Genomic DNA, 265,838 nt, shown 5'->3' with positions numbered 1-265,838 from the left:
CTCGGGCCAGCTTTTGCATGGGGACCTGGCAGGACAGGGCCAGGCCACGCATGGACCAGGGGAGAGCTGAGGGACGGGGCTTCCTAGGTAGACCTGACATGATTCCAAGAGTAGGCAGCACTTTTCTTTCTCTTTATGAGAGGCCCTTTCATTCAAAGGACTTCATGGTCTCCAGGCCCGGGCAGTGGGGACGGGGGGCGGGGGACAGAGTTACAGATGATTTCATGATGGGGGGTGAGTGGAGACCGAGAAGCTTCCCAGAGAATCGGGGAGCCCAGATGGCTTTAGATGGGTCCCTTTGCCTCCCGATCGGGACCTCGGGTGAGAAATGGGAGGTGATGGGTGAGGCATGAGGGGTGCGGCGAGCAGTGGATGTGGGCCGCTGGGCCCCTAATGGAGTCCGTGGAAGGAAATGGAAGGGGCCAAAAGAGAGTCCTCATCCAGAGGAGTCCCAGGTGTGTGCAGGGGAGGGACGCTGAAGATGGGCAGGGGCAGGGCCCTCCAGGACCGTGTGGCTTGCTGACTGCAGGCAGCTGTGTGTCGTTAGGAGGGTAGCTCGCCCTCTCTGAGCCCCTCTCTGGGGCTGGCCAGAAGCAAGCCCTTGTCTTTGGAACTGGTGAAAAAGATCTCCGGTCCCTTCCCACCATCTTGGGCTCCTTCTTGGGGTAAAGAATGGCACTTGGTGACTCTAGGGGGATGGGGGAGCGGCCATGGCTCACCCCCCTGGTTCCTGCCATCTGCCCACCCACCTGGAGGGTGGCTTTCTGGCTCTACCCGCCGTGTCACCTTCTGTTTGCTACAGGACAAGACTCGCAGTCCGACCTGGTGTCTGGGTACTGAGTAGCCCAGCTGCCCGTCCAGGGACAGAGGCCTAGCTTCTGAGCCCCGCTGTCCCAGGCCAACCTGGCGGGACTCCAGCTGGTCCTCAGCTGCTGGACTTGTCCCCTCCTGCCGGATCCCAGCCAAGAGCCCAGAGGGACCCTGTGCCTCAGGACGGGGCCTCTGAGCGCCACCTTCCTCGTCTGCAGGTGAACGAGCAGATGAAGCTGACGATGCTGGGACAGGACTCCGTGGTGGTCACCTTCACGTCCCTGAACGAGACGGTGACGCTCACCGTGTCGGCCAGAACCTGTCCCCACGGGACCATGCCAGAGAAATGGGTAAGGCAGAGCCACGTGTGGAGCCCCGACAGGGCCTGTCGCCATGACCTGCCACTTCCTGTCCCACTGCCCACCAAGGTCCTGTGTCACTCTACTGTCACTCACCACTTAACCTTAGTACCACCTTCTTGTCCTTAGTGAACTTTTGGTATCAGGAGTCTGTCACTTGTCAGTGGCAGAATCCAACGTGGATGGGCTTAACCGCGGCAGAAGAACGTGTCGGCTCGGTGAGCTTGAGAAGTTGCTGATGGGCGGCTTCAGGCACGGCTGGATCCAGGCCCTCCCGAGATTCCATGAGACGTTCCCCTCCCTTGGTCCCGCTTTCGTCCGGGTCAGACTTAGTATCATAGTTTCTCTCCTAATGGCCACAAGCATCTCTGAGCTCTTATCCTACCCGCGGTGGCGTCCAGCGGAAGTGCCAACGTCATGCCCAGCAGGCGTGAGGCCCTGGTTCAGTCCCCAGCACCACGGAGAGCGAGAAGGAGGAGAGAAAGCGACAGCATCACTGCTCAGCGGCTCCGATGGCTGCCTGTGACTGAAGTGTCCCCCGTGTGCTGCCCCAGCGGGCCACACTTGAGTGTCACACCGTCCTTAGGGTCAGGGTGTGACATCAGCTTCACATGAACCACAGGGGCAAGGGACGAGGCAGAGTGTTGTCCTAAAGGCAAATCAGGGCCCTTTGACCAGGAGGAGGAGAAGGGACGCTGGACAAAATAGGAGGACATGTTGAAGGCCCTCTACCCCCGGCCCCTCCAGGTCCGCTCTGTGTCTCCTGCTCAGCAGCCCCTCCCCCCGGCAGTGACAGCTCCAACATGGCACTCCTTCATTGTCACCTCCACCAGACTGGGGAGTCCCTGGGGTTCCCAGGGGCTCTTAACCCCTGAGCCCCGTCCCCAGCCCTTTTTATATTTTTATTTAGAGACAGGGTCTCCCTGAGGGGCTCAGGGCCTCACTGAGTTGCTGAGGCTGGCCTCCAACTCTCGATCCTCCTGCCTCAGCCTCCCACTCCCATGCTGTGTTAAGTGAGGAACATAGAAAGCGTTGGACCTGCCCGCCAGGAGCCGGCCAAGTATAGGGACAAAGGAATCCAAAAACGAACAAGACCCCAGGCAGACAGGAGGGGATGAATATGGAGGTTCAGCCGAGAGCAGTTGCCGTTGGCTGAGGAAATCAGAAAGGTTGCTGGGAGAAGACACCAGGTCCAGCCAGGCTCAGTCTGGAAGCTGTAGCTGCATGGAGCTGCCCCCAATGTCCAGAGCAAGTCTAGGGCTGGCTTCCCTGGGAAACAGCCCCTGGAATGGAGATAGGTCTGCAGGGAGGTAAGGCCGCAGTGACCCTGCAGAACCGAGGGGAAAGGCCTGGGCCTTTGTGCCCCCTCAGTGATCAGTCAGTCTCTGTAACCGTGGTCAATGACAAGTTCTCACCTGGGAGCTGGTGGCAGCCAGTATTCTCCCACCACCCAGGGCAACGGGAAGCAAAAGCGCCACACTTCACGGACAGCATGTATTGAGCTCCTTCTGTGTGATAGGCACTGAGACCCAGAGACCATCACTGTAACAAACCACCTGAGATAATCAGCTTATAAAGAAGAAAGGTTCTTTTTTGCTCACAGTGTTGGAAGTTCCGGTTCACGATGCTCTGTTGTTTGGGGCCTGTGGCAAGGCAGTGTGCCATGGCAGGGGCGTGTGGTGGGACAGAACCACCGACCTCATGGCCAGGAAGGAAAAGACAAAGAGGAAAGGGCTGGAGTCCCTCAGACCACCTCAACAAGGGCCCGCCCCCAATGACCTAAAGTCCTCCCGCTAAGCCCCACCTCTTAAAGGCTCCACCCCACCCCAAGAGCCACACTTTTATCACACGGGCCTTTGGGGGACAGTCAGCCTCAACTACTTAGCAAGTCACGGGAGGGAGAGGGAGAGGGGGTGCTGCAGGCAGAGGGGGACAGGTGGCCACGACCTGCCCTTTCCTCCCTCAGCTGTCCCGCAGGGTCGGGGGCTCGGACGACAAGGTGTCAAAGCTGACCCGGGCCCTGGTGGAGATCAAGAGGAGGTTCCAGAAGACGGTGACTCAGTTCATGAACTCCATCCTGCTGGCTGCAGGTGAGGGCAGCGGGCGGCCACCGGGTGGGGACTGAGCTCCTCCCTGCCCATTCCACGTGGGGACCCGGGCAGCAGGGGTGGGCCCCGTTTGGTCACCCCAGGGGACCTCAGAGGGAGGGGGCCGTGTCCTGGGTCATCTGTTATTCCGAGTCCACTCATTCAGCCAATGCTTGGACAAGGGAATGGAGAAAGAGAGGCCCTTGGCCTCCAGATTTTCCCATCTAGTAGGGAAAGCAAGACGGGGATATAAATCATACCGTCCTGTTGGGTGCCTGGACACACAGGTCACAACGAATGTCACCATGAGGTACAGCTGTCATGTACCAAGTACAGTGTAAAAGAACGAGCCGTGGCCCACACCTGTCATCCCAGCGACTCGGGAGGCTGAAGCAGGAGGCTGGCAAGTTCAAAGCCAGCCTCAGCAACTCATGGAGGCCCTGAGCAACTCAGCGAGACCCTGTCTCTAAATAAAATGCCAAAAAAAGGGCTGGGGAGGGGGCTCAGAGGTTAAGTGCCCTTGAGTTCAATCCCCTATTCTAATAAAAAAAAAATGAACATTACAAAGAAAATAGATGGACTTCCATCTTGAAGCACAGGGAACAGCATTCTCAGAGCCTGGAACAGCATGAGCCAGGAACTGACTGTGGACCCAAGCTCTGTGTTGGCTGCTGGGGCCAAGCCAGGCCCCTTGGGGAAAGTGGGGGGAAGGAGGGAGAGGCAGCCATTCTTAGGCTGATCGCTGGTGGGGCTACAGTTGGGGCCCGAGAATCTCTAGACGTGGACAAGCAGGGACGGGGTGAGCAGAAGGGCGCTCCACTGGGTGAAGCCCAGGAGCAGGGACAAAGGTGGCCCGTCTGTGCTGACCCGTGACAGCAGCAGCATCTCTATTCCCAGGTCTGTTCACCATCGAGTACCCTGCCAAGAGGGAGGACTTGGACCTCGGCCGGGTGAGGCTGAAGTCGGGGTCTCACCTGGAAAGGCCCTTCAGGTCCAGCTCCCACATGGCCGACCTCCTCTCCCGCTCCCAGTCGGCCCGGCCAGACTCCCTGGTCGAAGAGTCTACAAAGGAGGATGCAGAGTCTATTTCCATGAGCCCCTCCCGGAAGAAGGGCACCAGACTCCACGCCAGGGCCTCCCTCACGTCCAGGTGGGCTGACCCCTTCCCCTGAGGCGTCTGGGACGGGCAGGGAGGAGGACGTGATGGGAGCCAAGTGCCGCGTCCCTCCCTCCTGGAGCTGAACCCCAGGCTGGGAGAGGGCAGGAGCTGACCTGGGTGCTGCGCACAGTTCTCCTGCCCCGGCCAGAGCCCAGGAGGAGCGGCTAGGAGAAGGGAGATCTAGAAAGTGCTGGAGGCCTGTCATCCCAACGGCTCAGGAGGCTGAGGCAGGAGGATGGAAAGTTTGGAGGCCAGACTGGGCAACTTCGTGAGGCCCTGTCTCACAGTGAAATTTGAAGGCCTGGGGGCGTGGCTCAGTGACAGGGCCCTTGCCTAGCATGGCTCGGTCCTGGGTTCCACCCCCAGTACCCCAAACCAAAAAAAAAAAAAAGGAGGCTTAGACCATTGACGTCAGTGGAGGTCAGGAAAAGAGGCCAGCTCAGAGTCTGTCTTGACTGTCAAGGGGACAGGCCTGCAGAGGGGCGCAGCAGGCCCTGGGGTGTGGGAGAGAGTCGCCCACCTCGTTGGCCCCCAGGAAACAGAGGCGCAGGGACACAGGGAGCCTGTGAGGCCGAGCACACCTGGCTGGTGAGGCCAGACTGGACTCCGCCCACAGCCTCCCCGCCCCCCACAGCGGGTCCTTGTTCATGGGCAGCCCGGCTGGGGCAGGGGCCTGTGAGCGGCCCCCTGAGGACCCCTCTGGATGCTCCTGCCGCAGGGGGAAGATGGCCAAAGAGGTGCACAGCCCCACGCGGTGGGCGGCCTCGCCCTCCGACTGCCCGCTGGTGCTGCGGAAGCTGCTGCGCAGGGAGGACATCCGGGCCGGCTGCAGGTGCATGGTGAAGGCCCCCCTGGTGTCCGACGTGGAGCTGGAGCGCTTCCTGTCCGCGCCCCGGGACCCCAGCCAAGTGCTGGTGTTCGGGATCGTCTCGAGCCAGAGCCCGGGCAGCACGGCGCAGCTGCAGTGGGTGCTGGACACCCTGTACAACCACAAGCAGCAGGGCCGCGCCTCGCCCTGCATCCAGGTTGGTTTGGGCCCAGCGAGGAGACCCCAGAGGCCAGAGGAAGCCCCCGCAGTGCTAGGACCCGCTGAACCTCCGGCGCCAAGGCCACACCCCTTCTCTTCCCCAGGGCCTTTGCACGTCCCTCCCTCTGCCCTCTGTTCCACTGTGGCTGGGACTCTGCCAGGCTGAGGTACCTGCTGTGCACTCAAGACACAAGCCAGGCCCTGCAGAAGCTTCTGGCAGCCCCAGGAGGCCCCAGCGAGGGCCATGACAGGAGAGCTATCAGTGCCCAGGGCCCCGTACCAGTCACCTCCTGGATTCCAGCAAGTGCCTCCCAGGATGTGTGGGGTTTGGGCACGTGGGTTGGGTTCCTGCACAGGTGTAAACTGCACGGTCTGAATTCATTGACGATGAAGCCTAAAGGGGACCTTAAGGAGCCATACGGAGGGTCTCACTCCTGTCATCCCAGCAGAGGCTCAGGAGGCCAAGGCACGAGGATCACAAGTTGGAGGCCAGCCTCAGCAATTTAGCAAAGCCCTGTCTCGAAATAAAAATGAAGGATCTGGGGTGTGGCTCTGTGGTAGAGAGTCCCTGGGTTCAATCCCGAGTATCCTCTCCCCAGAAATTTTTTTTAATATTTATTTTTTAGTTGTAGTTGGACACAATATCTTATTTTTTGTTTTTATGTGGTGCTGAGGATCGAACCCAGCCCCTCGCATGTGCTAGACGAGCACGCTACCACTTGAGCCACGTCCCCAGCCCCCCAGCCCCTTTTTACGTTTTCTTTAGAGATACGATCTCACCAAGTTCTCTCAGGCTTTGCCAAGTTGCAAGGCTGGCCTCCAACTTTCGATCCTCCTGCCTCAGCCTCCCAAACTGCTGGGATGACAGGCACGTGCTACGGCCCCGGCTCAGGGACTATTCATTGAGACCCTGCTCTGTGCCCGTCCAGGACCTGGCCCTACCTAGAGCTCTGGGTTGGGTTCAGGTCCTGGCACGGGACTGGACCCACTGGAAGGAGTGGGGGAGGGACAGCCCTGGGGGACGGGTGGGGACGTCCTTGGTGCCATGGAGTGTGGACTCATCAGCCGGGATGCAGGAAGGGGTGACCGTGGAGCCTGTCTCTGTGCAGTGTCGCCACGACCCGTACCGCCTGCTGCGCTATGACCTGCACGGTGCCCTGCAGAGGAGCCCGGCCCTGCTGGTGAAGAGGTTCGCCGTGGTCCAGGGCATGATCCTGGTGAGCGGGGCCCGGGGAGGGACAGCCAGCCCCCTGCCCTCCACTCTGGGTCTCCCAGGAGGGCCCCTGGGAGGGTCCAGCAGCCTCTGAACAGCCTGGTCCAGCAGAGGCTAAAGGCCAAGCCAGGGGGAGGCCGAGGCCAGGCTCAGGCCACCTCCCCAGGCGGGTGGCTGAGGCCAGGTCCTCCACTGCCCACAGATGTTTGCCGGGGGGAAGCTCCTGTTTGGGGGTCGCGTTTTGAACGGCTACGGCTTCAGCAAGCAGAACCTGCTCAAGCAGATCTTCCGGGCCCGGCAGGACTGCAAGATGGGCTACTTCCTGCCCGACAACTACAAGTTCAGGTACAGGGACACAGGGCGAGGGGACGCACCTGGGACTCAGGCCAGATGCCTAGTCCTCGTGTCTGTGGGGGAGATCCTGAGGATGGGGCTCATCAGTCAGCACCCCCAGCTGCAGCCCCAACTCCTGTCCCACCTGCCTCACCCCATTTGGACTCACCCCAGAGGCACCTTCTGTGCCACGGGGAACAGCATTCTCTTGAGACTGGAACAGCATGTACCAAATGTTTACTTGTCACTGGTGACTTAGGCCACAGAGCAGAGTCTCCATTCTGACCAGGCCTGGGAGCCACAGCTGATCCCCCAGGAACCTCTAGACACGTCCGTCTTCAGACCTCAGTCTCAAGGGTCTTGCTGAGTTGCTGAGGGCTGGCCTTGAGCTCCCCATCCTCCTGCCTCAGCCTCCATTTGGCACCTGCAGCCCTGCTCCTGCTTGGTTTGCCGAGTGGACACGGGTCCTTGGAGAGCAGTTGTGGGGAGTCACAGGGAGCAGGGAAGACGAGGCTCAGGGTGTTCTAGAATGTTCCAGAGGCAGAGAGGGGAGGGGGAGAGTGAGGGAGGGAAAAGCCCAGGCCCAAGACAAGCCGGGGCTCCTGGCAGATGCCAACCACGGGCAAAGCCACGTTCAAAGACGCTCAGAAGAAGGCCACGTGGCCACAAGGAGCGGGCATCTTAGTCTGTGTGGATACTATAACAAACTTCCCGTACAGCGGGAGGCTTATAAACCACAAAAGTCTCTCGGGTTTAAAGGCCAAGTCCAAGAACAAGGCACCTGCTGACTTGGTGTCTCATGGGGGCCTGCTCCTCACAGGTGGCCCTTTCCTCCGTGTCCTTACATGGTAGAAAGATCAAAGCCACACGGTACCTTCACCCCGTAGACCTCTTTCCAGGGTACCACTCCCATTCACGAGGCTCCACCCTTCCGACCTGCACAGGTATCTCAGGCCCCTCCTCCTCGTGCCGTCACCTTGGCCGTGAGAATTTCACCACGTGGACTTGGGGACGGGGACACAGATACCAGACTGCAGCAGGGGGGTGCCAGGAAATACTTAGAAAGAGACATGGCTCTATCAGGATGAGGTCACTGTTAAGGAGTCACGGTCTCCTGAGCTGTGGGGGGTCCAGGGGACCAGACAGGACTGGCCAACAGAGAAGGACGTCTGTATGAGGAAATGTTCCCTGTCACAGCGGGTCCCGTGGCCTCTCTCTGTGTCCATCTCTCACAGTCCTGGAGCTGACGGGGCTGGGCCAGGCAGGGGATCTGTGTGCAGTTTCATCCTGAGGTTCCCTTTGGGCTGCTGCCTTTGCATGGCCTCCCCGGGCGGAGAGGGCTTCCTCACAACATGGCGGCTGGGCTCCTAGCAGGAGGGACGCCGTCTCCCCTTTGACGACTTAGCCTCCTAATCTTATGGCCTCACACGTCCCACCACATTGGCGTCCCTGGGGCAGCCCACAGTCGAGGCAGGGGATCTAGATCCTACCTCCCGATGGGGGAAACCATGTCAAGGATTTAGACAGGTTTTCAAAGCGTCCCACCTTCGGCTGATCCCCTCCAGCTGGGTGACTAGGTTAGTACTGCCTGACGGGCCTGAATTATCTGGGTCACAGGCTGACGGCTTCGTCCTTGAGGCTCTGGGAGGCCCTCGCTGTCCCTTGGTGGGAACCGTGTCTCCCAGATACGTCAGCCCTGCCCATCCGCAGGGTCCACTTTGTAGACTGAGCCAGTCGTGGTGACAGTGTCCCAGGAAGAGACCCGGGTCGGTGTGGAAGTGGTGTAGGCTTTTTTCCTGTCCCTGTTTTTGGTGGCAGCAGGAAGGGGCAAGAGTGTCACGGTGCCCCACAGGGTGCCCGTGTTCCGTGTGGCCTTGCACAGGAGGGTTGGGAAGAGCCCTGAAACCTTACCCCTGGGGACAGGTCAGCAGAGGGGTCAGGAGGGGCTGGGCGGCCACTGGGCTGGGCGGCTTCTCTCTCCTTGGAGGACCCGGCCACAGAGTGTCCACTGACGCCCAGGTGCCGTGGTCACCGGCCCCTGAACAGCTCCAGTGACAGGTGGCTTCTTCCTCCCGGGCGTCCACCCCGTCTCCCAGCTTCAAAGCCACGTCACTCCTTCAGCTTCTGAGCAACTCGAGCTCCAGCTCGGCCCCCCAGGACTCTTGACCTTGACATTGACCTTGACCTTGACCTTGACCTTGACCTTCTTCACCTTGGCTGAGCCACAGACCCAAAGAGAAGAGCCAGCAGCCACAGAAAGACTGACACCGGGTGATGGTGCCTGGTCTGAGGCTCCTGGAGTCCCCAGTCCATAGAGACAAAGTGGAACGGCCAAGGTCAAGGGCTCAGGGGGAAGAGAATGAGCTTAAAGGGACAGAGTTTCCATTCTGCAGAATGTTCTAGAGCCCTGCGCACAGCTCCCTCCATAGACTTAAGATCCTACAGAGAGCCCAGCGCGCTGGTGCGCACCTGCCATCCCCGCTGCTCTGGAGGCTGAGGCAGGAGGATCGCAAGTTGGAGGCCAGCCTCCGCGACTGAGGGAGGCCCTGTCTCAAAAGAATATGGAGGGCTGGGGGTGTGGCTCGGCGGTGAGGCGCCCCCGGGTCGCCCTGGCCGCCCCTGCATGGCCACCTCCCCACCGACCTGTGCCGTCTCTGTCTCTGTCCCCCACAGCCTGGAGCCCCCGCCCGAAAGTCCCCCTCCTCCCGGAAGGCTTCCTGGGGTGTGGGCACCGCGGCTGCCGCCTCCACCCGGGCGCCCCTCTGAGCCCGCAGCGCAGCCGCCCAGGCTGAGAGGGGGTAGGTGGAGGACCCCAGCCCTGTCCCCTGCCTGGCCGGGCCCCCCACCCTGTTCTGACCAAGCGGGCAGGGAGACCCTCGGGGACAGGCCTCTGCCTGGGCCCTTAAGCACCAGCCTGCAGGGACGGGCCAAGCTGTCACCCTGCCCTTCCCAGGGTCCCCCTGGAGGGACCCAGGGAGCTTGCACACTGGGGGGTGCCCAGGGCCGAGCACAGGGCCTGGGCCGTGTCCACCGCGTGCCCAGTGGCTGCCCTTCCCCTGCCCCCTCTGTGGGGAGGCCCGGCCACATGCAGGGTGTCCCCGTGATCCGCGCCTGTCCCCTCCCTGCCCCACCCCGCCCTGGTGAGGTTGAGGTGCAGGGGACGCGCACAGGGAGGGACAGACAGAGAGCAGCCACCCAGAGGGGACTCTCGAGGCAGGTGCAGGTGGCCTGAGCCCCGCAGGGGACTGTCCCCTGCCTGAGTGTGTCTGGGCCGTGACAGGGGGACAGGCTGCGGCAGATGCCATGGGGGGATCTGTGCTGGGGACCTGGGAGCCTTGGCTCTGTCCCTGTCACCTCGCCCTCCGCTGGCCCCTCTGAAAGGCTGGTCTCCCTGGGCCTGGGAGCGGAGTGTCATGGCCGTCCGTCTGTCTCCCTGCTGGACAGTCAGACCCCGGGGTAGGGATACGCTTCTTTTGTGGTCTTGGCCCTGGCTGGGCTGGGCCTGGTGGCCCCACGAGGACCTGCAGAGTGACCTGTGACATCCCCTAGTGGTGCTGAGGGTCCTGGGCTGGGCCAGCAGGGAGAGGAGGGGGCGTCGGGGGCCAGGCCCTGTGACGAGGTGTCAGAGAGTCCAGGGGGAGCTGACCCGGCTCTGAGCCAGGAGCCCCCACCCCTGGTGACACGCACATCAGGGCAGGGGTGTCCCTTAATCTGGGCCTGGTGGTGCCCACCTGTCATCCCAGTGACCCAGGAGGCTGAGGCAGGAGGATCGCATGTTGGAGGCCAGCCTCAGCCACTCAGCAAGACCCTTTCTCTGAGGGCGAGAGCCCCTGGACACAGTCCCTAGGGACCCAGGACCCGAGGGCTGGCCTCATGCCATGGAGAGAGGGCGCCACACAGGCTCGGGACCCGTCTCACATCCTCCTTGTCACCGAGGCTTGTGACATTGCCACAGGGAGCCGTGGAGTTAGCAAGAGCTGCCCCGAGGCGCTGGTGACCATGCTGGTCAGTCGGGGCCTCGATCCACGTGTCAGACGAGGGCGCTGGGTGTCCCCCTGCGGACGTCAGGGGACCTGAGACTGGTTCCAAGGGAGGGAAACAAGGCCAGCTTAAGGAAGATGCCGTCTCGGACAGCCGGGGGTGAGGCTGGAGGCAGGGAGGCCCGAGAGGAGGCCAGTGCCCAGGAGGGGCTATTTCAGGCCTGGGCAGGACTGTAGGCGCAGGGCCTGGTGCGCGTTTCTTCCTTGAGTGTAAATATGGGGATGGATGGACGGACGGACGGATGGACGGGTCAATGAGTGCAATGCCCAGGTGGGTGGTCGGGGCTTCTCTGCACCCCCTCAGGATCCGCCACCAACCACAGACCCCAGGGACCTCTCCCCACCCCCCGAGGCTGGAGCTCTGTGGGGCAGGGCCCTGGAGGACCCCCAGCCTGACCCTGCTCCTGTGTCCCCATCCTTCCCTCGCAGAACAGCAGGGGCTGGACGTGGGCACCCGGGGCCCAGCCTCGGGCACAAACGCCTTTATCTTCTGTCAGGGCTGCAGGTGGCCTTTGAGGGTGCACAGGGGTCACGTGGGCTTTGTAGGCGGCCTGGGGTGGGGGGGAGGGGGAAGGGGCGCACTGGTCTGCTGAGTGCAGATGGTGACAATGTGCCCAGGTTCTGTGACCGTGTTTTTGTTTGGGGATGATTGAACTCAGGGGCTCTCGGCCACTGAGCCCCGTCCCCAGCCCTGTTTCCTACTTTATGCAGAGACAGGGTCTCACTGAGCTGCTCAGGGCCTCACCATTACTGAGGCTGACTTTGAACTCGTGATCCTCCTGCCTCGGCCTCCCGAGTTGCTAGGGTGACACGCAGGTGCCTCTGCGCCCGGCTGTGAGCTTTTTGTGGGATGGCCCGGCCCTGGTCCTCCTGCGTCCCCACCCCAGCCTCAGCGGGGATGACTGTGTCACCTCATTGAGTCTTCGGCATAGGTGCCACCTGCCCCCAGAGCCCCCCGGGTCTCACCCTGCGTCATCACCCACCAGATGACAGGCTCCTTCCAGATCAATAATCATGTCCACATGACAAGACAATGAGCGAATGGCCAGTCCTGTCTGGGCCAGTGATGTAGTATGCAGCCCTGAACAAGCCCACTCCCCTCTCTGGACTTCAGTGCCCTGGTCAGTCAGACAGGGACAGACACCCCTGAGCAGCCTGCTGCTGTGGCTCCTGTGATGCTCAGAAACGTCCTGAGGTCAGAAACACAGGCAGCACCTGGCGCAAAGCCATGGGGGGGGGGGTAAAGGTGAGGGGCACCCACGCCCGTGAGTTTCCTCCGGTGACTGTAACAAGGTGCTGTGGTCTGAGTGTGTCTGTCTCCACCCCCTTCCCGAGTTCCCACGTTGACATTCTCACCTCCAACGGGGTGATGTTGGGAAGAGGAGCCATCGGGGAGTGATTAGGTCATGAGGGTGGTGCTCCCTTGAGTGGGATTAGTGCCCTTGTGTAAGAGACCCCAGAGGACGCGGCTGCCCCTTCCACGGTATGAGGGCACCGTGAGAAGCTGCCATCAGGAGGAGTGTCCCCCGCAGACACTGAGTCTCCCAGAGCCTTGATCTGGGACTTCCCAGACTGTGAGAAACACACCTCAAGATACCCCTCTGTGGTTTATAACATCACCCGGTCTGTGGTGTTTTGTCACAGTAGCCCCAGACAGTCTGACGCCAGGTCTCCACACCGAGTGGCCTCGGCAACAGAAATGTATTGGTAGTTCCTTGGCTTGGGGTGGCCTGATGCCACCCTTGGGGCACTTGGAGCCCCACCACAGGGCATTTCAAGGTTAGTCCCCTCTGCCCGGTGGCCATGTTTCCTGTGGTCACTGTTGGGTGTCCAGGTGTGGCCAGCACATGAGCCAGAGCCCGTGTGGCCTCTAACAGAAGCCTGGGGACCCGACCCTGAGCTGGCTGCAGGTCCCCAGGGTGGTCCCCTGACCCAAGCCTGACTTGTCTCTCCCTCTGCCCCGCGCAGCTCTGTCCCGCCGTGTCCCCTGCCCTGCAGCCTTTCAGCCCTTATCCCAAGCCTGGAAGATTCTGAGCCAGCTAAGAAGGCCACGTCGGGGGATCTCGAAGGAAGCGTCTCCTCGCTGGCCCTGGGAGACAGGGTGGACCAGGACCTCGCTTCCCCGGTTGACGTGAAGTATGTGACCATGTGGCTTGGGGCCAGCAAACAGGCACAGCTCGCAGCAGGGGGTCCCTGGCTCTGCCACCGGCCGCGCAGCCACCATGCCTCTGTGTTTTGATATTTAGGCCCAAAGATCCTGAAGTGGAGCCACCTCCTCCTCCCAGACTCAGAAGGGGCAGCCGGAAGAAACAGGCCACCAAGAAGTGACCGCCGGCCCCGGTGGCCGGCCATGGACACCCCTGCCCGCACCTCGCCCCACCCCGCCCCCTTTAATAAAGAAACGTGGCTTCAGCCTGTGGGTGAGGCCCGGGGACGGGGCAGCCTGGCTCAGACGGGCCCCCAGCCCTGGCCAGGCCAAGCCTGGGTCACCCCCGCTGTCCCCAGCCCTCGCTTCCTCGGTGGCCTCTGAAGAGTTTGGAGGGTCCCATCCCCTGGAGTCAGGAGAACCACGTGCTGGACCATAGGGTCACCCCAGGAGCATCCGATGGGACCCACCTGTGTCCTCTGACCCTTCTGTGGGTGGAAAGGGCGCAGGTCCTGGCCCAGGTGGAGAGAGGAGGGGACGAGAGAAGGGAGGGGGTGACCGGGAGAGGAGGGGACGAGAGGAGGGGACGAGAGGAGAGGGGGTCCGGAGGGCATTGGGGGGCCGAGAGCGGAGACTGAGGAGCCAGAGGAAGAGGGGTGACAGGCACCCTGGAAAGTCCTGGTGTGTGCACAGAGCAGAGCCGGTGGCCCCTGGACAGGCTCACGCCATTCAGCCGGCCTCTGCAGACTGGCCACCCGGGCCTCCGCTGGAGGCTGGGGCACCCTCAGAAGCACCAAGGGGCCCCCAGACCTGGGCCCCCCTGCAGAGCCGCCTTGTCCCATGTCCCCGAGAGGGCTGGCCATCCGCAGCCCCAGGTGGGCGGCTCTGGGCTGGACTGGGCTCCCCTGAGCTCTTCCCCAGGATCCAGGACTCCCCAGGGTCCTCTGAGCCCAGAGCCTCAGGCCCTGACCCCGGGGGGCGAACTTTCTAGGGCGTCCTCTGCAATAGACGCTTTTTTCAACGTGAACTTTCTGAGGCTTGGTTTCTATCTGAGTCAGACATTGGTCCCCCCAGAGATGGACGAGAGGTGGCCGCTGCCCTGTCCAGCCTGCACACCCTGGTGTCTTAGGGATTTGACGTTTGTTAGGGGTCGTGGGGGCCGAGCCACGTTCTCCTCCTCCTCCCATCCCAAGAGCAAGGACCGCTGACGAAGGCCAGGGGAAGAAAGTTCCAAAAGTGTCCTTTGTCCCCTGGGCCAGGGCCCTGGGGACAGTGGGCAGGGAACCTGGCACAGCCAGAGCCTGGAGTGAAGCTGCTCACCTGCTTCCCTGGATGTCCCTGGAGCCACGGTGCCCACCTGGGTGTCCCAGGCCATCTCTCTGTGCATGTCTGCAGCTGTCTGGGCCCATGAGGTCAGGGATCTGTCCCTCCCCAGGGCTCTTGCCACATGAAAAGGGGCAAAAGAGCCACCTGTGAGCAGGGACGCCTCCCACCAGCCAAAGGGACTCAGCAAATGTCCAGAGATACATGATCAGATTGTCCCTTGGGGAGGAGGCAAGAAGGGGAGTCCCTGTTCTCTGTGGATGGAGAGAGAAGAGACTTCACCCCTCAACAGCATCCCCCACAAACCAGGCAGGATGCCCATGACCAGAGTGATAGATAAAGTCTTGTCTACAAAAAGAACTGGTTTTGTCCTCCTTTCAAGCCCCCTCCCGTCCTCCCCAAGATGGCCCGATTCAAAGGAATCTCTAGAGAGTGGAAGTGCATGGCACTCGGGCCGGGCCACCTCTCCCACAGTCCTTGCAGACATCACCAATCGATCACAGCACCTTGGAGTCGGGTGGATTCACCCCAGTGAGGAGACCCAGGAAGCCACTACCAGTTAACCACCCATCTGTGCCTCCCATGAGCAGCCCATTTGTGTGACTCCATTTTCAGGAAGACTCCTGAGAGGAATGAAGGGTGGGATTATGAGGAAACCTGGCAGGGCATTCTCTGTGCCAGCAGGGAAGGAAGGGGCATCCGAAGACTCACGGCCCCCATGGTCAGCCTGAGTTGGGGGGTGCACAAAATGGTCTCTGGGAAATGACCAGGAGAGGGGAAGGCTGCCCACAATCAACTCTGCATCAGAGGAAATTTTAAACAGGAAGGAAATCCCAGGGATCTAAGTAACTGACTCCTCACTTTATAAAAAAGGAGACTAAATGGCACACAGCAGTATCAGGGGGTCCCTGATGCCACATCCAGTCTCCCAACTCCATCCTTCCGTGCGGAGGTGGAGCTGGGGCCACAGGGCCATACTGCAGACCCCAGGGCCCAGAACCCCGTCCTGTCATGAAGAGGGCTGGGGTTGGGGCTCCGTGGTAGAGCGTTTGCTTAGCATGTGGGAGGCCCTGGGTTCGATCCTCAGCACCACATAGAAATAAATAAAAGTTCCATCAACAAGTAAAAAAAAATATTGAAAAACTGGAAGATAGAAAAAAATCTAAAACACCTTTAAGAAAATCACAGAAGCGCATCACAAATTGGGAGAAAAATGAATTTCCAAAGCAAGTTGAGAATGCTTACCAGGCAAAAAGACAACTCAGTTTAAAAAAAGAAAATGGACTAAATATCTGCACATTTTTGCAAAAGACGGTGTAGAGATGTCAAAAAGAAGCACAGGATGAGATGCCCGATATGATCAGCCTTGGGGGAAATGCAGACTGAAGCCACCAATGAGGTCGCACTAGACACCTATGAGAATTTCAAACGTGAACTGAAAAGGCCAAATACGATCAGCCAAGCAACTAGAGCTCTCCTCCTCTGTGGTGGGGGTGTAAAACAGGGCAAGAGGACTTTGGAAGTAACTGATGATTTCTTGTAAAAGCCCACTTCACCCATGAGCACGTGAGAACATTCTAGAAAATGCCAGAGAAAAGAAGCCACAAAGGGAGGACAAGACTGATACCCGAGTTTTCATAGCAACGCTGGGTGCCAGGAGAATGGAGGAGTGGTTTTAAAGAACTGAAGGGTAGGAATAGAGAAAGTCAAGTGTTTAGCTTGTGAGGAAGACATGCAGATACCCGATGCGCGCAAGAGTCAAGAGGGATGCACAGGCAAAACAAGCGGATCTTAAATGGTGACCATCATAAAGAAAAAAATAGAACATATAACCTTTCGACCACCAATGCATCTCTGTCAATCCAAAGGAAAGAAAGTAGAGAGAGGAGAAAACAGTAAAAGTAAGTGACGAAAATAAGTCCCAAAGTGAGAAGCAGTATAATAAACGTGAATGTGTTAAACTCTCCAACCAAAACGTCAGGGACTCTCACACACAAAGACCTGTCCGTGAGTGTTCATTGACGCATCATCTACAATATCATAAAATGGAAATGAATGTCCATCAGCGGCTGAACAGACAGACTATGCTATATCCACAAAGCAGAAGGTTACTCAGCAGTTTATTTTATTTATTTTTTTAAGGAGTGACATCCTGATACATATTATACAACACGGATGACCCTTGAAAATAAATAGAAAGACAGTCACCACCGGTGATGACTCCACTTATAGGAAACGTTCGGACTCAACCATTTAGAGACAGAAAGTAGATTCACGATGGAGGGAGGGAGAAACGGGGATCAGCTGCTGGGGTTCCACGAGGAACACGTCCTACAATCAGATCTTGGTGACGACTACACAACTCTGTGAATACACTAAAATCCACTGAATTTCACGCTTTAAACAGGTGAAGTGCAAGGTATGTAAACTCTAGGTCAACAGAGCTGCTAAACTTGGAAAAAAATGGGATTTTCTAATTGGGGGAAAAAAAGAACACGAAATCGGGGTCTACTTGAGTTGTTCAAAAATAATATGGCACATAAATGTCAAAAATGAAGGAGTAGGTGTGCCTGGTGAGCAGAACTCTCCCTTCCTCCTGACGGTCCTCCACTGTGTCTGGGAAAAGAACAGTCCCCGGGACCCCAGAAAGGCTAAAAACGTCAAGCAGTCCATTTGTGAAGCTGAAAGAGGTTACAACAGAGTGATCCAGACAGTACACCTGGAATCCCAGTGGCTTGGGAGGCTGAGGCAGGAGGATCGTGAGTCCAAGGCCAGCCTCAGTTGGTGAGGCCCTAAGCAACTCACTCAGGGAGACCCTGTCTCTCAATAAAATATAAAATAGGGCTGGGGCTGGGGCTCCGTGGTCGAGTGGCCCCGAGTTCAATCCCTGGTATAAAAATAAATGAATAAATAAATCCAAACAAAGAATTGCAGATGCTAATGAAGTAGTGAAGAGGTACAAAACCTGAAACTGGTCCTTTAAGCAGAATAATGAACTTGACTTTGGAAAGATACTTGAGCTTGATAAACAGAAAATAACAAAGACTTCTTTTCCAGTCTTTTTTAATTCATTCTTTTTGGTTATACATGACATTAGAGTGCATTCTGACATACCATACTCACATGGAGTATGACTTCTTATTCTTGTGGTTGGACATGATGTGGAGTTTCAGTGGTCGTGGGTTCCTATATGAACACAGGAAAGTTATGTCTGATTTATTCCACAGTCTGTCTCATCCCTTCTCCCTTCCCCTGACTCTGCCTCATCCAATCTGCTGAAACTTCACCCCCTCCCCCGCATCACAACGTATTATGAGTCAGCATCTGCATTTTAGAGAGAATATTCAGTCTTTGGTTTTGGGGAATTGGTTAATTCCACTTAGCATGGTAGTCTCCAGTTCCATCCATTTACTGGCAAACGTCATAATTTCATTCTTTTTTAAGGCTGCGTAATATTCCATTGTGGATATGTACCACATTTTCTTTATCCCTTCATCTGTTGAAGTGCGTCTAAGTTGGTTCCATAACTTGGCGATTGTGAGTTGAGCTGCTATAAACATTGATGTGGCTGCGTCCCTGTAGTGTGATGCTTTTAAGTCCTTTGGGTATAGACCAAGGAGTGGGAGAGCTGGGTCAAATGGTGGTTCCATCCTAAGGTTTCTGAGGAATCTCCATCCTGCTTTCCAGAGTGGTTGCACCAATTTGCAGTGCCACCAGCCGTGTCTGAGTGTGCCTTTCGCCCATGTCCTCGCCAACACTCACTGTTGTCTGTATTCTTGGTGGATGCCCTTCTGACTAGATGAGATGGAATCTCACTGTCGTTCTAATTTGCATTTCTCTCATTGCTAGTGATGTTGAACATTTTCTCATATGTTTGTTGACCACTCATATTTCTTTTTTTAAATCTTTTTCTAGTTGCAGATGGACATGATACCTTCATCTTATTTTTTTAACGTGGTGCTGAGGATTGAACCCAGCGCCTCACACCTGCTAGGCGAGCGCTCCACCACTGAGCCACCGCCCCAGCCCCTGCTCATGGTTCTTGTTCTGTGAAGTGTCTGTTCAGTGTCTTTGCTCATTTATTGATTGGGTTATTTGTTTCTGTTTTGGGTTTTTTTTTTTTTTTTGGTGTTTTCTGAGTTCCTTGTGTGTCCTGGGGACGGATGCTCTACCTGAGGTCCAGATGGCCAAGGTCACCTCCCACCCTGTGGGTTCTCTCTTCACCTTCTTGATGGCCTGCTTTGCTGTGAAGAAGCTTTTTAGTTTGATGAAATCCCATTTATTGATCCTTCATTTTACTTCTTGGGCTTTAGGAGTGTTGATGAAGACTTTTTAAAAAGAGGGATTGTGGACAGCCGTGGCCAATAGATACGAGGACCCGATGGTGTCCACCCCGTCCCCTGGGTCTTGGTCCCAGGGGTTGAATTCAGGGGCCCTCAACCCCTGAGCCCCCTCCCCAGCCCTATTTTGTATTTATTTAGAGACAGGGTCTCACTGAGCTGCTCAGGGCCTCACTAAGTGGCTGAGGCTGGCCTCCAACTTGCGATCCTCCTGCCTCAGCCTCCCGAGCCTCTGGGATGAGAGGTATAGGCCACCACACGGGCTTGTTCCTGGTTTTGTTTGAGGCTCTGGGGGTGGAACCGAGGCCCTCCTACGTGCCAGGCAAGTGTGTGGCCACTGAATCTTTTTTTTAATATTTATTCTTTAGTTAGTTGACACCAAACCTTTATTTTATTCACTCATTTTTCTGTGGTGCCCAGGATCCAACCTGGCCTTGCACATACTGGGTGAGCGCTCCAACGTGGAGCCCCAGCCCCAGCCCTAAGGAATACATTTTTCTGTCTTTGGCTTCTTTTCTATTCATGAAATTCATCCGTGGGATTGAAGTTCACCAGGGCCCCGTGGTCTGCAGCATTTCATCGCCCAGACAGAGCACAATGCCTTCTCTGCCCAGGAGATTCCAAGATCAGATAAAAACATACCCAGAAAAGAAATGAAATCTCATTGCTCACTGCGCCTCCGCATATAGATACGAAAATTCTGAACAAAATATTAGCAAACTGAATCCAATACTTTTTAAAATGATTTTTTTGAATCTTAAGGCACCCGTTTTTATTTTAAAATCATCTCTCTTCTTATTTTAAAATGAAAAATCCATTTTAAAAAAATATGTATTTATTTTTTTAGTCGTCGTTGGACACCATGCCTTTGTTTTACTTCTTTACTTTTATGCGGTGCTGAGATTCGAACCCAGGGCCTCCCATGTGCGAGGTGAGCGCTCTACCCCTGAGCCCCAGCCCCAGCCCCAAAAAATCCACCTTTTTTTTAAATTAAAAAAAAATAATAATAACAGTTCATGATGAATAAGGTTTCTCCTGGCAGAGAGAAGAGGGTTTGATATTAGGAAACCAGCTGGGGGGTCGTGGCTCAGTGGCAGAGCGCTTGTGTGGCCTGTGGGAGGTCCTGGGTTCGAATCTCAGCATATAAATCAATGATTAAAATAAAGGTCCAGCCACGACCTCAGGGCCTTTGCACAGCTACAACAAATATCCAGGGAGCAGGGTCCTTCATGACACGGTGAAGGGCCCATCCTGTCCCCATGTCCCCATCGCCCACCCACCTGCCGCTCAGCCGTCCAGACCCGAAAGGGTTAAGCAGCTTGGCCGCCTGCCAGGAACCAGGCAGGAACAAAGCATCAGCCCCACGGTGACCGTCCCTATCTGTGACAATCTCCCGTCCCCAGCCTCAGCCTTCGGAAATGAAAGCCCCTCGTCCGCGGGTGGCATCCTAAAGACTTTCCCAAGGACCCTGGGGACAGTCCCCTCCAGCTGCCCCGACCTGTCAGCCTGCACGTGGGAGAGGGACTGGGTTGTCCCAGCTGCTGTCCCCGCAGGAGGGAAGGAAGCAGGGAGTGGGGATCCCGGGGAGGTCCAGAGTCGGGAGGGGTGCTGCTGGGAGGTGGGGTCCCCAGGCATGCCCTGGGGACAGCCCAGTGGCCCTCGGGAATCCTCCCTGAACCCAGGAAGCTCCAGCCAGAAGGTACAAGAGGCCCTGCATCCTCCCTTCTTTCTCCATCTGGTCTTCTTTCTTCCTTTTGAGCATGCTAAGAGCCATCCCAACCTCAGGGCCTTTGCACAACCAGGGGTCCCACTCAGGTAGAACTCAGGAGAAACAATAGCACATGTCCACGGGGACGCCAGCATGTGAAGATTGACAGCAGCCTCGTTCACAGCACCCCAAGGGGAACACAACCCGAATCCACGGGTTAACGAAAGCGTCAACAGATGTGGGCTATCCTTACAAAGAAATATTATTCAGCCATCAAAAAGGACGAAGTACTGATACACAGTACCTTACGGATGAACCTCATTTTCCCCATATTATATATATATATATACATGGACTGCGACTTCTTCTAATTAGGATCCCATTCTTGTGGTTGGACATGAGTGGCCTTTCACTGGTCAAAGGAAAGTGACGTCCCATTCATTCCACTGTCTTTCCTATTCCCATCCCCTCTGCCCTTCTTTCCCCTCGATCTAATCCTCTGAATTTCTATTCTCACCTCCCCCCACCCCGCTTTATTGGACATTAGCATCCACACGCCAGAGAGAACACCAGGCCTTTGGTTTGAGGGGACAGGCATATTTCACTCAGCAGAATCATCTCCAGTTCCATCCGTTTACCGGCAAATGCCATCATTTCATTCTTCTTGATGGCTGAGTAATATTCCACTTTGTATACACACCACAGTTTCTTTATTCCTTCGTCTGTTGAAGGGCCTCTGGGTTGGCTCCACAGTTTAGCTGTTGTGAATTGTGCTGCTAATAACATGGATGTGGCTGTGTCCCTGTAGGGTGCTGATTTTAAGTCCTTTGGGTATTGACCAAGGAGAGAGATAGCCGAGTCACATCCTGTGTGTGTTCCTGAGCCAGGTCCCCGGCTTGGCTGGTGCAGAGCACGGGTGCGGGATGCCAGGGGTCCCCGTGCAGCCTGTCACCTCTACAGGAGGGACAGCAGGGCAGGGGCCCTGGCTTCAGGGAGCGAGACACCAGAAATCAGTGCCCAGCACCAGGGCTGGGGTGTGGCCCGAGTCCCCGAAGCCCGGGGTCCAGGCCCTGCCCTGCCGTGGCTTGTGGAGAGGAGGTCACAATTGGCTCCTGTGAGTTGTCAACGTGCCCACGGGGTCCTTCAGGGGCCACTGGCTGCCGCGGCTTTATTTTAGGTGACAAACCAACCTGGAGCGGGGTCCGCATGCTAGTCGCTCCCTGTCCACTGGGGGGCGCCACGCCCCGGCCGTCTCTGTCCCCCTGGGCGGTCTCTGTCCCCTCTGCCCACCACTGCTGGGTTCTGCTCTGTCTCATCCCCTGGTCTCAACACACCTGTGACACAGGGACCAGCCCTGTCCCCACGTGTGGGCTTGACTTCCAGCCCGTGTCCCCTGAGTTGCTGTGTGACCTCACAAAAGTCTGTCTGCTTCTCTGTGCTTCCAAGTGGGCGTAATTTAAAGGGTCTACCTCTTGGGGCTGATTAGGAAGCAGACGACAGGTTGGCTGAGGGCCCTGGGGGAAGGACCTGGTTCTGGATGACAAGGGACCCCCCGGGAAGGGACAGGGGGAGCCGGGGGGTGGGGCAGGGAAGGGGCCCGGGACCTGCCTCTTCCTGAGCACGTGGCCTCAACCTGAGGCCAGCACCTGGCCCGGCCACATGCCCAGCCTCCTAGGGACCAAGTGAGGTCCCCAGACATGGGGGGATTGACTCCTCGCTCCTGGGGGCTTTAATCTGACCCCAGAGAGGGCCCTGCTCAGCCCAGGAAGCTGCCATCTTGCACCCAGGGAGGACGAAGGCTCATTCAGTCTCTGGATAACCGTAAGGATTCTGACCGGGTCTGCCATGTGCCACCCGTTAAGGCCACCGACTTGCTCGTCCCTCATGACAGCCCCAAGAGGTAGATCCTTTAATCTATGCCCGCTTAGAAGCACAGAGAAGCAGATAGACTTGTGTAAGGTCACACAGCAAGGCATGGCCTGACAGTTCCTCTGGCTCCTGTCTCTCACCTGACCCCGGGGCCTGTGGCTGTGGCCCAGGTGGCTCTAGGACAGGGCTGCGGCCACCCGCGTGTGTGCCTGCGTCCAGGGTCCCAGCCGCCCCACCTTTGCCCTTTTAAATTTAGCTACAGGAAAAAGCAGTGTGGGCAGGCTGGGGACATGGGGACATGGGGACAATCCGCAACAGGAAGCGGTCATCCGAGGGGCGATTGCAATGAATCCCGGAGCCACTGTACCTGGGCCCAGGTCACCAGGGCCGCTGGGCCAAACCTCTCCCACCCGCCTGGCCCTGGGGCCAAACATGGCCAGGAGCTGGACCGGCCAACCCAAGGTGCCCGTCTGAGAGAGGAAAAAATAGTGACCAGAGGAAGAAAAGTTCTGGAAATTTCCTGTGTCCCTGCGGTGGAAGGGCTTCTCTTGAAAATCAAGGGCATGGGGAAGGGGGAAGGGTCCTCAGGGAGCCGGAGGAGGTCAAAAAGCGACATTTGGAGGTGTTTTCCGTGTGGGGTGATGATTCCCAAACCCCAGGGCCTCCTACTGGAGGCAGAGTGGAGGCTAGGGGGAGAGTGGAGGCCGGGCCTCCACTGAGCAGGAGAGGCCAGGGCAGATTCAGCCTCCACTGACCCACTTGGAGAGGGTTCCAGAAGGTTGGCCTCCAGCCCCTGCAGCCCTGGGAGGCCCAGTGCGGGGGGGGGGTCTCCTGTTGATCCAAAGCCCCCTCTGGAGGATTGGGCTATCTCATGACCCTACTCTGCCCTCCGGGCTGATTGCCCATCGCCTCCTGGGGTCTTGAGATAGCCCTCCTCTCTGGGCTGAGCAGGGCCAGCTCCTCACCCCCAGGGTCCCCTGTTACCCAACCCACCAACCTCTGATGTCAGGAGGGGCCCAACAGAGAGCCCCTCCAAATGGAAACCTTGAAACTGCCAAAATCAAGAGACCAACACGGAGTGGGGAGAAACAAGACCAGGTTCAGACACAGAGAGGCCCGGCCTCCGGGGCAGTCATGCAAATTACAAGTACAATGCGATGCCATTTTTCTCCCATCAGATTGGAAACAATATTAAATATTGATGACATCCAGCACCCGCAAGGAGTGGAGGCCAGCAGAGCCGTTTTGACACTGATGCTGGGCGCGGGAGCCAACGTGATCTTTGGGGACCGTGGTGGCTATTAAAGTTTAAAATGCGTATATGCCCTTTGATCCAGCGATTCCATTTTGGAGGACGGTTCCTGCCAAATGATCTACAGGGACAGGAGAAGAAGACGGGTCTGAGGATGTTGCTTCAGAAAAAAAAAAGAAAAGAAAAGGAAAATCAAACCAGAATTTACTAAATGTTGATCCACTGCAAGGAATGAATGGATCAGGGGACATTGATTCGAGGACGTGTTTGCAAACTGATAACAATAGATACACACAGATGTCAGTGCACAGGCTTATGCTTGGAACTGGGACAGCGTTAGGGTGTCACACAAAGAAAGCAAGGGGCACAGTGGGGTAGATGGTGCGATGCTTTTCTTCTGTCCAGGCAAAGAGAAAAAGTAGAAAGAGAGATTCACCAAGCTGCTAATTTTGGTTACCCCAGGGAAGAGCCTGGATAATGAAATGCATTGTTTGACAAGTTTCTACAGCTCGGATAATCTCTGTAGTGTGCGTTTCTCAGGTGCCGTGGTGGACACGTGTCATCCCAGAGACTTGGGAGGCTGAGGCAGGAGGATTGAAAGTTCGAGAGGCCAGCCTCAGCCACTAAGCCAGGCCCTAAGCAACTCACTTCGCAAGGCTCTGCTTCAAAGCGAAAAAATAAAAAGCGTTGGGGATGTAGCTCCTGGGTCCAACCCGTAGCACCACAAGAAAGAAAAAAAGAGTAAGTAAGTACTCTAGTATTTTTTTTATATATAAGTATTCTTTCTTAAAAGTCATGGTTACCAGGTATGGAGGGGGCTCGGGAGGCTGAGGCAGGAGGATCACAAGTGGAGGCCAGCCTCAGCCAAAGCGAGGCCCTAAGCCACTCAGGGAGACCCTGTCTCTAGATAAAATACAAAATAGGGCTGGGGAGGGGGCTCCGTGGTCAAGCACCCCCAAGTTCAATCCCTGGTATTGAAAAATAAATTTTTTTTAAAAAGTCATGTTTAAACAGTTCCCGGGGACACTGCTGTCAAGCCATCCCCAGGCCTGGGATGAGGGATGACTGTCCCTGCAGAGCTGGGGATCTGGCTTCCCACGGGGTGTGCAGCTACTGGGGGACACAGGGTCTGGGCCCAGGCCAACAGGGAGTTCCCATCTTGCCGCTGAGCCGCTCTGGGGCCACTCCTAGGTTCCCTTGATCTGGGTGCTGGGATTGATTAGTGATGTCTGCTCTGGGCAGGGGCCTGGTGGACAGGAGAGAGCAGGTCGTTTTGGTTTTCTGGGGCCTTGGACTGTCTGGGGTGGCCGTGCCCAGACACACACCTGCTCAGGACTCCCTGGGGGGCTTGTGGACGTGCCCATTCTGGCCCAGCCCGTGTGGCTATGGCCTGAGATTCTGCAGTGGTCACAAGTGCACAGGTGATGCCACTCTACTGGTCCTGGGGACAAGGGACAAGGCCACACGCATGGGTAAACAGAAACCAGGACACACACAGAAAATCAGATCCACATTCTGGATCTGGGTGACAGATGGTCGGCCTGGCCTCCCGGAGCCTGGCCATCTCCTCTCCTGGAACCCAAGGCCAGCCAGAGAGACCCAGCGGCTGTCCTAAAGCGCAGTGTTCAGTGACAATGACATAAATAAGCGCCGAGCCTCCCCCTCCCCGGCTTCTCCCGCAGTGAGAAGAGGGAGGCTCGGGTGACACCGTGAGTTATGGGCTGGGGGAAGGCCATTTGTCACCGAGGCGCGGGGAGTTAACTGGAGCTTATTAACTCTAAACGTTTATTATTCACATTGATCACCCGCCAGACAGCGCCCGGGCCGGCCAGCACGCTCTGATGGAAGGTTCTAGGCGAAGGGGGCTCAGGGCACAGGCCCTGAGCCAGGAGTTGGGGGGGGGGCACCAGGTGCATCATTTGGAGGCCGGGCAGCCTCTTGGGAAGGAGGCTGGCCTCTGCCTGTCAGCAGCCTGTGGATGATTTTTTTGGGTGCAAGTCACATGGTTTCCAGAGACTCCCTGTTGTCCCCCTATATCATGAGGGGGCCTCCATCCAGCTAGGAGCACCACAGGGAGGACTGTGGATTTTGCTCTCAGTTGCTATGGGGACTCCTGGGTGGCTCGGGGTGGGAAAGGCCATGAATCGACTCCGTGTCTCTCATTAGGACATGGTGGAGGTCGCTGGGGATGCCCATACCTCCAGGGCCAGGCTCTGTCCTTGATGGGTGAGATCTCAGGAGCTCGCTCTGAGCCAGAGAGCACTGGACCCGTCCCCCACAAGTAGACGGACTCCATCTAACTTACAGAGAAGGAAACCGAGGCTTAAAGAGTTGTAACTCGCCCCATGCGGCGGCACAAGCCTGTCATCACAGCGGCTCAGGAGGCTGAGGCAGGAGGATTGCAAATTGGAGGCCAGCCTCCACGGCAACTCAGGGAGGCCCTGAGCAACTTGGCAAGACACTGTCTCAAAATTCTTAAAAGAATATGGAAAGGGCTGGGGATGTGGCTCAGGGGTTAAGTGTCCCTGGGTTCCATATCCAGTTCCCCCCAAAAAATGAGTCGTGACTCACTCAACGTCATGCCGCTAGTGGGGTGAAGCAGGGTCGGGTCCCAGGGCTCTTGGGCTCCTCTGAGCCCCTTAATTCCTTCAAGAAGGCGTGTCTACTCTACTCTGTCCCTCCCCTGTCACTATTCCCTGTCATCCATTCACCTACAATAAAGAGGAGCCGGAGAAAGCACAGTTTCTGGACTAAGCCTGGCCTGGATCAGAGGCCAGCCTCACCACCTCGGAGCTGGGAGGCCCGAGGCAATTAACTCAGCCTCTCTGTGCCTGGAGAGAATCTCCCCGTCGCTCCTCCCTCCAAGTGAGTGGTCTCTGGGAAGACGGAGTGACGCACTTGGAGCCTGGCACACCCCAGGTCTCCTGGAGAATTGCTTTTTAATTACCTTGATGATGCAAAGCTGCAATAATAAAACCCTGCAAACCTAAACATCCTACAATAGGGGACTCACGAAGCCAAAGGTGACTTTATTTTTTTTCTCTACTTCAGCAAAGACGGACGGAGAGACAAGAAAAGGCAAAGTCCCATGAGGTGTGGAGTCACCAGGTTTGGGACAGCAGAGACACTGTGGGAGGGAGGGGATGAGGAGCCCATTTCTGGGTCGACCAGATGCCCCTATGGGGTGGGGGGGCAGGATCCCGATCCCTACCTCACACCATATGCCCATTTCTATGGCAGCCAACCCTCGGCCCCCACGGACCTTGGCCATGTGCACCTTGGTCCAGTCCTGAGCATGGGAAAGAGGTGACACATTTTCAGGACCTATGAGAAGAGGGGACAGGGCTCTCTGAATGTGTACCCAGCCTCTCCAGGAGGCCACAGAGAATTTCGGGGAGTGGGTCGCCGCTTCTGGGAGCAAAACATGTCGTCGGCCTGGAGGGACTTTTGGAATCAATTATTGGAAAACATGAAAATAAACTCAAGCCGTGGTCCACACGACCCTTCTTTCTGGGGTCAGGAAAACAAAGGCTGTGGATTGGGGTCAGCTGGTGAGGCAGGAGGCAGGGAATCGGAGTCTTGGGGAAGGCTGGGAGGGGAGGCTGGGAGTGGAGGCCAGAGCCTCCCTCCCTGAGCCTCAGTTCTCCCATCTGCAGATTCGTGGTCCTGAGTCCTCCTGGCAGAGCGGAGGGCCAGCGTGCCATTTCCGTTGCTTCGATATAGATGTGACTTAGCAGCTGACGATGCTCCTCTTGCGCTGGGTCCCACAAATGACTGTCGCTGGTCTTGGGTGAGAAGCAAGGATCAATCATGCAATTTTTTAAAATTCTTTTTTTTTTTTTTTTATGTTTTGCTTTTGCAGTGCTAGGGACTGAACCCACGCACACCAGGCACCAAGTGCTACACCACTGAGCCGCATCCAGGCCCTTTTTATATGTTATTTTGAGACAGGGCCTCGCTAAATTGCTGAGGCTGGCCTCAAACTCACGATCCTCCTTTTTCAGCCTCCCAAGCCGCTGGGACGACAGGTGGGCACCACGGCTCATGAGAAGGCGCCAAGCTCATGTCTACCCAGACAGGGAGGGACGTGTCTGCAGCCAGAGGCAGATTTACTGGGCTTTAAAATTAAGAGATTGCCTTGCGCAGGGCGCCATGGTGCACCCCTGTCAATCCCAGCGGCTTGGGAGGCTGAGGCAGGAGGATCATGAGTTGGAGGCCAGCCTCAGCCACTTAGAGGGGCCCTAAGCAACTGGACGAAACTCTGTCTCTCAATAAAAAAAATAAAAAGGGCTGGGGCTGGGGCTCGGTGGTGAAGTGCCCCTGGGTTCAATCCCCGGTACCAAAATAGAATAAAATAAAATAAAATAAAACGTAAGGAATTGGCCTGGGGCTCTGGACTTGGTGAGCATCCCAGCCGTCCAGAGTTCTGTCCCCAGGTCTGGTGCCGTGGCGCACGCCTGCGATCACAGTCACTGGGGAGGCTGAGGCAGGAGGATCGCAGAATCCGAGGCCAGCCTCACCCACGAAGCGAGACCCTGTCCCCAAATCAGAAATTAAAAAAAAAAAAAAAAGAGAGACCAGGGTTAGGTGGCTCATGTCAGGTGGTTGCCAACACCAGGACAAGCCCCTGAGGTCCCCAGCCATTGATGGTGCCCGTGACGGGGGTCACCCTGGCTTCCGGTGTCCCTCTTGGCACACAGACGTTTCCTGGGCCGTCCTGACTCCCCAGCTCTGCAGGGGCCAGGCACGGAAGGGTCCCTGTCCCCTGGACACCGTGACGCATTTGGGGACTTCTGAACAGTCGGGGTCTCTTCTGCTGACTCAGCTGGAACTCAGGCTACAATTAAGGGGGTCCCTGGGAACCGGGGGGGGGCACTTGACCACTGAGCCGCATCCCCCACCCTTTTTTATTTTAATTTTAAGAGAAAGAGTCTTGTTAAGTCGCTCAGGGCCTCGCTAAGTTGCTGAGGCTGGCTTTGAACTCAAGATCCTCCTGCCTCGGCCTCCTGAGCCTCGGGGGTGACAGGTGTGCACCATCGCACCCCATTTCCCTGCCTTTTAGAGGGGTCTCCATAATTCCCACGAGGAAGAATCTTTTGGTTTGGGAGGGCTCAAATGTTGGTCCCCGGCTGGGTGCTATTGGGAGGTGCTGGATCCTTTAAGAGGTGGGGCTTAGCGGGAGGCTTTTAGGTCTTTGGGGGGGTGTGTCTTTGAAGGGGACACTGGACCCCAGCCTCTTCCTCTGTTTTACTGTGCCACATGTGCCTACCGCAACTTCCTACCCTCCCCAGGTCACCAGTCCTAAAAGCAGCGGGTTCACTGCCACCGTGGACTGGAACCTCCAAAATTTTGAGCCCAAATCAACCTTTTTTCTTATTAAGTTGATCATCTCAGGCGTTTGTCATAGTAGCAGAAAGCAGACGAACACAATCCTGTAGTACGTATGCCCCTGGGTACTTGGGGTTTTAATGTATCTGTGGGAAGTCTCGGAATATATGTCCCCTGGATGAGGGGGACAGCCCATGACAGCTGGTGACAAGCCCCAGGCATGGGAGTCGGTTACCCATATCCTCAGCACCAAACAGAGGCTAAGACCAGCGCTAACTGTGTGTCCGGCTCTGTTCTAGTACCAGAGGGGACAGAGGTCAGCAAGGAAGAGCCAGCCCTGCCCTCCGGGAGCTGGTATCCAGGGTGGGGACAGAGCACACGGATACAGTCACCCCTCTGCCACATTTATTCACGGTTTCACTTTCTACAGTTCCAGTCACCCACGGTCCACCGCGGTCTGAGAAGGAGACGTGGAAAATTCCAGAAGTAAATAATCCTCAGGTCTTAAATAACTCGTGGTGCGGTCTATTGTCACCACTGTTCCTTTTTATCAGGGATCATTGTTAGGACTCTCTCAGCATGCCCGGTTTATAAATCAAACTCCACGAGGGTAACGTGTGTGCAGGGAAAGAAAGATTTTAAAAAATCCTATAGTACGTAGGCCCCTGGGGCCTTGGGGTTTTACGGCGTCTGCGGGGAATCTTGGGATATACGTCCCCTGGATGAGGGGGGACAGCCACACAGATACATAGAGGGGATGGTTTCAGATATGACTGGGGGATGGGATGGCAGGGGACTCTCTGTGAGGAGATGACATTGGAGACCTGACTCGCGATGGGGGACAGCCCCCCAGCTATGTGGAAAATTGGGAAGGAATGTTCAGAACAGCAGGTGCAAAGGCCCTGGGGCTGGGAGGAGCCGGGTGGATTTAGGGATAGTGAGGAAGGCCACTGTGTCTGCGGCCTAGTGAACAAGAAGAGGGATGTCAAAGGTGGGGTAGGAAAGGGGACAGGATAAGGCAGGCAGGGTGCAGGGCTCTGAGCTCCTTGCTAAGGAGAGAAGATGTCAGTACCTAAGCAACTGTTGAGCTACTGCTGTATGCAGCCTCGGAGCTGGGAGAGCTATGTGCATCTTGCTGTTCCTGGGAGAACACGGCCCTTCTCCACTCTGCAGCCTCGGGGCCTGCCTTCGAAGGGTTAAGGTGGCCTCTTTGTCCCGCGGTTGCCATGGGGACAGTTCCTGTCCCTCAGGAAGCAGGGAGAGCCGTTTCCTGTTTTGAAGGAGGCTCGGGGCTGTTTTCCTCCAATCCCGCTGCCCAGAGAGGGGCAGGAAGCCTGGGTGTGTGGCGCAGGCGGCCAGGAGGGGCCCTGGGGCAGGGGAAAAAATGCCCGTCCGGAAGAGGGTGGCCGCTTCCTCCAGACCTGAATCCCACCCAGTGATAAAAAATCCCACCCAGTGATAAAAAGGCGCAGCTCCCCTCCCCCAGGGCCCAGGCCCTCCTTGGAGAAGCCTGTTGGACCAAGGCGGAGGGGACCCCTGTGGCCTCAGGGCACCCCCAAAATCTGCACGCAGGATGCTCCGGCTTCTGGGTAATTGGCCTCCATTTTCCAGCCTCACCTCGGCCTCTAAATGGGCCTCCTCCAGGACACCTTCCCAGCAGGCTTTGCAGCCCTGCAGCGACAGGGCAGGACATTCAGGAGTTGGGGACTCATCTTCTCACTGGCACCCGTGTGCTCTCCAGGGCCATCGCACCCCCAGGGCTTGCTCCTCTGACCCCCAGCTAACACAGGGTTCAGACCAGGCCACTCTCTCCCCCATACACACTCTGTGGCTCCCCATTGCCTCAAGGGACCTCCTCAGCTGGTCCATCCCCACCGAGAAAGGCCACCCCTCCTCCTCCACCTGGAAAGTGCCATTTGACCTTTAAAGCCTAGCCCAGAGGTCCCCCCTCTCCTCTCCAGCCCCACTGAGCCCCACTGTGTCACAGTGATCTGTCCCCAAGCCCCCCCCCCTCGCTGACCACACTGTCAGCTCTCCCAGGATGATCCTCGCTTCCACCCGAGAGGGAAAGAGTCTTGCTGTCCCCATTTTACTAAGCAGAAAATTGAGGCACAGAGAGGTAAAGTGACTTTCCTGAGCCCACACAGCCAGTGAGTACTGGGGCTGGGGTCTCCAGGGTTCCTGCTCCTCTCTGGGTTCAGATGGTTGTGGGCAGTTGGGAGGGAGGTCCCAGCTGTTCTGATCTGATGTCCCCTTGACCCCCCACCCATCTTTGGAGTCGAAGTGAAGCTTTCCACCTCCATCATCCCCAACTCTGCCCATCTGCCCATCAGGTATACAGAGGGTGCCCAATATGTGCTTGTTTTTTTTTTTTTTTTTTTTTTTTAACCAGGGATTGAATCCAGGGGCGCTTAACCACTGAGCCCCATCCCCAGCCCTATTTTGTGTTTTATTTAGAGACAGGGTCTCACTGAGTGGCTTAGGGCCTCGCTGTTGCTGAGGCTGGCTTGGAACTGGCGATCCTCCTGCCTCGGCCTCCCAAGCTGCTGGGATGACAGGCGTGCACCACCGCACCTCGCTACAAGCTCACTTTTTAAAATATCTCTATTTTTAGTTGTTGATAGAACTTTACTAAATTTTATAAGTACGTAAACTTTTTAATTTATGTATTTTCATAATAAATACATACACTTTTTATCTCGGACAACCCCATCTCCGCTGACATCTCCATTACCCCATCGACGCCACCAACCCCCCCACCTCTATCCCCTCCACTGTGGCCGCCATGGTGACAACCTCTGCCCCTCTCTCAACTCCACAATCGACCTCCGCTGTGTCCAGGTGGAGGCCCAGACTCTGCGGAGGCTCCCAGATGGAAAGATTATTTGAAAGGATCGGATTTTCAGCTTCTGATTTGACTGTTGGAGAAACGGAGGTCCAGCCTAGGCCAAGGCCACCCTGGTTCACACCTCCAGGTCCCTGCCCAGTGCCACACCGTCTACCTGGAGGGGCTCTCCTTGGTCAACCCCTCTCCCCTGCAGCCTCCTCTGAGCTCCCACGTGCTGCTGGGCACCCTGGGCACCTGCCACAGGTCAGTCTATGCCTCATGAGCCAGAGGAAGGTCCCTGGGGGTTAAGGCTCAGAAGGAGTCACCTATGTCACCAGGACCAGGCGGGCACCCGGGATGTGCACCAAGGGAACCAAGAGAGTTTCCTGGTCAACCAGTTCTCCTCTGCCTGGTCACCTCCTGGGGCAGGGCATCTTTGGTCCCTCGTCCTCTACTCCAGTGGTCCTTGAGCCTCCGCGTCATCAGAAGGATCTGGAAGGTTTGTCACAACGGGGTTTCTGACTCTGTAGGTCTGGGGAGGGGTCCTGGGGACTTGCATTTCCCCCAGTCCCACGGGCTGGGAGGCCACCGCTCTGCTGTGTCGCCCCCGTCTCCCTCGGGGGTGCTCATCCCGCTGTGGGCTGACCCTCGCGGCTGGCTTGGTCCTGGGTCTCTGGGCCACCTGCTCCCCTCCACGTTCCCCGAGGCCACAACCTGGTGGCGTCCATCCGGAGCGCCTGCCCGGCTCCGCACAGGGTGCACGGCCAAAGACGAACCCGAAGGGGACCCCACGGTCCCCCAGACACCCAACTTGTCCCTAAGACCCCCACTGCCTTGGCCCCTGGGAATGCACGCGGGACTCCTGGACCCTCTCGGGTCCCTGTCAGGGGACAGGGAAAGGGGAAAAAAGGAACCCTCCCTCTCCGCGCCCGGAGGAGACGTCCAGCAGGGGCGGGGGCGCGGCCGGCGCAGCGCGCACAGGGACAGCGCGGAGCCCGGGCGCGGAGCGGACGCGACACCGCCCCCCGCAACCCCCCAGCGGCGCGCCCGCCCCCTCCCCTCGCCCCCTCCCTGGCCGCGCCCCCTCCCCACGCCCCGCCCTCCGAGTCCGCCGCGCCCCGCCCCCAGGCTCAAGCCCCGCGCAGAACCCCGAGCCCCGCGCCGCCGCCGGGCGCCCCCTCCCCGGCCACGCCCCCGGCCACGCCCCCGGCCACGCCCAGCCCGCGCCCCGCCCCGCGCCCCCTCCTCGGCCCCGCCCCGCGCCCAGGCCCCGCCCCGGCCCCGCCCCGCGACCCCCCCCAGGCCCTGCCGAGTCCGGCGCGCGCCGGGGGCGGGGCGGGCGCAGGGGGCGCGGGCCCCGCGGGCGGCCATGGAGTGAGGCGGTCGGCGGCCGAGTGGCGCTCGCACCGACGGACGGACGGACGGACGGACGGGCCGACGCCGGGCCTGGGGCTCCGCGCGCTGGAAGATGAACCGGGCAGGTAGGAGGCGCCCTGGGACGCGCGGGTCCCTCCCGTTGGAGCCCGCGGGGCGTCGGGGGCGAGCCGCGGGGGGCACCGACCTCCCCTGAGGCGCGGCCTCCCCGAGGTCTGGGCGGGGAGTCGGGGTCCCCGGCCCCGGACGGACGCGCGCTCAGCTCCGAGGGGCAGCGCCCTGGTCGCCGTCGCCAGCAGCTCCCACCGCGGTCCTCCCCGGCCACGGGGAAGGGCGCCCCTTTCGCCCAAGTGACGGCGTCGCGTCCCCACATCCCGTCACCCCCCATTTCCAGGGGTCCCCCCGACGTCCTCGGACGCCTTTCCGGGGGCTGCGCTGGGGCCGCGGGACCCGGGCCACCGGAGCTGTCCCCAACCCCGCGGCGCTGCGCGGTCCCCCCCTGTGCCCGCGGCGCGCGCCGCTCCCTCCCGGACCCCAGGGTCTCGAAGCCCCCGGTCCCCGCCCTCGTCGCAGCCCCCTCGGGGACCGCCCTGGCCCCGCGTCCTCCTAGGGACCCAGCGCGGGGACACCGCTCACCCGGGAGTCCCTGCCCCTCCGAGCTCCCGCGGAACCCGAGCCTCCGAGGAGGAGGCCGAGGGGCGCCTCGGGAAAGGGAGGCTGGGCTTGGGTGGCGCCTGTCCCCGTGTCCTGGTCCCCCGCGCTCCCCGCCGCCGCAGCGCGCCCCTGCGCCGAGGGCAGAAAGTTCTCTCCAAGAGGAGACCTGGCCGCGCCGTGCCCCCTGCCCGCCGCGCGCTCCTCCTGCCCGGGACCTCGCTGCCCCGTTTCCTTTTTCTCCTCGAATCGAGCTCCCGACCAACACCCTCTCCAAAGCCACGCTCCAAAACACATCCCTAAAGAAACAGGAAGCCACCATTTTGGCTGCGTTGGAACCATATCCTGCTGCCCCGTGTGTGTGTGTGTGTGTGTGTGTGTGTGTGTGTGTGTGTGTGTGTGGTTTTTCTTTTCCTTTCCCCTTTTCTTTTCAAAATTGTTTTAATGGAAAAAAACCAAAAAAAGGTCATTGTCTTAGGAGCGAGGTGCCCCCAGGAGCCAGGGGACCAGAAGGATCTACAAAGGATGGAGCGCCCTTGGGGCTGGGCATGTGGACACCTGGGGGGGTCCCTGCGCGTCAAGGAATGGGGGAGGGGCGTAGGAGCAGGGGTGCCACTGGGTGGGAGTGGAGGAGGCTGGAGCACGGTCCCAGCGCCCCAGCCAGCCATTGCTTGGAGGGACTTTGCCTCTTGGCTGGGCTGGGACAGCCTGCACAGAGGCTGGCTAGCTTTTACCCTGGGCTTCTAATAAAAGTCACTTGATAACAATGGTGAGAGCCTTTCCAGCTTTCCCACGTTTTCCTGAGTGGGGCGTGGGCCAGCCTTCCCCTTCTCCCAGAACAGGGAGGATGGAGGGAGGCCGGATCAAGTTGGAGGCAGGTTTGGTCCTAGAGGTCTGGGCGGTTGGCCATCTTTGATTCCGCCGTCCTGTAATTTGTCTAAAAGCATAAACCGGGTTCCTTCTCCTGTGTGATTACAGCCTGTCGTGGGTACCATGCTCAGAATTTCCTGATGGTGTTGTTCTTGGTTTACAGAATCCCAGGAAATGAACCTCGGAGCCACCATAAACCTAGTTTAGTGAGACCTTGAGCAGGTTACTGAGCCACTCTGAACCTCAGTTTCTTCTTTCTTTTTTTTTTTTTTTTTTGACCAGGGATTGAACCCAGGGGTGCTTAACCACTGAGCCCCATCCCCAGCCCTTTTTATGTTTTATTTTTGAGACTGGGTGTAGCTAAGTTGCTTAGGGCCTCACTCTATCGCTGAGGCTGGCCTTGAACTTGTGATCCTCCTGCCTCAGCCTCCCGAGTTGCTGGGATTATCTGCATGCACCACCGCGCCTAGCACCTCAGTTTCTTTACCTGAAAAATGGAGATATAAGCTCTTTGTCATTGAGTTCTTGTGGTCACAAAGCGTATGAGGTGCCTAGACCAGTGTGCATTCTAAGCAGCCCATAAATACTAGCTAATAGGTATCAGCTATTAACTTTGTATCAGGTGGTGCTACCAAGTGTTCTATTTGTATCAATTTATTTGACATTCGCTGTCACCCGATTGGGGGAGTACTATTGCTACCCCCTCATTTTATAGATGCAAAAGCAGGTGCCTGGATTTTGGGGGTCACCAACTTATCGAGGGTCTGAGACAGGGTTGAACCACCGCCTGCTCATCTTGAGGGGCTGCTTTTTAATCCGGTCCCTAGCACACAGTAGGTACGCAGGACATGCCTGCCGGGGTGTCTCTGCTATGCATTTCCAATGCCTGTCCCTTCTCTGGGACTTCTCCCCAGTCCTGTGAAAGAGCGGGGTGTTGCTTCCATTTTGACCAAGAAGGAAATGGAGGCACCCAGGGGCACAGTGACCGGGATCACAGAGCCGATGGGTGACAGAGCAGGCATCAGCGCCACATGGTGAGCCCCAGGCCCCTGGTTCTCCGTGGTGTCCCAGTCTGTCATCCGGGGAAGTGTCCTGTCGTGGGTCACTGGACTCGCTGAGCAGCAGCCTAATTAGAAATCGTCAGGCTTGGCTTGGACACTCCGGCAGGTCCCCAGGAACCAATTAATGAAGACACCGTGGGAAGGTGAAATTGGAGATAATTAATGACTCTTGCAGCGCATGGTCCTGGGCATCCTGTGGGGGGGGGCGGGGGGCTGGAGATCTGCAGCTCAAACAGACTTGGGGACTGAGTGTGGGGATGTCCGAGGACGTCATAAGGAGAGCCATGCGCTTCCCAGGTGGAGGTGGCCAGCCCTTCGCTCTACAGAGGGCCTCACTAAGTTACTGAGGCTGGCCTCCACCTCACGATCCTCCTGCCTCAGCCTCCTCTGGGATTAAAGATGGGCACCACCTTGCCTGGCCATTGGGTTCCTTTTTGTAAGGTGGTGGGCAGGAGGGAGCTCAAAACCTGGGTTGGACCGGTCTCCTTTGCTGTTTCTTGGGCGTGACAAGTGCGTTGGGGCTTCTCTCACCCGTTTTTACATCTTGGCTCTAATGTCCTGTTCGCTTTATTTAAAAGCGCCACCCCTTTTCTGCATGGAGCTTGTTTTCACCTGGCATAATGAACTTTCCCTCCATCTTGCCCGTCTCCCGCCACCTCCCAAGAGAAGATCCCTGAGAGCGACATCTTTATTTCACTTACTAGTGATGTGTGCAAAGAATCTGGGTGAGGGCCTGGTCCACAGTAGGTGCTCAGTTAGTATTTACTGGAGCTGGACTAAAGGAAATCGAGGAGGAGGAGGAGCACACTAAAGCTAGTTATTTAAATTTCTCACCTGGCCGGGCACGGTGGCTCACACCTGTGTTCCCTGCGGCTCAGGAGGCTGAGGCAGGAGGATCGCAGGTTTCTGGCCAGCCTCTGGAACTTAGTGAGGCTGTAAGCAACCTAGTGAGACCTTGTCTTCAACATAAATAAAAAGGGTTGGGGATGTGGCTGGGTGGTTAGGCAACCCTGGGTTCAATCACTGATACCAAAAGCCAAAATTCTCACGTCTCTAGCTGTTCTGGGTCTCTCTGGCCTCGGTTTCCCTACATTTTCACCCTGCCCTGCCTCCCTACACGCTGAGACCTCGGAGTCTCCACTGTAAAGAAAACACTCTTTGACCGAAAACCACAGGCAGAGTGAGGGGACTACACCAGTCTTGCTGTGCAACCCCATGCCACTTACCTGCCCTCTCTGTGCCTGTTTCCTCATCTTTCAGCAAGGGGGCCAGACGAGGCCTTTCTGATTCTGGCTGCCCTTGATTTCGGAGAGACGCAGGGGAAGCACCGTGGGGCCCAGTCCTAGAAGCGCAGGGTGGCCACAGAGCCGTATCGTTCCGTGGGGACCACATTTTCTTGCCGGGTCACGCCTCAGACACCCACCGTAACCTTTCGCGAGGAGCCGGTGCCCACGGATCAATAGCTTGATTGGATGAAGGATGGGGTGGGGGTGGGGCCGCTGCAGCCAGGGTGACGGTCATTTTTCACAGCGCGGTCTGTCCCTCGGTCTCATGGCGCCTCTGTGAAATGCCACCTGTTAAGGATGAGGAATGAGTGTCCCCACCCCCAGTGGATAATTCCCCCCCAGCCCCTGACACCTGATGTTCAGAGCTCGGGCTGATACTTTGTAACATCTCAGCGCAGAGCAAGGCGCAGGCCAGGGGGGTGTGGGCAGGCCAGGGCTGGCCTCTCTCTCAACAGCCACAGTGAGTGTCCCTGGGATCCCCACTCTTGCCTCTCATTTGTTTTTGGTCCGGGGGACTGAACCCCGTGTCTCATGCCTGCTGAGCAGATGCTCCACCACGGAGCTACAAACTCCCTTCTTATATTGAGACAGGGTTTTGCTCAATGGCTGAGGCTGGCCTCCAACTTGAGATCCTCCTGCCTCAGCCTCCCGAGTCGCTGGGATGACAAGCCTCAGCCACTCTGCTCAGCCAAAGTTTCTTCTTAAGCTCCAAAAAAAATTTTTTTTTTTTGCCCACTAATTTGGACAGCTATTTTCCTACGCCAGGACATCGTTGCTTCTGGAAGCATCGAGTTGGAAAATCACTTTTTATTCCTAGAAGATCTTAGGTTGTTGACTGCAGGTCTGTGGTCCCCTGAGCCATGACGTGGATGAGCGCAGGGTGGGTTAGGGGTTCCATGCGGTGTTGGCTTCAATGTCCTTGGGAGCTGGGCCGCCTTCATGTGGCTGCCTGTCGGCTACCACATCTGAAAACTTGCAGGGCTCCTGCCGCAGCCACTAATAAGCATGCAGACAACTGCTCCGTGGAGTGTGACTCTGCTTGCCCAGTGGGTGGCCTGGGAATTATATGTTTGCTGCTCTGGGAGGTTTTTATTTCATCTGGAGCCTCAGCTGCATTTGACATGATTCTGCCAGTTTGCAGAAGACGGTATTGACTTTGGCTGCAGACACCCAGAAACGGAGGTGCCTGGGCATGATGTCACAGCTATGTGCAAACTCAGAGCCAGGCTGGTGCTGGGCATGTGGCTGGTCTGAGTGGAGCAGGGCCCCGAGTGTCAAACACATGTTCAAAGGCCAAGGCTCCCAGTATGAAAAAAGAAATGTCCAGCATCTCGTTAATACACTTTGCATATTGACTGTAGGTACTTCTCAGCTGACCACGGACGGGGCTGTGTCCTGAGATTCATTTTAAGTTGAAAACACTATTAAAAAAATTTGCCGGGTGCAGTGGCCCACGCCTGTCATCCCAGCAGCTCGGGAGGCTGAGGCAGGAGGATCGCAAGTTGGAGGCCAGCCTCAGCAACAGCGAGGCGCTGAGCCACTCAGGGAGACCCTGTCTCTAAATAAAACACAAAATAGGGGTGGGGACGGGGCTCAGGGGTCAAGTGCCCCTGAGTTCAATCCCTGATACTCCCCTCAAAAAAAAAAAAAAAAAGAAAACATTGTAAAAATGGATGCATTTCCCCGGCCGCAGCCTAAAAAGCATGGTGCTGAGCCCGCCTGCCTCACAGGTGCTCGGAGCGCTTGCCTTTGCCCAGGGTCAAGCACAGAATCCAAATAAATAAAATGAAATTATATCCAAATTTGAATAAAATATATCATGAAGAAGGTTTTCACCCACTTCAATTTTTTTGAGAGGGTCTCACCATGTTGCTCAGACTGGCCTCCAACTCTTGGGCTCAGGTTATCCTCCCTCCTCAGCCTCCAAAGTGGGTGGGACTGTAGGGAGGCTTCCTGCCACCACACCTGGCTCCCTTACTTTTTTTTTTTTTTTTGGTACCTATTGGGGATTGGACTCAGGGACACTCAACCCCTGAGCCCCCTCCCCAGCCCTGTTTTGTATTTTATTTAGAGTCAGGGTCTCCCTGAGTTGCTTAGGGCCTCGCTAAGTGGTTGAGGCTGGCCTCCAACTCATGATCCTCCTGTCTCAGCCTCCTGAGCCCCTGGGATGACAGTCGTGGGCCACCAGGTGCCCAACAGAAGAGACTTTTTGCAGCTTCTCCTGTTGGCACACACGGGTCCTTCTTCCCCTGAACTGCGCATGCCCCTGCGGCGCCCTGGCTGCCACCGCCTGGACGCGTGTGGATTTCAGATGTGACTGTCCCCAAAACCACACGTCCCTGATATTATGGGGTGTACATTGTGAGTCCTCCCTTCAAGATGAGACAGTGGCTGTTGGATTGCACCATCCCACGGGTCCGTGGCTGTCCTCCAGGGGTCGCATCTCAGCTGTGCCAGGTTTTCCCCTTGATCCTGGAAGACCCCACCACGCCCAGCACCTGGTTTCTGTTGCGTCCGCCGTCGAGGGGACAGTGCGCTCCACGGGACCAGCGCCCGTAAAAGTCACATTTTCTCATGGTTCATTGACGCAGAAGGCCCTTCTGGTGGCTCGCTGTGGGGGGGACCCATGTGACGATCAGGACACCCTCTGTCCCCCGAGGTGCAGGAGGTGCCATTCGGTTGATTTCCAGGACAGAGGCCTGTGCCCTTGGTTCAGGGAGCGGCTGTGCAGTGGCAGGTGGAGGGGTCCCTGCAGATGACAGTGGTGGGGGCGGGGCGGGAGCCACCAGGGACAGTCGATGGCGTTCCCGGGGTTCTGTCTTCAGGGTCCCCTGGAACCTGGGGCCCTTCTGGGTTCCATTGAGCCCATTCCCGATGGCAGCAGAGACAATTCTAATTTTCTTTCTTTCTTTTTTTTTTGTTTTTTCTGCTCCGATTCTTCAGACTCGCCCAAGCCACCGGTCGCCCCCAAGCCCAGGACCAGCAGCCCGCGCGCCCCCGGGGTGGCGCCCCCGCCGGCCGCCTCGCCCCACCTTCGCCTGCGCAGTCCGCCCCGCGCGCCCCGGGGTCCCAAGCCCCCGATCGCCCCCAAGCCCAGGCTGGCCGACCCCGGCGACTGCAGGCCCGGAGTGTGCGTCGGCGACAGCGTCACCAAATGCCGCAACGGGCGGCTGCTCTGCGCGGACCCGGGGCTGGACCCAGGGCGCGAGTCCGAGACGGACGAGGATGACATCGAGGTCCCCAGGGCGGTGGCGAGGGACGTGGAGAATGTGGCCCCCGAGGAGGAGCCTCCGGGTGACCCTGGGGAGGAGGAGCAGGAGGACGGAGGCCGGGACACGGGCGCGGGTGAGGACCCGGCCGAAGGGACACCCAGCGGAGAGGGCGAGGGACACACAGGCGACACCCCTGAAAACGAGGAGGAGGACTGTGAGGACGCGCTGGGGACGGAGGAGCAGGGCTCCACGAGCGAGGAGGAGGAGAAGCGGGTGAAGGCGCACAACGCCTACAACCTGGGGGCCCGGGGGCCCTGGGACACGGGCGACATCTCGGAGGACGAGATCATTCTCACGCACGTGGACGCAGAGGCTCCCGAGGTCCCCTGCGAGGAGCCCGAGGCCCCCGGGGAGGAGGAGGCGCAGGAGGACGGGGAGGAGGACCCCGATGGAGCCGAACCTGGGGGACTCCACGAGGCCGGGGACCCCGACGGGGCGGCCCAGGACACGGGGCAGGACGCTGCAGATGACAGCGAGGAAACCCAGGAGCGTGAGGAGCTGAGCACCGCCATCCAGGGGACTGAGACCGCCACCGACAGCCTGGAGACCCCTGAGGGACAGGAGGAGCAGGAGGAGGACGGCGAAGTGGAGGAGGAGGGCGAGGGCAGCCCAGCCCGCGGGGACCAGGGGGACCAGGGGGACCAGGAGGAAGCACCCGACCAGGGACAAAGGGCGGCAGAAGAAGGGTCCTTGGAAGGGGAGGACCCCGCGCAGGACGAGCCCATGGAGCCCCCCATGCAGGACGAGGCCACCGAGGACAGCTGCCAGATCGTCCCTTTCGAAAGCGACAGCCTGGACGACTTTGTGACATCGCTCACAGGAAGTCCCTACGCCTTCCTGCCCACGGAGAGCACCTCCTTCTGCAGCGACACCTATTCCCAGGTCCCCGAACCGGGGCAGGAACCCGGGGCCGAGGGGCAGTGCGCGGAGGACACCCCCCAGCTGCCGGGGGACGCTGCGGAGGGACCCTCGATCCCCGACGTGGTGGTCGTGCCAGAGGACGAGGAGGACGCCCCCGACGACTCGCTGAGCAACCCCTACGTGGTGGCCGTGGGCCTGCCCAGCCCGGGGGACCCTGGAGGAGGGGGACAGCCAGAGACACCGGCCACCCCCGACGGCACCGAAGAGACGAGCTCTGCTGCCGAGGGCGGCTTGGTCCCCTCGGACAGGAAGGGCCTGGCCACCCGGGCGCGTCCGCACTCTGGGAAGGTGGCTGGGTATGTCCCAGAAACGGTCCTAGAAGAAGCGGGGCCAGAGGCGGGTCCCTCGGGCTCGGGCATCCCCGGGGCCGCGGAGGAACCGCGGTCGCCCCTGGACGGGAGGCCCCCCGACGGCAGCCGGGCCCTGCCCGCCAAGCCCCGGGCCTTCACGCTGTACCCGCGCTCCTTCTCGGTGGAGGCCCGGGAGGTCCCCGTGGGCATGTTCCGGGAGCCCGACGGCCCCGGGCTGGACGAGCTCAGGATCCAGAGGAAGGACGACAACCTGTCGCTGCCCTGCGTCATCGGCTCCTCGGGCAGCTTCTCGCAGAGGAACCACGTGCCGTCGAGTGGCACGTCCACGCCGTCGTCCGTGGTGGACATCCCGCCCCCCTTCGACCTGGCCTGCATCACCAAGAGGCCCATCACCAAGAGCTCGCCCTCGCTGCTGCTGGACAGCGAGTCCCCCGACAAGGCCACCAAGAAGAAGAAGTCATCCTTCAAGCGCTTCCTGGCCTTGACCTTCAAAAAGAAGTCAGAGAGCAAAGGGCACGGGGACCTGAGCGTGTCCTCGTCCAGGTCCTCCTCCGAGTCCAGCTACCACGGCCCCCCCAGGCTCCTGGACCTGGAGCGCAGAAGCTTCGGGAACTCGCCGCAGCTCAAGTCCCGGGCCGGGAAGCTGCGCGCCTGCGAGTCCCCCTCGTCCCTCCTCTTCTACAGGGACAGCAAGAGGAAGGGCATCCCCCTGAGCAGGACCGTGTCCAGGGTGGAGTCCTTCGAAGACCGCTCGCGGCCGCCCTTCCTGCCCTTGCCGCTGACCAAGCCTCGCTCCATCTCCTTCCCCAACGCCGACACGTCGGACTACGAGAACATCCCCGGGGGGAACTCGGACTACGAGAACATCCAGATCCCGCCCCGCAGGCCCGCCCGCCCCGGCACCTTCACCAAGCTCTTCGAGGAGCAGAGCAGGGCCCTGTCCACCGCCAACGAGAACGACGGCTACGTGGACATGAGCAGCTTCAACGCCTTCGACAACAGGCAGCAGAGCACCGAGCAGGAGGCAGAGAGGTACGGAGACTCAGGACGGGCAGCTTGGGGACACAGGGTCAGCAGACACTGGCTTTGTGGTCTCTTTCTAGCTGTGTGACGTGGGGTGGGTGTCTTGACCTCTCTGAGCCTCCTGGCTAACAGGGACTTAGTACCTTGGGGCCTCTTTCTAGCTGTGTGACTCGGGGTGAGTGTCTTGACCTCTCTGAGCCTCCTCCGTGACTTTACCTGTGAAACGGGAGCCACGGAGTCTGGATGCGAGAGATGCCAGTCTTTTCTGTGTCAGGGTTTTCTGTATAAAATGCCAAATATGGTAAAGATGTGATGATTGGGGCATTTCTCAAATCCTGGGTGGAGGGCTTTGCTAGCGCTCTCTGGGAAAATGACTCAGACGGAAGGTTCAGGAACCTTGCCAGGTATCTGTCACCACCGGGAAACTACCCTGCGTGGAGATTGAGACCTTTTTATGGTGCAGACACCCCCTGCCATTCAACGGGGAACCCGAGAACACAATCTGACTTGTTTAAAGAGCTGGTCGTGCCCTGAGCTAAATTTCTGAATGGACGTCTCCAGTGTTTGGATCCCTGTTGAACAAGACTGGGGTTTCCTGTCCCCACCTCCCCCCAGACTGACTCAATGCCTTCTATTGATCATCCCCGGCTGGGGTCACCAAATCCGGCTGTCCCTGGTGCGCGGGGTGCACCTCCAGTTCACCCTCTGTCACTTACGCTCTTTGGGGGTCACCCAGTCTGAATCAATGAAAAGCCCCCAGGGTGGTGATTTGAGAAGGATTCTCTGCTCCCTTCCCCTGCCCTTCGGGAACAGAAAGGGATCCTTATTAGGACTCAAGTTTTTTTTTTTTTTTTTTTGGACTCTTGGTTTAGGAATTTGCAGTGAATTTCACAAAGGGTGGCCAGGTCTGGTTGTGCAGGTTGTGCACTGCACAACCCCAAGGGCAACTTCTTCAGCTTTGAGCCCATATGGAGTGCCCCTTGGGGTTGCTTGCCATATGCAAAGGCCCTGTTACCTTGTCCTGTAGTCCCCTCCCCCCCCCAAAAAAAATTTAAACAAAGCCCTTTCATAATAAGGGAATCAAATATACCAGAAAAACAGCAAATCCCCGAACCTTGACTGACTGGTACTGGTCGGTGGCTCTGCTGGCATCTACTCACAGGTGACACTGCAGCCTGGGGCATGGGGTGGAGTGTCCCAAACTGTCAGATCCTGACTTTCAAAAGCAGGATTGCACCACTGGATGCTGGAGGCCAGAGTGACAGCGGTAAATCTCCCGTGCAGAAGGCACATCTCCTTCTGCCTCCGGCCTCAGGCGCTCGGAAGGGACTTCCCAGGAAAGTCCCCACCTGGGGCCAGGACAGCTCGGCAGGGGAGGTTTGATTGACAGGCCTGGGGGCGGGGCCACCTCTCCTCCTGAGGGCCTTTGAGGTGGTCAGGGGCTGGGGTGCTGCTGAGCAGCCAGGGTCCGGGGTGGGATCCCTGTCCTCAGACTCAGCTCGCTTCAGTGTGAGCCACAGGCAGAAGCCAAAACAGGTGGCAAGAGGGCGGGGCCTGGGGGACCTGGGTTCAAAGCCCGAGTTGGGGACAGGGGACCCTGGGAAAGCCAGGCCACAGTGGCCCCTCTGCACAGCGTGGGGTTAGAGGGTTCTGTTATTTCTAGACTCTTCTGTTACACCGGCTGGACGTAGGGGCTTAGTATCTTTCTCTAAGTCAAGTTCATTTTTTTTTTTTCAATGAAAAACCTGCAGAGGACACTTGGTGTCACAGTGGAGCCGGGTGCGGGGGCGCACGCCTGTGTTCCTAGCAGCTCGGGAGGCTGAGGCAGGAGGATCGCAAGGTGGAGGCCAGCCTCAGCAAAAGTGAGGCCCTAAGCAGCTCAGGGAGGCCCTGACTCTAAATAAGACACACAATGGGGCTGGGGACGGGGCTCAGGGGCCGAGTGCCACGACTTTGATCCCCAATTCACGAAACAAAGCCAAACGTGTGTTCACAGAGATCTGGTCCCACTGCCTTGCCTTCCAGATGGGTCCTGTGTCCCCGGCCATCAGAACGCGGTCGTGGAGGGGGAGCCCGGTCTTCTGTCTGAAGAGGCCCCTGGGCCCCATAGTTGGCCACACAGTAGGCGCTTAATAAGGGAATGTGCCGTTGCAGGTTCGAGGTCCACCCGGACCCTCGGGCCCTGAGCCCTGTGTGGGGTGGCCGGCCGAGGTGCCTGCTCACAGTCATCAAGGACGTATTTTTGGCCAAACGCCACCCAGACCAGCTTGTCCCGCGTGTCCCCTTGATGTCCCCGTCCCTGTCACTTTTGTCTCTTGCCTGATGTGGCATCTAGGTGACTCCCAGCCGAGGGCCCCCACCGTGGCCTACTGTGGGCCCCTTCAGACTGACCAGAGGTCGCAGCGACTCTCTGTGGGTGACCCACATGTCCCCGTGTCCCCGTGTGGCCGTGTGGGCGTCCCCTCCTCCCTCGCCGCCCACAGATGTGGACGGTTCTTCTTTCTGTGATTTTGGGGGGCTGGGGGAGCCCCGGGCCGTGCACACGTGGGCAAGGGCTGGTCCCCCGAGCCCCAGCCCGAGGGCTGTCCCCGTGCACTGAGAGTGGCCCTGTGTGTCTGCTGTGTGTGTCACGGTGGCTCGGCACACGGGCTTCGGTGACGAGCCACCTGGGTTTCAGCGGCGTGGCCTGGGGCAGGTCACTGAGCCCTCTGTGCCTTGGTGGCTTCTGTGACAGAGAGTGGGGGTCGCCAGCCTTGGTGTGGGGGGCAAAGGGACCCGTGAGCATCCTTAGGTGACAAGGTCCAGGTCACCTGCTGCTGGACGCCGGCTTTGGACTGGATCTGGGTAGAATCTAGGAGGGCGAAGCGGGTCCCTTGTGCCCTGCGAGTGTCTGTCCGTCTGTCCGAGCATCCGTCCGTCCGTCTGTCCATCTGACCCCAGGCCGCCTGGCCCTCTGTGCGGTGTCCACTCGCGCTGGCCCTGCGCCCCGGGGAGGGGACACTGGGCTCCTGCCGCCCCTCATCCAGTTGCTGCTGGGCATGTCCCTGGCAGGAGGCAGGTGGCACTGCTGTGCCCAGTGTTGACATTGGTGGCCGGCCCAGAGGCTCGAGGAACGCGGGAAGGACATGTCCCTTCTGTCCCCATGGCTGGTGGCCCGGCTGGACCCGCCGCTGGGTCGGGGAGCGTCCCTGAGCCAGCTGGGTGGTGGCCTTGCGGTGACCGCGGAGGTCCAGGATGGAGCGGGCGGGTGTTCTTCTGCTGGGTCCCCGGGTGGTGGCAGGGACGTCCCCTGGCTGCAGTAGGCACGTGGCCGGAGGGCGCAGAGGGGTGGCCTGTCACAGGCTGCTCACAGAAGGAGGGGGACATCCAGGACGGGGACGCTCTGGAGGCTCTTGGTGACAAGGGAGAGGAGAGAGAGGTGGCCTGGGTGCCCCCGCTGGCCTCCGGGGGTCACCAAGAACAGGTCTCTGAACAGGGTCCCAGGGGTCCCTGGAGAGAAGGGGGAGGTTGACGTGGGGCCCGCGGGGATCCTGGCACAAGTGATGGGGACAAATCCCAGTGCGCACCGGACACACGGCCCTGCTTCAGGGAGGACCCCTGCGCCCCGTCCCCTGCCCTCCTGGTATTTTATTGAGGGTCAGGGTCTCCCTGAGATGTTCAGGGCCTCACTGTTGCTGAGGCTGGCCTCCAACTCACCATCCTCCTGCCTCGGCCTCCAGAGCCGCGGGGATGACAGGCCTGTGGCCACGGCGCCCAGCACTTGTTTCTCGTTGACGCCCAAGAGAGAAGACCGGGGCTGGCGTCCCGTGAAAGACGTCCCCAGAAAGATGTCCCCAGAAATCCCAGGCATCCCGTCTTTTCACGTCAAAAGTCAAAGGAGCCACCTGCTCACCAACCCGGGGCAGGGGCGGCTATGAGGTGTCCAGTGCAGACCAAGGCCTGGTCACAGACACTGGCAGAGGCCACCGAGCCCACGCTGTGGCCTCACCAAGGTGACTCACAGCCCGAGTGTCAGTGGCCGGCCAGTCCAGGGCGCAGAGGAGGCCCAGCCTCCAGCCTCCCACGGGCTGGTGCGCGGAGTCCGGCCTGAGCGCTGGCCAGGCAGCGGTGGCCGGGTGTCTTCCCCTCTGTCCCTGAGCCCGGGCCACCACCCTCCCGCTATCATTTCCCTTTTGACAAATGCGCTCAGCAGAACTTTCATTAAGTCCCCTGGAAGGACCTGGGCCACCCGCAGATCGTCCCCCCCAGGTCCTCGCGGCCCAGCGCCTGGGGCTGGGCACTTGACGGATGGGGACGCTCCGTTTTTAATTTTCTGACTTAACAGAGGAGCCTGTGCCGCGGGTCCCCGACCATCAGTTTAAATTAAATGCCATAAAACTCACAGGGAGGGACCCTGACGAGAGACCCGCGTTGGGGACGCACTCAGGGCCACGTGAGGGTCCTTCCGAGGGGGAGAGGCCTTTGTCCCCGCCCCAGTCCCCTCCGTCCTCAAAGCCTCTGGGCCTCATTTCCCCGTCTGTCCCATGGGGACAAGTGTGTCACACGCAGCTGAAGCAGGAGGAATCTGTTATCAAAAAAAAAAAAAAAAAAAAAAGATTTGGATCTCAGCAGAGTAAGACGCCTGGGAGGGCCAGGGTCTGGAGAGTCCCCGAGGTCCCCTGTGTTAAAGGCTCAGCCCCAGCTTGGTGCTCTGGGCAGGTGGTGGCCCATGCCTGTCATCCCAGTGGCTCAGGAGGCTGAGGCAGGAGGATCGCGCGTTGGAGGCCAGCCTCAGCCACTTAGCGAGGCCCTCAGCAACTCAGGGGGACCCTGTCTCCAGAAAACAAAAAGGGCTCAAGGTGGGGCTCAGGGGTTAGGTACCCCTATGTTCAGTCCAAAAAGAAAAGATAAAGAGACTAAGGTCCCTAGAGGTCAAGGGTCAACGAAGGACACAAGGTCACGGAGCTGGCCACAGCAGAGCCAGACTTTTAAAACCTCATCCGTCCCCGGTACCCACGCTCTGCATCCTGTCCCCAGGTCCCTGCTCCCTTTAGGTACATCATCTCATGTAATTTGCTGAACGTCCCTGTGGGGGTGGTGACCCAAGGTTATTTTTTTAGTAGAAGAGGAAACTGAGGTTCAGAGTGGTGCCATGATCCATACCACAATAAGCCTTGGCGCGAGGACCAGAAGCGCCACCCTCCCTAGGTGCGGAGGTTACTTGGAAAGTTTCCCCGCCACACAGGGTCAGGGCTGGGTCACAAGGCTGCGTGGCGGCCACCCCAGCTCTGTTTCTAAGGAGCTGGGCGTCCTTGGGCAGATTACTGAACCTCTCTGTGCCCCCAGCCTCCTCGTGGGTTGAAAACCAGGGAAGTGACAGCAGCTGCCTCAGAGAGTCACGGGGAGACTGGAGACGGTTGACACTTGCAGAGGGCCCCCCGGAGCCTGGGACTGGACGTGTGGCACTCTCCCTGTGGTCACAGCGGGTGACCAGGACATTCACCAGGGACACCTGCGAGAGCCCGGGGTGTCTGAGGCCTGCAGTTGGAAACCCCCCTCGTCTGCTGCGGCCCCGCCGTCCTCTGTAATGAGACTGTCTGTCTGTCTGTCTGTCTGTCGGGTCTACATATTTAGGAGGCTCTGCTCACCCATCATTTAACCAGAGGGTTACAGACCCCCCACGGGGAGGGGGAGGGGGACGTCCCCGCCTGTCACTCAGAAGCAGGTCTTTTGTTCTGTGGAGGGCCAGCCACCAAGCCATTGGGCAGGAGTAGCCTTCCACAAAAACCCCCGGAGAGTCGCTGGGCATGGGGGCGAGCAGCTGTGAGCCTGGAGGCTGAGGCAGGAGGATCGCAAGGTGGAGGCCAGCCTCGGCAACTTCGTGAGGCCCTCGGCAGCTCAGCGAGCCCCTGTCTCTGAATAAAATACAGGAAAGGGCTGGGCAAAAAGAAAACTCAGGACATTTTTCATGGCAGCTGCCCCTGGCACAGGGCGTCTGGGAGCTGCCAAGGTGGCCCTGCCTTGTGAGTGCCATCCAGAGACCGCAAGCGCGTGGCCCAGGGTCACACAGCAGCAGGCGGCACAGTCAGACCCAGAACCCTGGAAATCTGCAGGGAAGCCACCATCCTGTGGCTTGTGGAGGTGGCAGGGCCGAGCCCTGGTGCTGAGCTGGGGTGGGCTGTGGCGGGTCACGGGCCACACCTGGGGCGGTGGCCCTGTGACCGCAGAAGCCAGGGCGGTGACGTCTTGCAGCTGGGATTGTTCTGGGCCCACTCGGCCCCTCCCGAGCTCTCCCTGGATGCTGCAGACGGTTTCCAGGGAGGGCCCTGGTCCAAGCCCAAGTTTCCTGGCTGGCCCCAGGCCAGAGGTCAAGGCTGGGTTCTGAGCTGCGAGTGAGTCAGTGGTGGAGCGAGACCCGGAGTTTAGGCAGCTGCTCGGCCTCCAGGGAGGAGCCTCCCTGCCTCCGTCTTCCAGGAACCCCAGGCTCTCACTCCTGGAGGCCCTGGCCCCGCAGCCCAGCCACACCCCAGGTGCTCTAGCCCTCTGTCTGCTCCTGCGCTTCTCAGTCTCCCTGGCCCCAGCCTAGAGACAGGGAGGCTCAGAGGGAGGGAGGCCCGGAAGGACGGAGGCCCGGACTTCCCACTGGGAGGAGAAGCCCTGGGAGGAGGAGAAGCTGTGGCACTCGGTCCTGGACCCCAGCCCTGAGCCGCTCGCTGGCTCCTCCTGCTCCCACCCAGCGCCCCACATGCAGAGGGGGCCTGGGTCCAGCTGGTGCTCGGTGACAGTTTGTCGGATGAACAGTTCTCTTCTGAGGCCCGAGGGCCCCAGGCTATCTCAGGGCACATCCTGGTCCCGTGGGAGGTGGACCCCAGGGGGCACTTACCCCCTGAGCCCCGTCCCCAGCCCTTTTTTGTATTTTATTTAGAGACAGGGTCTCCCTGAGTTGCTCAGGGCCTCCCTACATGGCTGAGGCTGGCCTTCAATTTCAGATCCTCCTGCCTCAGCCTCCTGAGCCGCTGAGATTGCAGGCATGGGCCCCCCTGCCCAGCCCCTTTTTAAAATTTTATTTAGGGACACAGTCTCACTGAGTTACTCAGGGTGTCACTGCGTTGCTGAGGCTGGTGTTGAACTCGTGATCCTCCTGCCTCAGCCTCCCAAACAGCTGGCCTCATAGGTGTGCGCCACCGCGTCTGGCCAACCGTAGGAAATCTGTAGCACAAAGGATGCAGGCGAGACCTGAGGGGAGTGTTGGACTTGAAAAGGGTCCTGGAAAGGAAAAGCCGGGGTCCCCAGCGCCTCCCCTTCCCTTTCCTCAACCCCAGGAAGTGGGAGACTCAGAGGCTTCACCCAGATCCGCCTCCTGGCTGGGCGGAAGCTGGTGGAATTCATCTCAGGACGGGTGACCTCACAGATCTGGGTACATCCAACGGGACATTTTTCTTTTCTGTACCAGGGATGGAACTCAGGGGCCCTGGACCACTGAGCCCCGACCCCAGCCCCATTTTGTGTTTCATTTAGAGACAGGGGCTCGCTGAGTTGCTGAGGGCCTCGCTGTTGCTGAGGCTGGCCTCCGACTTGCGATCCTCCTGCCTCAGCCTCCCCAGCGCTGGGGTGACAGGCGTGCACCACCGCGCTGAGCTCAAATGGGACTGTTAGGTGCCTGGTGGGCCTGAGACCCTGGCCACTAGTACGTGTGTTTGTGACCTGAGCCTCCAGGGCCGTCTGGTGGTCGCAGAGGGCTTGGCTGCTCCCCACCCTAGTGACCTCCTGGCTGAGTGGCAGGTGACCAGAGGCCCAGCGGCCAGTGTCCTGGACACAGCCCAGGGCCATGGATTCTGGTCACAGAGGAGGAAGCTCATTGGAGAGGTCCAGCCAGTGCGTTTGCATTCAAAACTCATTTCAAAAATGTCTTCTAAAAGGTCACCCGAGCCCCCAGGTCTGCAGCGCCCCCAGGGCCCAGCCCGGCCTCCTGCAGCCCGGAGCGCGCATGCGCACTCTGTCTCCTTCCCTGCAAGGTTCCCTAGACCAAGCCACGTCCTCAGGGAAGGCGCCGTGCTGGCTGCACCTGGCTGTCCCCAGGCTGCCCCAGAGGTGCTCACACTCATTCACCCACATCCCAGAGCGTCCCCGGAAGGTGACCAGTGCCACGGTGCTGGCCTGAGCGCGGGCCCTGGGCTGCGTTCTGCTGACAGCGCGTGATGCGCATGCGCCGAGTCAGGCGGAGCCTCTCTTCTTCTTATTTTTATGATGATGATTTTGGTGCTGGGGATTGAACCCTGGGGCTCTCAGCCACGGAGCCGCCCCCCAGGCCCTCTTGTTTATTTATTTATTTATTTATTTTATTTAGAGAGAGGGTCTCCCCGAGTTGCTTAGGGCCTGGCTTAGTGGCTGAGGCTGGCCTCCAATTTGCGATCCTCCTGCCTCAGCCTCCTGAGCCCCTGGGATTTCAGGCCTGTGTCCCCCCCTCCGTCTGTAAGGTGCTGTCCTGCGGCCAGTGACCGTTTCCAAGCCATGGCTGGGAAGGCCTCGGGCAGCCTGGGGCCACCCACAGCTCCAGGGGGACTTGTGTCACCTTAGGAGGTGTGACTAGCTGAAGCTCTGAGCACAGGGGACTGATCTTCTTTTCTCCTTCAGGATCAGATCTCAGAAAAGATAAGAGGAAAAGGCCCCCAGCACAGGCCACAGGTGGAACTGACTGTCCCCTCTCCCTTATCTAGACAGGACACCTGGGGAGCGGTTTTGAGTGGCAGGGATGTGACAGCAGAGGGCTGCTCTGGGGACAGAGGGGACAGGCCCTGAGCTGGGGGCTCACAGGCCCCTCCCACGGGGAGGAGCTCCACTTCTGCAGGGTCCCCCGGGAGGACGCTGGCAGCTGCTGCCACCCGATGTCTGGCCTGGTCCCTGCCTGTTCCGCCCAGATGCCAAGTCGTGGTCCTCGGACCCACCCCTGGCGTCCCCCAGGGCCCTCCGCCAGCTCCCCGGAGGACTCCAAGGGGGACATGTCCTCGACCTCAGACCCCAGGGCCACATCCGAGTCCCTCGCCACCCGGGCTCACGGCCAGCTGCCTCGGGGTGCAGAGAAGCTGGCTTCTAGAAGCTTCTGTGCGTCTGTCATGGTCCCCCGGCCCAGGGTGGCGTCTCTCTGCAAAGAAAAGAGGATCCAGATGCCTCCCGCCGCCTGCTGTGTCCCCGGGACGTTGGGCCTGATTTATTCCCTCTTCCCTTTGGGGCCTTGGCTCGGCATGAAAGGCGGGTCCCCGTCCCCAGCTTGGCACAGGACAGGGCGCTCCACAAATAGCGAGCTGGACGGCGCCACCCAAGAGCCACCGCAGAGGGACCCCGGGTCGGAGACCTCCAAGGTCCTCTGCGTGTCTAAGAGGGACCTGGCTCGGGACCAGGAGGCCGAGGGCCTCCTTTTCTTTTAGCCTCCAAATCCGAGGCCGGGCCTGCCGAGTCCTTGGCTGGATGCTGTGGGGGTCAGTGGATCAGACCCCCCTGGACGGCCCTCCGTCCCCAGGGCCTGCAGAGCACCCGGAGGCTGTCCGGCCTCCCAAGGGGACCTCCCAGTCACGGATTCCCCTGCACAAGGCACCATCCAGGGCCACCAGGCAGGGGGACCTCTAGGACCCTCCCAAAGAAAATCAGTTATTTAAAAAGTCTCATTTGCAGCTGGATGGGATGGCTATGCCCGTCATCCCTGTGACTCAGGAGGCTGAGGCAGGAGGATCGCAAGTTGGAGGCCAGCCTCAGCCACTTAGCGAGGTCCTAAGCAACTCAGCGAGACCCTGTCTCTAAATAAAATAGAAAAGGGGCTGGGGACGGGGCTCAGGGGTAAAGTGCCCCTGGGTTCAATCCCTGGTACCCCCCAAAAATGAAAAGGTAGGTTTCCGGGTCGTACCCGCAAAGACCCTGGTTCTTGGGGTCTGGGGTGTTACTTAGGGATCCACGTTTGCAGCCCGAGAGAGAAACTCTCCCCCGTAGCCTGGGGCTGCTCCTTGCCTGGTGTCTGGGATGTCCCCTCCTCCTGAGTCTGGTCCACTCCGGCCATCTGAGGCTGGGGGACACTTGCAGACACCCAGGACTGGGGGACCTCACTCAGGACGAAGGGGCTGTAGATTCAATGTCACAGAAATGAATTTGAGGGCGTGTCCCTGCAGAGAGGTTTATTTAGGAAACCAAGAAATGTCACCTGCAGGGGGCGGGGAGCAGGGCTGGGGACTGGGGGAGGGGCGGGAGGGGGAGGGTGACATCAGCCTGATGACGTCAGACAGTTCCTAGTGTCCCCAGAGCCTTAGGGGACCAGCTCAGCGCTTCTCTGATCATGAGATAACGGTGGCCTCATCCTGGATTCTAGGTCCCTCCACGGCAGCGTCCCGGCCTCCTCTGGTCACTGACGGCTCCTTGGGGGGGTTCTCCTTCCTTTTCTCTGTGACGCTCTTGGGGTCAAGTTCAAGGGCAGTGAAGGCCCATATTGAAACAGGCCCTTGGATCCCACTGACCTAAGAAGCAGGCGTCCCACTTCTTGTTAATGTGACATCAGGCCGACTGTGGGCCCTGGTGACCTATCACCTGAGAATTCAGCCCCCGAGGACACACAGAGCCCCGCCCCCAGGTCACCTGGTCCAAAATTAGCCCAAGGTCGTTTTGATAACAGTGATTTTTTTTTTTAAATGCAGGGGGTCCAACCCAGGGGTGTTCCACCCGACCGCAGAGCCCCGACCCCAGCCCTTTTTCTATCTTATTGAGAAACAGGGTCTCCCTGAGCTGCTGAGGGCCTCCGTAAGTTGCAGAGGCTGAGGCTGGCCTCTACTTTGCGATCCTCCTGCCTCAGCCTCCCAAGTCCCTGGGAGGTCACGGGCAAGAGGTCACAGGCAGGTGCACTTAGTGAGGGAATTTACAGGGACTGAGATTGACCGAGTTCCCAGAGATCTGAGACCTGGGAGAAGACCTGGCGTGGGGACAAAGGGCCTCCCAGAGGCCATTCAGTTTCTTGGTCCTCCCTGGGGTCCTCTCTACCTGTCCTTCTTAGAGTCACCGGTGCCTGACTTAATCTCCTCAGGCATCATCCACGGGGACTTCCCTGCCCATTGTCCCCTCCGCTCTCCCCGGAGGGAGGCCGAGTGGGGCTTTGGGACTCCATTTTGTCAGGAGGAAACCGAGAACCAGGAGGGAGGTATTTTTGTCCAAGGTCACAGGATGAATTCCTGGCAGAGCCGAGCCAGGCCCAGGGCGGCCCTCGGATCTATTTTGAGGTTGGAATTCCAGTCCCCCAGGGTCCCCAGGGGCTGTGGCTCAGACCTGCAGCTCCTGATTTCAAAGAGGCAAACCCTGCGGCCGGAGGTTTCCTGAGTCTGGGGTGAAGGCCGCGGTGGCCCATTTTAGGGGTCAGGAAAATGGAGGCACAGAAAACTTTGCAAGATGGCCCCGTGGCAGGAGGTGGAGGACCAGGTGGGCTGGTTCCAGAGTCCCTGCCTCTGGACCACTGTTCCTGCCTCCCGGCCTCCCGGCCTCCCCGGCCTCCCCTGCCTCCCCAGCCTCCCCAGCCTCCCTGGGTCACACTGGGTGCACCTCGGCCTCTGGAGTCCTCCTGCAGACCTGCTGTGCCGTCCCAGAGCCCTGCCCTGTCCCCCTCGGGCCTCCCTTGGCCCATCTGTGGCCTGGGGCGTGGTCGGCTCTGACAGGTGGTGGCATTGCTGGGCCGAGGTGAGGAGTGGAGCTGGAGTCCCGGCCACCGTCCTGTGCAGGGCCCTGTCAGCCGGGTGTGTCCCCAGCTCTGCCAGGGAGGAAGTGTCGGTGTTTACAGGAAATGCAGGGCAAGGCCTGGGAGGGCAGTGGACGGCTGGTGGGCGGCCCACCTCCCTGAGCCCCGAAGAGGAGTCTGGGCTCTGGCTGGACCCCGGCGGGTGCCCCTCTCCCCACCCCGAGTGTGAGGCTTTTTTTTGGTGGTGGAAAAGCTGACCCCCCACAGCCCTGTCCCCTCCCACCCCTCTTCCCTCCAAGACAGCCTCAGAGAACCCGGGACAGGGGGCCCCTGGTCCCTGGAGGCCCTCGGAGCTGTGGGACCTGCTCTGCCCTCTGCTCCTCCCAGCTCTGCTTTATTTTGAGACAGGGTCTCACTACTTTGTGGAGGCTGGCCTCCAACTTGTGATCCTCCTGCCTCAGCCTCCAGAGTCCCCGGACGGCAGGTGTGCCCCACCGCATCTGGCTCCATGCCTGGTCTTTTGAGGACCCCGCACACTGATTCCCGTAGTGGCTGAGTTCAGGTGGTATTTTAAAGGCAGAATGAGAGTTGGAAACAGAGCGTGCACTCATCCAGCCTGGCTCAGGTGTCCGGCGCAGTCTCAGCCACTTTCCTGAACCTAGTTTCGCCCTTGAAGAGAAACAGGTGCCGAGTGCAGAGGCGCACGCCTGTCATCCCAGTGGCTGGGGAGGCTGAGGCAGGAGGATCACAAGTGGAGGCCAGCCTCGGCCACTTAGCGAGGCCCTAAGTAACATCGTGAGACTCAGTCTCCTGACAAAAAGTAAAAAGGGCTGGGGACCCGGAGACCCTGGAACCTGCAAGCCCGGGTCCTGCGCAGATGAGCAGAGGCCCTGGTGGAGGCTGAGGGGAAGCCTGTGGATGCGCCAGGGGAGGACACAGGCATCAGGCCAGGATGACCACTGGGCAGTGCCCGGGTGTGCCCATCCTGGGGGGCAGGACTGTGCACCCCAAGCCCCTGGTTGTGGCCCAGATTGGGAGTGTGCTGGGGGCTCAGCGGCTACAGCTCGGTTCAGACATGGGGCTCTGAGCAAGTGACCGGTCAGGAGGGCTGTGTCCTGCCACCCCCAGCGTCCACCCCCAGGTGCCTCTCCCAGAGGCTTTATGGGAGAGGCAGAAGTTGAGTCAGACCCCGGCTGGGCAAGCAGAAGGGAGGGGGCAGGATTCCGGAACAGATTTGGGGAGACTCAGTGACTGGAAGGCGCAGACCTGGGCACAGACCCGCCCGGTGTCGCGTTGGGTGCCTACGATGGACAGACGCTAAAGATGTGGCGGGAGTCACTGGACCAGAATTCCTTCCTTCTGGACAGACAACCCCCAAATATTATGTTGAGAACCAAAAAGGCACACACCTGTCCTGCTGCCCCAAAGCTGTTTGTTAGTCAGCTCTGCGTCACTGTGACAAACTACCTGTGGACATCAGTTTATAAAGAGAAAAGGTTGGGCTGGGGATGTGGCTCCAGCGGTAGCGCGCTCGCCTGGCATGCGTGCGGCCTGGGTTCGATCCTCAGCACCACATACCAACAAAGATGTTGTGTCCGCCGAGAACTGAAAAATAAATATTAAAAATTCTCTCTCTCTCTCTCCTCTCTCACTCTCTCTTTTTAAAAAAAAAAAAAAAAAGAGAAAAGGTTTATTTTGGCTTGCAGTTTTGAACGTTCCAGTTCATGCTGGGCTGGGCCCACTGCTTCTGGGCTTCCAGGGAAGCACACAGTGGAGCCTAACTACTCACCTCTGGCCAAGAAGCAGAGAGAGGGACAATTCCCATGATTCCCTTGGAGGGCACACCCCCAATAACCTAACTTCCTCCCACTAGGCTCCACCTCTTAAAGGTCCCCTCACCTTCCCATAGCACCACCTGAGGGATCAAGCTTTCAACCCGAGCCTTGGGGGACAATTATCCAAGGTGTCAAAGGCCACTCCTGTTTCCCAAAACTGGAGCCAGGGTGCTTAGGAGTGCGGGGGGGTGTGGCTTGTGAATTTTTCTTGTGTATTTCCTTCTATTTATATTAGTCTGTCATTGGGTGAGGCTTCCACAAATTTCTTGACAGTTTTACATCTTGGGAACCTCATTTGATGATCTGAAAATAAGCCTTTCGTAGTCATCATATTTTTTCTTTTCTTTTTTTGGGGGGGAAAATGGCAGTATTTGCTTGGAGTGGGAGACTGAACCGGATTCAGGGATAGCAACATTCCCATACAACCACTTCAAACCCACTTGGATGGCCAAGATGAAAGAGACCGCCCATAACCCGTGTTGGCAAGGAAATGGCAGAGAAATCAAGAGTCCCCCGCACTTGTGGCCGCTGGGGAAGACACTCTAGCGGGGCCTCCACCGTCACCCTGTGACTTAGCAGTTGCTCTCTTCCTCGGTCCATATCCAGAACACACCCATCATCGACCCAAAAAAAACTTGCATGCAGATGTTCTCAGCCGCCTTGTCCACAACAGCCAAAACTAGACACGATCCAGATGTCTGTCAGCCATCCAGCAAAGAAGCCAAACCCGGTCTTGGCCATCCAGTGGAATATTACTAAGCCATAAAAAGGAGGGAAGGGCTGGTCCTGGCTACCAGATGTCGAGGGAAAGACGCCAGATCCCCAGGGCATTAGGTTGTATAATTTTATACAGAACAGACCAGGCGACAGAGACTGAAAGCAGAGCAGACTAGCGGCTGCCAGAGGCTGGGGGACCTCTGGGGAATGGGAGTGACGCTAAGGGCGGGGTGCGGGTTTCCTTTCTTGGGCTGGTGCCAAACCCTCCCGGCGGTGGCGTGTGCTAAACCTCCTCGGGTGGTGCGCTTCCAAAGGGTCTGCGACATGCAACAGCTATTAAAAGTTGCAGCAGAAGGGAAACTGTCCCCCTAGTCCATCCGCGGGGACATGGGGACACCCCGGGTCGCAGAGCCGGGATGGACTTCTGTTTGCACTTAGTGGGGTGTGGAAGTGAGTTTTCTGAAAAGCCTCGCCTGGGAGCCCGTTTCTGGGAAGCGGCGCTGGCCTGGCCCTTGGCTGACCCGGGCCTGGGCGGGAGGTCCCTGCAGGAGGAGGAGCGCAGGTCTCCTGGGGAAGCCACGCCCCCGACAGGGCAGCCACGCCCCCGGCAGGGCAGCCACGCCCCCGACAGGGCAGCCACGCCCCCCGACGGCCTCCTGCGCCTGCGCACCAGCCTCCGCCTCCACCTGGCAGATGCTGTGCTGAGCTGTGACTAGGCTGGCAGGGACTCCCCAGCCCTCGAGGAGGATCCCCTGCGCCTTGTCCCCTGAGGTCCCATCTGCACTGCAGCTGATGTCTGCGTGGGCGCGGGAGGGGACATTCTGAGCGTCAAGGAGTCTCCAACCAAAAGGGGCCACCTGGGGAGGCTTGGTGCTGGGGGCCCTGGGGAGGCAGCGGGGACTGCAGGGACAGATGGGACTCAGGAGGCTAGGGGCTCTCTGGTGCGCAGCCCCTGCCCCTGTCCTCCTCTCCCAGGTCCCTCTGGGGTCTCCCCGGCTCCATTTCCCACTCAGCTCCCAGAGCTCAGCCGAGCCTCCTTGGCCTCCCCTAGGAGGAGGAGCCGGGTGACATCTGCAGTGTGGCCTGGCTCCCGGGCAAGGACAGAGCTGGGTCTTGATCTCCGAGGGGGCGGCCGTGTCTGGCTGCGCCCAGGCTCTGGCTCCGAGGACTATGAGACTGGACGGAATCTAAGGGTCAGCGCTGGCCGCCGTGGGCCGTGCACAGCCTTGGCCTCCGCACTGGAGGCCCAGGGCTGTTTTTAATGACTCCGGGCTGCTGGAAAGGCCTGGGTTCTCTGGGCGGGTCACTTAAGGCCATGAGCTCCCCCAGCTGTGATTTATGTTCCCTCTAAGCCCAAGCAGACTCCCAGGCAGAGCTGGCCTGGTGGAAACCGGCCTGGGGGGTTAGGGGATGGGCCTCCTGCAGGCTCCTTCAGGCTGGCCAGGAAGACTCTCCTCCTCCATGCCAGGGAGGGACCACTTTGACCATCCTTTTTTTGTTCAGTTGAGCAAAGAACCTCGTCCACTATTTCCAACTTAGAGATTAAAAAACAGAGAGGTTGAGTGACTTTCTCAACGTCACACAGCAACTCTCTATCTGATGCCACTTCCTGCTCACCTCACTTCAGTACTGACTGCCTGGCCCTTGCGTCTGTTTTCATGTGAACGTCCCTGGTGAACTCCTCAAGGGCGGGGAATGTATTATTCCTGTAGGGACCACAGACCCAGAATTTCCCAGCAAGCCCCCACTCAAGGTGCAGTAAGTTAAAGGGGCCTGTGAGTCGTGGGGTCACGTGGGAACCAGGCCTCACACAGGATGGGCGAGCCTCTACTGCTGAGCTACGTCCCACCCAGGAGAAGGCTTCTCAGGGGGTCACCTTCCCTGGTATCTGAAGATCCGTCGGGTGGCGGTGACCACGGCTGCAGGAGCAGCTGGATTGACACCTGTGGTCTGAGTCTCGACATGTTTGATTCATTTATTTAACTGATGGCTTCTGTCCAAGATGGGGCCCGTTGCTTCGTTTCCACTGACTGTGCAAAGGCACCGGGGTGGGTCTGTGCTATGAAAGCCTTTTATTCCCCCCATAGTACTGACGGTTGAACCCAGCCCATCCCTGTCCCTGTCCCAGCCAGACTCTGAATCCAGACATCCTCAGCTCCTGCATGAACTCTCCCATCTGCCCTTCTCTGGCTTTGATAAGTAAAATGGCCAGTGTGGAGGCCCGGCCTTGTATCTTAGCAACTCGGGAGGCTGAAGCAGGAGGATCACAAGTTGGAGGCCAGCCTCAGCAGCTGACCAAGAACCTGTCTCAAAACCGGTTTGGGGAGTTGAGCGCCCCCTAGCCGCCGTGACGGGCGGTGCTGCCTGGGAGCGGTGGCCAGGACCCTTTGCTCTCTTCCTCCTGGGGCCACAGCAGGGGCCAGTGTCCCCTTCCTGGGGCCTGTAGCCGTCCCTCGTGGAAGGAGGGCAGGTCCGCTCCCTGTCCCCTGCTGGACAAAGGATCACCCATGGGCGTGTGTGGCTCTAGCAGGCAGGGGACCCGTGCCCTGCTGTCCTCTGAGCCCTGCTGAGCAGCTGAGGTGACCTGCAGGTTGGGGACGGCTCCTTAGCGGGGCAGCAGGGGACGCGGAGGGACATCTCGGCAGGACATCTCCCATGGCAGGGGTGAGAGGGAGCCATGGAAGGTGTTTGAGCAGGAGAGGAGTCCTCCCTGTCTCTGTGGGACAGTCACTGTGCTGGGCGGAGGGGTGGGCGCAGGGGACAGGGGTGTGGGGCTGGGCCCGGCCTCTGTTCCCCACTGCCCAGCCCGTGTCCAGCACAAAGCCAGCCACTGGTGCATACGTACTAAATGCACATGTTGTTGAGTCAGCTCACGGGGGTGCCTGCGTAATAAATTATCAGATATGAAGCCCCCACGGGGTGCTAAGCGGTGACCTTCACGCTGTCTGCCAGCAAAGTGACACCAAGATCATTTTCTGTGGACCTGCCCTCTGCGTCCCAGCCTGCCTAGTCCCTAACAGGAATGTGGTCCTGTCTTAGCTCGTGCAAAGGCCCTGGGGCAGCAAAGAGCCTGACGTGTTCAAGGCACTAAAAAGAGGCCAGCCCATGGGGGACCGGAGCTCTGTGGACGGAGCAGTTGCTCACGTTGTCGACTGGGTGCCCGGCTGGTTCTCCTGTCCCCCGCTAACCCTCTCCCTGCTCCTTCCAGTGCCTACACAGAGCCCTACAAGGTGTGTCCCATCTCGGCGGTGGCCCCCAAAGAGGACGTGACGTCGGATGAAGAGCAGGGCAGCTCGGAGGAGGAGGAGGGGGGCGCTCCCAGAGACCCCGGCCTCACCCACAAGGTAGGGAGCACGGGGCCCGGCTGGGCAGTGGACCCGGAGCCGTGGAGGCTGGGTGTGAGGAGGCAGGGGGGCTGCGTGGGAAGGACAAGGGGGTCGGCAGCAGATGGACAGATGGACAGAGGACGCCGTTGGCCTTTGACGGGCTTTTGGAAGCCTCAGCTGGATCCTTCTAGAACCAACATGGGGCAGGGGGACAGGGACTGGGAGCCGGAAGAGCCTCCTCCTGCCACTGACCACCCAGAGCCCGCTGACCACCATCTCGTCCACTCTGGGCCTCCCAAGGGTGAGGGGACGACAGAGGCACGGAGAGGTCATTTTGTTGGTGACTGTGGTGACACTGTCTGGCCTCTTCACGGCCATCCAAGGCTGAATGGCTGAGGAACATGTGACAGACGCACACACCACGGAGTAGCGTTCTGCCCTTAAGAAGGAGATCCCGAGCTGGGCGCGGTGGCCCACGCCTGTCATCCCAGAGGCTGGGGAGGCCGAGGCAGGAGGATCGCAAGGTGGAGGCCAGCCTCAGCCACTTAGTGAGGCCCTGAGCCACTCAGGGAGACCCTGTCTCTAAATAAAATAGAAAAGGGGCTGGGGACGGGGCTCCATGGGTAAGCGGCCCTGGGTTCCATCCCCAGTACCAAAAAAAAGAGAGAGAAATCTGAGGAAAACTTTAAAAGTTTCTTTTAATTCATTTAAAAATAATAAAGACCCATTACAGACCGACATCAATGGGTACGTTTAATGGGGAAAAAGAGCTATTTTCTAAAATAAATGGGCAAAAACTGAGGACTCCAGGATACACAGATGCCTGGGTGGGAAAGAGAGGCAAGGAATGTTCTAGAAGGAGGCTAAGCTGCCCATGGACAGCTAGGAAAACGGAGGCCCAGAGCCGAGGACCCGCAGCCCGACTCTTCCTGGGACCCACCAGGTGACCCCGGGGTTCCCCAGGGGAAGGCCTGTCCCTCCCTCCGTGTCCTGGTCCCCCGTAGCCAGGAGCTGAGTGGCCGGTGGGTTTGGGGCCTGGGGAGGCAGCGCTGCCCGGGGGACACCCGGAGCCGGGGTCTGGGCAGCAGGACCCACGGCTCAGGCCCGGCCCCACCCCACGCTCCTGCGGGGACCCTGTTCCCAGATGCCCGTCCCCGGACGCCGTCCCCTCCCCGCGAAGGCCATTTCCTGGTTAAACAAACCCCTCTCCGCGGGGCCAGATGGGCGACGCCCGAGGCCGGGGCAGCCCAGCGCGGCTGCAGGTCCCTGGCTGCTGTCTGGCGGGGACACATCAGTCATCGGCCGAGCCTCCGCCGCAGGACTGTCCCCTGACCCCCAGGGCCTGCCCGTCTGGCCAGGAGGGGCCGGGAGGGACGTGCCCAGTGGCCCCAGCCCAGATCCTTCCAGAAGCCTGACAATGCCAACCGCGATAAGGCCACCGTGCGGGCGGGTGGGGACACTTCCCCGCCACCTCACGGCGTCCCCAGGGCTGGGGTGCTCACCCATGTTCCAGATCAGGAGGCCAAGACCCCTGAGGGCCTGGCCCTGGGGGTCCAAGGTCCTTTTTTGACTTCTAGAACTTTTTTTTCCGTACCAGGGATGACCCAGGGGTGCTGAACCCCTGGGCCCCGTCCCCAGCCCTATTTTGTGTCATGATTTGGAGACAGGGTCCCGCTGAGTTGCTTAGAGCCTCGCTGTGGCTGAGGCTGGCCTCCACCTGGCGATCCTCCTGCCTCAGCCTCCCCGGCCTCTGGGATGACAGGCGTGGGCTACCGCGCCCAGCCCGGCCTCATTTTACAGGGGAAGAAACGTCGTCGTTCTGGATCATTCTCTCCCCTCCTTCTCTATGGGAGCTCTGTCGCAGGCTTGTGTTACTTGACCGCCACGCTCCACGGTGTGACGCGTCTCTGGTCACTAGCGGGGACTATTCTCTTGATGTCCTCAAGTTCGTTGGCATCACAGAGGGGTGGGGAGGGGAACTGAGGCCCAACTCTGGAAAGAGGCTTGTGCAGAACCGAACCAGGGGGCAGAGGTCGAGCCAGAAGCTGGGTGTCCCTGTCGAGTGCCCTCTGTGCCACCGAGGGCCACCCGCCCCCGGCCACCTGCACCTTCTGGAACCCCCTGTCTGTCCTGTCAGTATCCACACCTGTGAACCCGGCCTCCAGCCCCCTGGGTCCAGCAGGATGGGGCCCCAGAGCCTGCTCATGGCACGAGGCCCGGTCACCTGCCAGCCCCTGTCCCCTTCCTGTCTGGGGACATCATAGGGACAGGCATGAGACCAGGTCCACTGTCCCCTGACCCTCTGTCTCCTCCGCAGGGGGAAGGACAGTCGCGAGCCCTGGTCATCGCCCAGGAACTGCTGGCTTCGGAGAAAGCGTGAGTGCGCAGCTGCCCTGGTGGACTGTCCCCCACCCCGGGGACACCCGATAACCGGCCCCGCCCTCTGTCCCCGCAGGTACGTGCAGGCGCTGCAGCACCTACGACAGGTGAGTTGGTCGTTTTGATGGAAAGGAAGCCACATTTGGGGGACGCTCAGACGTGGGCAGGACCAGCCTTCGCTGCTCACAGAAGGGCTGCCGCAGCGCCGCCCTCGCACTCAGCTCCGTTCAGTTCCTTGTGTTGGCGGTGGCGGAGGGATTCGGGGTTTGTTTGTTTGGTTGGTTGATGGGTTTTTTTTTGCTCTGGCTGCACGAGAGGAGCTGGGGGTGGAAAGACAGATGGCCCAGGGCTCCTCCCCCAGAGCTCCCTGGTCAGCGAAGGGGACAGATTCTTCAGAGCATGGGGCTGTGAGCAGCAGCCGGGAATCCGGGCGGGCTTCCCTGAGGAGGCGGCTGCAGTTGGGGCTAAGTCACGGGGAGGGGTGAGGGAGGTGACAGAGCAGGTGGGCTCAGCCGTCCCCTCCTGCCGGCTCCCTGCCCCCGACCCGGGCTCAGCCTTCAATCTTCCTCTTCTTTCTCTGGTCCACTCTGAACGTCCATCCTGGACCTCCCGCGGGTCACTTGGCCCCAGTGCCCGTCAGCTGGTTGCGGGAAATGGTGCAGAGCTGTATTTATCACCTCGAGGCTGCGTGGACAGAAGTGGCCCAAGTCCCCGCCTCTGACGCGCAGTCCCCACCAAGGACACCAGTTATTTATTTATTCACTTTAATGGCACCAGGGACTGACCCCAGGGCTGCTTAACCCCTGAGCCCCGTCCCCAGCCCTTTTTCTATTTTATTTAGAGACAGGGTCTCGCTCAGTGGCTCAGGGCCTGGCTGAGTGGCTGAGGCTGGCCTCCAACTTGCGATCCTCCTGCCTCAGCCTCCCAAGCCACTGGGAGGACGGGGCGTGCGCCATGGCCCCTGGCTTCCATCCGTTCGTCCTCCTTCCCATCCATCTGTCTATCCGTCATCGGTTGGCCATCCTGCCCATTTATTCTGGGAACATTTCAGGGTGTTCAAGGTGCCCCTGTGACAAGGACCAGGCTGAGGAGCACCCGGGTGCCGGGCGAAGGGCGCAGGGGCAGCGAGCAGCGTTGACCTTCCGGGCAGCTGTGGCCCTGGGTGCCCTGGGGACCGTGACCCCCTCTGAAACCCAGCAGAAGGGGACGCTCCTGCCCGGGGTCCCCGCTTTGGGCCAAGACCCTGGAAGCCTGATCAGAAGCCAGTCTGACAGCCAGGGGGCGGGGCAGTGGCTCTGGAAATGGTCACCGTCACCTGGTGGGTGACACTGAACGTCACCCAGGACCTCAGCTGGCTGCTGGGCGGGACCTTACCTGCGGCCTCTGCCCGGGGTCTCTCTGCCCGGGAGACTTTGGGCTTCCTCCCACACATGGGTGGCCGGGCTCCAAGAGCGATTGTCCCCAGGGAGACCCGGGACGAAGTGCAGCAGTTTTACGATCCGGGCCTCGGGAGTCACGTCCTCCACTTCCACCTAATCCATCAGAGGAGACAGCCACAGAGGTCCACCCAGGTTCCAGGGGAGGGGACGCGGTCTCTGCCACTCGCTGGGAGGAGTGTCAGCTCTCACTGCAAGAAACAAAACAAACCCCGAGACGGGGACAGTGTTGTGATCCCTTTGGGAAACCACCGTCCACAGCAGGAGGCTTTTCTAATCAATCTGTGTCTGTTAGGAATCGGGTTGGACCGCTGGTGACAAAAACCTCAATAACCTAGATGCTCTTCTCTTGTGTGAAGTGAATCCAGAAGCAGGAGACACAGACCCATTAGGCAGCTCCACCCTCAGGGCCAGAGCAGTTTCCACTGCATCTGTTTCAGGGGTTCCTCCTGGACACAAAGTGGCTGCTGCAGCTCTAACCGTCACATCCACCTGACAGCGAGAAAGAGAAAAGGGGGAAAATCCAAAGTTCGTGCCTCCTGGCTGAGTTAGTCTCCTTGAAACGCTTTCCCAGAAGCTTCGCCTGGTGACCTCTTCCGTCTCATTGGGCACTTGGAGTTTCAGGGGAAGATGGATCAACTGGGGGTCGCCTCATCAAAGCTGAGTTTGACTCGGTGACCCCGCTTTTCTGCGTTCGTTCTGAGGTCCAGGCTCAGGGGGCAGCAGGTGCCCCAGAAATGCTGTCCCCCTGGTATTGAATGCACAGATAGGAACATCAGGGGCTCCCCACGTCCAGCTCACAACAGGCACATGGTCAGCTCTCCTGCTGTCCCCCGGGGCCACACAGCCAAGGTCATGGCCAGGTATACAGTTGGTGCCCAACCCGTAGCTGATCCATGAAAGATGGTGGGGCCAGTCCTTCATCAGGGCCTGTCATTTCTTCAGCCCCAGATGCCTCCGGTGTGTCTCTCCCTCCAGGAGCTGAGCCTAGGGCGGGACACCTGCAGGAACAGGATAATACTGTCCCCAGGTGGGGAGCTTAGCAGGGCACCCAGCCCAGGCTTCGGGGTTCAGAGGATTCCCATAGTAAAAGGTGTCCAGGGACCAGGTGAGCAAGGCTCCCGCCTGGCAGAGGGATCTGCATGTGCAAAGGCCCAGGGGCCAGGCGAGAATGGCGCGTTTGGGAACTGAAGGAAACCTAGCCCGCAGGAGCATTGTCACAGGGACGGCCAGGCAGTGGCAGGACAGACAGAGACTTGGCCATTCTGCGAGGACTTCATGGCCTGTCTGCGGGGACACTGGTGGGGTTGGAGAGAGGTGGTGGGGCGGGATTGGAGCTGACTGGCAGATGATTGACGGGCTGTGGGAGGGGCCTCGCTGACGCAGTCAGACGCCAGGGGGCGCCGGCGAGCACGGCTCCAGGCTTGTGGGGACCGAGGCTCCGGAGAGGCCTAGGCCTGCGCCTGCGCAGTTGGGCCTAGGAGGTGCAGTGCTGGGGACAGGATCTGAGTCTGTCCGTCTCCCTGGGGCACCAGGACTGGGGACTGAACCCAGGGGCTCTTCACCCCGAGCCCCCTCCCCAGCCCTATTTTGCATTTTATTTAGAGACAGGGTCTCCCTGAGCTGCTCAGGGCCTCTGGTTGCTGAGGCTGGCTTTGAACTCGCGATCCTCCTGCCTCAGCCTCCCGAGCCTCTGGGATGGCAGGTGCACACTGCTTACCTGTTCCTGACCTCCCTGTGGCGAAGGACGTGCCCTTTTACATCCGGCTGCTTCACCTGCGTCCACCGTCCCGATGGCCCCGTGCACCCTGGGGCGTGATGAGCATCCTGAGGCCGCCCTGCATGTTCTGTGCGAATCCTTTCTTAGTGAGCATGCGCGATCTTTTGTCCTTGGCACTCACCTAGGAGTGGCATCGGGTGGTCACAGAGGAGGCCCAGGCTGAGCTTTATTAGAAACTGCAATAAAGGGTTGGGGTTGGGGCTCAGGGACAGAGCGCTGGCCTCCCATGTGCGAGGCCCTGGGTTGGATCCTCAGCACCACATAAAAAAAAAAGTTATTCTAAAAACCCAGCTTTATTGACATGACATAATTCAGCTATTTAAAATGTAAGGTGAAATGATTTTTAGCGTGTTCACAGAACTGTGTGCTCATCACCTGGATCAATTTTAGAGCACTCTCATCACCCCCAAAATACATTCCCAGCTCCCCTCTGTGACTCCCCATCTCCTTTCTATCTGTATACGTTTGCCCGTTCTGGACATTTCATGCAAATGAGTTGTGCAATTAATTTGCGGTCATGTGTGGTTGGCTTCTTGCAGCTGCGTTCGTGTTTCCGCGGTTCATCTGTTTTGTGGCAGGTGTCGGTACGTGGTGCATTTTGAGGCAGAGGAATAGTCCACGGCGTGGACGTACCACAGTTTGCCCGTTCATTTACCTCTAGATGGATGTTTGAGTTCATCTCACCTTTTGAGAATTATGAAAATGCTGCCGTGATTCTGGTGGGAACGTGTTCCCTGTTCTCTTTGGCTTGTGCCTAGGATGACAGTTGCTGGGTCACACGGTGACTCTTGAAACTTTTGTAGACGCACCGCACTGCCTGCCAAAATGACTGCAGCCAGGTGCAGAGAGATGTGCTCAGCGACCCCGCCACCCAGGAGGCCACGGCAGGAGGAGCTCTTCATTAGGGTTTCAGGGCTCTAGTGCACGATGCCAATCAGGTGTCCCCACTAAGTCTCAGTGCTGGGGTCCCACCTGGGAACAGCCACTGCATTAGAGTCTGGGCAACGTAGCAAGACCCCCATCTCTTTAAAAAAAAAAAAAAACTGTTAATAAATAAAGCAAAGTTATGGCAGACTTTATATTCCACTGTAAGAGTATGAAGCTTCTGGTTTTTATTTCCTCACAGTCTTTTATTTTCCATCTTTTTTAAAAAAAATTACAAGAGGTAGCTCACATCTGTCATTGCAGCGACTTGGGAGGCTGAGGCAGGAGGATCGTGAGTCCAAAGCCAGCCTCAGCCAAAGCGAGGCACTAAGCAACTCAGGGAGACCCTGTCTCTAAATAAAATACAAAATAGGGCTTGGGAGAGGGCTCAGGGGTCGAGTGCCCCTGGGTTCAGTCCCTGGTACCAAAAAAATTTTTAAAAAAAGAATAAATAAATGAAAAATAAAAGTGAGATCTTAAGGAGTGTGAATGGGTATCTCATCCTGGGTTTTGTTTGCTTGTTGGATGGTTCTGGTCCTGGGCATTAAACCCAGGGGCACTTTACTGCTGAGCCACATCCCGAGCCCCTTTTCATCTTTTATCGTGAGACAGGGTTTCGCTAAGTGGCTGAGAGCCTCACTAAGTCGTCATGGAGGCTGGCCTCCAACTTGGGATCCTCCTGCCTCAGCCTCGAGCACCACTGGGCCTTCGGGCGTGGTTCTGATTTGGTGTTTTACATGTTGATGGAATTCGGTGCATGAACGTTCCTCTCGTGGCTGGTGCTTTTGGTGCCATTTCTAAGAAAGCTCGGCCCGGCCCTGGATCTCCACGACCGACTGCTGGATTCTCTTCAAGAGGCTGATGGTGGTTTTCTGTTGAACTCTGTGACCCATTTGGAGTTCATCTGGGCAAGACCAACAGACGCAGTCAGACTTCATCGTTGGCGGGTGGAGTCCGCTGGCCCAGGGCCATTGGTTGAAAAGATGATTCCCAGTAAATTTTCTTGGCAGCCGTGTTAAGAGTCACTTCCCATAAGACATCTTTATGGGTTCCCAGTCCAGTCCATTAATCCACGTGTCTGTCCTCCTCCTGCGCCACGCAGCCTCCGGTCAGGAGCCTCATCATGACATTAAAACAAATTATTATTATTTTTTTTGTACTGAGGATTGAACCCAGGGGTGCTGAACCACTGAGCCCCGTCCTCAGCCCTTCTTTGAAATTTTTTTAAATTTTGAGTTGCTTAGAGCCTCGCTAACGTGGCCCAGGCTGACCTCAAACTTTCAATCCTCCTGCCTCAGCCTCCCAAGCCACTGGGATGACAGGCGTGGGCGACCATGTCCACCTACCCCTATTTGTCTTTTAATGTTAACCCTAATTTGCTATTTTTCTTGGCTGGGATAGTCGCTCTACAGTTAGGAATTCTTTGCCCACCTCACAGAGTGTCGTTTTCAAGATTCTAAAGTACCCTCCAGGGATTGTCCAGGCAAGTGTGGTCACACCCCCACGTCGCTCACGTAGCACTGGGACACACAGGATCCCAGAGTCACTGGGACTCTCAGCAGTGACGTCAGTGGTTTGGCCGGGCACACCTGTACACGCCTGTAATCTCAGGAGGCTGAGGAAGGAGGATCACAAGTTGGAGGCCAGCCTCAACCGCTTAGCAAGGCCCTGTCTCAAAAAAAATAAAAAGGGCTGGGGACGTGGCTCTGTGGTAAAGTGCCCCTGGGTTCCATGCCCAATACTGGGGGGTGGGAAAGAAATTCTGGTTCTACTCATTTTTGGAGTGGGCCATCTGGGTGGTGGGCATCCCGACTGAGGTGGCTGAGCGAGAATCAATTACAGACAGGAGCCAGCGCGCCAGGCGATTCGTCTTCAAGTTCCCCGAGGGTGACGTCACTGCGGCTGTCTGTCTTGTCCTTGTCCTCCCGAGTCTCCCTCCCTCCTCCCGTCCCCCACCAGAGGTGCCCTCTGTCTGGGCATCAAGGTGACCAGAGTCTGGGTCTGGCTTCGCGGTGACTCACTCTCCTTTTCTGCTAAATGAAGGTCGTGCGATCCCCCAGGCGACCAGCATTACGGAGTCCCGCTCTGTGTCACCTGCTCTGCTGACTTCAGACCCAGCAGGAAGCAAAACAGTGAAGGTGTCCCGTCCAAAACGTAATGACCACAACCGTAGGCCCCGCTCCTCCCCAGGGGACACACAGCAAGAGGGTGCCTGAAAGTCGAGAGAGGACCCAACCCTTTGAAACCCACCCACGAGACAGCCTAACGTGCCCGTGTCAACCGCAATGACAACTGGCAGTTAAATAGAGCATGTTGAACAGTGTTCTGTCGTCGAGGTCAATCCCCTGCATCAGGACCCGTGGTCTGTGGGCCCAGGAAGAAGTAGAAGGAGGTCCGTTAGGACGGGAGCACTGCAGTCCTGTGGCAGTGAGCCTGAGGACAGAAATGGTAATGAGTAGCTAGAAGGCGGGTAGCACATACCGGGTGGATACGGTGAACCAAGGAACGAGTTTGGTCCCAAGCTGAGCAGAGCCAGGTTTCTTTGTACGATTCAGAACCACATCCCGTCGGAAATGTCGGAATTGGCTCTTCCTAGATTTTCCTTTTGGATATTTCCAGAGCTCGGGTGGCCATGGGGCAACCCAGACCATAGATAAGTGGGAGCGGCACTTTACAGGTTGCAAAGAGTCTGAGTCGTCAGGTGAGCTCCGCGGCAGCTGGACCCTGAGATAGCGAGGAGGCGAGGCCTCAGAGGGGCACCGGCCTGCCCGCCGTCTCTCCGCTACTCGGGATTTCTGCTGGGCTTGACCCGACCCAGCGCAGAGGGGACGGGGTGTCGAAGTCCTCAGCCAGCTGCTCGAGAAAGAGGGGTTCATGCCGTCTTGGGGACACGGGGGCATGTTTTCTTGTGGGTGCACCCCGGGGCCGAGGAGACCCTGCAGGACTGGGGGTGCATCCTGAGCCCCCCAGGGAAGGAATCCAGGAGGGCTTCCTGGAGGAAGGGCCATGGGATGAACTGTCCTGGTAGCGAGTCTTCCCCCGACAGAGCTCAGTGACCTTCCTGATGGGGCCTGGACCCCATGACCTCTGACCCCCCGAGGTTTCCTGATGGGCACTTGGCTCCACAATTCAGGTCGTTTGTTTGGGCCTCGTGCGGAGCCGGTGTGTTGAACGAGAGTGCGTCATTTTTTCCCCAGGGAGAATCAAGGCTTCCGTTCTTTATAGTTTTACCATTTATCAGATTTGATATTAGACGTCAATCATGATCAGCCGGGCGCCGTGGCACCCGCCTGTCATCCCAGTAGCTCAGGAGGCTGAGGCAGGAGGATCGTGAGTTGAAGGCCAGCCTCTGCAATGGCGAGGCCCTGAGCAGTTCAGGGAGACCAGGTGTGCGCTGGTGACCCTGTCTCGCAGGTAAGGACCTGGCCCGGCAGAGGGGGTCGGTCTGGTGACCGTCTCTGTGTCGGCCAGCTCTGCGAGGCCGCCGCGGGGACCTGACCCGGATCCGTGTGCTCTGTCCTGTCACCGGTGGGTAACGGGCGCTCTGGGGTTTCAGGATTTCCACGGAGCCGTCCTGAGGGCCCTGGATGACATGGACCAAGAGGGCAGAGACGCGCTGGCCCGGGAGGAGCTGAGGCAGGGCCTGAGCGAGCTCCCAGCCATCCACGATCTCCACCAAGGCATCCTGGAAGAGCTGGAGGACAGGCTGTCCAACTGGTGAGCGGACTCGGGGCTCCGCACCCCCTCACGGAAGGGGAGGGGGGAGAGCAAGAAGATCCCCACGGAGCCGGGAGGCTGAGGCAGGAGGATCGCAACTTGGAGGCCAGCCTCCACAATGGCGAGGCCCTGAGCAGCTCAGTGAGGCCCTGTCTCTAAAAAAACAAGGGACGAGGCTCTGACCTCCCCCAGACCCTCTGCCGCTCAGCAGGCTGCCCACTCACTCTCGGTCCCCCTCCCTGGCTGCAGGGAAGGCCAGCAGAAGGTGGCCGACGTCTTCCTGGCCCGCGAGCAGGAGTTCGCCCACCACGCTGCCCACATCCTGCAGTTCGACAGGTACCTGGCCCTGCTGGCCGAGAACTGCCTCCTCTCTCCCCGGCTGGCAGCCGCCGTCCGCGAATTTGAGGTGGGTCTCTCTCTGGGTCCCTGGAGACCCTGCTGTGAAGACGCAGGGCTGGCGGAGGCGGGGGATCCAGTCCCCACAGAGGCTCACGGCTGAGGGGACTGACCACGGGCCTGAGGTCCCCAGCGGAGACACCAGGGTTGGGCTGGCCCAGGAGGGCTTCCCGGAGGAGGGGGACTGGTCCCGAGGCTGGGGGGCTCCTCCGCTCGCCCTGGGGAGGTGCAGAAGGGGCAGCCGCCGGGGGGTGACAGGGTAGGGTCCCTGACGGCCTCTGTCATCCCCCGGGAGCAGCAGGGCCAGCACGGAGGCGGGCAGAGCGCCAAGCACCGGCTGCTGAGGGTGGTCCAGCGGCTCTTCCAGTACCAAGTGCTGCTCACAGGTGGGTCCCGGGCCCGCGGCCACCTGCCTGGCTGCCCTCCTGTGTGTCCTGGGGATGTCCTTGCTGTCCCCTCTGGGCCCCGGCCCCAGGCCCCGGCCCCTTTCCTACCAAATCCCCTTTCTCCACTCTGTCTGTTGGGGACCCCTGCGCCTCTGTCCCGGGCTTCACGCCCTTTACGTGACCACCTCCCGCAGGGACAAAGACCCCCGCCCTGGTGGAGGGGCCACTCCGGGTGGCTCCAGGAGCCGTAAGGAAACCGTGAGGCAGGGCCCAGAGGGGCCCCTCGCGGACTCCGGCCGTGTGCACTGAGCACCTACTACGTCCCGCGGGGCCCAGGCTAGATGCTAAAGGGACAGCGGTAGGTGACAGGCAGGCTCCGTGACACCGCTGACTCAGACACTCCACGGGCCACCAAGGACGTCACGGCCACCTAAGGTCACAGTCAGGACATAGGAAGAACACCTGGGTCCGTCAGGGGGCAGAGGGACCGGCCACGGTGTGGAGGGCCGTCCTGGTGTTGCCGTGGGCCGCGGGGGGCAGCCTGGGCCCCCCGTTCTGGAGCTCCCCGACTCTGGAGAGCAGAGGGGACACCGCTGTGGACGAGGGACTGTCCCCCGCCTGGCTGACTCTTCTGTTCTGCCTCCAGACTACTTAAACAACCTCCGCCCGGACTCGGCCGAATACGAGGACACCCAGGGTGAGTCCCCGCCACCCGGAGGGAGGGGACGCGTTCTTCCCCCGCTGTGCGCGTGCCCAGGGCTGGGGGACTCCCTGGGGTGGCCCAATGTCAGACAAAGGACGAGAGGGGAGGGGGTGGCGGCTCAGCGACAGGAGGGCAGCTCTAAAAACTTCACCCAGTCAGGTGCCGTGGCGCCCGCCTGCCAGCCCAGCGGCTCGGGAGGCTGAGGCAGGAGGATCTCCAGTTGGAGGCCAGCCTCAGCACTTTAGTGAAAGTCTAAGCAACTTTGCAAGATCCTGTCGAAAAATGAAAGATTAAAAAGTGGCCAGGGATGTGGCTCGGTGTTAAAGCGCAGCGGCCCCTGCGTGTGAACAGCTGGGACGGTCCCCACTGTGACATCTCGGTTTATACCCGGGAAACCGAGGCCCAGCTTGGTCAGGGTGGTCAGGAGGAGAGCTGGGTTGGTGTCACCCCGCACAGAGAACGAGTAGGGGTCAGGGGCGAGTGGGGAGGGCCAGGAAGAGGCGAGGACGGGGACAGCTGGACCAGCCCTCCCCAAAGGGCCGGGGGCTGACTCTGCTTCCTCCCCAGGAGCCCTGAGCCTCATCTCCAAAGTCACAGACCGAGCCAACGACAGCATGGAGCAGGGGGTAAGTCCAGCCCTGCATGCCCTCCCTCGGTGCCCACCCTGCCCTGCCTGACGCGGGAGACCCCATCCCCGATCCCGCGGGGCCCTGCAGAGGGCCTTCAGTTCTAGCCTCAACGATTGCTGTGTGACCTCAGGTACGGTGGGTCCCTCTCTGGGCCTCTGGCTCACCATTTGAACAAAGAGGGAGGCCACAAGCTTCTACAGCCCCCATCCGTAAGGCCCCGACGGGGGTCTGAGACCATCTGCCTCAGCACCTGGGGGGCTTTGTAAATGACAGGCTCCGAGGGGCACAGACCTTGGGTCTTCCTAGTTGGAGTTTCTGGGCGCAGAGTCCGAGACAGGCGTTTTTTGGGGTGTGCAGCACGAGGGGTGCTTAACCACGGAGCCGCATCCCCAGCTCGGTTTATATTTTATAAAAGCAGGGTCTCCCTGAGTCGTTGAGGGCCTTGCTAATAAGTGACTGAGGCTGGCCTCTCAGCTCGCGATCCTCCTGCCTCAGCCTCCCGAGCCGCTGGGATGGCAGGCGTGCGCCACCGCGCCCGGCCGTGCAGGCATTTCTTAAATCAGCGCCCCAGGTAAAGGGCCACCCACGTCTGAGACTCTAGACCCTGGGTCACTGGACTACGTGGGCTGGGAGTCCACTGCCGGTTCTGCCTGGTGCGATTCTGTGACCGGGGGTGACGCCGTGTCTGCCGAGGGTGACGAGCCATCCCCCGTCCAGTCCCACTCGGGGGTCCCCGCGGTGACTTGTGTCCCCTCAGTCCCTGCTGCGCCTCGCGGTGGGCACTTGGCGGCTTCTGTGTTAAGAATGATTCTGAGGCCGCGTCCTGGTGAGCGGGAAAGCACGGTGACCTGCTGCCCGTGACCTGCACAGGCACAGAACGGGGTGACAGTGGCTTGTGGCCACGGCTGATGCACAGAGCGTCCTCGCTGTGAGTTGTGCAGAAGGAGAGGAGGAGGGGACGGAGCATTTCTGGGCCACCTCCTGTGTGGCAGCCTCCCGTCGTGGGGTGGACTGGAGACACGCAATGAGGCGGGATCCCAGCGCTCGAGGAAGGGCCCGCTCAGTGGAGCAGTAAATGTCTGGTTGCATGTAACCCCAGTAAATGTCACCAGAGGGACAGAGGGACAGCTGCAGAGTTCAGGGAGGGGACACAGCCCGTGCTGCTCGGGCCAGAGACGTGAGTGTCCCCCTTTCCGTGCGAGGAGTGGATGTGGAGCACCGTGCCCCAGGACATTTGCACAGTTGCGGAGGCAGGAGAGGCCTGGAGTTGAGGAGGCCGAGGTGGGACAGGAGTCTGGGGGGAGACCCGGGGCTGGCCGGTGACGAGGGGCTGGGCACAGAGGCCGAAGCCCACTGAGCCGACTTTGGGTGGGTTAGACGTGTCCTCTCTGGTGTCTGCCGGGTCCCCGCCCCGGGGCTGGGCATCTGGGCACGCAGCGCGGTTCCCTGCAGAGGGGCTCGGGCCCAGCAGCAGACGGACGGGGCTCCCCACGCCCCTCGGCTCCTCCAAGGAAAAACTGGGTCAGGAAGCGCTGGCCCTGGACACCCCCCAGGCCTCTGCTCTGGACCCAATGGCCACCTCACGCTTGCATGGCCAGATGGGAGGGTGTCCACGGCCCAGCCCAGGGCCCGAGCTCCGTGACTGAGGGTTCCTGACCGCTCGGCCTCTGCCACCCCCACAGCCCAGGCCCGTCCTGCCTGCTGGCTGCCAGCCTGGCCCTGCCGTCCGTCCCCGATGACCGCCAGGGAGCCAGTTAAAATGCGTCAGAGGGCGCCATCTCCCCTTTTGCCGAAGCTGCCTTTATTTCTGTTGGTACCAGGGATAGAACCCAGGGCGCGTAGCCACTGACCCGGTCCCCAGCCCCTTGTCTATTTCATTTAGAGACAGGGTCTCCCTGAGCTGCTCAGGGCCTCCTTTTGCTGAGGCTGGCTTGGAACTCGCCATCCTCCTGCCTCAGCCTCCTGAGCTGGTGGGATGACAGGCGTGGGCCACCGCGCCCCATTGCTGTGCTCTGTTTCTGTAATGGTTCCAGCCGTGGCATTGGGAGCCCCTGCAGTTAGTCTCCGTGCCCCTTTCAAACGCCCCCATCAATGTGAGTCGGGGCGTTGTTGTTTGATATTCCAGATCAGTCCGTGTCCTGTATTTACTGTCCCTGTCTTAGAATCAGCCCTTTCTCCAGGAATCCCTAGAACCTTTCATCACATCATGGTCTTAAAAAAAAAAACAAGATTTGGAGCTAGGTGCAGTGGCGCCCACCTGTCCTCCCAGCAGCTCAGGAGGCTGAGGCAGGAGGATCACAAGTTGGAGGCCAGCCTCAGCAATTTAGCCAAGTTCTAAGCAGCTCCGTGTGACCCTGTCTCTAAATAAAATACAAAAAAAAAGGGCTGGGGACGGGGCTCAGGGGTTCAAGTGCCCCTGGGTTCAATCCCTGGTACCAAAATAAAAAAAAAAAATACAAGAACCAAGATTGGGTCCCTGGGTACAGCCCTTGCTCACGGGGCCTCAGTTTCTCAAGCCGTCTCCGCTGGCGGAACCAGGCGGTCGCCCATACTCCCCCGAGAACCCGCGGGGACCAGCACCTGCACACAGAGCCACTTGCACCTTAAACGCGTCGTGAGTTCGCACCTTGTTTCCGACTCACGTCGTCACACACCCTGGCCTTCCCCACCCCCGCTCTCAGAAATGTCCCCCGACAGCGACTCCCATCCACTTCGCCGTCCCGTTGGCCCTCAGTTCTCAGAGACGCTGTCGGTGGGTCCACAAGTCCGGGGGGGCCAGCTCTGTCCTCTGGGTGCCCTGAGGATGGCCGTCCACCGCCTGCCGGCTCCATAGTCTGGGACGACAAGTCGCCTGTCCCTCCTCGGGGCCTCCACCATCTGCCCTTTGTGTTCTGGTTTTTGGAAGCTGGACTCTGGCGCGTCTCTGTGGGTCTGGAGGGGCCTCAGGTGGCTTAAAACCTGTCACGATTCTCAGGCTTTTCGGTGGGACCTGCCCGTCACTGGTCCTTAGTTAATTTGGGGGACACTGTCTTGGATGCTGTGTGACGCACCCACAGACATTTTCCCTCCACCTCTCTGTTTCCATTTAGATCTTTACCGATCCATCCTCCCCCTGTGGGTCCCCTCCCCGGCCACACCTGTGGAAGGTGTCCCTTCTTGTGGATTTTGTGGGTCTTTAAAAACATTGCCATTCGACTCTGTGAGAGTCTCCGTGTCCCTGCACGTCACCTGACTTTGCCCCTTTAGAATTCCCTTTCCGTCAGGTTGATCATGTTACTCTGAAGCCCCTGTGTGTTCGTGCCACTGCCTGTCACCTCTTGTTCTGCACAATCAGTTGAGGCGTCTGGGGACGTGCAGGGATCCTGGGCAGCCCGGGCACCCTCACCTCCAAGGGTGCTCTGTCTGGCCCCAGCCCCAGCCCCCAGTCTGCCTCCTGAGCCCCCAGCAAAGACTCACGGGAGGGAACCGGCCATCGCGTGCAGATTCCCACGTGTCCACCTCTCTGGGCTGTTCCGGGTCCAGCCGGGCGCCCACCCTCGACCCCTGGGAATGCGTTAACATTTGAGCTGCCCGCCACCTCGTCCTCCCGTGTGTCACCCGTGGTGGAACGTTTGTAGGGAGGAGCGTGTCAGGCTTTGGGATTCCGTTCAGGGGCCGGCTGGTGACCTGGGGTCTTGCAGATTTAAGGTCAGCTGGGACTCACAGGCCCCTGGAGCCTCCTGGGAGCAGAGACGGGACCCAGCCTTGGGAGAGCAGGAGCTGTGGCCCAGAGACAGACAGGGTCCGTCCCCAGCACACACAGCAGGAGGGTGGCGTCAGGCCCTGAGCCTGGCAGGACCAGCCTTGGCACCCCGCAGGCCCGGCTCTGCCCAGCGTCCCCCCTGCCGTTGATAGAGGCCAGATCGGGGACCAGGGCCTGACCCTCTGCCCTCGCCCACAGGAGAACCTGCAGAAGCTGGTGCACATCGACCACAGCGTGCACGGCCAGGGAGACCTGCTGCAGCCAGGGAGGGTGAGTGCCACCCTGTGGGGAGTGCCAGGCTCCCCCGCCCCAGCACGGGTTGGTTCTGGGTGTCCTGGGGGGTCTCCTCACTCCGGGAAGACGGGGTGCCAAGTATTTTCAGTCCCGAGTGGCTGCAGAAGCAGAAGATCATCTCTAGAACAAACCTCAAGAAAGCATCTTAAAAATACGGTCTTTGCCGGGCCCCGGGACTCAGGCCTGTCATCCCAGCGGCATGGGAGGCCGAGGCAGGAGGATCGCAAGTTGGAGGCCAGCCTCAGCCACTTAGCGAGGCCTGAGGGTCCTCCATGGGGGCTGCTTTCTGGTCCTCTGGAGTCTTCAGGGTCATCCCCTGCCCCTTGTCTGGGGCAGCAGTGGCCCAAGCCAGGTGACCGAGGTGTGCCTCCCTCCCCACAGGAGTTTCTAAAGGAAGGGACACTGGCGAAAGTCAGGGGCAAGAGCAGACATTCCCGGCACCTGTTTCTGGTAAGTACGGTCCCCACCCAGCTCCAGCCCCTGGACCCTCTAGTCCCGTGAAATTGTCCAGGGCCCGCATTCGAGTGGCAAGGAACAGGTAGAATGGAGCAGGGCAGGATCTACGTCCTGTGGTGTACTGATGTCAACCTTGGTGGCTCACTGACACATGGGCAGCTCCCTGTCCCCCTCCCAGGACCGCCAGGATCCTGTACTTACTGTGTTAGTCAGCTTTCCATCACTGTAACAGACATCCGAGAGGGTCAACTTAAAAAGAAGAAAGGTTTCTCTTGGCTCAGTTGCGGGAGCCCCACCTCGCAGCCCATTGGCCCTGTTTTTTGGGGCCTGTGGTGAGACAGCGCGTCAAGGCAGAGCTAAGCCCCTCGTCTTCGGGGCCAGGAGGCCAAAGAGAGGAAGAGGAAGGGGTTGGGTGGGGTTCCACAGTCCTTTCAAGAACATACCCCCAAGAACCTAAAGACCTCCCGCTAAGCCCCGCCTCTTAAAGCACCATACGCCCCAATAGCACCAGGCTGGGGACCAAGCCTTCCACGCAGGAGCACTCAGGGGATAGTCAAGACCCAACCCTAACACCTCCTGTCTTGTGGGTATCCTGTTTCTCTCCGTCATTCCCTGTTCCTGTCCATCCTGGCTGCCTCTAACAGCCTCTTGCACTTTACTAGGATTGTGGGCAAAGCAACAGCATTGAGCTCTGAGCACGCGCTTCAGAGCCCACGTCCGAGGTTTGCCGAGCACCTCCTTTGTGGTGGGTTCTGGAAACAGGGAGGTCAGTCCCACGGGCCTTACCCTCAGCCCTCAGGGTCCCACGGAAGGAAAAGGACACGGGAAGACAGTGGCAGATACAGCTGCCCCAGGGAGCCAGGTGGCCACTGGCTGGACTTCTGTCACTAAGCATTGCTTTGTCTGATGGGGACCTTCCTACTAAAGTGGTCAGGCTGCAGGCTTGTGTCCGGCTGCCCTGACTCGGCGGGATTTTGAGATTCATCTGCAAGTCTTGGTGGTGCATTCCCTTGGATTGCTCCGCAGTGTCCAGAGTCTGTACCATGGACACCCCACACCCTGGTTTTTATTGTGGGTACCAGGGATTGAACTCAGGGGCACTCAAACACTGAGCCCCATCCCCAGCCCTATTTTGTATTTTATTTAGAGACAGGGTCTCAATGAGTCACTTAGGACTTCACTAAGTTGCGGAGGCTGGCCTCGAACTTGGGATCCTCCTGCCTCAGCCTCTGGGGTCACTGGGATGACAGGCGTGCAGCATCATGCCTGGTCCCTCTTGAGCGTCTTAACTCGGAGTGGGGTTGTGGGGAAGGGGCTCACGTTTTAGCCCAGAGTGGTCTTGCTCACCTGCGGGGTCCCTGGGGAGTGCCGGATGCCTGTGCACCCCAGAGCTCAGGGATCCTCCAGGACGGAAGCCCGGCACAGGGACCCGGAGGAGCCTGATTGATAGCCTGCCCTCTCCCCAGATGAGCGACGTGCTTCTGTACACGTATCCCCAGAAGGACGGCAAGTACCGGCTGAAGAGCTCGTTGGCGGTGGCCAATATGAAGGTAGAGCCTGGTGCTGGGCATCTGGGAGGCCCCAGGGGAGGAGGAGAGGCACCCCCACAGGCCTGGAGAGGGCCACCCCGGGAATCAGTGTCAACTGTGGTCTGTGGCATGTTCCGGGTCCTCTGGGGAGAGGGAACCCTGGAGGGCTCCCTGGAGGCAGCATCCTAAGCACTCAGAGCACTTGATAAATAGCTGATGGGAAGAGGGCCTAAGCCCCTGGGAACCACCATTCTTATTTTCTTCCCATCCCCCTCCCCTCCCTTTGTCTAATCCAGTGAACTTCTACCCCTACCCTGGCCATTGGGAGTCAGTATCCACTTATCAGAGACAACATTCGGCCTTTGATTTTGGGGGATTGGCTTATTTTGCTTAGCTTGATAGTCTCCAGCTCCGTCCATTTGCCTGCAAATGCCATGATTCCCTTCATCTTCATGGCTGAGTAATATTCCATTGAATATATATGCCACATTTTCTTTATGCATTCATCTATGGAGGGGCACCTAGGTCGCTTCCATAGCTTAGCTGTTGTGGATTGAGCTGCTATAGACATTGATGTGGCTGTGTCACTGTCGTGTGCTGATTGTAAGTCTTTTGGGTGTAGACCAAGGACTGGGATAGCTGGGTCAAACAGAACCACCTTTCTTTTTGTGGCGGTGACCTCCACCACTCCCGGGGCCTCCTGCATGGGGTCCCCTAACAGCGGTCATGTCCTGTGGCCGGCTCTCTCCGCTGAGGCCCATCTGTGTGGTGACAGGCGTCCGGTTGCTCCTTCCTCAGTGCCATTCTGTGTGTGTGTGGCACCGCTGGGTCACGCACTCACCCCTCAAGGGACGCTTGGTCCTTTCCACATGTGGCCCTTGTAGTAATGGCTGCCACAAACGTGGACACGCCCGTGTGGCCTCGCCCAGCGCACCTTGGTCCTGAGGATGGGGACGCTTGGTGGATTTGGGGCACTCTTGGGGAGCAGGAGGTTTGGGGCAGTCGTCACCGAGGACAGAGGAGGCGCCTGCCAGCGGCAGGGCGGGGAGCGGGGAGGACCGGGCCAGTGACCCAGGGGCTCCGCGGAGTCGCCTGGTGGAGGAGGCCGTGGGAGACCCTGCCAGGGGCCGGCGTCCGCCCGGCAGGACAGCGTGCCTGTAGGCTGCCCAGGAGGGGACAGTCCCCACAGCCTTCCTGGGGGTGACGGCGCCAGCAGCCAGACACCTCCTACAGCCTCAGCCATGGCACCAGGGCCACCCTCGGCCCACGAGGACCCTGGGGCAGAGACGATGTCCATGGCAGGGCCAGGCCCCTTTGTCCACCGCCACCTGTGGACAGCAGGCGGGTTGCTGCCCTCCCGCCGCAGCCTGAAGGGGCTCTGTGGGTCCCGCAGGTCAGCCGCCCCGTGATGGAGAAGGTGCCCTACGCGCTCAAGATCGAGGTGCCCGAGTGCTGCCTGCTGCTGTCGGCCAGGTAGGGGGCGGGGCTGCGGGAGGGCGGCGCCTTGAGGTACGGGGCGGGGCTATGGGATGGGTGGGGCCTAAAGGTGTGGGGTGGGCCAGGGAGGGGCGTGGCCTCGAGGTACAGGGTGGGGCTGCTGGAGGGGCGGGGCCTTGAGGTACGGGGCGGGGCTATGGGATGGGTGGGGCCTAAAGGTGTGGGGTGGGCCAGGGAGGGGCGTGGCCTCAAGGTACAGGGTGGGGCTGCTGGAGGGGCAGGGCCTCAGAAGAGGGCAGGAGCACAGGAGGGGTGTGGCCTCAACATGGGGCAGGGCTGTGGAGTGGGCGGGGCCCCAAGGTATGGGGCGGGGCTGGGTAGGGGTGTGGCCTTCAGGGATAGGGTGGGGCTGCAGGAGGGGCGGGGCGTCGGGGTATGGGCAGGAACACAGGAGGGGTGTGGCCTCGAGGTGTGGGGCCAGGCTGTGGGCTGGACGAAGCCTCAAGGTATGGGGAGGAGGGGAAGGAGGAGGGGTGCTGGGCAGGGATCCGTGCCCCCCCCCATCAAGTCAGTGACGAGGGGGGGTGGTCTGTGTCCAGCCTTGGCTGAGGGTGCTGATAGGCCACGCTGGGCCTCAGGTGGGGACGCCCATCTCCCCCAGGGAGGGGCCCTGCGCTCTGGCCTGTGGCATCCAGGAGCCTGCCAGTGACAGGCCCGTCCCCTCCTGCCAGCCTAGACCCTCCACACTGGAGCAGTGGGGGCGGAGGGGCCGTGGAACCCGTGGATTTCCTCTTACCGACACGGCAGCCGGCTGTCCCCACGCCCACACCGAGCACCTGGTCCCCCCCGCAGCCAGGGCGTCCCTCCCGCCCCCTCGGGCGCGGGCTTTCTGCGCGGGCCGTGCGCGCCACCTGGTGGGCACCGTGGGAACTCCACCCTGCGCTGGTTCCCAGGGACCCTAGCCCTGGGGTGGCCCTGTCCACTCAGGACGCGGTGCTCCGCAGAGAGGGGGCTGGCGAAGTCTGTCTGTGGGGTGCGTGAGCCTCTAGGGAGCCCTGTAGGACATCAGGGGAAAGATGGAAAGATGGGGTGCTCACCCGTGCCAGCTGCCACCCCCGTCCACGAGGACCCTGGCCTTCTGTGCCCTCCTAAATTGTGGGACCCTCTAGGCTTCCCTAGGGCCCCCTGCTTTGGAACGGTGTCTTGCCAGGGACAGAGGGACAGGACAGAGGACACCCCCTATTTCATTTCACCCTCACCACGGCCCTGGGAGCTGGAGTTGGAGAAGCAGACCCAGAGGCACCCACGCGGCCATGGCCCCTGGTAGAGGCCAGGAGCTGGACGGACTGATTCCTTCCTCCACTCACACCCCCCAGGGCTAGAACCAGGGGCGCTCAACCTGACTTGAGGGGGTGGGAGTGTCTGCCCCAGCCCCAGCCCTTGTTGGATTATGTTGAGAGAAGGGTCTCCCTCAGTGACTTAGGGCCTCGCTAAATGGCTGAGGCTGGCCTCCAATTTGCAATCCTCCTGCCTCAGCCTCCCAAGCTGCTGGGATGACAGGGGTGCGCCATGGCCCCATGAGGAACTGGGATCTAGTCTGGGGGGACTGTCTAAATAAACAAATGACCAATGTAGCTGCTTTGGTGGTGGGGTGAGGGGCTCTGGGGTGGGGCCGCGCAGCGCGGAGTGATCCACAGGGAGGGGCGGGAGGTGGAGGCCGCAGCTGCCCCGCTCACCGAGGCCCATGCCCGCAGCTCCTGCGCCGAGAGGGACGAGTGGTACAGCTGCCTGAGCAGAGCGCTCCCTGAGGACTACAAGGCCCAGGCGCTGGCCGCCTTCCACCACAGCGTGGAGGTGAGTGGGGACCAGCTCCCAGCCTCAGCGGGTGCCAGGGAGGTGCCGCGCCCTGACCTGGGGACACTGGCCTTCCACGCGCCCCTACCCTGCTGTGACCCCCGTCCTGCGCCCCAGGAACACAGCACCCCCTGGCCACGCCTCAGGGTCCAGCTGTTCCCAGCCCAGGCCACGCAAATCAGGAGCGCGACGGAGGTCCCTCTGCACCAGAGTCCCCTGCGCCCCACACCCGGGGAGGGGAGGGGCCGCCTGACCCGCTGCTGGCCGCTTCTGTCCCCGCAGATCCGGGAGCGGCTGGGCGTCAGCCTCGGGGAGAGGCCCCCCACCCTGGTGCCCGTCACCCACGTCATGATGTGCATGAACTGCGGCTGCGACTTCTCCCTCACCCTGAGGCGACATCACTGCCACGCGTGCGGCAAGGTGAGTGCCGCGGGGTGGGGACAGGGCCTCCCTGCCCAGCCAGGGTCCAGGGCCCAGAGCAAGGCACGTCCACCTGGCCCTGGGGGGAGGGGACCGACCGTCTTATTTTATTTTTCAATATTTACTTTAAATATTTTATAATTTTTATTTGTTCTGTGTAGAGACACATGACCCCGAGTGCATTTTGACATATGAATCACACGGGGAGTGGGACTTCCCTTTCTTGTACATGATGTGGCCTGCCACTGGTCGTGTGTTCATGTGTGAACGCAGGAAAGTCATATCCGCTTCATGCCCGCCCCTTGGTTCCCTTTGTGTAATGCAGTGAGCATTACACACTCACACACACACACACACATACACACACACCGTGTGTTAGTGTCCTCATATCAGAGAGAACGTTCGGCCTTTGTTTAGGGGGGAGTGGCTTCTTTCACTCGGCCTGATAGTCTTGAGTTCCATCCATTTACCAGCAAACACCATAATTTCATTCTTCTTTATGGGTGAGTAATATTCCACTGTGTCTATAGACCACATTTTCTTTATCTATTCATCTGTTGAAGAGCATCTGGGTCGGTTCCACGTTTAGCTGTTGTGAATTGTGCTGCTGTAAACACTGATGTGGCCGTGTCCCCGTCGGGTGCTGACTTTAAGTCCTCTGGGTATAAGCCAAGGAGTGGGACAGGCGGGTCACATGGTGGTTCCATTCCCAGTTTCCTGAGGAGTCTCCATCCTGCTTCCCACTGAGGCTGGCTTTGCAGTGTCACCGGCCGTGCAGGAGGGTGCCTGTCCCCACGTCCTCGCCAGCACTTAGGGTTACTTGTCACCATGCTCCAAATCCCGAGGTGGCTCCCTACTTACCATGTTTAATCTTTCAGTTAATTTTGGGGTGCATTGTGACCCCACAGGATGGTGGGGCTGGTTCCCCAGTTGTGTGTGCGTGTCACACACCTGAGTCAGCAGCACTCCACGGTGACCTGCCCCCTGCCTCCCCCTGGTCCCCTCCTGTCCTCTCCTGGTGTCCCCTCTATTTCCAGGAGACGCCCCAAAACACAGTTGTGAAGGACACGTGGCAGGTCCCTGGAGGAGGGAGGAGTAGGCCCGAGGGGACTTGCTCAGGAGCAGTGGCACGTGGCCTGGAAAGTAGGGGTCACGACACCTGGGGACAGTCAGCAGTCAGGGCTCCCTGGAGGAGGGGCCAGGCGGGGCCAGGCGGGCAGGGGCCGTGGTCAGCCTGACTGGCGCGTGTCCCCGTGTCCCGCAGATCGTCTGCCGGAACTGCTCGCGGAACAAGTACCCGCTGCGGTACCTCAAGGACCGCATGGCCAAGGTGTGCGACGGCTGCTACGGGGAGCTCAAGAAGAGGGGCGGCCCCGGCCCCCTGAGAGGTGGGTGGCCCGGGCTCCTCCTCTGCCCCACTGTCCCCGCCTGAAACCACGTCCCCCACGAGGGAGCGAGTGGACCAAAGTGGCCCTGGGGCACCTGGAGGTCCAAGCTCACCCCAGGGCGCCCACCAGAGGGGGCAGCCCAGCCCCTGCCCCACGGCCTCTGTCTGTTCTGGTGGGAGGGACCGCCTGAGCCGTTGGTGGCCTCTGTCCCCTGCAGAGCGGCCCGTGAGCATGAGCTTCCCGCTGACCTCCGCCCGCTTCTCCTCGGGCAGCGCGCTCTCCGCCGTCTTCCCCTCCACCTTCAAGAAGCAGAAGAAAGTCCCTTCGGCCCTCACGGAGGTAAGGCGGACGGCTACCTCCAGGAGGCGGGGACTTGGAGTGTCCACTGTCCCCTGGGGGACAGGAGAGGGTATCAGAGACGGACCTCGGGGACACTCGGCCCCTGAGCCCCGTCCCCAGGCCTGTTTGGTACTTTATCTAGAGACAGGGTCTCCCCGAGCTGCTTAGGGCCTCGCTGTGGCTGAGGCTGGCCTTGAACTGCAGATCCTCCTGCCTCAGCCTCCGCCGAGCAGCACTGCGCACAGCTCCGAGGCAGGTTTTGACCTCAGGTCCCCTGGGTCCCCTCAATCCTGTCTGTCACACCCTGAAGTCCTGCTGTGCTGACCTGGGTGCTGACTAGATCCCGGTCTCAGGTTCCAGGCAGGCGGGCGGTTTGCGGGGGCTTCTCCCCTTGGTGTTTGAACTGTGTCCCCCGCCTGTCGCCTGACTGCTGTGGTCCCTTCTGCAGGTGACAGCCTCTGGAGAGGGCTGTGCCATCAGCGGCTACCTGAGCCGGTGTAAGAGGGGCAAGCGGCACTGGAAGAAGCTCTGGTTTGTCATCAAAGGCAAGGTGCTCTACACCTACGCGGCCAGCGAGGTAACGGTGGCGTTCCAGGTCCCCCCTTGTCAAGTGGGTGCCCCGGAGGCCCCTGGGGTCTGCCCACGTGACTTCCCCGCAGGGCCCTGTGGACCCCTCTGTGGGGGCCACCCCTCCCGGCCGGGAGCCTCTGTAGAGCAGTGGCCTGCTGGGTGTGGACGTCCAGTCCCCCGCCGTCCCCACCAAAGGGACCTGCAGTCTCTCTGCAGAGACGGCAGGGTCCTGCATGTGGAAGGACACAGGAAGTCTTCCGTTGTCACAGGCCCTGCATCGGGGTACGCCAGCCGTGCCCCAGGAGGAAACTCCTTTGTGCCCTCTGTGGGGTGATTTGGGACAGAATTCTGCAGCTTAGAAGCCACCCCCTGTTGTCCATCCATTTCTTTTACTGGGGTAGCTGATGGCTGCAGGATATCACACGCCCCAGGAAAAAGGGAAACAGCTGGACGCAGTGCCTCGCTCCTGTCATCCCAGCAGCTCGGGAGGCCGAGGCAGGAGGATCTCCAGTTCAAAGCCAGCCTCAGCCAAAACGAGGCCCTGAGCCACTCAGCGAGACCCTGTCTCTAAATAAAACACAAAATAGGGCTGGGGACGGGGCTCAGGGGTCGAGTGCCCCTGAGTTCAATCCCTGGTACCAAAAAGAAAAAAAAAAAGTGTGACATTTTTAGAGCTCATCTTACATCCTCTAAAATAGAGGCTAGAGAACCCTCGAAACCGGCAGCCAGCTCCCAAGGTGGACAGCTGTGGGGCTGTGGTCACAGGCTGGGGACTGCTCCAGGGGAAGCCTGTTGGATCGTGTGAAAGGGTCGCACCCTCTGATTGGCAGCCTCCTCAGGCCAAGTCCCCTTTCAACACGGGTCTCAGCTGCGTTCTGTCCCCTGCAGGAAGAGCCCAGGGCTGGCCGCTCCCTGGTGACCACAGCGGGGCTCGGCTGATGTCCCCAGGTCACTTCCTTAGGGTGCAAAGCTTTCCTTTCAGGCCCCTCCTTGGGGTCACGGGGACCTGCAGGGAAGCAGGCAGACAGGTGGGGGACTCTTCCAGAGCCTGAGGGACCAGGCACCGGGGACCAAGGTGACCTTTACTCACGGTCACCCAGGTGGGGCTTTCTGAGCTGGGGGCAGTTTTGATCCCACAACAAACTGAAATGTGGCCCAGCAGCCTTCCAGGGCCCAGAGAGGCCTCCAGCTAAGGAGGCACACCAGGGGACACTCACAGAGGGGCTGTCACCACTGACCGGCCAGCTGGACTTCCTCTCCACGGCCTCCCGGAGGCTCCACTGTCCTGTGAGGTGTGTGAGGAGCTTTCCATATGTGGCGGCTCCCCACACCGCCCTGCCACAGCCCGGTCCTCAAGCAACGTTGCAGGACACGCGTGGGGGACATTAGCGATCTTAGATGGGTGAAGGGGTTGGCATGTCAGTGGCCTCCCTAGAGTCCTGAGAACACAAGGCCCAGCCTCTACAGGTGCTACCTGTTCCTTCTCGTGGTGAAGAGCAGTTCATAACTCTGCTGAAGTCTATTCATCAATATTTTCTTTTTTTGGTACCAGGGATTGAACCCAGGGACACTTAACCCCTGAGCCCCGTCCCCAGCCCTTGTTATATTTTATTTAGAGACAGGGTCTCCCTGAGTTGCTCAGGGCCTCACTAAATGGCTGAGGCTGGCCTTGAACTCACGATCCTCCTGCCTCAGCCTCCAGAGCCACTCGAATTCCAGGAAATAGTTTGACTTCTGTGACCTTTATCATTCCTCATCTTTTTGTTTATTTTTCCTGCCCTAGTGCAGTGGCCAGCACCTCTAGTGCGTATCAGGTTAGGCTCATGAGTGAGCACCCTCTTTCCCTGTTCCCAATTTTAGGGGAAAAGCACTTAGGATTTTACTTCTGAGTACGATGTTGGCTGTTGATTTTTTATAGATGTCCTGGGTCAGGTTAAGGCCATTCCCTTCAACTCCTACTTTACTGAGAGTTCAAATCATGGATGAATGTTGCATCTTGTCAAACACTTTTCCCAATCTAGAGATTTTTAAAGATTGGTTCAAATTTTTTTTTTTTTTTTTTTTTTTTTTGGTGCTAGGGATTGAACCCAGGGGCACTTAACCACTGAGCCACATCCCCAGTCCATATATATATATATATATATATTTTATTAGAGACAGGGTCTCGCTGAGTTGCTGAGGCTGGCCTTGAACTCACGATCCTCCTGCCTCAGCCTCCGGAGCTGCTGGGATAACAGGCGTGCCCACTGCTCCTGGCCAAAGATATATTTCCTGTGTGGATGGAGCTATGGCTCGGTGGCGGGGTGCTGGCCTAGCATGTGAAGCAGCCCTGAGTTCAGTCCCCAGTAGTTTTTTTTAAAAAAATGTATACATAGATTTTCCTCGGAGCCATGTTTTTAAGATCCATCTGCGCCCTCTGGGCATACCTCATGGAACTGCTAGCGACTTCTTAGCAGGGACATCCGAGGGCTGCGTCCTGGAAATGAGGGTTCGGGGGATAAACACATCAGAGGTTGTCATTGGCCACCTGGGCACCGAGTCTTTGGTCAGGCGCTGACGGAGGCCGGGTCAGAAGGCATGGCAGGTCCAGATCCACAGTCCGGGTGACCCTGGGAGCCTCTCTGAGCCTCAGTTTCTTCTTTTGAATGGGGACGGACACCCTCAATGATCCTAGTGACGATTGAACAAGGGAATGAAGGAGAAAATGCTTGGCTCCTCCTGATGGGCTGTTCTAGAATGTTCCTTCCCCCTTGGGGTGGCCCGGGTGGAGGCGAGGGTGGGAGGTGAGCGTGGGTGGCCCCAAGGCGCCCCTCCTTGTCCACCCCCCGGGGGTCCCCACAGGGTGTGGTGCTCAACGTGAGGCTGTCCCTTGCCCCCGCAGGACAAGGTGGCCCTGGAGAGCATGCCGCTGCTGGGCTTCACCATCGCCCCGGAAAAGGAGGGCTGCGGCGAGGCGGGCCCCGTGTTCCACCTTTACCACAAGAAAACCCTCTTCTACAGCTTCAAGGCGGAGGGCGCTGGTGTCGCTCAGAGGTACAGGAACGTCCTTCCCCAGTCCCCGCCTGTCCCCCAGGTGCCACCCGGAGCCCGGGCGTGTGGCCTGCTCCTTGCCCGGGGCCACCCTGTCCTCCTGGGGAGGGGCTCAGCCCTCGGATCCGGGTGGACCTCTGCACCCCCCAGGCCCTGGGTGTCACGGGGCCCCTTGCCTGGGTGACAGTGGTCAGTGCGGTCACCCGGGGTTTCTGTGGCAGGGCCGTGGGGACAGTGCTGTCTTGTTCGCAGGTGGATGCAGGCCATGGAGGACGCCAGCGTGCTATAGCAGTGGCCACTGGGACTCGGGACTTGAGAGACTCTTGGGGGACACTGAGCCCTGGCGGAGGCCACCCGGGTCACGACTGGTCCTGACCCACGTCAACCTTCCCGCTGGGACCCGCCCCACCCAGCACCTCCGCAGGTGGAATATTTATGGCCCCCATGTCCCCCTTGTCCCAGCCCCAGCCACGAGCCACTCCCTCATCTGGCAGTGAGGTGACAACTTGGCGCCTGAAGATGGTGACCAACGTGCTCAAGCAGGGGCTTCGGCGCCCGAGTGTTGGTTTGGGCTCCTGGAAGCAGCAGCCGGTCCCTCCTGTCCCCGGGCCTTGGTGGAAGAGAACCCGCAGGAGAGCTTGTCACCTTGTCACCTGTCACCTCCGAAGCACTTTATTTGGCTGAGTCGCCACCGCCATCTCCACGTTTTCCAAGTGACTAAGGGAAGTCACTTCAGAGTCCTGGGGACTCATTGGCCACCAGCCAGGTGTCCCCTGGATGCGGGCACAGGCACCTGACCCCTGCAGCTGGCCGCGACCGTGTCCTGCTGTGAGTCCCCAAAGGCCCCCTCCTCTCCAGGCAAATCTGGAAACACAGCGGGCGACAGACCCCCACCCTGGGGACCAGCTCGGACCCTCGGGGGACTCTAATTTATTGTGCGCCTTCCCGTGTCCACCCCCAGGGGCCGCCTGTTCACGGGAGCCTGACCCTAGACACTCGGTGGCCCTGGGGTCCCTGGGTCCCACCACCGAAGCCTTTTTCATGTTTCAAAAGAAGCCAAACAGAAAGAACAGGAGGTGGGTCCCTGATCTCAGCAGGTGGCCCTGGACCCTCCAGGGTGCGGGAAGTCGGGGCTTGAAGATCTGTCACCTCCTGGGACCGTCCACGTTGCTCATGATGCTGGAAATTTCTTTTTTTTTCTTGATGGAAAGCAGAGAGGGGCCGAGGGGCAGGGCTCCTTGTTGCTTAGAGTCAGGATCAGCCTTGTCATTCCCTGCTCTCCTGTCCCCCTTCTCCTGCTGCCCTGCCCCCTAGGGAAAGGCCCTGGTGACAAACCGTTTGTAAAAAGCACCCTCGTCTCCAGGACTTTATTTACATTAAATATTTTCAGGGAATTTCTTTTCCTAGGTGGCAGTTTTTCCTTTTAAATGTTTGCATTAAGCGGGATGGAGGGTTGCCACCGGGTTACGGGGCAGACCTGTTTGTTCACGGTGGAGGACTTCACTCCAGCGGAATCATTTTAGTGGCAAGATGCACATAAATGGGCTTCCTAATAACCCGCTGAGCCAGGCACCGTGACGAACGTCTGTCATCCCAGCGGCTCGGGAGGCTGAGGCAGGAGGATCGCAAGTTGGAGGCCGGCCTCAGCAACTTAGTGAGGCCCTGTCTGAAAATAAAAAGGGGCTGGGGGTGTGGCTCGGTGGTTAAGCACCCCTGAGTTCAATCCCTGGTACCAAAAAATGAAAAAGGCTCAAGAGTTTTTCTGGTCATGCTGATGAAGTAACTGGGGGACACCCTGTGGCACAGCCTGGCACTGGGTGGGGGTGTAGGGGAAGAGGACCATGCTCCGTGTCCCCTTTGGGAATGTGCCGAGGGCAGGCAGCTGCTGCGGTCACCAGGGTGGTTGCTTTGTCTGCACCTAGTGCAACTTCTTCCTCTGATCCTCAGTGTAAAAGTTGTCCCCAGACAGAAGCCTGACATGGGGACTCTGGCCACCGAGGCCAAGGGAGATAGGAAGAGGCCCAGACGCTACAGAAACTCGGTGGGATCTTCTGTTAATTGATTCAGGCTGCGTTCGGTGGCTTCTGCGATCATGGAACATTCTCTGCCTCCTGCGCTCCGTTGGTGGCGAGGCCAGATGTGCCCACACTGAGAAGAGGCCTCTTTTTAGCAGCGAGTAAGAGGAAGCCGACAGAATGGAGCAAGGAGGAAGTGGGTTCTGCAGGAGGAGGCCCCAGAGCAGAGGATCCGGTAAACCCCAAATCGGTGGGCTTTTCCGACCTGCTGTCCCAGGGTCAGCTGAATTCCAGGGCTGCTTCCCAAGGCTGCTGGCTGCCACTGAGAGCCGGGGCTCCTGTCCCTGTCCACAGCCCCCAGGGAAGGATGGCTGGGCTTCCTGGGGCTACTTCTTGCTTAGAAGCTCCCCCCAGTGAACCTTTTCTCTTTTTAAGTTAACTATGTCAGGTATTTTGTTGTAGCGACAGAAAGCTGATTAATATGTCAGCAGCAGGCGGGGAGGGGTGGCCGCTGTGGATTCATGCAGGGCCCACTCTCTGGACCAAATCTTCTAGAAGAAAACTAGGGTTTGGATTAGTGACATGCAAGGGCTTCACCTTGCCATGGATTTTGGGGATGATCTGTGATAGAATACTCAGGGGGCCATTATTTGGGCCATCTGTCATCCATGTTTTGCTAGGTATTCGAGTCAGTGGTATTGGGGAAGGTGATTTGACATTATTGATCTTGTAAGTTCCCAATCAGACAGAATTGTTAATCAGTAGCTAAACAGTACCAACCTCTACAAGCTCCTAAGAGACTCTTTCCATGATTCTTGGCCACAACTAAGCACTGAGCACTCCGTAACCTTATTATTCAATTGAATTCTCCCCCAGAGGCCTGCCCAGATGAGTTCTGTCGTTATGCCCATTTTGCAGATGAGGAAGCTGGGGACAAGAAGCATTAGGGCATTTTTCTGGGGTCACAATTGGCAAAGTTGGGCCTAGCTAAGAGCAACACCGACATCAGGGCTGCTCCCCAGGGTGTCTCTTGAGCTGCTCACATGAGCAGTCTTCGTATTCTAAGCAATTTTCTGACACCTACAATGTGAATTCCTTCCCCTCCAAAGTCATGATAAACATGGCCCTAGGCCTAAATTGTGCATTTCATTATCAACCCCAAACCACAGTACACCTTTTATTGTGTAATATGTAACTAGTGCAATGCTACTTGAATATATTATGAAATATAATACTATTTTGGGCTGGGGTTGGGGGTCAGTGGTAGAGCACTTGCCTCGAATGTGCGAGGCCCTGGGTTTGATCCTCAGCACCTCATAAAAATAAACAGAATAAAGGTGTTGTGTCCATCTACAACTAAAATATACACATAATACTATTTCAATATGATAAAAAAATAAAGCTCTATTTTTATATATTTATATATGCCAGACCTACCTGCATTGCTCCTGGGCAGCTGGAAATTTAAAACCCGAAGCACATATATTTTATTTATTTATTTTTTAAAGAGACGGGGTCCCGCTGGCTATGGTGGTGCTCGGTGGTGTAATCCCAGGAAGTGAGCCCCGTCCCCAGCCCTATCTTGCTGAGTTGCTTAGGGCCTCGCTGTTGCTGAGGCCGGTCTTGAACTCACGATCCTCCTGCCTCAGCCTCCAGAGCCCCAGCGGCTCAGGAGCTTCTGCAGGATGGGCACAGGGGTGGGGGAGACTGAGTATCTACAGTGCTCTCTGCTTGTCACCAAATGGACCCGGGAGTTGTGCTGCCTGTCAGCAGTACCTGGGGACCGTGTGGATGTGTCAAGACAGCCATGGTCCCCGCCCGCCACACAGCTGCCACCCTCCTTGTCTGAAAGGCCATTCATGGTCAGTTATTCCAGGAACTGACTCCCCCAGCTGACACAGACACACGGTGACATAAACACGGAGTTTCCTGGTTCCGGGCAGCGCTGATTACCTAAGCCCCAGCTGAACCCTCTGTGTAGGAATCACCTTGATGTGGGGACCCGGATGCTGCCCTCCAGGAGGGCCAGGGCCTGCCCCGGGGGCTGGGAGTCCCCGGGCAGCTCTGCAGGAAGAGGGTGGCCGGTGGCTGAGTGCCGCGTGCATACTCTGAGAATTCTAGGGCGCCATGGGACACTGTGTAACCAGGTGCATTCTGACAGTGACGCCAGGCTCCACGTCGTGCCAAGCACCGGCTGGTGATCGGTGGCCTGCAGCAGCTTTCGTGGGAAGTCTGAACTGCGCACTGTCACGGCTGGAAGCGCAGGGAAAGAGCACAGGGCAGGGGGACAGTGACTGGGGGGACCTGAGGCAGGTCAGGAGCAGTCCTCAGGGTGACTTCTGAGCTGGGCCTCGACTCACAGCGAAAGGGGACTGGAGAGGGGGGGCAGAGGGCAGGAGGACGGGGTTCAGGAACGGGCCTCCGTGTGGCCTCTTCGGGGACTGCAGTGGTTCAGAATGGCCAGACGCAGACGTCACGACAGTGGTGACACTGGAAAGGCCATCTGGGGCCACTGACCTTATCCTCCAGTTATTAGCAGACTCCGGGGGCCTTAAGATGCTTTCAAGTTGGGGACAAGGTCAGGCCTGAGTGTTAGGAAGCCCCTTGCTCTTCCGTTTACAGACTGTCCCCGGGTACAGTCAACGCTGCCACTCAGATGCCACTTGGATGCCCTCCTGCACGTTCCATGTGGCACCGTCACTCCTGCTTAGTGTGGCATATACATTCCCTTCCCTTGGGCCCCGCCAGACCTTGGCGATGGCCTCAACAGGTAACAAGCAGAGGAAGTGACTATGTAACTTCTGGGGCTAAATCATAAAAATGCCACTTTGTTTTCTTTTTTCTGGTACCAGGATTGAACTCGGGGACACTCGATCACTGAGCCACATCCCCAGCCTCATTTTTGTATTTTACTTAGAGACACGGTCTCCCTGAGTTGCTAAGTTGTCGAGGCTGGCTCTGAAGTCTCCATCCTCCTGCCTCAGCCTCCTGACCCACTGGGATTACAGGGGTGAGCCACATCCCCAGCCCCCACTTTCTTTTCTTGTGACACTTTTTTTTTGGTTGACCTTGGGAACTTTAACACTGGGCTGAATCCCCAGTCTTCTTTTATTTTTGTGGTACTAAGGGTTGAACCCAGGGCCTTGCACATGTGAGGAAAGCCCTCTATCACAAAGCTACATCCCCATCCCCTTTTTATTTTTGGAGACAAAAAGGGCTTCACTAAGTGGTCCAGATGGGCCTCAAACTTGTGATCCTCCCGCCTTGGCCTCCTGACTCTGGCATGCAGCTGCTGTGCTGTGGAGAAGCCCAGTCCACGTGGAGAGGCCCTGTATAGGCAGGCAGGTGTTCCCATGAGAACATCAACCCCAGACTTAGAAGGGAGTCTTGCCCATCACTCCAGTTCCAGCCACTGTCACTGCGACCATGAGGGACCCGAGACTTACCTAACTCAGCTCCTGGAACTGCAAGATGGTAATTGGTTTAAAAGTGATTTTCTTTTCTTGCTGGGTGCAGTGACGGACACCTGTCATCCCAGCAACTTGGGAGGCTCAGGCAGGAGGATTGCAAGATGGAGGCCAGCCTCAGCAACTTACCAAGGCCCTAAGCAACTCAGCGAGACCCTAACTTGAAACACAGAAAAGTTCTGGGGAATGTGGCTCAGCGGTTAAGCACCCATCACCCATCACCCAATGAGACGCACAAGGGGCCCTGCTTTTGAAGAGGCTCCAAACGAGGCCCAGATGTCCTGGAAGACCAGGACAGGACTGAAGGCGGAAGGAAAGAGACATGAGACTGAGATCCCTAGCACTTCACCTCCAGATTAGGGACTGCCCACCCTCCACCTGGCAGGGAGCGGGGTTATTCTCTGGAAAGAAAAACTACAAGAGGCTGGGGACTCAGATGCAGGCCTGGCTGGGGACAAGACACTTTACAGAAAACAGGACAGCTGGCATCCACGTGCTCAACAGGGGAACGCTTCCCCCCACCTGCCAGCCCTCAAGATTGAGTTCCTAGTTACACAACATTTCAAAACAAGGAGCATCCTTCAGAACCACCCGTGTTCTAAAAACAGGGCCCAGTGCAGATGCACCTTGCTGAAAATATAATCTGAAGTTGCCATCAGACCCTCAAGATGGAGGCCTCCTCCAACAGACCAGGATGACCCTGCCCAGGGCAACTGCAAGGAACACTTCTTCCAGGTGCAGGAAGCCCCCAGCTTAAAGGGGCCCGAGTCTCAGAGAAGGCAACTCAGACAGGAATAGGGAATGCACTCCAGAGCCACCTGGCCACCCCAGGGACATGAGTCTCTCTGAGCCCTCTGCAAGTGGCCTGATGGGACTGACTTGCACAGAGACACGGACGTGGGCAGAACAGGGCTTTCTTCCTCAGAGTCCTCGAGGACAGAAATGACTATTAATAAATGTTCCGCTGTTTGCTGAGCACGTGACTTCGTGTCAGTCACCCTCCCTGCTCAGGCCTCGGCCTCTTCAGCTGTAAAAACAGGATAATGCCGACTACTTCGTGAGATTACAGCAAGATTAAACGGGATCATGGGTAAGTGTCAGGAATGTGCAATCCGGGACCACAGCTTCCGCCTGCCCCCATTCCAGTCTCAAGAAAAAAAAAATCAAAGGGTTGACAGCAACTGTGTAAGGTTTAAATGTTTATTTCACAAGTGGGAAATAATTATATAAGCGATCCAAAGAGAAGTCTGAGAAAATGGTCACCCTAGATAAGAAAGCATGAACTTTTACAGGAGATGTGATAAAGTCCTTATACGTGGTCATTACAAAGGCAACGATTAAGCCTTCCCCATCTAGGATACAAAAGTCAGCAATTAATTTATCTTGAGAAAGGAAAAGCATCGTTTATTAGTTTTCTTAACATCAGATCTCTGCGCAATAATTTGAAAAATTTTGTGCATCTACAACTATTGTTTAATTAAAATTTGATTGTCATGGAGTCAACATATATTATTTAAATTTCAATGCACAATAATGTTGGATGGTAAATAGGCATGTTCACTGTGCTAGGTAAAAAATGAAACTGTGATACTTCCTGCTCTCAAGTTCACAGGGAAAAACCAATCAATTATTGACCACGGAACACACTGAAAGAGACCTGCCCTGGGGACAGCTGGGGCAGATGAGTGTCACCCACAGAGTTCTGTGCAAGGAGCCAGAGCTCACATTCTAGCTCGAGAACCTGTTTTTTGCCAAGTTCCTCTGTAAATATAGGGACAATATAAATATTGTCCGTTTGTCACACACTGCTGCTAGGAAAAGCACTCATAGCCCCTCCTTTCCACTGTGCACCAGGTCTACGTGAGGGCAGGGACAAAGGGAACAGCACATCCCCATCCGGGGCTCACGGTGTGGGCAGGTGCAGCTAGATGCATGATCACCCCCCACCCCCAGCTCCTGTCCCTGTAAATAAACAATCTCTGGGTGGCGGTTTGTTTTGTCACACATGTGTGCAATGAAATCAGCAGTGCAGGCCTGGAGAGCACAGAATTACCCGTGATGCTCAGCAAAGTGCTGAAGCCAGGCCCTGCTTCAGAACCCCGGGGACCTGGCAATTCAGAGGGGCACCCAGTCAAGAGTCCCTTAAAGGCTGGTCAAGCAATGTTAAAAGTACTGGAAATGCAGATGCTTCTAATGAGCTCAGGAAAAGGCAAATGCAGCCAGCACAATCCAACGTGCATTTTTTGTGTGCCTACAAAGCCTATTAAGAATTATAAAGCCAATTAAAGCATTAGCCCAGTGCAGCCCTAAGGGAGCACACAGCCCCTGGGTGCATGCACACGTGCATCTGTCTGCAAGGAAAGATGGCCAAGTCAATCAAGGTTGTTATGAGCCCTACCTGAATACTACTGCAAATGTGGCAATCAGGTGAGCGGATTCACTGCAAATTTAACACCATAAGGGTACACCAGGGCCCTGGCTTTACTGAGGTATCTGCAACCCTGGGCAGGACATGGAACCTCTCTGTACAAGTTCCTGCACCTCAAGAGAATGCATCTTTATACAGAGTGCTTCATTCAGAAAGCTACAGAGTATTAAGGGAAAAGATTAGAAAATCATAAGTCATTGAAACATTCATTACTGTTTAGATTTAAAAAAAAACACCCTAGGTTCCTGTGATAACCTGTTATGGATTTTCACACATCTCTAGGCCTACTTAGCATTAAATTTTTATTTTTGGAAAAAGTGCACAAAGCAGTCCATGTCTACAAGGACTTCCCATGCAAATATTGTGTTACCTTAGGTACAACATTTACCCTTTTGGGTTCTCACCCACTTCCCTGATAAAATAGGAAACATCTCCCTGCCAGAGAGGATTTCACCGGATTCTCTCCAGGCCCCTTCCAGTTCCATGCAGTGTGGGTCACCTCGATATTAGGAATACAGCTCTTGGGCTGGGGATGTGGCTCAAGCGGTAGCGCGCTCGCCTGGCATGCGAGGGGCGCTGGGTTCGATCCTCAGCATCACATACAAATAAAAGCAAAATAAAGATTTGTGTCCACTGGAAACTGAAAAATAAGTATTAAAAAATCCTCTTAAAAAAAAAAAAGAAGGAATATAGCTCTTTCCTGCACCTTGCAAGGTGACAACAGAGTGGAAAGGGAAACAGGTGTGTTGAAAACACCTTCTACCAAAGAGAAACCTTTTAAGATAGAAATATTTTCAAATATTTTAAATAAAGTATTTTAAGATCATGGACAAAATCAAAGTAGGAATCACCCTGAAAAAGTCGAGAGAGGTACCGTCTAAGAACAGTCATCTTGGAGTATTTATTCCTAATAAGAAAAGGGGAGGAAATCGATCAGGACCCGCAGCCCGCAGAAGCCTGGTGATCCAGGCAAGGGGAGACTGGACACTCGGGGACATGGGGGACAAGTGCCCGCGTCTTCCCAAGCCAGTCAAAGCTGTGACCTACAAGAGCCAAGCCCAAACCCAAGCCCCACGACCCGAGAGGCGGCAGATCGCGACATTTTCCTTGGGCAGCGTCGCCGCTGTCGTCAAAGCTGCTCTGCGCACACCCTCCCCCTTTCCTGGGTCCCGATCGCGCAGGGAGGGGCGGGGCGCGCACTGCGCAGGCTCGGCCGCGAGGTTCGCTTTGAAAAAACAAGAAAAAAAAAAACCCACGCAGGTGCGGGGCGTTGCCCACGAGGCCTGGCTCGGACACCACGGGCGCGCTCTGGGCCGGGCACCTTTAAATCGCCACAAAAGACGCGGGCACCGAGCGAGGCCCAGAGCGCGCCCCGTCCACCCGGGACGCCCCTCCGGCCGCCCGCCTCCGCGGACTCGGCCGCGCCACTCGGGGCCCCGCGGCTCCCACCAGGGCCGCCCGGCGAGCCCCGCGGGGCGCCCGGGGGCGGCGATGCCAGGGAGCGCGGTCCTCGCCCGGCCGCCCAACGGCGCGCGGCGGCCGCGGGCTCCTCCCCTGACCGGCCCGGGACCCCGGGCGGCCGCGCGGTCTGAGCGGCAGGCTCCCCGGCCGCCCGCCGCCGCCGAGCCCGGGAGGAGCCGCCGGGGCCCGCCGCTCGCGGGCCGGATGGACCGGGCGCCGGCCGCGGCGTTCCGGTGCGCGCGCGCGCCTCAGCCAATCGCGTGCTCGCCCGCCCCCCGCCGCCGCGGCGAGGCTGGCGCTGGGAAGAGGAAGAAGAACATTCGCCCTCCTCCTACCAGCGCGCGGGCGGCGGCGGCGGCGGCACCGGGGTCACGAACTCTGACCTTTCACTGACAAAAACAATAACAAACCCCCCCGGCCCCGCGACCCCGGCGGCGCCCTCGGGCCCGCCCCCGCCGCCCCCGCTCCCACCGCGGCGTCTCGCCTCTCCCGCCTGCTGCCCCGCGAGCCCGCGGCCCCCGGGCTCCCGCCATCCGCCGACGCCGGGAGCCGGGCCTCCCCGCGCCCTGCCCTCCGCGCCGGGGGCCGCCCGCCGCAGACACGGGACCTGCTTCGAGGCCGCTTTGGCGCCCCATCCTGAGGTAAAACTGAACGGAGGGTCGGGGCGGGCTCGGGCCGGCGGCGGAGGGGGCGGGCCTGGCGCGCGGACATGGAGGCGCCGCGGCGGCGGCGGCTGCTGAACTCGACCCTTTTACCTTTGCCACGGGGCGGTGGCGGCGGCGGCGGCGCCCGCCGCTTTGCATAGTGGGCCGGGCCGCTCCCCTCCCTTCCCCGCCCGCGGCCGAGCGGAGCGAGCGGGCTCCCCCTGACCGGCCCGGCCGGCGCGAGGGTGGGGGCGGAGGGGGAATGGCCGCGGCCCCGCCTCACAGTTGGCCCTCCGCCAGCGCCGCCATTTTGTTCCCGATGGAGACAGCTCCGGCTGGGCCGGGCTCCCCTCCTCCTCCTCCTCTTCCTCCATCTCTCCTCCTCCTCCCTGCAGTCCCTCCTTCCCTCGCTCCCCGGCTCTTCGCCCCTCCGCTTCCCGCCTGCAGTTGGCGGTCGCCGCGGCCCAACCGCCGTTTTTTATGAACGGGAGGGTGGAGGAAAAGGAGGGAGGCGGGTGCGGGCCGCGACCTCCTGAGTGACAGCGGGGTTGACCTATGGGTGCTCCGATAGGAGGGCCGGGGCTGCGGCGCCGCCCCCCCGAGGCTCTGATGATTGGCTCTGGCGGGAGAGGGCGTTCCCCCGGGGGGCGCGGGCGCCCTGGCGGGGCGGGAGCAGAGGCCGGGGCGCGGCGTGAGGCCCGGGCGGCGGGGGCGGGGCCGGGGGCGGGGCGCCGGGGGGCGCGGCCGGGGCGGGGCGGGGCGGGGAGCGCGTCGTCCCTATGCCCGGAACGCGTCGCTCGCGGGTGGCGGGGAACAATAGTAGAAAAGGTGATGAAGCGTCTGGAGTCCACGGCGCGGCCTCGTGGGGACAGCGTTTCCGAAGCCGGACACCTGTCGGGGCTCCTGCGCGGGCTTTGGGCCCTGCCCTGGGCGAATCCGCTGTCCGAGGCTCAGTTTGGTGGTCGGTCCAGCGGGGAGAATGGGCGCGCTTGACCGGCCGGACCCCACCGCCCTTCCCAGGTTGGTTTGCGGGGCTCGAGGGCTGTAGAGTGGCCGTGTTGTCCCCAGCCGCCCGGAGTGGGGCGCGTGGGGCTGGGGAGGCGAGTGCGGGGCGCCGGGCTCCGCGGGCTCGGGATAGCGGGCAGCGAAGTTCTGGGCGCCACCCGCAGGACCGCCGGTCGGGTGGGAGGACAGTTAGACGAACACACCCCCAGGGGACCCGGAGGAGGAGCTGGAGGCCCGGGCACTGGCTCAGCTTGCACCGTGAGGGTGCCCGGTTCCAATGGAGGCGCCCGGTGGGTCGCCAGCCACAGGAGCTGCGGGGCCTTGGAGGGCCGGCCAGGCCTGCTGGAAGGTGCTTGGAGATAGGTCGTTGTCCTGTGATCCCCCTCTACCCCAGGCCAGAGGCTGTGACTGTCGCCGCCGGGTAATGCAGAACGTCTGCAGTTTGACAATAAGAGACAGGGAAAGTGTCCCTAGGAAGTCACTTTACCTCGGGTTCACATCCTTTGCCAGCCCCCTCTGTCCGTCTTCAGTTGGGCAGATATTTGCTGAGCCCCACTCATCCCCCAGGCAGGGGGATACAGAGGTGGCTAAATCCCCACGTATGGATAACATGGTCCCGTGTATGAATTGCCACCGTCTCTGACACAGTCGCCTCGTGTAGGTACAGATGCAAAGTCGGCTTTAGGCAAAACTAAGTGTTGGGGCTGACAGCTCAACACTTACTAGCAGTGTGGTTGCGCCTAGAGGTTACTTTTGAGCCTCAGTGTCCTTGTCTGAACAATAATAAGACATTCTGTCTGGAATTGGGGATTAAATGAGTTGATGTAAGTGGAGAGCTCAGAAAAGTGCCTGAAACATAGTTAAAACTCAGTTAAAAAGTTGGAGGTGGTTGTCAGGAAGCAGTGGTTGACTTTATAGACCTTGGACTAGTTAAGGGATATCAGCAATGAAATTTATAGGTGGTGTGGTGTTGGAGCAGACGCTCTGGTCGGAACACTGAGATTGGATGCTTTTGTTCAGCTAGGTGTGGCATCAAGTTCAAGTTTATATTGAAAACAAAGTATGGGACAAAATAGTGCTAACAAATTAGGGAGTACTTCACAGGACTCTTAGGAGCCTAGCCTAATTCAGAACCCATGCAATGTAGAGGCCTTCCTGTATTCCTTTGCTCCAGACACCCTGGCCTACCTTCTGCTTCCTCGACAGGGTGGCTGACCTTCTGCCCTACCCTCTGACCTGCAGGGCCTTCACCGTGAAATACTCAGAAGCCTGCCCCTCTGGTTCTTTCCTGGACTCCTTGTCTTGCGGATCTCTGCTTAAGCAGAAAAGCCTCCCCTACAGGGAAGTCCTCCCTGATTGCCACTGCCAGTCTAGATCAGATCTTTTGCTTTATATTGTGTCCCTTTCTTTGTAGCCTCTATCTCACTTTGTCATTACACACTCCATTATGTGATTGTTTAATGTCTTCTTAGGTTTAATGCCTTCTGACCACACTCTAAGCTTTGAGAGGAGGAGTACCTGACGGAGTCACCTTTACCTATCCAGCACTTAGCAAATCCCTGGCACGTTTGGTTTATTTTATGATGTCACCAATAACTAAGCTGCTGCCTGTTAAAGGGGACCTTTTACCTTTTTATGTGCTATTTCAATTAGCACTCCCAGCAATAAAATGTCTCTCAGGGTATTTGGATGCATTTAAGAAGTGGTTCTTGACTCATAGGCCACCACTCAGAGATGTCATTACAGATGAGATGACCCATTCAAATCCTTTTTCCCTATTTGTTGATTTATTTTTATTTTTTTAAGGTCGGAAACAGTTTATTAATTGAATCATAAGTTTAATTACATGAGAATTAGTAAATTCATATGTGAACAAATAACCCATATATAATTGTGTCATTTAATTCATTTGAAGAAAAAGCACCAAGCTAATATCATTTTCTTGAAGTAAAAAATTTCAGTCATTTTTTTCTTTATCACAGCAGGGAACAAGTTTTAGTAGTTTTACAGAGTTGGAGTTGAAAGTCTCTGTAGCCAAATTATAAATATTTATTTTTCCAAAAGTAAATTAATTTCATGCAATAAAATTATTGAAAATCACCTTTTAATTGGCTACCCAAGCTTAAAAGCTGCAGAATGTATGTTAAGCTTCTACCAGAAAGTCTGGTAAATAGAACATTTGTATTATGTTTTCTTATTTTACATAACACATAAATTTTAAATAACAATTTTTTCAAACAAAAACAGCCATAGTTTTATTTAATAGTTTATTTTTGTATGTTTCTTTTACATCTTGTTCAAGGAATTTTGATTGTCATTTGTTCAACACTTGATTCCTTGAATTAATTACTCGGGGTAACCGAAGAACTGATGGTTTAATTAAAAATATTATATATTGTTTTATACCATTAAGTTTCATTCATTCTTTTTGTTTTGGTACTGGAGATGGAACCCAGGGGATTTTACTACTGAGTCCTATTTATTTTTTGTTTTGGGACAGGGTCTCAGTTGCTGAGACTGGCCTTGAACTTGCATCCTCCTGCCTCAGCCTCCTGAGTCTCTGGGATTACAGGCAGGTGCCACTGCACACAGCTTAAATTATGTATTTATTGCTTTCAGTACTTGTGTTCATGATGACGTTGATGATTTCTTTTCGTGATCATGTCTTTATAGAAACAAAGAAAACCCCTACCTGCAACTGTGCTACCTGGCTGGCCTTGAATGCTTGGGCTCCAGTGATTCTCCTGCCTCAGTCTCCTAGGAAGCTGGGACTTCAGAGTGGGCCACTGGGCACCAGCTGAAGGGTTTAGAAGCTGGTCTTCAGAGTGTCGAGGGACAGTGTGGTCCAGGGCAAAGAGCTTGGGCTGAGGAGGCCAGGAAGACCTGCTTCCAGAATCTTGGGTTGTGGCCTCTTCCAGACACTTACATTCCCTATTTGTAACCTGAGAAGTAGGAAGTCAACCCTGGGACTGGGGGTGGGGCAAAGGCTGACCAGATGACCTTGAAAACAAGGGAAGTGGCCTGTGTACAAGGACCCCACTTTTAACTTTGACCTGAACCCACTGGTCTCCTGTCTCCAGGTGCCTGAGTGTCTCCAAGTTCTGTGGAGAGTCCCCTTTGGGAGTGTGCACTGACTCCCCTGCCTGAGTACTGGAGGCTGATTTTTGGCTCCCAAGCGTCTCCTGGAGTGGGCGTCCCTCAGCAAGCTCTGCGTGGGGGGATCTGAAGGGTGGCGCGGGTCTGCGCAGGAAGTGCTCTTAGAGTTCACCGAGTCCTCCCTCAAGCCTGATGCAGAGTCCTCCACAAGATTTTGGTCTCTCTGTGCTTTATTGTTGCTTGTAAGGACCTTCAACAGCGCAGTTCCCTCCAAGTGCGCTCATCACCTTTAACATGAAGGATGTGTTCACACTCCTCTCACCCTGAAAAATGAGGTTCCTCTTGATTCATGGAGGTTTATTTGCCTCCAACCTGACTTGCCTAGAGGCTAAGATTGTCATTCCCTGTCCTGTATTATCTTGTGTCCCTTTGTCACCTACCTCTGGCAGGTACTCTCTTGTCCTCAGTACCTGAGTGCTGGAGTGCAGATGGCAGAGCAGGTCTGGGGCTGGCTGCGTGGGGAGCAGTGCCCGCTGATGAGGAGGGCGTGGGCCGAGGGGATGGAAGCCTAGGTCAGGGCCTTGGCATGGACCTTTGTTAAAAGGAGGTGGAAGCAGATTGAGGCCCTGGCATCTGGGAGCCTGGGAGTATAGGGGGGTGATGGGCAGCTGCTGGGGTATGAAGGCAGCAGGTTGGTTCAGACCTCAGCTGTCCTCCCAGACTCTTGGAAGCCTTTATTGATACAAACCAGCCTTGGGGGCAGAGCATGATTATTATTTATTTTTAAGAGGTAATAACAAGTGCTTCCTGCTAATACGAGGCCTAAAGCCCTTTAACAGGAGGTGAAACATTTTATTCCACAGTTACTGACAGCAATCCCAAGGATTGTAACTTTAGAAATACTAATCTGTAAAACAATTTTGTTCCAAGATTTTCAAGTGTACAAAAGGACACCATTTTCTGGAAAACAGGATAGTCGCTGGAGAGAGGAGGAGGGAGGCTGATGGGACGAGACTCCAACTGGAGGGCTGGGTGGTTTTCACATGAATGCTGATGGATCTGTGCAGGAGACCTTAGTTTCCTACCAGCAGCCCACACACGCCCCTTAGGAACATCCAGCAGCTGCCTGTTGGGGCCGGCAGCTCTCTGAGACAGAGCTGAGTCTGGCTGGCCCTGGAACTGGTCTCATGTTGCCTTTTCCCCGTGGCTCTCCCATTGCTTCTGCAACAACACCCTTTTTTTTTTTTTTAACCAGGTTGATGAGGTGAATACCTTGGAATTATTGAAAAAAGTCACCTTTTAATTGCTTTACCAAGGAGATGTCAAAGTATGTCAGTCCTCAACTAAAAAGGCTGGTAATTAGAGTGTGTTTGTTGATATACTTAGTACAGAATTTTTAAGAGATTAAAATTTAAATTTATGATGTATGTTTCTTTTTCTGAAGATGTGCAGGACAGTTTTTAAAAGTAAAAGACTTGGGATGAAGTTGGTAGAGCACGTGCTTGACACATGGGAGGCCCTTGGTTCAGTTCCCAGCACCCAAACCAAAACAAAGGGTGAAAATGAGGAAAAACTGTAAATGCACAGAGGATGGCAGGACATCACAAGGCATGGATGAGAATGTTCACAGGAGTGAGCATAAGAGCTCCATGCTAGGAACAATCAAAATGTCTAACAGTTGTAGATGAAAAGATCGTGGCGTAGTCACATGTACCGGAATACTATATAGTAATGAAAATGGATTAACCACTCATGGTCATCACACAAATCACCTTGAGCGCAAAAAAAAAAAAAAGAAAAAGAAAAAAAAGGCAGATATGTATTACATCCAGCTCAAAAACCAAGCAAAATGAACCCATGGAAATTAGAAGTCAGGAGGAGAAAGATGTTAATGCCAGTGGACCTGGGGTATACCCGGGACATCTGGGTGCTGGTAATGTTTTCTGATCTGAGTGGTGTTTACACGTGTGTTCAGTTGGTGGGCACTGATCAGACTGTTAATAATTTGTGGGCTTCGTATTTGCATGTCGCAGTGATTACCATATGGGCAAGGTTTTATTCAAGTGCCTGATAAACTGTCAGGGTACACCCAGAGTGGAGCTGGGTCTGAAATTTCTGGTCAGCAGTCCTGGAGCCTAACTCGCGTATTTAGGAATCAGTAGTTGTGTAAATCGGTTTTTAAATGACGTACCTTTAGTTCATTCCCTTAGATAATTAACTGGCTGCCTGTCACTTTTATTTTGCATTTCCTCCTTGATTTTTCTTTTTTGGAAAAATCGTTTTGAAGGGCATAGGATCGAGGGGGATTTTTGTGATTCTTGGAGTCAGAGGTATGAGTTGGACTCCTCCCCTCCTGCTTTGCTAGCTGGATGACTTTCTTTTTAATTTTTTCTTAATGTTTATTTTTTAGTCTTTGGTGCACACAATCTTTATTTTGATGTGTTGCTGAGGATGGAACCCAGTGCCTCGTGCATGCTAGGAGAGCGCCCCACCTCAGCCCCACCCTGGATGACTTTAAATCGATTGGTTTGTGAGGCTTAGTTTTTCCATCTGGTAGGTGGGACTAATATAGCCTCCTCCCAAGGCCTGCCACAGGGTAAATCGTGCCTGGTTTCCACAAAGCCACGAGGTCCTCCCTGCTCTCCCTCCCTCCATCCAGCCCTGACTCGCACGGAGAGAAGTGAAGAGTCCATGTTACGCTGGCTCTTGGCTCTTGGTAGGATAGAAAGAATCCTCCAGGGTACAGTGACTTACTGTAGAAGTCTCCAGGCAGACAACTGTAAAACTGTCCTGGTAGCAGAGGACTCCAGGTAGGTGACAGTGGCTCCTCTTCCCTGCCGTTCCCTCCTTACCCCACCTCCTCCTCAGCACCCACTGACCACTGCTGGCCTTCTCACAAGTGTCCCCTGGAGGGGCACAATGGGCCAGAAAGCCCGTGACCCAAAGGCCAGGTCATCTTTGAGTCCAAAAGTTACAGTTTTGATGAAAGGATGTGGTACTTGAACTTGAACTCAGAGGCATCCCCGTGAGCAATTTTTTTTTCTGTTGATAAATATTTGTATTCTGTTAACCTGCCACTAGATTTTTATTTCCTATTTCAAGTTTTGATCTAGGATTTCGAGTCTGGGGTTACGTATTTCTCATTTTGTTCCTGTCTATCCAAGTTGGTCAATTTTTATTGTCTCACGAAGGCTTCTGACAATTACAGGGTAATTAAATTATACTGAATACTCAACACCTATTGAGAAATTCCATATCTAGTATTCTGTGAATAGTTATATTTTAAAATATTTGTGAAGCTGGAGATGGGTGGCAGGGATGGCTGTACCACAGTGTGAATATGCTTAATGCCACTGAATTGTAAACACAGCCCAGCCCAGTGGCACACGCCTGTAATCCCTGGGGGCTCGGGAGGCTGAGGCAAGAGGATTATAAATTGGAGGCCAGCCTCAGCAACTTACCAAGGCCCTAAGCAACTTACTGAGACCCTGTCTCTAAATAAAATAGAAAAAGGGCTGGGGACGGGGCTCAGGGATTAAGCACCCCTGAGTTCAATCCCTGGCACCAAAAACAAATATAAAAAATCCGAGATTTTTGTCCTAATTCAGCGTTTTTTATTTTTGCTCCGTTGCACAACTTAACAGTGAACTACAAATGCTCTTGGTGTTTCCATATAATACACGTATAATTAAATCTCACGTGGATCTTATGCTAAAATGAGGCGCCTAGTCCTAATTATAATACACATTTTACAGTTTGGGCTACTGCCTTTTTTTTTTTTCCCCCTTTAGAAAGTACAAGTGGTGCTGTCCCCTCCGTGGTAGCCGCTGTGCCTTGCATGTTTTGGCTTTGTGCCTGAGCCTCGGAGTCCAGGACACTTGTTTAGAGGAGAGAATTCCCAGACAGTGTGCTTTCTGAATGCTGTGTGACCAGGGACACACAGTCCATAAATAGGGACATTTCAGTCAGTTGATTGTGAGGCCAAGACGGCTCATGCACTTATCAATGAAGACTAGGGACTTTATTAATGGGGACACCGACTCCTGGCCCTGCCCGGGGAGAGCACAGCTGGGCTGTCCTGGCCACTGAGTGGAGATTCAGGTGTCCCCAGCGGGAGCCCAGGTGTCACTGCATTGAGGTCTGGCGCCCTCCTCTACCAAGCCTGTAGGGTTTCCTCGGCTGTCCCTGGGAGCCTGGAAGGGGTCATTCTGGTCACAGTGTTCCGCCGTCATTCTGTGGCCCTTGGTACAGGCTTGGTGTTGGTTTGTTTTGCAGTACTGGGAGTGACTTCTAGGCAGGTGCTCTGCCACTGCATCACCCTAGCCCTTGACTTTGTTTTGTGTTCTGTGTCCGGGTGTCCTTCTTGTGCTACTCATTAGTTCAAGTTAAGCTTAAGAACCTCCTTCATGTTGAGCCTTGGCGGATGCCCTTGCTTCCTAATCAGCCTCGTGTTTTTCTTTGCTGGGTGCAGGCATCTGCATATGCAGACACGGGTTCCTTGGCTGAACTACTGATTCTCTGCCACTCCCGTCTCCTGTCCTTCCTCAGCAGGAGGCCTGCTGCTGCTCAGACCTCCATCCTCCTTCAGACCTACCTGCCAGGTGTGAATGAGCTGCCCGCTCTGCTTAGAGCTCCTCCCTTTCTCTGTTTGCTGCTTTTCCACCCTTCCTTCAGTGCTGGTCTAGCCCTCTCTCCTAGCACTGTGTCATTGGCTCCCAGGGGCAGAGGGCGATGCTTCTTCCTAGAGACTGTCAGCCTTGCAGAGATGTTCTTGGTACCCTCAAGTTCATCACGGATGAGGACTCCTTGTTCTTTTGCTGTTCTTGCTGCTTCTCAGCAGTCAGCTCATTGCTAGTTAATAGCTGTTCCTTAGTAAGGATTGCTGAAGGTAGTTGGACTGAGTTTAAAACTGTTGGAGGAAGATTTTTTTGGATCAATTTTTAACCTAAGATACTAAATCTTTTTTGGAAACTAGTTGGGTTCTTTTCTAGGAACATTATTGTGTGTGGATGTGATCTTTGAAGATTAGGGAGCTGAATAGGTAACTGCTAACCTGTAAGTTTATGATGCCTATCATGCTCTTTTGGGGGGGGTTGGGAACCCAGGGCCACTTTACCACTGAGCTAAATCCCCAGCCCTTTTTATTTTTCTTTTAAAAGTCACGGTCTTGCTGAGTTGCTGAGGCTAGCCTCAAATTTATGATCCTCCTAACTTAGCCTCCAAGTTGCTGAAATTACAGGTGTGTACCATGGGGATGTAGCTCAGGGGTAAAGCACCCTTGGGTTCAATTCCCAGTATAAAATTAAATAAGTAATGTCATGTATATAGTTATCTCTTATCAAGTACTATTTGTCATCAAGCTCATTTTACATAGATCCACAAGCCAAGAGGTCGTCTCTAAAAGCTTTATTTCTTCAGTTGGTGGCATCAAGATAGCAGGGCTTTTTTTCCCCCCAGATGTCAATGATAAGATTATGCTGTTCTAACGTTTTAAACTACATATAGACACAACCCACTGTTCCTTGAGCTGCTTCAAGGGGGACACCCCCTAGTTGATAGCATCCCCTTTCCTGTTGTAGTGAACAAGCTCTTGGAGGGAGAGGCTTCTCCCCAAACTTTTTTCTGAATGGGCTTGGATTAAACATCCTTTCCCTTTCTAATATCACTTAAGCGTATAATTTTACTACTTTCGTTGTGATATCCTAGAAAAAGAAACATCTGTAGATAAGATATAATTTATGCCATTTTTAAAAGTAATGAAATGGGCCGGGTTCAGTGGTGACTGCTGTGATCCCTAGCAGCTTGGGAGGCTAAGGCAGGAGGATCACAAGTCCAAAGCTAGCCTCAGTCATTTATCAAGACCCTGTTTCCAAAATAAAAAGGGCTGGGGATGTGGCTTAGTGGTGAAGTGCCCCCTGGGTTCAATCCCTGGTACCAAAAAAAAAAAAAAAAAAGTAATGAAAAGGAAAATATTGTATTGAAACCATCTCTTACATCTGTTCTGATTGGATTTCAGTCTTTATGTTGAAGGCCTTAGCTTCTCTTTTAATTTCTCTTTTTGTGTCTGTTTTTCTAATAGGTGCACATTCCTCCTTGTTCATTTTTTAAGCACCTCTAAAGCTTCTGTTGATGATGGTCATGGCTGTTTCAGAGGCAGAAACCCAACTCTGAAATCGGAAATTGTCAGAGTTCAAGTCTATAAGAAAAGTTGGCTCCATTCAAGTGTATAAAGAAAGGCATTTGAGATGGCCCAGGAAGTTGGCGGGGGACATTTGTCCTTCCAGAGACAAGATGTATTATAAAGTTGCTGTAATGAGATAATGGTGGTGACAAAGATAAGTGGAACAATAGTAAAATAAAGTTGAGAACCTTGGATTATGTCCACATATGGAGGGACATGTGATTTGTGTCAGATAGGAAAATATTGTTCAGTACATGGTGCTGGAGAAATGATTATCTATTAAAAATTAGAGTCTTACTCATCAAACTTGAGGATCAATTTGCAGATGGATCGGGAATTTTAAATGTCAGAGCAAGAATTCTTTAACATTTGTATATAAGAAAACATGCAACTGTACAGTAGGACAGAATTTTCTTAACCATAAAAGTATAAGCTATATAAGAAAATGCTGGTAAATTCTGCATTATCATTATCTTTTTTTATTTTTTATAGATGAACACATGATTTATTTTTATGTGGTGCTGAGGATTGAACCCAGGGCCTCACACATGCTAGGCAAATGCTCTACTTCTGAGCCTCAGCCCCAGCCCAACATCATTATTATCTTTATGTTTGTCAGAGGACAGCTTAAAGGGCTGGGGACTGATCTCATATGTGAGGCCCTGGGTTGCATCCCTAGCTCCTGGACAGGGTTATAGGGAAAGACGCCTTAAAGAACATAAGTAGATGAGCCAAGGGGGAAAATATCTGTAACTTTTATAATCAATAAATATCGAGGTGCAGGAGCACATGTGATCCCAGCAACTCAGGAGGCTGAGGCAGGAGGATCACAAGTCTGAAGCATCCTTAGCAATGTGGAGAGACCCAGGCTCAAAAAAGAACTGGAAATAATAGCTCAGTGGTAAAGCAGCCCGAGTTAGTTCCCAGTACCCAAATACAACCACTACTGATGATCACAGTCGTGAGTATTCAGAATACTGAACCCTTTCTAAGTTAAACAGGTTCCTACTACTTTTCTGTAGCCTCATATCTATAGTCCCTGGCTTTTAGAATTATCTGGGGGCTCCAGACCCTATCTGAAGTTAATTGGTCCTGCAAATTTAAAATGTGCCATCAAGGTTTCTGAGTTACTAAGGCTCCATGATCTTGGGCAGTCATCTGTAAAATTGACTTCCACTCAGAACTTCAACATCAAGCCACTTCTGTTAGGGAAACCTAACGGAAAGATAAGTGTTTCTCTAGAATTGTTGTTTCCATAGTCTTTAATATTTCCCTCAGAATGTTGAAATACGCAAGTCCACATACTTCTTATATCAAAGTACAATTAGAAACAATGCTAGCATCTAACAAGTGATAGTCGCCAGCTGCAGCTCCATGTGTGGCGACCTTGCTGTGTGGCCTCTGGCCAGCTGTGGGTTTTCTTATTTTAACACCATTCAGGTTTCTGGTGCATGGGAAGGGGTGCTTTTTCCCTCCTTCTCTATTAGTTGGAAACAAATTGTAGCAATGAAAAAACATTTAATGTGTTTCCCTGTGTTTTGTTTTTTCCTTCTAAAAACAAACTTTAAAAAAAAATGAGCTCCTTTTTAAAAGAGTAAATAGGCTGGGGCTATAGCTCGCTGGGAGAATGCAGGAGCCCTGGATGCAGTCCCCAGAAAGAAAGATGGAGAGGACGGGAGGGGGAGAAGGGAAGGGTGGAAGGAAACTCCGGAGGAAAAGAATGAACACCAGACCCCACCCACCCCCCAGCTTCCCACCTGACCCCGCAGTAGAGCTGAAGCTGCTGTTGGTGGCCTGGTGTCGCAGCTCTTACAGGGTTCTGACGAAACCCTGAAGGCCAGAGCCAGATCTTTTGATACTTGTTGGTCACAGTTTCATGCTGTCATTTCTCTCTCTCCATTTTGGAGATAAAATAATCGGACGGAGAGTTATGATAGAAGTGGCTAAAAGTGGGTAGGACGATCCCGAGAGATGCCAGCGAGCAAAACAGCGTCACAGAGGCCCACACTCTTCGCCCTGCAGGTGGGAGCTGCAGGAAAGTGCTTTGGTAAAGTCACGTGTTCTGGGGGCCCAGTCTGTGACTGTGGAAGAGCATCTGTGTACACTGCACGCGTGGTGCTGCCGTGTAGTTTTCATGTGGGAATCCTGGGAATAAATCCACAGAGCTTTGTTCTCCTGTTAAGAAGAGACCTGTGCAGGCCCTAGCGAATTCTCCAGGAATGAAGTCTAGTGGGATTCCCTTGGTCCAGGATTTTCTGTGGTAGAGTTGTTGGAAAGTGCTGGGGGACATGGGACTGCTCCTGACCAGAAGGGACCAGGAGTCTACTTCATAAGCAGTCACCCTGACCCTGACCCAGGCTGACACGCTTTTTGATCATCAAATGATTTTCTTCAGTTTTTACAGATGGTGGTATCAGATCTTTTTTCTTGTTGTATTGGTCCCAGGGGTGTTTGACCACTGAGCCCCATCCCCAGCCCTTTTTATTTTTTATATTGAGACGGGGTCTCACCAAGTTGCTGAGGCTGGCCTTGAACTTGAGATCCTCCTGCCTCAGCCCCCAGTCTCTGGGATTACAGTTGTGCGCCACCACCATGCCCAGCTACATTTTATTCCTCTTAGCAGGGAGCTGGATTATCTGGTTCTCTCTTCATTGAGAACTTTTAAACTGTAAGTTACTAAGTTTATGGGTGCTTGGTCCTCATCAGCCCGTTCTCTGCCATGCTGTCTGCCTTTGTACCTGTGAGGTGTGTGACACCTGGGCAGGTTTTGCTTCTGTGGTTGCCACCAGTGACAGAAGCACAGTTGATGATAGCGCTCTGGCGCTCTGTCCAGGATTGATCTCACACCTTTCTCATATGGCCACCTTCTTATCCAGCCTGCGGTGACAGAGCTATCCAAAAAGGTGTGTGTAATTCCCACCTCCCCGAGAGGCGACCCAAGCCCTTACAACCCAGAAGATGTGATAATTAAACTTCAGAGTCGTCTTCATCTCTGTCTACCAGGGGAGGCTTTGTTTCCAAATTGAAATGTTTCTACAAATTAATTTCGGTACTTGTGATTGAACACGCTGGTGCCACATACTCAGATACGCTCCGCCTGCCCGCCGGCTCGGCCTTCTGTAGAGGGCACAGCCCGTGTCAGATGGCACCAACGATGAATTTTGATTAGTACTATTTTTCACGTAGCCTGGTTTCTCCCACCTGATAGAAGTTGCTGCATTTTTCCAAACAGGTTCTCTAATGATCTTGCTTCACCATGGCTACAAATATGGAGGGGCTGGTTCAGCACAGAGTGGGGACCCAGCAGGTGGCTGAGGTGAGTGACGGGGGCTAGCACCATAGCTGGCACCCTTGATCTTGAAAGGAAAGAAAACATCAGTGTGCTCTGTTATTTCAAAATGGTCCCAAGGACATGGTCACGTGATCCAAATCCAGAGCAGGATGCTGTGGAAGAAAGTGTTTAAATGACATAGCGTAGCATTTGTCTGCTTGAACAGGACGGCTGCATACACATTACAGTGACTTGAAAGTTTACCGCAAGCCCCAGAGAGAGTCTGACTCTTACCAGACTCGTGGGCATAGTTGTAACTCAAAGGCTTGGCCTTCCTGTCTCATGCCTAACACTTGGTCAATACTACCAAATGGTGGAGGCCTGGGCATGCAGCGGTAATTGGCCATCTGCCATTGTCCTAAGTGCTGAGAAACATGGAGGAGAACGAGTCAGAGTTCTTCCTTCAGTGATCACGAGGCCTGGTTATGGAGTGACTGTAAACAGGGATTGAGAAATGTCACTCCACGGGAGGTAGGTGAGCCTGGAGGTGGGTCTTGAATGACAAGCAAGCACTGGACACACAGCCCCGAGTGAGTGAGGTGGAGAACTTTGTGCCCGATTCTAGGAAGAAACTTAAGTCAAACATTTATGTAAAGGAGCTGAGGCATCGGCTTGGTATGTGGGGATAGCTTGTAGTGTAAACGAGGGAATCTGGGCCACTCCTTGAAAAGCCTAGTTAATCTGTCATCATTCATAACACAGCGTGTGTTCACTGTACCAGATCTTATTCTCACAATAACCTTTTGAGATTGGTACTATTGTTCTCGTCCTCATAGGTGAGAAAACCAAGGCTCAAAGACATGTAGTTGGCCAAGAGCACGTGTAGCCCCACACAGATTCTAACCCAGGTCTGTGCATGTTTTTCCAAGCTCCTTCAGTTAACCATGGGTTATGGTAACCAAGAGCCATGGGAAGGATTCAGGTTTGCATTTGATTAGTTTCTAAGGCAGAGACAGATTTACCAAGGAACAAAGGATTGTTTTTAAACAAAAACTAAGCACATACATGCTAATTTAAACCAATAAAAATAGCAGATTTTTCAGAATTTTAGATCCATCATTAAGTTTAAGGCAACAGTATGTGTAGTTACACCCCTTCCTCCAGCAAATGCAGGTTAGTGTTAACTGAAGATGAAAGAAAATAGTTCAGAATTTCATATAATATTTTGGAAAGGGCCATTAGCAATATGAAAGTATTGATGTTAAACTGCTTGTATTTATGTTGCTTTAATTTATGAATGGAATAATCACCTCAAAAATAGTTGCTTTTTCAAATATTTAGGGTTATTTTATATTTTATAGGGCTCCTCATTGAGGCTGATTTGGAGACTAGTATATGGATTGCTGCTCTAAAAGGCTATCAGTTCTTTGAGAGAAGTTAAAATAGGTAAATACGTTCTGAATTATACGTTCAAACAATTTGCTAGCTAAAATTTTCTGCCAAGTGCCTGATTTCCTTCAAACAATGCAAATTCATGTGTTAACTTGGTGCAATTGTTTGCCATGGCAAAACATGCATTTTTTGGAGTTAAAATAATAGGGTGGGGCACAGTGGTGCACACCTATAATCCCAGCAGTTCTGGAGGTTGAGATGGGAGGATCGCAAGTTCGAGGCCAGCCCTGGCAATTTAGTGAGGCTCTGAGCAACTCGGTGAGATTCTGTCTCAGAATAAAAAAGTGAAAAGGGGCTGGAGATGCAACTCAGTGGTTCAAGTACCCCTCCCCTGGGTTTGTTCCCCATTACCAAAAATAAATAAAAAAGTTACCGTTGATTTTGCATGCAAGAACAATCTTCCCACTTAAACCATTCCCCATTGTTATTATTTTTAAGGGGTAAGTATGTGTGTTCTTGGAAATTTTGAGCTTAATGAACTTAAGCTGCATATAATCAGATTAGTGAAGTGAGCAGGAGATCCTTGAGTTGACCATCTCAACGCTAGACAGTACTGGGGGGCGAGTAAAGTGTCCACGTTGAAGAGTTCTGAACAGTCGGTGTGGGGTGGCTCATTTGGTCAGTGACCCATGAAGGAGCAGGTGCCTCCTCCCATAGGTGGGGGGTGGGGGGAGGCCCGGAGTGAGTGCTGGCGGATGACAGGACGGGCTACTCCCCAGGAATTCTCTGTCCAGGGGCTGTGCATGAGATGGGCCACAGAGGAGTGAGTAGGAAGGGGCGGGATCCTGGTAGAAAGGGGCCCCCACATGGAGCTGTGGGCCATGTTTTCAGGCAGAAGATTGAGTCCAGGCCCTGTCACCTGCTGGGTGAGCGATGTTGTGCTTTGGTTTCCTGAGCTGGAAAATGAGAGTGATAGTAGTACCTACCTGTCCTTTGGGACTAGTGTGAGGATTCAATAAGGTAATGTGTAAAGAGCTTTTGGAAGTGCCAATAATAATGTTTAAAGACTTGTATGTGAGGTAAGACAGGTTTAGTAAGCTTTAAAAGACTTTTTTTAAAATTATGCACTTGGTTTTTTGTTGTTTTTAAGTTGTGCTCTTTGTTTTGAGATGGGGTCTCACTGTGTTGTCCTGGCTGGCCTCAAACTCTTGGGCTCAGGCGATCCTCCTGCCCAACAGGTAGCTGGAGCACAGGCGTGTGTCACCCTGCCCAGCGGTGGCATGCTTTTCCTGCAGTGGTGGGTGGTGATGTAAATGACTTTCTCTAGAGTCCCCGGATTAACTTTCTAGAACAGGAAGTTGGATGGTACAAAACAACCGCTTGATGTCTGATGTCAAAACGATTCAGTTACTCGGAGCTTAGCATAGCGGTCAGGAGTGGGGACTGCAGCCAGGTTGCGTGATCTCAGTGCTGGCCCTGAGCCTTTTCATTTCTGTGGGGTCGGTAGTAATTTCTCTGCTTCCCTTGAGACAGTGGGAGTTGGAGTCTTCTCCGGAGTTTGCTCAGTCTAGCTGGAAGTTTTTCAGTGTTGGCTTGTTGATCTTCTCAAAGGACCAAAGCTTTTGGATTTGTTAATTTTTTCCCTATCACTTTTCTATTCTTTGATTAAGTTTCACTCAAAGCCACAATAAGTACCATTTAACATTCATTAGATTGGTTAGAATTAATGAATTAGTGTCGGCGAGGATGCGGAGAGATTGGAAACCTTCCTCTGCTGGCTGCAGTGTAACCCCAATGCCCGTCAGCTAGGGAACTTCATTAAAAAAAGGGTAGTTGACAGATAAGAATTGGCAACGGATGCAGTGAGACCTTGAGTCGTATCGAATTTTGCTTTGCATTTATGAAAGAAATGATTCTTTTTCTAAAGATGCTGCAGTACTTTTTAAAACATTTAAGGTTTCCCTCGGTGACTAGAAATTTAAACACCTGCACACATGTAAATACACAGGCGCTGTCCCACAGGGTCACCTGCACGGAAGCACTTCTCGGCTCTAAGATATTTTGAATTAGGAGCTTTGGAGTTCACTTGCTGAAGCATTTTGAATGCCTATGAGCAGGAGGACATAAGTCACTCATACAGCGACCCTGTAAGTGGCATGTGTCTCTGCAGTAGTCGCGAGGTGGCTTTACAGATCTGACCAAGCTTTCCCCTGGTCCCCAGGCTGTCTAAGGGGCTCCCAGTGGCCAGACACTCTGAACAGGGAGATCCTGCCTTGGGTGAGAAAGTCAAATCTTACACCTTTATTATTATTTTTACCATGAAGACTCTGACATCTTCACTGCGGAAAACTTAAACCGTCGCTTCCATGGACTGGGGTGTTCGACACACAGCTCGCGCAGTGCAGGGACGGGGCTCAAGGGACAGAGCTGCTGTGGCTCAGGTTCCAGGTTTCCATGTCCTGCAAGACCCCAGTCAGGCTGAGGAAATTTGAATTCTGCCCTCTTACCATCTGGACGGTTTTCATTTTCTTGTTCAAGTAGTGCACATATGTGGATCTTAAAGCTCGCTTGCTGGTGTGGAGCACCTCCACACTGCTGTGCACGTCCGCTGCCAGTCACCGCTGTCCGTGGCCAGCACTTCTTTATCTTCCCAAACTGACTCTGTCCCCGTTAAACACTGACTACCCATTCTCCTTTTCCCTGCGCCCTGGCTGCCCACCATTCTTTCTATGCATCTGACGACTCTAGGAATCTCACCTATTTTGGGACTGGCTCATATTACTTAGCATAATGTCCAAAAGGTTCATCTGTGTTGTAGTGTGTGTCAGAATTTCCTTCCTTTTTAAGGCTGGTTAATATTCCATTGGGCCACATTTTATTTATCTATCCACCCTTCAATAGATATTTAAGTTGCTTTCACCTCTTGGCTACTGTGAGCAGTGCTGCTGTGAACAGCCCCCCCACAGCCCCTCACAACCACCATCCTGCTTCCTGTGAATACGACTGCTCTCAAGGAGAGTCACACAAAACTTGTTATTTTGTGAGTGGTTTATTCCATTTAGCTTAACATTCTCAAGGTTTAGGATCTATTCTATTTCATTGGTCTGTGTATATGTCCTTTTTATGCTAGAACTAGACGGTTTTGTGGTAAGTTTTGTGATCAGTGAGACATGTCGCTTTGTTTTTGCTTTTCATGATGGTGCCTAGAGGTGCCATCAGAATGTTGGGATATACTTTTGTGTTTCTGAAAAGAAACCACCGGGATTTTGATAGGCATTGCACTGAATCAGTGTGGCTTTGGGTATTTTCAGCACCTTGACAACGCTGTGTCTTCCAACTCCATGAACATGGGATAGCTTTCCACTTAATTTATGGCATCTTTATCTGTTACAGCAGGGTTTTGTAGTTTTCAGTCTTTTTTTTTCCTGGGTTGTTATTTTTTTTTAAGTATATTTATTTTTATGTGGTGCTGAGTAGGGGACCCAGTGCCTCTCATGTGTGCTGAGCTCTAACCCCAGCCCTGGGGTTGTTACTTTTGATGCTGTTGTGAATGGAATTGTTAATTTCCTCTTCAGATTGTGCAGAGTTAAGAAAGGTGACTGGTGTTTTGTGTGTGGATTTTGTATCCTGCAGCTTTGCCAAACTTAGAATTTCTAACAGAGCTTTCTTACATATCAGATCACATCGGCTACAAATGGAAACAGTTTCTCTTCCTTTCCCATTTGGCTGCCCGGGCCCCTTTTTTCCCTGATTGCTTGGGCTAGAACTTTCTGTGGTGTTGAGTAGAAGTGGCCAAGGCGCAGACATTCCTGGCCCCTCCCTGATCTTGGAGGAAAGCCCCCAGTCTGCCGTCCTTGACAGGCCCTGCCATTAGCAGTGGCTCTTCAGCCAGGCCTGCGTTATGTGGAGGTGATCGCCTCTGTTCCTACTTGGCTGAGCGTCTTGATCCTAAAGGGGATAGGATTTTCTCGGGCTGCTTTCTCTCCATCAACTGAGAGGATTGTGTGGGTGGTTTTTCCCTCATGACACCCATAGGGCGTGTGGCTGATGAGTCTAGGTGTCTGGAGCCACTCCTGCGTTCTTTAGCACACCGCTCCTGGTAGTGCTTGCGTGCTCCTTTAACACGAGTTGAGTTTGCTGGTGTGTCCCTGAGGACTGTGTCGTCATTGGTTGGTGACGGTAGGCTGCAGTTCTCCTGTGTCTGGATTTTCACCAGGTGATGCCGGCCTCATAGAGTGAGTTAGGGGAGTCCCTCCTCTTCAGTTTTTGGCAGAGCTGGAAGGATGGGTGAAATTCTTCTTTAAGTATTTGACAGGATTCCCCAGTGAAGCCATGTGGTCGAGCGCTTTTCCCTTTGGGAAGGTTTGACTGCTTATTTGATCTCCTCATAGTTCTAGGTCTACTCTGAGCCTCTGTTTCTTCATCGGTCTTCGTAGGTGGTGTTTTTAGGAATTGGTCCCTAGGTGACGTCTAGGTTGTCCAATTTTGGGGGCACAGTTACTGATAGTACTGTTTGTTATAATCCTGTTTGTTGCTGTAACATCTAATAATAACTCTGCTTTTATTTCTGGGCATTTTCTTTTGACTCGCCATCATGGATGGGGGGACTTCGTGGTTTAAATGACTCGTGTGCCCACATCTCTTCTCTCCATCATCCCAATACGACTGTATCTGTGCACCGCAGGAGCCATGGTGCTGTTGTATGATGTGCCACCTGCTTCCTGGTGTCTCCGGTGGCGTTGAGACTCTCTGCTATTTTCCATACAGAGACATCAGAAGAATGTTCCGGTGCGGTGCGTCTTTCCTGTGGAAGCCTTCCTCCTCAGGCCCTCTGCCCTGCTCCTGCTTGTGTTTCTGGCTTGGTCAGCCCTTCTGTCTTGTTTCGATTCTTTGTTTCCTTGAGTCCCTGTCTTTCTCCTGGTTTCTTCATCACTTTTTTTTTTCTTTCTTTGTTCTTTATGGAGAACATGCTTCCGGGGCTTCCTGGGAAAAGGTGCCTGGGAGCCGGGTGGTGTTTGATCTTTGAGATCTGAACCTGTCCTTGTTTACTCTCCTGCGCTGAGCTGGTGGTTTAGGAACAGAAACCGAAGTTGAAAGTGGTTTTACTTCAGCGTTTCAAAGGCCTTTCATTCTCTCAGCGTGGAGTGCTGCTTTGGAAAGGTCAAGGCCGCTCTGCTGCTTCTAGAAGGCCTCCCTGGGCTGAGGCTGCTCTGGGGCGCTCCTGCGCCTCCCCCTGGGCGGTGCTGGAGCTGCAGCCTCCTCCTCGGGCCTCGGCCCTGCCCCCCTGCCCAGCCCCACTGTTCAGATGGCCTCTTTGGCCCTTGGTTCTGAAGTTCCCGGTTTGTCCCTTAGTGGGTGCGTTTTTCAAATCCATGATGCTCAGGGCTCAGGTGGTTCTTTGGGTTTAGAAATCTGCATCCTCCTGCTTTAGGAGATTGCTTTACACTAGTTCTCCGAGACTTTCTTCCTCAATTTTGTTCAAGACTCTTTCTAGAACTTCTGACGAGCTGCAGTCTGGACCCTTTTCATCTTTTACTCCCAGGGCTGGGCGCCACGCCCCTGCCGCCGTCTGCAGGTTGCTTTCCTAGAGTCGAATGTTCAAGTTTTTCCAGGCAAGAATTCTCCAGTTGCGTGTCTGAGAGGTGTGGGCCTTGTTGCTGCTCTCCTGTCCTTGTCTGTCTGAAAGCTGTGGCACAGGACATGGGAGGGGGGGCCTGTTGCTCAGCTCGTCTGCACACAGACTTCCTGTTTCCTGCCTTGGAGTGAGGCACGGTGTGGTGGTCGGGGTTGCTGGTCCCTGGTTTCCAGCCTGCTGAGCCCAGCTTTCTGTGAGCCCGAGAGTCCTAGACGGAGCCTTCTCAGGGCTCTGAGGGGGCGTGGGCCAGCTCCTCGGCGGTGTGCACCTGTGCAGCTGTGTCCGTTCTGCTGGGTCAGCTTCCACTCGGCCATCTGCTGTTTCTTAGCATCTGTGACCCCCTCATATCCCGACTGCTCTTTTTGTCCTTGTGCATTTGGGCCCTTTTTATTATTGTTCATTTACTCCTACCGCAATGTGATTTGGTAAAGAAATGGGGGGGTAGCAAATGTACATGTTTTCTGTATTTAACTGGAAGTCAGGAAGCACTTGTCCTGGTAAAGCAAATTGTCATTGTTCACTGATGGACTTCAAGGGACTCCAGAAATACCCCATTCATTTATCAGAGATTGTTAAGGAGTGCTTCCTGTGTTCTGGATGAAGGCTCTGCAACACGAGTTTCTGTTCTATTAGAAATAGACGGTGAATATCTCACCACAGCTAATATGTCAGGAGGCCGGATGCTCCTTTGGGAAAGAGACCCATGGGAGTTGACGTCTGGGTCTGGCCAGGAGGATCTGTCTCAGACGGTGGCATTTAAATGGAGACCTGAATGGTGTAGGAGTGGTTCTTGTGAGTTTCTGGGGTGAGCCTACAGAGTTGGGGGGCATTCTAGGCAGGGGAGGACGCTTGGAATGTTCTAGAGACCGTCTTCATATTCTATAGAATGTCTCCCTACAGGACAGCCCCAGTGAGGCCTGTGTGGCAGGAGCTCAGGGCAGAGGGGATGGGGGCAGGGGGAGAAGCCGGGCCACAGCATCTTGGCCTCACAGGTCGTGGTGACGGACCTGTGTGTTATTTCCCATGTGCTGGGAGCCATCGCAGAGTCTTGAGCAGTCTTCAGGGGTTGGATCAGGAGCCTCCAGGGTGCAGTGGGTGCGGCTGGTCTTCGCCCTGAGCACTAGGCTCCCTTCCTAGGGTGAGCAGATGCACATCCTTAATCCTTGCAGTGGAATTCGCTGGGTGGCTGTGCCCATCCTGTATGATGTCCCTGCCCTCCCTGGTCTGTATTGATGGAGCCAAATTGTATCCCCTGCAGGACTACATTGCTAAGATTTCTTCTAAGAGTTGGAAAGTGGACGTCTCTGACATTACATAATGCAGGCGTTTCTGAAAACCCTGTGTTCTGTACGCCAAAAATAACAGCTTATAGAAAAATAGGGCTTGGCGCAGACCAGGAACTACCAGAAATAATAACCCTAATAAAAATAAAAATAGCACACTTACAAAGATACGTTAATCCTAATAATGAAACTTAAGTATAGGATTTTGTCTTAAAGTGAAAATAGTTTTATGGAAGAAAATATGAGGAAGGATTAAAGATGCTGAATTCCTGCCTGACACTTGAGAGAAATATATGCAATGTATAAAGACGGGGGGAAGCTCGTAGTGAGACAGAGGACAGAGGACGGGGGACAGTCCTGGTGTGAGCAGGCAACATGCACAACACCGTCGTCGCCCCCCCCATCCATCCTGTGATGTCACCCAATGATACAAAGCTTTGCAGAGTTGGGAGCAGTCACGTGTGAATCGGTTTGGTTTCCGCTGGTGCTCTGACATCATTTCTGTGACAGTTTCATAGGTCACACATTTAGAGAGAACTTGACAGCAGAGCATCCATCGTAACGGTGACCCTCGTGTGTGCCAGACACCCTGAGCTGTGTTGGTGTGTGAGCTCATGCAGTCTTAAAGCCTGTCGCTGTGTGTGTGCGAGGGCTGAGGATGGGCCCACCCAGGGCCTTGCACATGCTAAGCAAGTCCTCAAAATCAAAGTATGTGTTAGGGTTCAAGCCCAGGGTGCTCAGGTATCCAGAATGCTCGTGGACTCTATTAGGGTAGAGAAACACCCCTGGGAACAGTGGTAGAGCTAACCCGTCAGCCTTCTGCAAGTCAGGCAGCCGAGGAATTGTCACTGAGGGGTTTACACTCCTCGTGATGCTTCATCAGCCCGAATCTTCGGGGGTTGCATGGCCCATCTCTTATTTATGAGGTCTTCCCTACCACATGGCCATAATTCTTAGATTGTTTTCTGAAAGATTTAAAGTTGAACTTTCTAGATTTAGAACTTTGAACCTCCTGGAATTGACATTTTAGCCAAAGATGAGGATTTATAAGGGTCAAGGATCCATAACTTTATTATTCATCTTTAAGAGGGTCTTGAATTTTTTCAGTCCTTTCAACTTAATTGTAAATTTTTAAGTTAATTTGTTACAATATATACATACAGAAACAACGCCTGCTGGCTTCCAAAATTGAGATTTGCAAATACTTAATCAATTTGGAGAGAATTGACATTTTTATGATATTGATGTTGGAGTTTACAATCCATTGTGGCAAGTTTTTTTTTTCCAAAAAGATCTAGCACTTCTTTGATTATGTTTCCTAATACTTTGTTTTATGATGCTGTTTATAAATATCAGATTAAAATTTTAATTTCCAGTTCTTGCTGGCATATAGAAATGCAAGTGGTTTTGTTTTTCATTTTTAAACTTGAGCAGTTTGTTCTTATTAATTCTGGTAATTCTAAACTCATTGGGTTTTGATGGCCTCTGATTTATTGGTAGTTTTACGTTTTTCTTTGTTTTTTCCTTACTATTTTGGTTTGGATAGTCTAGTACAATGTCAAATGGAAGTGGCGATAGTAGGCATCATTGCCTTGCCCTTCGTCATTTTAAAAGAAAGCTTTTAGCAGCTCTGTGAGCTTTTACTTTATTAAAGACTTTTTCTTATTCTTAATTGTAATAAAAATTATTTTCTTGAGCAGATGACGAATTTTATTGCTTTTTTTTTTTTTTTTTTGCATCCAGTAGGGTAATTATATGATCAGTTTATGTGGTGAATTGAGTTTGTTAACCCCCCCCTTTTAAAAAAATATTTGTTTTAGTTGGATATAATCTTTATTTTTATGTGGTACTGAGAATCGAACCCAGTGCCTCACATATGCTAGGCAAATGCTCCACGACTTGGCTACAACCCCAGCCCAAGCTAATCTCATCTTGATTTTGATTTTTATACACACATTCTTGACTCAATTTGTCTTCTTTCTTTCTTTCTTTCTTTTAATTTAACTCCAGTGTTGAGGATGGAACCCAGGGCCTTGCATATGCTAGACTAGGCAGGCACTCTACCACTGAGCTCCGTGCCCAGCCCTTTTTGTTTTGAGACAGGATTTCCCATAAGTTGCCCTGGTTGGTGTCGAACTTGCAATCCTCTTGCCTCCACCAGCCTCCAAGTAGCAGAGATCACAGACATGCACTGCTGCGCCCAGCTCTTGGCTAACTAACTAATTGTTTAGGAGTTTTGTCTCTGTGTTCGTGAGTGAGGGTAACTTATAATTTTTCTTGAGTTAGCATCAAGTTGTGCTAACTTCTAAAATGGGGTGAAAGAAGATTCCTTCATTTTCTGTGCCCTAATAATTTACATGAAGTTGGAATTGGTGTTCCTGGGATGCTTGTAGAACTTGCCAGTAAAATATTAGTGCCTAGAAAAATTTTTATGATTCTACCTAAGAAATTGTCCATTTGGTCTTAAATTTGAAAACTTATTGTCATACAGTTGTTCAGAATATGCTTATTTTATATTTTTAAGATTTGAAGCATCTCTAGTTATAGCCCCTTCATCCTTAATACTGTCATTTTTCCATTATGATTTTTATAAATTGTTTTGTCTTTGATTAATTTCTGTCCTTATTCTATTTTTTCTGCATTTAATTTGCTTTTTTTTTTTTTCCTTAGGATGGATTCCTACCTTGTTGACTTGTTTCTTCTTTTCTAATGCAAATACTAGATTATCTATTGTCTTCCCAGTACCACTCTAGCCACATCCATCCCCAGGCAACCACTGTTCTGTTTTGTTTTTGTTTTTTCCCGTTTTAATGAATTCACAAATTGTTCTCCAAAAAAGTTATACAAGTTCATATTCCCCCCCAGCTGTGCTGCAGAGTTCTGGTTTCTCTGTGCTTTGCCAATACTTGTTGTAATCGGTATCTTTTAATCTTAGATGTGCACTAGTTTGTGGTTTTAAATTTGCATTTCTTTTATGACTGATGTTGAGCATCTTTTCTTGTGCTTATTTGCCATATATCCTTTTTGAAATGTCTCTTCAAATCTTTTGCCTATTTATTTAAATTGAGGTCTTTGTTTTCTTATTAAATTCGGGGATTTTAAAATATATTCTGCATGCATGTTATTTATTCAGATATATTAGGAGAAAATATTTGCAATCTGACATCTTTTAATTCTCTTTATGTCTCTTGAACAAATTTTATTTTGATGAAGTTTAATGTATTTTTTTCATTTTTATTATTTGGGTTTTTTAATATCCTGTCTATGTAAAAATTAATTAATCTTAGTCCACAAAGATTTTCTCCTATGTTTTCTGTAGGTATTTTATAGCTAATTCTAGATTTCACTTCATCTTTAATCAGTTTTTTAACTTAATCACCATGTAACCAGTAGATCTGGCCTGAATGACACCAAGTTTTTGAAATTTGTTTTTAGTTGGGTGTGTTACCTCCAGACTTTTTTCCCGAGTGCCTTCAGACATATTTAACTATAGAAATATATAGTTCTTAGTTGTGGGAATTTTGTCTTTGCTTTCTGCAGTGCTGGGCCTCATGCACATGGGCAAGCTCCCTACCACTGAGCTCCATACTCAGCCCCAGGGATGCGTAGGTTTTTAAGTTGAAAGTAAATGGAACCACACTGGATGTGAGATTCTGATCAATATGATCCCTTGATAAAGTTAATATTTTAATTGTGGCTCAAATATAGAGGTACATACATAATTCTGTTTCCTATTGATTATATAGCATTACCATGGGTCAGGTTTCTATGTGGCCACTCCACTGTGGGAGTGTTTAAGTTGTCGCACTGCAAGGATCATCTCTGTGCTTCTGTCCTAGGGCTCACATGTGGGAGTGTTTCTACAGACAGGAAGAAGCTGAGTTGAAAGCCCAGTCAAATTGTACCTTCCAAGTTGGGAGTGTGTGTGAACAGTTGTTAACACTTTTTTCTTATTTTAAACACCGGGCCTCCCACTGACAGCCGGACTACTATTAAATGAGCCCAGGTGCTGGTCCACTTATTGAGCATGCAGTGTGGTCCCTGGTTCCAGGGGCTTTCAGTTCCTTCTGACCTAGAGCCCGCTTTTGATTAGTATATTCTAAGATGACCTTTTACTGTACCAAAATGATATTCATAGAAAATGTAGCCACTTGTACACAAATAACTTCAAAAATCAATATATTGGCTACATTTGGGAAATAAAGGAAAGCAGTTTGTTGTGAAACGGTGGTTCATGTCAGCGCACGGCCCTCTGGGCCATAGAGGATGCTGTGAAGGAGTGATGGTGGAAGGTGATGGTGGTAGGGAGATAAGACTCTTCTGTAGGGGAAACGCACACAGTGGGGCTGGAGTGGAACTACTGTTGGGATAAGGAGGACTAGAATGTATGTAATGTAAGAGAAAAACAGGAATTGTCCAAAGGAGGCCATGAGGAAGCCTGCTGTCCCCGCAGAAGAGCCGCACCTTACACAGAAGCACAGGTTCAGAGAGTCCCCCTGGTGTCGTGACGCAGTGTAGCAACAATCTGCGGCAGAAAACAAGCACCTTCTTTCTTGAAATCTCCCGGCATTGAGGTTCACCTTTAGTGGTTCATACTTTAAAAAGTCTTTAAAGTTGTAGTCTTTTATTGGTGTAGGAAATAGTGAATCAGAAAATGAAACCTTTTTTTCTGCTAAAACCAAGAATCGGCTTTAGATAAACTCCTCTTTTAACCCATCTAAGAAAGAAAACTCTATGCACCTTTAATTGAGCAAACTTAGTGAATGCAATGTTAGGTTTCTTAGCATTGCAAAGAGCTAGCCAGGTGGGGTGGCACACGCCTGTGATCCCAGTGGCTTGGGAGGCTGAGGCAGGAGGATCAAGTTCAAGACCAGCCTCAACAATTTAGTGAGTCTCTAAGCAACTTAGCAAGACCTTGTCTCAAAATAAAAAATAAGGGGCTGGGGTTGTGGCGCAGTGGTAGAGCACTTGCCTTGCATCAGTGAGGCACTGGGTTCCATCCTCAGCACCACATAAAAATAAATAAATAAAGGTATTGTGTCCATTGACACCAAAAAAAAAAAAAGTTAAAAAAAAATAATGAATAAAAAGGGCTGGGGAGGTACCTCAGTGGATATGCGCCTTGGGGGGTCAATCCCCAGTAACCCCCCCCCCCCAAAAAAAAAAACCCCACAACTTCAAATAGCTGTGGAGATGGAACGACTCGTAGTTTACCTGCTCAAAAAACCGAGTCATCTCTTTCCCTTTAGTTTTCCCTTTTGGATTGTGATTCCTGGGTGTGGTAGAATCTGGAAAGTGGGTGCCATGTTTGTTGAACACTTTAAGTCAGTGTGCATACTGGTGTCCGAGTTGAAACTTGTGGTGAATCGCAGCGTGGACTTGTTTTTAATACGTCCTCTTTCTCGGCCTCCTGCTGCGACCCTGTGGAAGCTTGTTCGCAGCCCTCTTTCCTCCGGCTCCTTCCCTGGGCTTCTGTGCAGTGTGTTCTATGATGACAGCATCTTCTCATGCGTTGTTTGCTGCATATTAACCCAGGTATTGAGTCTCCGTGTCCAACAGGAGGCTGCCCAGGCTGGCTGAGTGACAGGTGTTCTTGTCTGAAAGCCTCAGAATCTGGGTGTCGCTTGCCACCCCACCTGTACCCTCACTGTGACTTCAGGAGGTCCCTTTCTTCAGTGACCTTGGGGGCCTGAGACTGAGACTCAAGCCTCTCTTTGGGCCTGCAGTTCTCTTGGTTTCCACCAACTGGATGTAGGAGATTAGCTCAGTTCTGCCACTCTTGTGCGTATTCGTGTGTGTGTGTGTGTGTGTGTGTGTGTGTGTGTGTGTGTGTGTACCTTTATTTTATTTATTTATTTTTATATGGTGCTGAGGATGGAACCCAGAGCACTCACATGTGCTAGGTGAGTGCTCCGCCGCTGAGCCCTAGCCCAGCCCTAGCCCTGTTCTTGTGTTTCGTTTGTTGCCTTCCCTTTGGATGAAAGAGGAACCTTCAGAGACCATGGATTTGTGAAAACATCAGCCTGCCGCGCTGTGAGGTTGCAGGAGTTCTGTGCAGATCACCTGGTTCTCCAGATCCTCTCTCCTTGCAGTTTTAAACCTGCTTTGACTGGCTGCACTCCATGGTGGTGTCTGTGAGCCCTGAAGGAGGCTGATCTCTAAGGGGAAGGAGGCTGGAGGAGAGAATTTGGCAAAGGCAGCCATCTGGGTGAAGGGAGAGGTTTGTAAAGCAGGGTGCGTCTTTTCCAGAAGCAGTTAATCCTATTGTTAACAAGACAGGCTGCTTCAGCAGCTGGTGACACAGCAGGAGCATGTCGATTTTGCTTCCTTGGTTACAGGGAGTGATAGTGTACTTGACCTTCAGCAGAGCGGGGTCACAGAGCGGGCATCTTTGAGCAGCCTGGAATCTGCACTGGCGGGTCGGGAAGCTCAGGCCTGTGAATTCCCTTGTTGGGCCCTGTTTGGCCTGGAGGCTGCTGAGGGAAAATGTCAATAAAGCTGCAGGAGCCGTTGGCATGGTAAGTGTGACAACAGGGCTGCAGAACTGCTGGCTGTCCCCTTCCTGCTTCTGGGTGAGCCTCTGTGTAACAGGGTGCATTTCAGTAGGCACGTGTTACTAAAGCAGCTGGTGAAACAGCAGAGGATTCCGACACCATTGTGTATTAGAAGGAATTCAGTGTGGTGTGTGTGGTGTCCCGCTCCTGGCCAGGTGGCCTTAGGGTACACTGGAGACATCAGCTGGGGCGGGGGCTGTCTGCTGTCCTTTCTTTTGACAGGTTAATCTGCCTGTGAGCAGAGCACTCTGAACTGCTGCTGGGAACCCTTGTTGTTATGTAATGGTGGGAAGTAGTTGTTCACTTTGGGTCTTTGTTTTTGTGCCAAGAAATTGAGGGGGGTACAGTTTCCCTTTTTTTAAAACCAAATGAACAGCTGGAAAATAGCAAAAGCTGGACAATCGAGTCTGGCATAAATGATGACCATTTACAATGTTTAGTTTCCTTCCTTCACTGACGCTGTGTAAAGAAGAGCAGGGTGGAAGGCCCATCCAGACAAGTCATCCTTGGGCGCAGGCTCACGGGCGGCTGCCAAGCTCTGACGGCCGTGGGGCCCAGGGCAAGCTCTCTGAAGCCCAGCAGCCTCCCTCCGTCCCTGTGTGTGCTGCAGCTGGCAACGCTGAGCCGGTGGACTCTTTGCCCGATGACCCCTCCGCACCCTTGCTGTTTAATGCTCCTTTGGAAAAACAGAGGATGTGTCCCATGTGTCCCTGGAGGTGGCCGCTGTCCCAAACGCTTACCCCCTCAGGCATTTACCTCTTTTGGAGGGGAGTGTTAGGGGAGTTGGAGAGTCTCCACTGCGGCTATGGCGTGTGGGTCTGCGCTCAGTCTTCCTGTTGAAAGTGCAGATGTCGTCACCTGGCCCTGGCACACACCTGGGTGCGCCAGGCAGGCACTCGCACGTCCACGTGTACTGAGTGACTGTCCTCGGCACCTTGAGCTGTTGGAGGGGCAGAAAGTGGGCTGAGGCTGACAGGCGGCAGGGTGGCAGGGGGAACAGTGATTCCCACCGAGTCCAAGGCTTCCCGTGTCCTGGTGTCCCGCTCCCAGGTGCCCCTTTATTACAGTCCTGAGCAACTCTCAGTCGCCTGCTTCTGGGGGAGAAGAGCTCTGCCGCCTGGCGGGCTGGTCGCAGGGCTGGACTGAGTGCACGCCACTGCGGGGCTTTGTCAGGCCCTCACTGTGGGAAGGACCGAGCCTCAACTGCTACTCGGGAGCCACCTCCTTGTAAAGCCTCAGGAGAGCGGGGGCTCTGACATTTTCCTCCCACCCTGGCACTCCCCGAACTAAGCATTCCCACGCGGAATTGCGGGGATATTTCAGGCCATTCTCTGGGTCAGAATTTATTGCTGCGCTCATGGTCACTGTGACCCCGGCCTCCTCTGGGGCCATCTTTTTGGCTTTTCATATAAAAGGAATGGTAGAATGTGCAAGCACCCCTGGGCAGTAAGGAGGCCAGAATTCAGGGCTTGCCCTGTCGCTCCACCAGTGCCCTTGGGCCCCGCTGCGCTGCCCTGTAGCCCTCCAGCCTTCTCCGTGGAGGCTTGAAGGCAGGGTCACACCCGTGGCTCTGTGCCACAGCTCCAGGGTGACAAAGTGCGTGCTTCTCAAGTAAAGCTTGCACTCTGCTCACTGTGGCTTGTTGACTTAGCAAGCTCTTGTGGTCTTAGTGAAACACTTATTGAGTACAGTTTTTTTTTTAACCTGAATTTTATTTATTTGTTTTTATGTGGTGCTGAGGCTTGAACCCAGGGCCTCACCCGTGCTAGGCAAGTGCTCGACCACTCAGCCACCACCCCAGCCCACGAGCACAGTTGTTATGTTAAAGATCAATTTGCTCCTAGGTTTAAAGTTGACCAATGTGTAACTCGGTGAATTTCCCCAGAGAACATTTCCACGTAGCCACCACCCGGTTAGGAGTAGAATTTCCCAAAAGTCCACAAGCTCTGAGGCTTCTCCTTAGAGGTGACCACTGTCCCAGTCCCTTGCACTATGGCTTCAATGAGGTTTTTTTGTTCATTGTTTAAAAAAAGTTCACAGCTTTACTCGGATGTCTTTCACATCACCTGCAATTAATTCACCTATTGAAAGTGTCCAATTTTGTGGCTTTCACAGATCCAAAGGTCATGCACCTGTCACCAATGTCACTGTCTAATTCCAGAACATTTTCATTTCTCCAAAAAGAAACCCCAGCCCTCTGTTGTCCCCACCCTAGCCGTACACGACCACTAATTGACTTTGTGTTTTTAGGGGTCTGTCTATGGACACTCAGGTGAGTGGAACCGCCCGGCATGCTGTCTTGTGCCTGGGTCTTTGGCTTAGCATGTGCCTCGGGGCTCGTGCGGTCCTGGCGTGTGCCAGCACTTCACTCCTGATAACTGCTAAATAGTATGCCCTGTGGGTGCGTGCCATTTTGCTCGTTAGCTGATGAGCATCGAGTTCTCATTTGGAGCTAGTAGGAACAATGCTGTTAGGAACCTTGGGAGCTCATTTTTCTGTGGACGTGTTTTTATTCTTCGAAAAGTGGCGCTGCTGGCTGAGTGATTTACCTCCGTGGTAAACTTCCCAGGAACTGCCAGATTGGTTTTCAGAGGGACTTGGACATTTGTACTCCCACAGCTGTGTGTGAGCTTCCCTGTCCTCCTACAGCCTGACTTGCTCTCGCTGGCCTTGCAAGTCACCATGCCCTGGTGGGCGCGGCGTGGGCGTGCTCCTGGTTGTATTGTATTCCCAGTGACGTCATCTTTCTGCTTATGGGCCATTTGTAGATCTTCTGTGAAGAAATGTCTGGTCGACCCTTTGATCATGTTTGGTGGTGGGGCCCTGAAATGACCGGGTTCTTCACTTATTCTGGATACAAACCCTTTATCAAGCACATACTTTGCAAATTGTTGTTTCCCATCTGGTAGATTTTCTTTTGACGTTCTTGATATTGTCCTTGAAGTGCAGAAGTTGTTAATGTTGACGATTTTTAATGTATTGATTTTTCTTGTGCTGCTTGTGCTGTAAGTGTGAGATCACAAGTTATTCGTTCTGCATTCCCACAATTTGTCAGCATGTCTTTTTTGAGACGGATGTTCCTGTATCCCTCATTCCTCTCTCACTACCAGCACCGTGTGAGGGTCCCAGGCTCTTCACGTTGCCGACACTTGTTATCGTCCGTCTGTCTTGTAGCCATTGTAGTGAATGTGAAGTGGCATCTCGCTGTCACTTTGATTTAAATTTTCCTAATAACTAATGATATTGAACATTTCCCTATGCTTATAGGCCATTTATTTATCTTTTTTGAGAAATGTCTTTTACTCAATTTTTTTTTTCCTTCTAGTGGCTTTAAGAACAGCCACCAGAAGCCACTGATCTGATCATTCCCAACTCATTGCAGCTGGAGCACCACCCAGCCGCCTCCTGTGTGAGGATTTTATTATTTTTTCACATCTTGGCTGATTAAAAGTTTTTTTTATTTTTATTCTAATTTGTTATATATGACAGCAGAGTGCATTACAATTCATAGCACACACACACAGCACGTTTCTTCATGTCTCTGGTTGTGCACAAAGTACAGTCGCCCATTGTGTCTTCATATGTGTCCTAGGGGAGCGGTGTCCACCTCATTCCACGTCTTTCTTACACCCCTTGCTCCTCCCTTCTCTTCCCTCCCCTCTGCCGTCTTCTCCTTTACCCATTTGAAATCTGTCTTTTCTTACTAAAGTTAATAGTTTTTAATGTGTGATGTGTGGAACAAATATATGGTTTGCAAGAATCTACTCCTACTTTGTGGGTTACCTTTTCATTTTTTTGATGTTGTCTTTTGAAACACAAAAGTTTTTCATTTAGAAGTCTAGTTTATCTGATTTTTTTTTTTGGGGGGGGGTTACACTTTTGGTGTTATCTCCCCAGACCATCACCTAATCCAAATTCACAGACTCACACCTGTGTGTGTTTTTTTTTTTGAGAGTTTTGTAGTTTGACTTTTACATTTCGATCTTTGATATGTTTTGATATTTTATAGGAGTCCCAAGTTCATCCTCCCACATTTAGATGTCCAGTTGTCTCATCACCAGTGGTTGAAAAAGACTATTTTGCCCATTTGTAACGAAACATAGTAGATTACAAAGCCAGGGGATAAACAAGTAGAGAAAGGTTTCTCACTTGGAGCAAGTACGGAGGGCACTAGAGAACTCTCAAAGCAGCACGTCCCTAGCAAAGAAAGCCAGGGGGCTGCTTTTGTTTTGGTACCAGGATTGAACCCAGGGGCACTTAACCCAGCCCCCTTCTGTATTTTATTAGAGACAGGGCCTCACTAAGTTGTTGAGGGCCTCACTAAGTTGCTGAGGCTGGCTTTGAACTCTTGATCCTCCTGCCTCAGCCTCCTGAGCCACTGGGATGACAGGCATGTGCCACTGCCCCCCGCTAGCAGGGGGCTTTTATTAGGAAGTCTCAGACCTGTTCACTATAGGAAAGTCTTGTCATCGCATGTCACACATAGGGGTGGCACATTGTCCTGAGCATGCTCAGTTCAAGGTCGTGCTTCCTCATACATTCCATGTTCTAAGAATGGCTAAAGACCGCCTCCTGGGTGGGAAAGTTAGTATCTTAATGAGCGAAGTTGACTCTGTGTCATCTAAAAAGGGTGCGCCAGTAAGCCTGAGTGGTCTTGGCTGGTTCCTGGTTCTGGAGTGCCCCATCTAAAACAAAGTACTTAGAAGGTATATTAATAGAGGAACCCGACCCCCCACCCACACCACCACCAAACACACACACACACACACACACAGCCACACACACTCCTGTGGTGGTTGTTAGAAGTACCTGCCTGGTGGCTAACATGATGAATTGTCTTGGCACCTTTATCAAGAGCCAGTTGAGCCAGGCGCACACTTATAATCCCAGCAACTCAAGAGGCAAAGCGCAAGGATGACAGCCTCAGCAACTAGACTCTGTCTGGGAATGACAGAGGACTGGAGATGTGGCAGAGTGCCCTTGGGTTAAATCCCCAGTGCCGCTCCCCACTAAATTACTTGAACGTGTAAAAGTTTTTTTCTGAGTTCTGTGTTCTTTTCCATTCGTCTTTGTCTTCATGCAAAGACTAGGGTTTTTTGTTTTTGTTTTTGTTTTTTTTAGGTGTAAATTGATAATTGATAAGTTGATGTGTTGGGGGTACAAGGTGATAGATCTGTGAGTCCAGTGTGGAATCATTAACATGCTCATCATTTCAAGGGCTTAGTTTTTGTGAGACTTCCGGAAAAAGGCTGAAGAGTGTCAACGTGGTATTCACGCACCACAATGTCTTCATGTCTTGAACTGTCGATGGCCATCCTAACTTGGCTCTTATAGATAACGGTACACTGAGCATGCAAGTGCAGACGTGCCTTCCACCAGCTGGTTTCAAATCTTTGGATTAAATACCCCAAAACAGAATTTCTGGATCCCACGTGGTTTTGGTCACTGTAGGTTTTGTATTACGTTTTGAAATGAAGTCGTCGGAGTCTTCTAGCTTTGCTCCCTGCCTGCCCACAACTCTCTTGGCCATTCTGGGCTCCTTGTATTTGGAAATTGTAACAATTTTATGATCAGCTGATCAATTGATGCAGAACACGTGGAGGGTGAGCCTGGTGGCCCTTACTTGTGATCCCAGCTCCTCGGGAGGCTGAGGCAGAGTTCAAGGCCAGCCGGGAAGGTTAGCAAGACCTGTGTCAAAATGAAAAATCAGAAGAGCCAGGGACGTGGCCGCACTGAGGTAGAGCACTTTCCTAGCATCCGTGAGCTCTGGGCAGTGCGCGGTACCAAAAATAAATAAATAAATAAAAGAGCATCCAGAATTTGGGTAGAGATTTCACTAAATGGGAAAGTCAGTGTGGGGAGTATGGCCACCTTAACAGTGTCTAATCTAATCCATGAGCACAAAGTTCTTTCCATTTATTTCCGTGGTCTCTAATTTCCTTCAGTGATGGATTATAATTTTCAGGGTACAGATCTTACAGTTGGCCTTGTTCCGTGTCTTCCTAAGTGTCTCATTCTTCTCTAGTCAGTGAGATTGTTACCTAATGTCATTTTTCAGATCGTTCATCACTAATGTGACAGTTAGCTGGATGCCTGTCTTGTACCCTGCGACCTTGCGGCTCATTTACCAGTTCTGAGTTGGTGGTGGTGGTGGTGGTTGATTCTGTGAGGTTTCCTGTATATAAGGCCATTTAATCTGCAGACAGAGATGGTCTCCCTCATCTTCCTTCCAATCTAGATGCCGTGTGCCCTGCCCTCCGTCTCCCGCCCTCCCTGCTTGACCTCTGGCCCCCCCAGTCCAGGGCTGTCTGCAGGTGGGGAATGGGCCTCCTGTGGCCTTCCTCGTCTTAGGGGGAAAGTTTTCTTTTTTCTTTGTTTTTTGGTAGGTGCCTGTTATCAAGATGAGAACTGTCTTTCTATTGCTGGATTTTGTCATAATGCCTTTCCTGTCAGTTGACATGATCATATGTGGCTTTTGTCCTTTATTGTTTTAATATCGTGTATCAAACTGTTTGATTTTCATACGTTGAACTAGCTTCGCGTTCTTTGGAAGAAGCCCATTTCTCCTGGTGTGTCATCCTTCATGTGCTACTGGATTTGGTATGCTTTTTATATGTAATTTATCTATATTTTAGTGATGGGTGGACACAATACCTGTATTTTTTATGTGGTGCTGAGGATCCAACCCAGGGCCTCACGCCTGCTAGGTGAGCACTCCAGCCCCGAGCCCAGCCCACCCTGGTTTGCTTTCTTTTGTTGAGGGTTTTTTTACATTAATATTCATAAGGAATATTGGTCTGTGGTTTTTTGGGTCTTTTTTCTTTCATTCTTGTTGTATCTTTGTGGGTTTTGGTATCAGGTAGTATTGGCCTCGCAGAATGAATTAGGAAACAAATGTTCTCTGCCGTGTTCTGGAATTCTGTGAAGGTACTGCTTCATGATCTACCTTCAGCCAAGGAGGATGTCTCCACACTTCAGGTACCAGGTGGCCACTGAGCACTTGGCCCCCAGCCTCTGGGCAGGTCCTGACCACATCCCACCTGGTGCTCCTGCTGGGCTTTTCCAGCCCCGTTCCACTGGTCCCAGGCACTGATCCTTCCAGTTCTGGGTCCCTCTGGCCCGTGGTCCCTGGCAGTGTTCTTAGGAGCCTTTCTCCAGAAACAGTCCCCTTACCCTTTCCCGGCTGCTCGCAAGAGGCACGGTCCTTGGCCCCTGGGCGGCTCTCTGACCCCTTCTGATCTTGCCCACAGGTACCGCGTCCACAGACCCATCGGCCGGAATCTCCAGGGATGACCAGCCCCTCCCCGCGCATCCAGATCATCTCCACCGACTCCGCGGTAGCCTCACCTCAGCGCATTCAGGTACCAGGGTCCCTGCTGTCCCCCAGTCCTTCCAAACACAAAACTGCCTCCGCATTTCACAAAGAAGTCGCACCTCTAGGGCGTCAAGTACACTTCCACCTCATTGACTTGAAAGACAAAAGAAGAAAAGTTTCTGTTGATTGAACTGACCATGTGGTGCTGGGCAGTTGTAAACCCAGGGCCGCCTCTGGCTGGGCAGGTGCTGTGCCGCCGAGCTGCCCTCCAGCCCTGCTTACCTTATTTCTAAGAACTCTAACCTGTTATTTCAACTATTGTGATAAAGAAGCATTTTGTTACTCCAACTTCCAAATTGATGGGCGACATGTTGGTCACAGGCTGCCGGCTTGTCTGGGTCCCACTTGTCGCTGTTGCTGTCTTGGGCAGGTACATGTCAGAGACTCAGGTTGTCCACTTGCAGCACGTGCATAGTATGCCCACCTCATAGGCCAGTGTAAGGAATCAACGGGACGCTGCTTAGGAAGTGCCGAGAAGGGCCTGGCCCGGGACAGTGTCCAGTGTGTTGTACCTCTGTGTCATCCCTGTTACTACTGGTGTCATTGACCGCTGGTCACTTATGCAGGGGCCGTGCTGGGCCTGCCTCTGGCCCACTGCACATGTTTGTTTTCTCAGAAGGTAGGTATGTAGGCCCTAGCTGGGGGGAAGGGGCAACAGCCCCTGACAGATAAAGATGCAGTGTTCTCACATCAGCCAAAGCAAAAGGCCAGATCCAGACGTGAGAACAGAGATGGACAGCAGGAAGAACATGAGTTGCACAGCATGAACGTGAGAGACGCCAGGTGAGGGGTATTTGGGAATCGGGGATTGCTGTCCTAGGGAGTGGAAGCTCAGCCAGGCAGACGGTGATACAGAGAGACTGGGGAAATTCTACATCTGCCTGCTCCTAAGACACTTCATGGACTCTTCCCGTTATAAACTACAAGCGTTTCTAAGAAGTAAGATGAAGCGAGTTGTTGAGTGCCGTTGTCTGTGCCGTGATGTCCTCACACACAGAAGCCTGGCACTTGAACTTGGAAACACAGGTCTGCAAGTTGGAAGGACCCTGACGGGGTGTGACTCTTTGCCCAGGTCAGGGGCTGACGGAGCCGTGGCGCTCTCCCTTTACTCTGTTCTTATTTGCTGGTGCTGAGAGTCGCTCCTGCGTGGGGGGTGTTGGGGTCTCACTGCAGGACTCTCCTGAGCCCGACACGGAAGCTTGCTCTGCGCAGCTCACAGTCACATTGTCAAATGGCAACTGTTTTCAGAGGGCGGGAAGCAGATAAGGGTGCAGAGAAGGACGGGTGGCCACCCCAGGAGACCGGGTGTGTAGGTCTGTGTCCAGAGCGCAGCTCCCTCTGTATTATCTAAGGAGAACTTCTTGTTTTCCTAAGATGGGACGCTGGCACCACCCTTATCTGTAGAGTGAGGCTCTTCCCTGCTGGCGCCCAGCCTCTGGGGACACCACCTTCCTGGCTGGATGCAGTCCTGTCCTCTCAACAGAAGTCTTGGGGGAGAGATCTTTGGTGCTGAGCTTGCAGTTTGTAAGGAGGACAGTCCTTTGGTGCGAGTTTTATGTTTATTAAATAATTGACAGTGTCCCATTGGAAGCCACCAGTGAAGTCGGACGTGCTGAGTGCCACCACACTGGCTAGGTGAGGTTTTCCAAGTAAAATAGAGGTTATTGCCTGGTTTCTGGATTTTTAAAATCAGTGCTGGGGGTCCCATGCGGTTCTCTCTCTCAGCTTGTGCCTTGGTGACCAACTGGCATTCCCTGAGGCCTGGGGAGAGGAGGGACGAGTTCTCTGATGTTGTCGTGAGTAACAATTCCTAGACTCCAAATGGTGGCTTCTCTCACAAGGTGGGTGGGGAAGGATTTTTTGGTTTTTGTTTTTTAAAAGGACAGCAGGCTAGACAACAGGTCAGAGCCGTGTCTGAGTGTACAGAGACTGAGGGTCGAGTCGCCTCTATCCCCAGCCGTGCGACTCCGGAGAGTGAGTTGACAGAGCTGCGCTGAGAGTGCTGATTCTATAAGTTGGGAAGGAACTAGGGGACATAAGTAGGCGACGTAAGGCCGTCAGAGCCCCAGAAAGTCAGCGCAGTGTGGATTTTTATGGTTTATTTGTACATAATTTCAAACTTCCCAAAAATAGTCCATTCAAATTCACTGTGCCTGTCACTCAGGTTTGTGAGTTATGTGCTGTCACATTCTAAATATGAGTGTATTCATTTTTTTCTGGTTCATTTGAGAACAGACTGGGGACATGACTCCTGTGCATTGGATCTAAGGACAGTGGCATTCTTACCTCATGAAAATACAGTTAGCAAACTGAGAAAATACTAACACTGAAATGGGCCATTATCTGATCCAAACTCCAAATTCCCACATTTCATTCACTGTCCCAGTAAAGGCCCTTGGAGTTATTTTTCCAAGGATCGATGTTATATTTTTAATAGAGATAAAAGTAATAAAGATGTCATCAGCCCAAGGTCGACACGCTTAGTTATGCAGGATAGAAGAGGGTGGGGTGCGTGTGGCAGAGCCTGTGTCCGTTCGTGCCACGTCCCTGTGGCGGCTCAGAAGGCCCTGAGGAAGTGGGTGCAGCGTCAGCCCTCAGGGTGGAGGGCAGGTGTGCAGTTGGGGTGCTGTTGTTTCTGGGGACACAGAGGTGTAGGGCAGAAGCCATGGGAGGACATGGAGGACGCAGCACACATCAGGTTCCAGTTTTATTTTTTATTCATGTTCTGGAAGCCAGTAAAGTGAGTTAAAGGACAGTGTGTGATACAGTGAATTCCACATGCTGGACATGATCGGTGCTCTCCCTTCTGCTGACTTGTTCCGCCTGGGTGGACGCTGTGCAGCCCTTCCTGCCCTCTCTGTGGGCTCGAAGATTTTCCTAAACATTTAAAAGGACAGAGGATGGAGCTCAGTAGCAGAGGGAGAGCACCCTTGGGTCCGAAGTCTAGCACCCCAGAAAGAGAGAGGCAGGACAGTCACATGCCTCACCCCAGTGACTCAGAGGCTGGAGCAGAACATTCACAAGTCTGAGGCCAGGCTCAGCAACTCAGTGAGAGCCTTTCTCAAAAAGTTACAAAAGGTCTGCGCCCAGCTCAGTGGTGACGCACTCTGGGCTCAGTCCTGGGGAGGGACAGTGGCGTCTGGCATCTTCGCACTCCAGGGTGAGGCCTCGAGGCTGTCCCACCAGCCCAGGTGACAGCACTGTTACTTCAAGCTGTGCTCTTGGTCAGCGGCCCCGTGTCCCTCCCTCCTGCTGTCCCCAGCCCTGGTGCTGTGTGCTGCGCATCCTGCTTGGAGCTGCTTGCTCTGTGCCCTCAGTCCCCAGCCACGTGCTGGTTCCTCTCTCGAGAGCTCAGAGGAGTTGTTGCTCGTGTGTGTTGGAAGGGTGACAGGGACGCGTGTAACAAAGTCATACTAAATGGGGCACAGAGTGAAACAGGAGTGTCCCCTGCCTTCTTGGGGTTGCCCAGCTCTGGGTGGTGGGGGGCAGCTGCTGTTGCCATATTACCTTTCATTCCTTCAGCGTTGGTCTTGTCATGTAAGTCCTCAGGGACATGTGTGAGTGCATAGACCGTGTTTTGACACGAGTGTCAACACTGTGTGATGTCGTTTTGCTCCTCGGTCTTTTTCTTAAGTGTGGCTCGTCCTTGGAGACGGTTCTGTATGGTGCAAGCTAGACATTGTGTTTCTCTTGAGTGGCTGCTTGATATCCCATTTTGCCACACCGCCCCCAAAGAGGGTGTCCCAGTTTGTACTCCCACCAACCCAGTGGGCACCACGCCGTGCTTTTTAGTCAGTTTGCCAGATGAAATAATGTCACTGCTGTACAGATTTTGCACTTTGCTATTTACTCACATGTATATACATGTGCGTGTGTGTGTGTGTGTGTGTGTGTGTGTACGTATGTAAACATAAAGCTTCCCGGGTGTGGTGTTGTATACCTGTAAGCCCAGCAGTTTGGGAGACTGAGGCAGAAGGATCACAAGTTCGAGGCCAGCCCCCACAATTTAGGAAGACCCTATCTCAAAATAAAAAATAACAGAAGGCAGGGCCAAGGATCAACCTCAGTGATGAAGCTCCCTGGGTTTGATTAAAAAGAACAAGAAAAACAAATTGTTAGTTTTTGAGTGACTAGGATGCTACTTAGGTTTCATGTCCCACCTTTCCACTGTCCCACCCGCTGACTGTCCATGCAGTAGACTTTCTGTGTGACTTTGATTGTCACTATTAAGTGCAGCTTATGAACCAAGGGGTAAATGCGTATTTAAAGCAAGGGGTCTCTCTAGAACCACCCTCTGACATGACCCAGACCAGCCCGCCGGCCAAGCGCCTGCTTTAGGAGGAAGAGAAACCAGGTGGGTATCAGAAAACGCGCAGGGGCCACGTCTAAAAAAGGAAGGGGCTGGGGCCGCCTAGCACTCGTCTCGCATGTGTGAGGCCCTGGGTTCCATCCTCGGCACCGCATCAAAATAAATAAAAAGGCACTGTGTGCACCTGCTGCTAAAAAAAAAAAAAAAAAAAAAAAAAAATACATACACACACACACACACTTTAAAAAAGGAAATGATCGTGGCCTGGCTCTCACGGCCCTCTTCTTCTGTGTGGCTGTGAAGTGTTGGAGTGTCCCTGTCCTCTGGCTTTCTTCCCGTGGAGCCCCGGGCTTGACCTGTCATTATCCACCAGTGACCTCCAAAAGAAGTGTCTGGCCAGACCTCTGCCGTGTGCTCTGTGTAGTTCAAGATACTTTAAAGTTTCTCTTGAGACTTTTTCTTTGATCCGTGTTTTGTTCAGGAGGGTGGTGTTTGCATTTCTATCCGGGTGACCTTCTTGTTTCCTGAGTTGATTTCTGACGCTGACTCCGTTGAGGTCTGAGGACATGCTCTGTATGGTGTCTGTCAAACTCTGTCTCGTGTCACAGTGTGGCCTCTGTCAATGGTGCTCCATTGGCGGAGTCCTGAGGAGAGTGGTGCTGTTAGGTCCTGTCGAGTTGACAGTGCTCTTGGTCAAGTGTCTGTATTTATCACCTCCTCGATGACAGGGAGGCAGTGACGTCTCCAAGTAAAACTCATTTTTTGAATCCCACCTTGCAGTTCGGTCATTTCCGTCGCCCCTTCCTTCTCTGTTTATTGTGCTGGGAATGGAGCCCAGGGCCCTGTGCGGGCAGGGCGAGTACTGGACTGTCCAGCTGGGCCCTGCTCCGAGTTCCTGGGTGTGCTGATCCAGCCTCCCTGGTTAGGTGCACGGTGTTGAAGACGGAGGCCTTTTTGAAGAATCCATCCCTTCCTCATAAAATGCCCCTTTTTATGCCTGATATTTTCCTAGTTCTGAAGTCTAACTAGTTTAAAATCGCAGTTACTTCCCCTTCCTTTTAATGAGCGTTCACATGGTACCTCTTTATTCCAGTCTGTGTTTTATATGTAAAATATAAAATTTATATATTTTACATATATCTACAGCAGCACCTAGTTGGGTTCCTTCTCCCCACTGACGGTCTGTTGGAATTGGCGTGTTAGATCTCTCACACTCCGTGTTATTGATATATATGGCTGTTTTTTGTTAATTGCCAGGAGCTTCTCACTCTGCCTTCTCTGGTTTCGAATGAGCAATTCACATGACTCCTCTTAGGTCCTTTGTCAGTTGACGTGATTTCGGTTGATATCCTGGGTTTATCATATACATTTTTAACAAATCTGTGTTCACCTGCAAATAACAAACGATTTTCAGTAAAACTGACAAAAAGCTGACAATGTTAAACTGATTCAGAGGCATTCAGTACATCTGCACACACCCCACAGCCCAGTTCCAGAACAGTTCGTTGTCCCTGTACCTGTCAAGCAGCCCCGCCCTGTGGCCTGCGTTCTGTCTCTGTGCCTTGTTGGTTCTTGGAATCTCACATACACGGAAGACGTGTGCCTTGCTTCTGGCCTCTTCCTCTTGTTCACCCACGTTGTGGGGCTTCTCTTTCCTGCTGTGTCACGTCGGGTTGTACCTGGGTCCCTTGGCCTGCTCGTCTTTGCAGTGTACCAGGCACTTTCCCACACCACCATTTCCCTTCTCTAGACGTCTTTTTTTCCTTCTTTTTAAAATTTATTTATTCTAATTTGTTGTACATGACAGCAGAATGCATTACAGTTCACAGTACACAAACGGTTGTAAGTCCATTCACACCATTCGTGTCTTCATACATGTACATGGGGGTAATGGCGTCCGTCTCATTCCATCGTCTTTCCTACCCCCGGCCCCCTCCCTCCCTTCCCTCCCCTTTGCCCAAAGTCCCTCCCTCCCTCCCTCCCATGCCCCCCCCTCCCTCCCATGCCCCCTCCCTCCCTCCCCCCCTCCCTCCCCCCCTCCCTCCCTCATGCATCAGCCTCCACTTATCAGAGAACACTCAGCCTTGGCTTTCTGGGGTTGGCTTGCTCCACTCAGCCTTATCTTCTCCAACTCCGTCCATTTACCTGCAAATGCCATGGTTTTATTCTCTTTGAATGCTGAGTAATATTCCATGGTGAGTATACACCAGTTTCTTGATCCATTCGTCCACTGAAGGACATCGAGGTTGGCTCACACAGTCTAGCTGTTGTGGATCGTGCTGCTGTGAACACGGATGGGGCTGTGTCCCTGGAGTGTGCTGACTTTAAGTCTTTGGGTGTAGACCAAGGAGTGGGATAGCTGTGTCAGAGGGTGGTTCCATCATTCTTCTTTAGGAAGACGTAGAAACAGGCTGTGCAGCTCGTGCAGGCCGACACAGCTGGAGTAGGGGGAGAGCAGGAGACCATTCTGCTCTCCAGCTGCGGAGCCCGTCCAAGGCCACACACTCAGGTATTGATGGGCCGGGCAGCAGGAGGAGGTGACTAGGGCAAGGACTGGGCAAGCTGGCCCCATCTAAAGGGGTGGGCACTGCACCCTGCTCCAGCCAGCCCGTGCCGAGGGGAGTGCATGTCCAGGTGGCCAGAGCTTCCAGTTTGTCCAGAGAACAGTGAACCTGGGTTTAAGAAGCCAAAAGTTAACGCAGCAGCTAGTGGCCTGTTGGCCATCTCCTGGCAGATGCTCCTTAGCTCATTTCTATCATGAAAGACAGAGTGGGAGGTGTGGGGGACAATGACAGGGTGTCCAGTCACACCCAGGTCCTTTGGGGTTACAGCTGGGATAGGCCTTGGCTTGGCAGAATGGCCAGCTCTGTGGTAAGGTGGCATGCGTACCCCTAAACCTCCCCACACACTGCACAAAATTATACAGCGAAAGCCACAAGACGCAGGGGCAGGCCCGGGGCTGTGGCACGACCCTCAGTGTGTGTGTGTGTGTGGGGTCTGGTAGAGCTGCAAGCGGGTCAGTGCCCAGCTGTGACAGACGTGGCCCTGGACCCAAGGAAGCCCCGTGGAGCGCTCGTGCAGGGGGTGTGGCAAGAGCGCATCTCACAGGTGACTGAATGGGGGACAGAGGGGGACCCGGAGTCACGTGGACAGTTGCAGCTGGCTGGCTGAGTGTGACACACAGCCCTCCTCTGGGCTGCTGATCCCAAGGTCACCGAGGAGTGTGGCCTAGTGCTGCCCACGGGAGGCACAGTGTGCAGACCAGCACAGGAGCTGTCCCTCACTCAGTCACACTCGAGAATCCGCCTTTCCCCGATGTTCTGGCTCTCTGAGCGCTGATGGCCGAGAGGTGGCGGGCCCTAGAAGTGACACAGAGCAGGAGGTCCCTCAGGCCTCCCCACCTGCCGTGTGCTGCTCCGTGTGAAAAAATGACAGGTGGCCTCCTGTTTCCTCCTCCCGGGGCTGCCATAGCAGGTCACCACAGCCACGTGGCCTGTGGCAGCACAAGTGTCTTCTCAGGTGTGGAGGCCGGTGGCGTGAAGCGGAGGTGTCGCAGGGCCACCCCTCCTGGGCTCCCTGCTCTCTGGCGTCTGGTGGCCTTCTTACAGGGACACTGGCTGGTGGATTCAGGGCCTGCTGTGACCTCGTCTGTGCTTGTTTCCCCATAAGGTCACCGTCACGGGTCCTGGGAGTTGGGTGGAGCTGGCCAGGGGAGGGTGCGGTTCTGCTCACCAAGCAGGGACGTGGCAGCACCCTCCCACCTGCCGCTGCCCCAGGCCTGGCCACAGGAGCGCACCTGCCCGTGTTGGGCCTGGTCTTCCTGTGCCTGGTGCTCAGCCTCGGGTTCCGGGGGCTGTGGGGGTTATTTTTTCCGACAGCATCTTTAGTTCTTGTTCATGTAGGTGATCTCTCCAAATGGAGGCTGCAGACGTCAGTGAGGGCGACTGTGAGCAGGAGGTTTCAAAAGCTGTGGGTCTTGCATTTGCATGAGCCCCAGTCCTGCGAGGCAGTGGGGGAGAAAAGGATTGTATGTGCAGCCACCAAACGCCACTGTGTCTGTGCAGCCCAGTCCCCCCTGTGTCCCAGCCCCCTGGCTTCTGCCTACCACCCTCTGCCACAGGCCTGGGAAGGACCTGGAGGAAGAGACCCACTCCCCACATGTGCCGGGGGGCAGCGCATGGCCTCCAGACAGCAGGGCGTGGGCACCACCCGCCTTCTCCGACTCGAGTCACCTGCCACAGGACATTTGGCCACAGTGGGCCACAGGCACAGTGGGGTCCCTTGAGATACCACCTAGCACTGTGGCCCCCTTAATTCCTGTAAAGTGGTACATGCTGTGACGTCAGCACTGGGACCAAGTCACTGGCATTTCTTAGGAGTGTCCCCCTCCAGCGATGCCTGGCTGCAGCTTGGCTCAGCCTCATGACTTGGTCTCTTAAGGAGGAAAGCGGCTCAGGGAGAGGACATGGAGGCAGGAAGCACTGGACTCTGACATCCCAGGCCCTTCCAGGCCGTCGTGTTGACCTAAGGAGGGGCTGCAGGGTACCTTCCATGGGTGGCGTCTGGGCGCCATATGCCAGCCTGTGCCTGTCGCTCCGGCTGAGCACTGCGGAGGGGGGTGTCTAAAGGATTTCCCCACCAAGCTCTCTTCCAGGGGTGACCTTCGCAGAGGGCCTGGCGGTGCCCTGGGTGGCGGCATCCCAGGGTTCCCCTCCTCTGGAGCTCTTCTCCTTGGGCCCTGGAGACCTGGTGACCCTGTGGCTGTCCCGGGCTCGCCCTCTGGTGGCGGTACCTGTCCCTGCACCTTCATTCCCGTTGTGCCCACGGCAGACTTTCTGAAGCGGGCGTGTGGGTGACAGGTGCCCCTTTTGGCTGGGCGGGTTACTTGAGGGGAGCATGTGGCCGAGGCCAGGCTCCTGCAGGCCGACGTGGAACACCTGGCACAGCCCCTCGCGGCAGCCTACGCGGCTGCCCTGGGGAGGTCCTTTCTTTGAGGTCCCCGCTTCTGTTCTTAGTTCTCTGTGGCCTTCACCGTGGACTGCTATCCCCAGAGCCCGTGGCCACGCTGTGTTCCCCTCTAGAGAGGTGGCTCCCTGCGGCCCGCGTACCTGTGCTGCGCACCCAGGACCATGCCCAACGGCATAGTTGTCCCTCAGTGGACGTCTGTTAGTGGGAGGGTCTTTCCTTGCTTGGGTCATTTCAGTTGCATCCACCCACATCACTGAGTTGTCCGTGCGGACAGTTGGCGCCGCTGTGCTCAGGCTGTGAGTTTGTGCTCTGGACTCTGGAGCGCCGTGTCCTGTCTGTCAGGTGGTGACAGCAGGGCTCAGCACACGCCCCTGCCACACCCTGGCAGTAGCAGCCCCCAGGCTCCAGTGTGGGACGACCCTGCTGGTCCCAGGACGGAGAGGAGCCCAGGGCTCCAAGCTGGGGACTCCCAGGCCCAGAGAGCGGCCAGTGTTGCCAAGCAGCCATCTTGTGGGTGCAGTAAGGTAGGGACCCTGGAGGGCGTGGGCACGGAGGCTGTGCCTCCTGAATGCCGACAGCCCCCAGGAATTGGGGTTGGGATTTCTCGCGAGTCGGCGCCTGTGGCCCTCAGTCCACCCCGGGGGTCCTGCCTTCTGTGTGTGTGTCAGGCCTCCGCTAGCCCCGGTCACACGGCAGGGAGTCAGATGGGTCCCTTGGCTTACAGAGCCCAGGAAGTGATTTATTTCCAAATTTTTAGGTTTTTTGAATCAACAACATTTTTCAAAAGAATCGGAGCTGCCCACATTTTATTATTCCTGGACCAGAATTTTTAGAATTGTGCGCCTTGATTTTACTTGCGTACTTTATACTGATGTGGTGCTGAGGACGGAGCCCACGTGCTGAGCAGGCAGGCGCTCAGCCACCGAGCCCAGTCCTGGGCCAGGATTGTGTTTAAGGTGAAACAGTCATCCGTTATTTATTGTTGTCTTGACGTCGTTAAGAAATAGGCTTTTAATTCCAAAAATAACACTGAAGATCTGACCCTGGTGAACAGGGAGTTCCGTGCCCGTCCACATCTGGGAAGCCACCGCCCTGCCCCACTGGTCTGCGCCGCTGCATGAGCTGCTGACACATGGCCGGCTGGCATGCCTTCTGAGTGGCTCCCGCACGTGCACGGGTCTCACGGCGCTCTGTGTTGTCTTCCAGATCGTGACAGACCAGCAGACAGGACAGAAGATCCAGATCGTCACCGCAGTGGACGCCTCGGGATCCTCCAAGCAGCAGTTCATCCTGACCAGCCCAGATGGAGCTGGGGCCGGGAAGGTGATCCTGGCTTCCCCCGAGACGTCCAGCGCCAAGCAGCTTATCTTCACCACCTCCGACAACCTCGTCCCCGGCAGGATCCAGGTAGGCCGCCTGCGCATGCCTGGCCCAGGACTCGAGTCACTGAACGGGTTCCTCCCTGGTCCTCGCCTCTGTCTGGGAAGTCAGATCGGCTCCTTGGAAGGTTCCTTTGGGGACACACGCACAAGGCCGTTTGATGCTTTGGCTCAAGTCAAAAAACAACAGCAGATAAGTGGAAGGTCCAGAGAACAGCAGGGAGCCTCAGAAGGGCTACAAGTTGAGCCAGGAAGTCGGTGGCACTGAGGCCACGGAGAGGGTCGCTCTTCACGGGGGCAGCCCTGAGCCCTATGTTACAGGCCCTCCTCGGGCCGACCACCCCAGACAGCCACTTCCTGCTGCTCCTCCTGCCTTAGCAGGTCGTCCCACCTGATCCCAGAGCCTCGCTCCGTTCTCTCTCGCTCCCGTGAGCTGTGGCTCGGGGCCCCACGTGCCTGCCTCGTCTGTGCCCGGGCTGTCCCTGCTCTGGCCAGGCAGGGTGCGTTGGGGCAAGAAGAGCGGGCACCGAAGGGGGGCAGGGTCCTTGCTCAGCGTGAGTTGGCAGCAGTGAGTTTCCAAACCCCACACTCGGAACAGGCGCGAGGCCAGTGTCACACGATCGCCTAGCCCAGGTGCGATCAGTCAGGGTCACAGTGCTTAATGTCTAAAATATTTTTGGTTTACTACTTCCACTTCTAGGTGGTCGGTGGCATTAAATGAACTGAGCTCACGTTGTTGTGACACCGTCCATCTCTGTCCCTTCCTTTTACTTCTTTGAACCCAGGGGTACTTAACCTCTTAGCCACACCCCAGCCCTTTCTGTGTTTTATCGTGGGAGAGGGTCTCCATAGTTGCTGGCCTTGAACTTATGTTCCTCAGCCTCCAGAGTCCCTGGCACTATAGGTGTGGGCCACTGGGCCCGGCTGTCACTCTTTACCTTCCCCAACTGACGCTGTGCCCATTAGGAATTGCACACAGATGCCCAAGATGAAGAAACTTCAAGTCGCTGTTCTCTGTCCCCTGGGCAGTCACGTCTCCATGTCCCCTCCAGCCTCTGGCAGCCCCCACTCTAGTTTCCAACTGACTGAGTTGGGGGGACTCTAGATTCCCGCCTCCTGGAAGTGCAGTTGTGCATTCTCTGTCCCTGTGCCTGGCTCTTGTCACTTAGCGAACTCTCTTCCTTATCAAGGCTGAATAGAGTCCCTGTGTGTCCCACTGCAAGGAGCTTGTCTTCCCGTCTGTTGGAGGACACGGGCATCGGTTCCTCCCTTCGGTTATTAAAAGTAACGTGAGGATTCCTGCATTTGTGGGACGGGGGCTTTGTGCTGTGGAGAAACTGAGGGAAGGAAGGAATGGTTTTCTCTGAGCTTCAGAACATCGCTGTAGAAAAAAAAACTATTTTGAGACGGCGTGTACCGCGGTTTGTAGATACAGCCAGAATCCTGCCCTGCCTGTGAGAACACCCCTCGTTGGTGACAGGCACACTCTGATCCTGATTCCCAAGAGGTGACTTCTGAGTGTGGTCCCCGTCATGCGTAAATCGTCCAAGGCGGCTCGGTAGCCCAGCCACGGCTGCTTTGCACATTCCCAGAGTGGGGATGAGTGCGTGTTCGTCAAGGTGGATAGCACCTAGAGTCACCCAGAAAGTCCCTCTAGACGAGGGCAGGTTCCAGGCTCATGTGTTCTGCCTGGGCGAGAGGCTCTTCCCTCCGACTCACGCCCCTTCACACTCTGGGGTGGCTTCATGGGCTCCGAGGAGCAGCTGGAAGAACCTAGAATACCTTCGTCTTGGCGCATTTCCTTATCTACTACTATAGCTGCAGCGTCTCCTCTCCTGGTCCCCAGGCTCCGTGATGGTAGCCGGAGAGAAGAGTGGTCACGGAGGGCCACTGCGGAGGGTGCGGGTGAGCGGGCAGCAGGGCTGGGATTCTCCACGTTCCCAGCTCCACGGGGCTTGGCCTGGACACTGGGCTCGTGGTCACTGTTGGCTGATTGCTCCTAGATCGTCACGGATTCTGCTTCTGTGGAGCGCTTGCTGGGGAAGGCGGACGTCCAGCGGCCCCAGGTGGTGGAGTACTGTGTGGTCTGTGGCGACAAAGCCTCTGGTATGTGACCCGGGTTCTGCTGGTGCAGGTTGTGGGCCAGCAGCAAGGGCCACCGTCATGGGTGGGGCGGTGGTTAACTCAGAACATTCTCGGTAAGTCTGTAGGTCTCAGAAGTGGGCTGCAGTTTTCTTATTGGGGTGGTGATGTAAGTGTCTCAGGTCGACAGGAAAAGTCAAAACTACTTCTTCCAAGGTGCAGTGGCGCACGCCTGTAATCCCGGTGGCTCGGGAGGCTGAGGCAAGAGGATCGGAGGTTTGAGGCCGGCCTCGGCAACTTGGCGAGGCCCTAAGTAACTTGGCGATGCCCTGTCTCCATAATAAGGGCTGGGGTGCTGCTCAGTAATGGGGAGCCCCTGGGTTCAATCCTGGGTGCAGGCAGACAGGTGCCCAGAAGGTCAGCCCTGGCCTGTGTCCGGGGGGCACAGAGGGTCAGGAGGCGGGCAGTAGTGACGGGAGGCTTGAGTTCTTGGGCGGCCTGGTTCCACTTTATTCTGTGGCAGCCAAATTCCTAGGCGCTCTGGACACCTTGTCCTGTTTGTGTAAAGAGGGGGCTGGAGCAGGCCTGTAGGAAGGTGGCCCAGGAGCATCTGCAGGACCCTCCCGGCCGGTGACACCGTTTCTGGGCCATGGCGCCTCAGGAAACCGCCCATACCCCCCTTCTCAGAAGCCCTCACCTGCCCTGGCAGCAGGCCACAGTGCTGCCTCTGGTCCTGATGGCCCTTTTGTGCCCACTCTCCACACGGCTGTCGAGTTGTCTGGTAGCTCCCCAGGCCCGTCTTCCCGTGGGAGTGTCTAGCGCTCCGCCCTCCCGGCTCCCCAGTTCCCATCTTGTTGTGCAGCAAGGACGCAGGCGGGGTGAACCAAGCAGGGACAGGACCCAGGAGGGCCCTACGTGTCTGGCCTCCTCTGAGCACAGAGGGCCTCTGCACAGGCCACGAGGGCCCTCCTCTCCAGGTCCTAGAGTCACGCAGACGTGGGGGGGTGGCTGAAGGACATGCACGGCGAGGAGGAGCCGTGAGCAGAGGTGACCGGCACAGCTGCTCTTCAGGAGCAGAACCACAGGCTGGGACGTGGCGCGTGGCACAGCCCTGGCCTCCCTAGTGCAGGGCCCCGGGCTCGTCCTTGGGGCTGGGGTGGAAGCACTGGAGGAAACGGTCCCCGCCTAGCGCTGGGCCAGCGGGATCCTCTGTGGCCACCGTAAATGATGGTCCTGTAAATGTGCCCTCCCTGGCCATGTCCCTGAAATTGGGTCACCAAAACCAGGCAGAGCCAAGGTGTCCACGAGACAAATGAGAGGTGATATTGTCATAGGCTGGAGACGCTGAAAACAAAGCACGGACTAAGTGCTTTTCCCAGGACTGTGATCCTGGAGGGGACCGAGTACCTGACGCAAGTGACCCCGAGGCCACCTTCCGATAGGGTTAGGGGTGCCTGGGAAGCTCGTGTGTGAAGTGCTGTGGGCATCGGGAGGTCAGGCTCTGAGGGCCTTGCCCAGGCAGGACAAGTGCCCTGGGTCCCCTGGGGGAGCCGAGGACAGAGGGGCTGTGGCAGCAGGGTGGGTCAGGGGCCTCGGTCCCTGGAGAGCCGGGCCTCTGCTTCCTGGCGTCCTGTCCTGAGCCGCCGCCTCCTCCCCATGCCCCCCCTGCGGCTCCGCGTCCCCAGGCCCAGGGCAGTGGTGTCTGTCACTCGGACCACTGGACTGTCAGCCCCCACAGGGGCTCTCCCTCCTCCTCTAAAGTTGGCGTGGGGCCCTTGGAGACGCCGAAATGGTGGCGCTGACCACACGCCTTCCCTGACCTCGGGCCGGGCAGTGGCCACTCTGCTTCCCGGGGCCTTCAAGGCCCTGCAGGTGAACAAGGGTGGCAGTGAGACCCCGGCCCTGAAGCCGCTCATGCGGTCCTGTGTCCAGCACAGGACGGAGCCGGGGGGCCGAGCCACCCAGGTCTGCAGGCGGGGGACAGGCGTGCGGTGCCCGGTGGAGTTCCGGCAGCGCGGCAGGTCCCTGGTGTGCCCGGAGCACCTGCCCGCCATCCGTGCCCTGTGCGTGCCGCGGCTCCTGGGAAGACCCCGGGGGCTCCTGGGAGGGACGCGGCCTGGCCTCCTGCTCGGGGCCCCCTGTCCCAGGCCCTGGTGGACGCCCTCTGCAGCCCAGGCCGCGGCCACCACCTCTGTCCTGTCCTTGCAGGCCGTCACTATGGGGCCGTCAGCTGCGAGGGCTGCAAAGGTTTCTTCAAGAGGAGCGTGAGGAAGAGCCTGACCTACAGCTGCCGCAGCAGCCAGGACTGCGTCATCAACAAGCACCACCGCAACCGCTGCCAGTTCTGCCGCCTCAAGAAGTGCCTGGAGATGGGCATGAAGATGGAATGTGAGCGGTCGCCGGGAGGGCGGGCGGGGCACACGGGCTTTAACCAGAAACCCCCGCTCGTGGGTCAGCCGGTGACTGAGCCAGCGCCACTGGACCTGGTCAGTCCCCGTGGCGCCCCTGAGCCCTGCTCCAGAGGAGTTGGGAGCAGGACGGTGCCGCGGGGCCAGCGCCAGCTGTGGAACAAACTGCCACGTGGCCTCGGGTAGCCCCAGGGTCCCCTCTGAGAGCCAGAAGCCTGCTGTTCCCATAGCCCTGGGCCAGGCCTCCCGCCCAGCCGTGGCGCATTGGGGCAGGGCGCAAGCCCCCCACTCTGCTCCTGGGGCTAGAAGTGGGGGTTAGGAATTCCAGGAGCAGGCCCTGGTCCCCAGGAACCAGGCAGTGAAAACCAGGACAACCGGGACCTAAAGCAGGCAGCAGAGAGACCCGGGGACGTGGTGTTGGGCTCTGGGACCTCCCTTCCCCTCAGGGGAACGGGGACAGCAGGTGCAGGTGACACTCGACCTGGCCCGCGTGGTCCTGGGGGCAGCAGCACTTTTCAGAGTAGCCGTTTCTGTTTCTACAGGGGAAATGGCAGACGTCACTTGGGACAAGTAGGAAAGTGTTTTCCAGAAAGACAGAGTCGCCAGCCTGGGTTCTGTAGAGGGGGGTTTTTATTTTGCCCGTGACGGGGTCCTTCCCCACGGCGGATGGCACCACCCCATTGCCAAGTGACCTTCCTTCCTCAGTAGCAGGTGCCATCCCTCAGGACAGTGGCAGAAATTATTCTTTTGCCATCTCAGCTGTAACTGAATTCAGGATCCAGCTGAAACCAAAAATAAAGATAATTTTGCTTTCTGGATACTGTTAAATTTAAAGAGGAAGGAAAAGTAAAAGATCCAGCTGGATTGTCTGGTTAGCAGGACGTCTGGACCCTAGTCTCTGGGTTTCCGGTCTTTTTTTACCTTGGTTTGCTTGTGGCCCGTGTCCCTGTCCTCTTACTCGAGAGCTGAAGGGAGAAGTGACAGTGGGATGGGAAATTGGCGCCCACCAAACAGCAGGCGCGGGCTGTTCAGGCTGGAGGCTGGCATGGTTCCACTGTCTTTGGCTTGGGACCGTCCTTCTGCCCAGGGCTGCTTGAAGATGGGCATTTCTCGTCCTTGGGAAGAGCCAGTTCACTAGCGGCAACACGTGCTGCTCCTAGACCCCGAGGCTGCAGGTCCAGGGAGGCGCCCAGGTCACCTGTGTTCTGTTGCCTCGGCCCCTGTCCTCTGGAGCTGTGTGCGTGCCTCTGATGTGACAGGGCATGGTGGGGCCTCGCTGCCTCCTCTCCTTGGGCGGGGAGTCCACTGTGGAGACCGAGGAGGCTGGAGCCATGGCTGAGCTCCTCAACCCTGCAGCGGGGGGTTCCTGAGGGAGCCCGGGGCGTGCCGTGTGGTGACGTGGCGTGCTGTGCTTTAAGCTGTGCAGAGCGAGCGGAAGCCCTTCGACGTGCAGCGGGAGAAACCAAGCAATTGTGCCGCTTCCACAGAGAAAATCTATATCCGGAAAGACCTGCGAAGTCCTCTGATAGCCACTCCCACGTTTGTGGCAGATAAAGATGGAACCAGGTCAGTGCCCTGTTCTCCAAGGATGGCCCAGGTGGGCAGCTGGGCGTGTCTTATTCCATTCCCGCTGCCACGGCTCGGTCACCCCCAGAGCTGTCCTGGGGATGCCTGGCTCGGGGCTCTGTCTGTCCTGCAGTGTAGGCCTCACTCGGTCAGGAGGACAGGTGTTGGGAACCTGGGATTTGGACTTTGGCAGTATAAACGGGAGGTCCCAGACGGTGCCACAGGTCATTTGTACCTTCTTTTGAATGCACCTTATTGACCTGGTTTTAAGGGTCAGAGAGAAGGAGAATGGGACCCAGGACGTAGCGCAGAGAGCGCGGGAGGGACCCCAGTGACTGCACACAGCTCGGTGCGCAGTGTGGGCGCCTCCGTGTCCACGTTTCCGCCGAAAGGAGGCTGTCACCCGGGCGCTGGGTCTCGGCGTGCAGGAGGCAGGGAGTCTGCCGACATGCTGGAAGCTACCCTGGGTTTCTTTGTCTTCAATAGACAGACGGGCCTTCTCGATCCAGGGATGCTCGTCAACATCCAGCAGCCGCTGATACGCGAGGACGGCACGGTGCTCCTGGCCACGGATTCCAAGGTGACGTTCTACCCCCGTCCTCTGTGCTGGCAGCGGGCTATCTCCCTGGGCCCCGCTCCTCCTTGGCCCCCAGAGACCTTGCTGATGGCTTCTAGAACTGCTTCAGGCTGGGGCCGTGCCTCGGTGGAGTTGAGGCCGCAGTCTGTTCTCCACTAAGTCAGACCCACAGTCCAGCACCAGCTTCCTGAGGGGACAGCTGCTGGGCCTGCGAAGGTGTGAGCCCAGTAATAAGAAAGTAGCAGAAAGGCACACGCTCAAGCTCTGGCTTCCCTTTTACCTGGAGGGTGGTCACGGGCCGTACTGTCAAGGGGACTCTCCACCAGTACCACTGACTTCAGATGGTCTCCCAGAAGGGACTGCCAACATCCCTCCCTCCAAACCTGCCTCTGACTCCCTGGTGTCAGTTCTGTGCCTTCCACATCCAGGGCCTCTACCGGTGCCCCCTCCCAGCTGGCTCCTGTCCCTCAGCACAGTGTCCACAGGGCCATCCAGGGTGCAGCCTGTCCCAGAGATTGAGTCCTCACTGTCGTCGTGGGGGAGAGTCAAAAGCTGGGCGTGGCCGTCCACGTTGTGCCCTGCCGTCCTCCACGGGATGTGACATCTGTTTAGACTGAACGGCCCTGGTCCCCACAGTCCCACCAGCAGGGTCCGTGGGCTTGGATTTACCACGTCTTTGTCAGCACGTCCCCATCTTTTGGAGTCATAGCCCTCTGCATCTTGACACGTGCTCATGGGCCGTCTGTCTGGAGAGATGCTGTCCCAAATTCCACGTCCAGTTTTGCACTGGGTCGCCTGTAACTGTGGGGCTCCACGAGGTCCCCGGCTGTCCTGGGGCTACCCTGTGCCTGTGTGTGACCTGCAGCCTTCACTCCACGGTCTGGGTATTTTGTGGGTTCTCTGGTTTTTCCTGCCGTCTATGAAGCACCCCAGTGTGGATGAGTGACGGCCAGCGGGTCTGTTTCTCCTCTCAGTGTCTCACTGTCGTGTCATCTGGGACTTGTGTGACCACTATCATAACCAAGACTTAGAAAGCTAATCTGTCACCAGAAGGATGCCCTGGTGCCACCCATTTGTTCACAAGATCAAATTTTGAGTCCCGAGTCGGCGTCACCTGCACAGCGGCCTGAGTCCTGTGCGTGTGTGCTCGTGTTTAACGTCACGTTTTTCGCTCAATAGGCCGAGACGAGCCAGGGAGCTCTGGGCACCCTGGCGAATGTAGTGACCTCCCTGGCCAACCTGAGCGAGTCCCTGAACAATGGCGACACTTCAGAGATCCAGCCGGAGGACCAGTCCGCCAGCGAGATCACTCGGTACGTGGCCCCGGGGGAGGACCACACAGTCACGGTGCTGGGAGGGCGGTGGTGGCCTTGGGCATCCGTCCTGCCTTCAGTCGAGGGCTACGGCGTGGTCACAGTGACACTGCATGTCTGTGCTCTCAGGTTTAACTGTGAGACTATTGTCCCTTTTAGTCTGTGACATGGATCAAAATTGCGTGACCCGGGAGGCAGGAGGGGACATGGCAGCGGCCCGATGTTCATCCTGCTGAGTGCCCCAACAGCAGCAGCTCGTTCCTTCCACCTCTGGGGCTGGGGAGCGGGAGCTGACGGGGGTCGCTGGCCTGGCCCCGGGTGGCTGCTCAGCACTGGCCTGTGCCCTGGTGTCGGCCAGCCAGGTGACGGGGGCTCGGCCCTCGTGTTCCCTTCCAGTCTAAGGACAAAGTGAAGGTCTGGGTCAGGGCCCGGGAGGGTGGTGTCCAGTCGGGTAGAATCCTGTGTCCACTGCTGGCCGTGGGTGGCCGTGGACAAGCCACTGGCATTAGATCTGCAACCAGGAGAACATTCCTGCCTTGGGAGGGTGACCGTGGACCACCAAAGTCACACTGGAAATCACAGCCCACTGCTGGACGCTGGTGCTGTTCTGGACCTCCTGCGTCCCTTCTGTTGCTGTGGCCCGCCGCTGGAGGGGGACAGCACCTCTTCCTCGAGGCCTTGCTGTTCTGGACACTGACTCAGCAGAGCCACAGGTTCACGAGCTGCTTGGTTTCCGCTCACAGGGCGTTTGACACCTTAGCTAAAGCACTTAACACGGCGGACGGCGCCTCGCCCCCCGGCCTGGCGGACGGCGTGGACACCAGCGGAGGGGGCAGCATCCACGTCATCAGCAGAGACCAGTCGACGCCCATCATCGAGGTCGAGGGCCCCCTCCTTTCAGACACACACGTCACCTTTAAGGTGAGTGTCTGTGGCCCGGCCACAGGCGGGTCTGAAATCATCTGGGAGCTGGTCCCCGTCCCCACCCCTGTGGTGTGGCAGAGTGGCCTGAGCAGAGCTCGAGTCCAGAGCAGTCTTCCCTGTCTTGCTCGCAGTGCCACTCGATTGTGCAGGGACCCGGCAACAGGTGTGGCCTGTCTTTGCCAAGGTGGGCAGTCCCCAAGGGTGGTGGCTGGCTGCTCTGCCCCTGCTCCCCGCAGAGCCTGGCTGTGGGCACCTCCATGCAGTGGAGCCCTTGGGGTCAGAGTCGGCGGGTGGCAGCCACTGCCCTCAAGACACAGAGGTCGATGGTAGCTGTCCCTGGGGCTGTGAGTGCCCAGGTCGCCCCATGCCCCCTGGAGGGCCTCCCAGGACCCCTGAAGCCCCTGTAGAGAGGCCTCAGATCAGGTCTCTGTCCCCTGCTGCCTTCACTAGAGATGACTAGGACGCCTGGATCCCTGCTGCTGGGTGCCCTGAGGCAGGTCAGCACGTTGGCCCGCCTTTCTGGTGGATGTGTCACCTGCACCATGCCTGTCGGTCATGGAGCTGGCCCTGGGGCTCCGGTTCCATTGGGCCTGAACCTGTGGCCTAGTGAGTGCAGCAGACAATCGCTGTGCTGGGGCAGTGCACTGTCCCAGGGGCCAGCCGAGACGTCCCCTGGGCCTCCCGACTGTCCCCAGGACCCTGCTTCACTGAGCAGAAAAACCTGGGGGCCGGGGCCACCCTGCTGCAGACACACGGGCTCTTCTGACTTGGGGACCGCAGCCGCCACTGCTGGTGGGACAGGACGGGGACCTGCCGCCAGGCCACTGTCCCTTGCTCACCTCTCCGTCCTCTTGCAGCTGACCATGCCCAGCCCGATGCCCGAGTACCTCAACGTGCACTACATCTGCGAGTCCGCCTCCCGCCTGCTCTTCCTCTCCATGCACTGGGCCCGCTCCATCCCCGCCTTCCAGGCCCTTGGGTGAGTGGCCCTTCTCCACGCGCCCTGATCCGTGGACGGGGAGCGTCATCGGCTGCCACCCTGCAGCAGGCCCCAGACCTCCACGAGCCAAGGGTGTGGCACCAGGAGCTGTGGTCAGGCCCTTGAGACCATGCGACGGCCTGTGTCCCCCACGCAGCACTGGTCTGTGTCCCCACACGGGCCTTTGTTCCTGGAGTGGCAGGGACCGGGTTCCCTGTGGGAGATTTTTAAAACATGGGGTTAAAAAGTGACGTCCCTGCTGCCATGGACGTGGACCCTCCTCAGAGGGCTACACAAAATATGTCACCACCTTACAGCCGTGTCCCTTGGGTTTCACATACGCGTCAGGCTCCGAGCTCAGGGGGCGACTGTGAGGACGGGAGGTTTGCACTAAGCTGAGGCCTGCTCAGCGCAGGGGGCCTTTCTGGGGCAAAAACAGGCACAGCCTCTGGCCTTGGATTTTTCCTTTTTGGTGGTGCTGGGCTCTGAGCCCAGGGCCTTGTGCGTGAGAGGCAAACACTTGGCCACCTGAGCTCTGTCCCCCAGCCCACGGCCTCAGAAACCTTGAGGCAGAAGAGGGGGCGACCCAGCCCCATGGGGCTGCAGCCTCAGAGCACCAAGATGGCTGCTGCGCAGGGCTGGCCGTGCCCGTCCCGTGGGCAGAAGTTTCCCAGAGCAGGGTGCAGGCGGCCCAGCTGGTCCCCTGCTGCAGGCCCAGCCCTAGCAGGTGGGTGGGTGCACTTCTCCCCTTCAGGTGGATGTTCGGCTCCTGTCTTGATCCACGGGGTCACTCGTGACCTTGGCTATGGGTGTCGAGTCACAGGTCCCATCTTCCTAGGACAGAGCCAGGCCAGGACAGCCGAGGGTCCACTTGGGGAAGGAGGCTTCGGCCTCCCTGCTGAGGGTTGTGGCATAGCACTGGCCGGGCACCGTTGTGTACACCTGTGACCTAAGCCACTTGGGCAGTGGAGTCAGGAGAACCACAAGTTGGAGGCCAGCCTCAGCCACCGAGGCCCTTTCTCAGAATAACAAACAAAAAGGGCTGGGGACAGAGCCCAGGGGCCGAGCAGCCTTGTCCTCAGTCCCAATAGCAGAAGGGCAGCTCCCTGCTGGACGGGGGGGTGTTAAGTGCTGTGCTGGGTACTGGGCAGCGGCCTGGCTCCCGTGCAGCCCGTGGGCATGTCCCGGCGGAGGCCCCGGGTGGTGCCAGGTGCGGTGCCGCCGCCCGCTGAGCCGCCCTCCGCCCCCAGGCAGGACTGCAACACGAGCCTGGTGCGGGCCTGCTGGAACGAGCTCTTCACCCTGGGCCTGGCCCAGTGCGCCCAGGTCATGAGCCTGTCCACCATCCTGGCCGCCATCGTCAACCACCTGCAGAACAGCATCCAGGAAGGTAGGGCCTGGGGACGCAGGGAGGACGGTGACCCGGCCTATGGCACAGCCTCTCGTCCCGCCACACCATGGGGGGGGGGGGCACTTGACTTCAAAGTGGTGGGAGCACCCTAGTCAGAGCGTCTGGAACGGCCTTTTCGTGTAAAGAGTGACCGCCATTGTGAAGACCACGTCCTCTTTGGCATTTAGTGATCTTTTTCAAGAATAGTTGGAGCTTACAATCCCATCATCCCTGGGTTGTCGTCCTTCCATGTGACATTCTCCAGGCCTGTCCTCAGGACTGTGACCTGTGTGGAAACTGAGGCCCTGGTGAGGCCACAGCTGGCCTCCAATGAAACAAGTGCAAGAGGGACACATCCCTGCCCCTACTCTCCTCCTTGTCGTTGGTAGACACGGCCAGGTTCTCCCCAGGCCATGTGCCCAGAGCACGGCGAGGACCAGCCTGCGGAAGGGGAGTATCCAGGGCTCCCCGTGAGCGCCAAGACCCTCTCCGTTAAGCGAGGCTCCTCCTGGGGCGTCCCAGGTGTCTGAGTCCTGGGACGCGAGCCACCTGGCAGCAGACCTCAGTTTTCTTTGTTTTTCAAATAAACCAAGTAGAAGCACGACACCTGCTGTAGAGCGCTGTAGGGTCACACTGTCCCGACGGCTGTCCATGTCCCGTTGAGGAGTCGGCACATGCTCCTCGGGACCTGTGGAGTTGGGAACCTGGCCCCGACAGGACTCAGGCAGAGTTGAAGGAGCTTCCCGGTGGCACCATAGGTCAGGGAGCTGCCTCCTGGGTGGGCCCCAGCCTGGGGCCTTGCTTCTGAGGCTGGGTGACAGCACAGTGCAGCGTGGGTGCCCACAGTCACTTCCCCCGTGCTGGGAGCAGCCTGAGGTCCCCGCGGTGGCCGTGTCCTCAGGGCCTGTGGTCTGCTTGCAGACAAGTTGTCGGGCGAGCGCATCAAGCAGGTCATGGAGCACATCTGGAAGCTGCAGGAGTTCTGCAACGGCATGGCGCGGCTCGAGGTGGACGGCTATGAGTACGCATACCTTAAAGCTATAGTTCTCTTTAGCCCCGGTAAGATATGCACTGGGGACCCGGGACGCCTTCCCTGTGCCCACTGATATTTCTGACCATGATCGCGTTGTCAGCGCTGTAGCCTGCCCTGCCAGTCTGTATGTCATGTGGTGTCCCCCGACAGCCACTTGACTGGCTCCTACAAATGCGGACATTCTGTTAGTCCGGGGCTTTTACAGCTCCCGAGAAACGTGCCACCGTGTCTGGGGACATTAGGGTACAGATGACAGCTATTCAATACCTAATTAGATCCCTGGCCACATGGACGCCCGGCCGGCCTCCGCAGGTGCTCCTCGCACTCTTTCTGATCACCTGGGCTCGGTGCCAGCCAACCCTGCAAGAGTACCTGGGCAGGCTCCCCGTGGCTCTGCCCCGTCCCCAGGACAGCTCGGGAGCCTGTCCCCGAGTACCCAGAGGGCGCTCTCCCTTGGCAGTTCCCGTTCCTGGCTCTGTGGTGGCAGCCAGGTGTCCACAACTGACTCAGCTGGGCTCGTGCCCAGGGGGAAGGGGGTGCCCCTTTGGAGCCCAGCTCCTTCTTGGGAACCTTGGCAGAAACCGGTGGCAAAGCTAGCATTCTAGCCACGTCCCAACGGGATTGAGATTCCGAGTTTGGGACATAACCTTGGGGAAGCTTCATACAAACTCGACTCAGCTGGCCGAGGTGGGCACACCGTGACCACTGCTGTCAGGAGACCGAGGGCTCGGGGCCAGCCTGGGCACCTCGGACCCTGTCTGGGAATGTAAAGATCATTTGTGAAAGGGCTGGGGTGGGGCTGGTTCCCCTTGCCGCCCCTCCACGCACACAGTGCCCACGGTGGCGTCTGCAGGGGAGGCCTCCCCAGGGCAGAGGGGAACCCGGGGGTCCTTTTGCTTTCAGATCACCCAGGTCTGACGGGCACGAGCCAGATCGAGAAGTTCCAGGAGAAGGCGCAGATGGAGCTGCAGGACTACGTGCAGAAGACCTACGCCGAGGACACCTACCGGTGAGCCCCGCCCCCTGTCCTGTTCAGCGGAGGCGGCAGGAGTGCGGGGGCCAGGGCTGGCCACTGGGAGGCTTCAGCGTGCTTCTCCCTCATCTGACGGGTCGAGGCCTCTCCTGGGGCTGGTGCGGCAAGGCCCTGTCTGCCCACTGCAAAGCGCTGCCTCTGGTCCTGGGCAGCAGCTGCGTGTGACCCTAGGGGAGAGCAGGGAGTCGCACAGGTCATACCTCCAGACACGCTGGCTGCGAGGGGTCCCGGTGTTGGGGGCTGGTCCAGCGTCGGCAGCACTAACACGGGCTCCCTGGCTCTGACCCACGGGGCTAGGGAATGGCTGTCCCCTTTCCCTCCAACCATTTTCTACTTTTTATCCCGTTCTGACCTCACAAGGAGTCACAGTCCAGACAGAGGAAGCCCTTCCCTAGGCTTGTGTCCCCTGCCCAGAACTGCCCGGGTCCTGAGCCTCAGGGGCACCCGGCCCTCCTGGCTGACTGCAGTGCCAAAGCCAGGACCGTCCCGTGGCCCAGCTGCAGCTTCTGTAGCACCACTGTTCACCAGAGTCTCTGAACCCTTGTCCTGAGCCCAGAGTCCCCTCAGCCTGTGCAGCAGGTTCTCACCACGCGCTCCCCACAGACCCCCGTGGCCAGCCTGGGGCCCCAGGCTGAGATGGCCCCTGCTGACATCCTGTGCGTCCTGCAGGATCAGAGCAGGGAGTCCATTGTAGCCGGCTGTAGGTGCTTGAATGCTCCAAATATAGTTTTTTTAGAACATTCTAGAAAGTGCAAAGGGGACACACTACTTTATTAAGAAGGCTGTCCTACCTTTAACCTTCTGTGTTCACTTCTAGAAACTGGCTTTATGTTACTGGGAACCAAAGCCCCTGACTTTTTATCTAACACAGAAGGAGCAGCGCAGTCACCTGGGACACAGCAGACACAGTGTCTGTGGCCCTCACACCAGGGTTTCTCCAAAGTGAAGCATCTTTTACCTGGATTTTGAGGCCATACCAAACTCTAGGAGCTCCTGAGAGGCAGGGACAGCCATGAGTGTCGTGGGGACATCCTCCGCCTGCTTTTTAATCACACAGTGTGTCATGGGTCTTTCGTCATCGAGACGTAGACATTCTTCCTGTCTTTTAGGAAGTGGCAGGCCAGTGGCTTTCTTTTTGTGAGCCCAGTGTGACTCGCCTGCTGGGTGTCCTCAGGATGAACAGGGAGAGCAGCTGTTGGAGTCAGGAAAACCAGAGCTGGGTGGCGGGTGGCAGTGGCGGCCCGGTCCCCGGAGCTGGAGGCCCTCCCGTCTCTAACGCGGCTCCCTCTTGCAGATTGGCCCGGATCCTCGTCCGCCTGCCTGCGCTCAGGCTGATGAGCTCCAGCATAACGGAGGAACTCTTTTTCACTGGTCTCATTGGCAATGTTTCAATAGACAGCATAATCCCCTACATCCTCAAGATGGAGACGGCGGAGTACAACGGCCAGATCACCGGAGCCAGCCTATAGTACCCACGCGCGCCCGCCACCGCCCGTGGGACCCGCCAGGACCGCTCGGACCAAGGGGAGCAAAAGTAGTGGTGTTTGGTATGTGCAAAGGGTGGCCGGGTCCCACCCGGTTCCTCCTGTTGACCCCAGACAGTGGGATCCTCTCCCGCCGTGAGAAGCGTTTTCATGCCTTTTGATGAAGATTTTGGAAAAATCTTTTAACTCCATTTGTATTTAGCAATTCTCAAAGGGCAAAAAACCAGAAAAATGAAGTTTTATAATGTCAGAGACTAGTATTAAAGCAACTAAAAGAACCTAAGAGAACAGTATGTGTGTAAATATATTAAAAATGTCCTTGGAATTAACCTTGGAATTAATAGCTACTAATTGCCAGGGTGACAATAGCACTTTCTAAGCACTTGTTATCAAACTTTGTAACGTTAGCGACACCTGCCTGTGGGCGGGGCCACGGGCACCTTTGGCTGGAGCGCTGGGGACTGGCACCGCGGGTTCCGGAGACAATCATTTGTTTAGAGCGACGTGGCTCCTGTGAACGGAAACGTGGCGGCAGGGCTGACCGTCCGGTCCCCTGACCGCGGTCCTGGTCTGTGGCGGGCTTCTGCGGACTCTCCATCAGCTGCGCCTGCTTCTGAGGATTAGGTTGGAGCTGGTCAGACGGAACGGCAACAGGAGACCTGTCACACCTCCAGCAACGGCAGACGTCCTCAGGTCACCTCACGCTCGTGGCAGCTGCAGCCTCTGACCCAGCAGGCAGGGTGGGCACCCTCCACCCTGGACGCCCCTTCCCGAGTAGGCGGGGTGGGGGCTGCGTGGACAGGGACGGTGCAACTTCTGGCATGTGAGGACCCCAATCCAGGGGTTTCCACCTGACACCCCGGGACCAGGTCAGGGCCGGTGGCACAGGAGCCCAGCAGCTCGTCCTCTGCAGGTCATGAACATCAGGGGTGGCCTCTCACTGTCCCAGTGCGTGGTGCCCCTGTAGAAAGCAACCCTCATCCCCAAGGGACCGTCTTCCACAGAAGTTAGTGACCAGAGTTGACACCAAAAGCCGAGCTCGGTTACCAGGCATACCGTCACCTCCATGAGCATAGTTTGCATCTGTTGACCAGGCAGCCTGTCCCCACGGCACTGGGTGTGTCCTCCTGGGGTGGGCAGCGCTCCGGACTGTGGCAGCACAATCAGGGGAGACGCATCCGCCTCGGGCTCCATCTATCTCTAGGGCTGTTCCTCCTTGTGGGCAGCAGAGGCTGGAGAGAGGCTGTGGTGGCCGATGGACTTGAGTGTTTAGGGAGGTGGACAGGCTCCCCGAGAGCAGAGCTGGCCTGGTGGGTGTCCCTCGAGCCGCTACTTCCATGTTCTTGCATTTCCGAGGGCCGCATGGTGGCCCGGGGGCCCCGTGTGCCTGCAGAGGTGCTGGCCTGAGCTGCCCAGGGCTGAGCCCGGAGGATGCTCTCGGGCTCAGAAGTCCCTCGTGTGGCCGGAGCCTCAGGTTACTTAAGGACACTCACCATTTGGGGTGCGGCCGTCACAGGCTGTCAGCGTTGGGGAGCTTGTGGTCTGGGTGTGACGACGTGAGGCCAGGTCCTCGAGGTGCTCTGCATGGAGCCTGGGTGAGGACACCAGCCCAGGGGGAGGACAGTCCCCATGGTCACTTCTTGGTTAAGTGGCCTTCTTCCTAGAAGTAGCTCAAATGACGTTGAGTCAGGTGTTGGAGTCACGTGCGCGTACACCAGACAGGAAAAGACCCAGGCGCTCAGCCCAGTGTCACACTAGTCCCTTTCCTCCCGGAAGGTGACATGCTGCCCAGCCTCTGCCCTTGGGCTGAGGTTTTGGGGCCCTTAAATGGGTTTTTCTATAGGATCTGGGGTGTGGTTGCCGTGCGCCCTCGTTTTCTAGCTGGTGGGCACCCCGGGTGGGCAGGCAGGGCTGGACACACCCCTACCCGTGGCCACTTGGGCAGCTGGCCATGGTGGGAGCCAGCCTGAGGCTGGAGCCTCGCCCTGTCCTCTGGGGACGCCTCCCTACAGAGCAGTCCTGGTGGCAGTTGGCATCCGTGTCTAGAAGCCTCTGGCTAGTGGCATTCAGGTCCCCTCAGCCTGTTAAGTGTCCTGTGAGACCCGATTTTTCTCCAGGTGCCCTTTAGTCCTGGGAACACGTCAGCCAGTGAGCAGATGCCCCCATGTCCCCTGCCCAGCCACCGAGCTCTAGGTCAGTCACGCAGCTCTGAAAATTGTCTCAACTTTGTAGATTTTGAAAGCCAAGACCCCAGCGCGACAGGGTGGCTCTGGGCCTTTGGCACTCTAGGTTCCGGGCCACCCCTCCTCCTGCGTCCCCCGCAGTGTGCACTGGGCGTGTCCAGCCCCAGGGCTCTGCAGCAGCCTGGGTGATGTACGTGTGTCCATGCCCCGAGTACAGAGCTGTATGGTGTGTGACAGACGCCCGCCCCTGCCCTGGACAGTTCTGTGACAGGTGCTCCAGGCCCCTGGTTGGGGGAGACGCTGGTTTTCCTACCTGCATCTTCCCGTGGGGCAGCCCCTCTCTCCAGACAGGAAAGGAGGGGACAGGAGGACATTTCTGTTCACACGAGGGCTGCAGCGTCCCCAGCTACGTGGCCATTTCTCAACTCGGTCACACGGCAGCTGGCAGCCCAGCTGGAAGGAGCTCCCCAGGTCCCGCGCTCCACGGGGCCAGAGCCAGGCCAGGGTGCGGACTGTCCTTGTCAGCGGGGCCTAGAGCGGTGGGGGGGGGGGGTGTCCTTTGGTGCAGTTCCCTGTCCCCTGGGGGCACGGCGGGAAGACCCCAGGCTAAACTCTTTTCTGAAAATTATGATTTGAATTTTTCAGAAAGGAACTGGTGTTTGTCCTTAAAGCCACAGACACCAAGGTTCTGTCACCAGGTCTAACCTGATGACTGCCCATAATCGGGCTCTGAGCAGAGACCCGGCCCTGCAGCCAGGCCCAGCCTGGCGGTCACTGCTGGATGACCGGGACCCTTCCGGGCCCCAGGCTGCTCTTTTCTCAGTGCAGCGTCAGCATATTCGAGGACACGGGGACAGTGCTCAGTGCCTTTGAGAGACGTGGGCCCTCGGCGCTTGGCGGCCCTACTTTGATGTAAAACGAAGGTGGCGCTGCTGTGGCCCTCACCTGCTGTGACAATCACATGTTTGAAAGTGGCTTTCTAGCTGAAAAACGTGGAAGCCTGCCTGACACTCTGTCACCTGTCTGGCCGGCACAACAGCAGCCGAGTGACCCCAGCCACTTGACGGGGCGTTAAAGGGTGAAGGTTGGGGTGGCGGTTGGGAACAGCAAGCTCTCCCTTAGGAGTGGCTTTTCCTCGGGAGCAGGCTCAGTTGTGAGTGGCAGACTTGCTGTCCTCTGTCTCACCTGTCCCCGGGGTCCAGCGCTGGCCTGGTCTTCTGACGGCGAAGCTGCACATGTCCCCACACCCCAGCTGTGGGTCCCCGCTAGTTGGGACTCCTGTTAAAATGTAGCCGCGTCCCAGCCCTTAAAAAGGCACCCCCCAGAGGACAGTGCAGGCGTGAGGTTTCCTGGGACCATCCTTGTCACCCTGCCCTTCTCTCCTTGACGCCGTGACGTTTGGACTCCGGGTTGAGACCCTGTGGAGGCTGCAGCTGTGCACAGCTCCCGTCCCCCGTGAAGCGAGCGTTGTTCTGTGATGGCATTTCAATGGCATGTCCTTTTTAACCCGATTTTGTATCTAACGCTGTCCCGCCCGCGGCCCTGCGCTGTGTCCGTGGCGCTGCCGTGCATGCGCAGCTGTGTGCGTGACCCATGCTGTCTGATGTGGCCTCGCTGTGGCCCACCCTGCTGCCCACAGGAGGGCAGACCATTAAAAGTGAATTAAAGCCTCGTGTGCGCCTGCTCCTCATTTCTCCCCACCGCACTGGTGACATCTGGCCGAGGGCCCTGTGGGGACTGTTGGGGTGGGACAGTCCCCCTCTCTCCACCTGACCTTGGCCCTCAACACCTGCCAGGGAAAACCCAGGCAGCGACCTCTGTGTCCACCGCAGGGCGGCTCCTGGGTGAGGGGTGAGGCTGCTTCAGGAGCAGGGCGGCCACCCGACCCCGTCACCAGGCCTTGAGCCACCGCGCAGCAGGCTCCTCCTCTAAGGAGAGTCACTCACCAGGGTGGAGCCACCCGTGGGGGACGAGCTCATGGTCACCTGGCCTCTCATTTCACAGGTAAGGAGGCTAAGGCCCCAAGTCACAGGCAGGACAACTCATGACAGCCAGATCTGAGTGGCACTGCCCGCCGTGCCCCCTGACGACCACACGGCTGCTGTCTGCAGACCCGCCCCACGGCTCGGGACACGGCTAAGCGTCGGGCAGCCCTCTCGCTCCGCCAGTCCCCGTGTCTCAGGTTCATCAAAGACAAGTTGTAAACGATGACGAGCGTGATCCTCGTCCACTGCCCATGTCCCAGGGAGGGTGGCCCCAGGCCAGCCACCACTCGCCTCCACCCACTGGCCCGGAGGTGTGGCGGGTGGACCCCGCAACCGTGCTGAGCCTGAGCTTGAGCCCAGGCCTCTGTCCCTCTACAGATGGGCGACTGTTCTGGATCAGGGTCCCCCTCATCCTGGGAGTTCGTGTCACCAAGCCAGCGGCTGGGTTGGGGACAATACAGTGGCCCTCCACACTGGCTGTGGGAGACAAGGGCCACACTGCCACCAAACACCAGCCCGTGAGCCTGTGGCTCTCAGAGCGCCCTGTCCACTACGACTAGAGCCACGAGCCATTGCCCAGCACAGGTCTGGTGCAGAGTCACCGCAAACCGGCACCTGGACGTCACCATCTCTGGCAGGTCCCTAAACCACATTACAGCTCCCACAGCCACGCTGCCCGCTGTCCCCAACAGCAGAGGCCACCTGCACCAGCTACCACCCTGGGGGCTGTAGGACTGGCCAGGCTGGGCCAGGAAAGGAAGGTGCCAGCCTGACCCCCACACCCACCTCCTGGCCAAGTTGCCAGGGCTCTGTGGGTGACCTCGCCAGCAGGGGCCATGGACCTGAGTGACGGGGGCCTGCACCACAGTGGGCTGCTGCAGCTCTGCCCAGGCCAGACCCCACCCCCCACGCCACGCAAGGGCCACATGCTTGTTGGAAAGGCCAGCCCTCCGAGGAGTGGAAAAGCCACAAAGCCACAGGCTCAGCCATGGTGGCTGTCACCTCCCCGAGAGCAGATGACCCACAGCACTGGAGCAGAGTGTCCCAGGACAACACGTTGGCAACGGCCTCTACGCTCCCTGCCCAGAGCCCCTTCCCTGCGGCAGGACCAGAGGCACACTGCTGCTGGGGCCACCAGGCCTTTTATTGAGCAAGGGACGGGGACATCCATGCAGCACCTCAGCCTCAGTCCACAGGCGACCTCCGAGCACAGTCCTGGGGTCACCCCCATCTCACCACCGCTTGGTGCGCGGGCGGCTCAGTCCTTGGCGCTGGCCCTCAGGGCGGCTCTGTACTTGCCGGTCATCTCCTTGGGCAGGGCCACCAGGCCCGGGCAGGGCACCTGGCCCTCCACCTGGCACATGCACTCCCGCAGGCAGTACTTCCGGGGCCCGAAGTTGGCCGGGTGCGACAGCTGCTGCCTCTCCTGCTGCTCCCTCTGGAGGGTCTCCCTGCAGGAGCGCCGAGGTGAAGCGCAGCCCGGTCCCCGAGGAACCCCTACCCACCCCATGCACGAGGGCAAGGTCCCTGGGAAGACAACCCCCTGCTGTCCCCAAGAGCAGCGTGCGTCCTGGGGTCAGCCCTTCCCCAGGCCCGACCCCTGGAGCCAGACGTCCCCTTCACACGGGGCCTTCCAGCTGCGCTCCAGGGGCCTGTCGCCACCCCGGCAGGGACGAGCTTGCCCTCTTGACCCGGACAGGCCAGCCGTGAGCAGCCCCAGCTCAGCTCCTCCTCGGTCAGGGGCAGCCACTCACTCGCTCTTCCCCAGGATCTTCCTGACGTGCTCCACGATCTCCTTGTTGGTCTTGGTCTCCACGTCCACCAGGACCTGCTCCCCGGAGTCTGGAAAGAGAGGCCCGGGACGGAGGCTCAGCTCGTGCGCACAGCCCCAGAAGCTGCGACTCCATCTGCTGCAGGGGCAGGGACGCTTGTCACATGGACACACGTGTTTACAGAACCCAGGAGGCCGCCTGGCGCTCTCCGTGCTCCCGGGATCCGAGCCGCCTTCAGGTGGGTGCCCAGCACCCTGCGCAGCACCGCGCCTTGCAGCCAAGACTCCGCGCCGCGCAGACGGGCTGCAGGGGCCGTGGCCCAGGTCTCCCTGGAGTGGGTTGGGGCCTACACTCACTCACACACACACACTCACACACACACACACACACTCACACACACACCCTCTGAGGATGGAACCCGGGGCTCTGCACACCGAGCTCCGTCCCCAAACTCCCTCTCTAGTGCCAGCGCTGAGTCCCGGGGCGCCCGCCGGCCTTTTGGTAAGGAACTATTTTGTTCGGCGACAGGAGACTCAGGGCCACTGACCCGCGGCTCCAGTGCCCACCCTGCCCAAACCCAAGCAGGTGTTTCCGCAGAAACGGAAAAGCTGACCCTGAAAGCACATGGAAAGGTGAAGGGCTCAGAGCAGCCACCGCCTTGGAACACAAGATGGCGAGGAGGGGGAGGAGGCCGCTTTCCCGTTTCCACGGCACCGAGTCGGGATCACGGCAGTGGGACGCGCGGGCTCGGCGACGGACCTAGCCCGGGAACTGCCTGCTCATGTGCGGACCAGCGGCCTGGGCCCGGGCGGGCCCGTGCAGGAGGGCGAACGTGCGCATCCGAGGCCGAGAGCGGACCCGCGCACCAACTCTGAGCGCGCCCGCCCAGCACGCCCCAGGCTGCCAGAGAAGGAACCTTCTAGAAGAGAACACGGGAGCAGATCGTAACCCTGCTGAACAAAGGCTTCCAGCCACATCAAGAGCTCAACTATGAGCCACCCCAGGTGTCCACCAACAGACAGGTGGCTCTACGACAGGGTGGCACGTGGATGGGGCAGCTGGATTCGGCCATTGGAGGGACCGTAGTGACCACTGAAGCGGGCCCCCCTCACCCGGAGGGTGGAGGCTTGTGTTCTCACGTGTGGAAGCCGGAGAGGAAAGACAAGGAGGGGACGCGGGCACAGTGGCCTCACCTGGGACCCCAGCCGCGGGCAGAGGAAGGAACGTGAGTTCAAGGCCGACCCCACAACCCAGCAGGACCCTGTCTTTAGATAAAGAAGAAAGAAGCTGGGGGGTGGCTCGGGCCAAGCACCCCTGGTTCAAGTCCCGATACCAAAAAAAAAACTATAAAAAAATTAAGTGACAGGGGTGGGAGGGGCGGGGGTGAGGGAGACAGGAGGAAAGGGGTGGGGGTGGCCCTGGCCAAGCTGTGACACTGTGTGTGCGTGTGTGTCACTTCCGTCATGTGCAGGCACAATACACTAATAAAGACAAAGAAAAAACATCAAGTGAAAAACCACTAAAAAATTGAACTAAAATCGAAAACTTACACACTTCCAAAGACATCATAAGCCACAACCTTGGGGGTAAGGAACCTGTGCCCAAAGTACGTAGCAACTGTCAACTCAAGCCAAGCCGACTGCAGAACAGAAGTGGCCAATACACCCACGAAAAAATCTTCAATCTACTCACTAGGAAAATACTAACGAATACAATGAGGTGTCATCAGAATCGCCAAGATTTTAAAAAATGAAAATAAAACCTGCTACTAGCCGGGCCTGGTGGTGCACACCTGTCATCCCAGCAGCTCGCGAGGCTGAGGCACAAGGATCTCAAGTTCACACTCACTCTCAGCAACAGCGAGGCCCTCAGCAACTCAGTGAGAACAGTGCTGGGGACAAGGCTCAGTGGCCCCTGGGTTCAATCCCTGTATCAAAAACAAAGCAGAACCCTGCTGCTGAGGATGTAATAACACAAACTCCCACGTGCAGATGCGGACACCACTTCAGCCAGTGAAGACCAAACACAAGGGGGCAGGAGGGGGAGCGGAGTGGATGTCCTTATTTATAGGTGACACGGGCACACTGTACACGGTATCTTAAGCTATCTAGAAATAAAAACGAGAAACGGTGAGAGCAAGGTCGACAGGTGCAGACACAGGAAGCAGCAGTCAACGGCAGTGTAATTCCAATGTGACCCTCGCCCAGCTGACAGGCCTGTGGTCTACATGGAAAAATCAGAGGGCCTCGTTGAACGAACACTACCCAATTCCTTTCATTTCTTCATTTATCACTTTTGTTTCCTGGGAGTTAATCTCAGGTCTGCTCTGCCCCTGAACTACACCCAGCCCATTTTTATTTCTAGACAGGGATGATGTTGCTCAGGTTGGCCTTGAACTTGAGGTCCTCCTGTCTTGGCCTCTGAACAGCTGGGATTACAGTCATGCGCCACTCAAGTTCAATGTGACACTGCACAACCACAGGCGGCTATGAGCTTAGGACCAGTGTCCACCAGTGAGAGGGAGGAAAAGGACTTCAGAAATCACACTGTCAGGGGACGTTGGGGTAGACACCCAGGATACACGCAGCATCTTAACCCTTTTAAAGACACGGTTCAAGGGAGCTAGTGTACCCGCACGTGGGCCTCTGTACCGGGCTCCTTCCCCTAGTAGCACGCCAGAGTGACATGGTGGGGTGTACGCCAGCTGCTCCTCTCCATGGCTGAGTGACCAGCTGTGGAGCCCACACATTGTTGTCCACTTGTGTGAACTGACAGACGCAGCGTATTCAGCGGGGAAAGGAGGCTGAACACGGGGTCATAGGTCCCGAGACCTCCTAGTCTAAAGCCACACCCTACTGAACACAGGAGATGACACCAAGTGGACCACAGGACAAAACATAGACATTTAAGGTTACAGTTCTTCAAGGAAGTGTGTTAGGGTCTGTAAACGAGTCAGGATGGCGCCTGGCATTTTGCCAGGGGGAGTGGTTGGTGAAGTAACACCAGCGAGCCATGAAGTGTGGAGATTCCCGATTGGTCGACTGCTGTATCGAGTTTATGTTAATTAGATGAGCTGTGTGCAATGTATAAATACCCCTCCTGTCCTACAAGAAACGGCTCCCACTCCTGCTGCATCAATCTACACAAGTTGCTCGTCGCCCCCCGGTTATTTTGCTGCGGCCGGACTGCGGCAGAAGTGCAGGAGAAGACCTCTGTGGCCTGGGGTGGGTGGAGATGTCCCAGGAGGGCCCAAGAGCATCAAGGGACAACAGAAAGCAGTGGGTGTCCTGGAACTCGGCAAAGTTGAAAATTTCCAACTCTGCTCATTAAAAAAAAAAAAAAAAAAAGCCCTCTAATCTGCTAACATTTCCACGTTGTGACTAAAATACCAACAGTGACAACTTAGGGGAGGACAAGCTTGCTGTGGCTCATGGTTTCAGAGGTGTGGCCGCAGGTGGGCTCAACCCAGGGTTCTGAGCCCAAAGGGACACAGGAGCATGGTGGGGGGAGTGGAGGGCAGCAGCAGCAGCGGACAGGGGACAGAGAAGGGGCCCCGCCTTCCACAGACCCCAGAGGCCACCGGCTTGCCCAGCTCCATGGCTATAGTAACAGGCGCCCCGGGAGGACAGCGCATCCAGATTGTAACTACAGCAAAGGACACTTTATAAAAAGTCAAGAAAAAAATTGCCCCAACTTTTCCCCCTTAAATTAACAAAAGATTCAAGCAGATTCTTTGCCAAGGAACCGTGAGGTTGGGCGCGAGGGTGCCCACTGGAGGCTGAGGCAGGAGGATCACGAGGAGGAGGCCACCCCCAGCAACTTAGTGAAGCCCCAAGCAAGTCAGTGAGACCCAAAACACAGAGCCGGGGGTGTGGCTCACCCCCAGTGTCCTTGGGTCAACCCCCAGGACCCGAACCCACGGGGGAAAAAAAAGACCCAAGGACAGCGGGGCAGGTGGGCGGGCAGCGACGGAGCCCGGGGTCCACGGAGCGGGAGCGCAGCTTCCCTGAAGGTGACTCAAAGGGGGCCCTCGCTACGACTCCGCCCTGGACAGAGGCTCAGAGGCGCACAACCCTCCTCAGCACCCAGCACAGGCTGCCAGGGCTCCGGTCAGAGGGCGGCCTGCCCTGGGTGACCCGCGGCGCTGTTGGCACCCACGCACCCAGCACCCCCAGGTCAGGAAAGCCGCTGCCACCCGGCTGGGACGCAAATGAGAGCCCGCGGGGACCCAGGCTGCCCCTGCTGGAGCCCCGGGCGGCCTGTGCGGAGCCCTGCGACAGCCCTGCACAGGACAGGCACCAGGCAGGACTGGGGCAGCCAGGTGCCGGGACAGCAGAGCAGACACGGCCACAGGGCAGCCGAGCACTGCCCGTGACCTCAGTGGCACCCAGAACAGAGCCCCAGCAGAGAATGTTCCACCCGGGGGGGGGTTCCAGTGGGGACAGCCCAGGACAGCCCCGAGGCTTAGAGACCAGCGGGGATGGGGGACGGCGGGTCCCTGGGCAGCAGAGGGCCAAGGGTCCAGAAGACCCCAGACCCGCCTCCCGGGGGACTCAGGAGCTGATCCTGCTCCCCGCTGAGCCAGGGACAAGCAAGGGACAGGCCGGGGACACGGTGGACGGCCCCCTCCGCTAGCCGCTCTCACTGCGACCACTTGCGGAGGCTGTGGGCTCCCCACAGCGCCAGCCGCACCCACTGGCTGGGGGAGACCCAGTGTCCCCAGAAGCGTCTCTTTCCTCATTTGTACATTTTTAAAGTCGCACCCCGGCCTGGTCCGGGCTCGGCCATCCTGCTCACAGCCAGGCTCCAGGCCTCGCCCCTCCTCGCCCCCCACCCTGCTCTCCCCACTCTCTCCCCACTCTCTGGAGGGTGAAACCTGCCACGCGTCCTTCTCTCCTAACTGCCTTGTGCGGACGGTGTCACTGTCGCCACTGCTGGTTCCCTTATTCAAAGGGCTGCTGGGACCTCTTCCTTCCTCCCTTCCTTCCCTCCTTCCCGGGACACCACAGGGTCACAGGAACACACTCTGCTGCGCAGCCACCCTGGACCTTGTCCCCCCCACAGCTTGACACTCGTCCTCAGCTGCACTTCCACACAAGGAAGAGGCGAGACGAACCCCACACTACTGTCCAGGCCCCACTGAACCACGAGGGCCCCAGGTCACACTGGGCATCCACTGCCACAGCACGAACAGTGAAGTCACACACAGGCTCAGACCCACACCTAGGAGCATCTGAATCCAGGCCACTCCACCAGTCACAACCCGGGAATGTGGGTAAACACAGGGGGAGGAGTCCACTCCCCCTGGGGCCAAGACCAGGGCCCGAGGACACAGATGCACAGTCTCCCCAAACCCACAGCCCCCAACAAGGGGTGCCACGGATGAGGGGGAGACGAAGAAACAGGAAGATCATGAGAAACTGCTTCTCAGAATGTCCAACAAACTAAAAGAAGATCTAAGGAAGGAACCAAGAGAGTGACTACAGGAGACGAAAGACCATCTTAATAAAGAAACAGAAACAGGGGGGCCAAGCAGAACCCCGAGATGGGAGACAAGATCCATCACATGCAAACTCACTCCCAGACGGTGCAGAGCCCTGGGCCCTAAAGACGGGCTACAGGACCCCCACACACGGAGGGCAGGAAAGGGGGAAATCAGAGCTAAGGGCTTTAAACGACCAAACCTGAGAGTCACTGGGAGGAAGAACATGGGGATACGGAGTGAAGAGGAAAGAACCTTTTCACCTAGAGCTCAGGGAAACGCCCCCCGTGGCAGAACACGATGGCTGTCCACACGCAGGGGCTCCTAGGACCCCCAACAGACCAGCCAGAGACCAAGTTTGCTGAGACGCAGCACCATCAAAACACCTAACATGGAAAACAAGGAAAGAATATTAAAAGCCAGAGAGAAAACCAACAGGTCACCTGTAGAGAGAAACCAGTAAGGCCACTTCTGATGTGTCTGCCGAGAGTCTGAAATCAAGGAGGCCTGGGGCGAGATATTCCAAACCCTAAAAGGACACAGCCCTGAGCCAAGGTCACTAAATCCAGCAGAGCTCAGTTTCACATTAGAGGGGAAAATAAGAACACTCCACAACCAGAATAAACGAAGAATTCATGAGCACCAAACCAGTTCTGCAAAGAACAAAGATAAACTTCACACAGAAACAAACAAAAACCCCAAACTCCAAAGAATGGTCCAGACAGGACGGGACACAGCAAGACCCCAAACAGCAGGAACCACAAACACTCAGCCATGTGCTGGACATGAATGGCCTCGAGTCCTCAATTAAGATGCAGATCAGCAGAATGGATCAAAACACAAAACCCAGCTATGTGCTGTGTGGGAGAGTCCTGTCTTCCAGGCAGACACCCACAGACTGAAGGAAGAAGGACCAAAGACAACTCCAGGCGCACGGCCCAAGAAAACAAGCAGGAGTGGCTATTCCCACATGGGACACTGCAGCCTGGTAAGGAACAACCCAACAAGAAGATAGGGCCACAGGAGACACGTGAGCCACAATGTCCACACACAAAATCCCACGGAAAGAACACTCCATGGGCTGGGCCACAGCGCTCGCCTCACATGGGAGGCCCTGGGTTGGATCCTCAGCACCACATGAAAAACAAATAAATAAAGATGCTGCATCCATCTACAACTTCAAAAAAAATTCCATGACATTAAATTCCACATAGGCCCCCAGAGTAATACTGGGGGATTTCAAAACACCCGTATCACCCACAGACAAGTCATCAAGACAGAGAAACAACAAAAAAAGTCCACAGAGATTCACCCAACACTAGGAATCAAATGGACTTCTACAAATATGCCACCCCAGAGGAGCTGACTTGACCTCGTCTCAGCTCTGCATGGAACTTTCCCAAAATAAACCATACTCAAGGCCACAGAGCAAATCTTAGCAAAATAAATAAAATAAATACACTGATGTGATCCCGTGTGTCCTATCAGATCTCAATGGAATTAAACAGGAAATATCAGCAAGAAAAATGAGAGAGACCATGTAAACTCATGGAAATTGAAAAATATTCTCTGAAATGAAGAATGGATCAAGGTAGTAATAAGAAATGAAAACAAATTAAGAAATTCCTAGAAATGAAAAAATTCTTAAGAAGGAGAACAAGGGGCTGGGTTGTGGCTCAGTGGTAGAGTGCTCACTTGGTTCCCAGGAGGCCCTGGGTCTCATCCTCAGCACCACATTAAACAAATTGGTAAATAAAAATAAAGATCTTGTGTCCATCTACAAGGAAAAAAAATTTTTAAATGAGAACAAAGACCCAATGTATCAAAATGTCACAGCACAAAAGCACTTCTAGGAGGCCCCAACAGTGATACTGGGGGATTTCAGAACACCCTTGTAGCACCGAGTGCCTACATTAAAAATGAGTGAGATCCCAAATCAATAAGCTTCTGTTCTACCTTAAAGGCCTTAGAAAAGGAACATACCCCCAAACCAGGAGGAGACAGGAAATAATTGAGATCAGAGCCGAGATAATGCAATTAAGAAAAAAACACAGAGAATCGATATAATGAAGAGTTGGTTCTTTGAAAGGAAATAAAATTGAGAACCCTTACTCAAACTAACCAACAGAAAGAATGAAGCAGGCACGATGGTGCCCGCCTATCCCAGCAGCTCAGGAGGCTAAGGCAGGAGGATCGCGAGTTCTAAGCCAGCCTCAGCAACAGTGAGGTGCTAAGCAACTCAGTGAGACTCTGTCTCTAAATAAAATACAAAATAGGGCTGGGGAGGGGGCTCAGTGGTTGAGTGCCCCTGACTTCAATCCCCGGTCCCTGGCTCCCCCAAAAAAAGAGTGAGAAGAAAGAAATCAATAAGATGGGTTGGAGATGAAAAAGAAGATATCACCACAGAGCTCTCTGAAATCCAGACTACTATCAGCTCCATTTTGAAAACAGACTCTAATAAACTTAAAAATATGGAATACATGGACAAATTTTTAGACATGTATGACCTGCCAAAATTGAACCAGGAAGACCAATATCTGTTGAAACCGTGATTAAAATCTTTCCAAAAAAGAAAAGCCCTGGGCCTCAAGGATCCTCAGCTGAGCACTACGGGGCCTTCACAGAGGAACTCACACTAGTTCTTCTCCTAAGGAGAGGGAACACTTGCAAATACTTTTTATGAAGCTAGTATAACCCTGATCCCAAGGTGCATCAAGAGAACTACAGACCAATAGCCCTCATGACATAGATGCAAAAATCCTAAAGAAAACACAAACAAACCCCCACATTACAACCACATCAAGAGGGGCTGGGGCTGCCCTAGCACATGTGGGGCGCTGGGATGGGGCCTCAGCACCACATAACCCTAAAATAAAGGTATTGTGTCCACCTACAACTGCAACATGATATTTAAAAAAATAAAAATAGAAGATACACATCAAGACGACCATACCCCATTCAAGTGGGTTTCATTCCGGGGATGAAAGATTGGTTCAACATCTGCAAACCAAGAAATGTGATTCAGCACTTAAAATTAAGAAAAAGAAGATCACACGATCCGGTCAACAGACGCAGCAGAGGCCTTTGATAACATCCAACAGCCACTCAGGTCAGAAAGAAGCTGGGGACAGAAGGAAGTCACCTCACCTCGATGCTGTAAAGGCCATTTACAACAGACCCAGGGCCAATGGGGACTCCCAGCACCGACGCTCAACACAGCCCGGGACTCGGCCGCGACCCGAGGGGAAAAGGGGGATGGGAACAGGAGAAGCAGCGCAGCCACGCGTTTGCCGGGGCGCAGTCCTCATCTACAGGACCCAGAGCCTCCCCCCAAGACTCTAGCGCCTAGAGTGAATCTAGCAAGATAGAGGGACACAAGTTCATCACCCATGGACCAGCGGCTGTCCCAGACGACAGCAGCGTGCACTCGAGGAAGACACGGGCGTCACCCCCATGGCGACTGCCAGCTGCCAGCAGGCAGAGCCAGGGCGGCCACCTCCCTGGCGGTGCGGGGCGGTGCGGCTCCACGCCGAGACCCACCGTCTCCCTGCGGGCTGCACCACGGACCAAGGCCAGCAGACAGCTCCTCGGCAAAGGCGCCACTGGGCAGGCATCAGGGGACTGGAGTGGAATTTCAGGGGCCAAGCACCCCAGCCCCGCACGGCTGGAGGCACACACCAGGCTCGTCCGTCTGTCTGTCCGGGATCAAGGTACAGCGACAAAGGAAGCCTGGGGCGGAGTCGGGGTCGGTGAGGAGCCTTTGGAGATCAGCCGCCCCACGGCTCAGCTGGGCTGCGCTGCAGTGTGCGCGGGTGGAGGGACGTCGCCGTGTCCCCGGGCCAGCGCGAAGGCAGCAGAGGGGACCACCTGGCAGCTGCACCTGGGGGCCGGTTACTGGGCACACCACGCTGGGCACACCCACACCGGGTGTCAGAGAGTGCGACAAGTGACCAGCATGGAGGAGTTTACCCAGGGAAACACTGGAGGGGGGACCCACCTGGCTGCTCGCCCCTTCCAGCCCTGAGACAGGTGATTGGAAAGGGCAGGAGTGGGAGGGACCGGTCTCTGCATCAGAGACCAGGAATCCTGGTGTGCCAAGGAGCCACAGTGGGCTAAGAACGAGCTCCTGCGCCACACGAGTGGAACCTGAAGGAGAGCCATGGGTGCGGTCTTCCAGCGGGGACGCGATTGCTGGGCCCCGCCCCAGCGCGGACTTCAGATCTGCAGACCAACTGGCCCGGGAGGAGCCTGGAGCACCCCGAGCCTGCGCCCCGCCTCCGGAGCTCCACCTCCGGGACCAACCCCACCCACCCTGAGGGTGGAGCCAGCACCACACCCCAGACAACCCCACTGCCGAGAAGGGAAGCTGAGAAACTTCTGAACCCCAACAGAAGCAGTCAACTGCTCATCAAGATTCTTTCTTTTTTTCCTCTCAAATTTCTGCCATTTTTCAAACCAAGTATTTTTCAAGAATCAGTTGTGTATTGTTTCATTTTTACTTTTTTCTATTTATTTAAAAATCTTTCATTATACACAAATTTCTCCTCTCACTTACCTGCTTCCCTGGAATCTCTTTTCTCCTACCAATAGCCAACCTTTATCAATCCCCCGCTCACTCTCCCTGGGATGTTTTACTGTCTCTCCTCCTTCCTCATAAGCATCACATCCTACACCACGCTCTTCTCCCTCCGTTCACCATTTGAAACTGTAAACCCTTTGCAAACCTACTGTTCACGTTGTGGACAATAATTGAACACATTTCTGTTTACTGTGACACTATCACAGACGTCTTCGAGGAGCTGGCTGGTTTAAGCAGTTTGGTATATTGTTTATAATGGCTGCTGTCATGGTCTCTCTCTCAAAGACGAGATACTGGAACCTTCAGGAACACTGTACGTCTACAAGTAGAAACTGTGCTGCCTCAGGTCCACACTAAATGGGTAGACACACAACCACCTGAGAACACAAGGGGACAAACTGCCCCAAGAAACCAAGATGCTCCCATAACAAAATCCACTGACACCCACAGTAGACTAAATGACAGAAGGAGTTTCGCATGTACGTAGGTGAACTGACCCAGGACGTAAAGGATGATGTAAGCAGTGAAATCAGAGATAGAATTCAGTAGGTGAAAGATCACTTCAATAAAAAGAGATTCTAAAAATAAATCAACCAGAAGTCCTAGAAATGAAGGAATCAACAAACCAAATTAAAAATTCACTTGAAAGCATCACCTACAGACTAGACCACTTGGAAAACAGAACCTCAAGCAAGAAAGACAAAATATATAATCTTGAAAACAAAGTTGACCATTCAAAGATGTTAAGAAACCATGAACAGAACACCCAAGAATTATAGGATAACATGAAAAGACCAAATTTAAAATTTATCAAGATAGATGAAGGCACAGAACTACAAATGAAAGGAATGCACAATCTTTTCAATGACATAACACAAGAAATTTCCCAAACCTGAAGAATGAATTGGAAAATCAAATACTAGAGGCTCACAGAACCCTAAATGTACAAAACTGCAGTAAACCCACATCAAGGCACATCATAATAAAAATGCCTAACATACAGACTACAGAGAGAATTTTAAGAGCTGCGAGAAAAAAATACCAGATGATGTTCAGGGGGAAACCAATCTGGATCTCAGCTGATTTCTCAGGCTATGAGGTCTTGGAATAATATGTCCAAGCTCTGAAAGAAAATGGATGCCAACCAAGAATCCTACGTTCAGCAAAATTAAGCTTAAGGTCTGAAGATGGAATAAAATCCTTCCATGATAAACAAAGGTTAAAAGAACTCACAACTAGAGCCTCCACTACAGAACATCCTCGATAAAATATTTCATGAAAGTGAAATGAAAAAAAAAAAGTGAAAACCAGCAAAGGGAGAAACTACGCTAAAGGAATAGTCAATGAAAGGAGAACCTAATTCAAATTAAAAAACAAAAATAAACCAAAATGAGTAGGAATATAAATCAGATCAATAATAACCTTGAATGTAAATGGCCTAAATTCATCAATCAAAACACACGGACTCTCTCATTGGATTAAAAAACAAGACCCAACAATATGCTGTCTCCAAGAGACTCACCTCATGGGCAGAGACACTCCCAGACTGAAGGGGGAAGGATGGGAAAGACACATCACTTACACGATCCCATAAACAAGCAGCGTTTGTATCCTCATATCACGTAAAGTGGACTTCAAGCCAAAGTTAATCAGAAGGGACAAAGAAGGACATTGCACACTGCTGAAGGGAATTATACATCAACAAGACCTAACAATTGTAAATATTTATGCCCCCAAACAATGCAGCCATCTACATACATCCAACAAACCCTTTTCAATTTCAAGAATCAAACAGACTACAACACAGTAACACTGGGCGACTTTAACACACCTCTCTCACCAATGGACAGATCCTCCAAACAAGAACTAACAAAGAAACCACAGAAGTGAATAATCGATCAATAATTTAGACTCAGACATATAGAGAATATTTCACCCATCAATAAGCAAATACACTTTCTTCTCAGCAGCACATGGATCCTTCTCTAAGATAGGCCATATCTATGGCACGAAGCAACTTAGCAAATACAAAAAAAAAAAAAATACACATAATATCCTGCATTTTATCAGATCATAATGGAATAAAATTAGAAATCAATGATAAAATAAAAAATAGAAGCTACTCTAACACCTGGAGACTAAATAATACACAACCAAATGACCAATGGCTAGCAGAAGAAATCAGGGATCAAATAAAAAATACTTAGAGGTAAATGAGATATCAAAATCTCTGGGACACTATGAAGGCAACTCATGAAAGAGCTCACTTCATTGGGCTCATTCATTACAAGAATAGAAAGTCCACAAATAAATAACCTAACATTATATCTCAAAGCCCTAGAAAAAGAACAAATCAATACCAAAAGTAGAAGACAGAAAATAATTAAAATCAGAGCTGAAATTAATGAAATTGAAACAAAAGAAACAATCCAAAAAACAGACACAAAAGTTGGTTCTTTGAAAAATAAAATTGATAAACTATTAGTCACAAATGAACAGAAAAACTCAAATTACTAGAATTCATGATGAAAAAGGAAATATCACAACAGACAGTACTGAAATACAGAAGATAATCAGAAGAAACTATTTTGAAACTTATATTCCAATGAAATAGAAAATCTCAAAGACATTGACAAATTTCTAGAAACATACAACCCGCCAAAACTGAATCAGGAGGATATACGCAATTTAAACATCAATTTCAAGCAATGAAATAGAAAATATCATCAAAAGCCTACCAACTGAGAAAAGCCCAGGACCAGATGGATTCTCAGGAGAGTTCTACAAGGCCTTCAATTAAGAACTAACACCAATACTCCTCAAATTATTCCATGAAGTAAAAAAGGAGGGAACCCTTCCAAATGCATTCTTTGAAGCTAGCCATCTGATACCAAAGCCAGACGAAGACACACCAAGAAAACAAAACTTCAGGCCAATAATCCTGATGAACATAGAGGCAAAAATTACCAATAAAATTCTGGCAAATTGCATACAAAAATACAGTAAAAAGATAGTGCACCACGATCCAGTGGGGTTCATCCCAGGGCACAAGGTTGGTTCAACATACAGAAATCAATAAATGTGATTCATCAAATGAACAGACTTAGAGACAAGAATCATATGATCATCTCAATAGATGCAGAAAAGACATTTGACAAAATACAGCACACTTCCTGTTCAGAACACTAGAGAAACCAGGCACACTAGGGACATACCTCAACACTGTAAAAGCTGTCTATGCTAAACCCAAGGCCAGCATCGTTCTAATGGAGAAAAATTGAAAGGATTCCCCCTAAAAACTGGAACAAGGATGCCCTCTTTCACCACTTTCACTCAACACTGTCCTTGAGACTCGAGCCAGAGCAATTAGACAGAAGAAAGAAATTAAAGGAATACAAATAGGAAAAGAAGAACTCAAACTATCATTATTTACTGATGACGTGATTCTATATTTAGATTCTATATTCTATATTTAAAAATTCCAGCAAAAAACTCCTAGAATAAGTGAATTCAGCAAAGTAGGATATAAAATTAACACCCATAAATCAAATGCATTCCTATTCATCAGTGATGAATCCACTGAAAGAAATTAGGAAAACTACCCCATTCACAATAGCCTCAAAAAAATAAAATCATTGGGAATCGATCTGACAAGAGGGGAAAGACCTCTACAATGAAAACTACAGAACACCAAAGAATGAAACTGAAGAAGACCTTAGAAGATAAAATGATCTCCCATGCTACTGGATAGGCAGAATCAACACTGTCAAAACGGCCATAATACCAAGAGCATTAAACAGATTTAATGCAATTCCTATTAAAATCCCAATGACATTCTTCATAGAAATGGACAAAAGCAATCATGAAATTCATTTAGAAAAATAAGAGACCCACAATAGCCAAAGCAATCCTTAGCAAAAGGCATCACTATACCAGACTTTAGGGAGCTAGAACAACAAAAACGGTGTGGTACTGGCACCAAAACAGACAAAATGGTACAGAATAGAAGACAGAGAGACAAAGAGTTGGAGAAAAGCTAGCCTCTTTAACACATGGTGCTGGGAAAACTGGAAATCCATTAAGTAGTAAACTGAAATTAAACCCCCCTCTCTCACCATGCACAAAACTTAACTCAAAGCAGATCAAGGATTTAGGCACCAGAACAGAGGCCCTGCGCCTAGCAGAAGAAACAGTAGGCCCAATTCTTCACCAGGTCAGCTCAGGAACCGCCTTCCTTAATAAGACTCCTAAAGCACAACAAGTAAAATCAAAAATCAATTAATGGGATAGATTTAAACTAAAAAGCTTCTTCTCAGCAAAGGAAACAATCATGTGAAGAGAGCACCCACAGAAGGAGAGAAAATCTTTACCACATGTACCTCAGAGCACCGACTTATAAAGGACTTAAAAGAACTCAAAAAACTCAACACCAAAAAAATAAATAAATAAATAAATAATCCAATGAGCAAATGGGCTAAGGAACTGAACAGACACTTCACAGAATAAATACAATTAGAGAAATGCAAATCAAAACTACAGAGATTTCATCTCACCCCAGTCAGAATGGCAATGACCAAGAATCCTCAAAAAACTAGGGAGAGGCCGGGCGCAGTGGCACAAGCCTATAATCCTAGCACCTCAGGAGCCTACAGAACAGAGGAGGGAGAACGGAGAGGAGGGGGCTGGGAGGGAAGGGTCACCAAATGCAGTCAGTCTCCCTGCACCTCTGAGCTGTTGGGTACCAGTGACCATGCAGAACCCCAAGGAGCTAAAACAGACGACAGAACCCAGAAACCTGCAATGAGACACACACCACTGGAGGCCCCTCCTTTTTTTTTTTTTTTTTTTAAACTGACAGGGACTGAACCCAGGACCCTGGGCATGCTAAGCACACTGCACTGCATCCAACCTCTGGAATGGCTGAAATTTAAGTCTTAAAGAATAATGATCCCCCTCCCCCAACAGAATAATGTTTTATTGTTATTTAGACATATTATATGATATATACCATATTACAGAGTGCTTTTTTGTAAAGATGCCCATGCCCCAATCCCTTGGAACAACCTAGGGACACGCCATCTGTCACAGCACGCGGGACTCTGCAGGTGTGCAGTGGTTTCTGCTGTTGTTTTGCAGTACTGGGGTTGAACTTAGGGGCTCTTTACGTTTTTGATGGGTCTCGCCAAGTTGCTGAGGCTGGCCTCTAACTTGTGATCCTCTTGCCTCAGCCTCGTGGTCCCAGGATTACAGGTGTGCACCACCACACCCAGCAGATGTGCCATGGTTTTAATGTGTCCTCCAAAGGTCATGTGTTGGAAACTCAATTCCCAAATTGATATGTTGGTAGTACTTGGAGGGGGGCCTCTGGGAGAATTAAGGTTAGGCGAGATCAGGAGGGTGGGGCTTCCACGCAGGCATCAGTGGCTTTATCAGATGGAGAGACCCCAGCCTCACACTTACTCTCACCCTGTGATGCCCTCCGCTGGTCTAGACGCAGGAAGGGCCCTCACCAGATGTGGCCCCGCACTCTGGCATTCCCAGCCCTTGGAACTGTAAGAGACAAGCTCAGCATAGGGGAGCATGTCTAATCCCAGGAGGCCGAGGCAGGAGGATCACGAGTTCAAAGCCAGCCTCAGCAACTTAGGGAAGCCCTAAGCAACTCAGCGAGACCCTGTGTTTAATTAAAAGGGCTGAGGATGTGGCTCAGTGAACCCCGGGTTCAATCCCTATACAATTAAGGAAAACAACAACAAAAACCCCCACAACTGTGAGAAGTACACTCCTTTCTTTTCAGCCCACTCAGCCTGTGGGGCTATGCTGCAGCGAGACCTGCTCAGCTTTCCCCTCAGAAGAGCTCCCTCAAGTACCAGCCAGCTGGCAGCCCCGTCACTGTGCCTCTGGGGTCTGCTGCACCCCAGGTTAAGCCCACGCTCTCAGGGACGTTCTGCCCAGCAGAGCTGGGACAGGCCTGGGGCCGACTCTCTCAGCTGTGTTGTCACCTGCAGCTCCCCTCCCCAGACCTCCTGTCCCAGAGAGATCCGGCCATTCCCCTGCCCGCCCCCTGCAGCCCTTTATCCTTTAAGGTCTTCTCTCCAATAAGTCTCACCCCGATGTCTTAGCACCTAGCAAAAGCCCAGCACCCTCAGCAGGGGAATGGGTGAACCACTGTGGTGTGTCCCTACAGTGGAGTATCACTCAGCAATGAAAAGAAACAGAAGCCAGGGGGCTGGGGATGTGGCTCAAGCGGTAGCGCGCTCGCCTAGCGTGCATGCGGCCCGGGTTCGATCCTCAGCACCACATACCAACAAAGATGTTGTGTCCGCCGAGAACTAAAAAATAAATATTAAAAATTCTCTCTCTCTCTCTCTCTCTCTCTCTCTCTCCCCCCCCCTCACTCTCTCTTTAAAAAAAAAAAAAAAAAAAGAAACAGAAGCCAGGAACAAAGGCTGTGCCTGTGGTCCCAGCTACTCTGGAGGCCAAGGCAGGAGGATCGCTGGAGCCCAGGAATTGGAGGCCAATCTGAGCATCACAGTGAGATCCTATCTCTAAACAAAAGCCCATTAGAGGCGGCTCGGCTCAAAGAAGGCCCCGGGTTCCACCCGCAGCTTCAAATGATCAACTGCTGATTTACGATGAGGACGACGAATATCAAGAAGGCGGTGGGAGAAAGAGGCCTCACAAAACACCAGACCCCTGGGCTGGCTCCAGTGCAGCCCCCAGACACTCGCGCAAACACACGGGTGCCACCATCACCCTCTCTGCGCCCTGGGCCCCGGCTCCAGGTTCGTGCTGGTCAGAGCAGTGATGTTCCAGCATGTTCTCTCACTGGTTTCTCCTGCTTGGAGCGCCTCCCCAGGGCAGAGAGCCCGAGCTGGACGGGCCTCTCCCAGGGGCCCGGGCACCCAGCAGAGGCAGGAGGGAAGGGCAGGTCCATTCGCCCACCTGCGGGTCCCTGGAGCCGCCAGCCCTGTAAGCCCTGTTCCGCCTTCACTGCGGAAGAAACGGGAGAGCCGCTGCGCAGGGTCGACAAGACGAGGGGCCACCGAGGCCAGCCCTCTGCTCCCTGACCTGCCTGCGCTGGCCGAAGTTCGGGAGCCATCCGTGAGCTGTGGGGAACTGGGCGCCGCTGAAGCCGCGAGGGGTGGGGCCTCCCAGCAGCAAGCCCCTGCTCCGAGAAGGCCCGTCCAGCACAGCCCCGGACGTGGGGCGCCCGCTGCCCCTCGGACATGGGCGTGGCTGGCCAAATCACCAATCAAGACCCCTGCCACAAGGACCCCAGTGTGCCCAGACCCCTCCCACAGGACCCCAGGACTGGGGACGGAGTCCAGGGCCCAGCAACATCTCCGGCCCCTTGAAAGTCTTATTTGGTTAAACAAGGAAACGGCGGGTGGAGAGGGGTCTGGGCGCAGGGCGTGGCCTTCCGCACCGCGCAACAAGAAATTCTGCAAAAACCAGCCCGTGAGCAGGAGATCACCGGAGGAGCGGCAGGCAGGAGAGGTGGGGGGACGCGTCCAGATCAGAGGCCACCGAGGCCCTGGCAGGGGACACGAGGGAAGTGCTTTCTCAGACCCCAACTGCTGCGGTGGGAAGAAGCGTCTTTCAGATGCCGCCCAGACGGCCCCAGGGCCCACTCACCCAGGTAGAAGCGCAGGAAGGGCGTGGGGGTCATGTTCTTGAACATCATGATCTGCACCCAGGGGTTCTTGTACTGGATCTGAGGAATGTTGAAAAACACGAACTTCCTGCAAATACAAGACACGACCCAATGTCACAGGGGTTTGACCATAAAATGTGGAGCACACATGGACCGCTCTGGGGAGTGTCCAGAGCTGCCTTGGATTCTCAGAGGACACTAACCCCGCAAAAGGCAGAACTGTAGCTGGAAAGGACCCCCACCATGTGCCCCCCACAGTGCTGGGACTCCCGGTTATTCACTCAGGGGAAAGAAATCAAAAGCCCTCCTGTGGCACACTCCCCAAAACTGACCAAAGATTTAAAAGGAAAAATAGAATCCCAACAGGTCCACGCCTCGGTCTGATGCCCGCACAGCGGGCAGTGGGTGAAGCCCGTCCAGCGGGACCCCTGGGTGTGCAGTGTGTCCAGGTCAGGCCCCAACTTTGAAATAAAGGAATACTCTACAGCGCAGGTGTGGAGGAAGACCCTGAGCCAGAATGTTCCCAAGACGGATCCCCACAACCACAGCAAAAGCACAGCAGACTTGACCAACAGTCAACATTTGCCAGGTCAGAAGAAATATGTTCCCAAAACATAAACCAAAGGATCCGTTCCCTTGAGACAGAATCATACACATCGTTAATAAAACTGACAGGCAAGGGCCACTGCTAGGCAGCGCAGAGGAAGAGAAAGGGAAATGGCCCATCATCCTATGTTCTAGAACCTTCCCACTCAACTCATGTAAATTAAAATGATTCTTTTTCATCTTTGAGGATTAATTTTTAAAAAAAAGGTTACAGAAGAAAGGAAACATTTCATGAAGAATATAAACTGGAATGGGTGTGGTGACCCACACCTGTGATCCCAGTGGCTTGGGAGGCTGAGGCAGGAGGATCACAAGTTGGAGGCCAGCCTCAACAACTTAGTGAGGCCCTAAGCAACTTAGCAAGACATTATCTCAAAATAAAAAAAGGGCTGGGGATGTGTCTCAGTGGTGAAGCACCCCTGGATTCAATGCCCTGTACCAGAACAAAAACAACAAAAGAATAAATTGGGGCTAGGTATGGTGCAACATGCACGTTTAAGGCTGGACAATTAGAAGACCCTGTCTCAAAGAGGATTGGGGTTGTAGCTCAGGGGTAGAGCACCCCCTGGGGTTCATTCCTCAATACTAAAAGAAATATGTAGAGACATAAATGTAAATTGCCTTCACTTTTTTTGAAAGCACAGATCTATTTCTTTTTTTTAAAGAGAGAATTTTTTAATATTTATTTTTTAGTTCTTGGCGGACACAACATCTTTGTTGGTATGTGGTGCTGAGGATCGAACCCGGGCCGCACGCATGCCAGGCCAGCGCGCTACCGCTTGAGCCACATCCCCAGCGCGAAAGCACAGATCTTAAGTCAACAATTCCACCTCTGCTTTCACACTTTCATACCCTGAGGTCTACTGTGGGCTCATCTGTGACAGCCCAGGGACAGAACAAGGGGAGAGGACTGAGGAAATCAACTCTGGCAGGTCCCATCCCCAGCAGCACCAGAAAAACAAGCAGCGGTACCAGGTGTATTGATTTATTTCCTAAGGTAGAGTTCGAGCCTATTTAATTATTTTCCCGTGGGCGGGTGGGGAATTGACTGATTGACAGAACGTGAAAATACCAAAGCTCCCAGGTGGCGGTGGCTATCAGAGCCGCGCACGCCCCCTTGCCCGCGCCCAGCCCACGGAGCAGGACTACAAATCCCAGGCCACCAGGCACAAGGGCACACGCCTGTCATCTCAGCGGCTTGGGAGGCTGAGGCAGAAGGGTCACGAGTTCAAAGCCAGCCTCGGCAACTTAGCAAGTCCCAAAGCAACTCAGGGTGACCCCGTCTCTAAATCAAAAAATTAAAAGGACTGGGGGATATGGCTCAGTGCTTAAGCGCCCCTGGGTTCAATTCCTGGGACCAAAAAGAAAAGGGAAGAAAAAAAAATGCGGAGGGCCCTTGAATGAGCAAAGGCTGGCAGGCGACATGGGGCCAGTCAGTGGGTTTTCTCCCCAAGCCCAAGTCCTCCGGAAGCCCTCACCCCGCTGATCCCAAATAAGCAGGCCCGAGCTCTGGGCCTCACCTGCTTAGAGTAATGGCTACGAGGACGCTTCTGGCTCTTTCCATCAACCCTGCCCTCCAAGCCCTTCCCGTGGGACACTCCTCCACAAGGAGCTTCCTCCCACTGTGCTCCCTCCCAGACTCCGGCTCTGGCCGGCTATTCGCTCCGACCCTGCTGAAGTCCCCACATTCCAGGGTCACTCAACACATTCGTGCTGACACCTGAAGAGCGCAGAGACGCGCAGGGGTCAGTTCCAGCCTTTTCACTCGCCAAGTGCCACGCCCCAGTTCCCACTCCAGGCTGACCACCCCGCGTTTCCCTTAAGCGGGGACAGCTGCGTAACTCGCTCCACTGCGTGGTGACGGGCCCGCCCGTGGCAGCGCCGCCACGCCCCCAGCCCCACTCGCCACGCCCCCAGCCCCACTCGCCACGCCCCCAGCCCCACTCGCCACGCCCCCCACGCGCCGTGGGCAGCGGCGGCACCTCGGGCCAGCCCCCAGAGGGGCCTCCCCATCCCTCGGGTGCCCTTAAAAACAGGCGACGTGATGCCCGAGTGGCATTAACAAGGGTTGGCTACATGTCAACAGCTGTCTCTCTGACGCCTCCCCCTGGGCGGAGTGACCGTCCCCGTCGGGGACACCTAGCTGGAGCAGCTCGCCCAAAGCCACAGGTGGAAGAGCTGGGACCCGAGCCACGTCAGGCGTCCCTGGGCTGCCCCTCCCCAGCTCCCAGCCACATGGGGGCCAAGGGGTCCGGTGGCCTCCTCAGGGTGGCCTTGTCACACCACGCGGGAGGAAGGAGACCAGGGCGGGCCTTGCCCGGCGCCTCTGGTCACGACCGCGGGCGGCCCCGCGGCGCTCAGTCTGTTCGGTGGGTGACGCAGGCAGCGCGAGGCACGGGAACGGGTCGCGGTCCGCCGGACACTGACCTGGCGCCCTCGCCCAGCTCCCCGTGCGTGTTGTAGTTCACCGTCATGACCTTCACCGAGTCCTTGAACACCACGGTGCCCTGGGCCAGGTACTGCAGGGTGCGGCGGATGGGGAAGCGGCCCTTCATGGGCATGGCGGCGGAGGCAGGGCGGCCCGCGAGGAGACGCGAGCCGGCAGCCGTCGGGCCCGGAGTAGCTCGCGCCGCTTTCCTCCTCGCGGGTCTCCACGCCCGCACGGAATCACGGGAGGCGCCTCCCGGCGGGCCGCACGCCGCCGCGGGGCAGCCTGGGATTTGTAGTCCTGCTCCGCGGGCTGGGCGCGGGCAAGCGGGCGTGCGGCTCCGATAGCCACCGCCACCTGGGAGCTTTGGTATTTTCACGTTCTGTCAATTAGTCAATTCCCCACCCGCCCACGGGAAAGTAATTAAATAGGCTCGAACTCTACCTTAGAAAATAAATCAATACACCTGGTACCGCTGCCAAGTCTACTGAGAGCTTGCTATTCTGCCCCCAAATCAACCCATTTTTCTCTCTCAAAATCTTCGGTTTTGAAATGGAGAGTTGGAGCCTGGCGCAGTGGTCATCCCAGCGACTAGAGAGAGGCTGAGGCAGGAGGATCGCAAGTTAAGAGGCCAGCCTGGGCAATTTACGAGGACGTGTCTCAAAATAAAAAGGGCTGGGGATGTGGCTCAGTGGTAGAGCGCCCCTCGGTTCAACACCCAGGAGGGAAAAAAGTTCAAAGTACACCATTTTCAATTCAAAAACAAGCTGGTTTGCCAAAGGAAAAAAATGAATGGTTTGGGACCTGTAGCTCTGGACCTCACTAGCGAATCTTGTGAAGGATACTTTTGCCAGCTACTGGAGAGGCTGAGGCAAGAGGATCATAAGTTCGAGGCCATCCTGGGCAACTTATTGAGATCCCCCTGCTTCAAAAGAATTTTAAAAAGGGCTGCAGGTGTAGCTAAAATGGTAGAGCGCTTGTTTAGCACGTATGAGGCCCTGGGTTCAGCAGAGCAGTGTTAAGCAAGTTTAAAAACACGCCCACCCCGCGTTCATTTCTTCACCTGTTAACTGGGCGCTTGGGAAGATGGAGGTAATCCATGCCGTATACTTGGGATTCACCGTGGCCCACAGTGAACACTAATCATCCTCTCATTTAGCAATCCACATAGGTCCTGGGGAGGTCTGAGTTTCGAGGCCCAAGAGCACCCAACCTCTTTCCCCAATGCCCGTTTCTGCCATTTCTCTCTGAAAAGGAGGCGGTTCTCTGCACCTAGAGAATGTTGATGCTGCTTTCTATCATAATTGCTTTTCTTATGGGAATCCGTCTTTTACTTAACTGGTGACCTCAATGTAAACTGATCCACTAAAATCTCCCTTCCTGAAATCAACACCAGGAATGGCAAGATAGCTGAGCACCCCCCATATCCCCCATCTGTAAAGCAGAAATGGAACTGATATCTATCCCCTGCTCAGGGCCCAGTGACCTTGATTTTTATCCAGAGGCCTTCACCAGACAGGTAACAGGGGAGCTGGGACCGTGACCATCAAGAATGGTGGATGTTTTGTGGCGAGTCTCACCGGAGGCACCGTAGACATACAGACACACTCACACCCCAGACCATGAATAGCTGTTATTTTATTGTTTAAAAAAGGTTTCAAGGCCCCAGAGTAGCACATGCACATAAACCACCTCCGACTGCCTCATCAGCTGACCAGCACAGTCTGCTACTCCAGTCTGCGACCTGATGAAGAGGCCAACTTCCCACTTCAGTCCCATCAACTAATGTCCAACCTTCCGCATGGCTTGCGAGGACTCAGAGGTACATTTTAGTGTCTGGACGGCAAAGCTACATGGAGTTGCAAATGAAATGAGCAGGTGTCCTTTGTGTATTAGACAGGGAAACAGGGACAAGGCGTGTGAGGGGAAGCCAGCTTCACTAGATGCCTCAGTCCCGGAAGTCTCTTTCACTATGACCGTGATCTAAGCCAGGAGATCTGCCAGTGCCGCAGGTTCGTGGACCAGAGGGAGCTGCGTGCTCTGAAGGGCAGCGAGACAGTCACAGGAGGTAAGAACTTGACACTGGAGTTAAGAGTTCAGGGGCCAGCCTTCCTGCCGTCAGCCGCGCTCTGAAATCCATCCTTTTGCCAGTGGATTCTGGGAAGTGATTCTGTCCAGGGGGCAGAGAGCTCTGGCTCCTGTCCTGTCTGGTTTCCAGGAGACCCTGGCCATGGAAGAACTCACTGGGAGAAGACGAACGTGGAGGAATCTCGCGAGACCCGAGGACTCTGATTTTAGTTGGGTTTAGTATATTCCGTGAGTTGGTTTTATTCTAAAGTTTTTAAAAACTTGTGTTTCTCACTACACTTGCTTGCTTATTGTTACCTGGGGTTGATCTCAGGGAAGGAGATTTGGGGAATCAGTTTTCATTGAAATTACCAGCTAAGAGACATTCTCCTAATAAAAAGCAACTTAAGAGGAAGCAGCAGTTTGCTTCCCTCAGTGCAGAACCTCCTCCTCTTCAGTCAGATAGAAATGACAGGGAGGCGCCTGCTGACCATCTCCAGAGCCCCAGAGTGACAGCATCAAGGGCTTGGAGAAGAAAAGGGGCCTGCAGTGGGCGACGTCTTAGATGCCAGCCGCACACTTCCCAGAAGAGCCTGTGGCAAGGGGCTGGTGTTAGCCCTCGGAAGCAGAAGCCCAAGACACAGCAGCCTCCACACCCTACTGCCCCTCATTCCTACAACCCTCTACGGGACTTTTTCTTATGACCCCAAATCCCAGCAGGTGCTAGAGAGAGAGGAGCAGAGGGGACACAGGGGTTCACGCCTCTCGGGAGTCTGTACTCGCATTGTCTAGAGGGGACTTCACCTGCGTGCAACAAATGGATTTCAGCTGTTACACAGGAGCCCACGGGCGCTTGACCCAGAGTTCGTTAAAGGGTATAAAGTGACTAGTGGTCAGTTACTGTTCATGAACTAACAAGCGGAATTGCAGAGGCCCTGCCCGGCACTGGGCTATCATGATACCAGTCGGTCAGTGTTCTCTTCTGGCCTCCATGAGGACGGAGGCCACTTGTGGAATGATCCTGGGCTGTGCCTCTTCAAACATTGCAGTGTCTTAATACTAAAATGGTAAAACGACGTCTACCAGTGCCCGGGGAGGGTGAGCTAGAGGAGGAGGGCTGAGGAGCAGCCTTGGAAGTCAGTTTGTCCTTGATCTAGGGCAGCTTGTCTCCTGATGATGCTCCACAGAAGCTTCCTGACCTCTGATTCCTGAGACATATGCTGAACCCTGATCAGAATAACCGGCCAAAGCTCTGGAGGGAGGTCCCTGGGCACAGACCACGGTGCCATCACAGCAAAATCTGGAGAAGCTCTTCTCCCCAACAATGCTAATATCAGAAAGCCAGCTGCTCCTGGTTCCCACAGCGCTCACGGTCAAGTTCACAGACACCCTAGCCCTGGGAGGAGCTTTGCTTCCTTAACCCATGTGCATCATCGTCTTATATGCAGAATACCCATAAAAACTGCTCCAGTTTTTATAGGTGTCCTGGACATAGGACAGTGGGAGACAACGGGTTAAACCCTTGTCATAAAGAGGTGCTGGCCTCTCTGGGTCCCCCTGGACTGTTACACAGGTAGGAGGCTCTGAGCAGCAGGAGGAAGCCACAGGTGAAACGGAACCCAGAGCCAAGTACACCGCTGCGGAACTCATTAAAGGGGTGCCCTGCACAAGGCCACCCCATAATACTGCACAATGACTGGGACTGGGCAGCTGGGAACGGACCCCAGAGGCACACGGCGGCCATTTCTGCCCTGGCCCCGCACAGCAGCGTGACTTAAAAACTCGGTAGTAAAAATGTGAAGTCCCTTTCCAAAGGGGGAACCCCCCAATTTAAAAAAAAAAAAATGCGGGGAAGCCAGCGAGTGACCTTGGCTTTGCTAGTGTGGCCCCAGCCCAGCAGGCCCCGCCCCGCGCCCCGTCAGTCAGGGCCGCCCTTCTGCTTGGCCAGGGTGCACTTGAGCTCGCGCAGGTTCTCGGTCAGCACCTCCACCTCGTCCAGGCGGCCGCACTGCTTGGCGTCGAAGATGTAGGCCTTGATGTTGTCGATCTGCTGCAGCAGCAGCTCCTCCTCGATGGGCGCCTCCGCCTCGGGGCCACTGTCGCTGTCCTCGAAGGGGTTGCCAGGGGCAGGGGGGCTAGCAGACCTCGGGTGGGGACGGTCCTCTTCGTCCTCGAAGGGGTTGGGCCCCGCGCCGTTGGGGCCAGTGAAGGGATTCCCGGGTTCGGCCTCCTGCTCTTCGTCGTCGTCGTCGTCCTCAAAAGGGTTGTACTCTTTGGGGACCGGGGCCGAAGGGCGGGGGGCGGCCTCTGCAGCAGCGGGGCTGACTGCGCCCTCTTGGGTGGGGCTGGAGAGGTCCTCGTCGAAGGGGTTCAGGGAAGGCACGTCATTTTGCTGTGACACAGTGGTCTGGGGGAGGATGTCCTGGCCCAGGGCCGGAAACCCGGAGGCCGCGTGGACGTGAGCTCCAGCTAAGCTGGGGGAAGGGCTCTCAGGGATGGTGGCGCTGTCAACGGGGAAGGAGCCCAGGTCCAGGGCGTGGGCAAGGTGGGTGCGCGGCCCCCGGGAGGCCTCCAGGTGGAAGGGCGTCCGCGTGTGCAGCGCGGCGGCCTGGACCTGCTCCCGCTCCCGCTCCCACTCCCGCTCCCTGAGCATCTGCAGCTGCTCGCGCTGCAGGTCCTCCTCCTCGGCCTGCCTCCGCGACAGCTCCACGGCCTTCTCCGTCTGCTGCTGGTCGTACTCGTCCTGCAGCTGCCGCAGGTTCTCCTGCAGCGTGCGCACCTCGTCGGCGCGGCCTGCGGCCTTGGCCTGCCGGATGAACGACGTGATGTTGTGGATCTGCTGCAGCAGCGGGTCGGGGTCCTCGCTCTGTCCCTGGCCCTCCGACAGCGGGAGCCAGCCCTCCGCCTTCCTCAAGGGGGCGTGGCCTCTGCGGAGGGATGCCACCTCCCCGTTGGCCGCGCGGGATGCCAGGCCACTCTGCCTCCCCTCCAGCCGTCGCTGCGACTCCAGGGCCGCCTGCGGAGACACCAGGCACAGGGTCACCACCCAAGGTCGCCAGGCCAGTGGCCACCTGCACAGCTGTGGTCCCTGGAACACTCCAGTTCCCTCCCAGAACCAAGATACCCAACCGCTCGAGTCAGGTGTTTGGTTTTCAAAAATAAAGTAAGATAAAGTGAAGGGGCAGGACTCTCTCCATCTTAGCTTCCCCGGCCACACACCCTGACCCTGACCACCATGGGCTGTGAACCTCAGCTACATGTTGGAATCTCACCGAGTGCTCAATGCACTTGAGGTAGGCAAGTGCTCTAAGCCACACCCCAGCCCTTTGTGAAAATTTCATTCTGAACCGGGCATGCTGGCCAACACCTATAATCCCAGTGGCTTGGAGGCTGAGGCAGGAGGATCATGAGTTCAAGGCCAGCCTCAGCAATTCAGCAAGGTCCTGAGCAACTCAACAAGACCCTGTCTCAAAATAAAATATGGAAAAGGGCTGGGAAGGTGGCTCGGTGGTTAAGTGCCCCTGGGTTCAATCCCCAGTACTTAAAAAAAAAAAGTTTCATTTTGGGACAGGGTCTCACTAAGTTGCCCAGGCTAGCTGCGAACCTGAGCAGCTGGGACTACAGGTGTGTGCCTTGCACCTAGCTACTCCAAGTTTGGGAACCTCCTGATGTCTTGATCCCCTGCAGCCCTACCAGAGGGTGGTGTAGGCATGAGACAGTAACCAAACTGCTCAGAGGAAACTAGGACCTGGCAAGAAAAAGAATTATTCTGGTTTCCACAGATCAGTGTGAGGCTGGAACAGGGCAGAAAACAAGAGCAGCGAGAGGTTCCAACACAATGTGACCCGCAGGACCTCCCAGGGCCCACCAGGCTGCAGCAGGAGGTGTGGCCTGGGCCCGGCCCTGCACACCTGTCTCTCCATGGCCCTCTTCCTCTCCAATTCCTGCTTCCTCTTCTTCTTCAGTTCCTCAAACTGCTCTTTGGTTGGCAGTGACATCAAGCCCAGCAACTTCTCCTGCAGGGGACACAGACAATTTCACACTTAAACGCTTTTGGGAAAAAAGCGATCCCCAGGTGAGCCCATGGCCCTTCCATAGATCGTGTATTTTTAGCTCTTTATTATTGGTCCCCCCTTCTAGAATATCAGCTTTATGACAGCAAGAATGGGTGTCCCTCTTTTTACTACAGGACCCCAGCACCTAGAACACTGCCTGGTACCGAGTAGGTACTCCATTAATGGTTGCTGAATAGAGTCACTCAGTAATCAAAGGAGAAAGACTAAACTCTGAGCACTATAATGAGAAAACACACTCCACACTCCTCTTCCCATGACAGCTGTTGGAGCTTTATGTAAAAAAAAGTGCTCAGGATATAAACATTTAGTGATGAAAACCAGAAGCCACCAATTTGCAAATATGCACTCACTACCGTTTGTAGAAAATGCAAAGAAGAAAACAACAAATCTACTGGATGATGAGTGATGACATTGGGGACATAGGATTAAAAGTATTTTACTGTCCTGTGAAATGTGGTATGATGCATTCATAATTGTAAAAAATAATAAACGCGTAAACAGAAAAGAAGCCAGCCATGGGCACAGATGTGCCTTCTGGGGGAGTCTGCACCACACCCCTGCTGCCCCGGGAGGACTTTACCTGCACAAACAGCGTGGCTGAGCACCTGATCATCCTCTGCAGGCGCAAAGTGTTCGGGTGTGGGGGAGGGTCCTGGTTCAAGCCTAAGGTCAAGATCTTCTTACTGGAACGGAAAAGCACAGCAATGTAACAGTGCAGCCAGTCTCAGAAACAGCTGTGGAAAGTGGCTGGTGCTGCCTGGCTTTCTTGTCGGGAAGATGTGTGGAAGCCCATTTCCTCCCCTTTGTATGCAAGACTCCAGACACAGCTCAGGGACTGACCTCCTAGGTAGACCCAGCCTCACAGGTGAGCAACCTGAGCAACTGCACAGGGCTTGACACTTAAAGGGACCAGGTTTAATGCCCTCCTGTTGCTGTCTGAAAATTCTTAATGATGTTTAAATGGGACAGCATTGATAATTTGTAAAAGGACCTGCCATTTGTGTAGCAGATCGTGCGTGTTGGAAGGACAGTGATTCCTCCTCCCAGTAATCCCCCTGGGTCTCTCTAATCCCTACACCTCAGGGAGCTGGTTTATCTAAGGGTCCTTACCTTAAGGCATCTATTAGCTCATACACTTTTTGCACTTCAATTCGAAGGTCACTAGCATGTTCCAGGCTGTAGGTGGTCTCCCCGGCGCTGGGGGGGAAAAAAAATCAGAGAAAGTTTGATGTTTTACTATCTGGACAAGTAGAATAGAAGGATTTTCAAGTCTGGAGGTCTCACAAGGACAGGGTTCATGCTCCCGAAGGGTGTGCTGGGCGCACTGTGGCATTCTTGGGACGCACTAACAGACCAGAACTGCTTTTCAATGTACCAGTGCCAAAGGCACCAAGACTTTGGAGCCCAGCTTGGCCTCCAGAGAACTGGACGACAGCTTTGTCTGGACATCTTTTGAGTCGTGGAAGATCACAAGGCTGGCCCAAGCCTGAAGCCGCTTCCTAAGGTGTCAGTCCTATTGTGGCTCCATCACTGTTCCCTTGGTGACAGTGTGCGCTCTCAGAGAAAGGAAGCTGGGGAGAGCAGGCACCGTCTCCCCTGTTCACTGCTACACTCCCAGCACAGCGCTGGGCTCAGGAAACACCTCCTGGGCGAGCGAGCGAAGGGACTTCAAGCCCTTAAGAACAGACCTCTGAGACTGCTCAGCTATGGGCGCAGGCCAGGGAGGCTCCTGAGCCCGCAATTGCATCTGAGGCACAAGGTAAAAAGCCACAAGGATAGACGGAGATGAGTCCCTTGCATAACAAGGTCACCAGGACAGTGCTGAGTGCCAACTCAAAGACCAGGAAGAAAATATGCCCCTGCCGGCTGCCCTTCAGAACCAGTGCTCTAGGACCAGGACAGAGAGAGGAAGGCAGACCCAGGAGGTGCAGATGGTGGGGAGGGGGTAGAAGGAGGACAATGGCAGCTGAGAGGGCCCAAGAATAGGGTTTCCTCCCGTCCAGCTAGCTGCTAGGAGAGGGGAGGAGCGGCACCCACTGCCGTGAGCCACCACGGGCTGCATGTGGGCCACCACGCATCACACCCGAGTGAGGAGCACCATCTGGGGTCTGGGAACTCCCGGGGACATCTCCTCTGTGTCAGACTGCCCTGGCGCACTGTGACCTCCTATTCCACTCTGCCAGGTCCCACACAGCACCAGAGATGAGTGTGACCCGCCAAGATGCCCATCAACCTGTTGAGTGCAAGATGTCACTAAGCAAGACTCGGCCCTTGAAACCTTATCCCTGCCTTAAATAAAGCAGCGGAGCCATCTTCTTTTATCTAGCTCCGGCTCCCGTGCTGGCTAAACCTAGCAGGAGCTCCATTTTTGAAAATATATTTCTGACTCTTTTTCTTCTGCTCTTCACTAATTATTCTAGACTTTAATTTCTCAGGTGGCTTCCACCCTCCTCGGCAGGAAGAAGAACCCCCAAACGAGACACTGGCCATCACCCCTTAGCACACCTGTAACCCCAGTGACACAGGAAACTAAGGCAGGAGGATCTCAAGTTCAAGGCCAGCCTCAGCAACTCAGTGAGACGCTGTCTCAAATCTAAAAATAAAAAAAAAGAGGATGGGGGTATTTCTCAGTGGTAAAGTGCCCCTGGATTCAATCCCCAGCACTAAAAAAAAAAAAAAAAAAAAAAAGAAGCAGACCTCTAATGATTAGGATTGGGGTACCCAGGGTGAGTGTGGTTCAGTGGCAGAACACTTGCTTAGCAAGCTCAAGTCCCTGGGCTGGATCCCCAGAACCAAAAAATAAAAAAATAAAATCACAAAGGCCTGGAGACCCTACAATGATTTTCCTACCTCTTTTTATTGTCTCCCCACTTTTTTTTTTAATCCACTGGCAAGTCAGTGCTGGGGACTCCACCCCGGGGCCTCATGCCCACTGGGCAAGCCCTCCACCACCGAGCGTCCCCCAGCCTCCTCTCCTTGCCCACCTCTTCTGCCCTGTAGCTGGAGACAGGAGGGAAGAGCAGGGAAGGCAGGAGACCCCTACAGCAGCAGCAGTCAATAAGAGACGAGAGACACAAGGGAAGAGATGTTTCTTGCACTAACCAGCCGGGCCAGCCTCTCCTATTTCCTAAGTAGGACATTTGCAGACTCCAATGTCAGGAAACTCCTAAGGACCACAGTGGAAAAGTTCATTTTTCCTTTTTTTCTTTTTTTTGCTTTTGATTTCTGAGGTGGGATCCCGCTGCATTGCCCAGGCTGCTTCAAAGTCCTGGGCTCAAGTGATCCTCCTCCCTCTGCCAAGTAGCTGGGACCACAGGCACACATCACGTCCCTGGCTTCAAGTTCACTTTCTTTATAGGTGAGACCCACACGACAGGCCTATTGGAACATGGCCACCAACATCAGGAGAGAAAGCCACACTTGCACTCTTTGTATTTGGGGAACACTGTCAAATATTGTACAGTAAACATCCAAATGAAAACATGATTTTGTTCTAAACCAGGTGCATCTGTACTGCATGCAGGAGCCCAAATGGGACAGGCGGGCAAATTCTGCGTATCATGACCTCAACTGCTCCTGCAGGCTGAGAAGCTTCTGGAACCTGATTCCAGGGGCAGCACCTCAGAGGCCAGCCCCCACACAAGCCCTGAGGAGCAGCTCCTTAAGCAAGGAGGGGCCAGGGCATGCACACTTTGTTTGCAGGTCACCCAGTGTGTCGCTGCACACTGTCATCAAACAAATGGGCAAGGCTGAGGCTCAATAAAACTTTATTTATAAAAACAGGGGGCAACAACAAGGTGGGCAAGACTGTGGAGAAACTGACAGCCTCACCTGTGACCACGGGAATGTAAGCTGGTGCAGTCACTCTGGAAAACAGCCTGACAACTCCTCAAAATGGTAAACACACAGTTACCATGAACCCAGCGAGTGCCAGGCAGGGCAGACGCCTGTAGTCCCAGCTACCTGGGAGGCAGGACAGGAGGAGTGTTTGAGTTCAGGGGCCCAAGGTCAACCTGGGCAGCACAGCGAGACCCTGCTCAAAAACAATTTTTAAATAGGAGCTGGGGCTGGGTGTGCTGCAGCATGGCTGTAGCCCAGCAGCTCAGCAGGCCAAGGCAGGAGGATCACAAGTTGTTATTTTTTTAAAATTTTTTTTAGTTGTTGATAGACCTTTATTTTATTTTATTTATACGTGGTGCTGAAAATCAAACCCAGTGCCACACACATGCCAGGCAAGTGCGCTACCACTGAGCTAAAGCCTCAGCCCCTGATCACAAATCTGATCAGCAACTTAGCGAGGCCTGTTTTAAAATTAAAAATTAAAAAGGCTGGGGATACAGTTCAGTGGTAAAGCACTCTGGGTTCCAGTTAAAAACAAACCAAAAAAACTGGGATACAGCTTAGTGGAAGAGAAATGATTAGTGTGTGTCAAGTCCTGGGTTTGTTCCCAAGCATCAGAAGAAAAAGAACCTGTACGTGCATTATTCATGACAGTTGAGAGGGGAAAAGAATGATCAATGAGATAAGTAAATGTGTTCTACCCACACTGCCTTCACACAAAAGAAGTGGACTACTGATCCACACCACCCCATGGGTGAATTGTGAAAGCACTGCACCCTGTAAAAGCCAGACACAGAAGACTGTACGTCTGTGATCCTACCTATATGAAATGTCAAAAATAGACAAGTCAGGCTGGGGACATGGCTCTGTTGGTAGAGTGCTTGCCTTGCATGCACAAGGCCCTGGGTTCCCTTCCCAAAACCAAAAAAAAAAGAAGACAAATCCACAGAGCCAGAAAGTAGATGGGTGGTTGCGAGAGGGGGTGACTATAGGGGTGCAGGGCTTCTTATCAGAGCAAGGAAACCAGTTAGGACAGTGGCGGTGGCTGCACAGCTTGGGGAAGGAGCTAAACATTAAAGTAGTGAAGTTCACGGGGTGAACATCTTAATTTAGAAAAAAGAAACAGAGGTGGTGGGCTAGATGTGGCCGGGATCTGGTCGGCCATTACCCGCTCCAGGCCCTGCCCTCGGCGGTGCTGCCTGTCCTCCAAGGCCACTCCCAAACCTGCTGCACCGGAAGGGCTGGGTCACCTACACAAGCCTGTGCCTGATACAGAGCTCCCGTGATGGAATGTGTGTCCACTGAAACGCGGCAGGAGGATCTCTCACAGCTGGCCACAGAAGAGCAAGGCTACAGTCAAGATTTCCATCTGGGGGCAGAGTACTGCGCATGCTTAGGGCTCACCCAACCCTGGGCTCCATCCCCGGCTCCAAAGAGCCAATAACACAAGAGAAAGCTTGCTGTTTTCCATTGCTTTAGAACTGACTAGAAGGGCAGAAGACGGTGCCACTGAGGGGCCGGGGGTAGGGGAGACTTACTTTAGTGAAGCCGCCATCCTGATGTACTCGGGGGCCTTCTGGTCGACCTTCTCCATGCAGAGCCGTAATTTCTAAGGACAAAAGAGAAGAGGTGAGCACTGCTCTCAGGATCCGCCACCCCCACCTCGGAAGCCAGGCTGCCATCAACAGAGGTGGATGCAAAATGCTCACTTTTCAAAATGAGGACTTTGACTTAGCATGTGCCAAGGCCTGGGTTTGTTCCCAAGCATCAAAAAAAAAGAACAAACAAAAAACCTTATGGTCACCAATTTCCTCACAGACCTACTTTCCAAGCAGAAAAAAAATCTCACAGGAAGGAAAGAGGGTGCTGCTTTTGACCAGCTGTTTTTGGAGCGAAGCCAGGCTTCCAGGGTACGAGCCAGGTGCCTAGCAAAACGGCACAGAGGGAGCAGCTGTGTGTGGGCTCTGCTAGGCGACACCCGGCAGCGGCCAAACCCCAGCACAGGGTGCTGCCACGGCGCAACAGGAGCAAAAAGCACACTGGCTGTTTGAAAAAAGAGAAAAGATGGGGCTGGGGATGTGGCTCAAGCGGTAGCATGCTCGCTTGGCATGCGTGCGGCCCAGGTTCGATCCTCAGCACCACATACAAACAAAGATGTTGTGTCTGCTGAGAACTAAACAATAAATAAACAAATAAATATTTAAAAAAAAAAAAAAAAAAAAAAAAAAAACAAAGAGAAAAGATCATGGAGTCCGCACACGGCTCAGCAGTGGGTTCAGGTAATACCACTTCCAGTAGCTTGAGGACTTACAGGATGACTCCAGGAAACAGCCCTGTGACCTTCAGAACTGCTAACAGGGACACTTCCACCATCATTCGACAAAAATAAGCTGTGCCCCTGCTAGACTTTTGCACACGCAGCTTCCTCTGCCAGCCTGAGCTCCTGTCCCCTTCCCTCCCCGCCGCACCCCCACTGGCTGGTCCTCCTCAGCACGCAGGTCTTCACTGGCCACAGGAGGCTGGCCGGTCTCCCTCCCAGATGATCCCACCCATACTATCTCCCCTTCAAGTGTGCCTCTGCTAAGGATGTTCTGGGATCTGGTGGTGGCCAGAGCTGGGGCATTTGAAAGGACTTGGAAGGGGACACTTTTAAGCACTAGGCAGTAAACCAACCAACCCTAAAACCTGCAAACCCAATCAAGACAGGTCTAAAGCCCCAAAGTGAGGCCCCCGCTGTTTCTAGAGCTCCAGCTTCTGCCTCCCCCACATAATCTGGCCACCATTGTCCGCCCTGCCCTTGGACCACCACCCTCCTGCTTTCCCATGGGCAGCGACAGGTGGCGGACGGGTCGGTTGAAACATTCCCCAGGTTAATGACTCGCCCAGGGCCCTAGCAGGGAGTCAAGATGAGTCAGGGCACGACTTCCAGAGCATTCTCTAGAACCCCGGGGCCTGTGCGTGGCGGAGCGCTGCGCTGCCCGAGGTCACCTCATAGAGCTTCACGACGGTGGGCGTGTGCTCCTTCTCGTCCATCTGCTGCTCCCTCTTGAGCAGCGTGTCCTTGCAGTGCCCGCAACAGCGGATGCGCTCATCGTCCTTCTCGTCCATCACTGAGCTCACGCTGCTCAGGCTGCTGAGGCTGCCCCGGCGCGAGCCGTGGACGCTGTTGGGGGACTGGCTGGGGCTGGTGTGGGTGCTCAGGGAGTCCTTGCTGGCGCTGGTGAGCTTGTCTGTGAACCACAGAGGACAGGCGTGCTGACCCCGCGGCAGCCAGCCATCCCCCACCCAGGACCCCTTCCCCGCCGTGGAGGACCTTCCTCCAGGTGTAACAGCTGTCCCTGTTCCATGCACCTGCCCTGGGGATCTGTGACCCTTTGCGGGTAGACACTGGGTCTTTCACCTGCGCGCTGACCCAGCAGCAGGGCCACCCGCTGCAGCTGCCAGGAAGGGCTGGTTAATGTGCACAGGCAGCGGAGTCTCCAGGGGTGCCAATCACCCCACACGGCGCAGCATCAGCAAGATGACTTCAGGAACTTTGTGTGTTTGTGTGACACCAGGGACAGAACCCAGGGCCTTGTGTACGCCAGGCAAGTTCTCTGCCACTAAGGAATGTCCTTTTTATTTTTGGAGACAGGGTCTAAGAAAATTGCCTAAGCTGGCCTCCAACTTGAGATCCTCCTGCCTCAGCCTCCCAGGTAGCTGTGATTACAGGCCTGTGCCACTGTGCCCAGTTCCTACCTGATCCTTTATAAATGTTGCTCTGTTACAGATTACTGGACCCCTGGCCAGCAACATAGAAGGCATTGGGGACTCAGTAAGTGGACACACGAAGAGCTCATGGGCCACTAAACAAACAGGCCCCATGGCCCTGGTGGTGGCGAGTGAATAAGCTGGTCCCAGCAGCACACGAGCGCCGGGGGCCTTCCCCCACGTCACGTACTTGCAAAGGGAAGGCTGATGAGCTCCATGCACTTCTTGCACATAATTGACCCGCAGAGGCGGCAGTGGTGACGGCGGTTCCGGATGCTGAACTTACTCCCACAGTCTGGACAGAAAGGGACATCCTGGTCATTGACCCAAGGCACCACAGACTTTTCTATTGCTTTGGGGAGAACAAAGAAAAAGAAAAGCACAGCATTTCAAACACAGATTTGGTCAGGGAGAACAAAGGAACACAAAGAATGCATAAAGTCCCTTACCTCGAATCTTGGCCGACTCCGTGTTCATCCTGTCGAAGGCGGTGAGCTGAGCAGAGAAAACAGGGCCAGGCAGAATCAACCAGGTGACGCACACACTCCCCACCCGCCCCACCCGCACATCAGGCTCAAGTTCACGTTTGCAATGCTCAAGTCTCCTGGGTTATCATCCCCAGCCCCAAAGTCACGACAGCCATTTAGCACGTGATGCAGTTCTCCATTCACATCTAGAAGGCACGGCCCTGCCCATGACCCTCTTCCAGTCTTTTCTTTGTCCCATTTGAGCAATAACCAGGGTGGGCACGGATGGGGCTGGGCGGCTACTGAGAGCAACAGGGGCTCCCGATTCTCCATTCCTCATGGAGAATCCAAGTGGCCACATAGCTCTGACCTACGACGTCCACATGAAGAATGGCGCCTGTGGTGGCCACCAGGGCCACCACACAGTCACAGCCCTGGCCGCTGCCTTTCTGTTCCTCACCAGATGACACCCATCATGCTGCACTGAGTGAATGTGCCCGGGACCCCCGGAAGGGAGCCTGGCAGCCGAGTGGGCTTCAAAGGTGGGAACAGGAAGCGGGTGCATGAGAGTCTGTCAGCCTGGGCCGCTCCCTGCAGGAAAGCCAGCCCCGGCTAGAACTGTCCTCCATGTCCTCTGCACCTCTTGGGACAGCCACTTCTCTGCCTGTATCAGATGTGTGTCACGTACGAGAGGGTACAGAAACGTGGGCCTCGTCCCCAGAAAATTTGTACTTGCAGAAGAAAAGTGTTTCAAAACAACAAAATTTACCTTCTCTAACCTGATTATTAATTTATTGACTTCAACAACGTAGTGGTCGATTCTGGCAGCTCGATGTTTTTTAAAGTCAGAAAGATGGCTCCTCACAGCACCTGGGGGGAAAGGGAGAGACATGACCTGTGCCTTCTCCGAGGGAGCCTCTCTGCCTCCCTGCGCAGCCTCAGTGAACAGCAAAAGCAAGTCAAATTCGCAGATTTGAACTTGAACTCTAGGATTTTTAATTTTGAAAACAATTAAAGTAAATGGGAAGAAATTTGCTAAGATGTTAGCTGTGGCCCTTGGAAGCTGTAAAGTTCCTATAGCATGAGGCCTGAGACAAGAGCAAATGAGAGCTGGGACCCCGGGGCTCGAGCTGCAACTCTGCTCCGTGCTGCATGAGCCTGGACGAGTCCCGCACCCTCCCTGAAACTCAGAGGACTCATCTGCAAAGCTGGCGTAACAACAGGATCTACTTCACGGGGTTGTTACAGAAATTAAGTTCAAATGTATAAAATCCTTAGAATATGGACTGCCACATGAATGTTTGTTAAATAAAAAGGGCAGTACCATTACAGGTGATTCTGTTGTTTTTTATGGTGGTACAGGAGATAGAACTCAGGGCACTCTACCACTGAGCTGTATCTCCAGGGTCTCACTACAGTGCTGAGGCTGGGCTCCAACTTGCAATCCTCCTGCCTCAGCCTCCCAAGCCACAGGGAAGACAGGCGTGCACCTCTGCTTCCGGCAAGAGAATACATTTTTATTTATCTTAGTTCCCATGTGGACTACAGACAGATCTCTTGAACGTATTGTTCGTGTGTGACCTGTTGTGTCCTTTGACCTACAGCGCCACATGCTATACTCTAACGAGACCTGTCTTTTCTTCCCTTCCCTTATACTTTAGCATCTAAATGCATTTTAGATTAGAATTCTTGGCAGTAGCTATAAATATTAACTTCTAAAATTTGTCATGCCTTTGACTTTCCACTATTTGTGACTTCCTTTAGTTGCTGAAACAAGTTAATCAGAAAACCATCCTGGTAATCAGACACTGGCATGAAACAAGGTATCACAAAGCTAATAAGAATTCACGCGTCTAGAATTTCTCCTGCATGATTCTAACTGACTTTCGTATATAACTCATCATTACACATGTACACTTTTTTTGCTTCGGGTTTTTGTTTTCTGTATTGAGGATCAAATCCAGGGCCTTGCACACTAGGCAAGTGTTCTATAACTGAACTACATTCCCAGTCCATCTTTATCTTATTTATTTTTGTTGCCAAAGATTGAATCCAGGGGCACTTAACCACTGAGCCACATCCCCAGCCCTTTCTATATTTTATTTAGAGACAGAGTCTTGCTGAGTTGCTTAGGCCCTCACTAAGCTGCTAAGGCTGGCTTTGAACGTGCGATTCTCCTGCCTCAGCCTCCTGAGCTGCTGGGATCATAGGTGTGCACCACTGAGCCTGGCCCTAGCCCTTTTTAAAATTTTATTTTGAGACAAGGTCTTGCTGAGTTGCCCAGGCTGGCCTTGAACTTGCCATCCTCCTGCTTCAGCCTCCTGAGTAGCAGGGATTACAGGCATGGACCACTACTGCACCCAGCTCTGTATACTATTTTTAAAGCAATTTTCTCTTGCAATGAAAACGTTTCCACTCTCCAATATGGTAGCCTCTAACCACATACAAACACTTGAAATGTGGTCCATGTGCGGTTGAAGAAGCAACTTTTGATTTTATTTCAGTTTAATTTATTTAAATTTAAAAAGCCAGCTGTGGCTAGTAGTTATCAAGTTGGACAGCATAGTTCAAGGACTTTCCTCATCCAAAAAGACACATCTGTAGAGGCACTATAGGGAACAGTACCTGACCCTGGGGAGATAGGCCTTCCTCTCTTAGAGCCTCAGTTTCCTTATCTGTAAATGGAAATGAGTATCTTCATCCCCTCCACCTCCCTGGGCTTTTGTGAAAGGTGACCAGGATCATGAAAATGAAAATAAAACAAAGCACTATGAAGGAATCGATATCCTGTTCTGGGTCAGAAAATATTTTGTTGTATTACTGATCACCGTCATTCAACAGCTAAAGGACATGAGAAATCAGATAGTTCAGCTCAGTGTTTGCTGCATGATCCTTTTGGTACCTGCTGTATTGAGATACAATTTACATACATAAAATTCACTGTGTCAGGGGCTGGGGCTGTGGCTCAGTGGTAGAGCACTCGCCTAGCACATGCAAGGCCCTGGGTTCAATTCTCAGCACCACATATAAATAAATAAAATAAAGGTATTGTGTCCAGCTACAACTAAAAAATAAATATATTTTTTTTTTTAAATTCACCATGTCGGGTATTCCATGTTTTTTAGGATATACCCAGAGCTATGTGACCATCACAAGAAACTGAGGAATGTCTTCATCCCATGTCCCTCCAAAATGATTACTTTGCAAAGGATGTCACAATTACACATTTCAGTGCCTCCCACTTGGCAGGGAGTGTCCTGTTTGAGTGACGATGGACCTGCTGGGAGAGTCTACCTGGGCTGACTGGCGTCAGAAGGACCTGGATCGGTCATACCCTCTTCACACACCAGCCATATGACCACAGGCAGGTTCCCAGGGTGCAGTGAGGACAAGGGGGACCACACATAACAGCATTTAATGCAGGCCTGACACACAGATGCTCAGCTCTTCCCTCCCATTCTGTCCCCCTATTAGGGCACAAGGTCTAAAAGACTAATCCTTCTGGTTTGCTGATGCTTCCATGACCTCAAACCTTACGGAGAACACAGCAGGTGCTACGAGTGGACGAGTGAAGGACGGACAGACGGACGGGTTCTTACCAAGCTCCTGGGGCTCCCACATGTAGGGATCGACCCCTCCATAGCTGAAGGACTCATAGCCTTGGGTTCCCGAGTCTGCTCGCTCGTCCCCTTCTCGTTTCAACAACTTGTTCTTTGCTTTCTTGGCCTTCTGCACAAAACCTTGAGAATGGAACAGACAAGACAAGTGAAGCCCCGAGGAGCACCCAGAAAAGAGCCAAGGGCGATCAAGGGCACCCAGAAGAGAGCCAAGGGCGATCTCAAGGCCAAAGTCACCAGAGTAGTCATCCTTGTTGAAAACGCATGAGAGATATCTGGACCCCAGAGGAAATGCAGCCAGCACCCAAACACGATGCTGGCCCACGAGGCCCACGGGAGGGTTCACCTACAGCTCACCACCTTGGACACCCGAGGCCCGACAGCAGGAGGGGTGAAATCTCACGTGATGAATGACCAGGCTGTTGGAAGGGGTGTTTCCCTGATTTCACTGGGTAGTCATTATAGACATTTTTCAAAACGTTGACTTATACACGTAAAAACGTGTGTAAAGCTGCCTCAATTACAGTTTTTATTTGCCCCCAGTGCTGTGGATGGAACCCGGGGCCTGGTGCAGGCCAAGTTCAGCAGCCTGTCACTGAGCCCTCCTCCCAGGCCCTAAATCCCATTCTTCAGTACTCATGGGTCCTCCCCAGGGATCCCTGAGGGACAATTCTCCAGGATGGAACACCACCCAACAACAACCCTGTCGGGTAACTGGGCGGAGCGTCCTTCCTTCCCACTTTTGTCCTCCCACGTGGTGAATGCATATGTGAGAATATTTCCAAAAAGCTTCAAGAAATAGACATAACACCTAGAGCAGAGCACAAGAGAAGCAGCTCGGTAAGAAGAGAAAACGAGCCCTTTCTGACTTGGGCCCTTGGAGGCACCAGGTGTGACTACTCGGTGGCAGTGCGTGTCCATGGCGTGCAGGGCAGGTGACAGCCCTGCTTACAGAAGACCAGAGGACATGGAGTTGGGGGAGGACCTGCTGCACCCAGGGTCACAGAGCTCACAGGCAGCAGGGCTGGGAGGGGACATGTCACCTTTCTGAAACCAGAGGCCAGCCCTCCCCAGCCAGCAAGGACACCAACTCTACCTCTCAGAACAGGGTCTCTGTGGCCTGTGTGGGGCGAGAGGCCACTTGTTAGAACTGAACAATTCACTAGCAGGAGGAAAAAAGAATCCTTCAGGTCTAAGTTGTTCTTTCACTAATATTCTTAAATCTTCGGTGACTGCTGGCCCTTTCTGCTACTAGAATCTAATTAAAAACACCAGAGAGTGGGGGATGCAGTTCCGTGGTAGAGGGCTTGCCTAGCGCAAGTGAGGCCCTGGGTTCAGTTCTTGGTGCCACCAAAAAAAAAATCAGATAATACAAATGACACCATTACTTGGACACTTAATAGATCAATGCTGCATGCAGTTCTCATGACTCTGAAGTGTTCTGTCACTTGAATAATGCTAAAAACACCCCAAAAGCTTTCCAAAAGTCTTGGTAAACAGACACGGAGGAGTTAGTAGTGAAGACAGGTGTCTTGTTAGGAAGTGGAGCCCATAAGCAAATTCCTGGATGACCAGACCCCCTGAGATTGCTTTTTCCAACTGGAAAAACACAAGAACTCAAGACACCCTTGAACATGCAGTCAAGTCATCCTCTAACAGGGAGAGGAAACTGCCCGATGTGGACAAATGGCCCAGCGGACAGGAAACTGGAGTCAGCAAACAACACTTCACTTCTGCAAACCAGGCTGAACCGCGTGAGTTCAACTGGCCCTGAACCATCTGGAAACACAGGATAAACCGCCTGGCAACCCTCCCGGAGTGGCGTGACCCTTCCAAAGGGAACAATTAAGAACGAACCCATCCAATCCATGTTTTAAAACCCAAGAAGAAGCTCCAGGTGATTTTCAACTGCCTTTTCTTCTACCTACTAAATGCGCTGAAGGTGAACCAGGTTTGGGGCTCGAACCCAGAGACATGTTTTAGGAATGTCTACTTTATCTTAAAATAATAATAATAATTCCGGCCTCTAAAACCTTACACCCATGTTTGTTCTTCTGGCTTTTTCTACTTGACTTAAAATATAAACTCCATAAAATGTCAGAGGATCAATAGGCAAAATAGAGAAACGGCCTGCTTTTGAAAGGGCTTTTCAAAAAGTCTTGGGTGCCAATCTTTAAAACTTTCCTCTCCTGAATCCAAAACCAATACGTTGGTGACATAAGAATTACTTTTTGACTTAAGGGATGATCATTAGTGCCACGGGAATGCTCAACTCAACCTCTGAGTACTCTGGAAGTAGAAATGGAGGAGGGAAAAAAAACAAGAGGATCTTTTTTCTTTTTTTTTCTCTTATGGGGCTGGGAATGGAACCCAGGGCCCCACTTATGCTAAGTAAGCACTTTACCACTGATCTACAGCCCCAGGTCCCCAAGAGGATCTTATCTTTAAGTTTCCATTCACAAGGAACAAAAATTCCAATCTATGTAGCATTCCCCAGATTCCATATCTGTTACTCCTTAAAGAATCTTAAAACATTTTTTCTCTAAAAGTGGGTCACCATAGGAATCTGAGGACATTCTCTAACCTCTCTACAAACTGACGTAACCAGTCTTGGAAATATCAAGGTATGTGAATCAGTTTGTTTGTTTGTTTGTCTGTCTAGGTACCAGGGATTGAACCAAGGGGCACTTAACCGCTGAGCCACATCCCCAGCCTTTTTGTTTTTTATTTTGAGACAGGGTATCAGTAAGTTGATGAGGCTGGTCTCGAACTTTGGATCCTCCTGCCTCAGCCTCCTGAGCTACTAGGACTGCACTCAACCACCAAGCCACGTCCCCAACTCAGAAATTGTAACTATTAATGTTTTCAGCAATTTTTTTCTTCCTTAACTGAAAAGTAAGATCTGGAGTGGAACTCCAGGGACAAAATTTTGATTACAAGTGGTATATGATTCACATATCCCACCTAGGATCACTCCTTTCTCTCTACCCAAGAAAGATTATGAATACTGCATCCAGACTTTTAAAATCTCACGGCCTCAGGTGTGAGAAGCAAGTTAGCCGATTAGGAAGTCCCTAGGAGGCTGAGTTCCAAAGGAGTAGCAACTTATTTGGGGTTAGAACCTGAAATCCAGGAAATATAATAAATACGTGGATAGCCAAAATTATCTTTGAAAAATTCTTTCACTAACTCTCTATGACCTGAGCCAATGGAAGCTCAAAACCAAAGTTTAATTTTGGGGAGTTGTTTCTCTTTGCTTTTCAACTATGACCTTCTTTCTCCTGGGCTGCAGAGGGCAAGGTCCAGTTGAGGAAGGAAGGATGGCGGGAAGGCTCAAATTTGTGACAGACAAATGGTACATAACAAGTCTCCACTTTCACAGCAAAGGAAAAACATTTCTGTCTAAACCCCCTTAGGCTGGGGGTTGGGTAACAAAAATAATCTAGCAAAAGACAAATCACAGTGATTATATTTATTAGACTCCAAGCTAGGCTCTGCTTCACTGTGTGACTTTAGGCAAAGTTCCTAACCTCTCTGTGTCTGGTATTCTCTTCAACAAAATGGGGCTCATAAGCACACAGAGACTAGGAGGATTCATAAAATAAATACACAGGAGACTCTGAACAATGCCTGGCACATGACAAGCACGAGATGCCCGTTTGCTACTCTCATTATCGTCATTCCCTGGTGGCAACATGGAAGCCCCTGAACACTTCCCATGAGTCAAATTGGTCACTGACAGAATGCAAGAAGCAAGGTCCTCGCCTCTTACTTTTAATTTGCCCTCTGACGTCTCGGTCCTCCCCCGAGTGCTCTTCTTCGTAATGTGACTGAAGCTGATAGAAAGACTGCAGGTCCTTCAGGCACAGAGGGCAGAGGAAGCCCTCCCTCACTTCCCCTGGGTCGTCCAGAGAAGCCATGGCAGTGCCCCTCTCAACCCTGGGAAGGCAGAAGTCTCATGCCATCAGGTGGCGAGATTCCTTCCAAGGGACCAGGGCTCCTGCAGCATTAGCTTAACCAAGCAGCACATGGATGTCGGGGATGCATCCTGGCCCTGGATGAGGCTTCCTCTCTGGAGCAGGAGGTGCCCTAAGAGAGGAAAGAAGAGGGGAAAAGCCAAGTCAGGCAAATTAGCAGCAATCAGGAGGGTTTTTTGTTGTTGTTGTTGTTGTTGTTGTTCTCTTCACAGTTCAACAAGGGTACTTCATGTTTGTTCTGTGCAAATTTACAAAAAGAAACTGTTCCTCAAATCCTAAAACCAAGTCACAAAACCCAAGATGTGGGATCACAGGACGCTAGGAACTCAATAAAGGGGGAAGTGGATTTCCAATGATAAGCAGAGCTGACACCAAGGCCCTTCTCTTAAAACTCATTCCAAATGGTCCCACCTCATCAATTCTAGGCCACTGTAGCCACTGAGGAAATGTCTTAAGTACTTATCAACAAGCTTTCATTTAACCCTTTTTCCCTTGATAATTTATTTAACCACACATATTGAGCTCCATACTCCAAGGCACACATGTTCAAAATGCCAAGATGAAAACGATACAGTATCTGCCACAAAGAAACAAAACAAGCAGGTGCAGTGGCAGAGCCTGTAATCAGGGTGACTTGGAACACTGAAGCAGGAAGATTACAAATTCAAGGTCAGCTGCAACGACTTATGGAGATCCTGTCTCCAAATTTAAAAAGTAGCCTGTCATCCTAGCAGATTGGGAGGCTGAGGCAGGAGGACTGCAAGTTCAAAGCCAGCCTCAGCAACTCGGCAAGGGCCTAAGCAACTCAGCGAGACTCTGTCTATAAATAAAATATAAAAAGGGCTCAGGATGTGGCTCAGTGGTAAAGCGTCCTGGGTTCGCTCTCCCACACCAAAACCAAAACCAAAACCCACAAAAATCTCAGCCTTAGCTTGAGGAAGAACATTAAAAGTCGAGTGATGAAAAAGAAAGACCAGCCAAGCACAGCATGTGTGCCTGTAGTTCCAGCCAGTTAGGGGGCTGAGGCAGGAGGACTGCAAACCCAGGAATTCAGGGCAGCCTGGGAAACACAGGAATACCCTGTCCCTTAAGGGGGAGGGGGGAAGGAGGAAGAGGAAGAGCAGAATGGGGAGGGGAAGCAGAAAACTTATTTTTTGATTTTTGTTTGCAGAACACTCTCTCCAATGAGCATCCTACATTTAATACCAGCAAGTAGCATCTGGGCAGCAAGATTACTGTTCTCACTGTTTCAAAAATAAGAGGATGTGGTGCTCCAACAGATCCGGGCTTAATAAGTTACATTTTTAAAAAAAAATTTATTGGGTCATAGCAAAGTCACTTTCAATGATCACCTCAGAAAGACTCCCAGCCACAAAGAGAAGTCAAACAGAACCATTTCATAAAGCTGAAAACTCTCTGGTCCAAGAACCTGGAGCCCTAAACCACAATATGGAGGAAGGAGTATGTGTGACCCTCCTATAGATGACTGTAGAGGGCTGTGGAGGAGGGGACTGCATGGATCCTCAAAGATGAAGGGTGGCAGGAGCTCAGAATAGGACAGACAGACAGACAGACAGACACACACACACACACACACACACACACACACCAGGTCCCTATTCTTTCCTTCTGGTTAAAAACCCTAGTGACTACATACAGGGTTTTTAAGAGCAGTCCAGGTCTAACCTGTTCCCTCTCCAGGTGGTGACACACCTGATGCCCAGGCTCTGACAGCTCCTTCCTACCCACCCCATGAGCAATCATCCCTAACAACCACAAAGCCTACGCCAAGGGCACTCCACCCTGGCACTCCACCCTGGCCACATCCACACCTTTCACAGCTCAGCCCAAACCTCTCTTCCTCAAAGCAACGCCTCTAACTCAAGGAACTAACTCAAGGAACGGACCCATCAGGGGGGTGCACCTCTCCTTCCCAGCATTTACCTCGACTTTACGCTCAGATGTAAACTGACTGAATAACACAAGCCTGGAAAAATCTATGAGGACGCAGGCTAGGTTTCCCCCCAGGGGCACAGCGCAGGGTCTGGCCCCTGCACGACAAAGCAGAATGCATCTCCACGAGGGGATGCGTCAATCAACCCTAAAATCATGCAACTGCCTATGCACCCCAGAGAAATTGCCCAAAGCCACCAAAGAACACAGAGGCAAGCCCCTTATATCCTAAATTACATAAAATGTAAATGCAAGGCAACGAGGAGCCAGCCTGGTAATCGCAAGGACCCCGGAGACTGAGGCAAGAGGATGCACAAGTTCAAGGTCAGCCTGGGCAAAGGGGCAACGGGGCGAGAGACCCTGTCTCCAGATAAAATAATAATAATAATAATAAATGAATAAAAAGACCTGTGGAATGCAGCTCCGTGGTAGAGCGCCCCTGGGTTCGATCCCTGCTAAAGCATCAAAATAATAATAATAATAATAATAATAATAATAATAATAATAATAATGTAAAAATAAAACTTTCCTCTCCTGCAACTTCATGTCCTGCGCCAACGTCCCCCTGTCCCCACAGCCCCAGCCCCGGGCGCCAGGACTCCCGGGCGCACACCACCTGAAGCCCGGAGCTCCACACGACCGCGCATCCACACGTCGCCTCCACACACTCGTCGCGGAACACTCACGGTCGTGGGGCAGACGCGACAAGGCCACGCACCGCCGAGGTGCCACACCAACGCCTCGGCCGCATCCCGCCACCGGAGAACCACGCCGAGCACTCGGGGGACGGCCACCCCGCCCCCCGGCACCCCTGCACACGCCCGGGAACCCGCACCACCGCCCCGAGCCCCGCCATCCCCGCGGCGGGACTCACGGCCCGAAAACCACAGCGCCCGCCGCGGACGTCACACCCACCGCCACCGCAGACCCCGCACACCCGCGCAGCCCGGCCCGTCTCCGTTCCCCAACCGAGCCCACCCCCCGCCCGCAAGCCGAGCCCAGCCCCTTCAGTACCCCGCCGGGCTCTCGCAGGCACCCTAGGCCCGTCTTGTTCCCAGGCCCGGGCTCTGGGCCTCGGAGGTCGGCTCTCACAGAATCCCGGCCGCCATCTCCATCGGCTGCTCGGCGCTCGGCAAGCGCGCCTGCGGCGGCGCCCCAACCGGAAGTCAGGCTGGGAGACGCCGGTCGAGCGCCGAGCGCTCGAAGGGGGCGGAGTCACAGAGGATCGGCTGCGCGGGAGTCGCTGGCTTCTGCGCAGGCGCCGACCCAACGGGGATGTGGGGAGGAGTTGGACTCGCAGATCGGACGTCCCTGGTTCACACCGACGACCCCTTAAAGCCAGCCAGTGCCCTCCCCTCGGTTGTCCAGATGGGGAAACGGAGACCTGTGGTACTTTGGGTCTTCACCGATGAGTGGAAAGAATTGGGTCGCCAAGGAGTCCCAACTTCACCCCAACTACGGTTCTAACTTCAGTGGAGAGAAAGTCCCTGAGAGCTAGGGACAGTAGGATGTCGCCAGACCTGGCGTAGAGCCACGTGCGAATGGAGACCTGGAATGAGGAGAATGGGGGGAAGGGGTGCCCAGTGAACGTGTCCAAATCTAAGGGACATCTGCAGCATTTATAAGTGACAAGGCGACTTGACCCCCCCCCCCCTGCGGTGCTGAGGAGGAACAGGATTGGCCGGATCCGACGTGGTCGCCCTTTTGTGTTTTAGAATCAGATGCAAATGGCCCTGGGTCCCCATAACCAGGACTTTGGGACTGAGAAGACCCTGTTGGATATCTGGGACCACACAGATCTCAGTCACATAGATTGCAGAAGTAGTACAGCCGGGACCATGTTTGGGGCCCAGGAAATGAACATTTAATTAAACCACCATGATTTTTACCTGTCATTTTATCGTTTACCAAAACCAATTTATTTGCTTAAAAAAAAAAAAAAAAAAAAAAGTCACCATTTCATTTGCTCCAAAAAGCAGCAGTCATGTAGCCTACAGTTTGTGAATCAATTCGGAATATCATGATAGATGGGTCACTGCTGTTCTTTTGATAGTTTAAAGAATTATAGTGGCCCCCAGCAGCTCCGGAGGCTGAGGCAGGAGGATCACGAGTTTAAAGCCACCCTCAGCAAAACAACAAGGTGCTAAGTGAGACCCTGTCTCTAAATAAAATACAAAATAGGGCTGGGGGTATGGCTCAGTGGTCAAGTGCCCCCAAGTCCTACAAAGAAAAAGAATTATAGTGGCAAAGTCCTGCCTGTATGCTCTACCATTTATCAAAAGCACTGTCATTATTTAATCCTTTGGGCAGCTTGATTAATAGTTCCATTTTAATGATGATGACAATTAATATTTACTAAGTGACCTGCACGCTCCTGATACTGTTCTACGTATACCTTGGCCACAAAGGTATTGTTATGGGAAAGAGTGTGAGTCCTTTGATAAACCTGAAAAAGTTCATTCACAACCAGGTGTGGTGCCACACACCTCTTATCCCAGTGACTCAGGAGGCTGAGGTGGGAGGATTGCACGTGTGAAGGCAGCCTCAGCAATTTAGTGAGGGCTTGAGCAACTTAGTAAGACCCTTCTCAAAATAAAAAATTTAAAAAGGAGGCTGGGCGTGGTGGCGCACACCTGTAATCCCAGCAGCTCGGGAGGCTGAGGCAGGAGGATTAGGAGTTCAAAGCCAGCCTCAGCAATTTAGCGAGGCCCTAAGCAATTCAGCAAGACCCTGTCTCTAAATAAAATATAAAAAGGGCTGGGGATGAGGCTCAGTGGTTAACCACCCCGGGTTCAATCCCCAGTAGCAGAAGAAAAAAGGAAAGTCAGAGAAGATTGGAAAAGGAGCAGAAAGCAAAACTGGGCCAAGGTCCCCAAGCCACCTCTTCTTCCAAAATTTCATATACCTGTTTGCTCTTCTGAGATAAAGGGTCATCATCCCACCCCTGGAAGACTCAGCGAGTCAGGGGTGGGGAGGCACCTGGAGGGCCCAAAGAATTCCTGCCTGGGGATTTATGTGCCCCAGTCCGGAGTCTGAGGCAAGTTTACCCTTCATCAGAGTTGGGGGGGTCCCCTGGCTCCAGTTCTGACCGTGTCTCAGGATAAGCAGAGGGCGTAATGACCCAAGTCAGCCACCAGGTGGCGCTCTCAGACCACCTAAACCACGCAAACAGCCCAAGTTTGGAAAGTCACCACTCAGAGCCGCCACAATGTCACTTTTGCATCTTTCTAGCCGAGCCTCCTGTTGGCCAAACCAAGTCACAAGACCAGCCTAGATTCAAACATGTTAACGTAATCACCTCTTTTAAAAAAGACCCTGTCTCCAAATATGGTCACCTTCTGAGGTTCCTGAGGGTCAGATTCCAACCTGAGAATTTGGAGGAGAACCCAACTCAGCCCCTAGCAGAGACCAGAATTGGGCCATTTCTGTGCTCTGTCCCAGACAGATGTGAGTAAGAACCATTTTGCATGGAAGGAAGCTGAGACTCAGAGGGTAGGTGGCTTGGAACCCAGGACAGAAGCCTTGATCTCTCTTCTGCCATTCTCTCTGCCAGACATGGGTGACATAGAAAAGGAGGTGCTCCTCTATTTGGGGGTGAACCCAGGGGTACTCAACCACTGAGCCATATCTCCAGCCCTATTTTGTATTTTATTTAGAGACAGGGTCTCACTGAGTTGCGTGTTGCCTCGCTTTTGCTGAGGCTGGCTTTGAACTCGCGATCCTCCTGCCTCAGCCTCCTGTGCCCAGCTAGGATTTCAGGCATGCGCCACTGCGCCCAGCTCCAAAGCTGCTTTTTTTGTTTAAGGTAGAAGTTGTACCACTTCCTGCCTCCCCGCCTTTGCAAGAGCCCTTCCTCTGCCTGGAGTTTCCTCCCCTCTTCTCCAACTCCCTATTTCAAGGGACCACACTCCCTGACCCTTCCCGCACAGAAGAGGTACTCCATCCTTTGTGAGTCCCCGATGGCTAATATGTATTTCCCAAATCCGTCACCTTACTAGACTGAACTTGTCCAAGGAGGATTCTGGGTTGTGCCAGCCACAGGGAGAACTTGAGCAAATTATTAACTTCTCCGTGCATCCATTTTCTCACCTGTAAAATGGGACAATAAGGATCCTCCTGGGGATTGTGCACGGATGAAATGAGATAATACATGCAAAGCACATAGACTAGTGCCTGGCACATAGTAAACACTCAATAAACGTGAGCTAAGCTCATTTTTGTTATTGCCCCCACCCCGTGCATTTTATTTTTATATTCGTGCCCTGCCTAGCACCTGCTAAAGGTATGAACTGATGAGTTATGAATGACCTTCACCTTCATTAGGAGAAGACCAAACATGGGGACCCATAAGACTTCAGCTAGGGAAAAAAATAAATATCACCAAGTACATTAAGCATTTTAATTAAAGCCTCCTCCACGTCCCCACCGCCCCCGCGCTGTCTGGCCACTGCCAGCCGCTCCTATTTTTCGCTTGGGCCTGGGTGGCAGGTTTGAGGATCAGAATTTGGGGCATCATCGTCTGTCTGCGTCCTGCGCCCATGTGCCAGACCTAGAGGCCTCCCACGTCTGCTTTAAATAGCATCCTCTGGTTAACTGTTAATAAGAAGCTTGGAGCAACGCTTGCTTCTTATATAAGCTGTCCAGACTCTGGCGCTTTAGGGGACAAGCCAGTCCGGGAGCAAAGCCCACCCAGGGGCAGCGACTCCTTCGGCCAGCAGGGGGCGCACGACAGGCGCTTTCCCCCGCGGGAGGCTCAGAGCCGCTCCGCAGCGCCCCGCCCCGCCCCGCCCTGGGGCAACTGGAAAAGATGGTCCCATCTTGTCCCACCGATCTGGAACGCAGCAGGGACATGGGGACTTTTAGGGACCCTCTCTCTCCCCCAGGTGATTCTGCTGTGCAGCCACGATTGAGAACTGCGGCCCCCAGACAGAGAGAGGCTCAGCTTTCCTTACCTTGATGCCTGCTGGGACTGGAGCTCAGTGGGTAAAGTGGTTTCCCAGCTGGTGCCAAGGCTGTGGGTTCGAATCCCAGTATAGTTGGGGAAAAAAAAAAAGCTAGATATGGGCTCAGCCATTTAGTGAGGCTCTGAGCAATTCAGCAAGACTCTTATCTCAAAATATAAAAAGGGCTGGGGATGTGGCCCAGTGGCTCTGCACCCTTGGGTTCAATCCTTGGTACCAAATAAATGAATAAATAAGTAAATAAAATTAAAACTACAGCGGAGGGCTGGAGATGTAGCACAGCGGTAGAGAGCTTGCACAATGTCCTGGGTTTGAGGCTCAGCAAAACACACACACACACACACACACCAACTTAGATTTTGTTTGTTACTGGAAATTGAACCCAGAGGCACTTCACCACGGAGCCACATCCCCAGCCCTATTTATTTATTTTTCAGACAAGTTCTCACTAAGTTGTTTAGGACCTCAATATGTTGCCGAGGCTGGCCTCGAACTGGCGATCCTCCTGCCTCAGCCTCCCCGGTGGTGGTGGTAACAGGCATGTGCCACCGCGCCCAGCAACAGCCTAGTTTATTTTTTTGTGACAGGTGATGGCAGTCATACAGTACAGATTGGAAAGGTAGGCCAGGTGATTTAGAGAGAAGAGAGTGCCCCTTTTATATTTCTTCTCCAGGTGCTAAGGTCTTCTCCATGGCAACCACCAATCCTGCCGTGTCCTCCCAGAAATAGTCTGTACATGTGAAGATAAATGCAAGAAACGTTTTGCGCACCTACTAAGTGTAGGGGAGAGGGAATTTCTGCAGGATGGAGAGCCATCCATCTAGGGTGACTTTGCTTGTCAGTTGGTGGTATTTGGCTGTGTCTCTGTACTAAATGCAAACGTTTACTTCCTGGGGACCAGGCATGGTTCCGTGATTTCTCTCTGTGTTCCCTTATCCGCCTCCCACCACGAGTTAGTTGGGGGCCTCGGAGAAGCAGACACCAATTTAAGATTAGATGTGCAAGTGATTTATTGAAGAAAATACCCGTGAATGAAAACGGGAAGGAGTTCAGTAAGGTCAACAGATTCAGCAGAGAAAAAAATACAAGAAGCAGAGTTAAGTTCGAACGTCAGACAACATTTTTTTTTTTTTTAGTATAACTATGTCCCTTGCAATGTGTCCCATGAGTACTTCTAGAGTCATGCAATGGGCAACAATGATAGGCCACATACACCAGGGAGATCCCATAAGCGTATAATGGTGCCTGGCAGGCCCAGTGACTCTAGAGGCTGAGGCAGGAGGATCGCAAGTTGGAGGCCAGCCTCAACAACTGAGCAAGTTCCTCAGCAACCTAGTGAAACCCTGTCTCAAAATAAAAGAAAATAAAATGGGCTGGGGATGTGGCTCAGTGGTTAAGCACCTCCAGAGCAGTGAGGGTGAAGGGCAGATGGCCATATGGTAACAGTGCCTGTCCCCCCACCTGGGCTCCCTTCCTTGACCTTGAGGCCATTGACCTGGCTCCCAGGTACCAAGCTGCGCAGAAGAACTCTGGTCCCTGCCCAGAAGCCACAGCAGAATGGCAGCCCTAATGGGACAAGCTTGGCCTGCAGCCGCGTGGAGGCAGCGCCCCGGTGAGCCAAGGACACTGACCTGTCATCCTGCGGTGGCCAGGCCTGGGCACAGTACTGACACCCGCTGGAGAAACCCGTGGCGCCCAACACGGCAGCCCCAGCCCACAACCCACCTCCCGCTTCGCTTCCTAACCTTCTGGCAGAACGTGAAAGTCGGCTTGAGAATTGACCAATAGCGTTGTAGGTTCCAAGCCCTAATTAGCATAAGTTTAGACCAATAGCGTTAGCCCGTTTGCAAACCCTAATTTGCATAAGTTTGGACCAATAGCAGTGAGCCGAGCGGTATATAAACCCCTAAGCAAGACCCCCTCCAAGGTGGTACTTTCCTTCTGCAGGGCTTTGTGTAGGTTTTTCTTCAATAATTCCTAGTGGTATTTGCTTGTGTAGTTTTGGGTTTTATTTTTTGAAAGTTTGTGAGATAATGAATCCAGGAAGAGAGAAGGGGGTGGTGAGCTGTTGGGGGTCTGCTTCAACACTTAGGCAGCCGCCTGCTAGCAGGAGCAAGGAACATGTTTCATCTCAAAATTTTGGTTTTATCTTGTACCTCGCAAACGGAGCACCCCCAGCCAGGGTTAGTGGTGTGCACCTGTAATCTGTGGAAGATCCCAAATTGGTAGAACAGCCTGGGCAAGCTAGCCAAGACCTTGCTTTAATAATAGTAATAATAATAATAATAATAATAGCAGCTGGTGATGTAGTTCAGGGCTTAAAGCACCCCTGGATTCAATCCCCAGTCAAAAAGGTGTCATGAGGGACACCCACACATTAATTCTGGAGTCAGGAGGCCGAGGCAGGAGGATTTCGAGTTCAAAGCCAGCCTCGGCAAAAGCGAGGCACTAAGCAATTCAGTGAGACCCTGTCTCTAAATAAAATGCAAAACAGGGCTGGGGAGGGGGCTTGGTGGTTGAGTGCCCCTGAGTTCAATCTCAAGGTGAAGGAGAAGGGAGGATGGGGGGTGGGGATTGAGGAAAACTGCACTCTTTTAACAGGAAGAAAAACTGGCTCAGAAAGCATTTGAATGACAAGAGAACTGCACTACATTCTCGCTGGGGTCTTGAGCAAGAGAGGGAGGCAAAAAGATGTATTTTTTCCAGACAACATTTGGTGTGTCTAAGAAGAACCCCATGAAATTTTACAGCGTTTTTCTGAAGAGGCAGATGACCGGTGGTTACATTCTGGGGCTCAGCAGGCCCCCAGCTTGGCAGGACGGGGACAGAAAATCTGATAAGAAATAAATGAGACGGTGCCAATGTTTCTCCTTTGCCAATAAAAGTTACTCTGCAATTTGAAATTGGCTGTGTGTCTGCAGAAGGTTCGAGAAGGGGCTGGGATGAGGAAAATTCTCTTCTGTAACAAGTCCTCTAGGCTGAGTCCCTGGGCAGGAGGGATGGCCAGGGAACCCACAGCTCAGCTGTGACCTCTCTCCTCTGCAGCGGGTGCTGAAGTTGGGACCCCTTAGCAGTTGATCTCATGGGGTGCCTCAAATGCAGGACTCCAGGATAGTTTGAAAGGTGGCAATTTTCAAATTTGGGGTATCAGAATTCCTGGAGGACTTTTTTGGGGGGATGCTGGGGATTGAACCCAGGGGTGCTCAACCACGGAGCCACATCCCCCAGCCCTCTTAATATTTTATTTAGAGTCTCAAAGAGTTGTTTAGGGCCTTGCTAAATTGCTGAGGCTGGCCTCTGTAATTTGAGATCCTCCTGCCTCAGCCTCCCAAGTTGCCAGGCTCACAGGCATGTACCACTGCTCCCAACAGATATATTGCTCCTGATGAGCCTTTAAGGCTCAAAAAGACTGGGGTCTACCCTGCAGCTCAGAGAGGCAGCACCTGAGGCGATGTGGGAGGAGGTTGGAGGGCTTCCTGGAGGAGGAGGTGGCACATGTATTGCATTGGAAACTACAAGTAGAGTTTGGATCAGGACTGCAAGCAGAGGCGGCACACCTGTAATCCCAGCCACTTGGGAGGCTGAGGCAGGAGGATCGCAAATTGGAGGCCAGCCTGGGCAATTGAGCCAGACCCTGCCTCGCTCTTCTGATCCATAAAACAGGAATCCACCCCATTGTGGCCACAAGGAGGAGCAAACAGTAAGGAGCCAGTTTAGGCATCTTCGGAAAAGAGGCTGAGGAATGAGGGAAGGGGCGGGGTGGCCCAGTGCCAGTCCTGGGAGGCCCGGGCTCTGTCGCAGAGTCGCTGCTTTGTGCTGACAACCATGTGCTCCCAAGTGCGATGTTCCCTGAGTCATCAGGCCCAGACAAAGGGGCACCGTGGGCCCCTGCCCGCCCCCCGGTCGGGTCCTTTAGCTCTAATGAGAGCAGGTCTCTGCCCAGGCTGACGGCAGCCCCGTCCTCCCTCTGTCCCCAGCAGGCGCTAATGAGGTGTTTGGACAGCTCCGGAGGTCACAGAACCCAGGGCCCTGGGGGAGGGATAATGAACCGGAGACTCATCACCAGCGAGATCAGACAGCGGGCACCGTGACCCGGTAGAGGAGTTGCTTACCAGGACTCTCTGGAGGGTTTTTGCAAAACCCACGAACATCTATTGCAGTGGGCAGAGTCCCCTGAGGCTCCATCTACCCCCAAAACCACTAGTCACTGACTTCCTGGCTCACAGGCCCCTTTGAGAATTTAATCAAAGCTCAGAATCCTTCCCCCCCAAAAAAAAAAATTAAATGCAAATTAATATCGCAATAATCCCCCAAATTGGTGTTATGAATAATTGATCACATGCCAAGTACCAAGTTTAATAGTTTATGTGCCTCATTTTTTTTTTTGTACCAGGGATTGAACTCAGGGGTGCTTAACCACTGAACCCCATCCCCAGCCCTTTTATATTTTATTTAGACAGGGTCTTGCTGAGTTGCTTAGGGCCTCCCTCAGTTGCTGAGTCTGGCCTCAAATTTGCGATCCTCCTGCCTCAGCCTCCTGAGCCTTTGAGATTACAGGTGCCACCGTGGTGGGCTCTTCTCACTGAATCTTCACATAGGTTTGACCATATCTGCTTTGTAGGGGGTAGGGGAATGCTGAGACAGAGAGGTTGTGGTTAGAGGCCACACGGCTCATCAGTGAACTGGTTAGACCTGGTTAGCTGGATTTACAGCTGATTAACTTCAAAACTCACCCTTTCAACCAGCGAACTCTACGTGCACATATACATGACCGTAACTTTGGAGGTAATTTCAGGTTGTGATAACCCTGAGGATCCAAAAAGCATCCTGCTAAGTGGGAGGACCATAAACCCATTGCCACTCAAGACACCACAGGTCAATGGGAGGCGGACATGCTCCCTGGTGGTCAGAACTGTGAAGAGAGGGCTGGAAACCCAGATGATCAGGACATCCTAGACAGTCGTGTTGAGCCACCATTTGGGTGTTAACTGCAAGTTTGAAAATAGTGAACCATTAAAGGAAATGACCACCAAGGATAGGGAACAGACCAGGAAGTTGCAGAGGCTGAAAATATCAGGTTCATAATAGTTAGGATGGATTTGGGCTGCAAGTAACCGATACCCAAGTCCATTCCATTATCTCACATAGCAAGATGATGTGGCTCAATTCCCTACGGCTTCATGACATTGACAAGGATTTTTATCTGTTTCTGCTTTTCCAGCCGTTTTTGATCTCTGGTGTGTGCCCTTATGGTTACAAAAGGGCTGCCAAAGCAGCAATCATCAATTTGAAACATGATGTCCTAAATTTTCCTCTTTCAGCAACACCTTTCAGAAATAAGGAAAGTTATTCCCAATAACCCTACGGACCACTCAACATATCAAAACCAGAGTCTTGAGACCCAAGTTCATTCCCTACTTCTGCTACCATGTAAAATCTGTATGAGCTACAGATCTCTGAACAAGAAAGCACTGCTGATCTTTGCCACAGACTATGCCCGCCAGCATTTGCAGCAAGTTCTAATAACTCATCCTTCAGTGCCTTTCATCCAACTTCTTTTTGATAAAGAATTCAATGTTTTAAGAAATAAAAGGATGAAGTCCACATCCTTACTGAAGAGCAAAGGAAAACCCTCACATCACCCCACAGCGGTGCTTCACTTACTGAGCGCTTCCAGGGGTTTATATAGCACCGGGTCCACGGCTATTGGTCCAAGTTTATGCTAATTAGGGCTTGCACTAACGCTATTGGTTAGCCCTGAATCCTGGTGCGGTTTGCCTTACTATGATTGGTGGCTTGAAGTCCTCGGGTTGCGCATGCTCAGTGGGGTGTCTGGCTCTGCTGAGCGCTCTCCTGCAATGGGCATCTCCCTTGTGTGCAGGGCGGGGTGACAAATCAGATTGGCTTGTCCAGGTTCACCTTGGTGGTGGCCCAGGGCGCCTCAGGCCTGCATGGTGGGCTCCACGCGCCATGAGGCTGTGCTGGCCACCCACCCTCCAACCCCCTTGGGCTACCAGGCCACCTCTCTGTCACTCCACGGTGGCTTCTCCCCATGATCAAAGGGCCGGCTGCATGGCCTGCAGCCAGGGAGCTATGTCAGTGTGACAAAGAATGACACAGACACCCCTAAAACAGATCCCTGGCAAGAGAATTTAATTCTAATGACCGGCTTCCACCCATCAAATGTCACCCCTTTGGAGACGCATCGCTGCTTGATAACTGAACAAATCTAGAAAGAAATGGTAGGGGAATAGCTTTCGATGAGGCAGCTAACAGTATCTGCCACAAGTTCTAAGTGTGGGGAAAAAAATCCTTCATTATGAAAGAAATAAAGAGCCATTAGGGTTTTGTTGTTGTTACTGTTTCAGTACCTGGAATTCAAGTTAGGGGTATATTTTACCAACTATTTTTATTATTTTTTTAAATTTTGAAACAGAGTATCCCTAAATTGCTGAGGCTGGCCTCCAACTTGCAATCCTCCTGCCTCAGCCTCGCCAGTGGCTGGAATTGCAGGCATGCACCACCATGCCTGCGTCATTAGGGCGTTAAGTTAGGAAATAAATGGAGTCTGGGTTTTGAAAAGATCACCCTCACCTCCCAAAGAAAGGATAGTCAAAAGACAGAGCAAGCTGTGACGAGATAGCAGGAATAGACCAGGCAAGAGGTGCTCAGTGGTACAGCTCTTATCTAGCATGAACGAGACCCTGGGTTCAATTCTAGCACCACAAAAAGGAAAGAAAAAATAGACTAGTGTTGGGGTGGTGAGGGTGAAAGAGGAAAGATGAGCTATGTATTTCTAGCAATCATAGTGTTAATTTCCAGGAGGTTTTTAGTTTAGTTTTTTTTTTCTTATTCTCTGATCCATTTCTATATCATTTTGTGCTAGTTTTACGGATGCTGTAATTTATCTTCTGTCTCTGAAGATACCCACTAATGCATGTTTTCTCTTTCTATTTTAACATCTATTTCTGTTTTCAGAATTATCTTATTTTCCTCTGGGCTCAATGTTTTTTTTTCTGTTTCTTCATCTTCATGTCTTTGATTTTTAAGTTGCAAATTTTCTTGAAATGTTTAGATTGTCCTTGTTTAGATTGGTCCATTTAGGAAGAAGGGGAGCCAGTTAGGTATGATCAATCCAGTCTGTTCAACCAGAAATCTCCAGAGATGTTTAATAGAATAATTACAGGAACAGCCGGATGTGGGGTGCATGCCTGTAATCCCAGTGGCTCGGGAGGCTGAGGCAGGAGGATTGTGAGTTCAAGGCCAGCCTCAACAATTTAGCAAGGTCCTAAGCAACTCAGCAAGACTCTCTCTCAAACTAAAATATAAAAAGGACCCAGATAAATGGCTCAGTCGTCACACACCCCTAGGTTCAATCCCCAGGGCAAAAAAAAAAAATAAAAATTATTGAGGACCCTAAAGAACTTTTCATGATATGGATTATAGCTATTGATATTTCCCAGAGTAAAAATTAAAAATGAGAGTTTCTAAAATATGTATTAATTTATGGTAGCCATAATAAATCTGTGCTCTGTTAATATAAACATGCTTGTGACAATCAACTGTATTTCTAAAAAGAGAAAACAATTCAATGGGAAGAGGTGCATTGGTCTCTGGGCGATTTTGAGAACTGCTGGTATTCATTCAGCACGAGATCTAGCATTCTGTAGCTGTTGAACCTGAAAACACACTTCCTGGATTTAAATCTCAAGTGTGTGGGCCACTCACCTAACCTCCCTGTGCCTCAGTCTCCTCCTAGAGAGGATCGAATGAATTGTTTCCCTGTGGAGTGAGCCAGAGCCGTGCTTGGCACATAATAAGTGCTCAATAAACACTAACTGTTATCATTCAAGTCCTGCGTCAGGGAGATTCAAGCCACAGGCCCACAGCAGACATGTCTGTTTGAATGCCAGGCACGTGGGACAGGGTGTACCTGCGACATCTCTGGACGCCTTCCTCTCTCCCAGCTGGTGATTAGGAAGTCACACTCCGTAATGGACAGGGTCTAATCAACCTTCCAATAATTACCAGCCCCAGAACGTGGCCGCAATTCAGGAAAGATGATCCCGGAAGATAAAAGCCACTTAAATCCTGGCATGGACCACGGGTCCCCTTGGTAACCCGTAACTCTCAGCCCCGGTTAGCCAAGGAGCTTAATTGAGGCAGTCGGCTCGTCGGCCGCTGATTGCAATGGCTTCTAATTGTTGACATCCTTCAGGTAAAAAGTCCCACATGTTCTCAGCCCACCCAAGAGGCCCTGGAGCAGGAACTCAGTCTCTCAGAAAACCAGTCCTCTGATTGCACTTAATTAATCCAAATCAGGTTGGCAGAAAGAATTAATTAAAGAACATATCAGAGGAAGTAGTGACATTGAGATGTTTCACAAGCAAGGCAGGCTGGATGTGAGAGGTGAGGCCGTGAAAAAGTCACCCTGCTTTTGCAAAAACTGCCCCAGCAAGAGAGAGAGTAGATCAAGATAAAAGATTCCCCAGGATCTGGGATTTTACAGAACCAGGGTACACCTTGAACTGATCACATCACCTCTCTGAGCTTGGCTTATTTCTCACTTGTAAAGTAGACTCTACTAGTCAGTTTTCGGTTACTGGAACAAAACACCTGAGATAATGAAGTTATAAGAAAAAAAGGTTTATTCGAGCTTGCTGTTTTGCAGATTTCAGTCCACAATGGAAGTAGTAAGTAGTAAGTAAGACAACAGAGGGCCATTTGGTGTCCTCTAGGGTATTTTTAAAAGGTAGGATACTTGGGCAGATGTTACAGTGGGTTTCAACATAAGCTCTAAGCTCCATGGCCATCCTTGGGACCAGTTTTTGACAAACCTGCAGGAAACTTCCACCCCAGAGCTTGGTGTAAGCGTTTGGATTTGCCCCGCCACCTCCCTGGGGGGCTCAGAATCAGACAGATGTGGTCTCAAATCCTACTTTTCATGCATTCAGTTGTTTACTGAGCACTTACTTTGTGTGAGAACCTGCCCTAGGTCCTGTCATGCAGGAGAGTATGGAGCCTGTCCTTTAGTCCCCTGAGGATCCCTAACAAGATGGAGCCTGCGATGTCCACAGAAATAACCTGCTCACTCATGGATTCCGCTTTCCTTGTGGAAAGCAGAATTCCAGTACTTTCCAGCTCTATTGCTAAGAAACCCCAAAGTACAAGGCACCCCAGGAAATCCGGCAGGGAAACGAAAATCCAACTGATCTCAAGCTTGCCACAGCCCTTCAACAAATATTTATTGAGCATCTACTTTGTTCCAGGCTCTGATCCATGAAGGCAGACTGCATGTGAGCAGGAAAAGATTTTAGGAAGGAGCTCTGTGTGGAGAAGAAAAGGGAGGAGGTATCTGTGTTTGGCAAATCTGGTCACAGGCCCCGAAATCTCAGTGACTTCACAAAATGCAAATTTATTTCTTGCCTCTAAGAAGTCTGATGGTAGCCAGGAGCAGTGACCCAGGCCTGTGATCCTATTGACTTGGGAGGCTGAGGCAGGAGGATCGCAAGTTCAAGGCCAGTCTCAGCAGTTGATGGAGGCCCTAAGCAACTCTGTGAGACCCTGTCTCAAAATAAAAAATAAAAAAGGCTGGGGGTGTGGCTCAGTGGTTAAAGCACCCCTGGGTTCAATCTTGGGCCCAAAAATAAATAAATAAAAATAAAAATCACAGGTGTCCAGGAACTTCTAAACCCTAAGATGGGAAAATTTTTTTAATTTTATTTTTCTTTCTTTCTTTCTTTCTTTTTTGAACTGAGAATTTAACCCAGAGGCACTTTACCCCTGAACTCCATCCCCAGTCCTTTTTAATTCTTTTATTTTTTTTTTTAAATTTTGAGACAGGCTCTTGCTAAATTGCCAAGGCTGACCTTGACCTTGTGATCCTCCAGCCTCAGCCTCCCCAGTTACTGGGATTACAAATGTGCACTACTGTGTCTTGCTAGGCTGGAGGGACTGTGGAGGTTAGCTTAAGTGAAAGGTGAAACTGGCAAGTTACTTAACTTTGCTGATCCTTCCTTCCCCATTAATAAGATGGACACAGTAATAGTTATACCTAGGAGGATTATTGTGAGGATTTTAGAAAGTTATATACACAAAATATTGAGGACCCTGGTGTTGTGTTTGGGTCTTTACTATTGTTATTACTATTTGATTCACTCATGGTTTCTTAAAGGTTTTGGATTAAGTTTATTTGGAGACAGGGTCTCCCTAAGTGGCCAAGGGTCTAAGTGGCTGAGGCTGGCCTCGACCTCGCGATCCTCCTGCCTCAGCCTCCACAGCTGCTGGGATTACCAGGAGTGCCCCCACGGAGCCCAGCCCATGAGAATGATAGACCTGAGCCAGACCACGAGGCTCCTCTCCCTTCTCCCATCAGGAAACTCAAGTCAGGACCCTGAACTGGCCTCTCAATCCCAGAGATCCACCTGGGCCAGCTGTGTCTGGGGCTGGCCTTGGGTCCTTTCTCCCTATCCACCTCCCACATGTGTCCAGCGATGAGGACAGAAGAGAGAACTTTTGACTTTCCGGGGTCCCCCAGGCCTTTGGCAGCAGAACTGGGGAATGCTAGTCCCGCCCCCTGATTCCCAGTGCCCCTCTGGATGCCCAAGAGAAACCCCGTGCCAGCTGGAACAGAGTGACCACCACGGAGCTCTGAGTTCAGGTCGCACGTTTTATTACCACTTGGGGGACTATCGTGGACAAGGAGAAGGTGCCTAAGGGCAGGGGAGGGGGTTATATACAAGCCACAACTTCCAGGGCTGTGATGGAACATTCCCAGGCAGGGCCATTGTCCCCACAGGGAGTTTCCATGAAGTCTCTTCCCAACTACAAAAGGATGCTTAGGAAGGGAAAGGAGATCCTGGGTCCCCTGGGGGACAGGGACAGGGACTTGGGAGCGTGTTATACAGGAGGCTCAGGTTGGTGGCTGGGAACCTAAGGAGGAGGGGAGAGAGGGCACTGGGATGGAGTGGTCACTTAAGATACCCTTAGATCCCCAAATTGGATTTTCCAGGAAATTGGGGCTCACTCCTCCAGGGGGTCCCTGGCCCAGGATGCCCGACGCTCGGGGTGGGGCGGCTTCTCCTGGGTCCCCTGGCCCCTGCTCAGGTCACTCAGGAGCCCCAGAAGGAGGCCCGATGGGGCACAGGCTCCCTGGGGCGCACAGGGGCCTCCCAGCGCCCTCTTGCCGGGATGCTGGCGCCTCTCAACCCTCGGGGTGCCCTCTCCTGCATCTTCTTCTTGCTCCTCTTCCCAGCTCCCCTGGACCTGGGGGTCCACCAGCCTTCTGCCTGGGTGCTGCCTCTTGGTGACAGCAGACCCCAGCCACGGGGAGCGCCGGCCGGGGTGCTGCCTCTTGTGCTGCTGGGTGCTGTCTAGAGACCACGCAGCCTCATCCTCGCGGCGCCCCGGGTGCTGGCGTTTGTGGGGCGCCACAGCTCCGCCTTCCTCCTCCTCTTCCACTCCCTCCTCTGCCTCCTCTTCCCTTTTGCCCGGATGTTGACGCTTGGAGAGTGAATCGGGTTGAAGGGACTCTGGGGGAAGAAAAAGGCCATCAGGGTCCCCTCCCCACCATACCATCGCAAGAGGCACACCTTCCTGAATGCCCAATCCCAGCCTTCTTCTTGGAGACCAAGGCAGACTTCTTGCAGCATCTACCCAGAGATTTTGCACCTGCCTCTCAGGCCCCAGAGACACACCCTCACAGAGAAGGTCAAAGTCATGACCTCTGAATTCCAGTCCCAGCTCTGCCACTTCCTGGCCTATGCGACCAGAAGTGACTCAATCTCTCTCTCAGCCTCGGTTTTCTTCTGTATAAAATGGGAATAACAGCTGGGCCGGGTGGCTGCATGATTGTCATCCCAGCGACTAGGGAGGCTGAGGGAGGAGGATCGGGAGTTGGAGGCCAGCCTCAGCAACTTAGCGAGGCCCTTAATAACTTTAGGAGACCCTATCTCAAAATAAAAAAACTTAGAAGGGCTGGTGATGTAGCTCAGTGGGAAGGAGCCCCTGGGTTCAATCTCAGGTATAATTTAATAATAATAATAATAATAATAATGATGATGATGATGTTGTCTCCAGTCTCTGCCAAAGGAGTGGCATTAGGATTTCTAAAGTGCAGGAGGCTGAGGCTCAAGTCGTCCTCCCCCCACCCCACGTCCCAGTCCCCCAGTCCTTCTGGCCACTCAGTTCATCTCTAGCAGCAGCCACCAACAGCCCCGCCCACTCACCTGAGGACTCGCCCAGGTCCCCTCGCAGCCGCTGGATGTCATCCTGGAGGAGAAGGAACCGTTCAGCCTGGCGCAGGAGGTCCTCCAGGCCGGGATGGTCCGCAGCCATCTCGGCCTCCTGCTGGGCGCCTTGGGGCTGAGCGCGGCCTCCCGGGGAGCCGGTCAAGGTCAAGGTCAGAGCCAGGGTGAGCAGCAGCCAAGGGCCCGGCATGGCGGCGGCTAGAGGGGCAGTGGACAGAGAGGAGTGGAGTGAGCGCGCCGGCCCCATCAATCTCCCTCTCCTTCCCCAGAACAAATCGCTCACGGTTCAGCCCCCCTCCCAGGGAGTGGCAAGACCCCAGGGTCACCAGGTATGCGGAACCTGCCACCTGGAACCACTCTAGTCCATAGGAATGCCTGGCCACGCCGCCTTCTGCCTGTGTGAGCCAGGAGACCGTGGGGGACCCTATTGTCACTGCCACCTCTCAACCTCATGGGAAAGCTGGGGAAGCCAGAGCTGGGGTTGACCAAGCCCGCGATGTCCCCGCCCAGGCTGCAGCGCTGGCCCGCCCGACGGCCAGCGGGATGCTAAGGATCGGGTGGCTGCAAACATTGTCCCCAAGGTCCCATCGCCACACTCTAAGGCTCCTACTCCATCGCCAACTTTCTTGATCTAGTACGAGGCTTCCTTGGGATTTTTTTATTTTATTTTATTGGCTGGGGATGGACCCAGGGAGTTGCGCAAAAGCTAGGCGAGCGCCCTGTCGCCGGCCACCAGCCCCCGGGCCTGGGGATTCTATTTCGAGCGCTAAAATTCCGATTCCAGGGCTCCGCTTCTCCATGCCACGCTGAGCTGCGTCTGGACCAGGAATCCAACATCCTGATTCGTTCCAAAGCGAGCGGTTCGGTTTCCAACGTGAGGTTCGGATCCCAACTCCCCGGCTCTCCCGCGGACCCGCCCAGCCCCTGGGTCCCCTGGAGCCAACCTACAGCTTGGATCCCGGCGGGGACAGCATGCATGCTGGGCTCCGATCGCCCCGGGTGCCGGGGACCTGGCGCGCACCGCAGTGGCACGATGCGCCCGTGCGCCCCGGGCAGGGGCTCCCGTCGGGTCCCGGGGCCGGCGATCGTGCGCTCCTTTCCCAGTGCTCCGGAGAGGACGCCACTTGGCAAGGGATCGGAGGGGCTCACCTGCCTGGTTAGGGCTCCGCGGAATGGGTCCGGGATCCTGGGCCGCGGGGTCCGCTGTCCGCAGGTCGCCAAGTCTGCAAGCGCCGCTAGGACCCGGGGCACCTGCGACGCGCTTCTCGGTGGGGACGCTGCTTATATGGGCGCAAGGCTGCGGCGCCGATGAGGTCAGCGGGGAGGGGTCGCAGTCGCCCGGGAGGGGTGCTGACGGCAGCGAGCCCCGCGGGACCCCGCCTGTCCCCTCCTCCGGAAATCTGGGCGGGGGTGGGAGGGGCCGTGAGGAGTCACAGGATGAGGGGGCTGTCGTGGGGTCGTGTCTGCAACCCAGCTCTGCAGGAGCTGGAGGCAAAGAAACAGGCAGAGACTCAGAGGCATCCAGGAAAGAGCAGGAGGTGGCCACAAGGCTGCAGAAACAGGAGGCGACACACACACACACACACACACACAGAGACACCCATTAAAGAGCCAGAGAGACAGAGTCACGGGGGGAGGCAGGAGAGAGGGGGTGATGGACAAGAAGAACCTAGTCTCTGATCTTGACCCAGGCACCTCCAGCCAAGGCCTCCCCTTCTCTGGGCCTCAGTTTTCTCAATCTGCAAAATGGGAGAGGGAAGGGTACGTTTTCAGAACTTGGAAAACAGATGGCTTCAGGCGATTCCCAGTTCATGGGACAGTTTCGTTTGACACCTACAGTGTTCTGGAAATATCTGAATCAGCGAGATTTTTAAAACCAGGAGAGTTTAGGGAGAAATTTTGGATTTAGGGGTTTTCTTAAAAACCTCTTGAGCAGAGCCTGGTGGCACATGCCTATAATCCCAGCAGCTGGGGAGGCTGAGAAAGGAGGATTGCGAGTTCGAAGCCAGCCTCAGCAATGGCGAGGTGCTCACCAACTCAGTGAGACCCACTCTCTAAATAAAATTCAAAATAGGGCTGGGGATGTGGCTCCGTGGTTGAGGGCCCCAAATTCAATCCCTGCTATATCTACCCCCCCCCCAAAAAAAATCCCAGCACTCTGGAGGCTGAGGCAGGAGGATCATGAGTTCAAAGTTAGCCTCAGCAAAAGCAAGTTGCTAAGCAACTCAGTGAGACCCCCGTCTCTAAATACAATACAAAATAGGGCTAGAGATGTGGCTCAGGGCCCCTGAGTTCAATCTCTGGTACCCTACCCCCAACACCACCCCCAAAAAATCTCTTGAAAAAAGAGTAAGCCCACAGTTGCTTCTAGCAGCAGCCAGAGAGAGTGAAAGTTGGCTGGCCCAGGTCACCACACTCCCCACCACTCCCTGATGTGTCTTAGTGTGATATGTGATCCCTGAAGAAAGACTTTAGAGTCTGCAACTCTGGGTCCAGAAGTAGGTTGGAGGCCAACCCAACCAGGCAAAGAAGAGAAGGGGATGCTGGGAGGAGAAAGATCTAGGTGCGAAGGCGCTTATCCCCAGTCAGTCCCCGAAGTCCAAGCCTTCCCATGGCACTTTAAGAGAGAACACTGTCATCTAGCCCTGGGCACCGCCTCCGGGTGCTGGGCTTCTGTGAATCCCAGAGACATTGAGTGAATCAGGCCCAGAGTCCAGGGGCTCAGAATCACTGAAGAAGGTAGGTTGGGAAGAGCTGAGTTGCTGTGTAGACTGAGGCTGACTATGGAGGCCCATTATTGATACGAGGGGCTGAGAAAGAAAATTCAGAACCAGAACCATTGAGTCTGCTGAGAGACTTCTAGAAGGTTCTCAGAGGGGCAATGAGATCCGTAACTTGAGCGATGACGGACAGTTAGAGGGAACCACATTTTAGGATTTTTTGTTTCTTTGCTTTTTGTACAAGGGTTTGGACTCAGGGACCCTCAACCCCTGAGCCCCCTCCCCAGCCCTATTTTGTATTTTATTTAGAGACAGCATCTCACTGAGTTGCTTAGGGCCTCCCTTTGGCTGAGGCTGGCTTTGAACTCACGATCCTCCTGCCTCAGCCTCCCAAACCACTGGGATGAGAGGCGTGCACCATGGTGCCCAGCTCACTTCTCATTTTTACCTTGAGGATACTAAGTTCTGCAGACCTCAGCTTGCCAACTGTCTGCACACAGTAGGTCTCCAGGTCAGATGCCTGGCCAACCTGGAGCCTCAGTCTGATCTCCCTGCTGGACTCCAGGATTTGAAGAATTGCCCCCTTAGCTAAGAATTAAACCAGACCCACTTGTCATCTTTCACTCGCAAAGGTGAAGATAGACATTGATACCGCCCCCTGTGGACAGCAATCGGAAAATGCACCCTAGGGGTATCTTCCACAAGACGATCCAGCTTTCAGAAATTTTTGTGCATAGACTGTCCCCTGTGCATGAGGGTGATTCAAGTGCAGCCTGGGTTTCCAGAAGCCAGAATTGCAAACAGCCTAAATATCTGTGGGCTGGGCACCATGGTGCACACCTCTCATCCCAGTGGTTTGGGAGGCTGAGGCAGGAGGATCCTGAGTTCCAAGCCAGCCTCAACCAAAGCGAGGCCCTAAGAGAATTGCTAAGTCAACTGGGGCTCACCCCAAACTATAGGGCTTTAGGGTGCTTTTCAAAGAAGGAGTCAAATCCATATGAAGTATTATGGACTAAGAGCAGAGTGGAGGACAATGTGCACATCGTGCTACTATTTGTGGGATGCACCCTGAATAGACCATGATGAGAAGGATCTGGGGAGCAGGCGGTGGGTGGGATTGGGGGGTGACATGGGAGACTGCTTTTGCCTTTGGCTTTCGGTTCCCAGGGTGTGTTTGATTTATTTTTTTTCCCTCTGTTGCAGAATGCACAAATAGCTCCAGAAACCAAGACAACAATCACAACAACCAAAGTCGCCTCTCCATCTCCAAGTGGAGGGCCAGATGGGGGGAACATCGCCCCCTGGTGGCCCCTGCTTGTCTTTACTTCTGTGGGGGATTTGAGTGGCTCACTGGAGGGACAGTAGGTGGGTGGCTGGGGAGAAGTCACCCGGGGTCCCCTGCAGCCCAAGGAACCAGAGTGGCGGTGCCCTTAGCCTTGACTCCCTAGGACCTTGCAGATTTAGGACAGACAACCCCTCCCAAGGTCAGTAAGCCACCCCAAGGGAGTGCCCTTTGCCTATGCAAATGAGCCCGCCCAGAGCTCAAATCCAGAGATCACTATTTTTTTTTTTTTTGCACCCAGGATCGAACCCAGGGGTGCTTAACCACTGAGCCCCACCCCCAGCCCTTTTCACGTTTGATTGAGATACCAGGTCTCATTGAGTTGCTGAGGACCTGGCTAAATTGCTGAGGCTGGCTTTGAACTTGCAATCCTCCTGCAGGAGCTAAGCCAGAGCTCTCCCGCTGAGCTGCCCCCAGCCCAGCCAAAGCTGAGAATCTGATCATCATGTTGCATTTATCTTTCCAGTTTGCTCCTTTGTTCTCGGCTAATGAAAATGTGCTTGATTCTGAAGACTGCAGTTACTGATCAGATTAATGCTCTGCTTTTTGAAAATGAATAATGGGATGATTTAATGGGGGATATGCATGCTATTACTGACTCCCAGGTCCCCACCCCGAGACACACACACACACACACACACACACACACACACACACAACCTCTGGCAGAGATGTGTTGAGTGGGTGGAGGGGTCTTCTGATTCTCCTCTAATTCCTCTTTTTTTTTTTTTTAACTATCTCCAAGTCTCTTTGTTTCTGATTCATAGATATTTTAGACTCTTTATCAACTGTGAGCTGCAGAAAGGCGTGAAGCAAGCAGCCCATCCAATTTACCTTTTGATTTTTGTTCATGGTAGTTTTGTTGGATTGCTTTGTTTTTGGTACTGGACATTGAACCCGGGGTGCTGAACCACTGAGCCCCATCCCCAGCCCTTTTTTAAAAATATTTTATTTAAAGACAGGGTCTCGCTGAATTGCTTAGGGCCTTGCTAAGTTGCTGAGGCTGGCCTCCATCCTGTGATCCTCCTGTCTCAGCCTCCCCAGTTGCTGGGATGGCAGGCGGGCACCACCATAACCAGCCTAACAGGGAATCTTGAAGATACTTTGTATTCAATCCTTAGAGCTTAGCATCCGTTGGGTGCTGAGAAGATGATAAACATTATCCAGGATCAACAGATAAGGATTTGAGGATGGAACCCACATCTAAGTTCCCTGAACCCCCAGGAATTGCTGTGCCTGTTTAAGGAACACAAGGCTCAGAGAAGGGAAGGCACTTGTTCGAAGTCACACAGCCAGGAAATGGAGGAACTTGGATTTGAATTCGGATCTGTGTTATTTCAAGCTTTCCCCTGTTCAATTCCACGACAAGGGAAAACAGCTAAGGTGTGAAGAGCCTTTACTGTTCCTTTTACAAAAATCTCTTTAGTGTTTGGGTGATGTCCTCTCACAAAAGAAACTTTGGAATAGAAATTCTTGCCTGGGTTCCGGTCCCCAAAATTCTCAAGAATCCAGAAATTCTTGCCTGTCATCCCAGCAGCTGGGGAGGCTGAGGCAGGAGGATCGCGAGTTCCAAGCCAGCCTCAGCCAAAGCGAGGCCCTGAGCAACTCAGGGAGACCCTGTCTCTAAATAAAACACAAAATAGGGCTGGGGAGGGGGCTCCGTGGTCAAGTGCCCCTGAGTTCAATCCCTGGCACCCCCTTTACCCCCCAAAAAAAAGGAAAGAAAGAAAGAAATTCTTGGGAAGGAATGGATAAGTGAAGTAAGTCAGAATCTGAGGTCCTGATGGGCTGGGTGGGGCGGGGGTGGGTGGGTTGGTGGCAGCAGGTGGACCTGTGGCTGCCAGGAAGCTGGTGATCAGGCAGATCAGACACCGTCATCCGGAAGGTCTGCCAGAGATAAGGAGCCCCCCACCCACCCTGGCCGCCACTTGTCTTATTCTGGAAGAAAAATGAGCCCAACTTCCGATTGGCTCAGCCACTGACGTATATTTATCTTGCTGTCAGCCACGGTGGCACTGGCCCCAGGTTCTGGGCTTAATTAAAACTTGTCCTGGAAATAGGTGGAGGCCACACCCTGAGGACTGATGAAGCAGGTGTGACTAGAATATGTGAGTCACCCTGGGTCAGGTGGCAGGGTGGCAGCATCCAGAGGAGAGGAGCCCAGCGGTGTGGGGGGGCTTGGTGGGGGGGACATTGGTGTGGCAGTCACAACAGCACAAGGAACAGGTGTTTGAAAGTCCCTGTTGTGTGGCTGGACTTCTCAGCTGAGTTAGCTCAAGTTGAGTTCTGTTCTTGGCAATCCTCCTCAGGGATGCATGAGGCCGGGCCGCTTCCTTCGATTTCAAAGGAGGAAAAACAAGACATCCAGGTCGTGAAGGGGTTGGAAGAGGCACGTTGGGGACTGAGAAGGGTGAGAGAGAGAATTCGGTGACATGAACACCGAGGTCAATAAGAGGAAAAGGAGAGCCAAAGATGTACCAGGAATATTCTCTACATCATCACAAATATGTCTCACAAGGAACTTGGGGAAAAAAAATCATTTTCATTTGTATAGGGGGCTGTTCTTTATGTCTGGACAGTTTCCATTCCTCTTTCTTCTGAGGATGGGTCCCCAAACATTTGCTCAAAGTGTTTTCTGTGATTCTAAATAATAATTCTAATACTTATTATTATTAGGTTAATAATAATAATAATAATAAATAATCATTAAATAATTCTAAGTATTAAATGCTGTAACTCTTTGTTAGTCAGCGTTCTGTCACTGTGACAAAATACCTGAGATAACCGACTTATGAAGAGGGAAGGTTTGGGCTGGAGATGTGGCTCAGCGGTAGCGCGCTCGCCTGGCATGAGTGCGGCCCGGGTTCGATCCTCAGCACCACATACCAACAAAGATGTTGTGTCCGCTGAAAACTTAAATAAATAAATAATTTTTTTAAAAAAAAAAAAAAAAAAAAGAGGGAAGGTTTGTCGGGTGTTGGTGGCGCACGTCTGAAATCCCAGCAGCTCAGGAGGCTGAGGCAGGAGGATCGTGAGTTCGAAGCCAGCCTCAGCAACTTAGCAAGGCCCTAAGCCACTTAGGGAGACCCTGTCTCTAAATAAATAAAAAAAAAAATTAAAAGGGCTGAGGGTGTGATAAAGCACCTCTGGGTTTAATCCCCAGGACCAAAAAAAATAAATAAAAATTTAAAAAAGAGGAAAGGTTTATTTTGGCTCATGGTTCACAGCTCTCGGTCCAAGGTAGTTTGGCCTTATTGCTTTAGGCCTGTGTCAGGTTGGTACATCAGGATGGACGTACATGGAGGAGGCCCGTCCACCTCATGGTAACTAGGATACAAAGAGAGAGAGAGTCAGGAAGAGGCCAGTGTCCCCTGCCAGGGTCACCACAGGTGCCACCAAACCTTGAACTCATGGCTTTTGAGAGAACTTTCAGATCCAAACTGTAGCCCAGTTGTTCCCATTTTATAGATGAGAAACCTGAGACCCAGAAGATGCGTCAACTTGCCAAGGATCAGGTGAGAGACCTAGGAATTGAACTCAGGGGCCCCCGACCACGGAGCCCCCGTCCGCAGCCCGATTTTGTGTTTTATTTAGAGACAGGGTCTCCCTGAGTTGCTCAGGGCCTCGCTTTTGCTAGAGGCTGGCTTGGAACTCACGATCCTCCTGCCTCGGCCTCCCCGGGGCTTGAGAGTCAGCCTAGGAACTAATCTGACCTGGACTTTCATAAGACCGGCTCCTGCCCTGGTCTCTTCGACAAGGGGTTAAGAGGGAAACACAGAATCATGTAAGGAAATGAATACATCGGGAGACTGAATGAATGAATGGGTACGTGAATCAAGGAACGAGTGAGTGAGACACAAAGGAACCAGTGTCCTGTCCCCCAGAGAGCTCACAGGGTAGATGGAAGAGAAGATAAAAACAGCCGAACAACTAGAGAACCATTATGTGCCAAGGCACATAGCCCTCATGACCTGGGGAGATGTCTCCATGGACAGGTGATGACCACTCAAGCTTTAAGTAAGAGTGAGGCCAATCAGGGCCCTAAAGGATGGTGACTATTGGAAAATCTGGAAATGAGGGCGTAGGGCATGCAGGAGGGGGTTACTGTGTGCAGGTGGAGGGGTGAAGCTGGCCCCGGACACAACACTCCCACCCTCCCTCGCTCATGATGGCCTCTTCCCCCATCAGCACCCAGGCAAGAGGGACCTGTGGACATGAATCTAGGGCAGCAGCACCACAGGGACACATCACCAGGAAGGACTGCTCTGAAATCTGGCCCACAGCGGGGACAGAGCCACCCACCCCGAGCACCCGGGGCCTGGCCATATCCAAGGCTGCCATGGGGCACCTCACCGGCGCTTGCTGGCCACCCTGGTGCCCAGTGAGCAAGAGCAAATGGGTTTTCCTTGATTGGCTTTGAAGCCAGAGAGCCATTCAGGACAGTCATGAAGGACGATCAGACAGGCAAGGGCTTCTGAGGAGGGGAGGAGGGCTGTGGAAAAGACCAGAACGTGGCAGACCTCATGTCCACTCCCAGGCCCACCCACCCCTGGCTAGCTCACTCTGTTGGACAGGCCCAGGGGTGGCCCAGCATCCTGCCATCCCAGCCACTCTGGAGCCTGAGGCAGGAGGATTGCAGGTTCAGGGTCAGCAATGGAACGAGACCCTGACTCAAAAGAAAATAAAAAGGGCTGGGAGGGAGATCAGCGGTAGAGCGACCTAGTACCCCATGCACACCCCAGAATGGAAAACGGAGGGCACGCCTGTCACTTCTCAGAGCCTCAGGTTCCTCGTGGGGTACAACAATAATAGTAAAACGCAGCTCCCAGGTGTTTCTTCACAGTGACAGAACGCTGGGATGACAGGCTGGGGAGGCTGAGGCAGGAGGATCACGAGGTGGAGGCCAGCCTCAGCCAAAGTGAGGCCCTAAGCAGCTCAGTGAGACCCTGTCTCTCAATAAAATGCAAAATAGGGCTGGGGAGGGGGCTCAGAGGTGGAGTGACCCTGAGTTCAATCCCTAGTAGTAATAATAATAATAATAATAATAATAATAATACAATAATAATAATAAAAATTTGGGCAGAGGGTACAGGAAGTGCCAAGGCAGGGAAGATAAGAGGGGAGATGTTGGGGGGGCTTAGAAGGGCAAGAGGCAGCCGCAATGACCAGAACCCAGAGAAAAAAGGGGCTCTTGGGGCAAGAGTTGTAACCTTCAGCTGAGGGATGCCCCACAGAGAGAGGGAAATGGGATCCGTGCTGCCCTCTCTCTTGTCCCGCCCTCTGGTCTCCTTCTCAGATTCCCATTGGTCAATCCAACAGGAAGTGAGGGGCCAAGGGAGCCATTATTAAAGGCTGACTTCCTGTTGGAGGGTCAGATGAAGAGAGGTCAAGCCTAAGGGGGTTTTGGTGCCCCATGGATCACAAACTGGAAGCTGTCCTCTGAAGAACCGGCCCTGAGGCCCTCCATTCCTGCAGCACAGGCCCTGTCCGGGGCAATGGCAGCCACTGAATTCCATAAGGCACACTCAGGAGGGCCCTGATGACAAAGATCATGATGGTTGAGGCCTTAGCAGGGACTCAGCCTGAGGGTGGGGACGGGACATGGAGTCTAGGGGGACGGGAGCGGCCGGATGTGCGACAGGATGCAGATGAACTCACAGGGCGGTCGCCCCCATGATGGATGAGCCACTTGAGCCCAAGAGCTGGAGAAATGAAAAGAAATTAAAAAAAAAAAAAGTTTAATAAACTCTGATGAGAGTCACGCTGCAGACAGATCCACCCTCCCACCCTGTCACCCAGAGTCATTTTAAAATTCATATTCAGAGAAGTCACAGGTGGAGTCACAGAGCTGTCGGGTGGCAGGAGGCTGGGCTTCCAGGGCCCTTTGCTGAGGCCCAGTTTTCCCTTCTGGGCTCGGGGGGAGGAGGGTGGGAGCTGGGCTGGACGGAGCAGGTCCCAGGCCCCTGGCTGGTCCACGGTGGGGACAGAAGCCAGGGGTCACCATCTCCTGGAACTCACGGGGCCACTGAAGGACTCTCTTCTCCCTCCCTTTGCCCATTCTCCCATCAGGCTGGACAGAGGGGGAGGGCAGGGATCCAGATGAGAAACCCAGGGCCCGGCATGTAGTACATGCTCATTAAAGTCACCAGCCGTTCCTAGGATGGGTAGGAGTGACCAGGAGCTCCAAGCAGCGGGCAGGAGGTGATTTCTAGACTCAGGGGAGGTGAGCAGGAGGATGTATTCCCCCGCTGTTATTCCCCAGTGGCTCAGGAGGCTGAGGCAGGAGGATGGTAAGTTGGAGGCCGGCCTCGGCAAACTTAGGGAGGCCTTGAGCAACTCAGGGAGACCCTGTGTCTAAATAAAACATAAAAAGAGCTGGGGATGCGGCTCCATGGTTAAAGGTCCCTGGACTCAATCCCCAGGACCAAAACAAACAAACAAACAACAACAACAACAAAAAAAACAATAATAATAAAGGAATCAAAGAGGACGCTGAGCCTTCCTGACCCCTGTCACCCCCAGCGCGTCCCAAGGCCTCCTGCTTGGGTTCCAGTTACGGCGGAGGCCTTTGAAGACATTTCTTTTCTTCCTTGGTCTTTACAATTTTTTTGGTCTCTGGGTCTATTATTCTCAGATTTAATTAATGTTCCGCTTGACTAATAAAACATAATGAAAACAACTTGGATGGTCTGGAGGTGGGAGCTGGGGTGAGCGCACATCTTAGAAAGGAGGGGAGAGGCTGGGGGGGCTGCCAGGCTCGGGGAGGCGGCTGGCGTGAACTGGGTTAGGCACCAGCTGGGCCTCAGTTTCCCCCCTGGGAGAAACACACGCAGCAGGGTGAGCCTCCTCCTGTCTCTGAGCCTCCGCTTCCCTGACTCTTGAAAAAACTCCACCTTCTTCATGGTCTCCCAACACTCAGGGTCCCTTAGGCATGGAGCTTACCAGGAGGCAGAGAGCACCCGGGCAAAAATAAGGCCTTGTGTGAACTGTAGCCGGGCGCTGTGGTGCACGCCTGGAATCCTAGCGGGTCGGGAGGCTGGGACAGGAGGATCGCAAAGTGGAGGCCAGCCTCAGCAATTTAGTAAGGCCCTCAGCGACTTAGTGAGACCTTGTCTCTAAAAACAAATATATAACAAAGGGCTGTGGATGTGGCTCAGTGGTTAAGCGCCCCTGGGTTCAATCCCTGGTACCAAAAAGTAAAATTAAATTAAATTTTTAAAAAAAGAAAGGAAAATACAGACTTGGCTCCATTTCTGGGTGGAAGCCCAGGGATCTGAATTTTGCCATGGTTGCTCTAAGTGCTTTTGGCTCTAGCTGGACTCAGACAAAGTTTGGAAAATCAGGATTCAGACATAAGATGCCGTCTCACTAGGTTGCCCAGGCTGGCCTTGAACTCCTGAGCTTAAGCTGTCCTCCCTTCTGAGCCTCCAGGGTGGCTCAGAGTAGCAACCAGGCCAGAGTGGTTGCCTTGGGACCATTTTAGGATGTCGAATGGGTAGAAGAGCTGAAAGGTATTACAGTCCTTCAGTCTCCCACGCTGTCTGAATGCTTAACAAGAACATGAATTACTTATGTGCGTGAGTGTGTGTTGCAGGTGGGGGTCCTGGGGATCGAACCCAGGACCTTGCACACGCTAGGCAAGCCCTCGACCACTGAGCGACAGCCCTGGCCCTTTTCATTTTATTTGGAGACAGGGTCTCCCAAAATTGGTGAGGCTGGCCTCGAACTTGCGATCCTCCTGCCTCAGCCTCCCAAGTAGCTGGGATCGCAGGTGTGAGCCACCATGCCCGATTTACTTTAATAATTTTTTTAAATATTTATTTTATTTCTTAGTAAATGTAAAATAAAGATTTTACATTTATGTGGTGCCATGCATGCTAGGCAAGCACTCTACCACTGAGCTCCAACCCCAGCCCCTACTTTAATGATTTTTAAAACGTCTTTAATTCTATAGCAATCTGTTTTGTAGCAATCTGTTAAATGACTAAAATAACTTTCTTGAAACTTTGGATATTATAGTGTTCTCTTCCTAAGACTTTTCAAAATTAATTTCTTAATTGGTGCATTTTAATTAAGCATAAAAGTGGGATTCATTGTGACTATCTTGGCACATGCATCTTCCAGAGACATTTTAATTAAGAGCGAGCAGGGCAGAGTCTAATTTCATATAACCTGGGAGGCTGTGCCTCAGCTTCCCCCGGCATGCTTATTAAATGCAGATCCCAGCAGGGTGCAGTGGCACATGCCTGTAATCCCAGTGGTCAGGAGGCTGAGGCTAGAGGATCACAAGTTGGAGGCCAGCCTCAGCAACTTAGCAAGGTCCTGAGCAACTTATCAGGACCTTGTCACAAGATGAAAAAATTAAAGGGCCTGGGAATGTGGCTCAGTGGTTAAGCGCCCCTGGATGCAATCTCTGGTACAAAATGAATGAATGAATTGATTGATTCCTTAAATATATGGCCCCATCCCAGGCCTCCTGAATGCACACTCCAGTCATTGGGTTGCAGGTGGTCTGTGCCCCACTGGGAAGAAAGGATCTGAAGGAAAATTCTGCCCGAGGGCTGGAGCAGGTGTCTGACACTCCTGGGCAAAGATCACCATGTCCCCTTCCTTTCTGATCCTGCCCCAGTTCTCAGTTCCAGTCTGTGCACTTGGGAACTCGGAAAGACCCAGGGATGAGTTAAAAGTGCATGAAAGTCCTGAGATGGGTGGTGACCTCCCTATAGAAGCCACTCAGCAAGAGCTGTCGAGTGCCTGCATTCCGCAGGTGGAGGGCCGGCCAAGCGTGGGCTGACCTTGGGTTCCCCCAGCACCCCAAAGAAACAAAGAAAATAATAGCATCCAGCCTCGAAATCAGACAAGCCCAGATTTTTTTGTTGTTGTTGTTGTTGTTCTGGGGATTGAACCCAGGGGCACTCTACCAGAGTTGTACCCCCAGACCTTTTTATTATTCTTTTATCAATTATTTTGAAACAAGCTCTTGCTAATTTGCTGAGGCCGGCCTCGAACTTGCAATCCTCCTGCCTCAGCCTCCCGAGTCTCTGGGATGACAGGCGTGGCGCCACCGTGCTGGCCGACCAACCCAGATTTTGCAAAAAGAAGTAAAGTCTTCCTTGATCACTTGTGTGACCTTGGTCAAGGACCTTTGTCCCCCCACACCACAGCCTAGCGGGTCCATTTATAAAACGGAGATACTCAACCCTGCACCAGAGAGTTGAAGTAAAGTAAAGTAGGTTTGTAGAGGGACCTAGCACCACCAACACCTGGCTCGGGTAATTCCAAGATCCCGAAAGCTGCTCTTTTTAGCAACCTCACCCTTTTCCACATCATCAACCCGGACTCAAGGGCTCACCTGTCATCCCAGCCACTCAGGAGGCTGAGGCAGGAGGATCTCAAGTTCAAGGTGAGGCTGGGCAATTTAACAAAAGCCTGTCTCAAAAATAAAAAAAATAAAAATAAAAAATAAAAAAGGGCTGTGGGTGAATATCCTTATCACTGAAAGGTGACACAGGGCAGGGGACAAGGTCACACCACTGAGGTCCAAGTCCACTTCTGTCTGACTCCATGAGTAAGCTCTGGGCTGAGCCTCGGTTTCCCCAACTGGGACAGGATCCCTGAAGACTGGTCAGTGAATGGGAGTGAACTTGACCCAGTTCCAGGACTTCTCTGGGCTTTGACGGTCCCCCTTGGAAAGTGGGGGTCGAGTAAAGTGACCCCGGCCAGCGCTGATTTCCCAGGGTGACCTCAGTGGTTATCTGCAAAGCCGTTGGGACCCCCTGCAAGCCCTACAGGATGGCTGGCTGTCACTGTCAACAGCCTGGCCGCTGCGCTCCCGTCCCCGGTCCCTCTGGAAGCCCAGATAAAAGCTGTCTCCCTAATGAATGTACCTCTCGGCCAAGCACGGCTGTCACCACCGGGCTGTGACGCTCCAGGACCTGGCGACAGCACCGGCTCTATACAATTAAGCCACTCGGTGGGGCTGGCAGCGGACGCGTCAGTGCCTGGGTATTGATCTCCTGGGGGGACCTCAGCCCAGACCCCCACAGGGGCCTCTGCTGACATGGGAGGCCGCACAGTGGAGGCCGGCTCTAGGAGAGAGGCCCGGGTGTCCGAGGAGCCCGAGCCAAAACGTGTCCCCTCCCTCCCCAGCGGCCACCTATGCGTCCATCTTTCAGGATAACATTGGTCAAGACACAAAAAACTGACCATGTTCATTCTGTAAGGTCTAACTGGAGCTGCCATGGTGACCCATTTTACAGACCAGGGAAACTGAGTCCCAGAGAGGCAGAGCTCTTGGCCCAAGGTCACACAGCTGAGGTTCAAGTCTGGTTCTGTCTGACCCCGGGAGTCAGCGCTGGGCCGGGCCTCAGTTTCCCCATTTGGGAAACGGTCACTGAAGATTGGGTTCGTTCTTTCTTCTGGGTTTATTTGAAGTTGGTCAGGAAGGATGCCCAGAGGCCAGTCCAGAAGGTTTTCCTTCCCAGGATGGCACAAAAGGTGATTAATAATAGCTAACGTTTCCCACTATCCATGGGTAGCATTTGAAAAACACGAAATACATTAATTATGCTGATATGAGTAATAATATTAATAAATTGTATTAATTCATAGCTGTTCCTAATGCTGGCACTTCCCAAATCCCCAAATGGGGAAACTGAGGGGTAAGGAATTGAAAGAACTTCCCTGTCTGCCTGCTGGCCTGTCCCCCCAGGTCCCCTCTGATGGACTGTCATTCCCCCAGTTGCTGTGAGTGCTGCTGCTAAAGACCACAGATGCCCCCCTTCTGCTGAGAATTGTCCCTGGTCCCTCGGGGCCACCTCACCCCAATTGTCCTCCCAAGAGGGGACAACCCTCAAACAATGGCCATCTGAAATATGGATACCAAAGGCTGGCCCAGCCAGGCACACGGTGCACGCCTGTCATCCCAGCAGCTTGGGAGGCTGAGGCAGGAGGATCGTGAGTTGGAGGCCAGCCTCAGCAGTTTAGCGAGGCCCTGAGCAACTTAGTGAGGACCTGACTCAGAATAAAAAAAAAAAAAAATTAAGAGACACAGAGATGGAGGTGGAGATGGCCACATGCTGTTGGGCTCCGAGGTTCCCGGGATTCATCTCTAAGCCCAGGAGAGCCAAGAACTGCTGCCCACTCTTCTAGGAAATCCAGAGGGGAGAACCCCCTCCCCACCCTGGTATGGCTGCCCTAGCAAACTGGTAGAGTCCTGGTGATAGGGACTCCTGACATGGGGCCACCTCATCATATGTGGGACAAGTGTGGGGAGCTGGGATCCTCCAAGCCCTTCCTTTCCCCCAGAAATGGATTCTGAGTAGAAGAAGCCGCAGCCTGAGTTCTCCCGCCTCCTGGTTCTGGGGTGGGTCCACGTCTGGCCAATCAGAATGCTCCACCTTAGCCACCCATATGCTGATTGGCTCAGGGATAGGCACATGACTCAAGCCCATCCAATGAGCCTCAAGGTCAGCTCTATTGGAAATCTGGGAACTGATTTTCCATTCATCCTCAATATCGCCACCAGAGATGCCTCCTTTGACCCCCTGAACGGAAATACCAGTGCCCGCCCCCCCCCATCCCTTGTTTGGTTTTATTTTTCTGCACCGCACCTATCACTATGGACACTGTTTCTTCCTCTGGACAAGATTGTTATTATTAGACTGAACAGAAGCAGCAATGGTCATTTTACTGTTATCTCCCGAGTGGATTTGGTTGAGTGGGTTTGGCAAGGTGGTTCTTGTTCAGGGTCACTTCTCCTGTTGCCACCCAAAAGCTTTAGTTCAAAGGCTTCTTTACTCATATACCTGGAGGTCATTTCTTTACTCACATACCTGGTGGTCACCTGAGACCACAGGTGAAGGTGTTGACTGGAAAACCCACCCGTGATCTATCCATATGGCCTAATAATGTATTAGTTAGCTCTCTGCTACTGCAATAAAATACCTGAGATAATCAACTTAAAAAGACAAAAGGTTTGTTTTCACTCACAGCTTCAGAGGTTTGCATCCAGGATGGATTGGCCCCATCTCTTTGGGCCTATGGTGAGAATAATGGCAAGAGCTCACTGGAGAAATGTCTGCTCACCTCATGGTGGCCGAGAAGTAAAAGAGACAGGAAGGGACAAGGAGCCCAATATCTCTTTCAAGGACATGTCACTAATGACCTCGCTTCTTTCCATTAGTCCCATTTCCCAAAGGATTCATCATCTCCCACTAGCAGCACAGGCTGGTGGCCAAACCTTAGGTCCTTTTGAGAGACACTTGAGCTTCCTCACAGCATGGAGGCTGAGCTCCAAGAGCTAGTGTTCCTAGAGAAACAGGTGGAGGCTGTGCATGTTGGGTGATGGAGGCTCGAAAGTCACATAGCACTCCTTGTGCCACAGTCACATGGCCATCCCGATTCTAGGGAAGGAAGCAGAGACCCCACCTCTCCAGGGAGAGCAATCAGTGTCACCTCGCATGAAGAGAACGTGGAGGGGGAGATGTCTCTGTGGACACCTTGGAAATTGCAGTGCCACAAAATGTCTCTTGGGGCTAAGCAGTAAACGGGATTGTGGGTGTGATGGTCTGGATGGGAGGTGTCCCCCAGAGGCTCACGTTGAGATGATCAAGGGCAGGAAGAGCTCCTCCCAGTCAACCCCACGCTTCTCACCTTAAGGCCTCCGTGGCCTCTTGGTGGCCTCTCTGTCTCCTCTGTCCCTCCACAGTGGCCAAAGCGGCCTTATAAAGGGTAAAGCTAATCCTGTCCCTCTTGGCTGCAGACTGGTTCCTGGTGGCTCAAATTAAGATGCACGTGGCCACTGTCCTGCATCTGGCCTTCTGCAGTTGCTGAGGCTGGCCTCCAACTCACGATCCTCCTGCCTCAGCCTCCTGAGCAGCTGGGATTTCAGGCCTGCACCACCACATCCAGGGGCTAATTTCTTTTTGAATGAATGTGTTCAGGCTGCAGGTATTTAGGCAAGGCATATCGGAGGTCTGGGTCAGAATGGACACTTTAATTATTAAAGAAAAAAACTCATTTAATAAGCAAAGCAAAAAGAGACAATCACCATCAAGCAGATGTGTTAGCAAGCACCTGCAGCCCAGCTTTTGGAGAGGCTGGGGCCTGGCTCCAGAATTTCCTTCTCTATAAACCTTTGCTGCCCCTCCTCGGGCCACCCCTAGCTGTGTCTCACACGGGGTCAGGCACCGTTCCCAGCCCCTCCTGGGCCCTTCTGCTTCCTGACCCTTCCCCAGCCAAGTTCCTGGGAGAGGGACTTCCCGGGCCCTTTAGACCCAGGTCAACTTTGCAGCTCTGCTGCCCTCTGGTGGTAAAAATCAGTATTGCACAAACCTGGTGATTGAACTCAGGGGCACTGGACCAAGGAGCCCCATCCGCAGCCCTATTTCGGATTTTATTTAGAGTATTCCCAGTCTTAGATGCTAAGTTTCCTGGTTTTTACAGATTTGCCATGAATTCAAAGTTCATATCCTACTTTGCAGGTTAAAAAATATATATCTGGGGCCAGATTTGGAAGAAAAATTAGAGCCACTTTGGAGTCCCCCATTTTACAAAGAATATAAGAATAGAAGAAAAGAGGGGGAGGAGCTGCTCTGTCACCAGCAGGTGACTTTTTTTTTCCTTTGGTACTGGGGATGGAGTCCAGGGACACTTAACCACTGAGCCACAGCCCCAGCCCTTATTTTAATTTTGAGACAGCATCTTGCTCCGTTGCTGAGAGTTCTGGTAAATTGCGGAGGCCGGCCTCGAAACTGTGAGCCTCCTGTCTCAGCCTCCAGTCACTGGGATTATGCACCACAGCATCCTGCTCCTCTGTTGTGTCTTAAGTGACCAAGGCAGTGAGGAGAGCTGGTGAGGCAGCGAGAGAGAGGAAAGAGATGGTGAGGGGAAGCCCCCCTCCCCGAAGATGGTGGGGGCCTGGAGTCCTGGGAACAGAGCAAACAGAGGGGCGCGGTAGAATAGGGATTGATTTAGGAGATGAAACGTGACAGGGAGGGAGGAGGCCAGAGGTGCCCATCTCTAAGAGGTTCTGATCAGGAGGGAGGAAGATGGATGGAGGTGGAACTGCTGATTGTGAAGGTCCCCAAGGTCATCCTTGTGGAGGTGCCCAGGGGATGGCTGGGTGGGTGGGTGGGTCTGAAGCAGGGTTGGGGAGGTGGATTTGCATGTCCCTGCTCACCAGGTGTCCCACACAAGTGGCTTCTGGACCAAACTTACCACATGGGCAGATATCGTTTGGTCTGTGCAATGTTTTTTAGAACCTAAACTCAGTAATGCATGATGGTGTACACCTGTCATCCTAGCGACTGAGGAGGCTGAGGCAGGAGGATCGAAAGTTTGAGGCCAGCCTCCACCACCTGTCCAGACCTTATCTCAAAATAAATAGTAGAAAGGGATGGGGTAGAGCACCCCTGGGTTCCATCCCCAATGTCCAAGGAGGAGGAGGAGGAGAAGGAAGAGGAGGAGGAGGAGGAGAAAGAAAAGAGAAATTTAAAAATAGGCAGAGGAAAAAGAAAGGTTTCTAGTTTTTTGTGTTTGTTTGTTTGTTTTTGTCCCAGGGATTGAACCCAGGAGCACTCGACCACTGAGCCCCCTCCCCAGCCCTATTTTGTATTTTATTTAGAGACAGGGTCTCACTGAGTTGCTCAGGGCCTTGCTGTTGCTGAGGCTGGCTTTGAACTTGCGATCCTCCTGCCTCAGCCTCCTGAGGTACTGGGATGACAGGCATGCGCCATCGCGTCCGCTTAGGTTTCCTCTTTTACCACCGAGTTGCTCTCCCCAGAACCCCCCATGGTCACGGATTCACCTTTTCAATTTCCCCTCCTCTCTCTCCATCCTAGTTCAAAGATAGGGAGGGTTTTCTTAAAGATGTAGATCTAAGTATGGCCACCAGGTGTCGCTGGAGAGCCACAAATCGCCTGAACCCTGCGCCTAGATTGTGGCCTCAGAACCTCAAATTGGACCATTTGAAGGGTACAGAAGCAGTTCTAGAATCTTAATTTGGAAACCCCGTGAATACCACCTCCAGGCCTTGCAAGGGGGAGGGAGACCCCGGTATCTCCTTTCCTGTCAGTTAATGCTAGTGGTTAAGTTATTCGTTGAGCACCTACTTGGTCCGCACGTTAGGTGACATGCATTGAACTGCGACCAGAATAGGTTTCATGCTGTATCCGAGGAGTCTGGAAGCTGTAAACATCAACAAACAAAAGGATCAGGTCAATCCCAGGTTGGGTAACAGGTCGATGTACCTTGGGTGGCCCCAGCAATGGTCCCCATGCCTGTGTGGCTCTGGGGCCCTGGGAGATGCTTGTCACCCACGTTCAGACCCAGCCAGGTGACACTCTGCAGTTCCAAAGCTGCTTTGTGGCAGGGACCAGCAGGCTGGCTGTGACTGTGGACCTAACCAGGAAACCCCCTCCTTTACAGGAGTGGAGTCCAAGCCAAGGTCACCACTGCTGTCCAGAGTCACTGTCTACCTAGAGGTGTCCTCTTTCCGGGCCAAACACCCCTGATTCTTGCATTATCTCTGCAAGCCAGAGGCATTGTGCCCTCAAGGTAATCATGAGCTTGGGGACAGAGTTAACAGGACAGATCCCTTATTATATGAACAAACAGGGACACTGGTCCTATGGCTGTCATAAGGACATCACAGGGGACTGCTGAGCACTCACGTGGGGAACCCCAGCCCACCCCAGAGCCTGGCCACAGCCTAAAATGCCTATTCAGTCACCTGAGCTTTATTGGTCACCACTGTGATGAGATCTAGTGGTGGCCAAGACAGATGCTGCTGTCCCCTGCCTTTGTATACTCCTGGTCCCACAGAAGGGATGAGATGAAGTGTCCCAGCATCTGCTGACCAGAAAGGGACTGGACCCTGTGTCTTGCATCATTTTGCATTGCTGTAACAGAATACCAGAGACTGGGAAACTTATGAAGCAGGGAGATTTATTTCTGACAGTTCTGGAGGCCAGGAACTCCAAGGTTGGGGGCGGGGCCTGTATCTGGTGGGGGCTATATCTGGTCTATGGGCTCCTTGCAGGATAGAGGTCACTGGACTCTCTCTCATCTCAGCAAACCCAAGAGAGAGGAGGCTCAAACAGCGGGAAGCTCCACCCCCAAGGTCAGCAGAGCCGCACATGCGCACATAAGAGGATTTCCTATGGCTCAGACGTGGCCCTCGCAGGGCCTGGCCTGGTCATGCTCCAGAGGAGCATTCCAAAGGGCCAGGAACAGAGAGAAAAATCAGCTGAGCAAAGTGTCACCAACAAGCAGTAAATGTGTGGCTCACAGAGTATCGAAAGGGGGGAAGAAAAGACCAGAGCCAGAGTTGGGGTGGGGGGTTTGTCTCCAGAGTCGCCTCTGCCCAGTTTTATACACAAGTCATACTGAAGCCAGGCTCGGTGGCACAAGCCTGTTATCCCAGCGACTCAGGAGGCTGAGGCAGGAGGATTGCAAATTCAAAGGCCAGCCTCCACAACGTTACTGAGGCCCTAAGCAACTTGGTGAGATCTTGTCTCAAAAACATATATGTTAAAAAAAAGGCTGGGGATGTGGCTTGTGGTGAAGTGCCCTGGGTCCAATCCCCAGTACCTAAAAATAAAAATCTCTTCTCAAGTCCAACCCATTTTATTTTCTCCTGCCACCCGCTGTCCTATTTATCGCACGGAACCCAGCCCCCCATGCCTGCTAGGCACTGCTCTACCCCTGAGCCACATCTCCAGCCCCAGCCTTATCTTCATGTCACCTGAGGTACCCTTCCAGGCCTAGCTTATTTTTTTTAAATTGGGAAAACACTTTCTAGGGTGCTCTCTTACCTGGGATTAAGCAGAAGCTCCCTTCTAGAAGGAATAAACAGCTTTGCATCCAATGTCAGCCCATTTCTGGGAGCATGTCCTATGTATGATGTACCAGGTGGACAGAAGGAACCAGCAGGCCCTGCCCCCAGGGAAGGGACATGGCCGGAGCAGAGATATCTGCTGACCGCATTTCACTTTTTCTTTTTTTCTCTCGGGTGTTCAGAAAAATCGTGAAAGAACTCCGACCTGGACTCGGGTGACTTGGAAGAAGGAAAGGAGACACAGCTTGAGAAGTTCCCCACAGCCATTGGCCAGGGGAGGGTGAGGCAGCGGGTGGCCAAGCAATTTGTCCCAGACACAGGACACTTCTGAGAAGGGGAGGAGGCGCTATTAATAATTGCTTGGGGACAACAGCTCTCACGGCAAGTGGGTGACCTTAGTAGTTGTGAGAAGCTGGGGCCCAGGTAACTTTGGGGACTATTTCAGAAGGGAAGTGCCCAGTGTCCTGTAGCCTGGAGGGACTGTCAGACCCTGTAGAGAAATGGCCAGGTGTGGAAGGTCAAAGAGGGTTCTCTGCAGCTGCCCTGGGCTGTTTCTGGTGGCAGGCAGGTAAATCTGTCTCTCTCTCAGCCCCAGGATGCTCATCTGTACCAGTGAGGTATGTAGGGTACCAGGGATGTGGCTCAGTGGTACAGCGCTTGCCTAGCATGAGGCCCTGGTGACATGGCTCTGTGGCTGCCAAGCTGCGTGAACCCGCCATACAGGGGTGGCTGGCCTGAGTAGTGAGCCAACCAGTCGCCCTGAGAAGCCAGATTAGGGTCCAGGCAAGGCTGCAGCGCTATCTGAAGACCTGAACCTTTCCCTTCTTGATTTGCATGAGGGTGGAGCCTAGGGAGTTGACCAATAGCGCTAGTGCGTTTCCAAGCTCTAATTAGCATAAAATTGCACCAATAGCGCTAGTGCGTTTCCAAGCCCTAATTAGCATAAAATTGGACCAATAGCGTGTCTCCAAACCCTAATTAGCATAAAATGGAACAATCCCATTGGTCATTTTTCAAACCCTAATTAGCATAGTTTGAGACCAATATTAGTCCTTTTTTGGAGAACAACACTCCATGCAGTGCTCTAGGTCCGCAGCACCCCGACACCCCTGAGATGTGCAATTTAGACTTAAATCCCTCGAGTCCCCTAAACAGGGAGAAAAGAGAAATAAGGTAAATCTGAATGGGATTCAGGGCTAACAAGAGCATTATTACTTTTCCAAACCCTCATTAGCATAAGTTTAGACCAGCAGCCCCATGCTAGAACATTCTATGGGAGAAAACCTGCTGTCACCCTCTTGCACAGGACACCCCGGTTCTTTGTTCTTTTTCCAGGACTTGTACTCACTCATCCTGAAGTGTGGATTTCTTCTTCAAATTCACATAAAAATTGGGAAAGAAGAAATGGATGGTGAGCGGCCGGGGACTGCCCCACAGGAGGACATGGTGTACCCTTGACAGAGGCGACAGTTCCCAGCCTCAAGCAAACCCTGCACCCACCAGCAGAGTTGGAGAACATGGCCCTGCGTGCCAGTCGCATCTAAAAATTTCATTCTCAGGATCTCTTTCACGCACTTACTGTTGGGTCTTTTTTGTGGAGGGGTGGATACTGAGAATTGAATCCACGGTTTTACTGAATCCAGGACTTACGAAATGACACTGGATTTTGACTTCTAAAACAATGATAATACAGTTTCTCTGTCTCCCCTGCCTCCTGTGGGGTCTATATAGTCCTTGGGGTCAGGGGTATTGTTCCCATCTTATGCTAATGAGGGTTTGGAAAAAGTACCAATGCTATTGGTCCAAATTTATGCTAAGTTTTGGAAACTAACGCTATTGGTCAACTCTCAAGTCCCAATTTGGTTCCTGTCTGCCCCACTTCCATCTTCTTGCTGCCAGTGCATAGCCACAGACCCTTGTCACTACCACTGAGTCACATCCCCACATCTTCCTTTTCTTTTGATATTGGAAATTGACCGCAGGGGTGCTTCACCACTGAGCCACATCCCTGTCTATTTTAATGTTTTATTTGGAGACAAGGTCTCCCTAAGTGGTTGAGGCTGACCTCCAACTTGCAATCCTCCTGCCTCAGCCTCCTGAGTCGCTGGGGTTACAGAAATAACCCACCGTTTCTTGTGGGCTAATGCATTTTACTTATTTATTTATTACTTGGATAGCACAAAGCGGCAGCAGAGCCTTGGAGCAGCGGAATGGTGGCCCTGGGTGGGCAGCAGCGACTTGCAAGCACATACTGTCCCAAGACAGCAACCTCCTGCTTCCTGACCTGCAGGGAGGAAATAGAAGTGGGGTATCTCTGAATGGAAGTCTCCAGTTGAGAACTGACCAATAGCATTAGTAGGATTCCAAACCCTAATTAGCATAAGTTTGGACCAATAGGAATGACCCAAGTGCTATATAAACCTTTAGCTGGGGCTGTGGGTGCAAGAATATTGCTGTGGGTTTCTCACCTGTGGGTGGAGAGTTTTGGTCTTGGTTTGTGAATTTCCTATTTCAAACGCTCTGGTTAAGAAACTTGAGAGAAGGTGGTGAGTTGCTGGAACATTTGAGGGTTTAGGGTTAAGGTTCGTTCTTAAGAGCTGCCATGTTTTTTGAGTATCTGTCTTAAACACTATTGACTTCACTGAGCTTGAGTCTTAGCACCTCGTTTAAAAAAGAATATAGGTGCTTGAGGGTTAAATGGGTTGGAAAGTTGTCTTAGATAAATAAAAACCTAAGCAGAGGTATGAATGGACAGAGGAGGTGGGTTACAGAGGCTGTTAGAAGTTTGGTGGTGAAGGCTGGGTTGAGGCTAGCTCAGCGAGTTAGTGCTTTTCTGGCATCTGTGAAACCCCATGTTCCATGCCCAGCACTGTCCAAAAATTAAAAAATAAAATAAAATAAAAAAGCTAAGGCCAGGTGCAATGGCACATGCCTGTAATCCCAGTGACTCAGGAGGCTGAGGCAGGAGGATTGTAAATGGGAGGCCAGTCTCATCAATTTGGATAGACCCTGTCTCAAAGTGAAAAGGGCTGGGTATGTAGCTCAATAGTGATGGTTAGGCACCCCCGAGAACCCATCCAGCTGTGTGTGTGTGTGTGTGTGTGTGTGTGTGTGTGTGTGTGAGTGTGTGTTGGTACCAGGGACTGAACCCAGGGCTGCTTTACCACCGAGCCACATCCCCAGTCCTTTGTATATTTTGAGTCAGGGTTGCCCTAAATTCCTGAGGGCCTCACGAAATTGCTGAGGCTGGCCTCGAACTTGCAATCCTCCTGCCTCAGCCTCTCATGTCCCTGGGATTACAGGCCCACGCCATGGTGCCTGGCCTCCTATAGACTTTAAATCCTCCCTAGTTGACCTATAACACCTAATGCAATATCAATGTTCTGTTGGCAGCTGTTATACGACATTTTTTAGGGCAAAAATGGCCTTAAAAAAAAAGAAAAAGAAAAGAAAGAGAATCTGTACATGTTCAATACAGACACTTTTTATTTTTTTCTGGAATATTCTCTGACCTTGGTGACATCCCCCAAAGTGGAACCCTCAGCAGGACAGCCCCGTTTGCAGGACAGGGCCCTCCCCAGGCTCCTCAGCCCCCCTCCTGGATCAAAACTGGGGTTTTTCTCAAAGTCTTTCTTTCCCAACTGACCTCCGCTTGGGTTGCGTTTCTGTCTAATCTGCCTCCAGCCCAGGGGCAGGGGTGAGCACAGAGGCCTAAAAATACCCTGAGCTGCCAGGTTGGCTCACATCAACCCCTGGCCAGCAGGACACCTGTCCCTCGGGCTTCTCTCCTCCCTCCTGGGAACTTTCATTCCCCTCAATCAGAGGCCGGGGGTGGGATGCGGAGGGACAGTCTGATCCAAGGTGCAGAGATGAGCGCTTTCTCTGGGGTCATCTTTCATGGCCTCTGTGTGTACAGCTGGGGACACCCCGATCCCAAGAAGACAGGTTTTCTTATTATCCTGCCTGCCTTTCCCCTCTCCCCCAACAGCCTTCAAAACCTTGATCTCGCGCCTGCGTGGTGGAGCACGCCTGTCATCCCAGCAGCTTGGGAGGCTGAGACAGGAGGATCACAGGTTGGAGGCCAGCCTCAGCAACAGAGAGGCACTAAGCAATTCAGTGAGACCCTGTCTGTAAATAAAATGCAAAATAGGGCTGGGGAGGGGGCTCAGTGGTTGAGCACCCCTGGGTTCAACCCCCAGTACCAAAAAAAAAAAAAAAAAAAGCCCTTATTTCTCTCTCACACAAACAAAAACAAATTTCCAAAGAAAATAAAGCCAGAAGACTCCTGGTTGGGCATCCCCAGTCCTGGCTCTTGTCACCAGGGGTGGTGGTGGCCGTTTGCTTCCCTGTGACCTGTTTCTTCCTTTGTGAAACTAAGGGATGAGAGATGGGGTTGGATCTTCTCAAAGGGTGTTCTTTGGGGTTCTACATGGATGTGGGGGGTGGCAGGAAAGCTGGAGGTGGGGAGTCTCTGAAGCGCATCTCCCTATCACCTAAAGCTTCTCTGCTTTTGCCTGCGTTCTAGGAATCATTGTAAGATTTTATCTGACGCTGAACACGGTGGTGCATTCCTGTAATCCAAGTGACTAGGGAGGCTGGGGCAGGAGGCCAGCCTCAGCAATTTAGAGAGACCCTAAGCAACTTAGTGAGACCCTATTTCAAAATAAAAAATAAAGAAGGACAAAGGAGGACCTGTCTGTCTATTGAGAAGGCTTGAAAACCACACTTTCAGCGGAGTAAAGTATCCCTTGGGCCCCCATGATTTATGATAAGCTAAGCCTGCTATCACATCCCAGTTTGATTTCTTTCTTTCTTTTTTAAATTTGGTTTTTGGTACCAGGGATTGAACCCAGGGGCACTTAACCACTGAGCCCCATCCCCAGCCCTTTTTTATATTTTATTTTGAGACAAGGTCTCGCTCACTTGCTCAGGGACTCAAATTGTGAGATTAGCTCAAGATCCTCCTGCCTCAGCCTCCTGAGCTGCTGAGATTACAGATGTGTGCCACCATGCCCAGCCCCAGGTTGCTTTCCATGATGCATCCACCCTGAATGATTTGCTGTTCTCCACTGTTCTACCTCATCCCCGGTTATTTGCATATGATTCTTGCTCTCTCCTGGTCACTTGGCTCATCTTTTAAGCCACTGGTTAGACACCCTCTGTTCCTGGAATTCTTCCAAACCCTCAGACATGCACAAAATTCTCTTAAGAGTTGTCACAGATCTAAGCTCTTTGTTAGCACTTAGTTCCTCTGTAATTGTGTACACACCTGTCTGTCTGTCCTCAGAGAGTATCTGAGGTTTAACCCTAACCTGCCATTTCCCAGCTGTGTGACCCTGGGCAAGTGACCTAATGTCTCTGTGCCTCAGTCTCTATGTATCTAAAATAGTATCAGCAAATGAAAAAATGCTTGCTATGTGCCTGTTCCTGTCTTATGTACTTTAACACATTGAATCTACATAACATTCCTGTGAGAGTGGTACAAAACCATTCATTTGAAAAGAGGGGAGCAAAAAACAACCCCAAGGCACAGAGAGACTTAACAATTTGCCGCAGGTCACACAGCTTGTAAGTGACAGGTCAGAATTCAAACCATGCAGTTTCAACTACCTTGATTTCTTAAGGTACTCTTTTTCCATTGGTCTAAGGTGATTTAAGCCTAGGGGTTTAAAATAAAATAGGAATGCGGCATATTTTTATGATTTTTAAAAATTATTACATTCTCTCATTTACCATCATGGGACCATAGCATATCAGAGCTGAGTAGGATGTGATAAATAAATATAACAATCATAAAAACTAGCAGTTACTGAATATGTTATATATCAGTCATGAGTTAATGTATTTTTTATTAGCATATGCTTATTTTTAATTCTTTCTTTTTCTCTCTCTCTCTCTTTCTTTCTTTATTTCTTTCACCAGAGATTGAATTCAGGTCACTTGACCACAGAGCCCCATCCCCAGCCCTTTTTATTTTTTATTTAGAGACAAGATCTCACTGAGTTGCTTAGGGCCTCACTAAATTATCGAGGCTGGCTTTGACCTTACGATCCTCAAGCCTCAGCCTCCTGCATCACAGAGATTACAGATATGCTCGATATTAATTTTTAAGAGCAGTTTTAGTATCGTTTCATAGTAAAACTGAGCAGAAAGAAGAAATTTTCCCACATTCTTCTTGCTCCCAGACCATAAACCACCTCCCCTTCTGTCACACAGTCCCCTGGAGTGGCCCATCTGTTACAGGAATGAGCCTACACCAGGACATCAAAATCCCCCAGAGTCCAGAGTGAACACTAATGTTGTATCTTCTGTGAAGCCAAATTTCACATCAAAACTTGTTTCTGGGCTGGGATTGTGGCTCAGTGGTGGAGCACTTGCCTGGCACATGTGAGGCACTGGGTTTGATCTCAGCACCACATAAAAATAAATACAGGTATTGTGTCCATCTATAAATACATATATATACCTCCCCTTTGGTTTCAGAAGGAAGAGAAGTTGTACCATGCATCCAGGAAGCAAGAAGTGAACAGGTGAAACTCATATGAGATTTTTAGGGTGATGGACCCATTCCAAATAATACAATTATAGTGAACATGTGTCAGGGTATATTTATTAGACCTGGACAAGGAGCTGGGAGCAGAAGCCCTGCCTTTCATCTGAGGTGCTCAGGAGGCTGAGGCAGGAGAATCTCTGAAGCCTAGGATAAAAGGTCTACCTGGGCAACATGGTAAAACCCTTATCCCTTAAGGAAAAAAAAAATATCTAAAATCTTCGAGGCAACCAAGGCCCAGGCAAGCCCATCAACACGGAGAAATCACTCTCTCATAATCAATGTTAGGCACTGTATTGAAGCCCTACTATGAATCTTTGGGTCTAGTGGTTTATATAGCCCCTGGTTCACTGCTATTGGTCCAAACTTATGCTAATTAGGGTTTGGAAATGTACTGACACTATTGGTCCAAATTTTTGGCAGCCTACTAAGGCTATTGGTCAGATCTGGAGTCCTGACTTCCATTCAGTTCTGCTCCCATTCCATTTCCTCCTGGCAGGTCAGGAAGCGAGAGAGGTTGAGTCCTTTGGATGGTCTTTGGCATTATGTGTGTATGTGTGTGTGTGTGTGGAGGGTGCTTGGGGAATATCTGAACTTCAGTTTTCTCATCTGAAAAACAGTGATAATAGTACCTATCCCAAAGTTACATTTTAAAGCTTAAATGTAAGAAAGATAACTCACTTCAACAATGCACTAGCCCACAGGGTGCAGGGGCTTACATCTGTAACCCCCAGCGGCCCAGGAGGCTGAGGCAGGAGGATTGCAAGTTGGAGGTCAGCCTCAGTAACTTAGGGAGACATTGTCTCAAAATAGAACATTAAAATGGCTGGGGATGTGGCTCAGTGGTGAAATGAGCCCGAGTTCCTGTCTCCAGTACCAAAAATAAAGAAAAGAAAAATATGTGGAGGTAGCTCAGTGGTAGTGCCACGACTGGAGGCGAGAAGCTATGGTAGGGAGTGGAGTGGGGGCCATGGCCATGTGGGTTGGAGCGCCTGGCTGCGTGGATCCTGCCACACAGGCACCTCAGGCCTGAGGCACGGCGAACCAGCACCCAGACAAGCCAGGAGCGCCAACCTGTCATCCATGGGCCCCAGCCCTGTGCACTGTTTAGACGCCTGCTGCAGAAGCCGGCTCCACGCAGCCCTACAGACCAAACCAAGATCTCAAGCTCCAGCTTTCTGACCTGGGGTCACACCGAGGGAGTGGGGCAGACGGGAAGCGAGGTCGTGACTTGAGAGTTGACCAATAGCTGAGCACGATTGCCAAAATTTGGACCAATAGCGTTAGCAGGATTCCAAACCCTAATTAGCATAAGTTTGGGCCAATAGCAGTGAGCCAGGGGCTATATAAACCCCTACACGGAGTTGCTTGGGTGGGTAGAGCACATTTTTGGGAGATTGAGTTTTGTAATGCAAGAACTTGGCCTTGCTCCTTGGTTTTGGTCTCCTATGAAAACATGATCTCCAAGCAAGAGCTCAAGTCCTGGTAGAATTCAGTCTTGGAACCTTAACCCACCATCAGAAGTGGGGAATTTTGCTTCACTTGAGTCATCCCATGTTCTAAAGCGAGTTGCAAGACTGGTAGGTGTAGCTGGCCAAATACCTGCATATTTAGACAGTATTGCCTGCGGGACACAGTGACACAGTTGTGACATTGCTGGTATGCAGAAGTGATCTGGCTTGTGCAGATTGTCACCTGCCTGTAAAATGCAAAATCTACTGTCATGTGGCTGTTTGTCCAAACTCACGGTAATTAGGGCTTGCAAAAAGCACCAGTATGATTGGTTCAGACTTGTGTTAATTAGAGTTTGGAAACCTACTAACGCTATTGGTCCAGATTTTTGGAATCTTACTCATCTAGCCCCACTCCCTCTGTGTGGCCCCAGGTCAGAAGGCAGGAGCTTGAGGTCTTGGCTTGGTATGTAGCACTGCATGGAGCAGGCCTCTGTAGCAGGAGTCCGTAGAGTGCCCAGGTGACAGGCTGGCGCTCCTTGGCTTGCCTGGGCGCTGGTTCGCCATGCCTCAGGCCTGCCATGGCTGTGTGGCGGGCTCCAGGCATGCAGATGCTCCAACACACTCTGGCCACTGCTGCCCCGCTCCATAGCTCTGCTGCTACTTCTCAGCAGGGACAAGTAGATCAGTTGTGTGACCTGGCAGTGGGAGAGCCTTCAAAATTTTCTCTTTGCCAGAAGGTCATATACTTGGAATCATGAACATGGCCTTTTCAGATTGGCTTCCTTCATAATATCCATTCAAGTCTCCTCCTTGTCTTTTCTTGGAGCTGATTTCTTTTTTGGTGCTGAATAATAAATATTCCATTGTCGGAATGCACCACCCTTTATTCTTCTCTAAGCTGTCTGGGTCAAAGTTCTGGCAATTCATGGGGTTGTTCTAAGTATCTGTGCAGGTTTTTCTGTGGAAGCAGCTTCTCAACTCCTTTGGGTATGTGCTGAGGAGTGCATTTGATGATCAGATGATCAGAGAAGGTTTCTTTTTGAAAGAAGTTGCCCAGCGGCCTTCCCAAGTGGCTGAGTCATTTTGCATTCCCATCAGCAATGAACGACAGTTCCTGCAGCTCTCTATCCATGTTGCTATTTGGTGTTGCCTGTGTTGGGTTTTGGTCATTGTGATAGGTACATAGGAGCTATCTTGTTATAATTTGCAATTCCGTAACGACATGATGCAGAACATGTTTTTATCGTTTTTTTTTCCATCTGACCTTCCTTAGGGAGGTCACTCTTCTTTGGTGACATATTTGCATGGCTCAGTCTGCTGCAGAAATCCCTGTCTGAAGACCCCAACCTGCCTTTCTCATCAGCTAGGAGAAAATGGAAGTGGGGCAGACCTAAGCTGGGACTCATCAACCAACAGAATTTGTACATTTCCAAATCCGAATTAGCATAATTTTGGAGCAACCGTGGATTCCTCTCAAGTGCTCTCTGTGCAGCAATGCAGCCTCCACCAAATACATGCAATTCAATTATTTCAATCTCTCATTTCCCCTAAGCAGGGAGAAAATGGAAGGCAAATCTAGACAGGGCTAATAGGATTATTAGTTTTCCAAACCCAAATTGGAGTTGGAACCAACAGCTATGATAAAAGTGGTACATAAAACCCCAGAGTAGCACTCTCAATCGGAGAAAATCAGCTCTGCAGCTCCCCACTCACACTTGAGGTTCAAATGTTCCTTATTTATTTCTTTATTTGGTACCAGGGATTGAACTCAGGGCACTCGACCACTGAGCCCCATCCCCAGCCCTATTTTGTGTTTTATTTAGAGACAGGGTCTCACTGAGTGGCTTAGGGCCTCGCTTTTTGCTGAGGCTGGCTTTCAACTCTCGATCCTCCTGCCTCAGCCTCCCGAGCTGCTGGGATGACAGGCATTCACCACCATGCCGGACTTGTTTTTTTAATAAATCTATCACACTCACTCATTTTTACCCAAGAATTTCATTCTTCAAATTCAGAACCAGGAATGAATGAATGAGGAGCTGCCCAAGTTCTCAGCCTCAGAGTCTTGGAACCTTATGCACATCCCACTGATCAGAATTCAGGGACTCCTTGGCTGCCAACAGTCTCTCAAAATTTTGGTTTCAAGGTCACCTTTGAAATTTTGTTCATTCAGCATTGAGGCTTATTGAGGGGGAGGCTACTGAAACTTTGATTTCCCGGCTTGTAGTAGGGTCTGTGTGAAGTTGCAGGCCTCTTCCTGCTCAAGTGTTGCAGCTGTTAACATCTGGCCACACCCTCCAGCACTGCAGGTCTCATGGGCCACACCACCCCCTGTTGCAGCTCTAGGCGATGGTCCACATTCTTCAGCCTTGCACCAGCAAATGGCAGGCCACCCCCCACAATGTTGTAGCTCACCCAACAATTTTCTCCTGAAACTGGAGTTTAGGAATAAAGCTCAATTCTCCCCTGCACCAGGCAAGTAAGAGCCCGCATAAAGCTATTGGGATCTCATAACTGAAGACTAACTACTACAGCTCTCAGGAGTAGCTCCCTCCAACAACCTAATGCCGAGTTCTTCTTTCAGGGTTCTCCCTGAATTGAAAGAATAAAACCTACACAAAGAATGAAGAGTTAAGTCCAGCACGGTGGCTCATGCTTGTAATCCCAGCAGCTCGGGAGGCTGAGGCAGGAGGATCGCAAGTTCAAAGCCAACCTCAGCAACAGAGAGGCACTAAGCAACTCAGTGAGACCCTGTCTCTAATAAAATACAAAATAGGGCTGGGGATGGGGCTCTGTGGTTGTAGGGGTTTATGTAGACCAGAAACAGAGAGAATGTCCTAGGAGCACAGGTGGCTGAGACCCTGTCCTTCCTTATGGTTACCTTTCCTGCACACATCAATCTCCTTCCAATAAGTCGCTCTTTTTTCCTGGAAGCCTGTCGCTTTGCATTTCTACCACTTGAAAATAAAATAGGCCAACATAGCTGAGCACCTTGAGCCCCAGCAAGGCCACTGTTGGGGTTCTGTTCCCCTCCTGCTGACTGGCAGGGTCCTCAGTCCATCGGCTCTGATTCCCATGGAGGACACTGGTCTTTAGGTTATGAATAAGGCCATCTGTGTTCCTGTCCCCATCTACCCTGCTGGGCCTCCTGGGACACGTACATGGCCTCCTTGTCTCAGGTGAAGGTCAGGTCAGTGGCAGGAAGCTGTGGTTTATGGGTATCAGCAGGAACAAGGGGAGGGGCTTGAACCACATTAGGTTCCCCTCTGAGGTCCTGGGGGAGGCTGAATGAGTCTTCTCTATGCCAACAGAAAGAGAGTGCTCTTGATCCATTTCTTTTCTCAAAAAAAAAAAAGTTATTTAATATCTTTTTAGTTGTAGATGGACACAATCTCTTTATTTATTTATTTTTTTGTGGTGCTGAGGATGAGACCCAGTGCCTCACACATGCAAGGCAAGGACTCTACCACTGAGCTATAGCCCCAGCCCAATTCGAAAATTTTGAATGAGCCGGGCATGATGGTGCACACCTGTCATCCCAGCGACTCAAGAGACCGAGGCAGGAGGATCTCAAGTTCAAAGCCAGCCTAGGCAATTTAGCAAAGCCCTAAGCAGCTCAGTGAGACCCTGTCTCTAAATAAAATACAAAATAGGGCTGGGGATGGGGCTCCGTGGTCGAGTGCCCTTGGGTACCAAAAAAAAAAAAAAAAAGATGATACTGGGATTGAACACAAGGGCAGTGGACCTCTGAGCCCCATCCCCAGCCCCTTTTTATATTTATTTAGAGACAGGGTCTCACTGAGTTGCTTAGCTCCTTGCCATTGCTGAGGCTGGCTTTAAACTCCTGATCCTCCTGCCTCAGCCTCCTGAGCTGCAGGGATGACAGGTGTTTGCCACTGCACCCAGCTACTAAAAAAAGTTTTTAATGAGATATAAATTGCATACAGTACCGCTGTGGGTATAGCTCAGTGGTGGAGTGCTTGCCCAGCACCTCTGAGGCCTTTGGCTGGATTCCCAGAATGCCACCCTCCACCCCTCAAAAAAAGATTTGTGTACTTTATATAATTTTTTTCCCAGTGCTAGAAATGGAAACCAGGCCTAGTAAGTGCTCTACTACCAAGCTGCATCCTCTGTCCAAAGTGCACAAATTTTATTTTTAAAATTAATCATCTATTTTGCAGTACAGGGGATGGAACTCAGGGTTGCTCTACCACTGAGCTACAAACCCTGGCCTTTTTGATGTTTTTTATTTTTATTTTCAAATTTTGAGACAGGTTCTCAATAAGATGCCTTATCCTCCTGCCTCAGCCTCCTGAGTAGCTGGCATTACAAGTGTGTGCTGCCAAATCTAATATTGTCCCCAATACTCTTGATCTGCATGATACTCTTGCAGCAATAGGTATCCAAGTCCTTTACATGTATATATTCACTTACTGCTTGTAGTTTACCTCTGAGGTAAGTACAAATGAAAGAACCAGGGTAGAAAGCATTGAAGTAACTTACTTAAGACCTAGATGTGGAGTGGCAGAGTTATTGGAAGACAAAACATCCATTCCAATTCATACCTGTGCCTGAGAGGCAGGAGGTGTCATCTGCTCCGTGCTGATGATATAACACAGGCCTGTAATTTCTGTGAATCAGGAGGCTGAGGCAGGAGGATCACAAGTTCGAGGCCAGCCTCAGCAAAATGGTGAGACCTTGTCTTAAAAAATAAGAGGGGCTGGTATGTGGCTCCGTGGTACAGCATGCATGGGTTCAATCAGGTTATTTTTCATTTAATAAGAATAAAATGATCATTTGTGCATTTATTAATTTCAAGAATATTTATGGAGCCCCTAAAGGTATATGAAGGGTCAGTGGATTCAGAATGGTAGAGATAAAGTCCCTGCACTCAAGGAGTTCACTGTCCAGAGAAGAAGGAAGAGATTTAAGGGGAAGTTTCATGCTTATGGGGATAAGAAAACAGAAGTTCAGGAATGTTTTGAAAGTGCATCATGGGAGAAGTTGACCTTTGCTGTGAGGTGAGGGAAGACTTCCCCAATGAAATGACATTTAAGCTGAGAACCAAAAGGTCACTTCTGTTGGAGAGAAAGTTGTACACACCCAGAAAACAGCTGAAGCAGAGGCCCTGGGGTGAGAGAGATAAACTAGTAAAATAATTAGAAATTAGAAGTCACTTAGCATATGATGATTTGTTATCTAACAGTTATTTGTCTTGCTGACATGGAAAGAAATTCTTTGGGTCTGGGTACTGGAGATTGAACCCAGGGGTTCTTTACCACTGAGCCACATCCCCAGACCTTTTTAATTTTTTACTTTGAGACAGGGTCTTGCTAAGTTGCTTAGGGTTTCACTAAGCTGCTCAGGCTGGCCTCGAACTTTTGATCCTCCTGCCTCAGCCTCCTGAGTCACTGGGTTCTCTGTATCATGGTCAGTAGATAACAGTCTTTTTTGGTCACTCTAAATCTTAATTAGTTTCTACTGCATTTTAATTTTGTGAAGCTACATTTCTCCCTCCTTCCTTTCTTTCTGCCTGCCTGTCTTTTTTCTTGCAGGGCTGGGGTTGGAACCCCAGAGCCTCACACACACCATGAAAGCACTCAGCTACCAAGTTATGTCCCAGAAGACTTTGAAGCCCCTCTGGAAGGGGACTGAGAGTCTGCCCCATTTCTAGATGATGCTAATGTTGCTGGTCCTGGAACCACATTGTGGGTTTTTTTTTTTTTTTTCTTTTTTTTGAGACAAGGTCTTGCTGAGTTGCTTAGGGCCTTGCTGAGTTGCTGAGGCTGGACTCAAACTTGCAATCCTCCTGCTTCAACCTCCTGAATAGCTGGAATTACAGTTGTGCGCCTCCATACCCGGCTTAGAGCTCATGCTGGGAATAGTGAAGTTTTACATTAGAAGACCGAAAGAAAAAGGCCTTAGTTTCTTTCATTATTGTAACCTATTTTGTGGGATTGGGGTGGGGCTGCTGGGGATTGAATCCAGGACCTTTTGCATGTCAAGAATGTGCTCTACCACTGAGCTACATTGCCAGCTCCTGTAATTTATTTTAAAAATGATAATGTAGGAGCCGGGGATATATCTCAGTAGTAAAGGACTTGCCCAGTATTGAATTCCTAGCACCAAACACACATACAAAAATTACATTGCAGTTTTCAATGTAGATAAAGAAGAAATTGATTTGAAAATTTAGTTTTTTTCATAGGTGGGATAATAGAGTTGCAACTGAAATATTTTTCTAGTGTTTTCTATGGTAGGGAGAGTGAAATGAAAGTCAAGACATTTTACAAGTTATTTTAAAATCAGTAATCTATTTAAAATTTTTTTTTAGTTGAAGATGGACACAATACCTTTATTTCATTTATTTATTTTTATGTGGTGCTGAGGATGGAATCCAGTGCTGCTCATGTGCTAGGCAAGTGCTCTAACCACTGAGCCACAACCCCAGCCCAAGTAATCTATTTTTTGTAAGCATCATTACTTAGTTTTTCTTCAAAGAATTTTCTTTTTTGGTGATTGAACCTAGGAGTGCTCTATCACTGAGTCCCCAGTCCTCTTTAGTTTTTATATTGACACAGGGTCCCTCTACGTTGCTGAGGCTGGCTTCAAACTTACAATCCTCCTAACTAACTCAGCCTCCTGAGGAGCCAGGATTATAGGGGCGCATCACCAAGCCCAAGAATTTTTTTCCCCCCCGAGAATGTCTTACTCTGAGATTTTTGAGATCATTATGCATGTTTAATTTTTTTTTTTTTTTTTTTTTTTGGTACACGGAATTCTTTTTGTGCATCATTTGACTTAATCATCAGATTTACTTAAAGTGTCATACCCAGCCAGTACAAAGCTAACCAACTGAGAGATTTGAAAGTCGAATTTTGGCTGGTATTTTACAATCTGTATCCTTTATTAATATTGTCATAACAAAGAGGACTGCATACTCTTTGTAATTGAATTTTTGCTGGCATGATAGTTCCAATTCAATTTTCTCATCTCATGCTTAACAAGTTTTTTTTTTCTTTTTTGTACCAGGGGCACTAACCACTGAGCCACATCCTCAGTCCTTTTTATTTTTGAGACAGGGTCTCACTAAATTACTTAGGGCCTTGCTAAGTTGCTGAGGCTAGCTTCGAGTGCTCTTCCTGGCCTCACAAACTGGGATGAGAAGGATGTCCCACCATGCCTTATAATCTCTCTTCCCAGAAGAGAGATTATACATTCATTTTTCTTTACAATAGATGTTTTGTGCTTTATATAATTTTGTATGATTAGAATCCTTAAAATGTTTCCTTTTTTTTCTGGTTTTCTTCATGCTCTGTAATTGAGATTAATCAACAAAGTTTATGTAAGTATATCATTCTTTTTATTGCTAAATGTATTCTATCCTGCTAAATGTATTCTATTGCTAAATGTATTCTATTGTTAAATGTATTCTATCCTGTGGACATACCACTATTTATTCATTCATCAGATTTTGAACATTTGTGTTAGTTTTTGTTGCAAATAAAGCTCATGTTGAGCATATATTTTTTCTTATTATTGTTTCCTTTTTCCTGTTAAGAATTCAGACTGTAGTGTCCAAGTCACAGGGTAGTTGAATGTTTAATTTGTTTGTTCGTTGGCTTTTTGGTATTGGGGACTGAATCCAGGGGTGCTTTACCTGCTAAGAGTCTGGTTAAGTTGCTAAGGCTGACCTCCAACTTGTGAACCTCCTGTCTCAGCCTCCGGAGTCACTGAGATTACAGGTGTGTGCCCTCATGCCTGGCCAAATGTTTAATTTTTAGAGAAACTGCTAAACTGTGATTAAAACAGTTGTTCCTTTTTGTTTTTCCACTAGCAGGGTATGTGAGTTTCCAATTCTATACCCCTGCCAGTACTTAGTCTGGTCCATCTTTAAAGTTTCAATTACATTTCCCTTGGGATTCTTGATGTTGAACATTAAACAAAATAATTTTTAAAATTATTTAAAAAAATATTAATTATTTTTTTTAGTTGTAGATGGACACAATATCTTTATTTCATTTTTACGTGGTGCTGAGGATTGAACCCAGTGCCTCACGCATGCTAGGTGACCACTCTACCACTGAACCACAACCCCAGCACCCTTATTAATTTTTAAATTTGTTTTAATTAGTTATACATGACAGTAGAATGCACATAGGGACTTTGTATGATAATACATGGATAGGATATAATTTCTCATTTTTCTGAATGTACACGTTGTAGAATCACTTTGGTCATGCAGTCACATATATACATAAAGTAATAATGTCTTTTTCATTCTACTATCTTTCCTATCCCCACATCCCCTCCCCTCCCCTCACTTCCCTCTACCTAATCTAAGGTAAGGCTATTCTTCTCTAGTGCTTCCTGATTTATTTAAACAAAATAATTTTATTGTTGCATTATAGTTATACATAATAGTGGGACATGTTGCCACATATTTAAAATGCACATAACATCATTTGGATAATTTCATAGAGCATTTTTTCACGTTTTTTTAACCAGTAAATCTTTGTTGAATATCTTTTCCTGTTTTTTAAATTTTTAAATTATTTTTAGTTGTAGTTGGACACAATGCCTTTATTTTTATGTGGTGCTGAGGATCGAACCCAGGGCCCGGCGCATGCTAGGCGAGCGCTCTACCGCTGAGCCACAATCCCAGCCCCAAATGTCTTTTCCTATTAAAAAAAAAAAAAAAGAGTTTAGCAATATTTATCTCTAACCATAATTATGATATGAGGCTAAGTGGCTCACATCAAGCATTAGATACCTTCATCTAAAATAAAGAGCAATTTTACCATTTCTTACTTTAGTCCAAAGTATTTCTTTGACAGAATCTGTTAAACATTTTAATTACTATAATGGGCTTTGTATATCAACCCCAGTAACAAAATGTACTCGTTTTTTGGTGATGTTTGTTTTCTGCATAAATATTCTAATTTGATGATACCAAATTTTGCCAAATAATGTTCCAGTTTTCATATGCTTAAAATTAATTAGTAAATGTCTGAAGGCTAAATATTGCCTCATCCAAATCAGAACAATTTAGATGTTTTCAAAACAGCATGGGCATACTCCCCGCCCTGCCCCCCCACATGTATTTTTGGTGCTGGGATGGTAAGGAGGTGTGGTACCAATGACCTAGACCCCCAACCCAAATTTCCCATGTTTAAAATCTATGTGCTCTTCCTGGTCCTCCCCTCTTCTACATCGCCACCCCCCACACCAGTACTGAGGATTGGTCCCAGGGGTGTTTTAATATTGAGCTACATCCCCAGCCCTTTCATTAACTGGTTTATTTGAGACAAGGTGTTGCTAACTTGCCCAGGCTGGCCTCAAATTTGCAGTCCTCTTGCTTCTAGCCTCTCAGGTAGCTGGGATGTCAGGCGTGGGTCACCAGGCCACGCTCTGGATTCATTTTCTTAATAGTGTTCTTCCAGGAGCAAAACTTCATTTTGAAAAAGCTCAATCTGTCAATCATTTCATTTACAGTTCATGCTTTTTGTTTGCTAGAAAAAAAATTTGCCCATCTCGAAGTCGATCTTTTTTCCTGTGTTTTCTTCTAAAAATTAATAGTTTTAGCTTTTACATTTAGATTGATCAATCATTTCGGGTCACTTTTCTCAGGGGTGTCCTTCGATGCTTCTGGAATCTATAAATGAATCTCCTATGACCTTCAACTTGGAGTCAATCTTGCTACCTACCTTCACTCCTTCACCATTCATCCATAAGCCTGTCCATTTTACTTGCTAAATAGAGTTCTTCCCTACTGTCCCCCTCCTCTCTTGCTTTGATAACACACCCTGTGGCTGGCTAACTGGCCTCCCTGCCCCAACTCTGAGACCATTTAACACCCCCACACTGCTGAGCAATCATTTAAAAAGAGATGTAACGATCAAGTTACACTCCCTGTGACCATGCTGGAAAAATCCGCAAAGGGTTCCTCAAACTCTCAAAATCCCAAATCACTTACTTCTTCCTACACTGAGTCTGCTCCACATTGGGGGGGGGTGGTCTTTCAACGCCCCTTCTGCCAATGTTGATACTGTCCACCCTCCCACCAAGTTAGCTCCATCCTTCTCAATTAGTCTCCCCCATAAAGGTTCTTCCAGCACCACGGATCTCTCAGAGGAGTGATTACTAATTTCAAATTTAATTTTATCTGATTCCCCCATGCACGTTTTCCTTCTCCATCGGCTCTCAAGACTTCAGGAGGCCAAGGACTCCCTGACACCCGCACACTGTACTCCCAGCTCCTCTAACATGGAAGAAACCTCAATACCTAAGTGATGACCTAAAAAAAAAAAAATGAATTGGGGAAACTGGGAATAATAAAAGGAGGGGCTGGGCTGGGGTTGTGGCTCAGGGGCAGAGCGCCTGCCTAGCACACAGAAGCACTGGGTTCGATCCTGGGCAACACCTACAGATAAATCAAATAAAATCATTTAAAAAAAAATCAAAGGACGGGCTGGTGCTGG

At 53.8% G+C, this 265,838-nt stretch overlaps 6 protein-coding genes across 13 annotated transcripts in view; 3 read left to right on the top strand and 3 right to left on the bottom strand.

Moving 5' to 3' along the window:
• Positions 1-13,356, top strand: part of C16H3orf20 (chromosome 16 C3orf20 homolog) — a 25,692-nt gene extending 12,336 nt beyond the window's left edge. The window contains exons 8-15 of the mRNA XM_026382988.2: positions 1,029-1,160; positions 3,136-3,259; positions 4,154-4,406; positions 5,134-5,440; positions 6,552-6,659; positions 6,858-7,000; positions 13,027-13,164; positions 13,275-13,356. Of these exons, the coding sequence (XP_026238773.2) occupies positions 1,029-1,160; positions 3,136-3,259; positions 4,154-4,406; positions 5,134-5,440; positions 6,552-6,659; positions 6,858-7,000; positions 13,027-13,164; positions 13,275-13,356 (1,287 nt within the window). The remainder of the gene's footprint in view (positions 1-1,028; positions 1,161-3,135; positions 3,260-4,153; positions 4,407-5,133; positions 5,441-6,551; positions 6,660-6,857; positions 7,001-13,026; positions 13,165-13,274) is intronic.
• A 19,824-nt stretch (positions 13,357-33,180) lies between these two features.
• Fgd5 (FYVE, RhoGEF and PH domain containing 5) lies at positions 33,181-89,261 on the top strand. The gene is made up of 21 exons (XM_026383062.2): positions 33,181-33,302; positions 40,007-42,599; positions 60,031-60,166; positions 62,466-62,524; positions 62,604-62,634; positions 70,224-70,384; positions 70,634-70,790; positions 71,079-71,166; positions 71,813-71,863; positions 72,437-72,495; positions 76,439-76,510; positions 76,916-76,984; positions 78,457-78,540; positions 79,913-79,992; positions 81,711-81,810; positions 82,093-82,230; positions 83,495-83,618; positions 83,836-83,957; positions 84,406-84,534; positions 87,409-87,560; positions 87,810-89,261. The coding sequence occupies exons 1-21, from the start codon at positions 33,290-33,292 to the stop codon at positions 87,844-87,846; spliced, it is 4,455 nt and encodes a 1,484-aa protein (XP_026238847.2). The 5' UTR covers positions 33,181-33,289; the 3' UTR covers positions 87,847-89,261.
• A 7,976-nt stretch (positions 89,262-97,237) lies between these two features.
• Nr2c2 (nuclear receptor subfamily 2 group C member 2) lies at positions 97,238-162,695 on the top strand. 7 transcript variants are annotated; one of them, XM_026383082.2, is made up of 15 exons: positions 97,238-97,569; positions 111,087-111,170; positions 133,240-133,350; positions 143,848-144,048; positions 146,024-146,126; positions 148,311-148,490; positions 149,929-150,076; positions 150,563-150,656; positions 151,833-151,966; positions 152,710-152,887; positions 153,748-153,869; positions 155,120-155,259; positions 156,181-156,318; positions 157,196-157,301; positions 158,721-162,695. In XM_026383082.2, exons 2-15 carry the CDS (start codon positions 111,111-111,113, stop codon positions 158,968-158,970), a joined length of 1,965 nt encoding a protein of 654 aa, XP_026238867.1. In that variant the 5' UTR covers positions 97,238-97,569; positions 111,087-111,110; the 3' UTR covers positions 158,971-162,695. The 7 variants fall into 7 exon arrangements, with proteins under 7 accessions (XP_026238867.1, XP_026238866.1, XP_026238873.1 ...); XM_026383081.2 differs by having other exon boundaries at positions 156,181-156,280; positions 158,620-162,694; XM_026383088.2 differs by having other exon boundaries at positions 156,181-156,280; positions 158,721-158,808.
• Positions 162,696-164,046: 1,351 nt separating this feature from the next.
• Positions 164,047-185,753, bottom strand: Mrps25 (mitochondrial ribosomal protein S25). The gene is made up of 4 exons (XM_026383094.2): positions 185,498-185,753; positions 182,446-182,552; positions 164,732-164,819; positions 164,047-164,428 (listed from the first exon to the last, which is right to left on the bottom strand). The coding sequence occupies exons 1-4, from the start codon at positions 185,629-185,631 to the stop codon at positions 164,236-164,238; spliced, it is 522 nt and encodes a 173-aa protein (XP_026238879.1). The 5' UTR covers positions 185,632-185,753; the 3' UTR covers positions 164,047-164,235.
• A 1,373-nt stretch (positions 185,754-187,126) lies between these two features.
• Rbsn (rabenosyn, RAB effector) lies at positions 187,127-210,367 on the bottom strand. Of its 2 annotated transcripts, XM_026383052.2 has the most exons (12): positions 210,260-210,367; positions 207,088-207,404; positions 203,298-203,438; positions 200,468-200,568; positions 199,681-199,726; positions 199,422-199,583; positions 198,470-198,711; positions 197,020-197,090; positions 192,752-192,838; positions 192,222-192,324; positions 191,477-191,581; positions 187,127-190,581 (listed from the first exon to the last, which is right to left on the bottom strand). In XM_026383052.2, the coding sequence occupies exons 2-12, from the start codon at positions 207,233-207,235 to the stop codon at positions 189,484-189,486; spliced, it is 2,304 nt and encodes a 767-aa protein (XP_026238837.2). In that variant the 5' UTR covers positions 207,236-207,404; positions 210,260-210,367; the 3' UTR covers positions 187,127-189,483. The 2 variants fall into 2 exon arrangements, with proteins under 2 accessions (XP_026238837.2, XP_026238838.2); XM_026383053.2 differs by lacking the exons at positions 203,298-203,438; positions 207,088-207,404; positions 210,260-210,367 and having other exon boundaries at positions 200,478-200,562.
• Positions 210,368-225,228: 14,861 nt separating this feature from the next.
• On the bottom strand, positions 225,229-226,644 carry Trh (thyrotropin releasing hormone). The gene is made up of 2 exons (XM_026382951.2): positions 226,426-226,644; positions 225,229-225,735 (listed from the first exon to the last, which is right to left on the bottom strand). The coding sequence occupies exons 1-2, from the start codon at positions 226,642-226,644 to the stop codon at positions 225,229-225,231; spliced, it is 726 nt and encodes a 241-aa protein (XP_026238736.2).
• Positions 226,645-265,838: the final 39,194 nt, after the last annotated feature.

The sequence above is a fragment of the Urocitellus parryii genome, chromosome 16 (genome assembly GCF_045843805.1).
Source record: "Urocitellus parryii isolate mUroPar1 chromosome 16, mUroPar1.hap1, whole genome shotgun sequence".
NCBI lineage: Eukaryota > Metazoa > Chordata > Mammalia > Rodentia > Sciuridae > Urocitellus > Urocitellus parryii.
This window is presented reverse-complemented; position numbering and strand designations above follow the sequence as displayed.

Excerpts from the sequence above, each read along its gene's own strand:
- Fgd5 (XM_026383062.2), top strand. Across the intron at positions 70,385-70,633 it reads GAGGACAGGCTGTCCAACTG|GGAAGGCCAGCAGAAGGTGG; the intron begins GTGAGCGGACTC and ends CCCTGGCTGCAG. Across the intron at positions 81,811-82,092 it reads CCTTCCACCACAGCGTGGAG|ATCCGGGAGCGGCTGGGCGT; the intron begins GTGAGTGGGGAC and ends CTGTCCCCGCAG.
- Nr2c2 (XM_026383081.2), top strand. The coding sequence starts at position 111,111 with ATGGCTACAAATATGGAGGGGCTGGTTCAGCACAGAGTGGGGACCCAG. Across the intron at positions 150,077-150,562 it reads GCAGATAAAGATGGAACCAG|ACAGACGGGCCTTCTCGATC; the intron begins GTCAGTGCCCTG and ends TGTCTTCAATAG. Across the intron at positions 155,260-156,180 it reads GCAGAACAGCATCCAGGAAG|ACAAGTTGTCGGGCGAGCGC; the intron begins GTAGGGCCTGGG and ends GTCTGCTTGCAG.
- Mrps25 (XM_026383094.2), bottom strand. The coding sequence starts at position 185,631 with ATGCCCATGAAGGGCCGCTTCCCCATCCGCCGCACCCTGCAGTACCTG. Across the intron at positions 164,820-182,445 it reads CTTCCTGCGCTTCTACCTGG|ACTCCGGGGAGCAGGTCCTG; the intron begins GTGAGTGGGCCC and ends CTCTCTTTCCAG. Across the intron at positions 164,429-164,731 it reads AAGATCCTGGGGAAGAGCGA|GGAGACCCTCCAGAGGGAGC; the intron begins GTGAGTGGCTGC and ends GCGCTCCTGCAG.
- Rbsn (XM_026383052.2), bottom strand. The coding sequence starts at position 207,235 with ATGGCTTCTCTGGACGACCCAGGGGAAGTGAGGGAGGGCTTCCTCTGC. Across the intron at positions 200,569-203,297 it reads GTGGGAGCCCCAGGAGCTTG|GTGCTGTGAGGAGCCATCTT; the intron begins GTAAGAACCCGT and ends CTTTCCCCCCAG. Across the intron at positions 190,582-191,476 it reads AGAGGGCCATGGAGAGACAG|GCGGCCCTGGAGTCGCAGCG; the intron begins GTGTGCAGGGCC and ends GTGTCTCCGCAG.
- Trh (XM_026382951.2), bottom strand. The coding sequence starts at position 226,644 with ATGCCGGGCCCTTGGCTGCTGCTCACCCTGGCTCTGACCTTGACCTTG. Across the intron at positions 225,736-226,425 it reads GCGAGTCCTCAGGTGAGTGG|TCCCTTCAACCCGATTCACT; the intron begins GCGGGGCTGTTG and ends CTTCCCCCAGAG.